This window comes from Ascidiella aspersa, chromosome 8 (assembly GCF_963924565.1).
Source record: "Ascidiella aspersa chromosome 8, kaAscAspe10.2, whole genome shotgun sequence".
Classification (NCBI taxonomy): domain Eukaryota; kingdom Metazoa; phylum Chordata; class Ascidiacea; order Phlebobranchia; family Ascidiidae; genus Ascidiella; species Ascidiella aspersa.
Genome location: NC_139454.1, coordinates 7,766,504 through 7,994,589, shown reverse-complemented (window position 1 = coordinate 7,994,589; position 228,086 = coordinate 7,766,504). Strand labels below are relative to the sequence as shown.

Genomic DNA, 228,086 nt, shown 5'->3' with positions numbered 1-228,086 from the left:
GTTTTTAAAACCTAAACAATGTACTCGACTAGCATGAGATATTATTACAAAGGGTGTTGATGCAGGATTCTTAAAAATTTGCTATAAGGACAACGCATAACATATATCTCATATCACAATTTCTTCAAAAATTATTAAATTTTGGGAAGACACAAGGGATTTTGAAAAGTTAAAATAGCTAGTTTTAATTTAAAGGCTAGTAGTTTAATCTCAATGAGGATACCATGGAATATAAATTTACTTTTGCTAAGTTAATGTATAAAATAACACCTTTTTATGAAGTGATTTTACAGAACTTTTTGTACATTTTTACCTATTTAAACGACCCTTTCTAACAATACCCTCTAACAGGTTTTGAAAACCTTTGGCCAAAAATAAGTATTCTTAAAAAGGTATTATACCACAAATTGACACCGTAGAGTAACAATGTTAATACACTTCATCATCTCAATGTTTAATTGCACTTCAGTAAAATGTCCTGTCTTCTGGCGCCAAACAATAAATAGACAGAAGTTCACAATCGTAGAAAAGCAAAATGTTTGGATGATCAACACAAGTGCTCTTTACTAGGACTGCGGTCCGGTAGCAATGGAAAATATTGCATTAAGAATAAAGAATACACCGCCGATGATTGTAACTGAAAAGCAAAGCAAAACTTAACTTACTCGCAAAGCGTAACATTTTATCGACACCAAATTCTAATGCTACATAATATGCAAGTTATGCACTGATAAGTAGGTGGTATTTGTTTACCTGTTCTGACAGAAATCTTTTGTGCAATCATTCTTCCACCAACTACGGCGAGACCAGTGCACAATGCATGACCGATAACGGCTCCCAAAAATACTCCGAGAGCATTCTAGAAAACATTATACAGACTTAAAGAAAACCTACCTGAAAGAATAGATTTGTTACTTTCTGAACATGTGAATCATTTAGGAACGTCCTGAAACTATTTGGAACATGGTTATATACTGCTATGTAGACCTTCTTAAATAGTACTGACAACCTCATACCATATATATTTATAACAATATACTCTTGTGTTTAGAAGATCTATCATTGAAATTATTTGGCCTAATCAAGATTGTGGTGCCATAAAGATCAAGCTAGAACATTGGTTCTCAAAGTTTTTTTTCGTATTCCTCCCTTAAAGACTCAAACAATGTTGATTCCTCCCAAAAAAATCCTTTATCTCAGAGATTACAAAGGTAGGGTATAATCAAAAAACAATAAAAAAAGCAAAAAACAATTTTACCGAACGAAATATACATAATGTATTTACAAAGCGCCATTTATTGTTAATATAAATCATGAGCTTCATGTTTAAAAAAATGTTCAAAAAAATATATACTGGACCTGGGCAACCCTATGTTTCACCCTTTCTTTACTTTACTTTTACGTATTACAATCATGCTAAAAAAAACAGAGGATAAAACAGACACCTGCTGGTGCTAATGAACTTTACTTACTGTGACGAAACAATAGATATTGTAAACCAACCAGACTCTCTTATGACGTAGTTTAGCACAGTTAAAGCAGCATAATGTCTGCCCATATATATAAGCTACTTTTGGTCTTATAGTAAGTAACGTTCCCGTTTAAACTTTTTGCAGTTACTTATAGGTGTGTTAATTATCAAAATAATAAAAGTGAGCACTTTTTATCCACTTTTCCTCCCCAATTCCTCCCTAGAACAAATTTCCTCCCCAAAATTTAAAATGCCCCCCAAAGTTAGCCAAGTGGCTCCCTTTGAGAACCACTGAGCTAGAATAAAAATGCGGTGAGGTTGCATGACCTAAGCCATACTTGATACATATTGAGCTATGCAAGATAATTGGGAGCTGGTTGAAAAATAACTTTGCATCATTGCCTGCTTTCGCCAAAATACAACTCATGTAAGGGGGTTGTCAGCCTGGATCAAGAATATGAGGCTTGGGAGTACGAGTACATAGTATATATACTGTATACTGTAAAACGGTCCTTTCATATACTAACCATTATAAAAGATAATGTGATCTACCTCAGATATGGATCTAAGTTTACACCAGTGTGGTAATGACTTGGCTTAATTGCACTCACTGTTTTTTATGACCTAAATTGGACTTAAGTCATTGTTTTAAAAGGCCATAGTTAAAATTAAGTGTTTTCTTTATCTTTAGCGTTGCATGTTAAACAATTTGCTTGTTTTTGTTATTTATTTTAGTTGAGAATTGAGATATTACTCTTGATTTTTTATGTCAAAACCTTGACTCGGAGTTGACTTGCTCTAATAATGACTTGACTTGTTATCTTTTGCTTTTATTTATTTTTTTGCACTGGTTTACACCTATTGAACTTTTAAACTCGTAAATATAAACAGATAGGCAGAAGGCAAATAATAGAAAGTAACATACTGGTTTTGTTTAGTATATAAAATTGGTCAACTGTATTGTTGCAGTTAGCTATTTGTCTATTTACATTATAAAATAGACATAACATTTTAATAGTTCTTGCTATGGTTGGTGCGGCAACTGGTCATTTCTATGTTTTGCTGACCACAAATTTTAAGCAGATTGCATTTTTCAATCAAAAACATTGTTGTCAACAATTTAGCATTGCATACCTCGCTTGCAGCCAACACTATGGTTGTAATTTGCGACCGGTCGCCCCATTCGGCAAGGAAGGTTAAGGTAAACGATTGTACCAAGATTGGTGAAATAAACCCCAACAGCTTGCGGACACGACCACCGCGGATAATTCCGGTTTCTATGTCTTGGGTGACCTCGGCACTTCTTTCCATCTTAAATTAAAAATATGGTTAAAATGTCTAAAATCATATTGGTTTGATTTATAAGTTAAAAACTAACAAAGGTGTTTTACTTTTTGTCTGACAGGCTGGAAGACTGCCATCTATTTTTTTATGTCACTACAGTACATAAAATATCTTTATTAATTTATGTTGCAAAATAAATATATTTAGAACATTTATTCCACATAACTAATATTATATTAACTATAATTTTTAGTAGCATAATTAAAGGTTTAATAAAAAAAATGGATTAAATAGCACACTAAAGAACAAATACAAATATATATTTTTTAAGTCATTAATTGACTAATGTGCAATTTATTTTATCTTAAACTAAGTGACTTTTTGACTCTTGTGAAACATTTGGTTCATAAAAGAGAGAAGATTTTTTTTTTTTAATATTTTGTGATAATATTTAGTTATCTAACGCCTGACCTACAACGAGCAATGCAAGAATTGAATAAAGATGACTGATTTTCAAATTTGAACTAAGTTTTTACTTCTTCATCTTTTTTCTTTAACTCAGCTTGCACTTCTTCAATTTCTTCTTGCGATCCTTGGGGATCCATCGAGATTCCTTCGTGCAACATTTTGGCCCCAAACCCGATAAAAAGGATCACCGATCCGTAAAAAGTGAGCCAGTATGGAATGACAGTGGTGGCGTATCCAAGGACAACTGCATTTATAAAAAAAAAGCTTTAATAAATAAATATAGAATTTATTTTAAAATCGGTGAGTATTGTATATTTTTATCAATACATAGTTTAAAACTTTTCAACTAATAAATATACAATTCAAATTATTCTTACACATAAAACATACAAAAAATGTTCAAATACAAATTTAACCAGTGTTACAAATCAATTTAGCTGGACATTTCTTCACACAGCTTACTAAATCTTTTTGAATTGTGTACCATTAGTTTATTGTGTTTAAAACAAACATACACAAACACAGATAATACATACAAACAATATATATAAATATTTTTAACTTACCAGAGAGAAAAGTCATTAGGCCAAGGGCCCCAATGGCTCCAGCAAAAACAGTGGACCTTGGATGTTTCATCGCAAAAATGGCAGCAATAAAAAAGGTTTTGTCCCCAATCTCAGAGACAATGATAACAACAATTGCTTTCACAAAGGCATGCATCAACCGGACATCTACAACTTTCGGTGCAACTGTAAAAAATATAGCGCCAAACAGTTAGCGTGGTGGACAAAAATCGAATTCTTTTGTAAAAACTAGATGGCATAAATAGGCAATTTAACCAGTTATATATATACTTAAAATCAACCCAAAAAACAAAGTGAGAGTTAGGTCTTCTGTTACAAATTAATATTGGTAAAAATAAAAGTTTTCTTGAAAGTCATGAGGATGTAATATCAGGTAATCTAAATGTAATAGATTTTATTCCGTAAGTAAGCTGGACTGCAAACCTAAAATAAAAACACTGCACTATTCGCTTATATTAAGAAAACATTTCCATTTGGTAAATGAAAAAAAAACTTAATGTTTAACTTACTTGGAACCTTTTTTACATCTTTCTCAAGATTTGATTCCAAACTTTCAGCTGGTTGCTGCTGTTCACCATCTTCAACATTTAAAATTTGTCGCATTGAAGACTGATCCTTAAACAACAGTAATTAAAAGTAACATGCATAAATTATTTACAATGACAATTGTGTATGTTTAAATAAAGAAAATGGCTATTTGCCTGGGTTTCTTGGTATACATTACTGTCAATTCATGAATATTAAATATAGATTTAGACTACTTTTGTGGTAAAAAGTCTTTTCCCATAAATCAATGTGCTGGAAATATATTTTTAGTGTTTGTGTCATATATCTCTTTTATATTTGAAACAACCAACAGACTTAAATACATAAAATTCTTACCTCAATTTTCAGAGCACTTGTCAAAGGAAACGAAAAACAATGAATTACCAAAAGTGCAAAGAATAGTGGAATTGCACATTTCTGCCGATGGCGTAATGAAAATAATTTTTTCATTATGGTTGTGAAAAGGTGGATCAATTGCGAAACCACCAAGTTGACACTGAACTTGCGGCTTGCAAGTTAAAAGAATCGAGGTGCTGAAGCTTGTGTTTTACATTAGCAATTAGAAGGTTATAACTACATACAACGATTTTCTGAAATCATGTAACATGCATATTGTTTATTGTGAAGAATCTAGATACAATTGTTTTTTTGTGGGGGCTGGTCATGAATCTTAGCACCTTTTATGTACAGTAAAAAAAAGATGTTGTCAAACTTTAAATTGCCTGGGAGAAATAAATATGGGATAATGAATCTAATGATAATATTACTTGACCCACCCTACCCAAAAGTTAAACCACACCGTAAACCAACCAATTTGTGTTTAACAAATAGTTGTGTGGTAGGATTTTAGACGAGTGTCATTTTTTGAATTACCATTTACTAAGAAACAATTTAGCAAAAAAATGACCAGTAGCCGTACAGTATAGGTTAGTGTTCCTCTCCGGGAATGTTTCGACTGGAAATTCCCGGGATTTCCCGCTAATTAACAATTCCGAATGCCGAAAATTTTTTTTATGATCTCAGGTAATTGGCAACAAAGCAATACATAAAAAAAACTAGTCGTTTTTGACTGATATAAAGAAAAAAATATTAACAAACCTAATAAAGTCGTTGCCTGAGTATCCTTATTTGCGCTTACTAGCGGAAAAAAACTTCATTAAATTCATTCTACCAGTAAGAATGAGCTTTTTTATAAATAAAATCAAATAAGAAAAAAAAACTCAAATAATCCCGATTCCCGGGAGTGAAAAAATCCGGAAAAAAGAGGAACCCTAGTATAGGTTCTAATACCTTCTGTTAAATATCAATAAATTGCCTAACCTGAAACAAACGTGTTTATTTCACCTTGTCAAGATTATCTAATTGAATTTGTTAATTCACAGTGATTAGAAATACTAAAGCGTTTATGTTTACACAAGCCAAGTAACGTGAATCATTGCCATACGACAGCAGCTTCTGAAACAATACACAGCGACCGTAGTGTAGTTCACTAATTTGTAGAACGTAACGTAATTTACGTCACGCCGCTGTAAACACAGGTAACGGAAAAATACCGACAGTACAGAAAACCTCACAGTGCGACAAAAAGTTTTTGAAACTAAGTATAATTTTTAGACTAAGCTACTGCGATAAATTGAAGCTTTATGTTCCTTAGCCTACGAGCTTTAATGAAGAAGAAATCTCTTTCGTCTGTTAAATGTCGAATTTGATATTGTATTTCCATTGAAGCGTGACTAGTTTTATCACCTTCTGAACTGCTTTAATTTACTGATTTTTGTCGCTTAAAACAGCTGATGCAAAATCTCATAGTGGAACGTCACTGTATTTGAATACTCGAGTGTCAAAGAGCTTAACGGAAGCAATTGTTGACAGTTTTACTTCTAGTATGCGTCCCCCAAAAACAATTGTTTGACTGTAAGAAAAAACAATGGGCGCTGCTCTAGAATCCTAACACTTTTTTACAGTTACGAAACAGTTGTCAAAACTGAAATTGCAACCAATAAATGAATTTAATATTAATTAATACTTGACCTACCTGAACCCAAACGCAAACCCGTACCCTATAACAAATAAAGTTATCAATATTAACCCCCGGGCAAAAACGTGGTAGTTCTGTTCTACTTTTACGTTTTAAACAAAGTTAAATAATGAATCCAAATATTTTTAACTGATTGGCTTGTAGTACTAACTATAAGTTGTTCGTTTTTTCTGCTTAACCCTAATAAATGTAAATAAAAACTGAGTTTATTCCAATTTAATAATATATATTTTTTTGGAATACTACATTAAGTACCTTTCTACCCTTAGTGTAATGATAGAAAATCATGTTGTGTTCCATTTATTTTTAGTTTTATCATTATATTAATTCTGATAGTGATTAACTAACTATTCAGGTTATAATTCAAAATAAATTCTTACATATCTGTTTTTCCAGGTGGTATAGATTTATAGAATTATATGGTGCCTATTTGACTCTTGGTGATTATTAATTGCATCAAAACCACATGCTTTAAATCCATATTTCTAACTCATCATTTTTTTTCGCACACCCGTGTACCATAAATATTTGAGCACCTGATGGGTAATACCAGAAAGGAAACCTACTTGTCCAAACAGTATCTTGCTCAGGTACCTTTGAAAGATTTCTGTTGGGCAGAAGATGTTGAAGAAAAGCAACATGAAAATTCACAATCGTGTCTCAGAAACTCTACTTGTAAAGTTCATTACAATATGGAGCACACAGAATGGTCAGAACAGTGTCAACAGTTACTTTTAAATGCAACGGTTTATCATCATGTTGCTGAATGCTTTCCGCCAAGTATACCTTACAAACGCTATTTTATAAAGTTTATACTAAATAAAGTTGAACGACTAGGTCAAACCGCATGTGAAGGTTTATGTGAAACCTATGTGGAGTCATTGTCACAAAGTGACGAATCGCTATTGTATAAAAGTTATCATCTGTCAGATAGTTTGGGCTATGTTACACTCCACGAAAGCAGAAAGTTAATATCAGAAGGAACTACTGGACTAGTTTCATGGACAGGTGGAATATTGCTAACGGAGTGGTGCCTTCAACACAAAGAACTATTCAAAGACTCGACTGTTTTGGAACTTGGCAGTGGTTGTGGATTTTGCGGAATTTCCTTGATCAAATCCGTTGCTCTGAAATCTTACATATTTAGTGATGCCCATCACTCTGTTTTGGCATTGCTTAAAACTAACGTTCATCTTAATAAGCTTAATAATACAGAGATGGTTAAAGTAATCGATCTACCATGGGGCGATTTAAAGGCTTGTAAGGACCTTTGTCCGGACATTGTTCTAGCAGCGGACGTTGTTTTTGATCCCTCCCTTCTGCCAGATCTTGCTTTAACATTGCAATTTTTTCTCAGCAAAGCAGGCTGTGAGGCATACATTGCTTCCACCGAACGCAACGCTGAGACATATCAAACTTTTCTTTGCGAGTTGGATTCGCTGGGTATTGTTTACAGCGAGATTTCAACTGACCACGTTCCCCAGTTGTTTTATTACAATCGCGCTGTTCCTGTTCGCTTACTAAAACTAACTGCACCAATTTCACGCTGATACGCAACAAGCAATACATTTATTTCAAATGAACATTGTAATTTTTTTTCTAGTTATTGTTATTTACAATATAATGCTCTGTTTTCAGAAGTTGAAAGTCTTAAACGAGAGAGCCAAGTGTTCGCTTTGGCACATTTTAGCAGAGGACGGACACTTTAACGCAGTGCTTCTTAAAGTTTTTTAGTTTTGTATCTCGTCTATATATAACAGCACAAAATGACTTAGATTGTTTCGATTTTTGTTAAGATCAGCTCAAGCTAAGTTTTACCGTTGCAAATCTACAATTTCTCGGGTTCAGAAATATAAAGCAACAAAAGCACAAAACAAAGAATTTTTAATTAAATATCACTGAGACAACTTGAAAATAGTGAAGTTTGTTTTCGGTCGCGCGAAGCGCGAAAAAGATTTAATTGGTTAAATTGGCGCTAAACTGTAAAATCAGGAGGCTTTTTCAAAACATTTGGTCCCCCTCTTGCTAGCCTGTTATCCAATTATATAAAATAATGATAAAAAATAGTTCAAACGGGGGATGACTTTTATCGTTTATCTATAAGTTAGAAAAAATTATAATTAAATAGGGCCGTTATACCTTCGATGATATGAAAACAAGCAATGGCACTCAAAAAGACTTTGTTCTCAACAAAGTAAACAAAATTAGATTTAACAGATGATTCGCAAACTTTTCTTGGCAGTTTTAATGTTAAAGTTGGCAAAAACAGAGTTTGTACAGCGCTGTAGGAGTTGTGTACAACCAAAACGAAAACGATACCATTAGAATCATAGAAAAAAATAAAATATTAACTTAAAGCTCGCCTTCCCCCCTACGAATTGCTTGGAGCCCCCCTATAAACCCTTTTTAAACCAACAATTCAGCATGTTCCTGGCTACAGTATTTTTTTCGAAATAAATACAACGTCTCGCCTAAAAGTCTTGTTAAAAGTATAAGCAACTAACTCGAAATGCGAAAAAAGTGAGTCTATGACACCTAATTACATTTATTACATTATGTTTGTGTCATTTTGCGGTAAATAACAATTTTTTATGTATGTGTTTTTACCTTTTTTGTAGCTTCGTTTGCAAAATTATAGGCCCTTCCCTGGTAATTAGCCTTAGGCCTAGAGTACCCTTAATCCGACCCTGCCTCTACCCACAGGTTCGGGCGCTATTTTGGCCATTTAGGCCTTCTTCAGATAAATTTAGGCCTTATTCCGATGATTTTAGGCCTATATTCCGATGAATTTAGGACTAATTTTGATAACTTTAGGCCTTATTACGACGAATTTAGGCCTAATTTCGACCGATTTAGGTCTTATTCAGACGATTTTGATCTTATGCTATAATAGATATTACTGCGTATTTGGCTGATTATGTCGTTGGTCTTAACTATGATTTTATAGTTTTTTCTGCTTTAGGTATTGTTGCTTTTTAGGTCTGATTGTGTGTTTCCCTTGTAATGTTGCCAGAGTCCGTTTGATGAATGGCATATATAGCAATGTGCGAATACATTTTAGGCGCACATATTTTAAAACACCAGGTCTCGAAAACTAAACGCGTTTGTAGCAAAAAATCAACTGGTTTATTTTGCCGTGATCTCTTTGAATGAGACTCGATTTAGTTGTACATCAGCGCACAAAAAAACATTGATTTTCAAAGTTACTGATCACGTTAAACCTGAAAAATTACAGGTCTTCCTTACATAAAAAACTGAAATCCTTCCCTATACCTGTTTATATCAGTTACCATGGCATTCAACAGATGAAATGTGCCAGCAGCCCTAAATTTACTACTATATTGATTTCACCATCAGTACTGTATATCGAACCGGCGCGAAGAGCATTTGCACCAAATAGCCTTGGGTAGCATTAGTTTTCAGTTATTGTTGCATTGACTATTCACTAGAAAGAATGGTTAAAAGCACTAAAATTACAACAAGCATTGTAAAATGAGTTAACTATGTTTTTTACATTCCGGCACTCGTGATACAGAAAAATATTTTCTAGCAATCGCGGACTTGGTCGTAACCACCAGAACTCCATCTTAAACCTTTTATAAAATAAAGTAAAAATACAACAACGACGAGTCTTTAAGCAGCTGTGCAGTTTATTTACAAGGCAGGGTGAGGCACTACACCGCGAAGTGTCGCAACGAAAGAAATGGCAGCTTATGTACACACCCACACAACACTGTACAAGTGTACAATAGACGAAAGTCCCATCGTCATACGTCGGCTTGTGAACTTGGGAAAACGGGAATCCACGGGCAGGAAAGAAATGTTTCAAGGTTGGTTAGAGGTGGAAGGGGAATTGGCACCTTTTCCGCGTTGCCGCGCTGTTCCTAGATGATGAAATATAAACATCAACTAACGATAGAAGCGAACTTTAGTAAGTTTTCGGCCTCTTTGCTAATAGTTATAATTAACGCGTGTTGTGAAATAAATTGCTCACTTTTCATGTTTTAAATCCTTAAAATATCGACAAAAAATAAGTGATATAATGAAGCTCAAAAAAAACATTCGGGTTTCAAAAATCGGCTGCAGAACATAAAAGCATATCAAAAGAATAAAGTTTACAATGAAGAATTTTTAAAAGACATATTAATTAATAATTACTGTTACATTCGCTGGTCTTATAAATCGCTTAAAAAAGTTTACAAAAACGCTAACAATTTATTTCAAAAAATAAACCTTAAAAAAAATTGAAGAAATGCTGTCTCGTATGGCAAAAAGCTTCAGTTCAAATGTGATGTCAAACAAAACAAAAAAGTAATACATACATCACTGTTTGTCAGTTTTAAACCGACCAAAACCAGAAGCGCTGTGCCCGAGCTACATATACTTAATTTTTGACTTACCGAGTCCCCTGATACGTAGTCTGCCTCTTCCCCTGCCCCTTCGCCTCGCAGTTGGAATGTTGGTTCTTTGCAGCACTTCGACGCTTGACACGTGCGATTCAGCCCTGCGCAAGTGAACGTAATATGATTATAGGAAGTTGAAACAGGTATGCAGGGTTGCCACCACATATTTTTGTGAAATAAATTTATCAACATTTCTAAATATTTTTAGAGAAATTTTAGCAAGTTGGATAGCTAGACGTGTTTTGAATTTATTTTAGAACACAAAACAGTATAAATACAACACAATGACAAATAGCTTAAAAGCTTGTTTTACAACTTCATTTTCTAAACACATAACTAAGCTGGACATCAAATAAATTCATAGCCTGTCCACAGACTTGAGAAAAACGTGCAAATCAATTAAAAAGAACTTAAAGACATTGCGGCCCTGACAAAAAAGTATAAATGCCTATTTAATGACAAATAGTTAAAAAACATGTTTTACTGCATCACTTTCTAAATACATAACTTATAATGCTTTACAAAAACCGAGGTTTTCCATAGACTGTTTTTTAAATGGTCATCAAATAGAAGACAATCACCATACATTTAAAAATGCAAAGACTTTGAGGCAACCCTGTGAGCAGGACACTTTAATTAGGCGCGACGCATTTTGGGGACTTTTTTCGGGCATATTTACGTACAGTTCATTGTAAAATTTGTTGTTGTACAATCTTTGTCAAGTGTAACACAGTCAGTATAGCTGATTTCGTTTTAAAAAAAATGGCAAACGAAAAATTGATATTCAAAAATTCAGAAACATTTTAAATTGTAGCAAACTGAAGGCGTAAGACAGGGTCTCTAGGACGGTATGAGAAAAGCAGAAATTAATAACGGCAATGTCGCACTTGGTATAACTGCAATACCTTGTTGCGAAAACAAGCGCATGATATCGTTTTAAACATCGGGGATTATTTCATCGCTCGTAATAATCCAAGGCCAGAAAAATATACAATTAAATATGACGGGTAAAGGGGTCATTTCAGTTTTCCGACTACAATTTTAAATAAAAAGAAGAATTTTGGGAAAGAAGAATTGCATATAACACACAAGAGTCGAGTACTTACTCAGCATCGTCAGGATCTTCGTCGGGGTCATCCCCTTGAACGTTACTGCTGCTCACCGCCGCATTCTGTGACCAAATAAACAACAGGCCGTTAAAAAGTAAGCAGTTGTTGTTAATGCACTTTTGCGCACACTAAATTTTAGGCCCAATAACAGGCTAACGCAGCAGTGATCGGAATCATCCTGCACTGCGCCATTTACTAATCGTATGGCGAACCCAAAATGACCTTAACTTTAAAAGTGAAGTCAATCTTTATTCGGGTTATATCGGCGCTTTTCCACTCCTGGGATGGAAGGCACCTGTGCGAATGAAAAAAATTGAGAGGATGACGAACGTCGTCCGGATGAATGTGCGGGTAAAAATGGTGCATAAATGGTCCCCAAGCCACCAAATTGATTTTGGTGGCGCTTCAATAATAGTACGAGAATCAGACTACAGGAAAAGATTATTTTTGGAATCGTGAAATGTTCATAAGAAGGGTAACACCATGAACGTCAAAACTGACGTGATGCTTTCTGCATGCTACAAGCACCTACTAAAGGCCTAGAGGCAGTCGCTAATTATTTTCTTATCGTTTTGTTGCTCGCGTTTATTTCTGTTTTTTTTTCCTTTTTTTGCTTTCCATTTATTGTACGAGCGTTCAGTGTCCATCACCCTGACGAAGGCGGCTCGTATAGGTTGCCGAAACGTTGGTGAACAATTACAATTACCAGAGGAGCTGTTTTTTGATTTATATAAAAATGTTGCATGTTATTATTTTTCATTGTGTGTTATACGGTGATCAAATAAACTGGTCCTCCCTCTTATGCGTTCAGCTACAGTAATATACCCTCTCAGTGGTTTATTGCAGCATAAGCTATCTGTTTTATATCGTTAAGACTGGCGGTTTTAATACAAAAATCTTTTTATTGTTATTTCACAAATAGCGAAAACTAAAGGTTGCGAACTTAGTGTCCTTGTTTTGGTGCGGATGGAAATTTTACGAAAAAAAAGGGCGGACGTTTCCGTTAAAGGTTGAAAAGTACTGGACTATATTGTTTGACAAATTGTACCCTACATATCGAGATATCCAATAATATCGGTTTGTCGGGCCCGATACACAATTTCAAGCTTATGGTAACGTAACTCGTCTGATACTAAAAGCAAAAACGATATTCGCGACAACATTTCAAGTTATAAAGAAACAGGGGTGACAAAATGCCGCTATGCAAAAACAAATATTTAGAACAGTGGTCGGCAAACTGTGGGCCGCGGCACAAATGTGGGCGGCAAAGCCTTTTTTATTTCGCGAGTTACTTTTTTATAGTTTAGTGTTATAATGTAGTTGTTGGCCGCGCAAAAGCCGTATAATCATTTGCACTTAGTGTGATATAGATTTTTTAAATTGGTCAGCTTGGAAAGGCTCACGTGTCAAATGTGGTCCTGAGAGCCTGTCAAATATATTTTTTGCCAACTTTAACTGTATGTAATTGAAAAATGTTTAGCGCTTTGCACGTAAATTCGTCGTTTTATACCATGTTTTACGTTATGACATAGCAGTGTTTCGGGCATTGAAGCGCCGTGTAATATTTCACCTTAAAATCAAATATCCTGAACCCGCCACGGTTTGCGTAGTGGTTTTACGTAGTGGGCCTTCAATAGCTCTGAAAAAAGTATTTAGGCCGCAAAAAAAAAATTGCCGACCACTGACTTAGAAAATGGGTAAACGCCACGCCACAAAAAAACGCTTCCCCGTATAGCGGCACTCACCCCGGAGGCAGTGTGCAGTTCAGAAGTGTCGATCTGCGCCAAAGTGGAAGTTGTGGAGAAGACGGTCGAAGAGGATGGGGTCGGGGTGACCGGAACACTGCGGGAATTGTCGTCTCCTGCGCCCGCCAAATCGACGAACGTGTTGTCGACTGCGTCCATCAGACCTGCCAGGGAGCAAAGTTAGGGGATTTTGTCTGCTAAACGTAGACAACTTAATGATAAATCTAAAAATATCAAAGCCATAATATTCGATAACATCGACATTTCGCAATTTACAGACATTTCAGCAATAACTCATGCCATCATCAGTGTAAAAATCAAGTCACTTTTTATTGTTGACAATTCTGGTTTTCTTATTTAATGAATTATTTAATAAATTATTTCTAATCTAATTTGTAAATTGCTTGTGTGCTCTAATTCTAGTTCTAATCTAATTCAACAAAAGATACAAACCAAACATCTGAACGTCCCTTTTTGTTTGGATTACTCTTATTTGTACCTAAAGGCGTATGTTTGTTTTTCGACTCGCTACTCTCTGAGTCTGCATAGCTCAGTTTTGGTAGAGCGACGGTCCCGTTTAACCGGAGGTCGTGAGTTCGAACCTCACTGCAGGCTAGTTGTTTTTCTAGCATGCCCTGCTTGCATCATAGATCAACAGATTCAGTGAGTCTGCAATGGCTTTCGGTGTACTTGTACCTAAAGGTTGTTAAACTGCTCATGACGTAATTTGTGATAGATTTTTATACCACAGTCTGGAAACTTTTCTATGATATATTTCGGTGCCATTTGTGCCACCACGGTTGAAATTAATCTTACATTAACATTTGTTACCACAATGGTCGAAAACGCAAATTTTGTCCAATAAAATAATAAAAAAAACTTTTGGAGAATTGTTCCCAAGTTAGGCGCAGCTCTCCAGGAAGGAAATTCTCACTATACTGAATGTGTCATTATCGCCTGATTCACTAGCGATTTCACAAACCTTATATATATAATATATAAATGTATAAAGCTGACAAGGACAGTCACTCTAAGGGAGTTTCGCAATATTATGTAATTGTGACGTAAGGGCATGAAGCTTTTAAGGACACAAAAATAAAGTTAACTTACCTCCAGGGACGGCGGCCAGGTTCTGTCCAGGGGGTAGCTCGAAGCGGAAGTGGTTACCCGGGGGTACTCGGGGTGAGCTCACGATCTGGTAGGTCTCGTCGGGGCGGTTGGGGGGCAATGTGGGGGTGCAGGGGACGATGCTGTCGCCGTCGGTAGACTGAGCACAAAAATGGGGGAAATTGAGACAGTTTGTGAATTTGTGTGAATAGCTCGTGTGCAATAATTATAACTACATCTAATTTTTTTTTTTTTTTTTTTTTTTTTTGACGATATTACCGTAAATCCTGTATTTTACAGAAGTAAATTCTACAGGTAGCTTGCTAATCTTGTATTTTCTTGAATCTCCGCCATTCGTATTATTATGAACACGCATAGAATTAATTGTAATTGAATAAATGTAACCCGTGTTTGAATTTTAGTTCAATTTCTATATATTTCACGAAATCGATAGTTCTAATTCTAATCTGTCATGATTAAAACTGTAATGCTCTAATTTTAATTCCAATATAATTTAGAAAAGGTGAAACAAATTTAGTTGAACAACATTGGTGCAGATATTGATAGATTTAACAAAAATGTGGTACGGCAAAGCCGTACCACGTTTCAAATCAAACAACTATGCTTATTTGCCTATTATAATGACGTAACTTTTTATCGGTTATCATACGGCCGTAGTTTTGGCCCAAAATATCGGGTATCGGGAACGTAATAGAAATCGGACATCCCTAATATTAATATGTTTGTAGCGACACTACACCGACCCGGATTATCGAAGCATTTTGTTTGCCTTTTTCCTATTTTTCTCGTGCCTTTTTATCGCCGGTTCTAGTGTGTTGCTTTTCTATTCGGCGCAACTGGAATAAACACTTGCCATCGCCTTATGTTAATTATTTCAGAGAAATCAGACCTATGCTTCCGTGCTGAACATTCTGAAAAACAGCAATCATTTTTCAGAGCTTAAAATAAACTCTGCGCAAAGTCTAGAGTCTAGAGTCTAGATAACAACAACAACGTGCGACCAACGATCAATCGATCTTACCGAGGGGACCAGCAGGCCAGGGGTAAGAGGTGGACCCGGGGCCGGGCGACTGGGGGCACGCGATCGTAGCCCGGGGTCGGACGGGGTCAGGCTGAGGAAGGGCAGCTGGGGCGCAGGGGTCCGACTCTGCATCATGGCCATGCCCCTGGGGGCGGAGCTGCTTGGGGCTGAAGAGTCGACTTCGCTCTCTTCTGTAAGTTTAAAAGAAAAAAGATTGATAAAAAATAAGGATTATAAATCAAAGTCTAGTGCAGAACTTAAAGACTCTTTTAGTTTTAGTGGGATTTTTATTAAGGCTCTCTCTGCAAAATGGTAAGAATTCTGGGGTTTTTCTCGCACTGCAAACTTTTTATGAAGACTGGGACTTTCCTCAATAAGGTAAGAACATTAAAACACCTGGGATTTAGTTAAAAAGCATTAAACATCACAATTAATCAACTTCTCGGTTCACCCGTATAAGCCTAAATAGAAAGATAAACCCCAACCGTTTTCTTCCTCCATTTCTTCTTCTTCTTCTTCCTCCCCTTCAACTTCCTCCTCTCCATCGTCTTCCACCTCATCTTCATCTTCCTCATCCACCTCAACGTCCTCCTGGTCCGGCTGCGAGAATTGATGAAAAAGTAAATAAAGAAGTAAAAAAGTAAAAAGTGAAAAAACGAAAAAAAATTAAGAAAAATATAAGTGATAAAAAAATAAAAAAAGTAAAAAGTAAAAAAAATAAAAAAGTACGAAAAATGAAAAAAAAGTAAAAAAAAAACAAAAAAGTAAAAACATCATATCTCTACTCACGAAATCCACGTCGTCGTCGTCGCTAGACAACACAATGACGTCATTTTGCTCCTCCATCATGATCGAGGAAGAGGAGGTGGGCATCTTCTCTTCGGATCGACAGGAGGAGGAGCTCTCGGCCGGAACAAAGGAGAGGCCCTCGGCCGAGTTGAATCCGCTGTCGGGCCTCGCAGCTTCTTGATCGGCAACTTGTGAAGCTGAAGAGCATAAAGTTTTATGTTTGTATAAATCGGAATCAGTTAAAAAAGAAAGAAAAAAGTTGGACTAGGGCCGAGAAAATTAACTTAAGTTCGATTTTTTAAGTTCGGAAAAAACAAAGTCGAGAACCGACTTCCGAACAACTGGTTTTAATTGTATAGTCAGTTTGCACGGTTTTACACCTCTAACTATAAATAAGAACAAAACCGAATACCTTGAGCTTGTTGCGTCGTTTCCGGTTGATTGCTGACGCGTGACGAGTCATCCGTGTCGGCCTGCTGCGATTGGTCGGGTTGTCTCGCTCCACTAGACACGCTCTGCTAAACGCATCGCGCAAAATGTTCAAACGCTGTGTTTATTTGGGTTAAGCTAAGTTGTTCGGATTTATATATCTTTAAAGTTAGATTTAATAACACTTACGTGCCACCGAATAATAAACTTCCCTGCCGACTTGCAAATTACAATCTGGGCCAAAAAATTACAATTTCCTCTCGCTTGCGCTAACTTTAGAGTCGTTTGGGATTTCTCTTTTTGTTTATCGACTTGGAGATAAACCTAAAGTCTTTTGATATTCACTAAACTAAATAAACACTTTTCAACCAATATTCTTATCTTATCAATAAAAAACTTGAAGATTTTTCATAGATCAATGTTGTTTAAATTTAACTGGCGACTGCCATTTTCTTCACTGAAATATTGTAGGAACCAATCAATTTAAAAACAAGAAAAGTTGAAAAAAAAAACTACGACACAATAATTGATTAGCCAAACATTCAAATGAGCACTCTAACTATACTTACTAAACAGGCTAGGAAATAATTTGCTATTGTTAAGGCTAATCCACCTAAAGCCTTTTTTTTATTTTCTTTATTTTGACAATGTTCTCCAGGTTACAATTTAACAGACAATGACAACAAAAGATGTCGGGCAGTCCAGTTTTAAAGCTTCCCAGCGGATTCCCAGGGTCCTAAGACCCACTGTAACAGCTGTACAGAAAAATAGCTTACCAAGTGATCGTTTTTTGACCTGGCTTTCTTCCGGCGGTAACCTGCTCCGACACTATCCGTCCTTCTGTCAGCACATGAGAAGCTGGCTGCGTATCTGAGTCTGGCTACTCGTACGAATGGGTGAAACTTCACTTGCCTGCAACTCGACTGTACTCGCGTCCATTCGGGCGACTGGCAAAATTAGTAATATTCGTAAGTTTTTTTTTCGCAAACGTTGAAGAAATGTTGAACCACATTCAGAGGTGAGTAATATAATGCTTGGAAAATAAACTTTGTAAATAAAGATTTACTCAACTTAAAAAGGGGGTTTGAAATTTTTAAACGTATTACTTAACCTCAAACCTGGATGCTTTGTTGCTGGGTAATTTATAACTAACACGTATTTCTACAACCTTCGAGCTGTATGTTTCGGTTCCCTGCCCCCAAAAAACTACATATCTATATATATTTTAAACTATTTTTTTAGTAAAAATTATCTACTTGCAACTGCTAATTAACTTTGCTGTAAAACTAAATAGTTCCCTAAAATATCGATCACTTTCCGATGGCATTTGGCAGGAGCTTGTTCAGCTTGAACACTAACTGACATTTCGACGGGAATAAAAAGTTACAAGAGAAAATAAATTAGCTGGCTAGGATTGTGAAGCTCTGTTCGTTTTCTTATAATTTAATCTGCAACAGAAGGGAACATTAACCTGGATAGATTAGAAAACTTTTCTCGGTACATAATTCATTTTTTGACTGTCCTTATATAGCACATGGCAATATAACTGAACCTGAGTGCCGACTTGACGACGCGTGCTTATATATTTACTGATAACATATTAAAGCTTCTTTAATAAACTAAGATAAGCAATAATTTGTGCGGTTCGGCTGCTAATACTGAAAACCATTGGATGCCGTCTGGTACACAAATTTAGGAATTATAGTTGAAGTTTTATTTTTTATTAAAATCCTTTTACTATGCATCACCAAAGTAGTGGGTGAGTAATTACAGGATTAGGTCTTATTCTGACGATTTTAGATAGTAGATATTACTGCGCATCTTGGCTTTATTATGGCGTTGGTTTTAATACTATTTAATACTATAGTGTTATACAATATTTTGCTTCAGATATTGTTCCTTTGCGGGTCTTATTGTGTGTTCCCCAACACCCATTAATCGACGGAGTATCTGAACAAACCTCGCAGTCCCAATACACACACAAGATATACAAACTTAAGGGCGGTCAAACCGCAACTACCATCGCTACTTATACGGGAAGTTACCTCGGAAACGATGGACATAGTATCGGCGTCTGACGGTGGAACAGAGGCCGATGCAGCGATGCTCTCGCTCGACTGGTCGGGACTCTTGCGTTGTCTCTTTGGTTGAGGCGCCACTGTGGCCTGCTTGAAGAAGTATACGACACATTTCAAACCAAATGAAAAATCTATATACATTGTGTATATTCTGTGATCAAGCCCTTCTGAAGTCGTACTGACCAACTATAACACACACATACATCGGATGCCTTCGAAAAGGCTTAACTAAATCAGTTGTTCTAATCAGGATTATAGTACAAGCAAAACAAAAGACTAGAAATACCACTAGCCGGCGGTGAGGTTCGAACTCACTACCTCGACCATACAGGGACCGTCGCTCTACCTACAGTGCTACACAGGCTCAGGTGGAACTGGTCGCACCTCAACCTGCTGCATAGTTATGGTACACACAACCTGATTGGAAAGGGATTTGCGGCCGTCGGACAGTCTTCGGCAATTCAAGCTTTAAATATATATATTTTAGGTTCGTGCTCAAACAATTGGCATTTTTTAATTCTAAAGCATGTTTAGACAGTATTTTTTTTAGAGATTTTGCAACACGATATTTAGATGAGCTATTTTAGTAAAAGCGATAACAAGTGAATAAAATGATGAAATAAACTGTTATTTCGCACTGATTAAAATATGACCATGAACGAGCTTCAGTTTCAGTAAAATCAATTGCCCTTGTGTCAAACGCAGTGCAAGCTACAGACCGTGTTTTTGGCTGGTACTCATAACATTAGTGTTTTGAATCGAGAGAGAGTTCATCTGAATCCAGTTGTAACACAGTCCGCTTGAAGCGTAAAATTTTTAACACATGTTCTAACACAGACGCTTCAAAGCCCCGAATTATTCTAATACGGGCGCTACAATCGTTAAAAACAAATCGAATCGGGTGTCAAACCTGTGTTTCTCGGCTGGTGCTCGCCGCCACCGCCACGCTCCGGAACGAATTCTCCTCCGTCTGTTCGTGGGCACGCTTCTGCGCTCCGAGGAAGATCCTGGGAGCAACGGAGGCGCTCGCTCCTGCTCCGGAGCTGCTGGATGCCCCGGAGGAGATTCCTCCTGTGCTGCTGGACGCTCCTGCTGATGTAGATGAGGAGTAACGAACCGCGCTGGAGGAGGACGCCTCCACTTGCTCCGTGCTTGCGGAGGACACGGATGTTGCGGAAGACGAAGGGTGCCCTCTGGCGGCCGACAACTGCGGAAGAGTTAAAAGTTATAGACCAGTGGTTCTTAACCGGGGTGCCATTTCAATGCCCAAGGGCACCGAGAGATATTTGGGAATCTTTAAGAATCTGATTTTTGCTTAACTCTTACAACTTTTTGTGTAAAAGTAGAGTGGAATAAATTCATTTATAACGTCTTATGTTGTGTAGAGTCGATGTGTGTTGTTCCAGTTCTGTTAATTGTGGCATTCTAGTGATAAGGAAAAATCTTTCAGGGGTGCCGCAAGCCATAAAAGGTTGAGAACCACTGCTATAGCCTTTTGGAATGTTACACGTAAATACGATATTAAACTTATTGTAGTAACTGTCTTTACGAGAAAAAAGACTATAGTTTTTGTTTAAAGAATAAAGCTGAGATTTAGCATAACATTTTTGGTTTTTAATTATAGATGTTCGGCAAGAGAAACAGCAGTGGCCCGTATATATATATATATATATATATGGCCCTGCGGAACATTAACCGAGGAAGAGTCTGTCCAACCGACATATTGCAGCTTATACAGATGTTAGTAAACAAAGGTTTTTATCAGTTGCTTTCAGTGGCTGCTTCACGTATCATGCTTTATTTTTTTTTGTTCTTTTTTACTTTATTTGTTGGCGTTAAATGCAGCTTGTCTTTGTGTATGTTCGCCTTGGATGGATTTTATTTATTTATTTTACAATTTAAAATTTTAATATTATTTGCGAATTATTTGTACAGATAAAGTAACGATGCCATTCATTTATATTGCGAAATGCATATTTATATTAAAAGTTTTAGACCTTGCTGACTGATTGTTGTTCGAAGTCGTGCGTTCAAGCTATTATAAATTTTTAGAACTTTTATTGTCGGCATTATGTGTTGAAGGGAAAGATTCTGTTGTGGAAACACAAAAGAAATGCAAGGAAGCTAAATGGTTAAGTGTTATAGTGTTATACCTAACGTTTTTGTTTAATTATACTTGTCTTCGAAATCAATTGAATTTGCCAGAATTGCAAGGAAGCTAAATGGGACAGTGTTTACGTTTTGTTTAATTATACTTGTTTTCGAAATCAATGAACTTTGCAATAATTTTATGGGTGCGCAAGAAAAAAGGAACCACCAAGTTAGATCAAACTTTTTTAATCCAAAAAACACAAAAACACAAACCTCCTCCTGCACAGTCTGGTCGTCCGATGACGACACAATCGCCTGGTCGTTCTCGGTGCCATCGGCACTGGGGGGTGACGAGGTTCCGCGGGCGCCGGTCTCAGGGGTCTGGGAGGGCGCCGGCGCCGAGGGGGCCTGGGTCGGCTGGGTTCCGGAGCTGACCACCTGCTGTTGGGGGCGCGCGGGGCTGATGGGGTGAACGAAGGCGGTGGGGCTCGATAGTGACGACACAGAGGAAATGGACGCGGCCACTGCGGGGGTGACTTGAGAAATAAATTAAAAAAAGGTGAAGGAAATGAGTTTTGGGATTAATCGCACGAATAACTGGCGATGTGGTTGTAGTAGAGATCAAACGATGTTACTTTTTGATGGATAACGATATCCGATGTTTTTAACCGACACTAGATAACCGATTTTTTACGCTTTTGTCAACCGATATAGCTGATACCGATTTGTTATGTTTTCTTAACCGATAACATACCGACAGTAATTTTAACAAGGCTTTACAATTAAATAAAATTAAAAAAAAAACACAACCTTACCAGCAATAGGTGTCGACGATGATCCGACTTGGGCTACACTAGAAGGTCCTAAAAACACACAAACAAAACAAATATAAAGACGTAATTTCAGCGACCAAAGGTAAACTATCAAAACGCACCTGGCCTCTCGGTGTCCGGGGCGTCCTGCTGGGGCTCGGGGATTACCCTCGCTGTCCTGGTTACCCGCATCGGGGTGACTTGGTTGACCCGGGTGCTCGACGTGGGGCGCACGTTGGCGGTTCTGCGGGGTTCTGGGGCCGGGGTGGCGGCGGCGCGTCCTTCCAGTACCTGACGCTGTAGATCCTCGACCTGAAGCCATTTATATTATGTTAAAATTAAAAAAAAAAACTTGAAGTGAGCGCACGAAGCTATCTCTCAAAACGCTAACCGCCTTTTAAACTGTGGATTATCCTTTCTTACACTGCGTCCCTTTGTTTGTATGTTCCCGGTATTCTTTTGTACAAGGGTTTTATGCATGCCTGACTATCATATGGACAGTTTACTCTATCTGGCGCGGCAAATCCTCAACCCGAAGCGATTTTTCTCCTGTTAAAATCGACGAAAATACTCTAAGCGAGCGCACGATGATACTTTAAGGCGAGGCGCCCTTTTTATCTGCATCTTTTTTCCTTTATCATAATGCGTATCTTTTAAAAATGGCTTGACCTTATAATATATGATAGCAACTTAGACTTATAACAATTGCGTCCCACCTTTTATAAGTGATGCTTTAATTACTTCTCAGTCATTTTAACTGAAGATGATACCAGCTCGTACCGAAACGACTTAATAATCAAGATGATGTCGATCCACTCGACCTTTTTGGCTTTGCAATTTATTATCAAGCTATATTACAGATTCGTTCATAGTTTACCCAAATGCTAGCATTAATATCCAAAAAATGATTTTACCTCGCATTGAATATTGTTTTACTTGCTGTTTTATTTTTTTTTATTTTTTTTTCTATTATTTTGCCGTCCATTTTATTCCCACCTCATGGTGCGTTTTTATCTGTGTTATCAGTTGTTACGTCATTTTACGGGCTGCATCGTCATTAAGTGGCAGCAGATGTTACTTGCCTAGAACCGTTGGTTTGAGTTTTTATTAGCGCACATCTCGAGTTATATTGTGTTATGTTTTAGATACCGACAAGCTTTTAGCAGCGAAATATATTTATCATATACGGTAACATACAAACAGAGTGATTTACGGTTTACTAAGTTCTGTACTTGTAAGCCATCAGAAACCAAAATAATGTAAAACGACATAAAGTAGATTCAAGTAATTGTTGTAAACCTGTCCCTACTTCTAACTTATCGTTTTACAATCTACCTTTTAAGCAAAGTGGTAGAGGAATTTCCAACTCATACCAAGGATACAAATTGACATTACCTTTGCCTGGAGTTCGGCGCGCCCTTCTGTTTCAGTCTTGAGCTCTTCTTGCAAACGATCTCTGTCACGGTGGCTGTCCTGTAATCAAAGCACAACAACGGCTTAGTTTAATGTATAAAGAGTTGGCTTTTAGCGACCGAGCGGTCCCTGATGGAATGATGGTACTGGAATGCATGAGGGGTTGGCAAACTTTTAGGTTCGCGAGTCGCATTTTAAATCCAGTGGTTAATAAGGAGGTGCGTAGCGTGGAATAACGTGTGTATATTGTTCCAGTTGGGATTGCAACAACTAATTTTATAAATATGATCACAAATAATGGATAATATGGAGTTTTAATGAACTGTGCCATTTAAAAGCATTGTCACAGCCAAACATTGTTCTAGTTTGAGTATTTTACGCAGTACACTGCAATGTTACACCACGGTGGGTATAGACAAGGTTAAAACTTCAAACGTTTTTTCAAATTAATGAAACAAAAAAATCCTGCTTCTTGCGAACTGCAGTCTTTCCATCTTCGGCATATTGGCTTTAGATAATCGGCTCATTAAAGTAAAAGCCAATAAAAAATTTACAATATTTTCAGTGTTTAGTTTGTTGAAGTGCGTCGGGGTCACCAATCGCACAAAGTTCTGTGCAATATATTGTGCAAGCGTAAATTGCTAGAGGCAGCTAAAACCCAGGTCATTTTAACTAATCGAAGGTTTCAAATATATGAAACGTCTTACTGAATATACTGTTGTTGTCAGGTAATGTATCAATAGCAAAATTATAATTGCATTGCCCTGATGAATGTTTTTATATAGTTTATCGAAACGTCGGCATATCTGATAACAAAAATTACAGGAAGAACAATTTAATTTAACATTTGAAACGTTATACCCGATCCACTTACCTGACAATCTCTCCGTAGCTTTTCGATTTGCGACTTTGCGAGATTCAGCAAGTTGGTGAAGCGATTCTCTTTCGTCGTCATTTCTTCCAAGCGTTTCTGCACGTGGTCAAAAAAACGTTTAGCGCTGAAATTTAACACCGTGGTACTACCTTTAAGGCAAACTATCGCCGTTTAAGCAAGGCATTGGTCGAAAAAAGCCAGCCTGTCATGGGAATTGAATTCACGACCTCGACCTTCCGTGCCAATACAGTATCAAACAAGCGTCGTTTTTTACATTTTAACTAAATTTTGGCTTTTTTATACATGTTTGTTTTTCGGAAACCGAGGATGGCATTTTTTTATACGGCAAAATATATATATCTCTGTAAAATTAAGGAAAATATTTTACGCTTTAATAGCTGTTTTTACTAAACAGCCTAAACTTCAACTGCTTCGAAAACAAGAAATTTGTCTTCGGGAGTTTCCTTCCAAACAAAAGTGTTTCAGAAGTTAAAAAAATGGATTTGAACTTCTTTTACGAACCTTAGCATCTTCTGAGGTCTTGACCTGTTCTTCTACCTGAGTTCGCAGAGCAATACATTCTCCCATTACCTCAGAACTAGAACTTTCGGTATCCAACAACTAAAAAAACACAACAGCATAAATGACTTTTTGGAAGATAATGACTGTAGGAGACAGGTTGTAGCTAAAACTTAGACGTACAGTGAATATCAAAGCCTATTAAAAAGCAGGCAGTATTTAGTAAACATTTGGAATACAGTTTGAGATAATGCATGGAGGTTGTTGTTAAATAATAAATTCAATACAAAAGTAGGTGGCGCTTGTTGATATTTTAAAAAACTTCTTATTCTTTTTCAAAATTTGTGATCGAAACGCAAAAAGTTCACAAAATGCTATCTATTCAGTATTGCCCAAGTTATTATTCGTTCTACATAACTGATTTTAGTTCAAGCCCCACCAGAACTATGACATGACAAAAGAAAATATATTTTCAGGAACTACATTTTTTTCACAGATTACATCACAAAGTCGCGTCATAACATATGACGGCACAAAAGTACATCTCAACGAGATGTCATAAAGAATTACCCTTAAAAGCATCACACATTTCGCTCATTTTGTTAAAGTTTAATGTTGAGGATGTGGTACTACAAAATCAAAAGCAACACATGACCTTTTGGAGGGTGCAATAAAACGCACTAGGTTATAAAGCCGTAGACCTACTCAAAATACAATTGTGATTCGCGCAGACCGCAAACATCACACTTTTTCTACCCATAGTTAAAATTGACAGAAAGCATCTGCTCTATGTTTTTCAGTTCTGGCTCTACCCCTCTTAAAAATAATATTTTCTCGCTTTTTTCAATTACCGTTTTTCCCGCGCGTTTTCTTTTTTCCAATTACATTTTCTCTCGTGCGTTCCCTTTCTTTCCACATATTTACCTTTTTCTCGAGCGCTTGCTTCTCTTCCTTAAGAGACTTGTTCGCCTCGTTGGCTTGGCTCAGTTCGGCTTGAAGCCGAGCCTTCTCTTCCATTGCCTTGGAGCAGTTCTCCTGAGCCTCTTTGAGAGCATCGGATGATCCCTGATCTTCCGCCTTCTTCTCTCCTCCCGTCTGATCCGAACTCTTGGCGGCGGCTGCCGCTGCATCACCGGCGTTCTTTTCCTGGGTCTCCTTTTCCTAACGAGTACAGGGCGATTATATTTTGGCTTGTCAAAAAGAGTAAAAACTTCGTCAAAATATACACGTAACTTGTCAAAATTATTTCAAGTAAAAATCGCCTTTTTTTGACATTTTAATAGTTTGTCTTTTTAATATTTTGAAAAAAACAACTAAGCGTTTTCAAGAGTTTTGCATAAACCCAAAATAAAACAGATTTGTTTTCCTAAGTACGAGTTCAACTCGGGCAAAAGGTCAAAATTTACCAGTTTGGTCAAACTTGTCAAAATTATTTTAAGTAAAAATCGTCTAATTTTTCTTTGGCATTTTTATAGTTTGTTTGTCTTTTTGAGATTTCAAACAAATAAACTAAGCGTTTTCAAAAGCATTGCATAAAAAAGAAAAACCAACTAATTTGTGTTTCATCGATCATCAGTAAAACATTAAAAACAAATGAATGACGACGCCAAACACTAATACAGTACTTCATACAAAATTCGTTGTTTAAATAAGTGTATTCCTAATTGGTCAAAGTTTGTCAGAATTTTAATTTTATAGGTAAAATTCCTCTTTTTAGAACAAATAAAAACTTAGCATTTTGAAAGGGAAGGTTGGTTGTTAAACGACGGGAACCCCCTGCGGAATATAAACAACGGTAAGTTAATTTTCACCAACCTTCTGTTGCTTCGCGACTAGTTCTTCGTACAAGGCCTTGTAACGTCTTCCAACCCTGCGAAGCTGCAAAGGGACATTGTAAAGTTATAAAAGTGGTTGTCAAACTGTTTTAAAGGTGAAACATTCATAAAATTAAAAAATATTTGATAAACACTTCCAACAAAATAATATCACAATTTGACAATATCATCAGTTTTATAATTGATAGTGGAATACTTCCCACAAAACACTGATTTTTTAAATACTATACATTGAGCTTGTCCCGAATTGTAAATTTAGAAACGTTTCAAGGCACATTAACAATCTCTTTAGGTCAGTTCCCAACAAGGGGGCGCGTCAACCTGGGGTGCCATTACTAATGCCGATGAGATTTGGCAATGTTTAATACATCTAATTTTAGCTCTTTTGTTGTGCCACTTGATACAACCCTTTGTATTAAAGCAGTGCCGTACAATAAATTAAATAATATTTTCCTATTTGTAGAGTTGATTTATGTTGTTCCAGTTCCGTGCTTAGTTAAAAAATTACTATGTATACGTGTATCGCCAAAGCGCATCATGGCCAAAATCGCCAAAGGGCATCATGGCCATCATGGCCATCATGGCCAATTGAACAATATTCTGATTCGACAACATAAGCGCACCTTGATGTCAGTTTGCTTGTGTTTTTCGATCTCGGCGTTGAGTTGTTAAAAAATTACTATGTATACGTGTATCGCCAAAGCGCATCATGGCCATCATGGCCTATTGAACAATATTCTGATTCGACAACATAAGCGCACCTTGATGTCAGTTTGCTTGTGTTTTTCGATCTCGGCGTTGAGTTTGGTCGTCTCGTCGTTTTTGATCGACGCCGATTGTTCCAGACTGGCCACGTTGTTGGTTAGGGACTGCACCCGGCTTTCCAGGGCGCGTACCTGGCCTTTAAGGGTCGACGCCTCCGACCTGAGGACATACAGAGGAAATGTTACTAAAAACATCATAAACCAGGGGTTCTTAAACTGGGGTCAATGGACCCCTTGGTGGTGGTCCGTGTACCAGTTTTATGGGGTCCACGAACGTCCAATTGAAATATTAGTGTAAATTCAAGGAGTAATTAAATTATCGAAGAAAACAGTTTAATTAAAATCAAAACAGTTTTGCACTGAATGTATGAGGACTCATTGGACTCCATTTCACTTTCACATTTTTGGACAGAAATAAATCAGCAGATTTATGAAGTCTATGGTAAAAAGTGGTAAAAAAAGTTCAAGAACGCCTGCTATAAACCATTTCTTAGATGTAGAATGGATAATATCAAAGCCCTTATACACTGTACAATTTGGAGGTTGTAATAATCCACCTTGGGGTGCAAATTTGTAAAAAATAGTATCATGTGCAAAAAGGTGGAAATAAAATTCCTAATCGTGGAATTTTGCACCAACACCAATGGTATGATATTCATAGCGTGAAAATCTCCACCCTGTGACCCTGAAAGCGTGGTGAAAATCACCCATACGTTTCGAGTAATTCTTTATACAATTTCAACATAAATACAAAGTACACATTGTATATATGTATTATCGTCAGCCAAAACAACTAAAAAAGGGCTTGATCACAGAATATACATTGTGTACAACTAAGTATAAGTTTCAGCTGCAATTTCAACATGTTAAACATTTTTTAAGCTTTTCCAAATCTTCTTAAAATTGTCCCAGGGGGCATCCCAAGTTCAAGAATGTCTTCAGAATTTTAGTAACTTTAACCAGGCTTTTTTAAAGGTTGTCCTTGACTACTGCTCAAGACATTTTAAAGGAACCGCAACTACAGGGTTGCCAAACAATTTTATGAAAAGACGAAAGACATCTAAAGACGTTTTAAGACAAATTTGCAGGTGTTTAAATACCTAAAAATTACCGATTGACGTTTTTTTATTAACTTAATTTAAAAAAACAAATCAGTATGTCAAATCAGTAAATTAAAAATATTTTGTGTTATTGCGGCGCAATTTTCTTCTTTTGAAAACACGAGTGCATTAAAACATCAATTATTCCTTTACTTGAGTTCTGCGTTCTCTCTGTTGGCCGAGTCCATCTGCTTTGCCAGCGCAGCCTTCTCCTGCATGAGACGACGATATTCTTCGGGATCCTGACGACGGGGAGACTTGGTCATCTGCTGGACACGATCCTTCCACCGGTCAACCTCCTCCGAGAGGGACCTTTTCTCCGCCTATGTGGGGTCAAAAGGTCAAAGGTTGACGAACAGACTTGGACAAAATGCGGCTAATTCTAGTTTTAATCTAATCCGGAATTTACCAAAAAGACTACTTTGTCCAATGTTATTTTTGGTCTCTCAGTCGAAACAAAGAATTTGAATTAAAACTCTTTGAAAAAAAAATATTTAAATTAAATTGATTGTGAATTATTAAATGTAATTCTAGTTTACATATTGATTATGAAGAATTCGGAAATTCTATTTCTAATCTAGTTTGCGAAAACAAAAATGATGTAATTCAAATCCAATTTTAAAAAGCTAAAATAAATATAATTGTCCAAGTCTGGTCACGAGGTTAAGAGGTCCCAGTCAAGTCTTTTGCAAAAATAACAAGTCAAAACCCGTCTAAGTCATCAGTTGCCCAATTCAAGTCAATATTTAAGCAAGTTAACTTCAAGTCAAGTCATTGACATAAAAATAAAACCTTAAACTAAAACAAAAACGCTATATACATCATAAAAATTGTTTAACGTATAAAAATTGAGACAAATAACAAGGCCGCCTTTTCTTACACACTGGCACAAAAAGGCCTTTTTTCAACCACTGGATATTTCTTGAATATAGCTCGCAAATATAGCGTCATGTTCAACATAAACAAAATATAGTGTAAAACAATGTTTTACCATTGGCGTTTTAAACACATAACTTTGGTTGCAATAACAATAATTCTATTTAAGAGAAATAAGACATTCTGAGAATTCTAAAGATCCAAAGACTGCATGGCAACACCGAAGTAAGTAAATAATCGCCTAAAATAGTCACGCTACCAAACGCACAAAACGAACCACCAAAAAAATCTAGAAACAAAATGAGCAACGCAAAGTCGCACAGCCAGCAAAAACCTACCTGCAGTCCGACGCACTGCGCCGACATCTCTCTGTGTTTTGCCTGCATGGGCGCAACGTCTTCTTGTAGCTTGGTAAGGCGAGCCACGGTTGCCTTCGCCTCGGCCGAGATTCGATCCCTTTCCTCTCGGATCGCTTGCACCTCTTTCTTCACCGAACGCAAGCTGTGCAGCTCACGCTCGAGACCTGCCATCTTGGAGAGTTTTTCGACTTGTTCCTGCAGATTAGAGGCGATATGACAAAACGCCAATGCTCAACTCGAGGGTAGTAACGATATGACAAAGCGACAATGCTGAAGTCTAGGGTAGAAGTAATATTGCGAGCGGCAATGCTGAAGTTTACTTTTTCAGAGGTGCAAAAATTTTGGAAAATGTCAATTTTTTGGTTCGCTGAGATTTTAGAAATAATTTCTTACACTTCACTGGTTGTTTAAAAAAAAAACATTAAAAACTGGAATCCAGGAGAAAAAAATTGGCGCTGGTCTAGAATCTAAAACAACGCAAATTATTTGGGTTAGGGTTAGCGTTGAGTTTGGGTATATCAATATGTCAAGGATTATTATTAAATAATAAATATACTAATGCTTAACCCACCCACATCCCAACCTACCCCAAATATTGTGCGTTGATTTGATAATTGTTTCGACGCTTTGGTAGAATTTCTACACCAGCGCAAAAAAATAAATAAGCTGCCGTAAACCTGAGCCGCATTTTACAGTTGTGGTTGGAATCGGTGGTTTAAAGTGACCACCTGCTTTTATAGTTTTGGTGGCAATTATATTTATTCCAACTAAAACCCCCAGATTATATTCCTTACAATTTCAGTAATATAAATGTGTTTAGAGCACGAAAAAAACCTTAACGATAGTTTTTTGCAACTCCTTAATGATAAGGGCCCGCAGTATTTATGTAATTAAAAAAATGACCCTGTCAATAACTCTGCTCTACCGATATTAAAAATGATATCCAAAATTTTAAAAGAATATTAAAATACTACATTGGCTCACTTATTTAGTCAAATTATACAATAAAAATCATGTATTAAAAAAAGAATAATGATATACTCATAAGGTACAGCTATTGCAGTAAAAAACATCTATAAGACAGGAAAAATCAGGACAAGTTTTGGTTGAGGCCGCTTTTGAAGTTATTTCAGTGTAAAAAGCATGTAGTTAGTAATATGGGAAAGCTGACGACAGAGAGTCGACCAACACACCGCAAAAATAGGTCGTTTAACGTTAAAATTATAAAAAACAATTTAGTAAACTTTTTATTTTGTTTAATTAACATCGAGTAACATCTGCGCGCTAAAAAAAGGCAACATGTAGGAATTAGGAACCTGTGTTTTGGCTTGTTCCTTGGTGAGAAGTTCCTGTGTGTCAGTGGCTTGCTTAGTAAGTTGCTGAAGCTTATGATTGACGCGGGCGCTTTCCGCCTGAACAAGCTGTGGAAAGAAGTAGTGGTTGATGAATACAGTCGCTACACATAAGGTCGGTCTGTCGGTAGTAGGTATGTTTGATATTATACGACCGGAACGATATCCGGTGTCAAGTGGTAATATTGGGACTAACCTAAAAAACTTTCGTATTGACCTTTTATGAGCGAGCCCTGGTTTGTGGAACACTTGTAAAAATGGTGCATTTACTTTCTCCTAGGATATTTTTTGGGACGCTGCACGGTTGCCACACAAATTTACAAAAAAAATTCGAAGACATCTTAATTATTGTAGGAGAATACTTTTTTCAAAGACGTGAATTTGGATTGCTGGACTTTTTTAATATAATTCGATAACATGCAGTCTGAATATCATGGCCAACAAAAGAAAGAAAGTTAAAAAAATGTATTTTAAACGTCACTTTTTCAACAAAAAACTTAAGCTGGATATAAAATAAATTGACTTTTCAATGCGTTAAAAGACATTATTTGCAACTTTTAAAAAAGCCCCAAAATTGGTAAATTAAATACGACTTCTTATTACACCGAGGGATCCAAGTTTTTTTTTGGAAAAGTTTGTTTAACTTGCGACGCACCAACCAACCAGAATTTCATTTATTTTTACCTAAATTTTCCGCAATAAGGTCATAATAATGCCCGTAAGCGTTTCATGACCGCGATTGAGTTTAGATACGAAACGAAATCATTGTGCGACGCCCTTGAAATTAAAACGACGCACAATTTGAGAATTGTGTCTCTGATTTAAACGTTATCCTGGGGCACAAGTACACCGAAAAGCAATCGCAGACTCGCCGAATCTGTTCATCAAAAATGCAGGCAAAGCAGGCTAGAAAAACAACTTGCACAGGCACAGAGAGGAGCAAGTCGAGAAGCAACCATAAAATGCAGGCAAAGCAGGCTAGAAAAACAACTAGCCTGCAGTGAGGTTCGAACCCACGACCTCCAGTCAAGCCGGGACCGTCGCTCTACCAACTGAGCTGCACAGGCACAGAGAGGAGCAAGTCGAGAAGCAACCATACGTCAACGCTGGCTACAATATGTCAGTACAAGCAACTTCATATTGAAGAGGATCCGCAGTACCGTATCAATCAATGAAAGACACACACACACATGTGTCATTGATCGACAGATTCGACTAGTCTGCGATGGCTTTTAGGTGAACTATATGATACGAAAGCCGTAATTGTTGGTCAAATAGCAGCTTCCGAGGGGCTAGATCACAGTTCGCTGGACGAAGCTGCGAAACACTGGACGAAGCTGCGAACTTGAAAACAAAACACAAATACAACGTAAATCTCGCAGAAACCTCGCATTTCGTGTCCGAGATCTCCTTCTCGCGTCGCAAAAACTTGATGACGTCAATAAGTTGCTCGGACGATTGTTCGCCGCCCGAAGCGCCGGTTGCCACGGCAACGGGGTCGCGGGAGCGGAAGAGCTTGAGTGGCGACAAGGAGGATGAAATGTCTCCTCCAGAAGATGAGGACTCCTTGCTCTTGAGCTCCACCAGTTGGGAACTTAGCTTTTCCACTTGGGAGTGGAGCAGCTCGTTCTGGCTCTCGATATCTGTAAAAAAGGATGATTCATAGAAAGAAATAAGACAAAGGCCTATATATCATAGTAAGACAAAGCCAATACAAAAGTATGCACATTTTGAACATTTCGAATAACTCTTTTTGAACTTTCAACACAGTGAAAGGCACTGATCATAAAGAGTTATTGGAAACGTTCAAAATGCTACCTACTTCTGTATGGGCTTTGATATCCTTATTACGTCTTACTACAATCTCCAACCATTATGCTCCAGGGTTAATTCACTTACTGCACTATAGAGATGTCACAACTTCTAACAAATTTGAATCAGTTTTTTTTCTAACACAAAAACTAGGAAATCACTGCACTTACACAAATACACAGTGTTCGATATAATCAATGTCATTAGTTTTCTATAAGGCTGTTATATGAAAAAAATAAGTTGACCACCCATTAAAAACTATCAGAGAAAAAAGAATATGAGAAATCGCAAAGTTGAAATAGATTTAATTATTCTCAACATATTTAAAAACCAACCTTTGATCCTCTGTTTATGAAGCTCGTTTTCGGCTTTCATCTTTTCCTCCAGCTCTATCCAGCTCGTCGTTTTGTCTCCTAACGACTCTTCTAGGGAGCGATTGGCGCTCTTCAGCTTTTCCAGCTCGTCGCCGTGACCCTTGGCGTGCTCCTGCGCGCGTGTGACGTAACAAAGGCGATTGTTGTTATTATTTAAAAGTAAACAAGCTTTACACGGTTTAAATCAGTTTGGTATTGGGCGGTATTTTATAATTACAGCTGGGATGTGCGATACTGGTAACTTGTTACGAAAACAATACATATTTTTTTGGCCAAAGCAGGACCGTCCAATACGAAAAAAAATAATGTCATTACTAAACTCAAAGCAAAAAAAATGAACATTATTACACTATAACAGTTTAATTTGTTTTTTGGCTTAGTTGGCTAAAGTTTGTTTTATTATTATGAAATTCAAAAGCTGTTAGTTGTTAACATTATTTTTTGGGGGGTAAATTTAACTCCATAAATTTAGGTAGAAAGTGTTGTATCGCCATCTATAGCTGAAAATCTAGAATATTATATTTTCGGATTGGCGCCGATTTCCCTAGTATCGGACGAGGATCCATAATACCACTAGGTTTTGGGTAATAGCTCGGATGCAATATTATTGCTCATCCCTGTTACAGTAATGATAAACAAAACGATTCCACATACTATGAAGTCGAATAAAAAACAGCGATAAAAACATAAACGGCAGCATTCCCGAAATGAGGAAGTTGTTTCTCTATGGTTAAACAAACCGATACCAGTAGGACAGCCTATTTCTGTATAACAATAACCACGTCATAATCGTTTCTGGTTTGAATTGATCATGCGACGTAAGGTTTTCTTTTTAACTCACGACTAAGATGCAAGATCACAATATTAACGACGCATTTGTTCGAAGTTTCAATCCCATGAACCAGTGTGATTTCGATTTCCTTTTTACGAACCTTGAGTTCCATGAGCTGCGAAACGGCGCTGGCGTGCAAAATCATCTCGCGTTGGTAGTTGTCGTTTGATTCCTCGGCACGGGCAAACTAAAAACAAAGCATTGCAACTCAACTCAACAATATGTAGCGCCATGTACATTTAGATAAAAGCTATAGGGCAGTGGTAACATGTATTGCGCTAAGCATTAGTGCTCTCGTTTATAGTTAATATATACTCACGACCATTAGTTGGCGGTTTTTAGTTGTACTTAAATTTCAACACATCGAAATAGGATATTAGTAAGGTAAAACACATCCTTGTTGTTACGTGTTTATCAACACGTTAAACACCCAAATTAATTAATTGTCATAAGCCAAATCTTAGAGTTCATTAAGGGATTTTACGATGTGATACTTGTACTGCATGAAACCCAACGCAACACACAAATCAAGAATTTTGATAGATGTAAATACGTTTGTAGCATCTTGTTTTGCTTTGCTTCTGGCCACAGAAGTTGTGCCAATAATGACGCTAAAAAGGTTACCAGCTCCTGCGAGCAAGGTTTTTTAACATTTTTTAGCAGGGACCCAAATACTAAGCGTAAGTGCAACAGCGAAGCTTTAGGCGACCCAATCTCTCCGTTTTTTTAATTTTAAATTCAATTTTGAGCCACGTCTTCGCATTGCTTTGGCAATTTTTGGAGAAATCTTACTGAGAACCAATCTCAATAAGCATACCATAAAAAATACTACAAGGGCGAACCAAAGATATCAAACAGCAAGCGTGTTGTGGGGCGCGACCCATAGGTTGGGAACACACAATAAGACCTTAAAAGCAACATTAGCAACATTACCTAAAGCAGAAAAAAAATAAAAAAAACATAGTATTAAGACCACGACATAATAAAGCCAAATACGCAGTAATTTCCAGTGAAGAGTAAGATCGAAATCGCCTGAATAAGACCTAAATTGTGGTTAGGCAAAGTGTTGTTTAGGCCTGATTCTGATTTAGATCTTATTCCGACGGTTTAAGGCAAAATATTGATAAGGCGTGTCGCGAATTTAAGAACGATTGTATGCCCAAGTACTTTTTTACTAAAGTCGAAAAGATTTAGAATTTTCTTCCGAATAACAAAATCTGTCTGAATCCGAATGAAAAAACAAACGATTCTGGTTGCACATCAATGATAAAGAATGTTTGGATGTTATAAGATAAATACATTTCGCATCTAAAAGCATCATCAGTATTATACATCCAAACAAACTGATTTTCGGTTTACTAAGTTCTGTACTTAGTTTATTCTTTAAGTCAGAAAGCATATGTTTTGATGGCAACGAAAGTGTTGCCGTGTTTAAAGAGTACAACATTGACCGCCATTACGCCACAAAACATACAGATACAAGCAGTACTTTATCCGGCCCGCCAAGTACTTTATTTCCTATATCTGTCCCGCCAAACGAAGAAGTTGCCCGCCCCTGGTTCAAGGACTTATTCCGATTTAGACGGTATTACGACTATTATGTATTAGTCCAAGTTTAATCTATTCCGAAAACTGTGTTTTATTCCGACGTTGATGTTGTTCTTATTTCTAGCTCATGGCTGGAGTCCCCATAGGTTATAAGCCACTAGTTTAAGAGGTTAATTACCTGGCGGGACAAATCGTCCCTCGCCACTTGCTCGTTCTTCACTGCTTCCTGGGCACGACGAAGGGCGCCCTCTAGTTCGCTCTGTACTGACGTCAGCTGCTTACGTAGGTCCATTGTTTGTCGTTCCACCTCGCCTTAAGTATAGACAGGTTCAGAAGTTTAAGAACGTGAATGAAAACCAATATAAAAGATAAATCACAATGAGATAAATAACTCTATAAAACCATTTTTGACATTTTTTCTCAACAAATGCCTGTTTACTACGGTTTACTCTACAGCTGCGCTGAGCTGAGCAAAGCGTAATTTGCATTTAATTTCTATTGTGGCGAGCGTTGCACGCTTTGCTAAACTCAAGCCCAGTGCAGATAGAAAAAAGTTACGCTTTTGAGCGATTTTTACGCTTTGATCGACTGCCATCGAAGCGTCAAAGTGATTTTGCCTTGTTAGTAGTACAAACGAAATTTCACGCCCAGCCCAGCTCAGCTGTAGTGTAAACGGGCCTTAACACCCAAATAAGACGATACCTTGTTTTATTGGAGAATTGTATGTGTGGTCTGACTAAGGCCACGCACTTCCCCATAAACATTCCACATCACAGATTACTGATTAGATCAGGGGTCGGTAACCTACGGCCAGCGGTGTAATTCATCCGGCCCGCCGCCTCTTTGACAAATTAGAGGCCATTTCACATACTTTTGTAACTACGTAAGTTCGACAAATTTTCGCGCTTCGAGCGAATGATTTTTATACGTCCGGTTTGTTTACGTTTTTATGCTGTCTTTTCAACCAAATCAGCGCTTGTTTATTGTTGCGCCGTGCAAGGCTACCAAGTGCGTCTCGGAAAAATTGAAAACGTATTTAAAAATATTGCACATCTATTTTTTAACATTTTTTTTATTTTTCATATTCGGCAATGTAATAGAAACTTTCAAGAAATTTAAAAGAAATACCGATATACCCCCCAAAAAAATCGCGCTCGCTTCGCTAGCCAAGAGCGTCCTGACTTATTCAGCTTAACCAGACGTAGATAGATTAACTTTATATGTTATCGCGTTTTCCTCAAAAGAGTCTTATTACACATTTCATTAATAGTATGGATTATGACGTGTGAACTCGAATTTTAAACCAAACAAACGCTTTGTTTGCGCTTGCGCTTTACTGCCTGTTTAAACGTAGTTAGATACGTCTGAATGTACAAAAACTAATCCGAGGCCCGCCTGATTCACAGCTGTTCAAACATTTTAATAACACAATTTTTAGTTAACATTTTGTGCGGCCCGCAGAGACCTTTCTGAGTTTGCTTTTGGCCCGCGACTAGAAAAAGGTTGCCGACCCCTGGATTAGAAAATCAAAGAACCTTTCTACATAACCAAAGCACCGTTTGCAACGTCCCTGCTTGTACGCACGACCTCATAGTGAAGGGGGGTCTACAGCAGTGCTTTTTAACCGGGTGTAATGTACACCCCAGGGACGGGCCCAGGGTGTACCACAATTGTTAAACGGTGAACTACATTGATGGGGTGTACTGTGCTGTACAAGATACCACATGACAATAAAGCATATGTTCAGGTATTATAATAGATTAACAGGTTTATTATACTAGACTGACTGGAGTGTACAACACATGGGACAATGTGTATTTAACCGTACGTAGCTTGTAAGATAATATATTCTACATGTGACATCATAAACAAATATTTCTCTTGACAATCGATTGTGGGGTACTAACTAGTTCTTCATTACGGTTAATAGTTCTTTTTAAAGTACAACAGTGTGTATGTTTTTACAAGTTCAGTGCATTGCGTGGACTGGGGTGTACAAGTTCTTCAATGAACGTAAGAGTGTGTAACTGTGCACTTTTCCAAAAAAGGTTGACAAGGACTGATTTATAGTACTATGTCAAATCAATAAAACACTCCTACACAACTGCGAGCGCTTTAGACATCGTACAAAGACAACGCCAAGCATCCTATAGAACAGCGGTTCCCAAACTTGGGTCCGCGGACCAATTGGGGTCCGTGCAGCTGTTTCAGAAGGTCCGCAATAAGAATTGAATTAGTCCTTCAGTTTTTCAACATTAGTCTTTAGCGAATGTTTTTAAACATTAGTATTAGTCTATGTTTTAAACATTGTCTTTCATCAATCTTAGTCTTTAGTTATGCTTTATTATTCGATTACAAAGCGTGTTTTATTGTCTCTGGTGACATCATAAAGCATCTATTATGCTGTATTATCTGCTATCCACAAATCGTTAGCATTAGTTAGAAAGTTGTGAGTTGTGACTGCACTAGTGTACTACAGGGGTCAACTGACCCTTGATTTTTTTAGGGGCGCGAAATATCAATATAACCGCAAAGGGTCCACCAGGCAATCTTTTTAGAAAAGTTTGGGAACCGCTGCTATAGAATATACCTGAAATACTTCGTAAGGGCGAGAACGCAGTTACACACACTTGTGTGGGAGTGTTTCAGCGACTGAACCAGGCCATTTATAAAAGCAGTCGAATTTACCGGTGACTTTGTACTTTTCGTTCTTGAGCGATTTGTTTTCCTCTTCGATCGCGACTATCCTCTGCTCCAGAAGAGTCTGCTCCTTGCTGCTGGCATCCAGACGGGATTGGAGGGACTCCATCAGTTCCTTGTTCGCTTGGTTAGACTGAAAGAAGAAAGAAGAGAAGATTGTGACGGGAAAATATATAGAAATGAAGGTGCAGTCTAAAAACACATATTTTAAAATACGCTAGTAAGACCTTATTCGCCTTACAAGGCTTTTTTTAGTTTTCACCGTCAAAATTCGTTTTACGTTACAGTTGTTAATTTACTAAATTAAACTTTCATGGTAGAACGTTGGATCGGTTCGTATAGCTGAAAGTCTATGCCAGTTGGTATCGACACCATATAGTATTTGACGAGCACCAAGAAAATTTCATAGCTTTTTTAGCTGCGTTTTTTTTACACCTGTTCGACTTATCAGCACGCATGGCATACCCCTTATATTCAATTGAAAAGACAAGTGAATTTTAGGTTAGAATCAACAATGAGGGTCTTTGTTGCAAACTAAGGATCTACTAATGCCAAAATACATTTTCGGCGCATGAGCGCATAAGTCCCGAGCTTTATCAAACAATATTGGCTTACATAAACAGCATGACAGTGGATAAACTGAAATTTGTTGCAATTATATGGCAACCAAAGTGACCCAAAAGGGCAAAAAAAAGTGTCGAAGCAAAACGCCTTGATGCCACGCCCCTCTATATTTAATGCCACACCCCTATCGCTCACCTGCTTTAGCGTTTCCTCAGCAGCACTGGAGACTTCCTTGTAGTGATCGACGTGGTTGCGCGCCCGATCCAGACGAGCCTCCAGACTCTTGATCTCTTCTGTCTTCTCACGGAGCTCCTGGCGCATCTGAACAGAGGAGGAAGAGTCCTCCGAGCTCGCTGATACCTGTTGTCATGGCAACAACGCGTTACCAAGGGCTTTCTATTAAAGATCGATTTATCGGATATTTTGCTTCTACCGATGTATCAGTATCGGTAAATTTTGGCCGATGTTTAGGCCGATATTTTAGCTCAAAAATATGACAGTTTTAAAAATTAAATAAATATCTTTTTTTTGGGGGGGTGGCTTTTGTGTTAAATTTTACAGATGGCGTGAAAAGTGTGACGCCATGAAACAAATACTCTGAGAATCTTGGATGTCGGGTTTCAGTACGGTCAAGGATATGGAGGTCGCGCGACAAAGTATCCGATTGTTTGGCTTAAATCGACATAGCGTCCAATTTAGCAAGATGTGATGCCTTTAGCACACAATCAAAAATCGCGAGCTATTGTCTTATTGCATTTATCAAGGTGATTTTGTCAATTTGTGAGGGTCGTTGACCCCATGTATCTGCACAGAAATCACGTAAAAATGCGTTTGGGTTAAGTTGCGCAACTTAGAGGGAACGCTGCATATTAACTTAAAAAACAATTTACCCCCTAAAACAGGACTCCCGAAAAGTAACGCGTTTAACAAAGAATTAACAAAAATGATTTACCCCAAATACAACAACCTACAAACCAGACATAGCCTACCATACTGAAGTTGCATAGCACGCCAAAATGGCTAAAATAACTTAAGTAACTCAGAAAGCTGTCTACAAATTACAAACAAAAAACAAAAAATAAATATTTTAAGTAATACCACAACAATCTTTTCCATCATATAACCCCACTACCAACAAAAGAAATTTCTGTCAAAAAAAAAACTCTTGACAAAAATTACACGACAATTTACCAGATTAACTGAAGATGATACAAGCTCGTATCAAAACGTCCTAATCAAGATGATGTCAATCTACTAAACCTTTTTAACTTCGCAACAATTTATTATCAAGCTACATTACAGATCCGAGCATAGTGTACCCAAATCAACATTGCTATAGTAAGTCCAATTTACCTCCGAAGCGTCGCCGCCGAGTCTGCCGAAGCGGTCCTCGACTGATGCGAGTTTCGCTTCTGTTTTCTTGAGTTCTGCTTGCAGCATATTGCACTGGCTCTTGGCTTCCAGCAAGTCGACTGTGAGCTTCTCGGATCGCGCCTTCTCCGCTTCGTGCATTTGCTGAACGGCGTACAACTGCTTCTCAACAGCCTTCGAGGAAAACGTTATAATTAATCGCGCAAATTACAACCGCTTTAAAAGCTGAGACAAAATGTGGCAAATGCTGATCTTTTAATGCGACGCCAAATATTATTTTTGTCGTTTTGGCAAATAAACAAAGACTGATTGACAAACAGCTGAAATAACAATCGCGCAGGTTAGAACAGTTTGGGTTGTGTCGTTTTTTCGATCTTGCTTTTAGACCGATAGGTTTTTGCAAAACACGACGGTCCGATTACATTTAGGATGTTTAGAGACGGAAGTCTGAAACATAATTGGTATTTAGAATTTAGCAAAATCAAGCAACAAAAGAAGTAACGTGTAATTCGCAATTTGGGTCAAATAAGGACAAGTATGAACCATATTGTTATGCTGTTCCAATCTATTCAAAAAACTTTTTTTTTTATTCAATGTACGTCGAAATAAAATCACCGTTTTTTTTTAAGTAAATAGAAAATAGTACAAATCAACCTCAATAGCGTTGTTTAAATGACGTTCTAATTATATTTGGAAAAGAGCAAATAAACGATAAACGCTAACCGAGTACCCGATGAGTAGTTACGTGACACTCGCATCTGGGCAGAATGGAGCATATTAAATCGCTGTCATTGCAGAACAAACAGCCAACGACAACTCACTTGCACGGCGTCCTGCTTGCCTTGCGCGATGTCGTGCGAGTTTTGTCGCAGCGAGGCGATTTCCTTGTCTTGTGCCTCGACTCGGCCGTGAAGTTGGGAGCGAACCTGAAAACACGAGTCAGAGGTTTTTAGGAAAATTATGATTTGAATATAACCAAAGCAGTTTTGTTATGTGAGAAAATATAGTTTTGAAAACAAAGACTGTTAGAGAATATTACGTCATCTTTAGAAGGTGTGCGTTATAAATGCCTTTTCTCTCAGTGTGTCGTTATCGTCAATATTAGTGTTTACTGTTTATAGGTTGACCAATTAGGGCCTTTCCGTATAAATAGTACTTGAACGGTTATCGTAAACTTGACAGTACAAAACAAAGAGCAGCGTTTTAAGGGAAGGAAATGGTCTACTACCAACGGTCGTTAAAAATTGCCGTTGTAGAAAATGGTTAGTTTACAATGCTTCAATTAAATAGGTGCGTTTTCCTAAAATTTCCTCACTGTGTGTGAGGATTCTGAACGTTTTGCGTCTTGCTGTAGCACTGCGGGGTCAAGTCATCACAGCTACTTAAATAGCACTATGCATGCAAATACTCCAGTTCTGCGTTGAACCGACCTCGAAAGCCTGCCGCTCCATACTCTGCTGAACTTTCTGCAGGTTTCCAAGAAGCATTCCCTGGTTGCGTTGCTCGCGCTGAAGCGACGCGTTTTCGGTGGTAAGACGATCCTCTGCTCTCTTGCTCAACGCAAGCTCACTCCGCAGCGCCTCCAGCCGGCCCTGCGTAAGACTTCTATGGGTGAGAATGTGCTCAAAGACGAAATGAAAACGGGGTCACGAGCACGAAAAGTTTGGGAAACACTAAAACCTGGGGTGGGCAAACTGCGGCTCCCCGGCATGTTTTTTGTGGCTCTTCTAGTCGAATCGTGAAATTCAAAAAAAAAATGTGAAGGCTACCAAGAATACCGTTTATGAACGTTTTTTTTTAATTATTTAGGCCAGCATTTCGTTTATGACGTAACACTAGACATCCGAAAGAGCTAGTTAACAGCAAGTCGTCAACGCAATTTCATTGCTAAGGTTTCAGAGATTAGCAAATCAAACAAAAGACTGATATTGTTAAATATTGTCGGTATTTTTGTTATTACCGTTATTAATATTATTGTGTTAATTATTACCCTTTCGCTATATTATAATTCTGTTAATATAACTCACATTATGTACCGTTTTTGTAATGAAACAGTTTTGAGGCCGTCTGGTACTTGTATTTTCTGCAAATGGCTCATCCATTGAGGACATTTACCCACCCCTGCACTATACTCTAGCACAGCGGTTCTCAACCAGTGGACCATGGCTCACTGGTGGGCAATGGAAAGTTTTTAGGTGGGCCACTGACCAATTTAAAAAAGCTAGATTTATTAAAGAATTTAGTTTCATTTGTGTCACTATACCTAACTTTACAGGAATACTGGCTTGGGGAGGAATTAAGAAGGAATGGAAATGAGCGTAAATTTATTGTTCAGAAGCAACCTCAGTAACGCACGGTTAAATAAATAATCTGTTTTGATATATGCTCCGCTATTTTTTGTTCTAAACCTTTTTTATAGTTTGTTATTTCATAAAAAAATATTGGGCAACAGAATTTTTGGGCAACGAAAATGGGCCACGAAAGAAAAAACGTTGAGAACCACTGCAAGATCTTATTGAAATATAAATCTATTGAAATATACATAAGTCTTGAAATATAAGTCTAATATAAGTCTATATAAGTCTATAAATATAAGTCTATTGCTAAGCAATCAATTTTTAAGAAAAAGGTATAGATAAAAATAAAACGTTTTTGCCCTTGGTATATTTAGACCTTATTTCATTTAACTTTTTTTTGAACGGAAACATAAGATTTATGAGGTCTATTAGTATTGTGATGTCGCTTTACGTCACCTCTAAATGTTCGAAGCATAAAAAATTAGGTGTCCGCGGTAAAAAAGTTTAAGAACCTGCAGTCTAGTCGAAGCTTTTTATCTTGGTTGATAGCCGTATTTGGCTTATTCAAAAACTGAAAACAAGTGACACTGTCGACAAATTGCATTTTTTGAGAAGCTTCCCAGTTACCTGTAGTTTGGCGTTCGACTCCTGCGCGGCACTCAGTTCGGCGTTCAGATTACTGACGTCATGCTCGTGACGTTGCGCGATGCTGTAGAGCTGCGTGTTGCGCGCTCGAAGTGCGTCAGACTCCTGGGTAAACAACAAAAGTTTATTTGAATTCCGACTCAAAAGCAGAAGTCTCGAACTTAAAACAGAAGTGCCAAGCGGGATGTCCAATTTATCTTGGCAGTAAATATAAATTGCTGTATCTACTGTGTGCTACAACATCAGTCAAATCGATTATATTAAAATGGAAAAATAAATTATGATCCATTTGTTTGAAAAATGCAACAACGTCAAAAAAGTGATCCTTCTGTTTTATACTGTAAAAAATACGCTTTAGACGCACTGTAGCTTGTTTTATTGCCTCCTTGCCCCCACAAAAAATCGACATTTTACCATGGATATCATTACCATTGTACCTTTTGAATGAGATAAATTCTGCTGATTTGACTATAGTAATTACCAGGGCTGGGGAGCCGGAGCCGGGGCTGGAGCCCGGAGCTAAGCATTTTCTCTGGAGCCAGTGCCGGAGCCGGAGCCATTGTTATTATTTTTGTGGAGCTGGAGCCGGAGCCGGAGCCATTTTTATTATTTTTGTGGAGCTGAAGCCGGAGCCGGAGCCATTGTTATTATTTTTGTGGAGCTGGAGCCATTTTTCAATTTGTGGTGCTAAAGCTAAGAAATTATATTTTGTTCCATCTCCAACGTTAGTTAGCCAAAATCAATTTTTAAAACTTGCCATTGAATAAGTGACTGGTGGCACCGGAGCTGGAGCCGGAGTCATTGGGTGTGTGTTTGATGGCTCCGGAGCTGGAGCCGGAGCCAAAGGATATGAGTTTTACTACTCCGGAGCCGGAGCCAAAGGATTAAGTTTTACGACTCCGGAGCTGGAGCCGGAGCCATTTAATAATTGCCTGATGGCTCCGGAGCTGGAGCCGGAGCTAATGCTGTTTTACGGTGGCTCCCCAGCCCTGGTAATTACGTCGTTTAGTATTATATCGGACCTCGATACTTATTGTTACAATATCGGATATCGGCTTTGGAATTACGAGACGCGATGACCGAACACCGCATCCAAGCACACTGAGGCACATTGAAGCATACTGAGGCACAATAAAGCACACTGAAGCACACGCACCTTCTTGGCGCTCTGTTCTCCCTGTTTGAGCATGTCGCAGCGTTCCTTGCTAAAGTCAAGTTGGGCGCTCAGCTTAGCGCAAGTGCTCCGCTGCCCGCTCAGCTCCGACTGAAGCTTGTCGATCTTGTCCTCGAAAACCCTGCAAGGAGTTTTTTTTTAGTTTTATTGTTTTTTTCTTACCATTTCGCCAGCTCCGTCAATTCAATTTTAGGACATTTTTTTTTTAAAGTGGCATTCGACATAGATGTCATTAGATATAATTGTAAAATTATGCGATCGAAAGATTATTTCTTTATCAGTCGGATATAAGGTAAAATAAACATTGATCAAAATATATCACTTCTGATGACTGTTGACTATACAAAGGCACTTTAATTAAAACCAAATATTAAATAAGCTCTAAAAATCTCCAATTAAACAAATTATTTTATCAGGTTTAGATTTAATTTGAAGATTTAACTGCTGTTGGATACAGCTGGCTAACTAAAATTTTATGTCTTTGGTAATGTCTGTAGAGCGCTGTAACCTTGTTAGTGCGAAAGTCACTTTTTTATTAATTTGCTAAATGCATTATAAAAATTTGAGAACACAAAAGTATATGGCACAAAAATGTGTGGATAATTTTAAAATGCTAGTTCAGGGATGTCCAACCTGCGGCCCGCCTAAAATTTACGTGCGGCCCACCACTTATTGTCACTTTCAGTAGCCTTTATTAAAAACATTGTTTCGACTATCATCAAAACGTTTATAACTTGCAGTATTTGATGTAGGCCCAATCTTATGTTTTATCTGAGACTATAATCGAGTCTAATGTCGCATCTCAACATCAATCGAACACTTTGTGCACCCATCATGGTTAAGCAAGATGTGTGTTTTTCGAAATGTGTGTTTTTCCGGACCGTTTTAAGGAAATATATAAGCCCAAACATGTAAAATCTCAAATTTTCGTGTTTCGCCATAACAAAAAAAATAAAGGTCGAGATTACTTGCATATTTGCGCATGAGTTCACTCTCGAAGAACGGGTGTTTATAAGTTAGGATGTTTTGTGACGTCACGATATAACGTAACATGACGTCACCCCTTTAATTTGAAAGGTTTGCCGCCCATCGAATTTTTTAAGGTGACAATGCGGCCCATCCTGCTAAAAGGTTGGACATCCCTGTGCTAGTTAGTCAACTGCAAGTAACTGTAAGTAACGGAGAAAACACATGTTATGGAATAAGTCGCAGAACGTTGAAAAATTCTACCTTTTTTCACACTTCGAACTGACTTTTTACCCCAATTTTTTTTTATCAGGGGCGGACTAAATGCATTAAGCGCTGTTTTTTAATTGGCATTTGTTACGCAAATTTTAATAAACTTTTATGGTTCAAATTTAGAGAAACAATGCGCAAAAAATCCAACGACATACCTTAGTCAAAATATTTTTAGATTTTCTTTTGACTAACACGCTCACCCCTGACAAAACCTCCAACGCAAAATAAAATCACCGACCTGTTGTTTTCCTTAACGTCGCTCTTGTACTCTTCGAACTCTTCTTGCAGCTGAACGAGCGCCTTCTTTGTTTGTTCGCCCGAGAAAAGCGTCGATGACGTCATCGGACTTTTCGACGTCGACCGCTCGAGGGCGCCAGACTTTTGGGGCGTGGCAGAGGCGGGGCCGGCAAGCGCCGATACTCCGCTAGTGTCGAATAAAGAGGCGTCGAGTGACGAAGGGTTGGCGAGAACACTGGGTGGTATGGCAGCCTGGGAAAGCAAAAAGCTGCGTGAATCCCCGCGTTAAGTAACTCTGTGCCTATTATACGTTGGTGAGATAACTGGATCCCTGTGAGACGTCTTATACTGAGTTTGAATAGGACCCGGCTATATTTTCTAGGGCAAGGTTTCTTAACCAGGGGTGCAAGAAATGTTCCAAGGGCCTGTGTGGGGATGCTGAATCAGACACAGAAATTTTATTACTGTAATCTATTTCTTTGATCAATTAAATGTAAAATCAACTCACATTTTGGTATTGTGTTATTGTGTTATGAATGACTTGTATAAAAATAAAATTATAATGTATGGTTTTGTTATTTAAGCATTTCTAGAAGGGAGTTGGTGATTTGAAAGGGGTGCAGCAAGGAGAAAGGTCAAGAAGCAGTGTCCTAAGGCAGTGGTTCCCAAACTGTTGGCCATGACCCAGTACTAGGCCACCAAGACATTTTCAATGGGCCACCCATTCTACTGTTTTGTTATACTGTAGCTATTATGCGTTGTACTTTTCTTAATTTTGTTGTATTTTTCTTTCTTTTTATTATAATAAAATATACAAAAAAATATAGCAAAATTTAAAGAAAAAGGGAACACTAAACACGGATCTGTTGATTATATTCAGTAGAAAGAGAGTGGCCCAAATAATAGATAAAAGATTCATTCTTTTATTAGCAAACGTTTCGGCAATTTATTTTGCCATCATCAGTGCAGTAAGTGAGACTAAGATAAAAACGAGTCACAATATATACGCTCGGACGTTTTAGAACGTTATATAAACAGAACTGCACTGATGATGGCAAAATAAATTGCCGAAACGTTTGCTAATAAAAGAATGAATCTTTTATCTATTATTTGGGCCACTCTCTTTCTACTGAAGATAAAGAAAAAAGAGTCTGTGCCTTTTCAAGGCGGCAAATGGCCGAAAGGCCATTAAACACATGATTATTTCAAAAAATCCAAAAAAAAAACGAAAAACATTGGCTACGGAAACTTACAACGCATAAGATCTCTAGTTAGCTTACGAGCTTAAAACCAGTGGACAGGGGCAATGGCAAATAAAATTCAAAACAAAGAATGTATTCTGAACGTACGCATTTTGAATTGCGCTGTTTATCCATATCGTCGCTGTAATGGTATCCGCAGAATTGAATATAACAATAGCCGCTTATTCGCAGTGCGTCATTCATTGTTTATTTGTTTAATACAACACTCACGACATAATTCCTTATAACGAAGCTTAGAACTATAACTAACGAGCCACATGTAAATAATTAAAGCCTCTTACTAAGATTCTTAGTTATTCTTACTGACGCTTAACTTTCGCATCTAAAGAATGCCCAGTTTCCGCTTCACACTATGAAAGCGACTCAGACGTTATACTGTCTTAAAGTTAGTCAAGGAATCACATTGCTTTCACTTGTATCACATAAATCAGGAGAAGCAAGGTTTTAAAAAACTATATTTTGTAGGTTTATGGATAAAGTTTTTTTACTAGCATAAACGTAACTAAATATGTTTAACTTAGCCGTACATGCTTTTGCTGCATTAAGTGCTTGAGGTGTGATGAACAGTGGTCAGTCATATACAACGAGATTTCAAAAAAAATATTTGGTAATGAAAAAAATAGTTTACATTTTAAATTATGTCGCTTTTACTGATACTTCAATCAAAAGAATCTTTTGTGCTGTGAAACAAACTAAATTTAGAAGAGATGAAATTTAAACAGGTGACGTTTTTTTCTACATTGCCATGTGTGTAGCGTATCTGGATGTTTATTTAGCAAGATGTTAAAAATCGCTTAAATTTAGTCCGAAAGCATTAAAACAGACAATAGGTAGGAGCCATTTTAAAGCACTGGTGAATCGGAACACTTCCTATAATTCTCCGATTTGATTGATTTTAACTGTTTTAACTTTATTATTTTAGAAAAAATCTACAGAAAGTCGCGTTCTTACCTGTAACATTTCCAACACAAAAACATCGGGTTAAGAAAAAACATGTCCGATGTATGTTTGCAAACGAATTTCAGTCTCGGAGTTCTGTACTTTTACAACACCATGCTAAACTGGTCTGCAGCGGACCAGCAATGCATTGATCAAAATAGAGGACGACTCGCCATTCTCGATAGCAAAGAGAAATATGAAAATGCGACAAACTCCGTTCCTAAAAGAACAGATTGGAAAGATTATTATTTCATGATTGGCTTGAAGTCGATCGACGGAAAGAAGTTTACTTGGGTGGACAACACAACCTTTGACCCAAATATTATTCCGAAAGGGAAATTGTCTAACAAGACATGGACAGGACAGCTTAAGTACGGAAGAATAGACAGGAATAAGTATATAACTTTTTCTACAAAAAAAACACAAAGATTTCTTTGTTTCAAACCTTACTCGAAAAAAGCAGAGACAAAAAAGTCGGATGCAATACCAGAATCGGGCAAATCGACGGGTTTCTCGACTGCGACAACAACAGCAGCAGTAACAACAACAATAACAAGAAAAACAAAGCAAGGCAAAACCGCAAGCAACGAAAGGCCAACTCGGCTATCTTCGACTACAACGAGTTCCACTACAAAAGCAAGTAGCGGCACTAGCATTTCAGTCATTGTGGGGCCGATAGCGGCCGTCTTAGCTCTACTACTGATCGCATTGCTCGTCTACATTATCTACAAAAGGAGAAAGGGCAAGTCGCGAAATACATCTCCTGCACAGCGCACTTTTCCGCCAAATGCCGATAACGAGTACGCGATGGTGGAAGGTAACGCACCGGGCAGCATACAAGTTTCAATGGGACCGACGGGCGACGCAGTATCACAGCCAAGCCAAGCGTACGCCACTGTTCGCTATCAAACAGTCGAAGTTCAAATCCAACCCGAAAGTTTACAGCAGCCGGGCGCTGAACTCTACGCCCAGGTTCATAAAAAATCGAACAGCGGTGCCGACGCATATAGCGTGGTAAACAAACCGAAGAGCACGACGGACGTCTATAGTGTAGTTAACAAGGCCAAAAACACGGCCGACGTCTATAGCGTTGTCCATAAGGCATCCAGTAGCAAAACGACAAACTAGGGATATTTCGTAACGCATTCCGGTAACTGTGTTCGTTTTTGGCTCAAAGTATTGCAACTATAAACCCGGATTAACCTGGTATCGTATTGGCGCTGAGGAAATTCAAATTTAAGTCGAATAGTAATACTACGACCCGATATTCTGAGACAAAAAAATAGGTTGCTGAGTTTCAAATTGTCACATAGATTGTTTGGCATGAACGGCGCAGGCTATTCGCGAAAGTCCAAAAAAGATCACCAAAACTGGCCTACGAAATATTTGCCTAGCTCTAAGTTTTTGGTTGAAGACTGGAGTATGCTTGTGCAAGCACGTCTTTATACTGACAACGGCACTGGGACTTAAACAGATCGTCAGTGTAAACTACAGCACTATTACTATTGAGTTTTTAAAAAATAGTTGATATGTAAATAATATGTGAAATTGTGATATGTGCCAACCCATCGGTAACGTCTGTGGCTGACTTTATTTGTGTGCGCAAACATCATTGTGCGAATTATAATCTAGTAAGATTTGTTTAGTAACGTTCATTAACAAATATCCGTAAGAGTTCCACACAATTTGTTCGTTGTTGTAACTTGTCGCGCATATCACAGAGTGTATGTGATTAAGTCGAGAAGATAAGTGTGTCTTGTGCAAAAGGCAACAACGAGGAAGTAGCCGCCGATTGGTTTCAGTTTAAGCATAGCGGCTTCCTGCATTTTCGATTTCTTTGTTTTTTTGTAACCAGTTGAAGTAAAACAATACGCGTCAAATCGAAACCGCAACGCGAATAACGTTACTACTGAACATGTACCGATATCACATTTTTGAACCGATACCGATAACCAGGTTTTTCTGTAAGGTTTCTCAACTGATTCGCGACACCTAAAACCGATTTTTTTTTATTCATTGGATACGGTAAACTTTAACCAACTGCACATATAATGTAATTTACGTTTAGGTTAACTATGTCTTTAATTTGCTAAACACAGAAAACCAAACAGTATGTAAAATCAGTCAGCTAAAAAAGCATAAGAAATTTGGGGCTACAAAATGTGTTTGTTTTTATGGAAACTCCATTTAATATTTTCATAGCATAATATCGGCAAAAATATCGTTCGAAAATGACCGATTCCGATATAACGTTAAGAGTGGAATATCGGCTGGTTAAAAAAAACGATATATCGGTCTATATCTAGATATTACGTCACCAAGCGAATTGAAGTGGGTATAAAACATGTTCTCTTGACTCCAGGAGTCCAGAAAGAACCGGTCAGATTCACATTTATGCAATTTGGTAAATTCAAGACTTCCAGTGTTCGAAATTGTATTTCCTTATGCTTTAATTTTGTGTTACTAAGGACAACTTGAGTAGATGCGCGAATGTATTTTTGTTGCGGAGGTATTCAAGCTACATTTCGTACTCTCTTGTAAATATTTCATGTTGCACAACGTCGAATTAAAATTAAAATTGGAATCTGAGATGTTTAACTGAAATCGTTATGAACATTAGCATATAAGCAGGGTTGCAAATGTGCTTATTTCTAAGAAACGTGCTTATTTTAGAGTTGTGTGCTTAGTTTGTCTTATTTTAGTTTCTAAAAGCGTTCTTTATCATTTTTTTTATTTATATTTACCAAGTTATTTAACCCAGATTATAACAGTAATGCATTAAATTACACAAAAACAATGGATTGTGATTGTTTATTCTAAATCTAAAAAGTACACTGTATAGCCTATACAAGAGTGGTAGGTTACTTTAGCAATCAAGTAAACTTTCGGCTTGACGTGAGGACTGGCTTTTTTGTGTTAGTACAGACAAAATGCTAAATCAGCCCAGAGGCTATGGAAAACACAATGTTACTACAAAAAAAAATTGCTAGATGCATTACAGTAAATCATTGAATGAATAATTTTTTTACAAGCCAAACTCCGTCAAGTGAACCAAACAAACTTAACTACTAGGCAGGGTCAGAATTAAACGTTTCATGCTGCCATGCACCACGGTTTAAAAGGTGTATAACTGGTGCGCTCTGACGCGAAAAAATTAAAGGTGGTTAACTTGCCGATTGCAACCTAATAAACGCACTTTTTTGCGCTTCGCGCGATTAAGCTACGTTTTGCGGATACAAAAATAGCTGTTTTTCAAGTTTTTATTTTATTTTAAAACGTTATTTCTGAAACCTTGAATTTCACCCCCGGAGTCTTGGATCTGTCCCTGATCTTTAGTAGCGTGCCTATTTTTTGGAGTAGCGCGCTTATTTTTTGGTCTGAGCAGATTGTAACCGTGCATATAAGGAACATTCACATACAAAGTGTACCACATGTATAAGTCGACGCCGTATAATGTCTATCGCACCGCTCGAGGGCGCCAGACTTTTGGGGCGTGGCAGAGGCGGGGCCGGCAAGCGCCGATACGCCGCTAGTGTCGAATAAAGAGGCGTCGAGTGACGAAGGGTTGGCGAGAACACTGGGTGGTATGGCAGCCTGGGAAAGCAAAAAGCTGCGTGAATCCCCGCGTTAAGTAACTCTGTGCCTATTATACGTTGGTGAGATAACTGGATCCCTGTGGGACGTCTTATACTGAGTTTGAATAGGACCCGGCTATATTTTCTAGGGCAAGGTTTCTTAACCAGGGGTGCAAGAAATGTTCCAAGGGCCTGTGTGGGGATGCTGAATCAGACACAGAAATTTTATTACTGTAATCTATTTCTTTGATCAATTAAATGTAAAATCAACTCACATTTTGGTATTGTGTTATTGTGTTATGAATGACTTGTATAAAAATAAAATTATAATGTATGGTTTTGTTATTTAAGCATTTCTAGAAGGGAGTTGGTGATTTGAAAGGGGTGCACCAAGGAGAAAGGTCAAGAAGCAGTGTCCTAAGGCAGTGGTTCCCAAACTGTTGGCCATGACCCAGTACTAGGCCACCAAGACATTTTCAATGGGCCACCCATTCTACTGTTTTGTTATACTGTAGCTATTATGCGTTGTACTTTTCTTAATTTTGTTGTATTTTTCTTTCTTTTTATTATAATAAAATATACAAAAAAATATAGCAAAATTTAAAGAAAAAGGGAACACTAAACACGGATCTGTTGATTATCTTCAGTAGAAAGAGAGTGGCCCAAATAATAGATAAAAGATTCATTCTTTTATTAGCAAACGTTTCGGCAATTTATTTTGCCATCATCAGTGCAGTAAGTGAGACTAAGATAAAAACGAGTCACAATATATACGCTCGGACGTTTTAGAACGTTATATAAACAGAACTGCACTGATGATGGCAAAAGAAATTGCCGAAACGTTTGCTAATAAAAGAATGAATCTTTTATCTATTATTTGGGCCACTCTCTTTCTACTGAAGATAAAGAAAAAATAGTCTGTGCCTTTTCAAGGCGGCAAATGGCCGAAAGGCCATTAAACACATGATTATTTCAAAAAATCCAAAAAAAAAACGGAAAACATTGGCTACGGGAACTTACAACGCATAAGATCTCTAGTTAGCTTACGAGCTTAAAACCAGTGGACAGGGGCAATGGCAAATAAAATTCAAAACAAAAAATGCATTCTGAAGTTACGCATTTTGAATTGCGCTGTTTATCCATATCGTCGCTGTAATGGTATCCGCAGAATTAAACATAACAATAGCCGCTTATTCGCAGTGCGTCATTCATTGTTTATTTGTTTAATACAACACTCACGACATAATTCCTTATAACGAAGCTTAGAACTATAACTAACGAGCCACATGTAAATAATTAAAGCCTCTTACTAAGATTCTTAGTTATTCTTGCTGACGCTTAACTTTCGCATCTAAAGAATGCCCAGTTTACGCTTCACACTATGAAAGCGACTCAGGCGTTATACTGTCTTAAAGTTAGTCAAGGAATCACATTGCTTTCACTTGTATCACATAAATCAGGAGAAGCAAGGTTTTAAAAAACTATATTTTGTAGGTTTATGGATAAAGGTTTTTTACTTGAAGGTTTTTTACTAGCATAAACGCAACCAACTATATTAACTTAACCGTACATGCTTTTGCTGCATTAAGTGCTTGAGGTGTGATGAGCAGTGGTCAGTCATATACAACGAGATTTCAAAAAATATATTTGGTCACGAAAAAAAAATAGTTTACATTTTAAATTGTGTCGCTTTTACTGATACTTAAAATCAAAAGAATCTTTTGTGCTGTGAAACAAACTAAATTTAGAAGAGCTGAAATTTAAACAGGTGACGTTTTTTTCTAACTTGCCATGTGTGTAGCGTATCTGGATGTTTATTTTTCTCGTGACAGCATTACGCAGTAAGCAAGACGTTAAAAATCGCGTAAATTTAGATACAGGCAACACTAGTAAATTGCCGAAAGCATTAAAACAGACAATAGGTAGGAGCCATTTTAAAGCACTGGTGAATCGGAACACTTCCTATAATTCTCCGATTTGATTGATTTTAACTGTTTTAACTTTATTATTTTAGAAAAAATCTACAGAAAGTCGCGTTCTTACCTGTAACATTTCCAACACAAAAACATCGGGTTAAGAAAAAACATGACCGATGTATGTTTGCAAACGAATTCCAGTCTCGGAGTTCTGTACTTTTACAATACCGAGCTAAACGGGTCTGCAGCGGACCAGCAATGCATTGATCAAAATAGAGGACGACTCGTCATTCTCGATAGCAAAGAGAAATATAAACAGGCGACAAACTCCGTTCCTAATAGAACAGTTTGCCCAGATTATTATTTCATGATTGGCTTGAAGTCGATCGACGGAAAGGAGTTTACTTGGGTGGACAACACAACCTTTAACGCAAGCATTATTCCGAATGGGAGCTTTGTTAACTATACCAAGACAGGAAAGCTTAACTACGGAAAAATAGACAGCAATAAGTTTATAACAATTTCTGAAAAAAACAAACAAAGCTTTCTTTGTTTCAAACCTTACTCGAAAAAAGCAGAGACAAAAAAGTCGGATGCAATACCAGAATCGGGCAAATCGACGGGTTTCTCGACTGCGACAACAACAGCAGCAGTAACAACAACAATAACAAGAAAAACTTAGCAAGGCAAAACCGCAAGCAACGAAAGGCCAACTCGGCTATCTTCGACTACAACGAGCTCCACTACAAAAGCAAGTAGCGGTCCTAGCATTTCAGTCATTGTGGGACCGATAGCGACCGTCTTAGCTCTACTACTGATCGCATTGCTCGTCTACATTATCTACAAAAGGAGAAAGGGCAAGTCGCGAAATACATCTCCTGCCCAGCGCATTTTTCCGCCAAATGCCGATAACGAGTACGCGATGGTGGAAGGTAACGCACCAGGCAGCATACAAGTTTCAATGGGACCGACGGGCGACGCAGTATCACAGCCAAGCCAAGCGTACGCCAACGTTCGCTATCAGACAGTCGAAGTTCAAATCCAACCCGAAAGTTTACAGCAGCCGGGCGCTGAACTCTACGCCCAGGTTCATAAAAAATCGAACAGCGGTGCCGACGCATATAGCGTGGTAAACAAACCGAAGAGCACGACGGACGTCTATAGTGTAGTTAACAAGGCCAAAAACACGGCCGACGTCTATAGCGTTGTCCATAAGGCATCCAGTAGCAAAACGACAAACTAGGGATATTTCGTACCGCATTCCGGTAACTGTGTTCGTTTTTGGCTCAAAGTATTGCAACTATAAACCAGGATTACCCTGGTATCGTATTGGCGCTGAGGAAATTCAAATTTAAGTCGAATAGTAATACTACGACCCGATATTCTGAGACAAAAAAATAGGTTGCTGAGTTTCAAATTGTCACATAGATTGTTTGGCATGAACGGCGCAGGCTATTCGCGAAAGTCCAAAAAAGATCACCAAAACTGGCCTACGAAATATTTGCCTAGCTCTAAGTTTTTGGTTGAAGACTGGAGTATGCTTGTGCAAGCACGTCTTTATACTGACAACGGCACTGGGACTTAAACAGATCGTCAGTGTAAACTACAGCACTATTACTATTGAGTTTTTAAAAAATAGTTGATATGTAAATAATATGTGAAATTGTGATATGTGCCAACCCATCGGTAACGTCTGTGGCTGACTTTATTTGTGTGCGCAAACATCATTGTGCGAATTATAATCTAGTAAGATTTGTTTAGTAACGTTCATTAACAAATATCCGTAAGAGTTCCACACAATTTGTTCGTTGTTGTAACTTGTCGCGCATATCACAGAGTGTATGTGATTAAGTCGAGAAGATAAGTGTGTCTTGTGCAAAAGGCAACAACGAGGAAGTAGCCGCCGATTGGTTTCAGTTTAAGCATAGCGGCTTCCTGCATTTTCGATTTCTTTGTTTTTTTGTAACCAGTTGTGAAGTAAAACAATACGCGTCAAATCGACACCTCAACGCGAATAACGTTACTACTGAACATGTACCGATATCACATTTTTGAACCGATACCGATAACCAGGTTTTTCTGTAAGGTTTCTCAACTGATTCGCGACACCTAAAACCGATTTTTTTTTATTCATTGGATACGGTAAACTTTAACCAACTGTACATATAATGTAATTTACGTTTAGGTTAACTATGTCTTTAATTTGCTAAACACAGAAAACCAAACAGTATGTAAAATCAGTCAGCTAAAAAAGCATAAGAAATTTGGGGCTACAAAATGTGTTTGTTTTTATGGAAACTCCATTTAATATTTTCATAGCATAATATCGGCAAAAATATCGTTCGAAAATGACCGATTCCGATATAACGTTAAGAGTGGAATATCGGCTGGTTAAAAAAACGATATATCGGTCTATATCTAGATATTACGTCACCAAGCGAATTGAAGTGGGTATAAAACATGTTCTCTTGACTCCAGGAGTCCAGAAAGAACCGGTCAGATTCACATTTATGCAATTTGGTAAATTCAAGACTTCCAGTGTTCGAAATTGTATTTCCTTATTCTTTAATTTTGTGTTACTAAGGACAACTTGAGTAGATGCGCGAATGTATTTTTGTTGCGGAGGTATTCAAGCTACATTTCGTACTCTCTTGTAAATATTTCATGTTGCACAACGTCGAATTAAAATTAAAATTGGATTCTGAGATGTTTAACTGAAATCGTTATGAACATTAGCATATAAGCAGGGTTGCAAATGTGCTTATTTCTAAGAAACGTGCTTATTTTAGAGTTGTGTGCTTAGTTTGTCTTATTTTAGTTAGTAAAAGCGTTCTTTATCAATTTTTTATTTATATTTACCAAGTTATTTAACCCAGATTATAACAGTAATGCATTAAATTACACAAAAACAATGGATTGTGATTGTTTATTCTAAATCTAAAAAGTACACTGTATAGCCTATACAAGAGTGGTAGGTTACTTTAGCAATCAAGTAAACTTTCGGCTTGACGTGAGGACTGGCTTTTTTGTGTTAGTACAGACAAAATGCTAAATCAGCCCAGAGGCTATGGAAAACACAATGTTACTACAAAAAAAATTGCTAGATGCATTACAGGAAATCATTAAATGAATAATTTTTTTACAAGCCAAACTCCGCCAAGTGAACCAAACAAACTTAACTACTAGGCAGGGTCAGAATTAGGCGTTTCATGCTGCCATGCACCACGGTTTAAAAGGTGTATAACTGGTGCGCTCTGACGCGAAAAAATTGACAAAGCTTGCATTAAATAAAGGTGGTTAACTTGCCGATTGCAACCTAATAAACGCACTTTTTTGCGCTTCGCGCGATTAAGCTACGTTTTGCGGATACAAAAATAGCTGTTTTTCAAGTTTTTATTTTATTTTAAAACGTTATTTCTGAAACCTTGAATTTCACCCCCGGAGTCTTGGATCTGTCCCTGATCTTTAGTAGCGTGCCTATTTTTTGGAGTAGCGTGCTTTTTTTTTGGTCTGAGCAGATTGTAACCGTGCATATAAGGAATGTTCACATACAAAGTGTACCACATGTATAAGTCGACGCCGTATAATGTCTATCGCACCACAGAAAAAATGTTCGTTAACTTAATCCGTGATTGTACGCCAATCATTCACTTAAAAACTTAGTAGTTAAAATATTTTGAACGACTCATATAACACACTTTTTTTTAACTTTAATGCAATATTAGTCGAAATAAAAAAATAGGTCACTCTATAACCTTTGCTTTGCACTTGAAATAAAATCTGTAAGTTTCTTGGGCCCTGCAACCCTTTTATAAATCTATTGGGACTCCGTTAGTCCTTGTTTGTGGGAATCACTGCCTTAGTGTAGACTATAAAGCAGGAACTGGCTGTAGTGTGCCCCCTGGGGGTACATGAATTAGTTTCTTGGGGTTCACGAATACCTAATAAAAAATCTTTAAGCATACTTTAAAAGCTGAAATGAGTTTTTCAAAAGAGATTATTTGAAAAAACGCTTTTGGTGCTTGAATTGGACTAGAGCACATTTGCGCACAGGGTTCACCGAAAACAACAGATTTTCAATGTCTACCAGTTTAATGACGTCATCCCTTGATCTACGCGAATTAAAAAAATTAAAAAAAAAAAATATTTTTACAAAAAAAATTTACACAAAAAATAAAAAAAATTTTTTTTTGATTCTCGTAAGAATTTTTTTAAGAACCCCTGCTTTAAAGCAATCCTACCTGAGGATTAGCGGCCAGCAGCACTCTGTACATGTCTCTTTGCCGTACGATGGCCTCCACCATTGTTCCCTGGCGGGATCGGTCTTCTCGGAGTTGCTCCAGCTGCGCGTTTGCCTCCTCCAGATCCCTACGGAGCTCCGAGGTTTTCCGGTCCGCGTCGCTGCTCTCAGCCGCTTCCTGCTCGTCGCTCAGCTTCCGGATGACCTTGAGGAGAAACGAAGCGGAAGAGCCGTTAAAATCGTTGAAAACTTTTCAAAACCAAATTTATAGGTTTTTCAAAGAAATGAATCAGGGTTGGGGAACCTGCGACCTGCTTACCTACTTAATGCGGCCGCGTCAGCATTTGTTAAAGTTAAGCTATAAAACATAGCACCAAAAACAAAAATGTAAAATGTTTATGTACAAATAATGCTTCTAAATATTACAACAGTTAAACTATACAACATAGCATCCAAAAAAAAAGAGTTAAAATGCTTATGTACTTATATTTCCTTGAAATGACTTCAACATTATTAGTGACTCATATTCAAAAATATTTCTCATTCAACTTTATGACGTTAAATTTTAATAAAAATTGCAGCATATTCAAACGCTTGCTATATTCGTGACGTAACAGCCCATTGGCTGCCTCCCATTGGTGTGTAGTTTAAATTATTTGAGGTGTTTGTTTAAATGTGTAGCTTTTAACTTGCTGAACAAATCCCCGAGAAAAACGAGGTAGAGGAGCCGCATACATCATTCAAAAACTTTTTAAAACAAAATTTATAGGTTTTCGAAGAAATAAAATTGGACCACTCGTCGTATTTCGATTAAAATTCGAAAAAAAAACAGTATAAATTATTCCTTGGCCAGCACAGGATTTTTGAGTACCGACATTTTTAGTTACCTCTTTTTTAGTTTTGTTATACAAATGTTTTTGATATATTTACCTTCTAAGATAGAAATCATAGGGTTGGATGGCAAACCATGGTATTACGATCCGGTCTGATGCCAATGACGTCATTACTATGCTCACACAAGCACCAAAACTACTATTTTTGATTAATTTTCCTTTCAAAATAAACAGTCGTTGGGTTGAGTCACAAATCAATATCCCTACTTGGCGTCAGGTTTTGCTTCCGATCCGACATTATCGGGCATTTCTAGGGTTGACAAGAAAAATACCACACTCACACACAATACAAAAACGCTACACACACACAAGAAAACAATGCAACACACACACACAAGACAAAAACGCTACACACACACAAGAAAACAATGCAACACACACACACAAGACAAAATACCATACACACACACACAAGACAAAAACGCTACACACACACAAGAAAACAATGCAACACACACACACACACACAAGACAAAATACCACACTCACACACACAAGACAAAAACGCTACACACACACATAAGACAAAATACCATACACACAAAAAAGACAAAAATACCACACACACAAACAAGACAAAAATATCACACAACCACAAGACAAAAATAACACACAGACACACAAAAAAAACAAAAATAACACACACACACACACAAAAAAAAATAACACACACACACATACAGACAAAACAAAAATGCCACACATACACACACAAGAAGAAACTTAACTCACGGCTAGAAGCTTCTGGTTCTGCTCCTGCAGTTCGCCGATATCTTTGAACGTAACCAGGGTGCGTGTGATCAGCTCCGACGAGCTGCTGACGTCATTGCACGAGCCGTCGTCATTGACAACCAGCAGCGATCGGTCGGCGCGGCTGCGTTGCCCGGGCGACGACATTTGCACCTGACGACCGCGAAGCTCTTCGACTTCTTTCAAGAGGAAACGGATCTGAGGAGAGAATTCATATTTGAAAAAATATAAAAATATTCCTTTGGAACACAATATACAGGTTTTTAGTAATTTCAGTAAAAATATCAACACTTGATTTTCACACTAATGATGGTATTCGTTATTGCTGAAACGTGTGTAAATTGCGAAATGTCGATTTTATCGAATATTATGGATTTGATATTTTTACTGATATGACATTCCTGTCCTGGAAGATTCTGGGAAAAATAAAATATGCACACCACACATATGTGTCATTTGTCAACAACAGAAATCTGGCACAGTTGCTGAAGGTCAACAAATGTAATCTAGCACTTCTGCTTTTTGTCGTCAAGACCAGGGCTGTGGAGTCGGTTAAAAATCACCCAAATCCGACTGCGGCCAATAAAATAATCCCGAGTCCGACTCCCGAATCCAGAGTCCGATTCCGGCTAAATGGGTGATTTCGTCGAGTCTCGAGTCCGACTCAGATTCTCCAACGTGTATTCCGCCAATTTACGTAACTAAATACGGTGAATATTCAGCAATCCACTCATAGGGGTGTCATATAATTCATTCACCCACAAAATAAGTTTGGAAAATAACCATGATGTGCTATTCCACCTTTTATTATTAACAGTTGGCTTGCAAAGCTAAAAAGGTCGAGTAGCTAAACACCATCTTGATTAAGACGTTTCGATACGAGCTTGTATCATCTTCAGTTGAGAAGCAAGACGATACAAGTTCGTATCGTCTTAATCAAGATGATGTCGATTTACTCGACCTTTTTGGCTTTGCATTTCATTGTCAAGCTACATTACAGATCCGTGCACACTGCACAGTGTACCAAAAAAATAAAAATAAAAATTCGCAAAGTGCGAAAAAATCTACCTGTTTTGATAGATCGTTCGCCTCCTTTCGGCATCGCGCGTTTTCGCGTTCCAGATGTGCACTGTGGCGTGACGCGTCATCGGCTTCCTGACGTAACTGCTGGAAGTTGAGAGCCGCCTCGTCGGTCTGTGACGTCAGCTGGTTGATGGTGACCAGCGCTCGCTCGTAATCCTCGCGCTGGCGCTTAAGGATCGGAGCTTTGGCGTTCAGTTCCTGGGCGTAAAAGTTGCATAGTCAGCGGAAACAGTTTGCTATAGACATCCGATCCGTCAGAAATTAGTGAGGTCTAAGCAAAACGGTCTACGACAATTAGGGCATTCAAAGGATTAAAAAGCCCGACTTTTAGACTTTGAGGTCTTGGACAATGCACTAATTTGACCAAACAAATGTGCATAATGAATACACTTTGGCATTTTGTCCGATTTGATTCGGGGTTATGATTCGGGTTAGCGTTTGGGTTAGGGTAGGTCAAGTGTTATTAATTCTATCTTACACTCTTTGTGATCTTTTGTGAATTTTCAGCGAATATTTTCAATTTATCTGCGCCGGGAGTTTACCTAAAGGTCCGAATTAGTGTATTTCCACAACCTCAAGGTCTAAAAGTCAGGCTTTCTGCCCTTGGATGTCCTAATTTTCGTAGACCTTTTGCTTAGAAATGCACTAATCTCTAATGGACCGAGTGCTATAGATCAGGTGTAGTTTGATTGCGATCGATTGAAATATTTTTTTTAAATCTTTCGATCGACTGGTTCAGTAGAAAAGTCACAAGAACACTTATAAGACATTTTAAGCGTTAATTGCACTCCAACCCAGCGATGTAGGTTGATTTGTTACGTCAAAGAACGCTTTATTACGTTATAGGCTTGTCCAGACAACAATTGTTCATTTTAATGTTCTAATGACGTAGCACATATTCGACGCGATCGACCTGGTAAAAAGGTAGCGATCGACGTGTAGGCTACCCCTGTTATATAAGACCAATGGGCCTGAACTACTGCTGACTTGTTGGGGTATTCAGGGCCTACTTCTACTTGGCCAATGGTAAGAACCCAGCCACGACCTTTACCTTGTTTCTTTCCTTTTTCTTGGTTGAATCCACCATTTGTGCTACTAAAATACTTTAGCGTGATGCGACCGCGTATTCCAGCTTAAAGCGTGATTAGTGATTATTAAACTGATTTTAACCCGGTTTTGACGGTGTGTCTGTTTTTAAAACGTTGGGTTTAAAACGTTTATTAACTAAATAAGGAAAATAAAATAGCATAAAGTGAAAAAAACGACGACGGTATTTTTGTGTTGACGATTTCAATTTTCTTTTTTTTACACTACTGGCTATTTTCGAGTTTTTGCAAACAAAGTTGCAACTTTTACTATTTGATATTTGCTTTTAAAATTAAAAACAAACAATTCAAGCGTATAGCCTACTTGCTGAAATAAAATAAATCATAGTTTCCCGCATGATCAATTAAAACCGTAAGTAAGTAACAGGCCGTAAGGTTTTAAATTTTTTTTACTACTTTCACTGAGTAGAAATAACCCGTGTATTATCGGTTTTAGTAAAAACTGTTTCCAGTAGCTTTCGGTAGTACGCAATATGGTGAACAACAACAGAAAAGTAAAAATAATATATAAAGGAGATAGCCTTTTCTGTTACCTCTAAGATGGAATCCATGGCCTCATTTAATCGCTTGTTTTCTTCTTTTGCCACAATCAGTTCGTCGCTTTGCTCGACGTATTTTGAGTAAATCTTTGGAAATTTAAAATCGAATCATTCACTAGTAAACTATTAACATTTAAATAAAAAATAGAAAGTAATATGAGAATAAGGCTTCATATTATAAATGAAAATGTTTTTTTTCCTTTTTTCAATTTTAAATAATGTCGTTAATTTTAATCACATACCCCACGAATGTAACTAACGACAGTACGACATTTGGCGTTTTAGAAAACTAAATGGTCGATAGTTAATGCAATTAATAATCAAATATCAAACTTAACAGCATAATCTAACAAAACAGATGTTTATATACCACAAACACGGTGCTTTGCAAAAGAAAGTCAGTATTTAAAAAAGAAACATAATAAAAATTTGACCGATTTTGTTAAGCCTAAGGTCAAGAGATCAATAAACAGCATCTATTTGGTTTACCTGAGTAAGAGTCATGCCAGACTTGATGAATCGGCTTGTCATGGCGGCAGTTGGACAGAGTTCTGATAATTCTTCGTCGCTTAATTCGCGCTTTCTGTGAACCGTGATCAGGTCGTTGGCATTTTCAAGCTCTTTTTTCAACCTAAAAAGTATATTTAATCAAAAAATGAAAATTGACAAGTTGGTAAGCTAAAAGTTTTTAGTGTTTTTGTGATTAGTGGCGCATCCCTTTAAACCAGCGTTTCTTAATCAGGTGAATGGTTCACCCCAGGGTTAATGAAGGTTTCGCAGGGGTTAACCAACCAAAAGGGGTGAACCGTCAGAAATGGATGATTGCTTGCGAGCAGGGTGGATATTCTGTGTTTTTTTTTGTGCTTTTGTAGCTTTATATCTCTGGACTCGAGAAATTGTAGATTTGCAATGGAAAAACTTAGCTTGAGTTGATCCTAACAAAAATTGAAACAGCCCAAGTCATTTTGTTCTGTTATATATAGACAACATAGTTTTATCGTAATATGAGACCAGCGTGAAAGAAATCTGGAGAGAGATGCTAGGGGGTGAACGAAACTAAAAAAGTGACGAAGCACTGCTTTAAACCAGCTGATCTTAAACTGGGGCCGTAATGTGATTTTAAGAGGTCGTATAATTTATTTAAAATGCTGTCAGAAAATTGAAACATACAGTCTTATTTGTAGATGTATACTGATTAATCTATCTGAGCAATGTTGTTCCCGCCTTTATATTTTCATTGTCATCGGCAAATAATTATCTTTGATTAACTCACAAGCAACCGAGAATGTTATTATTTACAAACAATACTTATTGTAATTTTGAGTAGGCATTCACGGTATATCACAATGTATAGCATCAAAAAGTTTGGTCCCTTGTTATATTTGTAAACATTGAACTAAAATCAAAGGCAGAGTATTTACTTATCAATAACATCTCTTTGACAATGTGAATGATACGAGCACAAAACATCATTTTTTTTTATAATATAATTTTACAAAAAATGCCGCCACCTCTCTGTTTCAACAGTCTTTTCCATCAACTTGTTCTGAGATTCGTGAAGCTGAGCTTGAAGTTCTTCAGTCTCTGCACATAAATTTGTGAATCGATGTATAAAAGTCAGCTAACATGATAAAATTGTTGGTAAACACAAACAGTATAAAGTATAGGGGAGACCTGTGTTGGCAATCAACAACATTTTTACTTTAGATAACTTGTTTTTTTCAAGTTACCTACAGGTAATATTAGGAAATCTAATTCTATTGAAAAAAAATTGTGAGTTTATTAAACACAAGATACCCTTTTTGTGGAATTTAAAGCCATACATCGACAAAAGTCTTAAAATGCAATTTTAAGTTTATGCCAACCTGAGCGACAAACTATTTGATTTAACTTTTATGGGCTAAGAACTAAGACATTAGTCGTAATGATAAAAATAAAAAGTCAAAAAATATACATTTTTCACTTTGTTTCGAAAAAGATTTAGATATGAAGAAAGTTTCTTACTGTTTGCACTTGATTTGACCAAGGTCTGGAGTTCCTCGACGGCCGATATAAGTTCACTGGCCTTCTTGTCGGCGTCCTCGGACGACGCTTTGTAAAGCTGCGCAAGGCGAACTTGCGACTGAAGCTCGTTTCGGTGCATTTCTTCCATCGAGTGAAAGTCCTCTGTAGTCTGATAAAAAAGAGAGAAAGCAAAATCACAATTAGAAGAAAAACTGCACTGAAAAACGAGCAATTACCTGGATTATTAACATAGCTTATTTTAGTTACATCGAGTTTGGTTAAATAGTCAGGAATCTTACGGAATCGGGAGACCGACATTTTGACCAAAGTTCAAAATATGTAATTATTTTACACTGCCAAGACAATAAGGATTGCCAAATATAAGTTTTTGTGGACATATTACATTTTACAGCAAACTCTCAAGATGTATTGCAAGGTTTTTGTATAAACATTTTTCAACAGATAATGAAAAAAGGTCGAGTAGATTGACATCATCTTGATCAAGACGTTTCGATACGAGCTTGTATTATTCTCAGTTAAAGGTCTTAATCAAGATGATGTCGATCTACTCAACCTTTTTGTCTTTTTCTTGTTATGTGTTCATACAAAAACCTTGCAATATACAACTTTAGGCAATTTCATTGTAAAAAATCAATTTGCAATCTAGGATTGAAAGTTTAACGAATCTCTGTCACAAAACATATGCACAACACTACAAAACCTTTGTATTTTTCTCATGAAGGTCTTTCAGTTTTTCCTGCAAGTCAAGTTGGTCCTTTTTGAGATCATCTGTTGTGTTCTTTAAGGTCTTGACCTCATTACAAGATAATCCCAACTGGCTTCGAAGAGAAATTATCTCATTTTCCTAAAAAAGTGTTTTTTGTTCATTGTTAAGACCCAACATACATTTTACTCTTTCTATAAATAACAGATAATAAGTTATTTGTGTACCTACATGGCAGTGATCTATAAAAATTTCTAGCATTTTTAAACATTTTTCAAATAAAAAAATCCTATTTCAAAATTTAGGATTACAAACAGACAAAACTGTTTTACCAATAGTATAATATTACAAAATTTGTACATTGAAAGCTGCACACACATATATATCAAACTAATATAATTTAGTCCAGTGGTTCTGAAATGCTGTAAGAGGGCAACAGAGCATAAAAGTTTGCGAACCACTGATCTAGCCCCTCTGAAGTCGTTTTTATCAACGTCCAACAATAACAGATTACAAATCATAGTACACCAAACGCCAGGCTAGAAATACAAATAGCATGTTGTGGGGTATAAATTTACGACCTCCAGCCATACCTGGACCATCACTCTAAGTAGGATGTTGCCTTGATAGTTTTAAACAAATAGCATCTTATTGTATGTATTTTCAACCTTTTCTTTCCGATATAAAAGTAGTTGGTTGTTTTTTTGGTTGAGCTCTTCAGTCAGCGAAGCATTTTGCTGCGTCAGCATGTCTTTTTCATGCTCAAGACGTTTAGTTTGGTAATGTGTGGTGACTTCAGAACTGCTGATCTCATCCAATTTGAGCTGTAATATTTTTTTTATAGTTATAATAAATAAACAGCAGCGCTTTATTACTGTCATTAAGTCAGTGTAAAATACCAAAATTAAACTTGCAAATACCAAAATTAAACGTAACTTTATTTATTACACTTGTTTGGTGCATATATATAATATATAATATGTAGTATAATACACTAAACATAAATGGTAACGTAAGGACAAAGCAATTCCATGTAAATAGTTTGTTTTTTATTGTAAATTAAAAAACAAACAAACCTGCAATTCATTTTTTCCTGTTAGGGCTTCACTAAGCCGATCTGATACAGTTTTCCATTCATCTGCCAAAGAAGATAAAACTTGTTGTGCGAAGATAATAATTACAAAATATGTTGAAGGATAACATTTTAATGGGGCTGTACATTGCTGGTTAAAACTTTCTCTTGATTTTTTAGAAACTAAAAAAAAAATTAATTTTAAATGCCTTACCATTCAGCTGTGAAATTTCTAGGTCCCGCTTTTCAATGATGTGCTGAAAATTGAGTTTCTCGCCAGACCAAGTTTCTTTTATACGTCGCAGCCCAATGTTTTCTTGTTGTAACTCGTGAAATGAAGTTTCCATGGTGCTGATCTTCAGCTTACTTTCCTTCAGTTCATTTTCTTCATGCAACAATATCAATTACAATACTATATCCAGTGTGTGTCGTTTCTAATGCTCCATGGTGCCGAGTGGGTAATAGGGATTACAGGATTTGTGAATCTCATTTTTGTTGTATTGGTAAGAGTCCTAATAATTCTGTGTGTCTTATTAGAGTGCATTAAATCAAACTATACTCTGTAGATTTAATTGGTGGTGCTTCAATTTCATTTATGGTGACATTTTGACATTACAGTAGTAAACCAGTTACGCAACTTCTAGTAAGGATAATTTTGACTTTTGTGATTAAATCAATGCCTTGATATGCATAAAAGATGGTATTTAACTGGATAACTAAGTAGGTAAATCAACACATAATCAATAATGGATGTGTACAAACCAAAACTAGGCAGGCAAATAGCTGATAGACAGTAGGCACTCCATGGGACTATTTAGCTGTCTAACAAAGTATTTAAATTAGAAATGAAAGTAAATCGTGGTAATAATGAAAAACTCAGGAAATTAAATTCAATACTACCTTTACCCGAACCCAAACACTAATCAATGTATAACTACAAATAATTAATAGATCCTTGCATTTTGCAATATGTCGTGTTTAATAGTGTGGGTTATGATACCCCCCAAGAGAAATATTTACCCAATTCTGTACACTTTTCTGATACTTTTCCATGCAGAAGAGATTCAGTATCAAGACGACTTGCATTTTCGATCAGTTTTTTGTCCAATTCATAGCACTTTTGTTCTATAATTCAAAAGATTAGGGTTACACACAAATTATATGTTCAAGGAGTTTGGTCATTGCACTTTTTGAGGTAAGGGAATGTTTTAGTTTCAAGCTAAAATTGCCAAGAAGTTTGATGTTTTTAGTGTAATAGGGTAAAATAAACCTAAGCTGATTAAAATCTTGTTTTTGATATCATCTTTTTTATGATGCTATACCTTATCCAGTTTTGGAAAGTAAGGCCTGCCATGTCACGCAATTTATGTAAAATCAACGTAGAATGCAGCCAGCCATGAAAAATTCCCTCAAACGTGCAAAACTTATGTCGCGCTAACGGTTTTCAGTATAGTACTCCATTTTTAGCTGTGCAAATTTCACAAAAATAGCATTATTACATCCACGCAAATTTCGGCGAAGATGTAATTACAGCCAATTTTAAGCTGCAAAATCCAAAAAAAAAAAAAAGTTTCCAATCTGGTAATGCAAAAAAAAGTTTCCAATCTGGTACCTTACCAATGAATAATTTATGTTTTTACTGTGTTATTTAAAAGCATGTGTGTGCAACTTACTGAAACCAAGTGCACTTACAATAAACGTTATAAAAACTGGTTTAAATAGAGATTAAAAAGTTATCATTAAACATTTTCAGGTTAACATATATTCAAACACTTATAATAGAACTGAACCTCACTGGTTGAAACAGGGCATTTGTTCATCAAATCAAATGATGAGGGTTCGGACCCCTTCCCTTTTCGTAAGTGACATTATCGTTCTTTCAAGCATGATGTCACGACTTGTATTTTAAGAGTGAAGTTATGCCATGTTCGAATTTTTATGAAAAAATGAGTATTTATCAAATAACAGTGCTTTATAACTTTTTAGATATTTCATAGAGATGCTTGCTTTTTAATATGCCATGAAACTATTTAATAGGTATTCTCTACATCTATTGACCCACATTTTTATATTTAACGCACCTTATATTGTATCTGAACCAGTTTTGTAATAACAATGGTCGAACAAGAGCTGAACCGAAACTTAAAAATTGTGCAGTAGTTGATGCCGCGAAACAAAAAAACGTACATTACGTAGTTCCGTCGTCTAGTGGGCTGTTTAATTTGGTTGTGTTCGAGTCCACGATCAAACAATGACTTTTCACTTACCATAATCGGCTTTTATCTTCTCAATTTCCCCCTGCAAGCCTTCGGTAGCACTCTTCTTACTAGAAGCGAAGCCCTCAAGTTTTTGCCGTGAGGAAACAACGAGGTGGTTTAGCTCTTCTTCCGAAAGAATTTCGGCGAGAAGAGACGTCGCCATTTTTTCAATCTCCTCTTACAATTGCGACAATAAAAGCAGAGAACTGCGATACAAATACAATTTGCATGCACTTCAAAAAGAGTTAGCGCCACCTGAATCGGAATATTTTCAACGCCATTTTTAATCAATCCAAAGGAATGTAAATGCAAATACAGTACTAAGCATGTTTATATCGATAAATATTTAGGTACAATGAAAATTTCTTCTTGTTTTGAGATTTTAGATGAATTTAATTAAATTTGTACTATTTATAAGAAATTCATTATAAACATTAACTTTTGAATAGATATAAAATGGAGTTTATAAAGCAAAATAATAGAATGCTAAAATAATTTTAATGCTATAATTTTTTTTTTCGTCGCAAGATTTTTACATGGCATTTCGATTTAGATCAGTGCTTCCCAACCAGTCGGTTGCGACTTATTGGTGGGTCGCGAAGGCATTTCAGGTGGGGCGCAAAGCATTTCTAAATATTACAGTTTTCTGAAAGATCGAGGAATTAATTCTGGGAGTCGAACCGGAACCGAACTGGAACTTTATGAACCGGTTTTGGGTCAATTTTTTTGAACCATAACCGAACCTGAACCGTGTTTCGAACGATTATAAGGAGCCGAACCGGAACTGAACCGAATGATTTGAAAGAACATGAACCTTAACCGAAACCGAACCTGTTAATAAAAACGGTTCGCTCCAGCATGACGTCACAACTTGTATTTTAAAGACTCAAGGTATGCCGTGTTTAAAATTTTATGAATTGCTTCGAACCGAAACCGGAACTGAACCGGATTCTGAAAAAAATCCTTGAACCTGAACCGAACCTGAACCGGAAAATTCAAACGGTTCGACTCCCTGGAAATTATGGCACTACCATTACGGTAGGCTACGTAACGTTTATGCAACAATATCACAAGTAGGCTATACGTAATAACTAGATGTGTTTTCTGTGTCGTATCAACTATTTCAGTACGTACGCCACAAGTAAAGGTGCAGGTTTTGTGTAACGTTACTTTTGGTCATACTTCATTGTGGGGCGCACAATAAACCTTGCATTTAAAGTGGGTCGCGAAATAAAAAAAGTTGAGAAGCACTTATTTAGATGATAAAGTGTCTAAGGTAAGTATGATGAACGAATGTAGCGATAAGAAGTAATGACAAATCGTTTAATATACCATAGTACTTGACTTTCGGCCTTTTTTATTGTTGTTCCGTGTAGGCTACTATCCAGCATGAGTCATTTTAATCTTTTAAAGAATTTTACAGAAATAAAAAGTAACTTTTATCGCTAACTATCCATTTGGTTGCAGGTCAATAAACTCAAAAGCTATTTAGGACACCTTATACATCGTTTTGCGTTATTAACTTAATGTAAATGTTCGGTTATTGTTCACGAAAAGGCACTTCCTTCCAGAAAACTAGAAGATTCTAAAGAAATTTACCAACATATGGCGTAGCGACAGCCACCAAGGCACTTTGATAACCCTATTTATTATTAGAAGCGGGTCATACTTTGTCGCCGTATCCACACAAGCGCAAAGCTTTTGTCGCTCGTTTTATATGATTACCCTCGAGGCGATTTCATTTGAACGATGGGCATCGTGCTAAATCATAAACGTTACTTAAACACGCTCGTTAGTAGTGTTTTTTTTTTACCAAGTTAGCATTTTTTGCAGAGAGTTCGTACCGTTTAAATCACTGAGGGTATTAAAATAAAAAACATATTTCACTCGTGACTATGGAGATAATAAAAAAATTAGGAAAGTTGCAATACGTGATGTCAGGTGGTATGTGCTACTTTTCCGTTACTTAGGCGTTATCGATTAAAAAGGGATTCTTCTGATAAATATATATTCAGCGCCGACGTTTCGATTACCTACACAGGTAATCTCCTTCATGGCAATAAACTTGTAACTTTACAGAAGGGTAGGCCAATAAATATATAGTGATTCAAAATACAAAAAAAAGACAAAAACAAGGTGGCAAAACGAGGCGAAAAAAAGAAAGGCGTTGTCGTCGCCTATTCGATATCAAATAATACCGACATTTCAATCTTTGTTTGCAATCTAACGCAGCGATTTCGAACTAAAAGGAAGATTCTTTAAAAAATAAGGCTAGCAACAGAATTTCCAAGCCCTTTAGCAAATTGTTGCTAGAAAACATCGAAAAACAGTTTTTGAAAGAGCCTAATAACTTTAATAAGTCCATTTGACAACTTCTGGCATGGAACATCCACCCGATCCGTCAGAAATCAGTGCAGTTCTAAGCAAAAAGGTCTACGACAATCAGTGCATTCAAAGGATCAAAAAGTCCGACTTTTAGACTTTGAGGTCTTGGACAATGCACTAATTTGCATTAACAAATGTGCATAAGAAGATTAAGTTTAACAATACTTGACCCAACCAAACCCAAACGCTAACCAGCGCCCTAACCCAAACAATGTGCGATAATTTAATAATTATAACGCTTCAGGCCCCAATACCTCAATTCGTGACGTAATAATCTTAAATACAATGGACGAGAAACCATCCGAGTTTGGGCTTTTTCCCCCAGCATTTAAAGAATTATTAAAATAACGCACATTATTTGGGTTAGGATTCGGGTTAGCGTTAGGGTTTAGGTAGGTCAAGTGTTATTAATCCTATCTCATACTTTTTGTTATCTTTTCTGAACTTTTAATGAATATTTTTAATTTATCTACGCCGGGAGTTTACCTAAAGGTCCAAATCAGTGCATTGCCAGGACCTCAAGGTCTAAAAGTCTAGACTTTTCTGCCATTGGATGCCCTGATTGTCGTAGACCTTTTTGCTTAGAAATGCACTGATTTCTAACGGATCGGGTGGAATATCGGTATCGGTTTAAAATACCAACTGGAGGCAATTGCACGTTCTCACGTGACTCGTTCCAGCGTGACAGCAATGATTAAGTATCATGTGTTTGGTGTATTTGTCTAACGACAGGGTTGGTATATTTGTCTAACACTCGGTGGCAGCACTGAGACAGAAGTGAGTTCGCATTTATTGTAACCAAAGAGACTTCTCTTTAATTGTAACCAATGATACTATAATATAGCATATAGTATCATTGTTCTAACTAAAGTACCGGTACTTGAAATTATTTCCTCTATTGTGCTTCCAGGAATTGCGGAAATTATACAGCGGTTAGATGTGCGACATCCCAGTGATTTTCAGCCTGTATTGTTGCACGAAACCTGTAACAGTCTTGCAATAACTTAAGTGTGCACTTTGGTAAAGGTTTTTAAATTACCTGGCTTGAGTGAACTTAGTCTTTTGAGCAAATAACGGCGCTGGTCTAGAATCCTACCACAGTTATAAAATCAACGCACAAAATTTGAGTTAGGGTGCGGATTAGCGTTTGGATGTGGGTGGGTCAAGTATTATTATATTCTTTATTTAATAATAATACTTGACCCACCTTAACCCAAACGCTAACCCGCACCCTAACCCAAGTAATGTTTCATTGTGGTAGGATTCTAGACCAGCGCCCAAATAACTTGGCTTGAGTTAGGTTTTTTTGACAAATGACTTGAGTTAAAATAAATTGTTTTCATAAAAAAGCAACTATTTATAAAATTGGTTGTTTTTTATCTTAATTTTTGCACATAAAACAATTTACTTTCCATAATGCCTTGATATTATTTTTTGCTTTCAATAATTTTACCAGTTTTAATAGTTTAGCATTTTTGTGAGACTTAATTAATTCATTTATAAATGACTTGACGTGAATTGACTTGCTCAATTACTTCTCTAATTTTATGACTTTATTATCATTTGGGAATGGGATAGGCAGTTCATGTTAAACCGTTTGTCTTTTGCACAACTCATTCAGCTATTATATTTTTTATAGATATTTTCCTTGGTTTGTCTGTTAGCGTTGTACAATGGGAAGTTACGGAGGCCATGTTTTGCCTGGATCTTTCTTTTTAATATTTGGCATTTATTATGCTTTTAAATATGCCAAAGTCTACTTGAGGTATGTCATAGTAGCAACTCAATGTTTTAAAATGTATTATCCTAGTTTGAAAGCATTATTAGAAAAACATGACCTGTTGATTTGGAGAAACAGTTTTAGATTATTTAAAAGTTTAAGCTAACAATGATAACTTGTTACCATATATAATTACATAGTTAACTAAATTTTTTAAATTTAATTATGCAAAGCCATTATATTTAAATAAAGTTTTTAATCCAAACTAATAATGTCTTTCTTGGCATAACTATAGTATTCTGCTTCATCAAATATAGTTAGTTAGATATTTTTTTATACCCTTTGTGGTTCTTTTTGGATCTTATATCAATCAAATTGCATATGTGTATTTTGTTTAACATTTAAATAAGAACTGGATTTGGAAAGTTATAGTTGGTTCACTTGTTTTTTTCTATGTTGAAAATGTGTAGTTCTCGTCAAAACTCAAGTGCGGGTGGCCTGTTCTACTGCTGTCGCAACCGAATACCATGTTCAGGAATTGTGATTGAAGGAGTTGTAAAAATTGTCATGGTGTCCATAGGTAATAGCTTGTTCTTGTACTTTATATTTATTTATGCGATCCAGGTTTTTTTTATTAAGACAAAACCAAAGTGAAGTCTAAAGTATACGGGTCTTTTCTACACAAACTCTAATAATGTCTGTCACAGATTTCTTTATACAACCTGTGAAAATATATTTGTGTATTACCTGACCCAGCGGTTCCCAAACTTTTATAAAAAATTTGCCTGGCGCACCCTTTGCAATTATTTTGATATTTCGCAGCCCTATGGAAATTCAAGGGTCAGTTGACCCATGTTTCTTGTAGTACACTAGTGCAGTCACGAATCTTTCTAATGTAACTTTCTAACTAATGCGAATGATTTGCTGATAGCAGGTAGTTCAGCCTAATAGATGCTTTATGCTGTCATAAGAGACATCTTCAACAAACATGCTATATTATCGAATAATAAAGCATAACTAAAGACTAAAAATGTTTTTTACATAGTCTAATTCTAATGTTTGAAAACATTCGTAATGACAAATGTTGAAAAAAATTAAAGACTAACTCTCCTTGCGGACCCTCTGAAACTGCTGTATGGACCCCAGTTGGTCCGCGGACCCCAATTTGGGAACTGCTGACCTGACCAAAGCAGACTTGAACAACTAGATAATTTGAGTTCTCATCTAATTCGGATTTTAGAAAAAATGCTAATTGTCCAGATGACATTTTTAGATACTCAGTAAAAAACACTTTGGCCGGAAATAACATGTAAATGATTTTTACAGCCTGAGTAGCATAGTCTACTTGCTAAAACGTAAATAATTTAGCTCAGGAATATTGGCCATTTACATTCTTATGACAATAAATCTGATTTAAACCGAATTGATTGAATAGCTTGTATTTATCTAATTCAAATTTCAGTTTATGTTTTAGTTTCTCAGTAATTCTAATTTCAATCTATTTAAAAAAAAAACGTTCTCATTTTAGTTTTAATCCAATTTTAAAAAGCAAAAATCAACCAATTTGTCCAAATCTGGAAAGCTAAAAAAATTGTACTGAACAATTTATTACATGGATTTAAGATATTAATATTTACATTGTGTTTTTTTTAATTTGGAAAATTGAACTAATGTGTTATCTATTCTGTTATCGGTGAGAGCATTTTTCAATCCTGCATGTCAACAGGTATGCTGGTGGAGTTGTTTTACCCAGGAGCTCCTATGGGTCACCTCCATTCCCCAGAAGGCAGCTTCACGCACCCCATGAATTGGCAGCACACCACCATGTACTTTTTCTTTGGTTTATCTGGTCTTTGCGACATTATCTCCTTCACAGCGAAACATGTGATACCTCCAGGTTAGTCGCCTAACAATTAAAAGTGGTAGTAGAAAATATGTACACTGTTTCAGACATTTGTAAAAATCTAAATTATTTCTCTAAAATAAATGGAAACTTTTTCTTATGTTTGTTTCAAATATAATATACCCTGGATAATTTTAAGTAGGGCTGGGGTCTGGGGATCCAGAGCTGTAGCCACTAACTCTGACGCAAAGCTTTTTTCCTGGAGCCCGAGCCATATTATTGTGTTTGTGAAGCTGGTACCAATTTTTAAGTTTGAGAGCTGCTCTAGCACAAAAGAGTTTGATTTGGTCAAATGAAAACTACTTTAACAGTTTAGTGTGGCAAATGTAGCTTAACTTTGTCGGTGTTGAAGCAACTTTTCAATAATTACCACTAAGTAGCTGCAGCCAAGGCACTGGTTAAATGTTCAATGGCGCTCTTGCCAGAGTCAATGCTGTTTTACTGTGGCTCCCCAGCCCTGATTTAAAAAAAATATTTTACTTTGTCGAGTAAAGATTAAACTGATGTCGTTCATTAGACAATAAACATTGTGGTGACCGCTTTGCATTAGGTCTTGACCGCCTTGGTGGTGCCCTCGCCTTGTTTGTTGAAGGCTACCTGTTTTTCTTTCATCTCCACGGAAGATCGCACATCGACACAAGAGTGCACATCCTACTTGTAAGCAGTTGATAGTTTGTGTTCAGATTAACAAAATAACTACAGATCAACGGATATAACTTTTTTTGACCAATACCGATACCCCACTTTTTTACGTTTTGTTAACCAATTCCCGTTACCAATACTGTTTTTTTTTTATTCACCTGGGAAATGTTCAAAACTTAATAACTGAAAATAAAATTCAAATAACGTTTTAGTTTATATACCCTTATTAATTATTTATTAAATTTGGCGTGATGCTAAATCAAAAATAAAAAAAAATAGGTCAAAAAAAACAAAACAAATATCGGCTGATATTATCGATAAATCGATATATCGGTCTATCTCTAAAAATAACTTCAAATTGAAGTCCTGAAATATAGCTGGCCTTTTTACTTTAAAGCTTTCTGTTTAAAGGTGTTAACCGTGTGGCCAAGTGCGCTTGTGACTTTAATGGAATGTTTTCTAATCAACAAACGCAATGCCCTGCACATACTTGAGATGATTCACTCCACACTTCTTATTGCACAAGGAACGTGGTTTTGGCAGGTATTTGCTTGAAAAATTCAAAATTTTTTAATTTTTTTCATGTTAATTTCCATGATATAAACTTGAGCATATTATTAAAGTTCAACAAAACGATGTATGGAAATCAAATATTTATTTTTAAGATTACGAATGAAAGTAATTGCTTTCTTTTTTCAAAGCGTGTATGTATATTAACTTTGTTTTTATAGTTCTTCAACATAAAAAAAAATGTTTTCGATCTTTTCTGTTTTTTGAATTAATCTGCACCCAAAGAGGCAGTTTGTTTGTAAAAGTTGGACAAATGAAAAAAAATTGCTTTCTATTCGGAAAGCCCAAAAGAAGCAGTTGCCGGTGCTGGTAGTACAGCTGTGACTATACCTATTTACCTCAAAAACAGGTGGCATACATCCTCTACCCACCAGGTGGCACTCCATGGGATCCTTGTATGGTTGAAGATGAGGCTCACGAGAACACATCGATGCATACCCAGCACAAACGCGACATGGACATGGGATCCAGTGATTCTAGCGGTATGGTGTAGGATAGAAATGTAGAATATTTCAGGATCAGATTGAGTAGCTTATACCAAGTGATGGTATTGATACTATTGTAACATTTATGTCGATGCAATACTCACCTGTTAGCGATATATTTTTTTGTACCTTAAAAGCCAACTGCTTTAAAAAGTAACAAGGTAACAAGCAAAGGGACTAAGACACCCTTAAACGGGTGCAAGCATTTAACTTGCTTAACATTTCCTTTCCAGGTTTCCTAAATTTGTCCGTTTGTTTGTACTTCATTACTTCATTTGGTACCGTGGTCCTTCGGGGAAAATTACGTCATAAATTGATGCCACAATCAAATAAACTTCAGAAATATGCTGATGATAGTAAAATGGAGTCTAAATACATTCAGTGCTAAAACGTTTTATTTTTAATTAAACTATTTTCTTTGAAAAACTAATTACGTTTTTAATATTTACCAATATATCAATTTGGCCTTCATGGACCCCCTACAATTAGTTCATGAAACCCCAAGGAGTCAATGGATCCCAGTTTAAGAACCCCTGCCATAAAGGGAGGAAAAGAGCAATTCAAACATAACAATAAACAAAAGTAGATCGTCGTTTGACTTGTTTGGGTCGCCAACTGCAGTACAGCCGTTTGACCTGATTTATCAAGTGACAGCCCGAGTGTGATATTAGGCCGTTTTGCCATACAGCCACATAATATATGTTTTCTTGCTTATATCATTTGATAGACACTCCAAACCAGGTGTTGTAAAATTAGTCAGTTCTATTTAGTGGATTTCACATTATCTTTATGCTGTACATGTACACAAATATTGGCTCCTGCCATCGTACTTGGTTTGTTGTCCAGCAAAGCGGAACTGATAACGCTGCTATATTGGTTTTCAGATTGCAATGAAAGAGGCGAGTTGAACCTGATGTTCATTACACTCTTCTGGTCCTGGCATATCGGCGCCTGCTTCTCATTTGTCGGCTTTATTTACTTCTTGGTCTACAAGTAAGTAGAGCTCAACTTTGTGTCGAAACAACTTACTGTGTGATAAATATTGCAAAGCCAAAATTGCAAAGTCAAGAAGTTCGTGTATACTGGCACTATCTTAAATAAGACGTTTCAAAACGAACTTGTATCATTAGTTAATGTAAATGATATCGATTTACTCGACCTTTTTGGCTTCGTAATTTATTATCAGGCTACGTTACAGATCCATGCATAGTGTACCCCCAACTTTGTACGACATTGAACTATTTTTAGCCTGGTTCTGGGAGTTTAACTGCTGTAAATGGTCATGTCCAAAATTACAAACATGGACACATTTTAAGACGAATTATAATTATACCGTTTGTTGGTTGCTGGCAGGGCGATAATTAGTTCGCGTGTGTCGGATTATAAATGAGGGGTTACAACAGAAATTGAGGCCTTTTTAGAATTATTTCCACACATCTCTCCGCAAAACAAAATTGAAGATTACGACCGTACCGCTTTTCTTGTTGATAAAACAAAACCGGAGCATGATAAACTGATTTGGATAAAAACAATGGAATGTTAATGACTATCTTATAAAATACTATTTAACCCACTCAATAAGGTCAAAGCAAGTGAAAGTCGAAAAAAGCTTGTCATCTGGCGACAAAACTCTTTAAACGTAAAATAAATTATTAATAATGCACGACTAGTTAGGACCAGCGGCGTTTTGCCTTTCTCTCAAGAATTATTGCAGGATATAGAGTCCATCCCGCGGCCTCATTTTTGCTTCTCACACACAAATGCTCAATTTAACCATTATGTCATAATTATGTTGTTATTTCTTACGGGCCAGTAGCATTTCTGACTTTTTTGTTCACACCATAAGGAATAAGAATCGTTGGTCATATTGCCACTAATTTCAATCTATCCCCATTTGATCCCTCACGTGTCTTTGTAAGGAAACGAGTTATGCTTTGCTATTATGCAAAAGCTGATACAGCCGTGTAAAATGTAAAAAGTGCAATGATAATTGTCTTTCTTTTTTGTTTTGATAACATCCTTTGCGGTTTTGAGCGGCCTTAGAAGCCATACCTATACGATGCCTTGGTAATAGCTTCTGTGCTGCTCATAAATTATTGCACAGTTTTAACTCATTGGCGCTCAATATGTTTCTCGTAAAATCAACGTGACCAGCGTCAACACCAGCTGTATATGCCCAGCTAAAGTTTGCATATTATACATAATACATAGTTAGTTGGGTAGATTTGGCCCCCGGTTGAAAACGGTTGCACGTCCCTCTTGTAAAAAACCTTCCACTTTTAGGTTCCTTAAAAAGAGCGGTCGTCTCGACCCATCTTTCGACAAAGGCTACGCTCAAATGAACGGCAAAGTTAATTCTAGCACTCCCCTAAGCAGCGGTCTGCTTTCTAACGGCGAAGACGAAGACGAATTATAAGATAACCCAAATTATGACTTGGCAGAATCTGAAGTGTACATATTTTGATGCGAGAACTTTGTTTTTTGTGTGTGCTTGCAAGAGTGCATGTGTTGGCGTTGCAATGTTATGTCTTGTAGCAAGCTCTTATCATATAACGTTTTCGGTGAACCCAATTTTTTGCTAATCTAATATACCTCTTTGCTGTAAATATATCTATTCCGAATTGAACTATTTTTGCTACAACTTATGTCACGCTTTGGTTCGTCGATGACTTCGCTGTAATCATTTGTTTTGAAATGACGGCTCCAACCAAAGTTGCCCGATAAGACCTGATGTGCTTGTAATTAACAAAATACCGAAAAGCAGTTATGTATGCTCTTTGTTACAAGACATTTTCGTGATTATTTTGTGCCATCCGCCGTCCAACTAATGCAAGATAGAATCTCCGTTGTAAAACATTTGTTCAGTGGATATGTACCGTTATCATTTATGTTTAGATATATATAGTTTTCGTAATCTATACAATAATTTGCAGATTTTCTTTCAATTAGAAGCACTAGAGTTTTACATGTATGTTATCATGTATGTTTAAATATATATAGTTTACGTAACACATTAAATACCTCTTGGAAGCAAACATTTCAATTTTGTACGGATATTTTGAACTGATTTTCGAATCATTTTTTAATGTGATTTTCATTCAATCAGAAGCATTAGAGTTGTACTTTCGCACTTCGATTTCGTGTGATGCTCATAACGGTTTGTGGCTGTGCCATTGTGACAATCGTCAATGTGTGGAAATCAAGTTTCATTTGTTCTTTCGTATTTGTTTCCGACATTTGTCTTTGGCAAAACTGAACGCAACCAATGTAAAATATAAACGTACATATATAAGTTTGTTTAACGAAATGAATAAAGATATATTCGAAACGTTTAAAATCATACCTACTTTTATATGGTCTTTGATTTTCTTACTATGTATGTTTTTTTCATTTCGCATTGCACTAACTCGTCCTTTAATTTGCGTGGGTATATCTTGTAATTGTGTGCTCTATAGTGACATTAGCTTCGTTTGTGATAAAATATATAATTACTTTCTCGACATTTATGTAAACCTTCGAAATGAAAAAATGCATTATGTGTTAGCAGTCAATTTTATCTATAGGTTTCTTCAGCCATGATTTGTGATACCACCTTAACGTTTAAACCCTGTTTGACCATAAAATGACGCCATTTATTGTCATATGGGAATGTCGCATTTTTGGGTGGGTAAAGTTTAGAATATGCAATATCGTACATAACAAAACAGTATAATGCTGATTTTTGTATTAAATCCCACGTTTAAAATGTGCCATTAACAATAGTATAGTGAGCGTTGAAGGAAGTTCAAACTTTAAATAGCAATATATAGTGAGCGTTGAAGGAAGTTCAAACTTTAAATAGCCAGTGGATGTTTCCTTCCTGATTGTTAACTCAAACAGGTTTGAAAGGCCGTCGGTTTAAAAACGATTTCCCGTTTTAACAGAAAAACGGGGCCAGGACGAGCTTGTATTTTTCTATACCTACAGTACAAGTGTAAGGCAAAAATCATCAATGCAGTGGTTCTTAAACTTGGCACGACCCCCTTTTACATTTATAACAAACTCGCGTCCCATCTTGTTTCAAACCATAAAACATAATGCAGAACAGCAATTTATTTCCAGTCAAGTTGCACTAATGTGAAGGCTGTAACCGTTTTTTGGATACCAAATGTTTAATTCCAGTATTAGTAGCAGGGAAATATTACTTCGCCATAATGTTTAGTCAATAATCATAAAGAGTTTGTCAATTTCTCGCGCCTCCCTTGTGAACCTCACACGCCCCCACCTCCCAAGGTGGGCGCGCCCCAGTTTAACAACCACTGCATTAGTGAAAATATTTTTAAACATAAAGGTAAACTAGCATATAATGTCTCCATTTTATTTTACCGATAGTCCAATACGTTCACACAAATGACTGTTCAAATTATATGCTACATCTGACCTGCGAAAAATACGACCCGAGGGCCAGATCTTACCCCGGGCTTATTTTTCTTAAAATGCAAGCCTGGGTGACTTACATGTTTGATTGAAACAAATATATACACTCTTTCCAGGGACAGATCTATGACTCTTCCAAACTCTATTTTAGGCTAGTTTGAAGGCTAAAAGATAAATTTTTGCGTTTTGCGGACATCTCTTTTGTCATTCTGGCGAATTCCACATGTTTTTGAGCGTCTTTACAGACAAAATATGCCCGCTGCACTTTGGCACTCTTTTTAGACCAAAATTCGTCAAACTTAGTCTAATATTTGTAAATGTCTTTTTGCGCTTCGATCGAAAGTAGTTTATCTTAAACTGAAATATACCGATTAATATTTTGTCAACCGTCATGTTTGCGTCTTTGCAGTATGTCCATTGTATATCGCAAGAAACACATAGGCAACTTAAATCCTTAAAAAGACATAGTAAGTTTTTTCTGTTTAAAATTTTCACGCATTTTAACCTTGAGCTGTTGGGTTGATGCCCCCAAATCAAGGAATGCACATATATTTTATCTGTGCTGAATGCGTCACGCCCCCCTCTAAATCAAAACTAAAGGTTGCATTTTAAACAAAATAGCGGCGATTTTTGTTGCTTCACGCGATGCCTTTTCGCCTTTTCTTCAAATCGATTTCAGTTGCTTATTTGCGCACAACTCCAACCTTACACCAGGTCTTTAGCTTACTTATTTTTATAGCGGCATATTATGACGTCATCTTGTGTGTATTTGGGGTTCTATTTTTGACCTTTATGGCCCCGCCACGTCATTTTGTGTTTGTCGTGCGGCCCGCGGTAAAAAATAACTTCCCACCCCTGTGCTACAACAATACCTTAAAGACGTTTTGTAATTTAACCCAGTGGCACTATTGTTGCTTATTTAGAACTTTGCACAAATGTGAACTGCATTGGGGTTCGGACGTACCACTGCTTGCTGCAAGATGTTGGTATGTGCAACTTTTTAAACGGCTATAGTGTCAGGAGTTATATGCAGTTTTTATGATACCTTTGTGTTATCTCGACTACAAACTTCACTCGTGGCGCCAGAACGTAGTTTCATACCGAACAATGAGTCACAACTATAGTTACACGCTTTATTACTCAAAGTATTAATTATGTTGTACAGACAAACATTAGCCAATATTGCTAATTGTAGGCATTACAACCAAAGTCAAAATCCTACATCAGTTCTACTAGTAAATAGACGTCGGTGTGCTGGGCGGTAGGCTTAATTTTCTTTGATTAAGTGAGATTCCTCGAAACTGGCCGCCAACGGAGCCCAGAAAAGCACACACCGATTAAGTTACAAGGATCCCTGTTTAGCAATAGGTAAGTACGCCTTCTGGCAACCCAAACAATAGTCTATTGAATTTATAATGCCAGGAAATGTTGCAAAACATTGAGTAATATGAGCCATCAAAGGTCTTCGTCTGAAGTCGGTTTGACATAAAAAACGCGAATCTTTAATACGACGAATCCAAGCGTTCTAATTTGATATTAATTCGATGTTTTTGTAAGTCCGGTAACAATTCTTTCAGTACTATTTTTAACCAACGTATTATATTTAGTTAAGAAAAACACGCGTTGAATCGCACTTATGTCTAAAATTCCTGCCAAAATTTAGTATTAGTACTAACACTTCGCGGCTATCGACTCCAATCCGATATTATGGGACACCCGTTCCAAAAACCACGACTGAAATCAACATATTGTTGCTGTCAGGCATGGTATCAATTGTTAGATTGTTCTTCCGGCAAACATTTTGACCATTTGCCGGAAGAACAATTTTACAGGACTGAAATCTCTATATTAGTTCGTTATCGTAATGAAAGCAATAAAAATCATCTTCGAACTTATACTTCTCTTCAAAACCTAACATGAAGCTCGGGAAGGTAAAGGGGGCGGTATAGGACACTTACCTACGCGCACAACGGTTTTTATTGCCGGCGAAATAAGGAAAAACGCGCAAAAACACGAACGAAGTGCAAAAAGAACAAACCACGTTGACGATGCGGCCCCTGGTTGTTTATAGGGCCGTTTATTCGGAGAAAAGTGTATAGGAGATATGCGAGCTCACAGCGGTAAGAGGTTATAGAACAGCAGTAACGCCGCTTATTCGGCATAGGACGGTAAGAATACACGGCGGCACGTGTTAGGTAGATAAAGTAAATATTCGGCATCGTTATAGAAAAGTACTTCTCTCGTAAAGAAAGAGTTTAAAAATTACGAAGTGACCTGAAATTTGAGGATTCGCGACAACTTTTGCTTTTTCTGTAATATTGTTTGCTCTTACACTTTGCAACGTTATCAAATTGCTTGAAATCGACAACAATTAATCGTTACCGACCACTGATTGCCATACGACCCATTACTAATGTTGTTGTTTTACCTAAAATCACTAATTTGAAACTAAACAGTTCGGGGATGATGCTCGGCCAATCGCGATCCGCCACGTGGCGTACCGTGGTTGGACGTCGCGTTAAACAAAAGCCTCTTCAGCCAAGAGAGACACAAAGAGAGAAAGGCTCTCTCGTCGCAATATTGCACACATGCACAGTGCGACGCGTCACAAGAAATAAAGAGAAGAGGGACTATTGCAACACCAAGGGAAAAAAAGAGGACGACTCTTTTCAAGAAAACGAATTGGGGGATTCCACCGGCTAACACGCAGTTTTAGCACTTTAATTTTTATTTTGGCGAGTTGCTTACCTAAAGAGTTATTTTGAAATTGAATTCTGAAAAATTAGAGTTGGAATGCAAGAATAACACCTCCAGTTTCCACGTGGCCTTTTTGGTTTATATCAAGACAAAATTCGGATTGCAAAATTGAGATTACATATTCGAACATATTTAACTCAGAGGCGCCAGAATTAAAAGGAAGTGAATCAGTTGACCATTAATGTATAATGTGGCCCCGCTGCAATGTTGGCTGATATTAAGCGCTAGCGTTACGGCGGTAGCAGTATAAAACAAACAGTATTTGGTTTGCAGATGAATAACTACTGCAACTGGAAAAAACGACAAGACTAAACGTGCAAAAATGAAATATTAATAAGGGCCACATTTCTTTTAAATGGCGATTAACTGCATTCGGGAGACACTTTGTTTAGCTGGTAAAAATACAAAAAGTTTTACGCTAAAATAACGCTAAATATTAACTGTGCATTGTTATTACTTGAGGATGGGTTTAAAGGGGCTAGAAATGAACAAATTACGGTGGTATTTTGGAATGGTGAAAACAAGCTATTAGTGTTTTGGTAAACTTAAGTTGAATCACTGTTTGAAGAATCTTATGGTGTTATTTCGTAAAGATTTCGAAGCGCCTTGAAATCAATGTTGTGGTGGAAACGGCCATTTTTTTGGTAAATCTTTGGCGCTTTTACACGTTTACTGGCTTTGTGTTTAACATATATCAGCAGCTACATTATCGAACTGGTGTCATAGAAAAAACCCGAGACAAAAACACAAGTTCGCGCGCTTAATAGTTTGGTCACGAGACATGCACTGCTTCGAAAGAACACCAACTGCTGTTTCACTTGCAATTTGGGCCGGCCGGAATCTCGCAGAATACAGTAGAAAATGGCACCTAACGTACTAGAAAAGCGCGAATTGGTAATACTACAGTACAAAGAGGCCAGTTTCAAAAAAATTCTCGGCTAATTCGGGAAACGCGCAAACGACTTTCAAAATGCAGAGGCTCACAGGCGAAAAGAGCCACGTTCCTTTATCTATAGGGCAATCGACGTTGCGTTGATTTACTTATATGTACGGTGATGTTTTCAGACACAAATATTCGGAATAGCTTTTTTCGACGGTATCTCTTGAAAACCGGGTTCTATCGACACAGGTCTAAAAAGGATAATAAGGTTTATCGACTGCGAACGAAAACAGAAAATGTGAGGGGAATGGAAATAAATCGGAAGTCAAACACTTCGCCAGGCTCTATACTGCCGCTCAGCGTTCACGATTTACTATATTAGAACGATAACAAAGTAGAGTACGGCCATTTTTTCCAGAAAAGCGCCATAATTGCTTCTGAAGCGACACAGTTCGCCTGGAATGAAAACCTTTCGAATCCTTTCCTTTGGGCCACACCCGCGAAACGCCCCTCAAAAGTCGACGGCGGCGCTCTTTCCTGTTCGTTACGTCATCGACATGGAGGCCTCGCGTTCCAGTGACGTCATAGAGCCGACGCCGGTCCCGGCGGCCAGTGACGTGGCGTCGATGAGGGAAGTGGTGGGAAAGAGCCGGTACCAGCCGATCGAGTTCACCGAAAGGTCAAGGTTGTCCAGTCGGACCTGGACCACGCCCATGAAGGTCTTGTGGTCCATGCGCCCGTAGTCGCCCCACACGATCACCTAGAGGGGAAATAAAGTCAAAATTTTTAAGCCGATACTTAAGCGCTTTGTATAATAGCGCTTTCTAATCGGTGGATCGTAAATTACTTATCATTTTCATCTACTACAAGAATTTTGGATACTTTGCAAATGAAAGTGTCAACCTGTGCAACCCAACAATACAATTTTTAAGTTGTGATAGGTAATAATTACATTACATTGAATCAACAGTTAAAACTAGCGTTAACTGTGCATAAAAAAACAAAACAAAAAAACATCATGCCTCCTTTTTTACTGATCTATTTGAAATTTGTGCAACTAGAAGGTTATAACCGGCTTCGCTTTGCCTTATTTTATACGTTCAACTTCTGATATCTATTCGTTTATATTCATTTTATCATAAGTTGAGTTAAACCTGCCATTAGCAATGGGAGGCTATGATAAAAAGACTTTTATTTTTCTTGTCTTCTTAAGCTCACAGTGAAATCTCTCGTGTAAATTAGACAACATACTTAAAATTACCAAGCAAGTGTAACACAAATATTAATCAATTATATTCGGTATTCAGACTTTATAAAAAAAAGTGTCTTAATCTGCTGTGCTACAATAAAAGTGAGAGTAAAAGAAGACAACATCACAGCAAAAAGTAGAAACACCCACCTGAACTGTGTTGCCGTATTGGCTGGGGTCAAAGGTGAGTGTTTGGTGGAAACTGGGGTCAAGGGTTCGTCGCGCCAGCTTGGTCTTTTTCTTGGTGACGCACTGCGGTCCGAACATCAGGTAAACCTTGACGTAGGGCGCTGCGAAACATTTCAACTCGTTAAGTAAAGAAAACGTCAAAATTTAAAATGCAAAACAAACTTATGAGGTAGAGTAGGGAAGGCCGATGATATCGGCAGTGTTGCAATGACTTCAGTCAATGCCTTGCCTTAAGTGCACTTAAATCACTGTTGACTTGACTTGACTTAAGTCTTTTTGGCCAAATGACTTTACTTGATTTTAAGTTGACTTGCATTTAAGTTACTGTGTCAAACAAATTTGCTTTAAATGAAGTGTTTTTATAAAACGTTTTTTCGATAAAAACGAAAAACTGGGTTATTCATCTAAATTTTTGCACGTAAAACAACTAATTTTTTTATTAGTTTAACGTTTTATTTTTATGTCAATGACTTGACTTGAAGTTGACTTGCTCGAATACTGTCTTGACTTGGGCAATTGATGACTTTGACTGGGACTTGAATTGTTATTTTTTGCAAAAGACTCGACTTGAACCAAAGTTACTTTTCAAATGATTTGACTGGAACTAAGCCATTTCAAAATGACTTGTTTGTAACACTGGATATCGGATTGGAGCCGATATCCATACAACTCGTCCGATACTCAAGTAGAGACTTTGCCGATCCCATGCCATAATTATTTTAGCATTTCATCCATGGTTTACTAACTTAGAATTCTGAAATATATTTTCTTTCAAAAAGCATCTTAACAGTAATTAGGTTTCATTACGTTTTTACGTTTCATTTTTTTGCCAGTTTTGTTTTATTGACGTGGTAAAATGAGCGGAATAAAATACCAAGTATCGAAAATCCCAGCGTCATTCGTCTTGACAGAGACGACTGGCTTATGGCGTCAAAACGCCACTACAGAAAAACAATTACCAGAAGAGCTGCTGTATTAGGTTGGGCTAGGCCGGATAGCAAAATGTCCTTTGTTGTATGGCAACTATTTATAATTGTTTGCCTTCGATTTGTCAACGACTTCCGCCAAAGAGTACATTAACCCCAATGCTCGGGTTCAGTGGCCTCAGCCAACGAGTTAATAAGGCAACACCCACACAGTTTATAGAACATACGCGACGATTCTGTAAGCCTAATACCATAAGGCGGGCCAAATGACCCCGACAATTGCTTATATTTTAATCACAGTGAGCAATCCTTTATATATCGTTTATATGGCTTATAAAAGCGGGCGATATGACGTGTGACACATTAAAGCAATTTTATAATTGATAAGGTAGAGGTTTCCTCTCACCAGGCAGCAGCTTCGCGCTGGACTTTGGGACGAGGTTCCTTGCTCTTATCACTTGAACCTCCAACTGACCTCGCTCGTAAAATCCAAGCTGCAAAACCGACGAGATATTAGGCAAAACCAACATGACAAGTTCGAAGTGATCAGAAAGTATAAGTAACAAATTTTGAACGTAATTGTTTGTTCATTGTCAACATTATTTAAAAACTTTCAAAATATGTCACTTATACTTCTGTATGGGCTTTAATGTTTATTTTACGTCTAATTACAATTTGCAGTCATGATGCTCCCCCGAAAAAAATATTCTGTAAATCTTTATTGCAGTATTTAAAAATAATATTTGAATATTATCAAAAGTTTTTATTGCAAAGACAGGGATAGAAAAATACCCAAGGTTTTTTTACCCTTATTTAATATTCCCGGGGTTTCAATCCCTAAATATCAAAATAAACAATTAAAAAGTCCAACGCCAAATCAAAGTTTTAAAACAGCTACTGTTTTTCGAATTAACTTTGTATACCTTATTAAAATGTTCAAACTTAAAAGGTACTGATTTGAATGACAGATATGTTTTTCTGATAAAGAAGACCAAATTTTCAGAAAAGCAAAACAAAGATATACACTAATTGTTCGGGAAAAGTACGACAACGTAAATGGTTAGACAACCATTTTATAGGATGTTTTATTTTGAATTGTTTCAAACCAGCAAATGTACCGTTAGCACTATTTGTTTTTCAAAAACTAAAAAAAAATTGAAGAAATCAAAAACATAAGACAGGGTAAAATCCAGCAATATCAAGCGGACTCGGTTATCACTTAAGTACCTCAAGGTCTCCTAACGAGCTTGCGGCCAGGGTTTGTCGGCCGACCACCTGTCCGGGTCCTAGGCCTCCGACGAAATCCTGCAGCGTCTTGTCAACCAAGCTGTAACAAAAGATCGGTCGTTAATTGCCTGCTGTCCTTAACAGTTTGGGATCGACCGTAGGGGCTGAAACCTATTCTCAAGGGTCGCAAAATTATCTAATAAGGCCAAGGTTAACTGTGAGGAATAAAGATCACGGCTTGATAATAAATTTTGTCGAACTTGATGATTATTATCAAACAAGGAAAACGTTAAAAGTAATTAATTGATGAAATAATAATAATATTATTACTATTTTTGTTAATTTTGGGATCTAAGCCTGCTCCAACATTGCTAGTTGTTGATCTCTTCTCCATATCGTAAGATTCAAGCAAAACCACAAAGGTTGTAAAAGAGATCCAAAAACAACTTTATTCAACAAAAGCAGAATACTATAGTTACGCAAAAAGCATCGTCAGTTCTGCTAATATATTTTATTTATATATAATTTTGGTGTTTCGTTGTGTTTGTAGTATATTAGCAGAACTGACGATGCTTTTTGCGTAACTATAGTATTCTGCTTTTGTTGAATAAAGTTGTTTTTGGATCTCTTTTACAACCTTTGTGGTTTTGCTTAAATCTTAAAAGTAATTACATATAGAGAGCTTTTGTAAAATTGGGTGATCAGGTGGCACTATCTAAAGACAAATTGTATTGAATTCTTGACAAGCTTTTGCACAACCGTGCTTCAGCATTTTAAAGTAGAAATGAAAATCTTTTGTATTGAATTATATCTTCTCGACAAATCAAGAATTTCATTTAAACTTTGACGTGATGAAGCACGGTTGTGCAAAAGCTTGTCGAGAATTTAAAATTATTTTTCATTAGAGTGCCATCTGATTACCCTATTTAGAATTAGAGCAATGCTACGGCCATTTACAAAGTTGATAAAATTGGTTTCATTTTATGGCCCACGAGCTGATAGTCAGCTTTGCTTCAATCTAGCAGTATCACTTCAATTTTTGTTATTGTAATTAACAAAAAAACTTCGTAAATGATCCTTTGTGATTTCATAACTACCGAAGCAAAGGTGTACATTTCATAAATTTAGTATATATGCCATAGGCCAGCGGTTCTTAACCTGGTGATCTTTTGAAGCAAGATAACGTACTGTTTAAATAAATGTGTCGAGCACGAGCAATTTGTTGTGTGGCCAATGCGAAAAGCCTCCTGAATTTACAGGTTAGCGCCAATTCAACCAATTCAACTAAAAAAATTTTCGCGCTCTGCGCGACCAACAGCACGCTTTACTATTTTCAAATTGTCTGCTGTGATTGTGATTGTGAATTACATAACAACTTGTTGTGGCAGTCGAAATTTTGGCTAACTGTGCCCATGTGAAAGATTCTATTACAAACAATTAGGGAGTGACTTGGCTTTCAGAATCAACGGAGAATTCACAATAACTTGTGGATTTGAAAGCATAACACTATTATTATTGATTATGTGGGAACATGTTATAAAGTATGTCAGTTTATACCCAAAAATAGTAACGGTTTTCAATATTTAACTTGTCATTGTTTTTTTATCATTTGTACAAATGCACGTTAAATTTTTTCTATTTATCATTATCCTAAAATAATTTTTGAACAGTAAATGTTTTAGATCTACCCCTTTTTACTAGCAAAGCATATTTTATTTACACTGATGATTTTCTTTAAAACGAAGATAAAAAATTAAATTTTCCTGCATTGCATCTTTCTGACAAGGCCAATATGCCAGAAAATATATAGCTGCCAGTGAGTTGTGATATTTAATTGAAAATTCCGAATTGCTTTTTGAAGGGGTGCGAAAGGCATTGGAAAATTACCAAAGGAGGTGCGGCTGAAAAAAGGTTAAAAACCACTACCATAGGCTATGTATAATTTGCCAGCCTAAGAATCGCTATTTAAAAACCTTGGCCCGCAAGATAGAAAAAAATGTTTTGGGCCCGCGATGAAAAGAAGTTGGACCACGCTGCAGTACACTATTCTGGCGTAACTGTAAAGAATAAGTTTCAAAAAAGCACTACAGACAAAAACTCTTTTTCACGGAAATGTTTGCCAAACAATAGCATTGGCACGTTTAATTATTTACACCACCAGCGCGACTTGTTTCTATACAATATACAAACGCGAACGCGAAAGTGTCTTGAATTGAAAAAGCTTAGTTCGAAGAGACCTAAATTAATTTCCAAAAATCGTACATTTGAAAACCCAAAAAAATACGGTTTTGCATAAACTACACGACACGGTAAAAGTCTAATTGTTTTCACTTTACTACTAAAAGCCTGTACGCAAACCAAACAATTGTTGTCTGGGCATTAATTAAGATCGGTACAAAAAAAACTATTAAATTTGGTTTTAAAGGCGAATTATGGACAGAAATTACACACCAATCTGTCATAATGGGCATTGTTCGATTTAAACAATCTAAAATATTAAACACCAATATTACCGAATAAAGAAAAAAAAACGTTCAGCGGGATTGAAAACCATGGCTGAAAAGCAAATAATTATTTTTTTTATTTAAACCGGCCAATACTGTCTAGTTTTGTACGAGTGGCGATGTTGCCACTTGACATGCAGTACTCCGATCCGAAATTATCATACATCCCTATTCGGCATAGCGTCGCTAAAAATAACGCTTAGTAACTGACAAATGCAAAACTTACGACGATCCTTCGGAGACGAGGCTCGGAAGTGATCCGGACGCCGAATCTTTGCTGCCCTCTCGCGACAGTTGTGGGTGGATCCCGACTTCGGAACTTCGAGTTGACCTTTGACCTTCAGCTGGATAATAAACGCGAATCGTAAGTCAAGGTGAGACAAGCCCTCAAGACGTTATGTTAACTCTATTCTTTTCCCTATAAAGTAGCACAATGTTTATTTTCGTGTTGCTCTGAGTAGGTTAAAAAATAATATAGAAATATCGATCAATATTTTTCTATTTTAACTTTTTTTTTAAAAGGATCAGAAAACTCGAAAATAGAATTATCGAATAACAAATTCACCATTTTAAGATTTCAATAATATCTATTGAACGAAAGTTAAAAAAACGAAACTAAAGGTAAATCAAAAAACTTAGAACAACTATATTAACAAACCCAACACTTAAGGATTCAAAAAAAATATTTACTAAACAAAAAGTAATTAAAAAAAAAACAGACAAACTTAGAACAACTAGATTACCAAATTAAAAAAAAAAAAATCAAATCAAAAAAATAGAACAACTAGATTAACAAAGTCAACACTTTTAAAAACTTTTTAACTCAAGTTAACTAAAAAAATCAAAAAACTAGAACAACTAGATTTACACTTCAGGAAACAAACTTAGGACAACTAAATTAACATAAATTATTTTTGCCTCACCGATCTGTGTAGTACTCTGGCTGCGTCCCTTGAATCCAACGATGCTGGTGATCTTAGATCCGATCACGTTGCTCTTTCTTCCAGCACCTCCTGCTCCCATTTGCTGCTGGGAGATCCTCCCGCTCCGCTGACGAGGAGTGGATCTTCCCGACAGGGAGCTATTCTTACTCCGGCTGTTGGACTGCGCAGGAGGAAAGATGGCGGATTACTGTCAGCTATATTTATCGCCTTTCACTCGCGCTCGTGCTTCTACTTCGTGCATTCTAATTGTTTTTTATTCATACTTTGACCTGATGAAGCACGGTTGTGCAGAAACTTGTGTTTATATAGTATAACCTGATTTTGCCCTACTGTCCACTATAGGGATGTCTGGTAATATCGACCGATGTCAAGTGATAGCATCGGCCAGTGTTGTAAACAATTTATTTTTTAGAATAACTTAAGTCAAAGTCAAGTCATAACTAGAGCAAGTCAATTCCTTTCATTCAAAATTAAGTTTGAGGTTTTTTAGCACAACACCAAACTTCAGCCTAACACCTTGAACATCATCAACATTGCACTTCGCAATATAATTAATTTTTGCTTGTTAGACTAAAGAAATGACGTCATTTGGCATCGGATCGGAGCGCAATCGTTTTTGCCGAAAGTATCAGATAGCATAATGAAATATCGAATATCGGACATTTACACCTGTCTACTTCAGTGATTGTTATTCTGGTTAAGCCTAAAATTGCAATTTAACCTGTTTAGGTGTGGGAGTAATTTTAATAAAAATTAAAAAAACTGTCTTCCACAGTTGTACTAAATTAATCCTAAATATAAATTTGACGTTTTTTGGAAAGGGGATTTTCAATAGTACTTTAAGATGAAATGTTTAACCGCTTAATACAAAAAATTATTCAATACACGAATGCACGTTGTTTTATTATTATTGTGTTGTTCTCAACGTTTTAATAGGAAATTAAAATGTATTCTGTATTTTAAGAGTGAGGATACAAAAAGTTATAAAAACACCTATTCTATCTATAAGATTCTATAGTATATATATGTTGCCTTTTTTCTCACTAATTTTGTTTTACTGCCGACCAAATACATTCGCCCTATATAGGCTTAACATCAGTCGTCCAAGTCGGAGCTCGACAAAACTTATTGGAGACGAAATGCGAACTGAAGTTCTCGATCAAACCGAGACCGTCGCTGCTTTACCAAATGGGAAGGCTCAGTGATAAAGATATGTCGAAATCCAACCGTAGATGCATAACTGGTGTCTTTGAATCACAATTTAAAATTTCAAAACAATTCCATATCTGTCTTAATGACGATAAATAAACAACAGTTCATCTTAATTTATTGTTTGCTTTTTCGTTGTCAGTGCCCTCGTTAGGTAGCATAATATTTGATTTTTGGTCTAATGTGACCAAATATTTAATTTTTGTATTTTTTCCTTTTTCTTCTTTTTGTGTTTTTTTACACGCTGTCACACGAAATAAACATGGTGTTCGGATAGACAAGCTTTTCGTACCTCAGTCCACAGGTCCATTCATTTATTTGTGTTTTTCCGAACAACTTACCTCACTGCTCGACTTGTGCAGGTTCGAACCGAGACTCGCGCTCTTCGACATGACGTCATCGTTTTTGTTCTGACGCTTGCGGCTCTCCACTTCGCTGTAGCGAAAACAAGGGCGAGGTAAGCAATGGGTGCAGATAATATTAAATCGTAAAAACGAACAGCGTTATTAGGTTAAACAGAACGGGGTTTTGCCCGGTGAACTTCTGAGCACTGATACACCGTAAAACTTCAAATATATCTTTAAAATTTGCCAGAATTACATATTGTTTACATCTGGTTAGAAAACTCTTTCATGTTTCGACAAAACACAGTCCCTAACCCAAGCAGCATCTATAGTAACTACCAGAATACTGGCCCGCACCAGAAACCAGCCTTGCATATGTTTCGGTATGTTTATATATGTGAAGTAAATTAATGGGTTTACAAGGATCTAAACTCGAACAACTCGCTGTGTTGTGAAAATAACTTAAAAGCAAAACAGTATAATTGTCAAGCTCAACACATTAACAAAAAGTTTAAAAAATTATTACCAGACTTTCAATACATAACTTACACACAAAATCGACTGAAATTGAAAATAAAAGGGCGTATCCTTATGGAATCCAAAACCATTGGCAGAAGGTTTCTGCTTGTCGATCACTTTTCGGCTGACGCGTGTATTAACAATAAAACTCAAGTTTAAAAACGCGAGTAAAACCAGGATCAGACATTTTTAAAGGAATATATGTTTCGCCTATACTGGCATCGTCAGTTCCTATAGGTAAACTAAAATACATATACATAAGTAAAAATGAAATTACAAAAAAGTCAAAAACATATGAAAGAAAAACCTAGGATTTTTCAAAGACATTTAACACGCAAATCAATTCAAAGAGATTTGAAGATTCAAAGACTCTATGGCCACCCTGCAAGTGCATATAATTATTCAGTGGTAGGTTGTACTGTGTAATCGGCTTACCTGGCGTCCACGCTCTCTGTACGTTTCTTAATCCCGCTTGAAATTCTTCGCTCATCCACCGATATGGTTGACTGCGCATCGCTGCTGACGTGACGCGACTGAGACGTTAAAAAAGAAAAATGTTGTAAGAATACTTTTTCTTGAAAAAAAATTGCGGTTAAAGACTCTGTTTAGTCATTTATTGGGGAAGTAAACAAATTGGCAAAAAAACCTAATTAATGCTAGACTTTTGTTAAGATGAAAACGCTAACAGCTTTAGTAAATTTAAGGTTCAATATTAAAAGGACTTTTCTATTTCGTTTCATCCTACATTGAAAAAAGATAAAATTAGATAAATAAATCAACTTTTAACAAAAGTCGGCATTATAAGCGTCACTTGTAAGTACAATAATCTAAAATCAGAAACCAATTTTGCTATAAATACGGGTAAATATTAAGAAAGCACAACTAATAGTAAACATCGGTGCAAACTTAGAAATATATTTGTAAATTAAAAAAAATATATATTTCTTAGCACGAACTACATCACCAAAAAAAAGTTAAATTGAATGTTTAGGAAAAATGATGTCAACATTTTGGTTTTACAATTTTTCAGCCCAAAATGACTATGAAAAAAATAACAAAAATTTTTACTAGAAAAAAAAATACTATTAATAAAGATACAAAAAGTTTACTATGAAAAAATATCTAGATAAAAAAAAATTGCTTTAAAAAATATAAAAAAAATTTCAAAAAAAATACTATACAAAATATAAAGAAAATTTACCTTAAAACAATAACAAAACCTTTAAACTAACAATCCAACTTTAAAAGTACATAAAAACTGCATTCATTCTCACGTTGGAAAGTTGTCGGGAGGAGAAGTCCTCTCCGGCCTGGATCGAGTCTTTGGAGCAGGAGGACTGGGAAAAGTGCTCCGAGGAGCGGCTCCGGTCCTTGTTACCCTTGGCGACGGGTCCGGAGGATGTTGGGGTTGCTTCGCGACGGGAAGAGCGGATCGTAGAAGAAGAACGGGACCTGATCTCTGTGTTTGGAAGAGGAGGGATTTAAGGAGGTTGAACGGCAACGAGTCCAACAAGAGTTCTCGAGACTCGGTACGAGTATTGTATATTTTTACGACTCGGGCGAGTTTGTTATTTTTAGAGCAAAATAACACCAAAAACATTAAACTTGCTGTTGGACAAAAAAAAATTAAAAACCTTTCGCGTTAAAGATGCATTTTTCCAATGTTCAAGAAACAAGTGTAAAGTTTCTAATAAACTGTTTCAAGCAAACTTCCGACTTGGCAACACGTAGGAATTCATATTGGAGATAAACCTCACGAGTAAGAAGAATGTAAAAAAAATTTGCCCATAAAAATCTCCACAAAGAGCATAACAGAGCTCGCACTGACGAAAAGGCTCACAAATGCAAAGTTTGTGGTGGAAAGTGTTTTGCTAATGAATAATTTTTCAAATTAAAATCATATTTCAGTCAGGATATTTTGGCCATACGATACCAAATGACGTCCTAAATATGGCCAGGCCATCAACATTAACTACATAACCACGTGCAAAGGAAATGTAGGTTCACAATTAGTCTTAAGGTATTGGGAAAGCCTAGTATCTCGATTGTTAATTTTAACTCCACATTTTATCAGGAAAACAATGTGTTGGATTACAAGAAATGGCTGAAAAACAAACAAACCAGTTTTGTGTTTTATCGGCGACTATACAAGCCTATAGCATCGGACTAATACCGATACTATAGCAGTACACTGGGCATCAGCCACGATACGATATTAATTATCGGACGGACAGGATGATGACGTCACCTGGAACCGAAGAGCTGGACACGGTTCTGGTTTCCTGAGGTAGAAATCGTTCGTCACGCATCTCTTCACCCATCTGGGTCCTCGCTTTGGGGGTGGGGGCGACAAACGAAGATGTGGATGAGCTGGGTGACGGGGGCTGGCGCGGGAAGGGGGAATCCCGAGCGGGGGCGGGGTTGGACGCGGTCGACAACTTGCCGTCGTACCGGTCGTGGCTGAAAGAACGCATTAGGGGGTTGAGCGTCGTTTTTTTAGTTTTTGTGCAAATTTTGGCTGGAATATTTTATACGGCTCAACAAAACATGAAGTATAATAAGGCACGTATTTTTTTAAAAGGAGCGAAATAAAAGGCGCGTTTTTATTTAAATTTATCATTTTGCTTTGAATTTTAATAACGCTGTTTTTTACAAATTAAAATAAAAAAAAATAATTTTTAACAAATATCAACAGGCGCGAAGAAAGTAATGCGAGTTTGCTACAAACATGGCAAAAAGAACAAAAATTCAGGAGTTTTTAATACAATTTAAATCATAGTTAACAATGCAAAGAAAAAACTGAATAGTCTTTAAGTGGATTGTGTAAATATTGTGTAATAATTGACGAAAAAAATTCAAATAAAAAATGCTGAAAATTTTTTTTACACATTTTTTTTTTTAACGAAAAACAATTAAGAGCGCATCTTTAAACCTAACAAAAATCATAGCAAAAAGCGAAAACCGTTATCTTTTGTTTAGACCAGAATTCTCACCTGTATTCCACAACCTCGCTGGCCGTCCGCCGGTGGTGGCGCCCCTGAGCAGATCGCGGCTGCTCCGAGACCACGTAGCTATGGCGACCGGACGCCGGCACGCCGTAGCCGTAATGCGAAATGGAGTGCTGCAAGCGAACGGGTAAGCCCCTCCCTGGAAGGGTCATTGACCCCGAATGTGGGTGCTTGTTACAGCGATAGGGGGCCTGGTTCATCCCCTCTCCCATGGGCATGAGGTGGAACCAGTGGGGCAGGTCGTCGAATCGCGCCAGGCCAAGGTCGATCAACACCTGGGCGGAAAACCAACGCGCGGTGGGGTTAGAGAGCGGTATTTTTAGGCTTGGTTGGGGAGCGGCGGCTTACAGTCTTAAAAGTTATCATAAATGTGCAACGAAATGTTACACAGCGACTCTTCCGTTATGAGCGCGTTGTTTGCGTGTATTTTCTGTTTACCGAGGTGTACTTAACAAATATCAATCACACCTACAGGGAAAAATAGCTAGTTCCAGTTCTAAAAAGCGAAAACATATTATAAACATATATATCGCCACTTTATTTTTTTTAACGTTCATTCCGACCCCAGGATTTTCAATACAACTGTATAATCGTGGGTTGTTGCACGAAAATTAGTAATAAAAATTAATAAGGGTAGGCTAATGAAATGTGTGTTGCAGTTATACACACCTTATGCAACAATTTATTATTTGACACTGTGGACATATGTATTAATTTTTACGGGTGGGCATGCGGTTTTTGTAGGATCTATTCCGTAAATCACCATTCTATGGCAAACTGATCGTGTAAAATATAAAGATATCACCTTCGCCCTTACACCTAAATGACGACAATGGCTTCAAAATTCAAATGAGAGCAAATAATCTTTAGACTTTCTAGTCTTGTTTTCTCTATTAAATGACTAGAAATTATTACTGAATGACTTTGACCGAGACTGGAAAGTCTAAAGAACCACCATTCTATATACCATATGACTAAAAAGCACACACGGTTTACCTCGCCCAAAAAGTGATTATTGCTCTCCACCGATCTGTCCAGATCCCATATGGTCAGCTCGAGGGCCATTGACCCCAAATCGCCTCTTCTGATTGGTCCGTAGACGAACGACTGGTTCCAGGTTGGGGAGAGCGTCTTCTTGGCGGTCTTCGTTCGTCGCTTGGAAGAATCGCTTCGATCTAAGGAGTGAATGATTAAAAATCGCGCAAAGAAGTTCCCAGTTTCACACAAGACTAAAGACTTTTCAAAGAAAGTTTACAGGTTTTTAAGACATAAAATGAAGAGGCAAATAGTGTTTTGAATCTAATTAGAAAACGAAACTATAAATGACGCAATAACTTATTTTATTGTGCGCAAAATTCAACAGGCGTTACACATTTTTGCCTAACCTGACGGCGGTATGACCAAATTATAGACAAAGACGTTCAAAAAACTCATGAAAAGTAAATTAATCAAGTCGAATGGACGACGGAGTACAATTTTAACAACTAAATCGCTGGCTTTAAAAGAACCACTGTGGAACGGCATTACACATTTTTCAGGGTGAAAAAATAGAGTAATATTTGGGACTCGTTCAATTCCAACTCGGTAACACGTAAAAACCAGCGGCGTGCGCTTGGCATTTAGCGGGCGAGCCAGACACTTGGAAACCGCCGAAACGCCGATAAAGAGCCGCAGCCGAACGAGCGGCTTATTGTGTTTTTGTGGGTGGGGGGGAGGTGGGGACCGAAACGAGAAACAAAAGGCCGGAAAGTTGACTGTGTTTACGTTCGTTGTGGGATCAAAAAGGGCCCGGTGCGGCCGCGCGCCGGATCCGTCCGGCATCTGGCGAATATGAATAATAGATGCGCGTGCTTTTTTCGCCGCGACCGCACCCGGCTTTTTCGCCCTTGTTGCTTTCCGTCGTGACGTCACGCGCGACGTCACCGTCTCAAAAACGAACGACTTCGGTTTTCGATCCAGGCTATAAATACGTGTCGACTGCATGGTACGTGAGGGTGGGGGATGCAGTGGTTTACAATGCGCTTTCGACGAAACTAGGACTCCCTGTGGATGCCTTACCTAATTAGGTAGAATCCTGATTTTTTTTCTTTTTTGGGGGCGGCATAACTTGAATCTAAAATATCTATAAATTTATTACGACTTATCTGCTACTTATTACCGACTCACCACCACAAACAAAAGTTAAAATGTTTGCCTTCTGCCTTGCACAGTTTTAACCCGGGCCATACCTATATGGCGGCACCTGCACCCTATAGTGGCGACAGGTTGTCAGAGGACTGGGCTCAGACCACTGCTGATTCAATCAGACATTCCCGTCCATCTTTTTGGTCCATAGAAAGAACCCAGGCACAACCCTTACCTACTCGTTTTACTTTTTAAGTGCACCTTTGTTGGATAAAAAAAATATAAAAAAAACTCGTGATTGCCTTTTGTGCATTAGAGTGCCAAAATAACTCTACAAATCAGCCGCTATAAGTAAAGGTCAAATATCAGTAAATTCAAAAATAAAACCGAATCCCTTGCTTTAAATATAAACAAATACGGTTTTTAATGTGCGAAAACGTACCACGAAAATTCACTCAAACTGAAATCACACATAAATCTTTAAATTGTCGAGGCACGTTCCGCTTTCACTGGGCGAAAATTTACGACAAATTCGCGCAAAGCTAAATAAAACAAAAAACCTTCGAGTCGTCCAAATGGACTGTTTATTTGTGCAAAACTGTGCTAGAGGAAACATATTTTTCAGAAATATGTGCGGAAAAGCGTTTTTCGCACATTTTGCGCTTTGTCATGTTCAAATTGGAAAGTACGTTTGTCTATTTTACAATAGTTCGGTTAACTGTGTTGGATTTCAGCAATTGTGAATATGGACCACAACGTTTGATCGGTTAGAACCGTTAAGACTAATAATTACGATTCAATAAACCTTGAGAGTATAATGGCTGAAGGTTGTAGTAAGATGTAATAAGAATATCAACCCCTATACAGAAGTAGGTATCACTTGAACGTTTCGAATAACTCTTTATGTTGAAAATGAATAAAGTTATTTGAAACGTTCAAAATGATTCTTCTTCTGCACGGGCTTTGATATTCTAATAAACCTTCACTTTGACCAAAACAACATATGACTGAGATGCAAATTTCTTTACCTGGAAGCAGATACATCTTGATGTAGGGGTTCCGAGTTAGCCCGCCGGGTCTGGAGGGGATTTCCCGGGCCTGTAGGGTTGTGACGTAAAGCTGTTGGGTCGCTTCGTCGTACCAAAGACGAACCTGACAAGAAGCGGTTTACCACTGGTGAAAGTGCACTTGACTGGATGTTTGCATATGTGCGTGTTTGCCAGTGTTGAAAGTATTTGCTCATATGTACGTGTGCGAGAGTGCGCGCGTGCGCGCGTGCGCGCGTTAATTCTTAGTATGTAATAAAAAATATAATATTAATAATTTTTTTAAGGAAAAAAGTTTAATTAAAAAAAACAACACTTTGACGTCTTTCCTTTTATTGTATTTTGACTCAATTTAGTTTCATATTATTTGGACCTAAAATTAAGTATTTTTGTTTTATGATTTTAATTTATGACGTCATATTTAAAAAAATCTTGCCGACTCTCGACCACGAGAACCAAAAACTGTTTTAGGCTTCCGCGAAAAAAGTTTAAAAACCTCTGTATTAGACCGTATTTATATATGTATGGCGTTTGTATTTCTTTGTACGTACTTGACTTTATTTGCACCTGAATGGGTGTTTGTCCGTGTGTGTGTTTGCGAGCGTTGACCGCATTTGTGCATGTGCACGAGTATGCGAGCGTGTGTGTGTGTGTGAGCGTGTAGCTGACTGTATTTGTACATGATGTAAGTGCACCTTTGTTTGCGGTACTTGAATTTAATTGTATTCGAATGAATGCGCGTTTGCGTATTCTTAAATATATACGCGTATGTGTTTGTGTTCGTCTAAGAATCAAGTTAGAATAAACGAGGATGTTTCCAGAGATTAACTAAATTAATGTTTTTAATACAGAGGTTTCAAACGGTTTTTAATGTAATTTGTAAACCGCTCTGGGTCGTAATTCAAATACCAACTGTTGCATGTGATAAAGTATCATTTCGGAATGCATGACGTAGACCCAGGCTTGAGTTTCCCTAACTAGGGGTCGCGCAACGAGTTGAAAGATACATTTTACACAAACTGAAGTGTTTATTTATTATTATTATGCTTGTACCTGGCTTTAAAAACAAAAACTAACATAACACTCAAACTGAGTTACACATTACTGCAACAAATGCGTTTAGAATAAGACAGTGAAGACTGTCCCATTTAATATTTTACCTAAAGGATTGCGACAATATTTGAATAAATTAAAGGAAAAACTAACAAAACACCCCAACTGAGTTATACATGACTGTAACAAAATGTGTTTAGAAGAAATAAGAGCGAAGACTGTTCCCTTTACTAGTTTACCCAAAGGATTGCATATGAAAAAAAGTATGATTAAATTAAAGTGTCGCAGAATGAAATAGTCGAAAAAGAAGCAGATAAGACAAAATTTGAGCTGCCATCCTGTGCACCACAACATTGGACCGGTATTCAAAAAAGTGACAAAAAAAACTTTATTAAAAAAAGTGACAAAAAAACTTTTTTTAATAAAAACGAAATCGATTTGCCGTTAGACGTGAAGGGAGCGACGAAGGTGTAGTACTTTCACCAAGGAGGTCGAACTTTTCGTCGGCAGATCGTTAAAGTTCACTTTTCCGCCGCAATCTCATATTTCAATCAGGCGACCGGCGCTTTTATGGCGAGGCGTTAAAAGCGAGTCATTAATATTTCAAAAAAGAGGAATCAGGTGGCACTGTTGTATAACGACAAATTGTATTGAATTTTAGACAAGATTTCGCACAACTGACAGAAAATGAAGTTAGAGCTCAGCACAGTTTAATTAAAAAAAGGAAAACTGACTTTTTTTGAACAAATACCGATAATAATCGATGGTTGAAAAAAAAAGAAAAACATTTTTGTTTAGTCCTTGACCTAATGAAGCACCATTGTGCGAAAATTTGTCGAGAATGTAATAAAATTTGCCTTTATACAATGCCACTTTAGAATTAGGCAAATACGCCCAAATACAAAGATCAACATTTCAAGCACCCACCTGCAGTTTTCCGGGGAGTGCGGACGCGGGCGAGTTACCGCCGGGTACGACTCGCCGCTCCGTACTCGCACCAGTGTTGCGAGTAGCGTGAAGCGAGTTCGGCCCGTTGCTGGCCGAGTAGGACAGCTGGTGTTGTTGCTGCTGCTGTTGGGCGGCGTACTCGATGTCTTCCCGCTTTTGCGAGTCGAACGAGCTGCTACTCGACTCGGTGACCTGCTGCTGACCCTGGCGAGTCTCGGGTATTCGCGGAACGTCCTTGATGGGTCGCGAAACGGTGAGTTCGACCTGGGTAGCGCAAAAGGAACGTTTAGGGGCGATTAGCACGCGAAATTGCGTTTTTAATGTGTTTTTTTTTGTTTCGAGTAAATTGCTAAATGGTGACCTAACACCTAAGTAGCGTAAATGCGAAGTTAGGGGCGAGTAGCACGCGAAAGTGAGTTTTTAATGTTTTTTTTTGTTTCGAGTAAATTTCTAAATGGTGACCTAACACCTAAGTAGCGTAAATGCGAAGTTAGGGGCGAGTAGCACGCGAAAGTGAGTTTTTAATGTTTTTTTTTGTTTCGAGTAAATTTCTAAATGGTGACCTAACACCTAAGTAGCGTAAATGCGAAGTTAGGGGCGAGTAGCACGCGAAAGTGAGTTTTTAATGTTTTTTTTTTGTTTCGAGTAAATTTCTAAATGGTGACCTAACACCTAAGTAGCGTAAATGCGAAGTTAGGGGCGAGTAGCACGCGAAAGTGAGTTTTTAATGTTTTTTTTTGTTTCGAGTAAATTGCTAAATGGTGACCTAACACCTAAGTAGCGTAAATGCGAAGTTAGGGGCGAGTAGCACGCGAAAGTGAGTTTTTAATGTTTTTTTTTTGTTTCGAGTAAATTGCTAAATGGTGACCTAACACCTAAGTAGCGTAAATGCGAAGTTAGGGGCGAGTAGCACGCGAAAGTGAGTTTTTAATGTTTTTTTTTTGTTTCGAGTAAATTGCTAAATGGTGACCTAACACCTAAGTAGCGTAAATGCGAAGTTAGGGGCGAGTAGCACGCGAAAGTGAGTTTTTAATGTTTTTTTTTGTTTCGAGTAAATTGCTAAATGGTGACCTAACACCTAAGTAGCGTAAATGCGAAGTTAGGGGCGAGTAGCACGCGAAAGTGAGTTTTTAATGTTTTTTTTTTGTTTCGAGTAAATTGCTAAATGGTGACCTAACACCTAAGTAGCGTAAATGCGAAGTTAGGGGCGAGTAGCACGCGAAAGTGAGTTGTTGGTGGTAATTTGGTATTCGCTTTCGGGTAAATTTAGAAAAGGTGATGGAAAATTGACTTTTCGGCCAATTTTTGATTTTGGGCAATTTACGATCTTAACTAAATTTTTTTTTTTAATTCTTGGTTTTGTTTTAACTTTCGGCCGGCAAATTGGGAGATCAATCGCGCAGTCAATAGAAGTAAGAAGCAAAAAAAACGAGTAGGTAAGTATATATATATATGTTTAGGTTTCAGGCAATATTTTTTCCGGTCTGTTTTTGTAGGTTAATTAAGTTGATTGCGACAACAGAAGGTGAAAATAACCCGTGGATTTAACGAAAGAAAAACTTGAATTTAACTTTCCCAAATTTTGACATAAACACCAAAACTGACCGAAAATAGCTAAGGGGTTAAACTTGAGATAAAACACTTAAAAAAATGCATCTAAAACAGCATCAATGGAAAAAGTAAAAAAACAGCCCCAAAAATGAAATAATCGCTTAGAAGTGATTCAAACGAGCGTTTTTGCCTGCACTACGTCTTGAAAACAAATGATGAATATTATAGGTTTCTACAATTTGATAATTTGATTGCGACATGAAAAATATTAGGTTTACGTCAATTTAATTTTTTTTTTCGTTACCAAAACCAAAACTGACAGAAAAAGGACAAGGGGTGAAATTTGGGATAAAAAAACTTAAAAAGTGGATTTAAGACAGCATCAATGAAAAAAAAAAAAAACGACCCCTAAAAATGAAAAAAACAAGAATTAGCGCAAATGAGCGTTTTAGCCTGCACTACCGTCTTGAAAGCAAATGATGAAGCGCGGCCGGGCCAAGCCAAGCGTTGTTATTAGTCGACATAGCGGCGCTAAAATGAATCAATAGCGCGAATGTGAATGCGCGGCAGAAAATCGATCGCGGGCCCGCAGACAGCAATGACGGACGGAGTACGTGCACAAGAAAAGCCCGGGTCTCAGTCTATCGAGATAACTAAATGTTATTTCGCTGTTGTAGCTCGATCATATTTTCAGGCTCGTTCGCGAAGGTTCATTCGTGTTAACAGCGGCTATCAGATGCCATCAACGTAGAGAGTGGAATGTATTGGAAGAACGGGTAGTTTTGAAGTCGTGACCGTGCCGTAGGTGATTGAAAATACACGAGATTGCGCAAATTGCTAAAAATTCGTCATATTAGGACAGTTTTAAAATCTGTATTTTTTCGGGGGAAAGTTTCGACTTTACGTTAAGTAGATTTTGTACACAACGAAAAATCATCACAATCCAATGGATTGGAATCTTGACGAGCTGGCTAAAGGTCTTTTTTCGCTGCATTATGCGCTATCGATTATGTCCGTTGATTCTTTTTTGCGTAATAAAAGATTTAAACTGAGTTTATTAAGAATACCGACAAGAGTTTATTAGACCCCACATTTACTCCGAAAACTTAGTAATATTGTTTGGCATTTTCTATTATTTTAAATTAATAAGATTTGTTAGTTACTAAATATTCTTTATATTGCGTTAACCTTATAATTGGTGAAATTTCTTAAGTTATTAAAAAAACATTTTGCGCAAATCACTAAAATTCGTCTGATCACTTAACAGTCCATTATACTCAGCTAGTTACTACGATTTATCTAAATACATATACCACGAAACAAGGTATTATATTCTGTTAATCATCAAAAAATTATTTAAATATGAAAATCAATACCAAACTCAACTTATCCGACTCCTCAATTTTTTAACACAGAAAACAAATCATTTTCCGATAAAAAATCATTCATTTAAAAAAAAAAATTAGCCAAATTTTTTTTTTCAATATTCCAAAGAACCAATAAAGAAGCAAAAACCCACCAGTTTGTTGTCCTTTGACTCGAGAACAGCGTCGCACACGTCGTCGAAGTCGGCATCCTGCAGACAGTGGCGGTTCCACATTATGACCTCGTCCCCTGGCTTGAGGTGTCCAACCACATCGGCCAGGCTACCCCGCTTCACCTTGGTTATGAAGGCGCCGAGTCGACCTGACTCGGTCATTTTTCCGCCCACCACCTGGAAGGGTAGGAAGGCGAGTAGTAAGTGACGAGTCGAAATAATTGGGTGGTGAGCATTATGGAGATACTTCACTCTTATAGCGATATAGCGATTTTGTGACGGTATTGTTTTGTCGATATTTTGCTAAAAAAATATTTTCACTGTGTCCTTAAAAGTATCTTTTTTGAACGGCAAATTGAATGCGTAAAATATGAAGCTATCTTCTCGCCCTTACATGTAAATGTCGACACTGCCTTCAAACATAAAGCAAATATTCTTTAGACTTTCCTGTTTTGGTCAAAGTCAGTCATTAATAAGTTCTAGTCATTAAAAAGAGAAACATATTTCGCCAAAAAATAAAGCATCACCAGTCTCTTACTTAAGTTTGTCATTGACTTTTATTTTCATGGCTGACCGATTTAACATATAGTGTTTGGTTAACGGTGTTCAGCAACATGTAACTTTGGGACACAAAAAATGAAATAGGTAGATAAACTTTATGTTATTATAGCTATAGGTTACGTCAATTAAAGGGTTTACTGCACTTTAGGCTTTAAAAAATGTATTTGTATCGAAACGACACCGGCAAATCTTTATTTGTTTTACGCCAATTTATGGATTTTTGGCAAACAAGTAGGTTGACAAAAGTGGATTTTAAAGTTTAGTTGTTATAAGAGTTTATGTCGACACTGCCTTCAAACATAAAGCAAATATTCTTTAGACTTTCCTGTTTTGGTCAAAGTTAGTCATTAAAAAGAGAAACATATTTCGCCAAAAAATAAAGCATCACCAGTCTCTTACTTAAGTTTGTCATTGACTTTTATTTTCATGGCTGACAGATTTAACATATAGTGTTTGGTTAACGGTGTTCAGCAACATGTAACTTTGGGACACAAAAAATGAAATAGGTAGATAAACTTTATGTTATTATAGCTATAGGTTACGTCAATTAAAGGGTTTACAGGCTTTAAAAAATGTATTTGTATCGAAACGACACCGGCAAATCTTTATTTGTTTTACGCCGATTTATGGATTTTTGGCAAATAAGTAGGTTGACTAAAGTAGATTTTAAAGTTTAGTTGTTATAAGTGTTTATTTTTTTTTTTTTGAGTCAACTCGTTGAAGATTAACTTTGTTTTAGAACTATAGGTCATATTATGTTATGCAACTCGTTTAATGTTAGTGGTTGTCTGACGAGAGTTACCCGTAACAACTCGTTTAAATGGTGTCTGGATGTAGTGATTGATAGAGTCGGGTGACGAATTGAACCATTGCGACGTAAGCCTATCTTTCAATCGCATTAGGTAGAGTTCTTAAACTGGAGTCTTGTGACTCCTTTGAGGTACGTGGTGAATTTTAAGGGGACGAGAGCCTAAACGAATCCATAATAAGTAGTTTAAAATGGAATAAATTATTTTTCAAGAGATAATAGCACTGCGATGTAAAGTACTCAAGCTCAAACACATCACCGTAAGAGCATATGTCGTGGCCATAACACAGAGCAGTAGATTTGCTGTATTGGGAAAGCCCTATATAGTACGGCTAAAAGCCGACTACTAATTAAATTCTGACATTTTCGAGATCGTAAACAAACTTCGCCTTAAAATGAATACACACTCGAGGTTCGAAGAATGATAAACTATTACTTCTTTTAAGCCAAACGTTTTATACCAAGTGCAGACGTGTCAAGACTTTGACATTAAAAAAAACATTTAACACACTTTTGAAATTAGATGAAACATTATCTATCTAGTTTAGTGTTTCTCAAAGATTGTTATCTTGCGACAAGGTAAAACCACAAAACTATATTAGAAGCATACTTTCTACAAAACAACAACGTCAAAACTTGAAAACCTTTCCTAATACATGACAAGGCAATTCAAATTGGATAATTTGCAAATCACATGTTTGATTGTGTTTTGTAATTCAATTACGTTGTTTTCAAAATTAACAAAAAATTACGGGGCACACCCGAGAATCTATAAATGGACAATGGGGTGTCGCTAGAAATCACTGATTTAGATACTCGTTTAAACATAAAAAAACATTATTTTCTAAGCTTCCTGACAAGCTTTTCTAAGTCCAAAGTCAAGTCATTTGTAAAAGAGCTTAGGTCCAAGTCAATTCCTTGTCATAAAAAATTAACGTTAAACTATTAAAATTGGTAAATCCATCTCATTATGAGCATTAACTTAACTAAGAATTGCCAAAAACGCAACATAGAGCAAGTAAATAGTTTTAGGATAAATAAACTAATTTCGTAAAACAAAATGCTTAATCAAAACACTTCATTTCAACCCAAGTTATTTGGTAAAAAGACTTGAATCAAGTCAAGTCATTTAAAAACAGTTACGTAACTGCGCATGTCCAGTCGTTTAACTTAGGTCATTAGAACACTGGTAATTTAAACTTGCGGTCAATCGACACAGTGACACACACATGCACAACAAACACCCTGCTTATTCTTTAAATTATAATCAAAGAATCGCGAACCTTTTATAAAAGCACCTATCCCGACATAATCTATCGGCGCTCTTGAATGGACTTAACGCCAAAAACACGACGCACAAATGTTTGGCAAACACAAAACAAAGTCACGCCCTCGCCAAAGGGTGGACAGCGTGCGTGTCTTAATGGCGGGCAGGGAACTTTTATATACTACTACAGCCACAGCGACCTAATCCAAATGCCGCTGCGGTAATTAAACAAACTGTATAGCGTCACTGACACTCCAAACTTTTCGGATCGAATGTGGGCAAGTTTTTTTTAGTTCTTACATCTTTATCTGCGTAAATGTTTCTTTAGAATGGTAGGAATCGTGTTAAAGATTTCATACGCAACCGTTTCCCAGTTTTAGGGGTCACAAGGGTGTTAAAATCAACACTAAATGTTATATTTATTTCAACTTCACATGTTTAGACTTTTCGTAATGGAAAGTGAACACTGAAGCGAAACACAATTTTTATGTCAAAACCGGCACTAACTAGGCAAGGTTTTCGACTCAAAAGTATGCGATTTTTTAGTTTTTTGAAGTTTATTCATCTCTATCTGTGTAAATGTTTCTTCAGAATTGTAGAAATCCTGCTGTTAAAGATTTCGTACTAACGTACGTACCAACAATAAACCAATCAAGGTGAAACCAGAGCTTTACCAGTTTTAGGGTCACGAGGAGGTCAGATTTTACACAAATTATTTCAATTTATTTCAATTGCACTTTTTCTGACTTTTCGTAATCGAAGTAAACACTAATGCGAAACAAACTTTTTACCTGAACGTGCATCTTAAGTCGACGGGCCTGATAATATGCAGTGCTAAGCATCTTAAAACAAATGCAATCCTTTTTTTAAGGTTTGTCACATATTTTATGAAATAAAATCTAAACATTCCGACTTTCAAGACGTTGCAAAGATAAGATAAACGTGTCAAAGAACGAAAATTGGATCACTCAACGTATTTTGAATATAACTTGAAAAAAATACCTACCTATTAGAGTTCCATGGTCAACATAATAACAAAGTGTTTAATTTTTTTGTTTCACCACGGATGAAACATAACTTAAGCTGCACACAAAATAAATTCAGAAATATTTGTAAAGCGTTTTTTCAAGGACCTTAAAATTAAAAAAAAACATAGGGTTTTCAAAATCTATTCAACGTGCAAATCAATTCGAAGACATTTAAAGATCAAGATTTTGCGACAACCCTGTTTTTTTGGCGATTGCCGAAACACCTGTCGTACGTTACGAAAACCGACATTCTTATCAAAGCAAAAATATTAAAAAAATGACAGAAAAAACAACACACCTACACACACACACGGCTTACCTTCAGGCCAAGAATGGCGTGTTTCGGCTGTGATCCGGTGGCCGGGTTGGAGGTCTGCTGCTTGTGGTCACTCGATATTTCCTTGTTAAGGATCATGTGACCTATCAGGAACCGGCCGTCCGCCGATGGTTGCCACGACACCGGTTGCTAGGGGCGACACGGAAAGGTTACACAACTAATTCTTTTTTTTTTGGTGAAAAAAAAAAGTTCTATTGTCAAGGATCACGATAATTAGCGGCACCGCAAGGGGATTACAATATAAATTATAAAGGTAAATTCAGTTTACTGCCGTTTAAAATTTGTTTTTTACAGTTTGAATAATTTAAATTTAAATTATATTTTAAATAACCAAAGAAACGGGGTAAAGCACATATAACCTAAACAATATTTGCAATTAAAACAAGGCAATTAGTGCTTAGTGAGAAATCAAGCATGCTGCACAACAACAAAACAAACAAACTAACAAAACGAGCAAAAAATCAAGCGGTTAAAGCAGTGGTTCTCAACCTTTTCTGGTCGCGTGCAACTTATTATTATATTTTCACAGTGACTGTGTCCCACTTAGTTTTAAAGAAAACGTTTTGATCAAAAACGGTAAAGCAAAATTACCTGTACTTATTAGGGTGAAAAATCGAATTAAACAAACCTCGGCTCAAGCGCCAGATTTTAGATTATTTTTCGATTTAATGTCTCAAAGTGGAATGAAGCTTACAGCAGCTGTAAAAAATATTACACTTGCGGCAATTTTCATAAATTTTGTGTTAGACCTTTGAGCTGTTTGCTGTGTACTACATAAAAAAAATAAATACTAGTCATCAGGGTTCTAAAGACTTAAGTCGATGATGATTTGACTTAATTGCACTTAAGTTACTGTTTTCAATGACTTGAATTAAGTCTAAATACCTTGAGTTGGAATTAAGTCATTGAGTCCCGTGACTTAGTCTTAGGCTGAATAAAAGTGTTTCCGTTTAACATTATATTGCTTTAAAAAAATGAGCTATTGAACTCAATTTTTGCACGAAAAACGACTTGGGACTTGTACTTGTAATTGTTTGGAAAGACTTGACTTGGACTAAGTTATTTCACAAAAGACTTGGCTGGGACTTCAGTGATTTCAAATGCAACTTAAAACTGCTAGTCACTAGCGGTACATGTACGTAAGGTTGAGAACCACTGGGCTAGAGTCTAGCACACCTGTTGGCCCGACCCTGTCTCGTCACTGGGCAGAGTTTGAACGCTTGACCCGGTATCGACCCCCGAATCGTGCGGGGGCAAATCGAGGGGAGGATTTTTTGCCCCAGCCGGGGCCGATCCCCTCCTGGCGGCGTGGTAGCGCTGGTTCACAGAGTGGGTGAACTGGACCCTCTTACCACGCCGGTGCTGCTTTTTCGCGCTGAGCACGATACCCAGGTCGCTGTCACTGGATGTGGGTTGCCGGGGTCGGGGTTGGGGCAGGGGAAAATCCCCGTGCCAGGGCGAGGCCAGGAGCATAAGATTGTGCGTCGGGGGGTTTCCCGGCGCTTGCGGACCTGCGACAGTGATCGGTGATTTGCATGCGACATGCGGGTGACGCTTGACATTTAAACATGCAGGTTGCGATTAGTGTTCAATGATGACGCAGCTGTGACGTAAGCGTGACGAAACGATGTGAAATTATTCAACATCGTTCGGATTCCTTTTTTTTTTAATTTGGTCCAAATTAGCCTATTTGTTACTTTAGTGTAAAATAATATTCTGCTTGGTCTTTCCATTTCTAGAAAGGCGGATTGCGGCTTTTCTAAAAATCAACGTTGTGTGCGTAAAAATACAAAAAGCCTTGCAGTTTGATTGGATTCAATTAATAGTGTGTACACGATGGTGATTGCTGAATTACACAGGACAGAAACAACGACACAAAACGTACTCGCAAAACAACGTTTAGTTACTAACATCAAACAGCGCACCGGCGCGTTACTGTGCTTCACAGTGTCAGGACGCATGCAAACGACTAGACGCAAAAGTGCGCACGTTGCTTTCAGCATGCTGTGTATACCTTTTCGGTGCTAGGGAAGGTATAGGCCGAGTGGTAACCGCTCTCGGTGCTTTTCATTAATGCTGATTGCCCTGTTAAAAATCGATTGCGGTTTGAGTTGGGCGGATGACAAGCCTTTCTCTTTGAATTGTTAGATTAGACACAGACATCAGAGAGAGTTAGGCGGGTTAAGGTTGTCTACAATTGGTTGCCGGCCAATAAGGAAGGCAAAACGTTATTCCAGATAAATCAAAAAAATAGATTTTCAGCACGATGCTGGCGTTAAAAAATTATATGCTGTCTGACGAGTTCTATTTCAGTGTTTCTCAAACCTTTACGCGGCGACCATTATACTAACCGAATTTATAACGAATTTATTTCGCGACCCAATTCTCTGTAACGGATTTTTTATAAGCCTAAAGTATACAAAACACAAATGAGACAACAACATTATAAAGTCAAATTTGATTTATTTGAGACATGTCTTTTGAGTTTCTTTCTGCGATTTTTAGAGAAGTCTTGCTCAAAAAAATTATTTAATATAACAATGTGAACTAAGGAAATCGACGACCCAACCAAATTAAACGACGACACGTGAGTTAAAACTGTCCATTGAACACACGTTAAGGATTTTAGCGTATATTCTAACATAAAAAAACCTTGCTTATTCCCAAAGTATGCCAACAGGCGAAGACGCTTTATGGGTATTTTGTGTTTTGTAATGCTGCATAGAAACCGAATTCTGTCGTTCAACAAAGCATACACAGTTCTTTCCGTTACGTTTGACCATTTACGTTCATTTACTATAGCGGAAAACTCCGGCCACCTTAAAAATTCCCGGCGCGCAAAAAAAGTCTTAACATATGAGGGAAGGGTGGTTTTGAAGACACCATTATCATGACACTTTGTGTTCGCCGGGGAAATACAGTTTTGGCGTGGACCAAATTTTCGCCCTGCTTACAAAAGTCCGAACAATTGCTACGTCACACACTTCAAATTAGTTTAAACTCAAGTTAGATGCAGAATTGGGGATTTATATTCAATAAAACCTCCCCTGGCGCGCTCTAAATATTTACCTCGACTTGCCAAACCACATGCGATCGCTTCGGGAATTCTCTGAGCGAAGTACGTTAAACCCATCCAAGTGCCAAAATATTTACGCGCGTAGCGCCAAGCAAGTAAACATCGAAAGAACGCGGAGCTGGAGAAGCCACAACCAAAGCGTGCGAGCCTCAAACGGCAGCCGCCGGCGACGGACCTCGGCGGGTTGGTTTCACGTGTTGGCTCTTATCCCGGGACAGACATTACCAGCCGGCTGCTATTTCGGTCCAGGTGTGGCATTCGGTGCTTCGCCGGCACGAGTTTACGTGTTAAGTCTACACACAGTCTAGACCTGGTGCGGTGGCGGCGTTTCGTTCGCTTTGAACGACTGTGTTTTCCATATGGAGGCAAATAGGTATTTACCGCTGTAAGTAGCCAAATCCGTCAGGAATTTAAAAAAGTTACTCAGTATGATCAAAATTCGCCCCAAAGCGGACCGCGCCACGAGTTTTAGGGCGTGGGAAGGGCTAATTTGATTTTACGCAAAAAGGTACACCTATATAATTGCAGTTTTTACATTTTAAATACCGAAATCTAAAATCAAAGCGGGAACGTGATACTGAACTAAAGCGTAAAGTGCGTAATTAAACGAGTGAAGATGTAAAAAAGGGTGACGTTTTTTTAAACAAGGGGCGCGCTTTCGTTTACCCTAGATAGCTTAAAATAGTACCAGAAACCCACAACAAAAAGCTCGCGACCCTTTTTGGTCCGTATAAACTTTTTCTACGAGTCAGCCAATGTTATCTTCTACTTGACATTTTTTATTCCGACACCTATACCAGATATTTTCATCAAAAGCTTGGATCCGATCCGATACCTGATGACGTCATTACCATACTCAAACAGGCATAATAGACAAAATGCAATGTTAAGCGTAGGTTTTCCAGATTATAACGCAAACTGTGCTTAAGGGTTTAGAAGTTGAGTTACGTAAAAGTGCTAACCTACTATTTTTTGATGAATTTGCGTTACAAGGCAAGAATTTCTGCATTGGATCGCAAATCATCACTGAAATTCCGATATTAAATTGATATCGGATCGGCACCGATACCACTCTAGTATCGGACGCATACCGATACTAACACTTGACATCGGGTACGATTCTATATTATCGGAAATCCCTAGTTATAAGTCTTGTAATTTTTCAGCTTTTTTACGTCAGGCCACTTTCTGAATCGGCAAGGCGTATAGACGTAAAAATTCGTGCGCGACTCAAATCGGTGACGAAATCTTCGCCCGGACGCCCCGTCGTTTAATCAATCGAGCAATATCGCGCCGCGAGCCAAATTGCCACTGCGCGGGTTCCCTTTGAAAGCATTGGGATACAAGCCGCTTCTAATGAGCGTCGCGGCACGGCGGGAAATCGGGCCTGAGTGGCCGGCAAAGGCAATCGAAGACAAGCTTAGCGACGGCTTAAGTGCAAATGGCAGGCTTTCAAGTAATTAAGCGCAACGCGAAACGGAATTCAATTAGAATAATTGACGCGCTTGCATCGTCATTTCTATTACGTTGCAGTCCGGCCTGATTGCATTCTACTGCCTTTCCGCCAGAGATCTTTGGCGTTGTGTGCTTTCCCAAAATCGCGCCAGTGACGTCATTTGGCGTGGAATACAGGACTAGTGAATTTACCACGACAAATTGTCGTTTTTGGCTTAGATTTTAAACGAAACAAACTTCGGCGTAAATCTTTGGCGGCCGCAAGTCACGAAATGCAGTCAGGCTGCCCGCGGAGTCGTTGCTTGCAAACGCGTGAGAAAAATAAAACAAACGAATCAAACGAATAAGAGGCGAGCGTCTGATCGCATGCCGATCAGAAATCGCAAATAAAAACAATTCAACACAAAAACCTCGCTCTTTTCGCAAATAAAAGTCAAATCTCGTCTGGCATAAAACTCATCGGAAAACAAACGAAAAAATCGCACGAACATCCACATAAAAGCTATCTTACCTCCCCTGATGCTGTCTCCACTGTACAAGTTGCCTTCGTGATCGTCGCAGCTCGAATAATCGGGAGTCGATTGCAGTTCTTCGTCGGTGCTGCTCAACGAAGGCTTTCTCCTGGGGTGCTTGCCTGCAAAGCGCGCAAACTTATCTGATTAGGAAGCTTCCCTTTTTGCTTTGCTTTTGCTTTGATCCCTTTTGCCCGAGCCGGAGCTCAACGGGGTCGTTTCTAACGCAATTAGGTGGCGTTTTTGCGCGCACCAAAGGGTGGACGCCGGGCACTGGCGCAAGTCATCTTCTTGTACAAAGACCCGAGACAATTCGATTTGCAATCTTTCGTGTCCTTCGAGGGCCACTTTAAATTTAAAACTTTTTCACCCTGCCTACCTTAACCGTAGCTCACATCGCCGCGAGGGGCTTGGGGGAGATTATGGAGCTTTTAGAAACGGCCCGTCGTGGTATGGTTTGGGTGTTCATAAGTGAACATTCAAGTAGGAAGGGTATCTCGAGTCACGTAAGGAAATAACATACTTCACACCAAGTAAAACTATTTAAATTTGACAACTAAACAAGCTGATTTTTGGTCCCAAGTTTATTTATTTCGAGCAAGCGTAACTGACCTTCTATTATCGCATATTTGGTGAAATTAATGCGGAAAAATATACCAAACCTGGCGACAAATAAAAATAATAACATATATAATAGTTAATTGTAAAAATGTTCTTTCGGCAACAGTAAATAAAATTTTGCCAGAAGATCAATTTTACAATTGATATGTAATACATGACGACAAACTTATAAATCACCGTAATTTAGCCACCAAGAAACAGAAAAATAGCCACAAACTAGAAAAGCGGCTATTCAAAAGCTAACCAAACGCTCTAAAACAAAAACGTCTAAAACCTGGTTATACAGTATTTTTTTACTTAACACAAAAAACAAACTTTCCAATATCCCGAGAAAAAAACAAAAGTCTTCCTACCTGTTCGATTCCTGTGCTTGTTGTAGGCCTTCCTCAGCGTCGAAACTTGCAGCGCCTCGTTTTCCGAGTGATAGCTCGTGTTGCGTTTCCGCTGAAAGTTGCCGGCCGGCCCCCGATCCGGGTAAGCCCCGCGGGGCCGTCCCGTCGATGACGTCATCATCGTCTCGTTAGAGTGGAGGTTGTCGACGGAGCCGCCGATGCGAGGTCTGCGGCGAGCAAACAGGAGAAAGTGCGTATAAAAACCTTGTCGAAATGTGCGTCTTTGACTTTTTAACTGTGAACTGACCATTCCAGGGGTTCTTAAACTTAAAAAAAAGTGTAACGCGGACCCCTAAATTTTTTTTTGCTTCGCGTGGACCAATGTGGGCAAGAAATTTTCAAAAATTGACGTCACAATCAAATAGACTTCAGAAATATGCTGATGATTCAGTAAAATTGAATCTAAATATATTCAGTGCTTAAACTTTTTTATTTTTAATTCAACACTTTTCTTTGAAAAATGAATTAGCCTACTTCTTAAATATACACCAAAATTTCAAAGTCCTTTGCCAATTTTTGTTTTTTCCTTCGGCCGCAAACGACTGACAACGAAAAATAAAATATCCATGTTTCTATTTTTACCGAACCGAAGTGAAAAGCCTTGTCAGCATAGGCGCCGAACGTGGGTGTGCAGAGCGTTTTTCTCTGGGTTTCTATTAGAGCGTCAAAGCGCCCTGGATGCCGACCAAGTTATTAAAAAGTGCAAAATAATTTGTAGCACAGTCTTAATTAACCAAAAGTGTTTAGGAAATACCATACAGACACGATGTAATAGAATCCTCAAACTATGTTTTTATATGTTTTATGCAATATTTTTTAAAAAAATTATGGTTACGTTTAGCCCAAAAGTGCGAAAATAAGGTTTTAAAAGGCAAAATGGTTATACCTTTTTAATACCTAGCGGTACGCACTGACCCATACATCGCCTTTTTTTCTGCTGTTTTTTATTTCATTTTTTTCTTTGTATTTATGTTTTATCGCTTTTGTCTTCACTTAGATTTTTACACTGATGATGGCACGAGGTTTTGCTGAAACGTCTGTAAACTGCGAAATGTCAATTTTATCGAATATAATGACTTTAATTTTTTTATCAAAATGGTTAGCTCGGTGATAACAGGCAAAAGCTGATCTCTTATTTCTTATTTAACTATTAATCAGTTTTGCACTTTCTAGAAAATAACGCCCAGGAATTTTGACAGTTACATGCTTGTCAGGCTTCCTTGGTGATTTTTCTCACCTGTGATTGACGTGGTAATGGCGGCCGTGCGCGTTGACGACCACGTGACCACCAACGCCGCTTGCCGGTTCCCGTCTGCCTCGAGACGAAGCTGAAGGGCCGCCGTTGTGGTTGTACCCGTGCGATAATGGCTGCTGTTGTCGAGGCGAGTGCGATCCGCTGACACCATTGTTAGTATGGTTGCGATAATGATGCGCAAACTCGTCTTCCATCTATAAAGAAGTAAGTTTTGTTTGTTGCGCATAAGGATGAGCAGAAATATACAAACTGGCGAAGGCAAGAAAAACTATATCCCATGCCGGCACAGGGGCCTAAAACGACCACGTAACGTAATAAGGTTTTCAATTTTCACCAATTCGGATTTGCGCTTCTTAGCGTTTGCTCTTATAAAGCACGTGCTGGAACGTTCCTGCTGTATATACAGGTAACGGCACTACCATTGTTTCTCGGCTTATTAAGTAGGTCCCAGCTAGGCCCAAAGCGTGATTTTGAATCTCACCTCGTTATTTTTTTTTCTGAATAGCCTCTCTTACACATGAGAATCTTTACACTAGTTATGTTAAGACACACTATGAAACAACAAAAAGTGTTTAATGCTAAACTATATCGGAGTGTTTTTTTCTATTACAAAAGCGCTTCTTACAAAATTCCTCCCTGGCGTAAAACAACAATCTTTTCACACTAAATTCATTTCCGAAATCTTAAAAAGTAAAAGTAATAATCATATTATTTACAAAAACATTAATAAAGTGCACTTAAGTCAACTTTTTCTACTCAAATCATTAAAACACAGCTCCCTGCCGTAAACAACAATATTTTTGTACTACAACCACCCACACAGCAATGTTGTAAATAAAAACTCAAAAAATAAAAGTAAAAATTGATATTATTTAGAAAGCAGTGACTATGTGCACTTGGGTCAAGTTATTTTTTTACTTAAGTCATTTAAAACACTGCTCCCTACAGTAAAACAACAATCTTTTTGAACTACAACCACCCGTACAGCAATGTTGTAAATAAAATCTCAAAAAATAAAAGTAAAAATTCATATTGTTTAGAAAGCAGTGACTATGTGCACTTAGGTCAAGTTTTTTTTTACTTAAGTCATTTAAAACACTGCTCCCTACAGTAAAACAACAATCTTTTTGAACTACAACCACCTGTACAACAATGATGTAAAAAAAATCCAAGTAATAGTTCATAGCAATAACTAAGTACCATAGATTTACGGATATGGTTAAACCCGCAACTCACCATCTGATCGGAGTCGATGCTGTCGAAGGATTCTCTTCTCTGCTCTATTCTCCTCCTGCTCCCTCCCACCTCCGTGTGCCTCCTCATCTGAAGAGCGATCGAAGAGGATTGGGAAGACTGGAGGTCAGAGCTGCTCGCCGAAGCTGGGGGTGGAGAAAAGGAGAGTCAAAATTTTGTCAAAATGATTTCAAGTCAAAATCAATTAAAAATACACATAAATTGTTTACAAAATTAAAAAAAAACTATGGTCAGCTTTTTGAAATTGTCGTTCAGGTAAATCTTATCAAAAAAAATAGTTTTGAGTTACATTTGACGACATTTTAACCGTATTATATCTTCATTAGAGCAATTGACTATAGTTTGTCGCATGAGGTTGAACTCAAACTTCGTTTTTGCAGTATATAACTGTTTATCTCTGATTGGAACAAATGCATTGAACAGTATGCTGTTATTTTTCTTGTGCTATATTTTTTCTTTTGCTTGTGAACTGCGATTATCCCATTTCCTTCTCGATAACTGGGTCTTCTATTTTCACGTTTGTAATTTAACAAATAACCAACGTCCTATTTTTCTTCGGCCTTTTAATAGTTATCTGTCTTTTTAAAATAACAAAATATCAACTAAGCATTATCATGAGTTTTAAGTAAACCCGTAAAAACAACTCATTTTTGTTGGACAGCAGTAGTCAGTAAAACAATACGTGTGGTTGTCGACGCAAAGGCACTAATGCAGTTCTTCAAACAATATATTGTTTAAATTAATGTATTTCTAATCGTTTAAAAATTTAGGTCACAAAATAATCGCCCTGAGAATTAGTAAATAATGAACGATTAAATCCGTGTTTCTAACTTCTGGGTCGCCACCTAAAGTTAGGTCGGTTGAGTCACCTCCGACAATGCTTTTCGTTAGTTCTGAGAGGAGATAAATACGAAAACATGGCTCATTTTCGTTAAAATTCAACCTATTAGCCTTTGAAACCCTTGTTCTATTTACGCTTAGTATAGTTGGTTCGCCGCGAAAAAACGTTGAGAAACACTGTATTAAACCCTAAGTCCCTAACCTGATTAAAAAACTAGACCAGACGATTATGTAAAGCAATGATCTCATTTTTTTCTAGCTGGCCAGTTTTACTGATAAATATTGCAGGTTTAAACCCAAAAACCTTGCGGAAGGACCGGTTCAAACAGTTATAATTCCGATGTTAACGGTTTCGGGTTTACGAACGTTAAACACTATTATCTTATTGATGATTGACTAGATAATGTACCTCGGTGGTGGTGCTTCACGTATTTCTTGTTCGAGCGTCGACCCGGCGAAGCGGCGCGATCTAGAACGAAAAAAATTGACAATTCCCGTTTGGAATTTTATAAAACGTTGGCGGCGACAAATCGGGAAAAGGTGAGCCGCCAAAACCGCGAATTGCGTCAAAAAGCCGAAAAAGGCGTCACGTTTCTCCGTGAAGAGACAAAAACGTCAAAAGACAGAAACGGCGTGAAACCGCAACGACGTAAGGGGGAAGTCAAACATCGAAAAACGCCGCCCTTATAAATAACGATCGAGGGCGAAGCTGTGTGGCGCGATGCAATGACAACACGCCTATAGTTACGTGGTAAACACAGCCGTTCCTGCATTTCCCTAGCACCAAAAACTTGAAATGTTTGATAGTTTGTATTTTGTTAGGATATTGATACGTAAAATTCGATTGTTTGCATTTTATTGGGATACTTGTACCAACAATTTTAGGCATTCCTTAACAACTATGGATGTTACCACTATGTAAGGATTCCTTAATTGCAACAACTGTGAATGTCGGATACTAAGTATCCTTTGTTGTGATACTGATACCTAAAATTTAAGTGCCCTATCCTATTACATTCCGATACTTGAAATTTGGGGCGCAAAAACTAGGATTGTTTGTTTCCATTTACTTTATCCATATAGAAATACCTCAAATTTTTTGATACTTTGTAACTTATTCCTATACTACAAAAAGAGAATGGCCAAGCGATTCTATACTATAATTACAACACTACAAAGACAAAGCAACTAAAATAGTAAAACTTGGAAATAGGTGCCATTTTTGCCTTAAGGCTAATAAACAATTAACTTTTCCCAGGCAGGCCACTTTTCCAAAAAGGAAAATTACAATTAACTTCTTACGCATATCGGCTCTAACCCAATAAAATTGGACATTCCGAAAGCCTATCAATGACCAAAAAAAATGATTTAATAATCAACATCCAACGAAAAAGTTACTACGCAAGATTAATGAGTTGACATACTAGAACTAGGGCGAACTGAAACGTCATTTCGGTGAATTCTAAGCATTATAATCCTAATTCATCGAATTAGCAAATACTAGTAACTTATTATAAAGGTCGTCCTAGAATACATTAAGTATGACAACTGAGGCATCACTGGTAACACGACTAATTTTGATGTTCATACTACTATTTCTTTTACTGTTTTCTAGCTCAGAGGAGAATAGATCCGAACCGTTGCTGAAAAAAAAGGAAATTGTAAAATGTAATAGTTGCAAAAATACTCATGGACATGGAGATGATGTCATACATTTTCCGGCCTTTTCAATGTTAGTCATTGTGTGCGTAAATATCAGCACAGCCAACAATTTGGGGGGGAGGGGGGGGGGAGCGTGGGTTAGTGGATAAAAGTTAAAAAAAAAAACTCACTTAGATTTATACGAGGACATTTTTTACTACATTTTAACCAGATAAACTGCTACTTTTTTAAGGTGATAGGCAACGCCGCCTTATAGTTTCACTGGACATATTTTGACTTAAAAAAACACTTCTACAAACAGTATAATAGCATGTGACTTGCGAATTGGCCTCGGCACAGACAACGATTTTTAGAGGGAGGGGGATAAAAGCTAAAAAAACTCACTTAGATTTACAAGAGGGCACTTTTTACTATATTTTAACCAGACAAACCGCTACATTTTGAAGGTGATAGGCAAAGTCGCCTTACAGTTTCACATGACAAATTTTGACTTGAAAAAAAAAACACTGAACTGCGAATAGTGTTATAGCATGTGATTTCTTACGTTGAATCACCGCTATACAGGTATTCGTTTTAAAAATTGCTTCGACTCACAACGAACTGTGTTTAGAACACGTTACAAGTAAGTTGGAAGTTTAACATTTTAGTTCAAAGATCATTGTACGTGTTCATATGGTAAAGACCGACCAAGAAGGGAAATTTGCGTTTATGGCCAATCTCTCGTGACTGCCCAGTGCCCATTGAAGCGGAATTTAATCAATACTTGCAAAGCGGCGGGCAGTGCTCGTTTGTACGAATGCAACTGTGAATAAACACAACATGTATATTGGACACGTTTACATAAATGTAGCCTCAAAAAGACACCATAACAATGTAACAAGGATTATTGCTTTTATTAATATTTGTTTATGTATATAAATAACACATATTTATATATATTTATTTGTTTTAATTGGGATTTCCTGTTTTTTATCTATTTTTTAAAAAGAAATCGATTTTTTTCATGACGTCATACCCGGCTTTGACAGGGCGCTATACGCAGGACGCTACCATAAAACTTTATTTCGTATTTGATTTGGAAATAAAAAAACAGGACAAACGTAGGATGTAACGAAATGCGCGTTCTACATCAGGGCGAGTAACGCTTGACTAAACCGTGAGCATATTTCGATATTTGTCGGACGTTTTCGTCGCATCTCCAATACGCTCGCAACAAAATCGATACCGAGCTATTGGAAATGTCTGTAAATAATTGAGAAGGTCAGCTGTTTGGTCTCCATTCTTCGTCGCTTTTCACCATTTAAACCTCGGCTTTTCGCTGACTTTTGAAACATCGGAGAAACGCTTTTTACGCAGGTCAACTTTAAAACGAAAACGCAGCGCTATAATCGAACCGTTGAAATTACTTTAAACCAGCGGTTCTTAACCAGGAGTACGTGTAAGTACCCCTTGGTGGTACGAAGCACCAAAGCAGAGGGTACGACATGCAGTATAAAATTATGCGCTCTTTGGGCATATTTGTAAGTTACGAAAAGCAATAACATAAAAGCCATTAGTAAATTCAACTATCGTTTGTGTGTTGTAAATATTTTTGAACTTACAAGACTGCATTTAATGCATGCATTCAACACGAAAGTTATAAATGAATTGAGTTAAATTCCTATCATTGCAATTTTATTTACTTCCATCGGCCATTGTTTTGGTACGAGACAATTTCATGAAAGCCTAAAGGGTACGAGCGATAAAAAGGTTAAGAAACACTGCTTTAGACGGTAAGCAAATAAAGCAAGAGTAAAATATTAGGCCGGGTTCTTAACGTGTTGCTTGGCTGAAACTTAACTTGAAGATTAAACAGGGTTAACATCGTGTGGCCTCACAATAACACAAGAAAAAACGGCCGTCAAGAATTTTACTTCCAATTGTTGTCTTTGTGGATGGCGCTTTTGTCATTCCACGACCTAGGTCGTCCGGAGAAAGTTTTGACAGCTGACATCTTGCCGGGGGCACGAGTGCTGCAAACTATTTCATTTTTTTGTAGTCATTTTGTTGGTCATAAGCTCTCCGCTTGCTTTTAAGAGTTATTTTATATTGTAATGTACCTCACTTTACATCAGAGGCTCTTAAACGGAGGTCTATGAAACCCTTGGAGCTCGTGGGCTAGTTTTAGGGGGTCCATGACAACATTAATGAAATAATTTGAAACATGAAATGAATAAAGAAAATAGTTCAATTAAAAAAAAGCTTCGGTGCAGTTTTCTTAAATGTACTTGACTCCATTTCAGTTTCAGCATTGTTGGGCTGAAAACAGTTAGTTTTCTTAGGTTAACTTGTTGTATGACGTCATCGCTAAAAATGGCATACCGACCCTAGTCCACGCAAACTGAAAAAATATTTTTAGGTGGTCTGCGTTAAAAGTTTGGGCATTGGTTTTCATGCAAGGTCTGCAAGTGTGCAAAGTTAATGTTTTGAGAAACGCACTATTAGGTTCGTCGTGCAACTGTATTGTATAAAACAGTGTTTCTTAACCTTTTATACTTGGGGGCGCACCTAGAGACGTATAAAAACGTGGAGGCGCACCTTACGAGCGAAGCGAACGCGAAGTTTTTGAGGTTTACCGATATTTCTCTTGAATTGCCTGCATTTTTTTATTATACGGGTTTTATAGTTGCATATCTTTAAAGGGACTTCCAGCCTTTGAGACTAAAAACGTTATTTTGTCCATTAAAGTCTTATTCCGATTAATTTACTTATTTCGACATGTTTTTTACTATTGCTCGCGGCGCACCTAGCAGCCTTCCATGGCGCACCGGTTGAGAAACGCTGGTATAAACGATAACTTGTGATTTTGAAAAAAACTTGAAAAAAAAAACATTAAAAAAATTTTTTAAAAACAACATTAAAAAAATGTCCGATTTAAACGCAAGAAAACGCAAAACCAAAACTCGCGCCAGACTTTCCCACACTGCTATATTGTACGAAACATGACGTGTGATTTTTAGACCTGATTCTGACCATTTAGGACTTATCCGATTTAGACGTTAAAACGACTTTTAGGTATTCGGTATGTTAGTCCTATTTTATTCCGAACTGTGTTTCATTGATTTTTTATTCCGAACTGTGTTTCATTGATATCTAAAGTGGCGCCTGACGCGTATATTGACGATAAAACTCAAAGCTTAAAACCCTAGAAAAACCAGGATCAGACATTTCCTTTGAAAAATATCTGATCCTGGTTTTACTCGGGAGTTTTTTAAACTTTGAGTTTATTGTGTTTCATTGATGTTGCTCTCATCTCGGTCTTATGGCTGGAGTAAACTCAAAACCAAAAAAAACGCGCCAGACTTACCCACAGTACTGTATTGTACAAAACATGAAGTGTGATTTTTAGGCCTGATTCTGACCATTTAGGACTTATTTTGACGGACTTAGGACTTATTCCTATTTAGGCGTTACAACGACTACAAGGTATTCGGTATTAGTCCTAGTTTAGTCGTATTACGAACTGCATATTATTGACGTTGTTCCTATTTCGGTCTTATGGTTGGGGTAAACGCAAAACCCCCCAAAAAAACGCGCCAGACTTACCCATACTGCTGGGCAGGGTGGCGCTCTTGGGGTGAGCCAAAGACCTCGGGTCGGTGGTCTGCTGCTGTTGCCTTGACGACGAGGAGGCCAGGGTCTCTTGGGAGCTGGTCGAGTAGCGGGGGTGCTGGTGGTGCCGGGGGGCGTCCAGGCCCGGCGCCATGGCCGGTTCCACGGACGTGTGACGCGAGGGGCGCGGGCTCTTGGAGCGATCGGCACCCCTGGAAGTTGCACATAAAAGTTTGTTTGCTATTTTTTTCGGAGAATTAGAAAACTCAGGATGGCTGATATTACACGGTTGTATGTATTTTTCTGTTAACTTTTAAGACATAAGGAAAATTTTATGAGTTATACTTGTTTTACTAAAAACACTAAACAGTCTAAATGCCATCTGATTCGAAAGCAACCTTTTAGCTAAGATCAGAATGGAAGGCAATGCGAAAAGCTTTACAGCACAATGCACAACAACATGTGTCGTCACATTGTAAGGGATTGATATAGGTGTTCAAATTGAGCTGGTGGAGTTGAAAAAACAAAGAATGAGCAACTTGTGAAATTCGAAAAAAGGACAAATCTGCTTGACTTAAGGAAATCGGCGCTTTTATCTCCAAATTTACGATAATTGGCTGAAAAACACTGTCGTTGTATTATTGAGGAATGCTGTGTGTCTTTGTTTTAAAGCAACATTTTTTAAAACGTTAGGTATCGCATCGACACCAATACCGATACCACTAAAGTATCGGACGAGTAGCGATACTACCACCTGGCATCAGGTATCGGCTCCGATCTCATTTTATCTAACATCTTTACAAGTGCCCAGAACAATAAATACTGGTAATGCGGCCGCCAATAGCTCAACGGTTGTGCACCCCTGGCCAATGGTATTCGATTAAATCACGTGTGTACGAATTGTAATTCCTGAAAACAATTAAATACGTTCGTTTATGTCAGAAGTGACCTGATAACCGATACAAGATTGCAGTATCGGAACTCGTCCGATACTCGGGTGGTATCAGTGGCAATTCGCTATCAAATTTATACGACTATTAAGGTGTAGTTTGTTGCACTATAAGCAGCGTTTTCTACCTGGCTAAGTTTTGGCGTAACTTAAAAATATCAGTAATAGGGGTCAGTAAATTTTCATATCCAAAGTAGATTAACCCGCTTTTTTAGTTTGAACTTCTTATTCACTTGGCTCTAGTGTAGACATTTTGGTATTTAATTAAAGTGATCTCGAATATTTTGTCCAAAATGTTAGACGTCAGACTGAAAAATTACCGTGGACTGTAATCAGTTTAACTCTTTTTAACCAGTTTTAAAAAGTGTAATTCCCATCCCACGACCATATACGTTATTAAGGTCGAAAACTGATCAGCAATACAGGACCTCTTAAGGTAGAACATTATCCAAGTTTTATCAAAAATAGGCAGGTATTGGTTGCGGTGCAGAAATTCGCTCAAACATCAAAGAGAAAAATTAATTTTGAACAAATCTAGGCGTGTATTGGCTGTTTATGGCGTGTGATTACCTTACGATTATGACGCTTTTTTTCTCAAATGGAGACACTTTTTTAATTACGTTGTGGCTTAAAAAATCTGTAATAAAATATGAGCAAAAAAACCTAACTACAACAGTGCGATCGTCAAACGTTGTACTAGTCCACGAAAAAGTTAATAAAATCGACCAGATTACTTGCCTGCTGCTGGCCGGACTACGGCTAGCCCTTGGCGATCGCGGCCTCTGGCCAAAATCGGCAACGGACAGCGACGCTTCGGACGAAAAAGACGGCGAGACAGGCACCTTGCCTTGCTGCTGCTGCTGTTGGGACTTGGGAGCTTGTAAAGCAGCGGACGAACTGCTTTCAGGTAAGGAGCTTACTGGATTAATCCTCTCCTCAACCGCAAGGCCCGGTCGAGAACGGGAAGAACTAGGGGTTCGACTCCGCTCTCTTTCGCCGTTGTACACTTCACCGTGCTGTTGGTGTATTTGGAGGCTGGAGCGACAGTCGCTGCGACTTTCGCTTTGCTGCTGTTTGCTGGTCGGAGTAGCGGACGAGTCGCGGTCGGCGAGTTTTGCGAGTTTGCGGGTCACCAACTCGTGACTCGTCCGGTCGTAGACGGTGCGTCGCGGGTCGCGGGGACTGGTGGAACCCGGCGTCGTAATGGCCTGGTTTTGGGGCGACCGGGCCGCGGCCGGGGGTGGGTACAAGGCACTGTTGCTGTGGCTGAGACGAGGAGAATCAGTCCGGCTGCAAAGGTTGGTGGAAAAGGAGTTGCTTGCTGATATGAAGCAAAGTTAGGGAGCATAATTGATTTGAGGTTAAAGTAAGACGTAATAAGAATATCAAAGCCCATACAGAAGTGGGTGGCATTTTTAACGTTTTGAATAACTCTTTTATTGAAAGCGTTCAAAATGATATCTTCTTCTGTATGGGTTTTGATATTCTTATTAAGCAAAGTTATAATTTGCGCTTTTTGGTATAATTGGCATTTAAGCGGTCGAAAAAGCAAACTCGCGTGCACATAAAGACAAGCAAATTACCAGACATTCTGGTAGATAGAAAAAGACCACCAAGACAAACGATGTCGTAGTCAGGTATTGACTAAATAAAACAGACCAGATGGATAGAAATAGTAAGAATCACTAAGGCCAAAAAGAAAGACGGGCGAACTGACATCACAACACACATAGCTGAGAAGCACGATAAAAGGGCACTTGAGCTTTCTAGACCTGGAAATATCGGACGTTCCCAGAGCCAAAAACACGAAGGCATACAAAGTAAGGCATAGGACAGTGGTTCCCAACCGGGGTGCCATGTCTAATGCTCAAGGGTGGATCTGACTTTCGCTCTATTGGTAAGACCCTTGAAACAACTATTTGACTAGAATTAGAGTACTGTATTTCAAATGATGTTTTCCTACGTATATTCAGTTGATTGTAAACAATTGGGAACCACTGGTATAGAAAGCCGCAAGCAGCTGCCTTATTGGAAGCTTCCCAAATACGAACCTGTTGGAAGCCAAGCTCACTGCCGGCGTTTTCTCGTCAATCGGGCTTGTGATGGGCTGAGCGACGACGGCCTGTGATTGGCGGCAGAGCACTAGGTCCGAGTTGGTGCTCGACCTGCGGCGTCCGCGCGTAGCCTTCGATGTTTCGCTGCCGTCTGCGCTGCCAGTCGATGGTATGCGTGGTCGGTTGGCTTGGGGCGAGACAGGGTTGGCCGGATTCGGCTCCGTGCCTGTGCAGGGGTGATTTCGTGAGCAGATTGGACAAAACAATGGGTATTTGTTTTATTGCATTATTTTGATGAATTTGAGCAAAACTTCGAAGAGTTTGAGCGATATTTTCAAGAGTTTAAGCGAGTTTTGTTTGTGCGGTATTTCAAAGAATTTAAGAAAAATTTCTATATATTTATGTGAAATTTCGATGCACTTTAGCGATATACTGCTCGTTATCATTCTTATTTGATTTGTAAGTTAGTTGCGTGCTCTAAATTTAATTTAAATTCTCATTTTAGATTTTGGTAAATTGCTATTTTACCAAACGACGTTTTTCAGTTTCTTAGCTTTTAGCCGCAATAGTGTAAATTTTTAACTGAATTGAACTTGAATTAACCAGTTTAAATTGATACTTTTTTTAAATTTGTTGCGAATGACTTGGCATTACAAGCCTTTATAATTTAAAAAATATTATATTTCACGGAGCATAGGTAATTTCTGGGAAATCTTAAAATTAAAATGACAATCCACTTAATGTGTTTGTTTTTATAGGTGTAACTATAATTTGTCGATGGTGTTAATCTTTGCACAAAACTAGGGTTAATCTTCCACCAAATTGAAGTTTAATACAAAAACTAATAAAAGCTAAACAAACTCACAAAGCACAGCTAAAAATTTAAGGGCATTAATCCACTAACACACGGAAGCCTTTAGACTCCAGCGGCCGTATACCTGTTATCGCGCCAAAGCGGGGAATTTCGGGACTGTAGTCGGTCTTGGCAAGCTGCGGTTCGCTGTTGCCCTTTTTCAACTTGCCCTCGTGGGGGTTTCGCGACCCCTTGCTGCCCCTCCGGTGCGCCAGGAACGATCCCTTGCCGCGGTTCTCGATCTGAGCGAGACTGGCCGAGCCTGGCATCTTCTTGGCGGCGTACATCCGATTAAGCTCTGTGGGGGGAATTGTAAAGACGTGATGAGTCGACTTAAACTTAGAAGTAGTTCGGACAATAACTCGACTAGAATGCATTTTAAATCCGGAGTTGTTTGGACAAATCTCGACATCTTGTCTATAGATTTATTTGTTTAAATAAAACGACTCTATTAAAACTTGTCTCCAGGCGTTCTTTGGACAGATAAATTTACTCGAGTGCATATTGTTTAAGGGGGTTATTTTGAAATAATACCTAGACTCAAGTGTTGCACTAAATATGGGATATTGGAAATAACCTTGACCCACGCAAGATAAATGTCCACCTGATTTCCTGATTAGTAACAGCAGAATACTCTAACTAAGCTAGCATTGTAGACCAGACTCTTTTAAAAGATCTTAAAATATATCTATATATATGAGCTAGAGCGAAATACGTCAGTATATATATCTTTGATAGGGCCACTACCTGACCTGAATTGCTTGCATTGCTATATTAGTATGCTGTTAGACTCGAGTCTACTTTAAATCAGGAATTGTTTGAACAAATGATCTACTTAGACGACGACTCGCCGCAAGTTTAGTTCCACTCCAGAGTAACTTAGATAAAACATAACTTAAGGGCACTCCGACTGTCATTTCCATGGCTTGAATAGAGAGCACTTAAGTGGCTGTTTTTGTTTAGCTTGCTAACACCAATACGGAATAACTAGTTGTAACGCATTAAGAAGAAAATCCATCAAAAAAGTAACAAAACACAGACCACCTGATGGTTACTTTAACTTGAAAAACGGACTGGTCAAATAAATTCGTTATAGCTTTTTAAAGGGGGCCGCATATGGTTGCATTTAGACTTTTCACCAAGATATTATCGCATACCATTTTTTACGACATTAGGCTGCCCTTAAAACCCTGGCATTTTCGATGTTGTTACAATGTAAAGGAAATCGTGTAAGAAAACGAGTTTCGCAACCCGATTTTTGGATTGTATGCAAATGCGCCGCTACATAAATCGTTTATTTTTTTCAGTCCGTGTAGGCTTCAACTAGCGTTGGCAAATACTTGACACTTTATTCTGATACCGATATCCGATTTTTTGAACAAACAATATAACGATGCGGTCCAATACTGAATGACGTTATACTATGATCAAACAAGCAAAATAGAATAAATCTAAAAGTCTAAAGACATTTTTTCCGGTTTTTAAGCCAAAAATTGCCTGCAAGTTGAGTAACCTCCACATAGTACTACATTTCAATAAATTTAAATTTAAGCAGAAAACATTGCATTACAATTTATGGTTAAAATAACTATTCTAATATGGTATAGGATGGTCACCGATACCACCCTATTTATCGGATGAGTACCGATACTAGCACTTGGCAACAGGTATCGGCTCCGATCCGATATTATCGGACATCCCTAGCTCTCACCATGGGCCGGAATGTGTTCCAATCTTAGGGTTAGATCCGACTGTTGTTGGTTGCCGTTGTACCAAGCTCCGGTCTTAGTGATGATGTCTTGCTGCTTCCGACACAGGTTACAAACCCAAATTGCCTGAAACACCAGGTAAACGGTTGTGAAAAAATCGTCAGCGAAAATAAAAAAATATATATTTTTAAAAAATCGCCAGCGAAAAAGCCCTTTTGTCGCATTTCATTAAATTGCATGAAATGTATAAAATTGTCTAAAAAGATGTATATAGGTTGAAATGGGACTTTGAAGAAGCCTGTATTAAGAAAGTTTCAAAAACGTTCAAATTTATACCTACTAGTTACTGTATGGGCTTTTGATGTTTTTGTATTTTTGCAACAGTTTTGCATTAACTTTGTTGCGAGTGACTTGTGCATATAATCGTTCCCTAATGTAAACATGTTTCGTAATATAGCCCTTCAAGTGGCAACGTACATTTTCAACGTGCAAAACCAAATCAATTCGAGCGCAACCGTATACATTGAAACGTGACTGCGTCGAGATTTAGCCAGTGAACGTGACCCAATGTACAAATTTAATAAACACAGCGGCCGATTTCAAAGAACAGATTAATGGCTACGCACAAAGGGCCGTCGCAGTCGTAATAGAGAAACAGCCAATTACCAAATGAGTCCGCACAAATGTTAAAGGCTTGAGAAAACAGCAAATTCTTTTCGCAGTATGTGAAGCATCAACTCGAATAGCTGTCAACTGGCATGAAAAAATGGGATTTTTTTCAACAGCAAGGAGCCATAACCAATATCAACAAATCGGACTTCAGCCATAAGACCAAAATAAGAACAACATCAACGTCAGAATAAAACACAGTTCAAGAGAAGACCAAAATAGGACTAATACATAATAGTCGCAATACTGTCTAAATCGGAATAAGTCCTTAACCCGCCGGAATAAGACGTAAATTTTTCGCTTAATCATGTCGTTGATCTTAATACTATGTTTTTTATATATGTCTGCTTTAGGTAATTTGTTTGCTTTTTAGGTCTTATTGTATCCGACAAATCGTGTTTTTTTTAATAATGGAAACAGTCTGTGAAGAACAATGGAAACCCATATATTATTATACTATTCAATGTGCTCATAATGTTGGGTGAAAAAATAATATTTTTCTAAGCCTGTTTCAACCCTGATAGTTGTTGGACCCTTCATGTAATAAGACCCAAAAGAACCACAAAGGGTAAAATAGATCTAAAAATAGTTTATTAAAGGAATATGTATAATATGCTGTTTTTAACATGCAGTATTCTGTCTTTTAATAAAGTTGTTTTAGATCTTTTTGAACCTTTGTGGTTCTTTTGGATCGCTTAAAATGTGATTAAGGACCTGTCGCAAATGAAACGTGGACAAACTTTATTATGTATATTAAATAAAAACATAACGCTATGAAAAGCCCTATGCGAAACAAGAAAAATCAACCGATGTAAATCAAGAAAGAAATTAAACACTTACAGCGAACAAAAAATAAGACAAACCTATGCTAAACAGGAAAACTCCTAAAATAAGCCAACAAAGAGACCATAACCGATAGTTCGATATACAACAAGAACGTACAGCGCTACAAAGGATTGAAGACACAAACGATTTTTTAAGAGGCGGAATTGAAGCGACAATCAATGGAAAGCGCTACCGATAGAAAACGAGCGGGCAGACGGGACAACGAGCTCCGCATAAATGGCGATTACTTAATTATTTACAACGGTGCCACCCGCTCTGCTGCAACTAGGTTCGTCTTGACAGGGTCTCAGCCCAACAGCGGCCTGTTGGCGGCCGATTAAAATTCATTCGGGCTGCAATTTTAGTAATTGTAAGCTGATTCATCGCCGCGCCGCCCTTTACTTATTTATGACGGTCGATTTTGACGATTTTCGGTCAGTTGAAAAGCGTTTCCAACTATAAGTTGATATCAAACTGTGCACTTAGACTTTGACGGACCGGCGTAATTGATTGCCACTCCTTTAAATGACTTGATATAAAAAAATAAAAATTAGTTTAGGGCAGGCGCACAATGACGTCAGTAGTTACTAAAATGTCAATTAAAAAAAATAAAAAATTGTTCTGTTTTTCCTTTTAGAAAACACTAAAAAGGTCGAGTAATAATCGACATCACTTTGATTAAGACGTTTCGATACGAACTTGTATCATATCTTCAGTTAATGTATCGAAACGCCCTAATCACAATTTTTCTGTCAGTTGTAAAGCGTTTAAAACTATAAGTTGATATCAAACTGTGTCCAGACTTAGACGGACCGGCGTAATTGATTGCCACTCCTTTTAATGACTTGACCAAAAAAACGAAAAATCATTTTAAGGCAGGCGCATAACGAGGTCCGCAGTAGTTACTAAAATGTCAATTGAAAAAATAAAAATATATTTTGTTTTTTTTAGAAAAAGGAAAGAAAGAAGACATTTCAATATGCACTTGTATCATTATATTATTAGTTAACGTCACATACAAGTAAGCATTGAAACGCCTTTACCAAGGTGATTATCGATAAACTCGACCTTTTTTAACTTCGGCATTCATTATTAGCCTACGTTACAGATTCGTGCATAGTGTACCTAAAAAAAGGAAATTGCCAAACGGTAAAAAAAATTAAAAGTAAATTTACCTCTTGTTAGGACATAACTTAACCTTTAAAATCATAATACTAATAATAAATAATCAAAACCCAGCGATGCCCGGCAATGGCGTTGAAATATTTTTCATTTGATTAAGGAATTTGAAGCACTGGCGTATTACAGGGACGAGGAAAAATCATTTGCGAAAGCAACCAAGGTTATCGCTCTATATCAGCGCTTCCTAACCGGGGTACAGTTTCAAAGCGCCAAAAAGGGTGCGAAGAGATATTTCAAATCCCTTTTGTTTCAGTTTTCTCTCTATTGGTGAACTTTATAATACAATCTTTTATGTACGATTGAAGTGCAACCAATTCAGGATGTATTTCCAACTTTGGTCAGTTGATGTAAACGGTTTCAAGTTAGTTTATCGTGACAGCATGATTAACTGCTTGGCGAAAATGCTAGTAAGGTTGTCGCGACTATTTCAATTTAATGAATAAAGGGTGTCATAAGCCCTAAAAGTTTGAGAACCAATGCCCGTTAGAGAAGACCGCCCTAACGCGTTTTTACTGGCAAAGTTTGCGCACAAAAGCGAAAGTTGACGCACAAAAGCGACGCAAAACCGCTTTTCGCTATTGGCGTGAGAACAAAAGAGAAAAAGTCACGTAGGGTTGGCAAACAGCGACGTATAGGGGTGCGAGGTTGGTTCAGCTGCACAGTAAACCACATGAGACAAGTTCGAGCATTGTCGGACTGCGCGGCACCAAAGAATACAATACAATGGATTAAACTGTAATGAAAAAAAAAACGCGCATAGGAGTTTTAGTTAGTTAGAAGATTAACAGTATCCCCGAAACAGTACTATTTACCAACACAATCAATCGAACGTTCAGCGTACAATTTTTGTTAAGAATCCGACTCTTTTTAAGGAGCCTGTTGCACGTTAGAATGTGGAACTTACGCAAGGGAAAAAATAAAATCGATTAACAGCATCCCCGAATCTGTACTATTTGTACACCTAATCATTTGGACGGTTAAAAATCAACCAAGATTGTGGCGATGTGCTGCAATTTGGGTTAAGAATCCATTATTTTAGACTTGTGACGCGTTAAAATGTGGAACTTACGTAAGGAAAAAAATAGATGAATGACGTAGGACACAGCTGGTAATTTGTTGGTTTCGTAAAAATTAAACTCATCAAAATAAACTTCAAGAAAAAGGTAAAACGCCATAGTTGAAAACACCAACACCGAGAAGTGAATAAAAATAGATGGATTTGAAAAGCTATTTCTCCTATTTCATTTGGAGTCAGCGTTAGGGTGAGGGGGAAATTAAATTGGTACATAGAACGTCGGGGACGTCACGCTTGCCTATTCCACTACACGAACTGAACAAGTGATAATAATAATAGTCTACTGGACTACAATGCTAGGTTGTTCAACGGTAGGAAACAAAGGAAGTTCAGGTGGCTGTTTCACAAGAAGACAAGTCAGCCATTCTCAATTTGTTTTAGCTATTTATTTTTCTTGGATCGTCTATAACAGCGGTTCTCAACCAGTGGGCCATGGCTCACTGGTGGGCCACAAGAACATTTGAGGTGGGTCACAGACCAATTTAAAAAAGCTAAATATAGTTTCGTTTGTGTCGCTATATTTAATTTTACAGTAATTATGGCTTAGGGAGGAATCAAAAAGGAATGTAAATTTATTGTTTAGTCACGAGTATCTCACTAATGCACGGTTGAATAAATGTTTTGAAATATGTTCTGCTGTGTTTTGTTCTAAACCTATTTTACATTTTTTTCTTTCATAAAACAATTGGGCCACAGAATTTTTTTGCAACGTAAATGGGCCACGAAGGAAAAAAGGTTGAGAACCACTGGTCTATAACAATGCATTGCTGCAAGCAAAACATGACATGCAAAGCACAAGGTCTTAGGACCACACCCTTATCTCGTCCTTGCTTAATCTTGATGATATTAATCAATGCGGCTTTTGATGAGAAATTTAAAAGAGCAGATGAGAACTCGAAAGGATTTAGTAATATTATCAGCTAATCTTGTGAGCAACCAATCTGTCAGGATTGCTTTGGCAGCTAATGGGCAACCTATTAGGCACGCTGGCTGCAATAAGACAAAACATAAAACGGCGAGGCGCGTGCAAAGGCAGTTTTATGGCGCTGTTTTTTGGAGTGACAAATAAACTTCTTGCGGGACCGACAAGAATAAAATATAAACTTAGTAAAAAACTCCGATCTTTAACCAATCCTGTTGTTTCTTTACAACCGATTCTGATATTTGTTGAGCGCTTAAATTACTATCGATCAACAGGTGTATTCCAGAGGTGTAGTACGGTGTGTTTGACCTATACAACTATAATCCTGGGTGTTTTCAAAAAAAAAAAAAAAAAAAAAAAAACACTTCCGGAAATTTCTTTTGCGAATTTTCTCCATGTAAATCACGTATTCCAGGCAATGACTGAAAACAACAAGAACTTTGACTATTTTGTAAACAGGTCGAACCGGCCAAGGTTAAGAACTATAAATATAAATTATTTAAATATTATGCACACAAACATATAAAACTTGACCCTAAAGCCTTATAGCGACCAACAACGATAAGCACACTTTCCAATAGGTTAGCGGGTGCCTTCTTGCTCGCCTTTCAAAGCGAATTTCAGTGATTCAATTGTTTCAGCATTAAATCTACCTCACGAGTCAAAAATAGATTTCGCTAAAAATAATGAAGTGAATGTGATATTGATATCGAACGTTTTAAACGGTGCGCCTTAAAATCTGTCGATTACGAAGCCAGGATTTTTTTTAACACAACCCGCGCACAATATTCGGCGGGCTCCTTTTTTGCCAACGCGCCGTATTGTGACGTGGGTTTAAACCACGTTGGAGAATATAAAAATTCTAAGCCACATGTATTTTTAAAACAAAGTGCAATGAATGTACGTACGGCTATCACGCGACCCACAACTACACGATAAGACTAAACTATTCAAAAGTGACTCGCGGCCCACTAAAAATGGCTCTGCGGCCACAGTTTGCCGACCACAGATTAACAGTGTCCCTTAAATGTCAACAGGCTGTAAACACCATTCATCACCGCCACACGCACCCACTTAAACTCTATAGCTTCAACGCTGGCCATAAGACGCTCGGCCATTATCCGAAACAATCCGCGCCTTTTGACCCGCGGAGAAAATTGGCGAACGCATGCAGGCGTATTAGGCGAATTTAACGAGCACACGGCGAGTTATTACGCACGCAAGGTGAAAGCGTCCAAGCCGCGTAATCGCGTGGAAGGGCAATTTCTGAGCCTGAGAGAGACCACATCCAGCACGAAAATAGCGCGACGCTATTTCGAGATGGCCCGGTTTCGGTTCTCGGGCGTTCTTTTCTGCGATTTTTCGCGAGCCGAAATTGCGTTCGCGCACACCTGGGGTATTCGGAAGTTGGGGCTTCGTTGGATTTTGAAGGGCTTTTCGATTTGAAGCGTTAAGCCATTTGCGTCACAAGGCGAAAAGACACTTAAAAACTCGCAGGCATGAAAGGCAGAAATTCGTGCCTGATTAAATTACTTTAAACTGGAATAATTCTGAGATTGGGTCTAAAACTAGTTTGCTAGAAGGGGCAATGAATCGAATATGCATAAAGAAATCTATCGATTTAAGTAACATTGGATTACCTATAGTTCTTAAGCCTAGGAAAAATATCGCAATGTTCAAAAACGCCCAAATCGCCCTCCAATTTCTGTGCACGCAGAACGCCTTGCAGCTGTAGTACGATGACTAAATTAAACATGGGCGCTTAGTTAAAATAATGGCGCCCAAAACTTCAAAGCGCAACAGAACACGGGTCGCCAAAGCTTTGCTGCAATACTTTTTGGGTAGCCACCGAAAAAGGCTACGCAACACTGCTGTAGAACATGTACAAAAGAAAATGGCATGTACCAAAGACAATGGCAGACCACAACCTTGTTTTCAAAATTTCACAGAGCATCAAACATGTCACGCTATGCGGGAAGGGCGAAAACAGGCAAAGCGCCCTACAGCCCCCGTAGCTGTAGTAAGAGGTCAAAGTTGAGTTTCGGCTGCAACAACAATAGTAGATCGGACGTCAGGCAAGGACACGCGGGCGGGCCCTTCTCCCCTTGAGAACTATTCGTGGGGAAATCGTGGCTACAAACAAGTGGAGGCGTATTCGAGATCTTATCGAGAGACAGCTCTGACGTAATCGACCGCGGAATTCTGTGCGTCGCATTTGCGTCGTTTCTACAGCTCCAATATAGTGAGCTATGCGTAACGTACAAATTGTTCGCATTGTTTCGGCGTTGACTTTTAATAGCACAATGCTTGGAGATTGTAGTAAGACGTATTAGGAATTTTTAAGCCCATACAGAATTAGGTAGAATTTTGAACGTTTCGAATATCTCTTTATTCATTTTCAACATCTTAATTTTCAGTAACGATGTTGACAATGAATAAAGATATTCGAAACGTTCAAAATGCTACCTACCTCTGTACATACTTTTGATACTTCTTAAATCTTAGAACAAATCAGGCGTGTTGTTTCAAACTACAAAGATTACTTCACCGAAAATGGAGGGGTCTTTACATCTACTTAAAAGGTTTACTTAAGGCACTTTTAACAGAGAATGGCATAATTGCAAGAGCGAATTAAAGTACTTTTTAAAGTAACTTTTTGGCTTTCGACATACGCTTTTTCGCAAAAATATTTCCGGTATTTCACGTCTAGAATTAGGCACTTTGAAAGTCTCATGCTTGTCTTTTAATGCAAGTAAATCGCAAAAAAATGTAGTTGAGGGATGAACTTTCGCTTCGACTGTGGCCAATCCACAGGGTATGACGTCACTCTATCTCGAAAAAAACGTTACGTAAGTGATTAAGCGCTCGCCATTTCATGACATTTTCTGAATACTCTAAATATCCCAGGAAAATGTGGGTATAGAAAGAAGAGACGAAATTCGTGGTCGTGGCGGAATGTGATTGGACGAGCGTTAACGTGTTTTCACGCATAAAAACACCTTAGTGATGTCCGATAATATCGGATCGTAACCGACGCCCGATATAAAGTGACACGAATGGTATTCGTACGATACTTTAGTGTTATCGGTGCCGATCCGATACCAAACTAATTTGTGTATTACAGCCATGGTTTGTAATCCAAGACCTACTTTGCAAAGTAAAATTAGTTTTTTTTCTTCACTTGCGTCCCAGCACCTATTGATAGGAATTTTAATAAGCTTTATGTTCAAATTCAAAAGATCAACCGCATTTTCTCAGTAAGGGTCACTGCAAATAAAGCAACTGCGAATCCAATTCGACAAGAAGTTTACCAAGGTTTAATTCCACAGGCACAAGCGCCGAAGTACAAAAGAAAAAAAAAATCGATTAATCCCTGTCAAATACTGAAATGAACGACATTAACACATTTGCTCCAAATACCATTACTGTACAATCTATGGCGTCCAATAACAATATAAACCGATCCGCACACTCCTTGAGGTCAATTGTGAAGCATACTATTAAAGCAGTGGTTCTCAACCTTGTTTTGCTGCCAACTAGAGAAGTCCGATAGTATCGGATCGGAGCCGATACCCGAAGCCAGCTGGAAGTATCAGCACCCGGCCGATATTAAGGTATTATCAGCTCCGATCCGTTCCTAATTAATAAGTATTTTAGCCTGCTCTGCTTGCATCATTACTGTAAAAAAGTTCATACTGTAAAACGATAAGTTAGATCGCAACCAATAACTGAAACGTATCGGCACCAACATAATCCTAACACTTTTCACTGTCGTTGCGTATCGATGTTGATTTTATAACTTAGCAATAAAGGCATTTAACCATGTTTTGTGATTTCACGGATATTTTTGTTTTTGGAGCAAACTTCGGTTTAATGGCCTGGAAAGTGGACCAGCTCTGTGTGCAAATAACAGGTTAATGGGAAGCACAAAAAATGTAAGGATCTATGTGATAGGAATGCGGCAGTTAAAATATATAATTACTTGTCGGGACAGCTCTGTGTTGATAACCTAGTACGTCTGGATCAATGCACATTTCAAAGCAGCAATCGTTCGGTTTGTTTTGCTGCCAACTAGAGAAGTCCGATAGTATCGGATCGGAGCCGATACCCGAAGCCAGCTGGAAGTATCAGTGCCCGGCCGATATTAAGGCATCATCAGCTCCGATCCGTTCCTAATTAATAAGTATTTTCGCCTGCTCTGCTTGCATCATTGATCGACAGATTCGGTGAGTCTGCAATGGCTTTCAGTGTACTGATGATATGTAATCGTTGGTCAAAAATCAACTTGAGAAGGGCTAGATTTCAGTTGTTAGCATACATATGTGTGTACATATGTTTCATTGTATAAGTATTTTATCTATTATTTGAGATGTAACCCAGCAATTTTTATCTTGAAAGATAAATTTATTAAATATTTAGAAAAGAAAAGGTTTTTAAACCTTTTAGTGGTAAAGTCAGTTTTAATCCAACAACCTAAAAAATTACCTTTAATCGGTTTAATTTTATATTTTGTGTTGATTTGAGGATACCAATGACGTCATTGGTACCGGGTCGGATCGCGTCCCGTTTTTACAAGGTATCGGTTATCGGTAAAATGTCATATATCGGACATGACTACAATGCCAACCGTTGTATATATTTCTGTTCGCTCAATAAAAGAAATCATTTAATTAAAACTTTCTATGTAAATAGACCAAAGACAAAAACTCGCCTCGGACGCTAGTCACAGAATTCAGTGGTTGTCAACCTTTTTTCTTTCGTGTCCCATTTACGTTGCAAAAAAATTCTGTGGCCCAATAGAATTTTTATGAAAGAAAAAGCTTTAAAATAGGTTTACAACAAAACACAGCAGACCATATTTTAAAACAGATTATTCATTCAATCGTGCATTAGTGGGATACTTGCGGCTGAACAATAAAGTTACATTCCTTTTTAATACTCCCCAAGCCACTGGTTGAGAACCGCTGTTTTAGATTATTGTCTCAACGTGGATAGGAGAGAATATACGTTATACGCCAGTCGCAATCATTTTACACTTATATTGTATTTCCTAAACTCGGCATACGACGATAAGAGGTAAGTAAAAGATGCTTGCGCACTATCTTGAAACGCCTTTCGGTACGATTCGCAATACGGAAGGTGGGCCACATGTAGAGAACCACAGTCTTAACGGCTAGCGCAAATTTCGAATGGATCACCGGGGTTTTGGTATAGTGTTAGCGGAGATTACTCAGATGATGATTTTAAATATCGATCGCTTTTAAAACCGCTGTTGTGTTGCAAACGTTACATTTTCAAACGGCTCTCAGTTCCGTGGGTGCTTCTTATGCTATTTGATCAGGTACATCAGGGAAAATTAAAGGTATGGAACAGCACGTTCAGAACTTTTTATACTGCGCTCCCCCCATAATCATTTAACTTTTCGCTAAACTTTTAGATTGGAAAACATAACCTTTTATGTTGTTTACTTCTGCACGTACTTTGTGAAATGTGCAGCTCAGTTTCGTGATTAGTTTTGTATTAGCTTTAAACATTAAATATCGAAGTTTATATCGTGAACTTTCGACGAATGTAACATTTTGTGTGATATTCATGTAGGACAATCACGACCCCTAAAATACGTTGGGCGACTTCCAGTTTGAGCAGCCCTGATTAAGAAAACGTCATTCCCTTTTACCCTTTTACTTGCTATGTATTATTCTAATTCGGGCGCCCAATTTGCTTTGAACGGCCAATTTCGAGGTATTTGTATGCCAATATTAATATATATCGTTTACAGCTTTGAATACATCTTTGTAACAAAAACATTTTAATACTTGTCTGAGGTTGTAATGGCGACATTTTAAAGCAATATCAACCAAGACTAATCTCATAATGGTTGCTTTAGAATTAGGATACCGTAGTCACTAAGGTTAAACAGGTTTTGAACGGGACAGATGCTGCGATTGAGATTACTACGCTTTATTGAGGCAAGGTGGGCGTGTCAATCATCCGCATTGACTTTGCTTGTTTTTTTCAAGTAAGAAAACCTAAACATGTATCAGCAGCGAAGCAAAACGGTAAGACGCATATTCATCAGATGTTCAGATGTAACAACGTTATCGAGCCGATTTGAAACCGTCCGAATTTGAAATGGCAATCGATTATTTTAAAGCGGGCCGACCGGGCAGCGTAACTGCAATGCGCCTATAGATCAATAATAAGAATTTCTGCATGGGGGCACTCGGGGAAAGATGAGAAATCGACTGTGGTCACATCGTGAATTCAAATGATGGCCGTGTTTGCTGGACAGTTTACTGCGCCAATGCAAGACAGCAAATAAACGCTTCGAAGTCTCTATCGTAACGCTTGTTTTATTGCCCTCTCATGGAAGGCAACGTCGTAAACAACTTTACGTTGTTGGTAAACAAACTGCTTGGTTTCAAGTATAGGAAATATGCGATGCGTAAAAACATACCCTAGTGATATTAGACAGCTGAGGAACAAAAACTATGTGTAAAATTTGCGTGAAAACTTTCGCAAACAGGATTTTTGTCAAACGCCTTAGTTAACAGCTGCGAAAACAGAAACGTAACTTATAGCACGCATGTGTATATTTGTGGTCTTGACGTTCTAATGTTTTCCTTGTCAACGATAACGACAAATTCAATACCAGTCATAGTGTACATGATGTAGAACCAGTATTCGACATTAAATCGTTTTGTACGGAATTCTAAAAACCGAACGGTAGCTTCCCGAAAACGAGTAAAAATATGCGAATCCTAGGAAAAACTCAATTTTTCTTCAGCTTGTAAAAATATGAGAAACCTAAAGAAAACTCAATTTTCTTTGGCTCTTTAAAATATGAGAAGCCTATAGAAAACTCAATTTTTTATGGCTGGTAAAAAGCGGGATCTTTTAGCGGGGTGTGTCGTTTTATCGGTTCTTGGGCCCAGGTGTGTCGAACTACCGCCGACTGGTATAGAAGCAATTAATCGGCGGGCGCTTTTCGGGAGTCGATGCACTAAAAGCCAGAGAGGGCACTAGGTCGCCTAATGCATGCGAGTGGTCCCGGCCCGGCGCAGTCGCAAAGGGTGGCCTTGTCAGTCCCCGAGTTCTCGCAAACAGCAGCTGTGTAAACGACGGCGTGTCGCCACAGGAGCGAGCGGTCAAGTGCAAGCCCAGGGGGGCCGGAACCGTGTCGACGCACATTGAAATCGAACTATTCAAGCTTTTGGGGAATTGCTCGGCGTTAGGCCTTCTTTTACAATATTTGTGTCTTTTAATGGGCGATTTTTTGGGAAATTGCTTGATGTTGGGCCTTTCTTTTATAATATTTTTGTCTTTTGTGGGTGATTCACGGCGATGACCTGGTGTTTCATCGGCAGTGACGCATAGATACATTCACGAATTATTCGCCCGGTTATCTCCGGGAAGGTCATGCCGCTTGTTTTTTTAGCGCTGCGCATTTTCTGTTAACTACGCTTTCATATTCTTGAGAAGGTAACCTCGTTTTCCATGTCGGCTTCACAGCAGCAGGACGCGATGGTGCACAAAAACATAAATTGAGAGAATTCTAAAGCCTCTTCCAACTGAACGATCGATTTTTGCCTTTTGAAAAGAGCGCCGCCGCCGCGCATTACGGAATTAAAAGTTCCACGTTTTTCGACACCAATGAATGACGGCATTGCCACCCGGATCTTTTCACCGAAGATAAAGCAATTTCGGATTGTTTTAGTGTTTTTTTACCGTTTTAAGTTTACAAACGTTACAATGCCAATTTTATGTAAAATTTTGCTTTGTTTTACAAGTCTGAAATTATCTTGAAGGCTAAAGTCAGTCTACAAGTATTATAATACTGAAAAAACAAAAGCAATAGTTAATTGCAGAATAAAAGTTGGTGAATGTAAAAATAACTACGAACTGTGCAACTTCAAACAGATCTATTCACTTTTTTGGCGGCGAATAAATCATTCTACAGATATTTAAAATTCTGGCCTAATTCCTAATTGTTGTCAGGTCATCTGACAAAACTAAAAAGCAACCTGGTTTAGTCATAAATCATTCCTGACTCACATTGCAAAAAAGCAGTGGTGGTCAAGGCTCATCTAAAATAGATGGGCCCATATTTATGATGCAGGAGATAATAAATTAGATACAGTTGACAGTCACCAAATGAAAAGTAGCTTTTAAAACACAAATTACCAAAAAACAGGTCGTTAACTTTTCTCAATGCAGTTGAAAGTTGTTTACAATGTCAAAAAATGGGTTGTAGGACAATTCTTTTCAGACAAATGCCATATTTTGGGCATATTTAATAATGTGCCATAAGTAGGTAGCTTGTGTTCAAACAAAACTGTTTGTACTGCATGCGCAATAACAGATAAATTGAAAAAACACAGGCATTCAATGCTTGTGTGATGCAAGTAATATATAAAATTCCAATTCTTATGATTATACATATGAAATTGACCTACCATTCGTTCATTCTATTCCATGGTGTTGATTCAAAACAGGATTGCAAGGTAGAGTTGATATGAAAAAACAGACACCAATTTACTTATTTTTGAAATTCACATACATATACATACACATTTTACAAAAAATATATTTATAAAGTATTCTAAACTGGTAAAACATTGGGTTGCTTGACAAGACACTAATTTGTTATTTATCAGACGTACAAAAGCATTGGCAGTAGAGATCGGCCCATATCTCTTTTTTGGAATGATTACCATAACTGATTTTTATATACAAGTGAGAAACAGTACATCAAACTATATTATGCAAAAAATACATCAAAAATATTATGCAAATTGCATTCAGTTTATCTTTTGATTACATAACTCTTACTTTGTATATATTACCTTATGATACTCTACAACCAAACTGTTTTAGTCAGTCACCAAAATAAAAGCAAATTGCACATTCCGAATTTTAAAAATAAGGAAATTTGTTTGTATGTAAGGAAATACTATAGTTTCCTAGTAAAATATCGGTCCATGTAGGAGTTGAATACTGGTCGATAATATCGCGCATCTCTAATTAGCAGTCTTACTTGTGATACACATACAGGTATTTTACTCAGTACTGACCTTTGTAGATCGAAGCTTCACACGTCCACCGCAACGCGAGCAGAAACGCAGGGCACAATATGCACAGGTGTGACCACAGCCCTCTGCCATCTTTGTTTTATGACACATGGGACATACCTTGATAAAAGTATATATATTTGTTGATACATGGATTATAAGCTTTTTTGAGAGTGTTTTTATCAATAGAACAACTACCTGGGTTCTAAACAAAACTATGCACTTACTTTAAACACATTTTGTAAAACTGATTTCTAATTTTGTCAGTATTTATTTAACACTTTCGATTTAGCCAGTTAAAAATAATATACTTGTCTAAAATAAATAATTTTAGATTCAACAAGGAATGTTTTACATGCTAACACTTCAAGGAAATTAGGGGTTATTTTTACAAAGTAAAAGTGAAAAAAAAATTTACACTATTCGTAAAAATATTTGTTTTATTTCGTAATCAATTTTTAAATACCAGAAATATAAAGATGTTTTGTGAAAATATTTACAAGACATTTCCTTATGTTTTTTTTGTTGTTCATAGCCGTATTCTTGTAATTCTAAATTTGGAAATCCAGTGGCGCTATTAAATGACAAATGGTATTGTCATATGCAATAATCTTACCTGTCCGGAATCAGAAGTTGGTGATAATAATTTCTTGATAGGACTTTGCACAACATCCTGGGCAGGCTTTTTGACATGATCCTTGTAAGAATCAAACTGCTCCTGCAGATTTCTGTTCAAAACATTGAGCACAAAGTTCGATTCAGTTCATTCAGAAAAGATGGCTGATGGATTTATCTCTTAGTACAGTAACTAACTGCCTACAGCAGTGGTTCTCAACCAAGGTGCCGCAGCACCCTGGGGTGCCATTTCTAATGCTTAAGGGTGCAGAGATAAATTTGCAAATCTTGCAAAATCTGATTTTCCCTGAAACCTTTTTGTGTAAGATTAGAGTGGAATAAATCCAATTATAACGTTGTACATTGTGTAGAGTTGTGTGTTGTTTCAATTCCATTTATGGTTTGTTATTTCAGTCAATTACCTACGGAAAAATCTTGTAGGGGTTTTATATTTATTATTTCTGAGGGGTACCGCTAGTCATAAAAGACTGAGAAACACGGGTCTACAGCAATGGCTTTCAACCTGTGTTCCATGAAAGATTGGCAAAACACAGGAAATTGATAATTTGATAAACTTTATGTTGGCTGGTCCTTCTAGTGATGAAACCTAATTTGTTTGGTAAATTGTTTAGTGGTTGGACTGTATAACTGACAAGGTTGCTATATTTTGTGTGACAATCTTGAAGTTTATCTAAAAATTTAACTACACAATCCGTAATTTTTCTTTTTCAAACTTTGAGAGTCACTAGAAAATAAAAAAGGCGATTCGGGTGGGGTAAAACTAAACTCACTTAATCATGATTTTTTCCTTTTTTTCTTCATCTTGCTGACGCTTGATAACCGCTAGAATTTGCTCTTGTTCATCGGGAGTTAAATGACTCAGATCTGGAATTTCCATCGAGGCAATTGTTAATCCATTGGCGTTTTCAAAGTCCTATTGAAAGTGATTTTGAATTCCCGAGTAAAAATTAGCAGGAATTGATAAAAATGTCATGAGGAAACCTTGAACAGCAAGGCTCATGTACCTCAGGTTAAATCCACATCTTTATACTGCAAGCATTTTTTCCAATTAAATCCAGGTTTGACCAGTTTCTATCAGCTACAATAAGTGAGTGCAAGTGCCTTGTGAAATACAACAACAGATTTAAGACAGACATTAAAGTTTAGAAATCGAATAAACTGAATCTACTTTAAAGGGCTAAATTACTAAAATTTGTTGACCTAATCAGGATAGTAGTGCATTCTAAGAAACACAAGAAGATCTTGCCTGCAGTAAGGTTTCAAACTCACAGCCCTGACCATGCATGGACCTTTTGTCTACTAACTAGCTATGTAAGCAATGGGAACTGGCTGAGAAACGATCATAGCCCTTTCAGGAGTACATCTATTTAACTTCATTCAAGGGGTTTACCAGCCTATATTAGGCATTCTAATTTATTGGTACACATGGGTACTTCTTCAAAAGGGCCAAGAGACTATAATACCAATGTGTAAAATCCATGGATACTGGTGCTTTTCCATTATTTATATATGATTTGCATATAACATTATATGTTGTTTAATATGGTATATATTTTACAGATGGATAAAATATTTATCAACTAAAAAGTATAGCCTACAGCCAGCAAAGATTTTAAAGTGAAGCATAAGTGTAATTGAGGCAATTTCAAATAAGACCGACCATTAATAATTCATATCGATGGTCCATAAAAAAATGCAAAGCACAATGTCAGTTTATGTGTGGGTTGACAATACATTTGAGCAAGGTGCTTAGCAGAGTCTGTGCCATTAGCTGAGAACAACCTGCGTCTCTCCTTAAACTAAACATATGGAAATTGAATGAGTTGGGTGATTGGACACTAGATACCAATTTACTTAGAAAAAAAGCCCATTTACAATCCTTCCTTTCTCTAAAACTTCTGCTCATAAATTATTCAGATTGAAACATTGCAGGGTCTGGTGAGAATGGTAGGCCAGATGGTAAGATGTCTATTAACATAAAAACAATAACGTGCTTGGTCAAGCCTAAATGGCAACTGCTATAAAACACATTTGTTTCTCTCTTTCCCTTTTACCGGTCGTCATTCATCAAATGCTATCATATAATGGAGGAACAACAGCAGGTTATCCGACTCTACTTTAAACACTTAAGAATGTATGTGTGCTGATCATCACATTGGTTGACAGTTTGTTACTACACAAAAAGTATGGTACCTCTAAAAAACAGACTTCTTTTTGTCTTTTATTAATTAAAAAGTTAATTATATAAAAGTTGTAACTTGGCTTTATGTTATTTCTATTATTTGCCGAGTTCAATAAGCTTTTACAAAGAATACAAAGCTAAATTTAAGTACAAATAGAGGTCAACCGCTATACCACTTTTTTGAACCAATGCCAATAACTGATACGTTTTGTCTTTGTCAATTGTTTCCAATACGACACCTTTTTTACACCTTAGATACATTAATAAATATTCAGCTTATTAATTCTTTAAACACACAACTATATTTTCTTATCAACTTTGCCCATGATGCTCATCGCCATAAATTAAACTCCTGTTAAACTAGCCAGCCATTTAAATAAAAGCGAATAATATAATTGCAAGTTAAAAAAATAACAAATAAAATTAGTTTTAAGGATAAGCTATATAATATTTTAACAGTATAATATCAGCAAAAATATTAGGCTAATTTTTTTGCTACCGATAAATCAGTAGGAGTGAAACATCAGACAATATAAACAGTCAATTGATATATCATCTCTTATTATAAGATATTTTTCTAAGACTCGATTTAAACAACAATATAAAAAATTAGTTGACATGCATGAAAAACGTTTGCTAATAATGAATAAAAAGGCGATGACAAAAAGAGTAAAAATACACACTAAGTGTTTTAAAAGGTAGTTAAATTAATGAATAAGCATCAAGTTTAGGAATTGATTCATTATCTAATGTGGTGCCACAGATAGCCAAACATTTGCTAAGTGCATAAAGGGATAATGGGATCTTACAAAGGTGATTTTTTCTATCTACCTAACTGTGGTTCCTAACTTGTGGGTCACACAGACCTGTAAGAGTGTTAAAGCTTTTAAACTACAAAAACAAAATAATCAAAGGGATACAACTGATCTAGTTTAAAACTTTACATTCAAAGTAATGAACAGATACCAATCGGTACCACTGTAACTATAGTGATCACTGTTAGCTGTGCACGTCACCAAGGAAAGTACGGCAAATACACCAGCGAGTTTTTTTATTGTTTTTTTAAGACCAAGCCTGCACCTAAAATTTTCACATATATTATACTAGCGGGTGAACTTTTGAGTTTTGGTGTACCAGGTCACACCAAGTTTTTTAGCTCTTAAAAGATCTGTCAAACATTTAAGCCAGTGTGCATTCTGTGGCAGGTTCGCAAAAGAGATTTTCTTGGCAGCAAATTGTGTGCACAACTAAATTTTAAGATTCTGAACCCCTGGTGTGTAAATAACCTTGATTGCTGCCCACCTGAGCTTTACCTAAGCCATAAATCATGGAATGTAGTCATGTCTGTAGTATTAAACACAGTTCTTATTTATAAGTAAAATTGATATTAAGGTGTCTCTTTCCCACTGAAAATATATCACATTGAAAATTTTGGAAATTGCAGGGAGGATACGATTTTGCAGCTTATAAATATGCAACTGAAATAGCATTTTTACCAAAATTTGTTCAGCTGTAATACTGTTATTTCTAGTATTTTCGCGGCTGAACATAAAGTACTATAGCGAAAACCTTTAGCATGGCCAAGGTTTGCCGTTTAAGGGACTTTTCGCGGCTGACCGCATTGAACAGCCATTTTTCATGAAAGCTAAGCAGGTAATAAAAAAAAACCTTACTTTTCAATCAGGGAAATATATACTTTACATAATAAGCGCCCCTTTTGCAAACATCTAAGTGTCTTACTATATAAATACTGAAGGTATACAATATCGTGTACAACAAAAAGCATTTTTACTTGTAAACAACTCAATGTTCAAATATTTCTTTAATTTAGACTATTTACAATTAAATAAAACACAATCAATTGCTTTTATTTATTACAACCTTCAAAAATGGGTCTCGCATATTAAGCATTGCGATTTTTGCACAGAAATCACCATTTCACACTAATAAACATTTGGAAGGAAAAGCATTACACCGTTTTGTCAAGCTTGTAGTTTTGCGATTAGCAAGGCTGACTTATTAGTTCAAAGCTAGTACAAGATACGACAAATATACAGTTTATATAATATGCTCAACACAGGTGGACAACTGTTGTCTGCTAAAAAGTCTTGCAACTGAAATTGGTTTCACAAGCAGAGTATACGTTTTCGAACACTGGAGCTAACATAACAGTGCAACCTGCGCGCACATACATCCGGACAAAGACGTTTTTCAGCAGTTCTGTTGACTTTAGAAACTTGAATGAGCCTAAACTCAACCTTACAACGAACACTCCACAGTCCACATCCATTGTACTATAAGCCGCTGATAAGAAATTTCCTAAAATCGATAAGAGAAAACCATTTCAGTGCAAAATTTACTCCAAGGCGCTTCTAACGGACGTCCACATATTAGAGAAGATTAAAGAAAAACGCTATGCTGAATGTAAATCTGTGGAACACAAGCATATTTTGCTACTCAACCTCCAATGTATTTTTCTGTGTCCGTTTAACAGACGAAAATTTAAAGTCCTTTTAAAATTTAAACTCTTATAAAATGATTAAACCAATACCTATAAGCCTTGATTAAACAAGGATCAATTACTGAAACAGAAACGTGAATATAGGCTAGGACAGTGGTCGGCAAACTGTTGGCCGCAGAGCCATTTTTAGTGGGCCGCGAGTTACTTTCGAATAGCTTAATGCTATCATATAGTTGTTGGCCGTGTGATAGCCGAAAGCCTACATTCGATCTACTTTTAAAAGTTGGAGTGGCATAGAATTTTAAATTGGCTCAGCTTGGAAAGGCCCACGTGCCAAATATGGTCCTGAAAGCCTGTCGAGCTATATTTTTTGCCAAATTTAACTTTATGTAAACGAAATATTTTTCGCGCTTCGCGCGTATATTCTTTGTTTTATCGCACGCCAGTGTTTTGGACATCAAGGCGCACCGTCTAATATTTCTCCTTAAAATCAAATCTCCTGAATCCGCCAGTGTTTTCGTAGTGGTTTTACGTAGTGGGCCTCAATAGCTCTGAAAAGAGTACTTTGGGTAGCGACAAAAAAGTTTGCCGACCACTGGGCTGGGACCTCGATTCAACGTGTAAATAGGACTTTCGACTCAGTCTTTTGGACAGAATGACTTGACTAGCACTAAACAATTTACTTGCAAATATATTGCTTTTTTGTTATTTTTCAACGTTGTGTTTTTTTATCAATTGAGCTTGACTTAAAGATGACTTGCTCTCACAATGACCTTACTGGGACTTGTTTTTTCTTTATTTTTTGAATTATGTTTTTTAAATGATTTGACTAGGAATTAAAAAATGTGGAATTTTCAAAAACTTTCTTACAACAGTGTTTATTATAACATATTGCATCTTAAAGCATCGGTGACAAATTACTTAAAACTCAAAAACACTTATTAGATGCGGTACGGAATTTTTAAACTGTAAGATACCCAAACGCTTTGGGTATCGTTGTGGGAATAAATACAAATGGGGCAATCGGTTAAGTGCCAAAATGAGAATTAACTCTCATATTTAAAAGTAAAACAGTTGGATAAATTAGATATAAATCATGAAAACATTTAGAAATGGGAAGTTTTTTTAAGTGCCAAAAATACACAACGCTAGTCATCAGAAGGCTTTCTGTTTCACATCTGGTCCGTGATTCTTCGTGAGCGTGACTGAGACGAACTTGCACATGACCGTGAAAGCGACTGGAAGAAGAAAAGCGGCGAAGTAGGTTTGCATGTACATGTTGGCTATCATCCGATAGTCCATCATGCTAAATGATACCGCGCTGCATCCAGTAACAAGCTCTTTGACAAACAGCCAATACACCCTGAAAAAAAAAATTATGCACGATTGTGATCGGTATAACTTTGGTTTTATGAAGTGCAACCGTTCCTATGGCAATTTGGCAAAATTGAGGACAACTTTCAGTTTTTTTAAGTTTATTAGAAAAGCTAAGTAAAATATAAGCCTACGAAGTGGAATTTTCCGTAGCAGGTGATTTTAGAACACCGTAAGCTATGGGAGACTAACCGAATCTGCCGACCAATGATGCAAGCAATGCAGGCTAGAAAAACAACTAGCCTACAGTGAGGTTCGAACTCACGACTTCCGTTCATACCGGGACCGTCCCTCTACCAACATAGCTAAACAGGCCCAGATAAGAGCGAGTCGAGAACCAACCATACGCCAATGCTTGCCACTTTCTGTTAGTTCAAGTAACTTCATATTCTAGTTATTTTAATTTATTATTTACCTACTTACGCCAAAAATATTTTCTTTCTCCAAAACCCTTTGATGTGTTGGCGCTCGAAACGCATGCAATAATCGTCCATGTATATGAAGAAGGAAAATATGCCTATTACTATGAAGTGCGCGAAGTTCGGCCCGTGCCACAAGTAATTCACCAAAAATACTGGCGTGGTCCTGGAAAAGTAAAATCGATTAGAACAGCCGAGGTTTTTTTAACAGAAACTAAACGCGACAAATTGGAAGTTTCGGCGCGTTAGTTAAAGTTTAGTCCGAAACTAAAACGAAGTGATTAAAGTTATGTTTGAACTTAAAGTTTTCGATAAACCTACGAACGAAAATGTAAAGTCAAACTTAATATGATTTGCACCCTCGACTGATTTAGTGTTATGTCGTAACGTTGCAGTGGTTCTGTGTTTCCTATATTTGCGCCTATTTTGTTCAATTTTAATTAGTATAAAACGTTTGGTCGAAGCTAGGGTATAGGGTTGCCATACGTCAGGATTTTCCCTAAAATTTTGGGGAAGTTAGTGTTTAAATCTGCGTCAGGGAGAAATGACAAAATCTATACTTATATAATCGAGATTTAATCGTACTGTGTAAATTATATTGCCAATACATTCACATTATCAAAATCAGTATTTGATTATAACAAAATTTGTTTAAATTTTCGCACTGTTCAATAAATAGCTCAAATATTTACAGAGAGCAACTCGCGAGTGCAATACTGTTCATTGGTACGTCACTTCTTTTAAGGTCCCTGATCTGTAGTTGGCCAATGCAGCCGCGGTAAATTTGTCAGGGATTTCGCGTTTTAAAATATAGCACACCTAATAGGGGCGTCATATTAGACCTAGAATTACAGATTTGGAAATTGCATTATTGGAGATATCTCACGAAAGAAACAATCTCGCGCACAATTGAAACTTTAGCCAAAGTAAAGATGGCGCAAAGGAACAAATTTTTTTCGAATCACCAGCAGTTTCGCCGCTTTACCTCATCAATTTTGATTTGCTTTTTCGCAGTAAGTCGCTGCGATAGACGAACTGCACCAACCACCATTGTATGCTGCGGTTCCAGTGCGCCAACGAACATCCCATAGAGGAACCAAAAATGACCACTGGCAAATCGTTATTCCGGATAGTTTCAAAGTCGAACTCTTGCTCGACAGGTAAACTTTTATTCCTGCAAATCCAACATAAACGTTGATTTAAACCAAATGTGTTAAGCACACGCGTGCGACCCGTCAGAATATTTTGTGCGAGCGGGACGCACTTCAAGTTTTTAAATAACGAATAACATTTATTTTTAGAGCCGTGTTTCAATATTGTTAGGCAAATAACAAATCTTTAGCGACATTTTACATGTAATTTATCCTAACTTTCTGAAGCTGGATAGGCCCGGTATATAAACGGCCCACTGAACATCACTATAAGCGTAGCTATAATGTAGATTGTTAAGCCATAAAGCAGAGACCGGGAACCTATAGCTCTTTTCAGGATGCCATATCTTTTGATAATCTAATCTTGCTCGCAAATAAATCTAAGCAATTATTATTTTTTTTTATCATGGCTTGAATTTTTTGAAACTCCGCGCGGCCATGACCCCCTTTTAAACTGTGTTTTTTTTAAACAAGGATAACAACAAAACTTTCCGCGTTTCGCGCGAATCCTGTTTGTCTTTTCGTGGCTGTTAGCCGATTTAATGAAATCGTTTTGCATATAAAAGGTCCTGTTTGTACCACGAAGCTCCGTATTCATAGTTTTGCAAACTTATAGGCACAGTATTTTTTGCGCTTGTACTCTAGGGCAGGGGTCGGCAACCTTTTTCTAGTCGCGGGCCTAAACCAAACTCAAAAAGGTATCTGCGGGCCGCACAAAAATGAACTAAGATTTGTGTTATTAAAATATTAGAACAACTGTGAATCAGGCGGGTTTCGAATTTTTGCACGTGAAGACGTGTTTAATTAAATTTAAGAAGGCAGTAAAGTGTTGGCGCAAAGGGCGAAAAAAAAGCGTTTGTTTGGTCTAAAATTCGAGTCCACACGTCGTCATCCATACTACCAATGAAAATAAAAGTATATTTGACTCATTTAGCCTAAGACCTATAGCTGACTTAGTTAAGGTTTGTCGAAATTGTAATTAGGTATGACATTTAATCACAACTTAGTGTTATAACATTACCCGTTGCAGGGGCGGATCTAGGATGTTTATTGAGGGGAGAAATACATTTTTAAAGATGACGTCAAAATTACATAATTTTTTGCATAATAAAACATAACAAACCTGGCGTACGAGGTCGAACTTATGCGCAATACGCAACTGAAATGTTATAACAAATAAAATGTTTATATTTAAGTATAGGCTAGTCAAATAGGCAAAACATGTAGTTTTAGGGAGGGCTATGACCTCTGTCCCATTAAACCACCTCCTATGTCGGTAGCCTAAGTGTGTGAACACTTGCTTAACGACGTTCTATCGCAGTGTGAAATGTGAATGTCATAAATACAGAAATGTAATTGATTAAAAACTAAAATAAGTTAATTACAAAAGGATTTTTGAACAAGCAGACCAAAAGTATTGCCGCCTGTCCTTATGTGGGACTTACCTAGACTGTGCCGCCAAGTTTGGACCTTGGCCGACCTTAGACTGACACTCGCTCGGGTACATTCCTAAACCCACCAAAATCATGGATATCTCAGCAACGTACCATACAACAAAGTACTTCAACCGGAAAGCTATGCCCAAAGGATACACGTGCAGAAATCTACAAGTAGATTGAGGAACGTAAATGAGTTTACTTTAAAAATGTATTATCTTAAATTGTTTTGTACAATCCCCATAATTTACCAAATTCAAACAAATAATATTTTGTGTACATGCTATGGCAGTGGTTCACATCCTTTTTGAGCTTAAGACACTCTACTAGGCCTATAACATCACGTATAGTTCGAGCCAAATAGGTTAATATGCCTTTAGCTAAATTTTTTTATAATGTTACAACAAACCGAATCGACGAACACACACCAACTGTGAAACGTAGAAAAGAACATTTTTAATTTCTTGCATTTTAATCGTACACCAAAATTTGTGTCAAAAATCGGAATCTAACGAATTTGAATTATCACTTGGCACCCTTGGGCGTTAGAAAAGGCAATATTCACAAGGCATAAGGCATTAACGTCAATATTGATAGTAACTTAAAACAAACCACTCTTTGCTATACAGTAGTTAAAAATAGACAATCCCAGTAAATGTACCATATTTAATGCCGGTTAATCGACGAACAAAATTACTGCAATTTCCACTACGTAGCCTACACCAACTCCAAAATGCAGAGAAATCTTTCTTACCTGATATAAAATGGAAACATTTCATTGCGTACAGACTCACCAATAGTGGCCAGAATGAATTTAATGGTTGGAAGCGTGTAGATAGACGATCAAAATTAGGTATAGCAACATTTGTTAACCAAAACCGCCTGGTATTGGTTTTATGTTTGATTTTGATGCACTTTCACATACCTTCATTGAAGCCAAAAACAATAGAGCATCAGCAATGCTTATTTCGCTGTAACGAAGTCCAAAATAAGCTGAGGCATTGAAGAACATTTGGAACGTTAGTGCAAACATGAACATCACACGCGGACTTTTCGTCCTATATAAAGAAAACAATAACAACATCCTAAATCAAGGGTTCCAAACCGGGGTGGCGTGGCAAAAATTGATAAGCCTCTTATAACTTTTGTGTACGATTAGGGTACAAAATATCAAATTATGTTTTCCTACATTGTGTAGACTTGATGCGTGTTCTTCCAGTTCTGTTTATTGCGCAAGTATAGTAAATTATTTAATGAAACTTCTCGTAGGGTCTATTTATTATCGCCATCTATTTATTATCTCTGAGAAGTGCCGCTACCCATAAAATTACGATTTGTAAAAAGCTAGGATACATTAGAATTTTTAGATTGAAAGTTTTGTATTGAAAGTGTAACACGTCTCCAACTTCACTCTCAAACTTTTACCAAATTAAACGAACCGCTTGATGTTCTTAAGGTTACCTAATAATAACATTATGTTTGAATGTAATTTTGTGACGTCTTCCAAGAAGAACTTTCCATGCCCCTGGCCCTCCCCGAAACAAATACCTTACCAGACTCGTCCATTTTTGTGACTTAACTATACTCTTTACGTTTTTAATCACACGGCTTTATTTAACGAAATTGAACGCAATGGGCATATTAAACACAAAAAAACGTAAATCGAAAAAAACAAAAACTGGTGGACACCATGCAGACACAACCATCACAATGAATGCAATTTATAGTGTTGAAACAAAGAATTTTTGTGTTCGTTCGTGGGATAAATTTAAATAAAACTTCATAAAATAAATAATTTTGGAGCAAAAATGTAGCCACAGTTCTTGGGAAATGTGTATAATTTACGCATATTCGCTCGTGTTACTTAGTCTCAGCACTATTGTATATATATATATATATTATTAAAATTATATCGGGGGCCATAACGTCAAAAACAATTAGGTAAAATGACTAGCAGTTTAAAAAATAACTTACAGCAGAAATTGACTTTTAATGATAGCGCATCCACAGACCAATAGAACTACGAAGTAGATTGAATCTATGCCGCAAACCAAGACGATCGTGATAACACCGGTGGCCGAGAGCACCAAGTTCAAGTTCCGTTTGATTTCAAAGAACCGGCACACAACGCCGACAAGCAGGACGCAAGCAAGGTTGACGACATGGAGATCTTCCTTCAGCATCTTTGCACTTAGCCGGTTACGAAACTTCTGCTATTTTTAAACAAAACAAAAAGGAAAACTGGACGGCGTTTTTTGGTGATGTTTTATTTATATGATAAATATACTTAGCTGCACAACTAAGTTTACCGACAGCTGCAATTACTCTATCTTGCTTTTCAGAGCTCGTTATCTGCATATTGCCGCTGAACCCAACTACGTAGTTCTAATATTAGCGAACTTATTTAAAAATGTAAATGCAGAATTATTTCCAACACCAAAGCAATCATAAAACAGCGCTGCTTGTCGCTAAACCTTTGTAGTCTGTACTACTTTAGCAATTATTCTCTGACCTGATAAAGCACGATTGTGCGAAAGTTTTTCTGCAGTGCCATTTGTTTTCAGTTTTTGAATAAGAGAAGTACGACAATCAACCAATTATGACGTTTTAAAAACACCTTGTTAGTTGAGCGGGTGTTTTGCTAATTCTAGTTATTACTAAACAATTTTCGTTATTTGGTTGCAAGCTTAATCACAAATACCTCTGTAACAGAGAAAAGTATGCTCTGTTGGTGATATGGCTATATTTTACTGTTGGTAGCAAATTACGGCTTTTTTCTCTATTGTCGATAATTTCCGTTTCCTTGTGAAACTGGATACAATTACTACGTCATGTGAAGCGGTATTCTGTCACCTTTCGCGAAAACATCATTGCAAGACGCGATAGAAAGAGCTATTGTGGCGACAGGAAACATCTTTATAAATTTCAAACGTAGCTTCTATTACAGTGTGTTTGTGTTTGATGTTGAAGAAAGGCATCACACCATTTTCCACACCAGTCCGCAGCAGAATAAAGAAGACAAAGACAAACGAGATCGACTAAATAAAATTAGAAAGTAAATAAAGTTTTCTTTATATTTGGGGGCCTCGCCTAACTCGGATTTATCCATTTACTACATTTACTACAATAGCTCTGTATTCGAAAGTTAAATTTTTGAAATTAGTTATGTTATCAATTTAGGAATAAATTCAATTGTTTTCTAAAGACATTATTTCCTTTGGCGACACTTTTTGTAAGCTAGTAGTATATTAGACATGTTTTTCGTCAGTTGTTTAACTATTTGCCCTATGTTTATCTGTCATATTTCTCAATTAACGATATTTCACTTCAAACTGCGTTTAAACAATATTTATACTAGCCAAAATTAGTTTTGCAAGATAACGGAAAAAGTTTAGCGATTTAAAGATGCACGGTTAGTGGATGAAAATTTTAAACAATACGCAATAAGAGGCCTTGTGAAAAAGCAATAGTTTTTGATGTATGATGACAAGCGAGAATAGTTTAGAATAAAACAATATATATATATCCTAGGTTTGTTTCTGCAAAACCTAGTTTTTTTTACTAAATCCAAGTTTTAGTATAAATTTTAACTGGCAAGCCTGTTTAACAGTGTTGTTTTGTACTGTAGCTTATAGTCACTAGTGACTAGGCTATGGCGGTGTTTATCGAAGAGAGAAACTGCAAAGTTTTTATCAGCCACAAGAAGAAGGCGTACTTAATATAATACAACATGAATGTGGTGTGAAAGAGTTATGGGATCACTACAACTTGACTTAAATGCACTTGAGCATCTGTTCTGGACTGACTTGACTTGTTTTTTTAGCCTTTTGTGTAAAATATGATGACTTGACTTGAGAGTACCTTAACTTGGACTAAAGTTACACGCAAAATTCGAAATTAGGTGGTTTATTTTAGTATGTTTTGGGATAATACATGGGGTTATTACTCAACTTTTACACGTAAAACAGTTTGGTTGCAATATTTTTTTTGGTCGATTAGGGACTTTATTGTGCAATACTTAGACATGGACTTACTTTACGTAAGAAAAAAACTTGGACTAGGATTTGTCTTGTTATTCGTTCAAAATGACTCAACCCAGGCTTAGGTTATTTTGCAAATGAAATGACTCTTACTTAAGAAAATTCAAAATTAGTTTTTGAACAGTAGTTGTTAACACTATAGTGGCAAACTTAAACTACAACATTTCACGGTTGAGAAACCATGCGCCGAATTCTTGCTTTTACCTTTAGTATAATTAAAGCGTTTTAGCCAGTGTTGTAAACAAGTCATTTTGAAATGACTTAATTCTTTTGCAACATATAACAAGTTAAGTCAAAGTAATTGGTTGCCCAAGTCATTATGAGAGCATGCCAACTTTAAGTAATGTAATTGACATAAAACTAAAATTAAAACTGGTAAACTAAACGTTAAACAAATAAAATTGGTATTATGAACAACAATTCAATTAAAAATTAACACAAACACAATATATAGCATTCGAAATGTTTAACTTGCAACGCTAGAGATGAATTTGATAAATAAAAGAAAAACATTTAATGTAATCCCAATATATTTGACAAAATGACTTAAGTTCAAGTCAAGTCATTTGTCCAAAATACTTAAGTCAAGTCATTTCATTTCTGTCAAAAGACTTGAGTCAAGTCAAGAGTTAAATACACTTAAAAAAGCCCGTTTATATGCACCTTTCGCGGGCAGATTAGATTAAGTTTCAATCCGGATTGAAAAGTAATCCGTTCCAGCGTCGTAATTACATGGCGCGAAATTCAAGCCGGCTTGAGTGTACAAACTGCACTGATATGCATTATTACGTAATATTCCAGTAAACCTCTGACGCACAACCGATTTTTCGGCTTAGGCTACTCCTTGCGGTAGCAATCTATTGCTGCTTGTTCGTTTTTATAAACCTAAAATTGAAAAGAAACAAGAATTACTTGAGTTTGGTTTGCCGATGGAGTTTGGTTTGCCGAAGTATGTTTTTGACTGTATAGTGCTTCAGTTTACCTGGCACACAGAATATAAGTGCAGGAAAGTTAAGCTTATGTGTGCTGGTCAACGCTATATACAAGGCAGAGTGAACAAAAGAAGGTGATGAGATGTACCAAACATGACTAATGAAAACTGTATTTGGCGCTGGCCTAAAATCCTACCACAGCGTTGTGATAATTATTAAAGCAATGTACAATATTTGGATGAGGGTGGGCCAAGTATTACTATTTAAACCTACCCAAACCCGCATCCTAACCCAAATAATGTTCGACTTTTTGTATTCTAGACCAGCCCCTCCGTCACAAATTAGTATCTAATGAGTGTATGTTATATTCTTTCCTTATGCGCTAAACTTGTTGTTTTGTTTACGACTAGCCGTTCGTGTTACGTCATAATGCCCCAAAAGTGGCGTGATGTTTACTGCGTTAAAGCAGGTTATTCTACATTAAACGATTTCGGCGGTCCGCGAAACGAACAGATTAAGCGGCGAACGGACTGAAAACCACTCCTTTTGACCGATTAAGAAACGAGAGAACTTAATTCATTCCAGCACCAAAACAAGAGAGAATGAATTAACGAAACAGATTGGAATCCGGCTTAAACGTGCATATAAACGGGCTTAATGACTTGAGTCATTACAACACTGATTTTAGCTTTGTGAATTGACCCGCAAAACAATACGTGGTTTGTTAACTGGGGCCACAACGTTTAGGCAGCAACGAAGCACGACGAGTATGAATGTTTCAGAAACTTACTTACAGCTGTGATTAAGCTATTTAAGGAATTGGTGTGTGGATGTCTTAAAGTTAATCGAAAAGTAAAAGATATGAATCATAAAAACATTTGGAAATGGGAAGTTTTTTTAACTGCCAAAAATACATAACGCTAGTCATCAGAAGGCTTTCTGTTTCACGTCTGGTCCGTGATTCTTCGTGAGCGTGATCGAGACGAACTTGCACATGACCGTGAAAGCGACTGGAAAAAGAAAAGCGGCGAAGTAGGTTTGCATGTACATGTTGGCTATCATCTGATAGTCCATCATGCTAAATGATACCGCGCTGCATCCAATAACAAGCTCTTTGACAAACAGCCAATACACCCTAAAAAAAAAATTATGCACGATTGTGATCGGTATAACTTTGGTTTTATGAAGTGCAACCGTTCCTATGGCAATTTGGCAAAATTGAGGACAACTTTCAGTTTTTTTAAGTTTATTAGAAAAGCTAAGTAAAATATAAGCCTACGAAGTGGAATTTTCCGTAGCAGGTGATTTTAGTACACCGTAAGCTATGGGAGACTAACCGAATCTGCCGACCAATGATGCAAGCAATGCAGGCTAGAAAAACAACTAGCCTACAGTGAGGTTCGAACTCACGACTTCCGTTCATACCGGGACCGTCCCTCTACCAACATAGCTAAACAGGCCCAGAGAAGAGCGAGTCGAGAACCAACCGTACGCCAATGCTTGCCACTTTCTGTTAGTTCAAGTAACTTCATATTCTAGTTATTTTAATTTATTATTTACCTACTTACGCCAAAAATATTTTCTTTCTCCAAAACCCTTTGATGTGTTGGCGCTCGAAACGCATGCAATAATCGTCCATGTATATGAAGAAGGAAAATATGCCTATTACTATGAAGTGCGCGAAGTTCGGCCCGTGCCACAAGTAATTCACCAAAAATACTGGCGTGGTCCTGGAAAGTAAAATCGATTAGAACAGCCGAGGTTTTTTTAACAGAAACTAAACGCGACAAATTGGAAGTTTCGGCGCGTTAGTTAAAGTTTAGTCCGGAACTAAAACGAAGTGATTAAAGTTATGATTAAACTTAAAAAAATTAGGCCGTGTAGCGTTTTCGATAAACCTGCGAACGAAAATGCAAAGTCAAACTTAATATGATTTACACCCTCGACTGATTTAGTGTTATGTCTTAACGTTGCAGTGGTTCTGTGTTTCCTATATTTGCGCCTATTTTGTCCAATTTTAATTAGTACAAAACGTTTGGTCGAAGCTAGGGTAGGGTTGCCATACGTCAGGGTTTTCCCTAAAATTTTGGGGAATTTAGTGTTTAAATCTGCGTCAGGGAGAAATGACAAAATCTACTTATATAACCGAGATTTAATCGTACTGTGTAAATTATATTGCCAATACATTCACATTATCGAAATCAATATTTGATTATAACTAAATTTGTTTAAATTTTTGCACTGTTCAATAAATTGCACAAATATTTACAGAGGGCAACTCGCGAGTGCAATACTGTTCATTGTTAAGTCACTTTTTTTTAAGGTCCCTGATCTGCAGTTGGCCAATGCAGCCGCGGTAAATTTGTCAGGGATTTCGCGTTTTAAAATATAGCACACCTAATAGGGGCGTCATATTAAACCTAGAATTACAGATTTGGAAATTGCATTATTGGAGATATCTCACGAAAGAAACAATCTCGCGCACAACTGAAACCTTAGCTAAAGTAAAGATAGCGCAAAGGAACATTTTTTTTCGAATCACCAGCAGTTTCGCCGCTTTACCTCATCAATTTTGATTTGCTTTTTCGCAGTAAGTCGCTGCGATAGACGAACTGCACCAACCACCATTGTATGCTGCGGTTCCAGTGCGCCAACGAATATCCCATAGAGGAACCAAAAATGACCACTGGCAAATCGTTATTCCGGATAGTTTCAAAGTCGAACTCTTGCTCGACAGGTAAAGTTTTATTCCTGCAAATCCAACATAAACGTTGATTAAAACCAAATGTATCAAGCACACGCGTGCGACCCGTCAGACTATTTTGTGCGAGCTGGACACACTTCAAGTTTTTAAATAACGAATAACATTTATTTTTAGAGCCGTGTTTCAATATTGTTAGGCAAATAGCAAATCTTTAGCGAAATTTTACATGTAATTTATCCTAACTTTCTGAAGCTGGATAGGCCCGGTATATAAACGGCCAACTGAACATCACTATAAGCGTAGCTATAATGTAGATTGTTAAGCCATAAAGCAGAGACCGGGAACCTATGGCTCTTTTCAGGATGCCATATCTTTTGATAATGTAATCTTGCTCGCAAATAAATCTAAGCAATTATTATTTTTTTTATCATGGCTTGAATTTTTTGAAACTCCGCGCGGCCATGACCCCTTTTAAACTGTGCTTTTTTTAAACAAGGATAATAACAAAACTTTCCGCGTTTCGCGCGAATCCTGTTTGTCTTTTCGTGGCTGTTAGCCGATTTAATGAAATCGTTTTGCATATAAAAGGTCCTGTTTGTACCACGAAGCTCCGTATTCATAGTTTTGCAAACTTATAGGCAAAGTATTTTTTGCGCTTGTACTCTAGGGCAGTGGTCGGCAACCTTTTTCTAGTCGCGGGCCTAAACCAAACTCAAAAAGGTATCTGCGGGCCGCACAAAAAATGAACTAAGATTTGTGTTATTAAAATATTAGAACAACTGTGAATCAGGCGGGTTTCGAATTTTTGCACGTGAAGACGTGTTTAATTAAATTTAAGAAGGCAGTAAAGTGTTGGCGCAAAGGGCGAAAAAAAAGCGTTTGTTTGATCTAAAATTCGAGTCCACACAGTCGTCATCCATACTACCAATGAAAATAAAAGTATATTTGACTCATTTAGCCTAAGACCTAGCTGACTTCGTAAAGGTTTGTCGAAATTGTAATATAGGTATGACATTTAATCACAACTTAGTGTTATAACATTACCCGTTGCAGGGGCGGATCTAGGATGTTTATTGAGGGGAGAAATACATTTTTAAAGATGACGTCAAAATTACATAATTTTTTGCGTAATAAAACATAACAAACCTGGCGTACGAGGTCGAACTTATGCGCAATACGCAACTGAATGTTATAACAAATAAAATATTTATATTTAAGTATAGGCTAGTCAAATAGGCAAAACATGTAGTTTTAGGGAGGGCTATGACCTCTGTCCCATTAAACCACCTCCTATGTCGGTGAGCCTAAGTGTGTGAACACTTGCTTAACGACGTTCTATCGCAGTGTGAAATGTGAATGTCATAAATACAGAAATGTAATTGATTAAAAACTAAAATAAGTTAATTACAAAAGGATTTTTGAACAAGCAGACCAAAAGTATTGCCGCCTGTCCTTATGTGGGACTTACCTAGACTGTGCCGCCAAGTTTGGACCTTGGCCGACCTTAGACTGACACTCGCTCGGGTACATTCCTAAACCCACCAAAATCATGGATATCTCAGCAACGTACCATACAACAAAGTACTTCAACCGGAAAGCTATGCCCAAAGGATACACGTGCAGAAATCTGCAAGTAAATTGAGGAACGTAAATGAGTTTACTTTAAAAATGTATTATCTTAAATTGTTTTGTACAATCCCCATAATTTACCAAATTCAAACAAATAATATTTTGTGTACATGCTATGGCAGTGGTTCACATCCTTTTTGAGCTTAAGACACTCTACTAGGCCTATAACATCACGTATAGTTCGAGCCAAATAGGTTAATATGCCTTTAGCTTAATTTTTTTATAATGTTACAACAAACCGAATCGACGAACACACACCAACTGTGAAACGAAGAAAAGAACATTTTTAATTTCTTGCATTTTAATCGTACACCAAAATTTGTGTCAAAAATCGGAATCTAACGAATTTGAATTATCACTTGGCACCCTTGGGCGTTAGAAAAGGCAATATTCACAAGGCATAAGGCATTAACGTCAATATTGATAGTAACTTAAAACAAACCACTCTTTGCTATACAGTAGTTAAAAATAGACAATCCCAGTAAATGTACCATATTTAATGCCGGTTAATCGACGAACAAAATTACTGCAATTTCCACTACGTAGCCTACACCAACTCCAAAATGCAGAGAAATCTTTCTTACCTGATATAAAATGGATTCGAATTGTACCCATAGGTTGCATAGTAGTTTAAGTCGAACAAACCTATTATAACAACGTAAACCACAAAGATTCCGCCAGTTTGTAGTATGTACCGGCCAAGGGCATGCTTGACAGATCTATATGGAGTTCGTAGCATATCATCGTAGGTTCGAAACTTAAAAAGTGGACCTGAAAAGACGGAAAACAATCTATTAATGTTGTAGTTTTACAACGATACTTCATTCAACATACCAGGATATTAGGAAGCCAAAAGTGTGAACAAATAATACAATACATTTTTAGGCCTATATTATAAAATGCAGAAAAAAACATCGAAATACGCCTACATGCAGCAAAGTGTAAAAGGGCGTGTCAGATAAATATGGCAGATAATAACAAGTAAGACATTTTTAGAAAGGTTTAAAAACTGGAAAAACAAACCTGTGAACAGGCCCAATATGCAAGTCATATAGCAACATATCTCCACAACGGTCGGCTCCTTGTCCAGTGTAAGTACTCCAAAATGATGTTTCTCGGGAAACCTTTTCACGCCTGCGCAAGTTCTCATGTCGCAGATTTCGTAAGACACGATGACGATCTAATTAATACGTGATGTTACGCGAATAGCATGCGGTTATGGATCAAGGGCTGCGGTCCACTTTTAAGTCGCCAAAGTTTAACTGAAAATGCATAACGGACTTTCATCAACATTTCATTGCGTACAGACTCACCAATAGTGGCCAGAATGAATTTAATGGTTGGAAGCGTGTAGATAGACGATCAAAATTAGGTATAGCAACATTTGTTAACCAAAACCGCCTGGTATTGGTTTTATGTTTGATTTTGATGCACTTTCACATACCTTCATTGAAGCCAAAAACAATAGAGCATCAGCAATGCTTATTTCGCTGTAACGAAGTCCAAAATAAGCTGAGGCATTGAAGAACGTTTGGAACGTTAGTGCAAACATGAACATCACACGCGGACTTTTCGTCCTATATAAAGAAAACAATAACAACATCTTAAATCAAGGGTTCCAAACCGGGGTGGCGTGGCAAAAATTGATAAGCCTCTTATAACTTTTGTGTACGATTAGGGGACAAAATATCAAATTATGTTTTCCTACATTGTGTAGACTTGATGCGTGTTCTTCCAGTTCTGTTTATTGCGCAAGTATAGTAAATTATTTAATGAAACTTCTCGTAGGGTCTATTTATTATCGCCATCTATTTATTATCTCTGAGAAGTGCCGCTACCCATAAAATTACGATTTGTAAAAAGCTAGGATACATTAGAATTTTTAGATTGAAAGTTTTGTATTGAAAGTGTAACACGTCTCCAACTTCACTCTCAAACTTTTACCAAATTAAACGAACCGCTTGATGTTCTTAAGGTTACCTAATAATAACATTATGTTTGAATGTAATTTTGTGACGTCTTCCAAGAAGAACTTTCCATGCCCCTGGCCCGCCCCGAAACAAATACCTTACCAGACTCGTCCATTTTTGTGACTTAACTATACTCTTTACGTTTTTAATCACACGGCTTTATTTAACGAAATTAAACGCAATGGGCATATTAAACACAAAAAAACTTAAATCGAAAAAAAACAAAAACTGGTGGACACCATGCAGACACAACCATCACAATGAATGCAATTTATAGTGTTGAAACAAAGAATTTTTGTGTTCGTTCGTGGGCTAAATTTAAATAAAACTTCATAAAATAAATAATTTTGGAGCAAATATGTAGCCACAGTTCTTGGGAAATGTGTATAATTTACGCATATTCGCTCGTGTTACGTAGTCTCAGCACTATTATATATATATATATATATATATTATTAAAATTATATCGGGGGCCATAACGTCAAAAACAATTAGGTAAAATGACTAGCAGTTTAAAAAATAACTTACAGCAGAAATTGACTTTTAATGATGGCGCATCCACAGACCAAGAGAACTACGAAGTAGATTGAATCCATGCCGCAAACCAAGACGATCGTGATAACACCGGTGGCCGAAAGCACCAAGTTCAAGTTCCGTTTGATTTCAAAGAACCGGCACACAAAGCCGACAAGCAGGACGCAAGCAAGGTTGACGACATGGAGATCTTCCTTCAGCATCTTTGCATTTAACCGGTTACGAAACTTCTGCTATTTTTAAACAAAACAAAAAGGAAAACTGGACGGCGTTTTTTGGTGATGTTTTATTTATATGATAAATATACTTAGCTGCACAACTAAGTTTACCGACAGCTGCAATTACTCTATCTTGCTTTTCAGAGCTCGTTATCTGCATATTGCCGCTGAACCCAACTACGTAGTTCTAATATTAGCGAACTTATTAAAAAATGTAAATGCAGAATTATTTCCAACACCAAAGCAATCATAAAACAGCGCTGCTTGTCGCTAAACCTTTGTAGTCTGTACTACTTTAGCAATTATTCTCTGACCTGATAAAGCACGATTGTGCGAAAGTTTTTCTACAGTGCCATTTGTTTTCAGTTTTTGAATAAGAGAAGTACGGCAATCAACCAATTATGACGTTTTAAAAACACCTTGTTAGTTGAGCGGGTGTTTTGCTAATTCTAGTTATTACTAAACAATTTTCGTTATTTGGTTGCAAGCTTAATCACAAATACCTCTGTAACAGAGAAAAGTATGCTCTGTTGGTGATATGGCTACATTTTACTGTTGGTAGCAAATTACGGCTTTTTTCTCTATTGTCGATAATTTCCGTTTCCTTGTGAAACTGGATACAATTACTACGTCATGTGAAGCGGTATTCTGTCACCTTTCGCGAAAACATCATTGCAAGACGCGATTGAAAGAGCGATTGTGGCGACAGGAAACATCATTATAAATTTTAAACGTAGCTTCTATTACAGTGTGTTTGTGTTTAATGTTGAAGAAAGGGAGTGGTCCTTACCAGCAACAGCATCTGCACAAAATACATCAAAGATTTTTTAAAGTTGCTTTCTAACTTTTGCCTAAAATATTAAACCCAATAGGCCCAGAGCATAATTCACTATTGTCATTTTCCCTATCGATTTAAACTTGGAACTTTTTATTTAATTTGAAGGCGCACTATATCATTTATCGAAAAAAAAAATAAATGAAACAAACAAATAAATTTGTTGGGTCTAACTAATGATTGCCGAAGTGCCAACAAAAGCATCTATAATAACTTTATGTAGCAGGTAAATTCTCTTTGTTTCTTTAAGCTAATAGCACTGTGATATATTTAATTGACGACGACGTGTCTCTATAGTCTCATTCTACAATGTCTCCCTTAATTCAAGCACAGGTTTGGGTGAGTACTGGGTTAAAAAAATAAATTGTTCCAATGGAAAACTAAAAAACACAATAAAACACCTGCTCCCCCCGCCATGAAACCATTTTCCACACCAGTCCGCAGCAGAATAAAGAAGACAAAGACAAGCGAGACCCACTAAATAAAATTAGAAAGTAAATAAAGTTTTCTTTATATTTGGGGGCCTCGCCTAACTCGGATTTATCTATTTACTACAGTTGATGCACCGAATGTTTAAGACACGCAGGCTAATTAATAGACGCTTCAATTTTTTGACAACAGTGATTCAATGAGTTAACAACTTTAGCTTTACTAAAAAGTAAAAAAAAACTTTTACTGCGAAAAAATTTTCAATAAAATAAAGCTGCTCTGAGAGTTGACATATATAATAATGGTATTGCAAAATAGGCTAACTGCATGCTCAAATAATTTACCTAATTTGTTCTTGGAATCCTTTTAAAACAACTTTTATTATTCAACCAAATATTCTTAGTAATATTACTGGCTGAAATTTACAAACGAAATAATAGAACTAATGGTGACAATGTAGAGTTTACTTACCAGTAAAACCACGATTTTGTTGAGAGAAAGGTAGAACATAAGACAGCGGGCTTGAAATAATCTGAACTTTGAGCTATAGGTTACGATGGTAATTGCAATCACGATTTCTCGTTGAACTGTAGCAGTTGTCTGCACGCTTGAAAATATCATTCAGTCGTTTGTTGCAACAATCAAACATGTTTCCCTGACGATCTTTGGAAACTTTTTTGGCTTGTGTGTTTAACAGCAGGGATGCCAGTGCTACGTTTTTCACCTAGATTTAGTTTTTTTGGAGGTCATCTAGATTTCTAGTTTTTTTTTTCTTTGAAATAAACCAGATGTTTTGCAATAGCTATTTATCTAGAATATTAAACAATAAATACCGCTTTAAAGAACATGAATGACAGCATTTTAAATATCTTTTCAAGTTAAAATTGTATTTCCGGTAGTAAAAAGCTTGTACTAAACCTTATAGCTCTGTATTCGACAGTTAAATTTTTTAAATTAGTTATGTTGTTAATTTGGGAATAAATTCAATTATTTTCTAAAGACATTTATTTCCTTTGGCGACACTTTTTGCCAGCTAGTAGTATATTAGACATGTTTTTCGTCAGTTGTTTAACTATTTTTCCTATGTTTATCTGTCATAGTTTTTAATTAAAGATACTCACTTACTATTTCTTACTAGCCAAAATGAGTTTTGCAAGACAACGGAAAACGTTTAGCGATTTAAAGGTTCTAGGCTAGTGGATGAAAGTTATATTTAAACAATGGGCAAGAATAAGAGGCCCTGTACTTAAAGTAGTTATGTGAGGTTTACGAAGTTAATTAATGTATATATAAAGGAAGTGATGCCAAATAAATGGTGCAAGTACTTCATAGTTTACATTAGGAAGATGAAAAGCGAGAAATAATTTAAAATAAAACAACAAGCATGTATTCTAGGTTTTTTTCTGCAAAGGTCTATGTTTTTTATTTATAGTCTAGTTTTATCATAAACTTTCGCTGGCAACCCTGTTTAAGAGCAAGTAAAGGACTTTTGAACTCATTGCACGGTTAGCTTATTAGTTTATTCCATCACAGAAGGTCGCATACTAAAGGGGAGGCGAGAAGACCAGGCACAAGAAAAAGGCGTACTTAATATAGCCTAATACAACATGAATGTGGTTTTGAAGAGCTACAGGATAACTACAACTTGACTTAAATGCACTTGAGCATCTGTTTTGAGATGACATCGCTTGGCTTTAGACTTTTGTGTAAAATATGATGGCTTGACTTTAACTTAACTTCGACTAATTTTATAGGCAAGATACGAAATTAGGTGATTTACTTTAATATGTTTTGGGATAATATATGGGGTTATTATTCAACTTTTACGCGTAGTAGTTTGGTTGCTATATTTTTTTGTTCGTGTATCACGGGGTTGGCCTGACTTGCTATGGCAAAGAATTGAACTTAGACGTGGACTTAATTTATGTAAGAAAAAACTTAGATTTGTCTTGTTATTCGTTCAAAATGCCAATTAAATTTGGCAAACTCATCCGATTATGAACATCAATTCAATTAAAAACTAACACAAACGCAATATATAGTAATCAAATTATTTAACTTGTGAGGCATGCGTGTTTAATTGCAAGTCTCATTGAACTAATTTGCCTCGGCAATCAACCTCGCTATTGCTTCAATAAGTATTGCTGTTGTCTGATTACAAATCCACAAAGTTTGTGTTGGCTGGTGTTGAGCTGGCCAGCCAGAAGCCGGCAAGCAACACAACCACTCACTGTATTGGCTAGACAAGACTGGATTGGTTCAACAGCAGAACAACTTGTAAATTGATCCTGATTACTGGACATTTTATTTTTGTAAGCAATCCTTTTTATACACAAAACTTAGAAGAGAAATTTTCTGTGCGAGAAAAAGATTATGACGCAGCAATGACACGGCAATTGTTACATTATCTAATAGTAATTTCGTCACACGGGTGTTGGCTTATCGCCTTTCTCTCTCAACTTATCTCCTACAAGGAAGTTAGAATCTGTCCATATTAGTACACGAAAAGCGGCTTCTAACTGTAAACACAATTTCAATCATTGTTTTGAGATGCGGCTAATGTGCCAATTCTCAAAGCGGCGATTTTTAAGGTCACACATTTTAGTACAATATAAGGAAGGATATGCGTCACGATATAACATTTATCATGTGTGAAACAGCCGAATGCTTTGTTCTCAGAATGACAGCGAGGGTTTGGTAAAAGGCGTAAAAAAAAATGACAAATCATAAAATATTTGATAAATATACAACAGGATGTTTTTGGTAAGGATGCGTTATGACAATTTTGATAATTAGACAAGAAATAATAAAGGGGCGCATGTTTTTGTTATTCGTTAATTACTTAAAACGATTAATTAAACATCTAAAAATGGCCACTGCCACCACACTTGCAACATAGAGATAAATTTTAATAAAAAACATTTAATGTAGGCTAATCCCAAAATATTTGACAAAAAAATGTCAATTCATTTGAAAACAATGACTTAAATACACTCAAAACAATGACTTGAGTCATTACAAGTTTGTTGACTGGGGCCACAACGTTTAGGCAGCAACGGAGCATGGCGAGAACAAACTGTGCAATGTGTATTCAAGGATTTGGTGTGCGGATGTCTTAAAGTTGACGGAAAAATAAATGCTAGTCACTTTACAATTACAGGATTTGTGCAAAATTGTATTGTGATACAAGTTAATGTTCCTGAAATGTCGACGACACAATTAAACGAGAATCGCGAAAGCCATGGAGAAGTTATAACAACAGCAACGATAGAAGACGACAGAAAACCTACGAAGATCAAAAAAAGTAAATAAATTCTGTTATTTAAACCTCACCTCAGATGTATGAACATCAACGCTTGATTCGAAAATAAAATCGTGCGGCTAAAGATAATAGCCAGTTTCTTTAAACATTATGAAAAATTATAATTTTCTACTTTTTGCAGGTTCTCCATGGCGCCAAGACGTTATGGCGTGGATGGCTTCGCTTTTTTTCGTGATTTTGCTTCTGATTGGTATTTGGGGCTGGGGTAAGTATAGCCGCTATGTGTGTATGTGTATGATTGTGTGTATGTTGTATTTACAAATAAACTATGGTTGTTTGAACTCCTATAACAAAAAGCCTCATTGTTGAAAAAATAATTTAAAGGTTAAACTGACGCAGCGTTTTCAAAAACCCGACACTTCAATATGCAAGTTTTACCCAAATTTGAAAGTCAAAAGTGTGCAGCTTAGTTTAACCATTGTTTTTTAAAAAATGGCGGAAACTCATAATGTTCAATTTGCCAATGATTTCATCAAACAACTTAATTCGAAGGGGTGTCTTCGGACTGGTACGCCCCCTCGGGCTACTATCATGATGACGTCAATAGCAGCAAATCACGATTTCTTCCCGAGCCGAAATTCTGCAACGAGACTTCAGAACCAGGTAACTGTTTATTTCGCTAGCTTCGTGAACAATTTTTCTATTCTAGTCTTTCACCCACCCTTTTCAAATGAACTTGTGCGTTTGTTGTAAATATGATAACCCTTTATTCGTGTTTATAAACAGGATATATCTCCTCGCCCTTACGTGGCATTCCTGCATTTGTTCATTGCACCATGCGGCCGTATGGCTCGAATAACTGAGAGAAACAAACGTGTTTTAATTTGAAGGTTTCAACGTAATCGAAATACAGTAAACGACATACCGTACTGGTGCGGGGTAAATGGTAGGCTATTTCCTTTAAATTCAAGTAAGTGTATTTGATGTTGTTGTTGTTTATGTATATGAATAAACACATGCCACATGTACTAAAACGCACTCTTTGTTGGTTATAAATACCAAGCATAGTTTTTCAACTGTAAGTCGACAAAAGCTGTTGCTTTACTTGAATGTGATAATGCGACAAGTGTTGTAAACAAGTCACATTGAAGTCCAAGACAAGTCATGTCAAAAATAACTCCAGTCCAAGTAAAGTCTTTTCCTACAAATAACAAGTCAAATCCCAGTCAAGTCATTACGAGATCAAGTCAATTTGACAAAAAAACATTAAAGCGTTTTAAAAAATAAAATTTGTAACTCGTTAAAAATTTTGCCTGGCAGACCCTTGGCAATTATTTTAATATTTTGCGGCCCTATAAAAATTCAAGGGTCAGTTTACCCATGATTCTTTTAGTACACTTTCTAACGTAACAACTTTCTAATGAATGCGAACGATTCGCTAATAGCAGGTGGTAGTACAGCATAAGCCATAATAGATGCTTTATGATGCCACAAGAGACATCAACAAACACGCTATATTATCGAATAATAAAGCATAAATAAAGACTAAAAATGAAGCCAGATAAAGTTTCCCTAAAGCTCAAAGTTAAAAACTTACGGACCCCAGTTGGTCCGCGAACCCCAGTTTGGGGACCGCTGGTCTATACTTACAAATATGTCCGACCCTCGTTTTTTTGAATGACTTATATAAGTGTTTTATTGCGCGGGACAGTACATAGAATTGGAAAATTATTCTTGAAAGGAAAACACATTTTGGCAAGCCAAATTACGCGCGCATACCTCAACACAATTACGTTCGAAACGAGTCTATGCATAGAGCGCGCGAGATCGGGCATAGTTTATACACACAAAAAATACAAGGAAGAGTTTATCACTTCGAAAAAATACAGGATGGCATTCAAAAGTTAAAAAACGATCGTTAAAAATACATTGGTGAATCGAAATCGCCTCCTCGCGCGCGTTGGTTTCTAATACGGGAAGTAGAACAGTCCTTCGGATTATAATCGAATACGAAAAAGCTGGTAAAAAGAAGTCACTTGGAATTACACAATACAGATTACGCACACATCGTTTACTTCAATACATGAACAAGGAAAACACGATTTCTAGCACGAACCATTTGATTTTCTAGCACGAACGATTAGATGACGCGTTTGCACTTCATAGTTTACAAAACTTTGAACAGCACTGAAAAAGCAAACGGCTCAGCGCGAATATCGACCAAGTTCAAACGGAAACTTCGACATACTTTAGGCTTTACGAAGATTAGCACCGAAATGAAATCTAGTTCGTGGTCATTTACTCAGCAGTGCTTTGCGCAAAAATACGCGACAGATATGGCCGATAAACAAATTAGACATCACAGGAATAGGAAGTACATGACACTAGCCGAAACGAACATTTGGGTTTTTTCAGTCGCTAGGTACATCAAAGGATATGGCTTTTTCGTTATGTTAGATAATGAAAGTTAAATTCAGAAAAAAATAGTTGTCAAAATTGGGTTAGGTTAATTTGAAACAACAGACAGGAATCGGCTAATTACGAAATAATTTATTTTTTATTTCCACTAAGAATCATTTCAAACAGATGTAAAGTTAGGCGAAGTATTCGGTTTGTTCTAACGAATAAAAGTGATTCAGTTTGGCTAGCGATTAAGCCCAACAACGAAATTTTCCTATTTGCGATCTGTAGGTTAACTTCCGCAAAACTCCAAAACAATAGACGAGCAGAAAATGCGAGACATAAAACTTTCTTTAGTAACAGGGTCCCCGGTTATCTGTATTGCCGAGTGCAATTTAATAAATAGCAAGAGCCGAACATATATGGTGTTTGGGTTGGTTTTAGAGACTGCTTTGCGAAAATACAACACTCATACATGTTTTATTTGTGCCTAATCATTTGTCGGCAAGCAATTTAGGGCCTAAAAACACAATTGGAGACAGCCTTATTGTCAAAAAAGCAACAAATTGTTCTTTTATCTTAAGTTTGGTCGAAAAAGTAATCTTAAGTCGAGAAATAGTATTAAAATGAAATAACCAGTTCGGCATAAAACGTGAGAAATAATACTTGAACATGGTATCGGGTATCAACCATGATTCGATATTAACATACATTCCAAATACACGCGTAGTTTGCAAAAACAATGCCGTGGAACAGCGTTACATAAAATCTGGATTGCTGGCTAAAGTGCATTTTTTTAGACAAAATAAAACGTGAATCGTTTGGTCGACAGCGTGTGAAATGAAAGTATGACCAAGTGCATTCTGTTGCAGCCAAGTAGGCTGCAAAGACTATGACGTAGTAAAAAGGCGTGACGCAGTGTATGACGTAAGTGCGCCAAAAGGGATGAATGAGATTTGAAGTAAGGACAAAAACGTTGGAAGTAGTGTTTAAACTGAAAGTCAGGCAATTGTCCAAAAATGTGAAAAATAATTCCACTTAGAGCACTTAAAATATTGAGAATCTGCAGTTTTTAAAAAAGCATGAAAAGTATTAAAACTAAACCTAAATAACTTAAAAACATTTCTCAAATTGCAAACCAAGCCTTTAAAATTAATTCCTTAAAGGGGGCGTTTTATTGGCAGTTTGACTGCTTTGACTTTTTGAAAAAATAAAAAAGGAAAAGTGCTGAAAACAATGGCGCTTATGTCATACTTCAAAATTGAAGTGCACTATTAAGATACAAAACAACGCATTTGGATGCGCAGTACGCGTGACATTTTTATTTGGGAGTATGCCATTTACATTTTAGGACTAATTTTGTTTTGTCTAAACGTAAAAGTGTTTAATAAAATACAAATATCCCATGAATTCGGCGGAATTCGACGGCTGATGTAAATAAATGCACCAGTGAATCAAAAACGAGAAACTTCTAAAACGGAGGCGACTTTCATCAAAGCCATTCCATTGTTTTGTTAAAAAAAAAATAAATCGCTGTTGAACTCAAAAAGGCTGAAATGCAACTTTCACAGCTATACAGCCGAAGCCGTTTCGGCCGAAACCCGCAATCTCTCGTTTACCCATACAGAAAAGCAGGGAAAACCGGGCCGCATTTGGTCGCTAACAGCACCAAGGGACTGCAGCGTGGTCGTCAGGTCCAGAGATCGGTTGGCGCCATCGCTTCCTTGGTCAGGGTTTCCGGAGTCAGGTTCTCATCGATTAGGAAAAGCAAAGGAAGGAGCACCAGGAACCCGCGGACCTGGTTCGGGGATACAAAAAAACTTTTTTTTATTTTCTGTCCATCCATGCTTTTCATCGTCAAATATTTTGCCGCCTTATTTCAAAAAACCAAAATAATTTTCCAACATTATACAAAGTTCATTTTTTTTTGGAATGAAATGTGATCCTGCTTTTAAAGACCATAAACAACCACTACACATAATCATGTTTAAACTTTTCAATGCTGAAATAAATTTGGTTTAACTTATAACAGATTACGGGAAAGAGCTTTTCCTAAGCCACCCGGAGTATTAAAATAAGTATGCCGCAGTCGTTGGCCAGTACTACTTCGCCAGGACTAATTTTGTCACTGGGTACGGCCTAACTGGCCAAGTTAGTTTATTGTTGATATTTTTAGTCCAATGATTAAGGCTTTAAACAACTCATTGACTGATTATTATAGTCTGCAAAAGTAACAAAAAATGTAATCTAAAAAATGGCGTGTCCCAAAAGAAGAGAAAGTCCCAGAAAAATTATTTTAATTTTAGATTTACATATTTTATTGAGAATGGTCTTTAAGTTCCTCAGTGTGTCTCGTGCGTGGAAACATTTTTAAACAGTACCATGAAACCGGCTCCTTTAAAATGGCACCTAGCAAATTCTCATCCAATTATGATGAGCAAAAACTGGCGTTTTTTAGTCAAAACTGTCCAGTCTGAAATGAAAAAAAATAGACCAAACTGGAATGTTTTGACAACAACCCGTCGCATTAATAATACCTGATGTAATTTGTTAATTTCCTTTTTCTAATAGATGAGAACTATTTTATATAATGGGGGGTAAATCTGACATTTATCGTTGTTAAAGGGGTAAAACATACAAAAAAGGTTAAGAACCCCTGATATAGACGGAAAAGGCGGAAGTGTGAGGGGTTTGCAAACGTTTGTTTTTACTTTTGACGCAACAGAAAACGACTGTGTATCATGTTTTGTGATTAAATAGCTCAACCAGTTTTTTATCGGGTTTGTTTTGCTCATTCGGCTGGGAGTAAGGATGTCCGATGATATCGAAGTGGTAGTATCGGCACATGTCCGATACTAGGGTAATATCGGTGCCGATTTCATACTATGGGTTTCGGGCATGATTTGCGATCCAACACAGGAATTTCTATCCCAAAAAAATAAATTTATTAAAAAAACTTTTTAAATAACAACGAGAGGCAACTTAAACCTCTTAACGTTGAGGCAAATGTTGCCCTAAAATCCTGGAAATCCCCCCCCCCCTACCCATTTGCTATCGGTCGGATGTCGATACTTTTCGTCCAAAATATCGGGTATCGAAACCAAATGTTCAATATCGGACATCGCTTGTTAGTAGTATGTGTACGAGGACTTCAGTTCAAACCTTACCATAGAATTTTTTGGCTACACTATGCACGGATCTGTAATGTAGCCTGATAATAAATTGCAAAGCCGAAAGGTCGAGTAGATCGACAGCATCTTGGTAAAGACGTTTAGATACGTAATTAAGGTGATGTCGATCTATACTCAACCTATTTGGCTTTGCAGTTCATTCTATAGGCCACTATTACCTTGGTGAGTTCTTTTCGCGCCGATTCGACGTTCGTGTCGCAAAGTGGGTTTTTGTGGAAAGTTGCCGAGTCGGAAAGTTTGCGGACAAAGTCCGATGGAAGACAGCGAAAGACCTGGAAGCATAAAATAGCATATTTTTCTTCTTTTTTTCGTACTCAAATAACGGTTTGCAACAACACAGCAATGTCGTGTACAAACCTACTTTGCAAACAAAGTTTAGTTTCGAAAAAATCGCATTTGCAAAAATCGATAAAACAATACAAAAAAAAAACAGGACAAACAACACAAACCCAAATTATACGAAACGACTATTGCCGCCTTTTCAATACTTGGCCAAGTGGAAAAACAATAATAACACTGGTCAACACAATTTTACTTGCACAGGGTTTCCAACTGATTCTAGTGTACTTTTCGCCAATGATTTCAATTCTGTCATTAGTGTTTTTCTATCACATCAAGTTTTAAAGTTATGTGATTTAAACTATTTTTGCGACTTAATGTGATAGAGATAATCTGACAACAGAATTAGAATCAGCTCGCCAAACTTAACTAAAAACACTTCTCAAATTTTATGCAATAAAGAAAAAATATTTTGTTGTTGACCAGTGTATTAACGCACAGAGTAGGCATTTCCGAAAAAGTCGCCCACCCTTTCGTAGACAAACTTATTTAAAAACACTTAAAAAAGTTTACACAATAAGGAAAAAAATATTTTTTGTTGACCAGTGTATTAAAATGCACAAAATAGGCATCTCCGAAAAAAGTCGCGCACCTTTTCGTAGACGGTCGTATTAACCGCGGCCGTTTTCGTCCAAATGTCCTTGAAGAACTGGTCGGACACAACGTCAGCCACCGAGAGGGCAGCGGGGTCAAGAAGCGGGTCAAAGGTCGCGCTTGTTCCGTCATAATCGTCGGGCAGAAGACCGAGGTGCTCGCAGAAGACTCGGCGGCGGAGGGAAGCTGCGTAAAGTCCCGCCTCAAAAGGCCTGGATGAAGAAAAAGGCATTAGTTTTAAAAAGGCAGTTTATGGACACAGTGAGTTAGGTTAAAGCCGAGTCTTCAGCAAAATATAGGTTAAGTTATTACTAGAGCAAGTCCATTCCAAGTTCTCAGGTCAATGACCTGACTTGAGTCATTACAACACTATGAAACGTAAATAAAGCAAAATAATAAAAAAGTCAATTCCAAGTTCAACTTCAAGTCATTGATATGGCAATACAACGTTAAACTTTGAAAATTAAACTCGTTCGTGTATGAGCAATATCTGAACAAAAAAATATAAATAATAACGCAAATGCAACATATATAGCAGGCAAATCGTTTACATTGAGATAGATAACCATTTTTATCTTGAGATAAAAAAAAATGAGATAAATAACCCAATTTTATTAATAAAATGTCATGAAAACTAAAGTTCAAGCCAAGTTATTTATCCTAAAGACTCGATTTAGCCAAAAGACTTAAACCAGGGGTGGGCAACGTTCGGCCCTTTTCCTTTTTTTGTGCGGCCCTTTACCTTCTTCCAGCTATTTTTCCCTAAAAAAGGCTGTGAGTGTACACTATGTTGGGACTTTTGGTCTTTCAGGTTCTGTTTGAAGTGCGATGTAACCCATAGGCTACACCGCTACACTAAAGCAGTTGAACTCGAATGGGAAGCACTATTACAAAACAATCTTGATTCATAAAGTTTTACTTTGTTTTTTTTTGTCAATGTGTATCAGACTTTTGCCACGCATATTGACTGAGATATTATGTTTAACAGGTGGTTTTGAATTCAGGCTGTTAATTAAATTGTACTGAGCCGATCCGCACGAGAAAGGCGTCATGGAATTGTAGAAAAAGTTATTTCCGAATCCAAAAGTAGACACCGAAAAAACTGCCGTAGTTGCAGCCTAGTTGCTCATTAGTTTTTCTTAGTTGTGTTAAAAAGGATGCCCACCCCTGACTTAAATCAAGTCCAGTCGTTTGAAAACGTTGCCTTAAGGGCACTTACGTGAAGTCATTAGGTTAAGTCATTACAAGGCGGTCGAAATATAAACAAAGCGAAATAAACAAACATCTGTCAAGTCATAAAATAATGTAAAAAAAACCTTTAAAAGGTTTTGGATGATTTCTATCAATTATGCTCCAAAAATGCATTCAAAAGAGTCTATAGTTGAAAAAAGTTGCCTATAAATTTCGAAGTTCGATAACAGGAAGCTTTTCGAAAGGGAGATAGGAAATAACTGATTTTGAGTAACCGAGTAAATTGTAAATACTAATCTGTAATTGGAAATACTAACATGAGTAAAAATGGAAGAACTCTATGGACCGCTTTCAAGTAAAAAAGTACATTTTTTCAATCCATTTTACGCGTTGTTTACAAATGCAAATCACTTAGAAAGACAAAACAAAAAATAGCAAAATCACGCAAACAAACGCAAAACCAACAAAAATAATTGCGCACAAAAAATAATATAACATGGGTAACTGAACGAGAAACTTACTGTCCATCCATGACCGTGTCGACGAACTGGGTGTCTTCGACCAACAGCGCCACCTCGCTGTCTCGTGTCCCTGACATGCTGCGGTCGTTTACGTTCGCCGAACCTGAGGGATATTAACGACAACTAAGGGTAAATCGAATGGAATAGGCCGGGCAAAAACGCGAAAAATATCGCCTTTCAAATAATAGGTCCAATGTCAAGTCCCACTGCCAGCAATTGCAATTTAGAACTTTATGTTTAAATGGGTAAACTCGCTTGCAAGCGAAACTGTCAAAAGTACAAAAATGAAATAAATTGAGGCAATTGTCCATATAACTTGAAAATTTAATTTGGGAACAACAATTGAGGGTAAATCGAACGAGAACGTCTTGAAACGGACCCCGTGCGTAAAATAACGTGTTATGTATTTTGAAAAATGACTTTGAAGCCAAAGAAGTCGTTGTTAAAAAAATTCCAAGTTATGGGCAGCTCAACTTGATGACCGTAAATGTCCTTTCGCCGTCCTTGCGTTATTCTTTGTGCTGTTTTTTTCAATGTTTGCAAAGAAGCACAAAATAAATTGAATCTTGGATCTTAAAGTACAAAGTCGCCCAGTGCCAGTAATGGCCAATTAAAAAGTTGAGCGTTTAAATTGGTTTAACGCGCCTGATGGCAAACAGTACTTTGAACAGCATATAAAACAAACACACAAAACACCGAAAAAATGATTTCAATTAAAAAAGTATTGCAAATAACGCGATTAAGGGTAAATAGAAGAAGAAAAACCGGGCATAAACGCGAAAAAAGTATTGCCTTTAAAATAAATACAGTAGGTCCAAAGTCAAGTCCCAAACAACTTGAATTAAATTATGTTAAGTTATCAAAAGAAATGATTAAATCAATTCAAAAAACACAAATAGAATTTTTTCGAAAATTTAAACAAAATTTAGATAAAACTTAAAAAACTACAAGATAATGATTTCACTTGACCGAAATCCATTTTATCCCAAATAACAAAAGATATTATTACTGTAGTTCGTAGTTCAAGCTGGTTTCAAATCTACTGAACAATCCTTTATATCTTAATTCGTCAGAATTAGTCCTAATTTATGCCAATTTCACCCGAATGCATAATTTATTGCTTTATGCATAATTTACCGCGAGTCGGCGGGATTTGACTTCAGAAAAACAACACACGAATCGCGAGTTAAAAACCGAATGGGGAAAACACAAGGGCTGAAATTTCGAAAACAAAGTTTATTAGAGATAGACCGACAACACTTTTTTGTTTTTGATTTTTTATAAACCTGACATATGGTAATAATTTAAATTTAACGGAAAAGTATACTGCAAAAAAACATTCAGTTATCTCTTATTTTTTATTTCTTATTGAATCATACAACCCTTATTTTGAATATTAAATTTGCATTACGCTAAACACCGTTAACCAAACTCGCTGTTGTATTGACAAGCACTGAAAATGAAAGCAAAGGATACATTTGCAAGTTTAAAAAGTAGGAAACTTGTTTGTTTTTATTGAAAACTATATGATATTTTCACTGTAATATATCGGCAAAAATATTGGTCTAAACTTACTAAAACCGATATATCGGTAGGAGCGGCACATCGGCCGATATTATCGGTCTATTCTAGTTTAATGCTTAACAAACAAAAATTTCAATAAAAAAGAAAGGAAAAAACCAACCGATAATGACAAGGCGGTCGTCGACAATGAGCATCTTGCTGTGCACGTAAATCATCTCAGTGATAGGCTTCTTGTTGAGCTCTGAGTGGGTGCGAAGTCCGCAGAAAGACACGTACCTCCAAGCGTTACCGGGACCGACTGCAATAAAGCGTAAAGCAGGGTTATTTATTTATATATATATATATAGCTTAATAATAAATTTCAAAGCCAAAAAGGTCGAGTAGATCGACAGCATCTTGATTAAGACGTTTCGATACGAACTTGTATCATCTTCAGTTAGTGACTGAAAAGCAAATCAAAGCTTCACTTATAAAAGGCAGGACGCAATTGTTACATTAACTGAAGATGATACAAGTTCGTATCAAAACGTCTTAATCAAGATGCTGTCAATCTACTCGACCTTTTGGCTTTGAAATTTATTATCCAGCTACATTACAGATCCGTGCATAGTGTACCAAGTATACATATATATAAAACCTTACAAAGAGTTTTAAAGATTTAAAATTTTCAAAGAAAGTCCTTTTCAAAGAATTAGTAGGTTTTTAACGACCCAAAACTTAAATCGATATTACTCGAATATAATTCGTAAACAAAACAGTATACACGCCACGATGACCACAATTAAAAAATTTAACGAATCTTTCAAAAACACATAACTTAGGTTGGGACATAAAGTAAATTTGAAAGCTATTCGAAATTTTTTTTTTGAAAAACGAGAAAGTCTAAAATACAGGTTTAAATATTTCCTACTATGCGTGATGTTTTTTCAGCTTCGACGGTATTGGTATTGCTTAACCGTTAATGATAATTTAGTTCCTGAATTAGCGGCGAACCATATGCGGGCAATACCTGATGACCGTACATTGCAGGCGTACATGAATAAAACATTTAAAAAATTTAGACGACATTGTGCAAACTGCGCTAAATAGATTCTATGAAAAAAATCAACAGTTTATTTCACGGGCGGCCGAACCGCGGCCCTTGCATAATTTAAACGTCTCATCTTCACATAAACTTGTTGTTTTGATAAGCCGTGAACCGTGGCAAGTTTGAAAAAATATTTCCTCATCTGTGAAATGTATGGCTGTTAATAATTTAGGAGCAAGAAATGTGGATTTTGGTCTCCACCAGGTCGGCCTAACCTATACTTTATACTTTCATACAGGAGTTAAAAATTAGGTTATAAATGCTGTTCGCTAATGCAAGGCAGTCGGCTCCTGTCTTAATCATTTCACGTTATCCAATCTACGAATCATCGCTGGTAGATAAACGGTCCACATATTGTCAAAGTCATCATTTGGTGTCCTAACGCAGGTTTATGTTTGTTAACCTTGATACCGAGCATTTAGATTTAGAGCCTGTAGTTCAGAGCCTTCTTAGGCATATACTTTAGTAGGTCTTCTCTGAGGCATCCGGTATAAGGCGATAGAAAATAAAACCCACGCGCTTTGATTTTTATAAAACTGTATAAATTTAGAGCATATTGCAACAACAAAGATATTTGTACCACCACAATGTACTTACTTTCTTGATTAAGGTCCTCCATAAGACTTCCCTTTCCCCTGTTAATGCTCTTGTACTGCCAGTGTAGCACGGTGCGGATGGCCTGACTTTTCCCACTCACGCTGTACAGAGAAACCAAATAAATATAAATCAGGTGTAAAAAATAAAGGTCTTCCTTCGATTAACTTTACTAATACCGAGTCCGTGAAGATGTTTCATGGGGTCCGCACAACATATTGTTTAACATAAATTGTTATTTAAAAAATGATTTTAGCCGGAAGTTCGTTGAGTTTTAATTATGACGAATCTTGTTATGCAGAAAAATGTGCAGAAAATAGGCCGAATGAAAACCGCTGGAGCAACTATTGAACCGTGTTGGAGTAACTATTGAACCGTGAATTATATTTATTTCAAATCAATAAGGTCCTTCTATATTTTAAAGATGTTAGACAGAATACCTTAATTTGAAAATTGATGAAGAACCGAATTTAAGGAACCAAAAGGGGTCCGCCAGGAAAAAAGTTTCAAACCAATGTTTGGTTTAGTTTTTTTCAAACAAACCGACAAAAAACCGACATTTTTTTGAGCTTTAGCAAACACAATACATAAGCAAAACTTGGGCTTTAATTTTTTATGTAAACGTCCTTTGGAAATTTCGACGCTAAGCATTTGAGCTTTTTATTACTCTTTCAAAAAGTACTAGTTGTTTCTACAAATTCATCGTTCGGAAGAAAGGGCGAATCTTTGTGACATCTACGAAATATCAGTGATGTGCATTTTGAGTGAAATTAAACTCTTACAAGCAATCTTAAGTCCGCAAAGTTTAGTGCGAAAGGCGCCATATTGTATTTTACCTAAAATGGATTCACTTTTCATTGGAATTAAGGAACCGAAAACGCCAGTATGGGCGAAATATATATTCAAAATGTCTGATCTTGGTTTAACTAGGGTTTTTTAAACTTTGAGTCTTATTGTTTAGCTAAAAGGGGTTTTATTGTTTAGCTAAAAGGGGTTTTATTGTTTAGCTAAAAGTGGTCTTATTCTTTAGCTAAAAGGGGTTTTATTGTTTAGCTAAAAGGGGTTTTATTGTCTAGCTAAAAGGAGATATGCCCCAATTTTTGTTGTTAGTTGGATGTCCGCCATCGGTAAATTCGGACCTGTCTGGGTGAGTTGATAACTACTGGTAAAATCGAACGATCATCGATTTCTTTAATAAATGCTGTCACATAAGGACGAGAAAATGTCGCTGGCCATATGGTTCCACTGTGAATACCGTTGGTCGCCAGATGTTACATTACGAACAGGCCGCCAACTTTTATATTCGCAGTTTGCACGCATTTTACCTGACAGTCCCTGTTGCTTGTATCAAAAACGGCGGAACCCATCCATTTTTAAAACAGGGAATTTTGATTTAAAGCTAGAAATAATTACTCCTAACATTAAACCAGTACTCGTTCAAAGCACTTGACTGCAAGTGTGCGTATATGAGCTTCGAAGCATAATGGTTGTCGGTTGTAGTTAGACGAAATGGAAAAATCAAAGCTCCAAACAGAACTAGGTAGCATTTTTGAAGTTTCTAATATATTTTTATTCACTTTCAAGATTTTCTTAAAGATCAGCATGTTAAAAATAAACAAAAAAATATTTTAAACTTTTAAGTTTTGTATTCTTATTACGTCATTCGTCATATATCTTTAAATTTTCATTAAAAAACTAAAACGCAACGAAAAGAATGTGTTTAGATAGGACCCTCTGCAACAATCTCACGGACCCAAGTAACAGAACCACTGCTCTATACATCTTGGATCGTCTCAAATAATATGGGAAAACTAAAAATATGGGAAACCCCCCTGACCCACCTGATGTCCCCCTCGAAACCGGGAACTAGGGGCATGACGACGTACACCCGGAAGCGTTTTTTGTTTCGGTGTGCTCGCACAATGCGTTGGAAGAGCGCCTCGCAGATGGAGTTTCGCACCTGGCTGTTGCTCCGGCACGTGATGAAGAACTGGTTCTATGACGTAACAGACGCCGGTTGTTTCGCGTCACAAACGAATGAAGTTTGAATGTCAACAGCATTCGGCTAAATGCTGGACGGTAGCTCCGGATGCATTTTGAGTATAGCCACTTTGCTAGGCTTAACAGCTAACAGCTTTTTAAGGTCACTATTTCGTTTTTAACTCTACTTAAAATCTGGGTAAAAAATTGAAAAAAACGACACACTATCATTATTTAAATTAAAACAAAACTAAACAGGTCAAGCACAAAAAATATCTCGCTCAACTCAAGTGACAGATATATTAACATCAATGCTAGGCAGTTGGGTATGTTTTAAAAAGCCTATAACAATAAAGTAGCCTAATCTACTATTTTCTATGAATTTCGATTTCAAGGTAGAAACGTAGCCTTGGATGGCGAACGTTGTCTTAAAAGAGAAAATAATTTAGTGTCGATGAAATACAACCCTATAGAGTCGGACGAGTACCAATGTTATCCTTACAAATCGTGTATCGGCTCCGATCCGATTATCAGACATCCGAACAAAAGATGTATTTCTTTGACATAAGACAAACACAATGCTACCAACTTTTTTTATATTCTCTAAAAAAGAAACTACTATAATACCTTCGCGTTAAACAACCTAATGTAGCGTAAGTTCTTACAGTACCTCTGTATTAGATCGGCACCAATACCAACGTATCGGCCATGACTTTGTAAAACATTCCTAAATGGGTTTAACAATAGCCTAATTATGTGTACTTTAAAACTCGTCATACATTTAAAATAATGCGTCGTACCTCGATGTAGATAAAGTGCTCAGCCTTCTCTATGGCGTACAGGTAGGCGTTCTGAATGGAGCGATCTGGCTCGCTCAGTCCAGCAGACCAGCTGCAGGAGGAACGGAGGACCTACGGACACAGCAAAATGAACAGATTAGAAATCACCAAGGACTAAAAGCCAGCGTAATGTGGACTTTAAGTAATGCCGGTTATGTCAAATTTCAATTTATATGCCGAAAAAAATTTTTTCTCATGTTTGGGGTCTTTGTGGTTTGGCCAGTTTACTATGAGATATTTGGGTATGTCTGGTCGTTGGCGCTTTTTGCAGATATATGTCTGTTTTACTGACTTTTAAACAGATGAGAAGACCCCGGGTTAAACGTCAACGTATTACTAACTTAGACTAGTTCAATTTCAAGCGTTTTCGTTATGTTTTAGGTTTTTTGTGTTTTTTTATCGGTTTACCAGGATACATTCGGGTATGTCCGGTCGATGGTACTTTTCTCAGATGTATACCATTTTTATGGATAAAATGTGTTTAATTTTGATATTAGTGGCAAGTTCAGGTATATTATTTAACGCAAGATGATTTTCGGCTTAACATAAATATGGGCGAGTTATTTTTTTTAATTTATGTTTAGAATCTTGTAGTGTTTTGCTAATGTTTTGCGGTGTTTTCTTAATTTTCGCCCAGTTTTTCAAGTTATGTTTCAAAACGTGGATTTTGACCATATATTTTTTCGGAAACAGGCTAATAATTTTTTTTCAGGCAATAATGTTGAGAGAGCGCTGTTTTTTCGACTGGCCCCTCTGATCCTATAAGATGGATTTTCCCGCTCTGGCTTTGCTTAAGAAAAAACCCGTAATTGCTCGCCTGATTTCGGTTAAGTCACTAAAGTACATGTTATATGGTTATAATTCTCACTTATTCATAGGGTATAAAGCATACCTGTACGTCGGCCTTGACGGCCCCAGGCGTGATGTGCCCGGGAGGAATTTCGAACGAGTCCTCGCTGTAGGTCTTTGGAAGTAGGAAGGGAACGTTTTCGCCCTTTTTCTTCTTTTGAATCTGAGGCAAGGATCGTTTATATTACTCTACTTGCTAAGGGTAATTAGGGCTTTATCGAAAATGCGACACAACCCTTCTTTGGAATTGTTTACAACGATAGTTTGTTTTTATTGAGGGACACTTAAATATTAAAATTATTTCGTTCGACAACACAGCAACCAGTAATGAAAACCGCTTTTTCCCAGCTAGAGCAGTGCTTTTTAACTGGATGTATTGTACACCCCAGGGTGTATCAAAATGCTTAAAGGATATACCACATAGGTGGGGCGTACAAGATACCGCATTATAATAAGTCTATGATCAGGTATCATAATAAATAAACAGGTTTATTACCAGACTAACTGGACTGTATAACATATGGTACATTAATTTAAGCGTGTGTAGCTTGTAAGATACTATATTCTATTTATGACAATATAACCAAATATTTCTCTTGCATTGCGTGGACTGGAGTGTACGAGTTCTTCTGTAAACGTAAAAGTGTGTCCTGTTCCATAAAAGGTTGACAAGCACTGTGCTAGATCATGTTGTTGATAACTTTTCTGTTAAAACGGGGAAAAACCAAAATACGATCGGTATCACCCAGCATTTTGTTCGACACGCAATATGCAGCCGGACAAACGACGCCAATAAGTTCTATTTTCCTGGGGATATCACCTTGGTGAAGTTCCATCGCTGGATGAAGTGCCTCGCTGCGTCACGGGCCGACTTGCCGTAAGTGACGCAAGCGATGTCGTGCCAGGGCATCCGGGGCGTCGTGCGTCGGTCAAGGACGTCTGAAGGTCAAACAACGTGTCGAGGGTTAAATTTTACGTTAAAAAAGTTTGAAGTATGAAAAGAAAAGCGAACTTGGAGTGGCCGTAATCTCTCATCGCTTTTTAGTGAGGTATTAAAAAACAAGTATTATAAACATCTGATCTAAAGGCAATACACTTGGGTCAATGTGTTCAACAATTTGTCTTGTTTGTTGGGGGCAAAACGCATTGGCCAGGACCTGCTTTATTCAGGCAAATGATTTGTCAAGATTTTTGGTTAATTTTTTTCACCAGGTGTACCACTTAGTGTGGATGGAAACAGAAAGAATGTACTAATTTTGAGTGAGCTATATGAGTGTAGTAATTTTGAGTATACGATTGTATTAATTTTGAATACACAGAACGGTTGCTCTGCTCGAGGTACAGTTTGAGAACCAATATACACAGCACAGTTAATAGAACTAACTGTTTTTGCAACAGGCAATCATAGGTTGAACGTCCGATGTTGAGATTGTATCGCCACAACTCAATCGCTCAGTTACATTCGGAATCATATTCTTTAACTTTCGCGGTACTTTTTTTTGTGCGTTTTGACAGACACGAAGCGTTGTGAGTATTGTTGAGGTGGTCATGGAAGACCACTATGACGCAAGAATGGAAACAATGAAGGGTTTCGAATCGGAAAAGACAGGTTTTGCATTCATTAAAAACAATACTCAACGAAGCGTCAACCGTGAGCCATTCTTTATGGTTTGTGAAGCGAAACTAAGTTTAACTGCGAGCAAAAATACTAATACACGGTTGTTCTGCAAGTTTTTGAATATTGTTTCGCAAAAACGTGCTCGAAATGTAGTGAGTTTCAGAGCTTCATATTTGAGATGTACGATCTATGATACTATGCGTTAAGGCCATTCGCGCATCTCTTATATTATTGTGAACATCTGAACATGTCAAGCCTTGTTGCAGGTCGCGTACTCTAGCTAAATACAGGCCAGAAAAGCATACGCAAGTTAAATCAAAAATAACTTTAGAACCCTTTCATCGGCTTCTTTTTCGCCTATAGTTACTGTATTGGACATTAAAATCAAGTAAAGGGAAAAGCCAAACAGCCTATTCGTATATAAACAACAAACATGCCAAACGGTTGTTTATCAACAGCGCTAAAGAAACACGTTAACAACAATGAAACTTGTCCTTCGTTTTTAAAACAGTAATTAACTCTAAATAATTGGAGCATAATGGTTGGAGATTGTGGTAAGACGTAATAAGAATATCAAAGCCCATACATAACTCTTTATTCATTTTTAAGATATTGAACATCAAAATGATACCTACTTCTGTATGGGCTTTAATATTCTTATTACGTCTTAACTTTCAAACAGTGGTTTTACCTTCGTATGGGTCGTCGAGATTCGTGAGGTCTTTCGCGATGAAGTTGTTGTAGTCCTTGCCAATCCACAAACGGGACTTCCCCGCCTTCTCCACCTGGGTGACCATCTGCTTATAAGCCTGCAGGTAATGGGCCCCACGTCCGGCAGGGGCTTTCCCTTTAAAGAAAATGGGTGAAATGTTTGAAAGAGGGTGCTTGAATATAGTGTTTTCTAGGGGAGCGTAATTACGAAATGTAGAAAAAGTAAAAAAAAATATTTTAGGGTTAACATCGCCTGGAATATTGCATCTATTTATCTTGGAAGGAACACTTTCCACAAACAAAACGTTATGTTTACGGCGTTTGCCAAAAGTCTATACAGTACACTTCAAGCAGGTGTATCGCCTTGGCGTAAAACTATAGATAAATCCTACGCGACAACGCAATATTTTCTTCATGCTGTACTTCTTCCCTTTAATCATCTCGTTAAATTGAGCGTGCTATAATTGTTTTGTTGCGAATAATAATACCCTTTGTTTCTTCAATCATTTTTTGTGTTTTTATTGCATTAAACAGTCTATAACAGTGGTTCTCAAACTGGGGTCCGCGGTCCTTTTGGGGTGCGCGAGACAATTTTCTGGGACCGCGAAGCACCTAACAAAAAATCAACACGGCGCTCCTAGTTGAAGAAATTACTTCACCAAACCAAATTGATTATTATTAATTGTTGATTCACGTTATGGTTACGCAAGTTGAATTGTCCATTTTGACGTCATAGTGTTGCGTTGCGCTGGGAATGTGGACTGTACGGTCCTGGGTTTAAAACTGTTCGTGATTGCTTCACTCAAATAAAGGGATTCGTTAAACTGGTTAGAGCAGCGGTTCCCAAACTGGGGTCCGCGGACCAAATAGGGTCCGTACAGCAGTTTCAGAGGGTCCGCAAGGAGAAATAGTCTTTCAACTTTTTAAACATTTGTCTATGTTTTAAACATTATCTGTCATCTTTATTGTCTTTAGTTTTGCTTTATTATTCGATCATAGCGTGTTTTATGATGTCTATTGTAACATCATAGAGCATCTATTATGCTGTACTACCTGCAATCAGCGAATCGTTCGCATTAGTTAGAACAGGCTGGTCCAAACCCAGCTGCAATCCAAATTGATCTGATTAATTAAACCTTTTTGCACGAAATGATAACGTTTTGTAATTTAGCGATTGGGAAGTATGCAACATCTCTTTTACGTGAACATTCTACGCTTATAAAATGCAGTCTTCTAATTAAAATTTTTGTCAAATACGCAAATTTTTCGCGCTTCGCGCACACCAGTTTTCCCAGTCTCCTAACATTCCATTTTATTTGCGCACAAGTTGGACGACAGAAGCAAGTTTCTGGAGCGTATCTGTCTTTCGATGCTACTTTGTGACGTTAAACATTTCATGGCTCGACCAAACGAAAAACGTTGATCCGCTCCTGGTACGAAATATCAAAATAATTGCAACGGGTCCGCCAGGCAAAATTTTTAGAAAAGTTTGGGAACCGCTGGGTTAGAGGTTAACATAGCCGAGCTGATAGCAAAGAAGCAAGTGCACCCGTCCCATTGATACCATTAAAAACCACGTGTTATTTTGTGTTTATTTTTAAGGGACCGTGAGCAATTAAAAAAATTACTGGGGGACCGTTGCGTAATTTTTTAAAAAAAATTTGAGAACCACTGGCCTATAATGTTTTAAAGGGTGACTGACATGGTTAGGTCTTCCGTCACCCTATACCGGTGTTTCTTAACTTATGGGCCGCCACCCAAAATTTGGTCGCCGTTTAATTCGTTTGGGTCGCCTACCGCAGTAGTTTATATGGTTAGATATATTAAGACCGGCCCTTATTTAAATTTCAGTTGATATGATCGGGTTGCTGAAGATTCGCCGTTACACTCACGCTTTGTAAGGTTGAGAAGCACCATCCTAAACGATAATTACTTATGAAAAGTACTGCAACGTGCAAATACACATCCATTTATTTATCTTATAGCTACGATACTGCGATTTGGCCTCGGGGGTCTTTTTTTATAATTTTAGGTTGGAACACCAACATTGCGAAAACTCTATCGCAGGGGTTCTTAAACTTTTTTTACCGCGACCCCTAAAATGTTTTTTCGGCCTCGCGTGGATCACAATATATATTTTTTTTTAAATGACGTCATGAATCTACGTCACAATAGAAATAGACTTCATAAGTCTGCTGATTTCGGTCTAATGCATTCAATGCAATACCGTTTTATTTTTAATTAAACTGTTGCGTTTGATAAATTGATTACTTCTTAAATATACACTAATATTTCAATTAGGCCTTCATGGACCCCCTAAAACTAGGTGACGGACCCCTAAGGGGTCCACGAACCCCAGTTTAAGAACCCCTGCTCTATCGGGATGAAAAAGGTCGATGGCAAGAAACAGTCATTTTTTATCTTGTGCACCTATAGTGTTAACAAAGTATAAGAATCGAGTACATAGACGCAATTTCCTGTTGACTGCAAGGGTTGTCTAGCAGTTTTAACTTACCGTTTCCTTCTGTTTCATGTTTCTCCTTTCTGTGAGGCGAGGGGCTCCTCCTACCGCCACCTAACGGAAATAAATTTAAAGCTAGTTTAAATTTAAAAAAATATATTTGGATTTTTCGTAAAACGCGAACAGAAATTTGTGTCGCGTATTTTTTAAGATTTTTAACTGAGTATTTTTTTTATTATCATGAAACAATGCGCAAAAATTCTATTTTGTCTTAGACTTGTTAAATAACGTTAATATTAATTCGGTCAGGTGTCATTATAGAAATAAATCAATATATAAAAAAAAAATATGCCCTTTAATTGCAATAAAAAACGGCAATTTAAATTTTGTCGGTAGTATCTTCTTTGCAATGCTCGACTAGATTTTCTGCCTCTGTTATAGCCTACAGTTCTTTTAAAATGCAACAGCAATTCTTATAAGAAAAACTAACTACACCTCACTACTGCGGTAGAGTAAAGCATGCAAGAGTATTTTAGATAAAAGTTGAAATTCACTTAACAACATGCAATTGAAAACGATGGGATGGATTGGACAGTGCCAAGTATTAGGAGTCAATCATTTATTTCGTAATAATCTTCCAATTGAGAAAAAAGTTAACTATTTATATTTCGTCTTTTTAGAAGGCAAATGAGAAATGAAATGATACTAACAATTTACATTCGCCTTTAAACGAAGGCAATGATTTACTAAACTTTGCGGTTTTGGCATTATCGCACAATATTAGTATATTTCAGCTCATTTCATAACGACAACAATTATAAAAATGCCAAAATATAAAAATGTGGTGTAAACGGACGTAAAATTTTGATAAAATTAATCCACGAATTTTACAAAGCCGACTATAGTTTTTGTATTAATTTTTTAACGATTCATGCGCATTTTTATACGATTCTGACTTGAAATAATTTTGACAAATTTTGACCCAACGTGTAAATTTTGACAAAATTTTGACTTTTTTTGACAAGACAAAAAATAATCTCCCTACTGATGACTTATTTAGTCACAGGTGTTTTCCGAACCCATCCCAACAACAACAATAATCAGGCAATCCACAAAACGATCTGCAAACGCTACGACATCCGTGCAAACTGCCTACTTGGCGACGTGGCGTGCGCTGATTGGCCAGACATGAGCGGCGTGCTCTCGTCGATTGGCTGAAATCCTGAAATTAGGGCAAGGCAAAAAACGGTGATGGAATTAAATGTCATGCAAACCGATTGACTGAGGGCGAAGGCTCGCAATGCAAACGAGCAAAACACGGCCTGTAGCATTTTTTAGGCATGCAAAGAAAAATGCACACTATTGAGACAGGGAATTCAAATAAATGCAGAACCAGCGCAGCGAAAAGGATCCCTAAAAATGTTTAAAGTGCTGAGAAGTAAAATGAAAAGAGACACTCTGGAGATACGGAATTAAAATAAATTCAAAACCAGCGCAGCAAAAGGGCTCTCTAAAAATATTTTTGAAAGGCTGAGAAATTACATCTAAAAAAGGGGCGAGACAGGTAGGAAAACATAAGTTTAGCCACACAACATTTAAAAAAATATATGTTACAGTGCGTTTTATAGTTAGGTTTCTTTAAAAAGCATCCAATAACGAAAATTCGGCTTTGTGTTATTACAACCTGTTCTTTTGTTAAACAGTTTTGTCTTGAAAACATTAACAGAACAACACATGCCGACTTTTTTCGTGCAGTTTACGAGAAGTACTAGAAAAGAGTGGAAAAATGAACTACACAATCATACACTTATAAATTGCCTTTCAACCGGCAATCTCAAACAGACGCAAAAAAATATATCTAATGTTAATCTGTAACGACGGTTTTACATATAGTTTGATCGAACACATGCCAAGGCTCTACACATGCCTCGCACAATGATAAATGTAAACTAGAGATGATTTGAGTGCGACTACGCAAACATGGTGCGTGTTTTCTTTTACCTGGAACATGTAGGAGACTGGCCGCTTCTAAGCAGTCTATAGCAGAGACACGAAAAATGATTAAGTGGAAACTGTGCAGCAGGTTGTGTATTTAGGATTTAGCACTTAATTCACACCGAAAAGCAACTATACTTGTATTTTGCGTAATGCCCATAGCCATTTGTACCTCGCAAAGTTTAATCTTCCTATATTAATTTAAACTTTTCTTTTAATTATGAAATTAAGTCAAGTTGGGGTTGTTAAGTTGCAATGTATCTCAGTTTTTACTCCATATCATCAATAGGGCTAATGCACACCCGTATTTAATTAGAACCATAGTAGTAGGGATTTTACTGGTTTAAGAAGAAAGTTTAGGCCTTTGGAAAAATAGAAAACGGTTGAAAAAAAAAAACGGTTTATACTGACCAAAGTTTTATACACTGATTGAAGCATAAACCAAATCATTCGCCAATTTAACGCGTCTATAGCATATTCTCTACTTGATAAATGTGATAATAAAATTGTCGACGCAAAACAAAACTATACGTTATAGTAAAGCCAATTTCCCTATCAAGGCGCAAACTGTTTATGGTGGCTCGAACTCCATCTCATAAAAGCCAACAAGTAGCAAAGCCACACGATGCCAGTAGTAAGAGCTAAAATTATTTTGCGGCCAAAATAAAACAACTTAAGATTTCATTGCAGAAATGAAACCGGAAGAATATCATATGTTGCAACATCGAAAACGGAATTTTCGTTAGCTTTAACGAATTAGGAAAAAGCAGTGCAAATTTTTGTATGTTAGCAGAACGACAAGGTTTTATTGGGCAAGAAATCGAAATTAGAAATAAGCAATTAAAATAGCTGAACGAAGGAAAGCCGAAAGTGTGTCATACTTGACGATTGGATGGCGGATTAGTAGGGACAAGAAAATAGACTTGCATAGACAACCACGTCTTTGATTACTTGCAGAATTCTTTCAAAACCAAATCAGACTACTCACTACGCTGCCGTGTCGAGTATTGGGAAGAAGTACAACAAGAGTTAGCAATAATTTTTTTAAGCGGCGATCAGTCCCACGTATAGAAATGTCCAATAATATGGTATAGGAACTGGTACCCAATGCCAAGTGGTGGTCTATCAGTACTTGTCCGATATTAAGATGTTATAAGTAATTAATTAAAGCAGTTAGTCACGGTTTGCGATCTAACTGAACGTTTCCCTTTTTTGTATTTATTCAGAAAATATGATTTTAACAAAAAGGTAACAAGCGCCGAAGCTAGCTTTAGTTTGACAACCCAGAAAAACATTGCTGCAAATTTTTGCGAAATCCTATCGGCGGTATTTTCGTCCAAAATATCGGGAATCGAAATATTCTAAAACCTAAAAAGTATCGGACAACTCTGGCCCAACCCCAAGTATACTCGACAGTGCGCACGTTTGACGCGGTCGAGTACATAGGCGGAGTCCGATACTTGATATTTTAATTCGATAGCCGATATTTTGAACAGAAAGCATCGCGATCCGATCCGTTACCAAATGACGTCATTATTATGCCCCCAAAAGCAAAAAAGATAAAATTAAATCACTTAAATATCATGGTTAATACGTCAAAATTTTCTTTAGTGTTGTTAGATTAGTTACAACTTAGTTCAAGTTGTTAACCTAAACATATTTGATAAATTTGTGCTTCAAGATAAAAATTGCTGTTTGGATCGCAAATTCAGGCTGATATTCCTATGTTAATAGTTTGGTATCGGATCGGCACCGATACCACCACAGTATCGGACGAGTACTGATTCTACCACTTCGCATCGGGTATCGGCTCCGATCCGATATTATCGGACATCCCTAGTAAGCGGCAGCTACGAGTATTTCAGTACGAAGGAGAGTTCCCGACCCTTACGAGTCAGCCAGAGCTGCGGAGTCGGACTCGAGAAAAATTAAGAGTTCCCGGGTTCGGTGTGCACACTGAACATGCGCAATGTTAAATTCGAGACCGATAAGACAGCAAAATGTAAATTGAAAAGGTGGAATAGCATAAATTATGGTGGAATATTTTATAACCCCATGAATCGGGACTCGACTTTATTTTTTCGGCCGGAGTCTGACCCTGATTGTTTTCAACCGACCACGCAGCCCTGCTGTAAGCGGCAGCTACGAGTTTTTGCATTCGTTATAATATTGCCCGCGGGGAAATAAGGACCTCACCTCCGCCGAGAGTGGAAATGGCAAGGGTGTCTTCTTCCTTCTTCTGAGACTTCTTATCGTCGTCGCCCGTATCCGACCTACGACGCTCCTGGAAAGCGATTGTTTAGAAATAATCATTGTTTTATTAATTTTTAACTCCTGATCTCTAAGAATTTATTTTTTAATTTAAATTTAAAAAAAATGGAACAGAAATACTAAATAGGATTAACTTGTTAGCACTTTGCATTCCCCCAAACACTCCCTCCAAGTGGCTTACATCAGGCCAACCAATACTATTCAATACCTGGGTTCAGTGTTTTTTTTAAGGTGACCGAAACGTTCCCCCAAATTTCTCCAGCGGTTTCCCAAATTTTGGACTTGCAACTTTTTGGTATTTAAATGAACACTTGCGGTCTCTTAAAACTACTTAGCGGTCACCCAAACCAAACCTTAAAAAAACCTGCCTGGGTTACACCTTTCATAGATTCTTATGTTTCCATATGCGAGTACTGCAAACAGGATAGGAATTCAATTTTGCTAATGTCTATAGTTCCTTAGTTGGGACCGACATATTGTTTTAAATAAAGTTTAAGACCTAAAGTCACGTAAGTAGGCGCTTCCAATTCAACGTTACACTTCTTTTCGGAAACAAAATACGTTAACATGTTAGAAAACGTTATAAAAATCTTTACGCAATATTTCGGTTAACATTATTCAGTGTATTTTCTTTTTTATAAATTGGCCGTTTTTGTACTTTAATTAATATGTAAACATGCCTTACTTAGTCATAAACTTACGCATTTTATGCACTGTTTAGCATTCCTATATATCTTTCTATGCAATGAACTATGCTTCATTTATTAATTAACATGTCAACAAGTGATTTGATGTAATAACTTACTTAATTTATCATAAATTGGTTCCCATGACCATTGTGTCAATTGAACTTTTTTTGTTATAGTTTGGTAAACATGTTGACATTTTAACGTACCATTAACGCCGTAAAACTACTTTGCTTTTATGTATTCAATTAATCCATTTGCAGAACAAAGCTAGTTAAGTATAAAGCCTATACAGGGAAAAGCACAAGTCGTTTTGAGTTACCCTTATTCGATGACGTATGCTGAGCAACTTCCGTAGTCGATTTCCCTCTTTCGGTCCTAGGATAAAAAACAAGTTACAACACAAGGTTCAGCTCAGGCTAAATGTATTGAGCGCAGTGCATTTCATTGTGTATGCAATCAACGGGTCTGGGTCAAATCCACTGATCAGAATGTTGTATTTGCGCTGGTGAACGGTGCTTAATGTTTGCACCAGTTGTATTGTATTCAATTTAAATTAATCATAAACCAAGATTCCTAAGCTACAGCATACGGATTAAAATAATATTGATTTTAGCCAGCATTAGGCTTCGTGTTATTCAGGGAAGCATACATGAATCTAACAATATTTTTAATAGGTGTTTACCTGTTGAATTCGATTCTTTCTTGTTCTCTTTAACCGGTTCTCGAGGCGACTTTGAAACAAAAACATTCGAAAATTTAAAAAGAAAACATTGACCAAACAAAAAGGCTAAAAGTTTAGTTACTATTTGCTTTTTACACTTTAATCTTTTTGTAATCCACTTAGAAAACCTTATATGAAAATGTCTGAACTTGCGGCAGAGTGAATAAAGGCATGTAACATTTCGCAATTGAAAGATTTTGCTAAAGACTGTGATTGAAAACAAACATCAACGCCCTGATAACAATTGTAAATACCCTGAAAAAAATGTAAAAACGATAAATAATAATGTGAAAAACAAGAAATTAATAACTGGCATTTTTAGGCACATAAAAGCTATTGGAGATACCTAATGAAAATTTTCATCAAGAGCTAACAAAATAAAAAAAATAAAACCAAATGTAAATAAAACTACAACATAAAAAAATGAAAATAATTTAAATAAAACTACAACATAAAAAAATGAAAATAATGTAATAATAACAAAAAACCCGCTGTACCTCGGAAACGTGTTCGACGACTCCCATAGTCATAGCTCCTAACATCCCAAGCGCCATTGCGGTGGAGGATTGCTCCATTTTGGCAGCGTTGCGTGATTGGGACGTTGTATTGCCGCTACCGTCCGTTTCAACCTCCGATTCCTGCACACGTTTTATCACTTTGTGAGTCGTTGAAGTTAAATCGCAAGAGCTGACGGACTAAGGCGTACTGTTGTAAACATGGCATTTTGAAAGGACCTAAGTCCCAGTCAAGTCATATGTAAAATAACTTAGTTCATGGCAAGTATTTTTTTAATAAATAACAAGTCCCAGTCAAAGTCATAATTAGAGCAAGTTAATTCCAAGTCAAGTCCTTGCCATAAATATTACACGTTTAACTAATAATTGGCAAATTTGCCGGATTTTATGAGCAATATCCCAGATAAAAAATACCCAAAGCGCAATACAAGTTGCTTGCAAAAATTAGGATAACTATCCAAATTTTGTAAAAAAAAAGTTAAATGAAAACACTCTATTTCAAGTTAAGCCATTTGTCCACAAGACTTAAGTCAAGTTAAGTCACTTTAAAACAGTGAATTAAGTGTACTTAAGTCAAGTCAAGTCATTTACTTAAGTCATTACCAACACTGCCAAGGCGGTCCTATACTATAAATATTGTTAGTATAATAGCAGCGATATAACCCCAATTACTTTCTAACGGTAAAGCGCAATTCAGAAAGGCCTGGTAAAATCAAATCAGAATGGCCAACTTAAAATAGCTAATTGTTTTATGCTTATCGGCTACGGCCTGAAGTTTTCTCCCAAACCGCTTCGTCCCTTTGCCGAACACAGCGGACAAAACATGGCGGCCGATTTCGGGCGGTGCGACAACCAACCTCGGCGCCATCTTGGAACATGAGTGCGGTGACGTCAGTTAGGCGATGCACGTGATCGTCCCAGCGCCCGTAGCAGAGGTCGATTCCCCCCACAAAGGCGGTGGATTGGTCGATTACGACTATCTTCTCGTGATGAGCCCATAACAGCGTCTCGCCTGCAAACGAATTTTTTTTATATGTATATTTATTTGAAAAAGGAACTGACGATGCCAGTGTACAACAACAAGCTAACAACGAAGATTGGGCCAAAAAGGTATATTTGTGGGGCACATGCCGGTAAACTGAACTTGTAAATTTGCGAAAGGTGAATGCAGCATATTCAGCATTCCGACTCGATGCTGTCAATTTAGCGGGGAATTTGCGGCATTTTGAAAACCCCGTGAAATCTGAAGAAACTTCGCCAACTGCCGATTCCCAACCTCATTCCGAACTCGAAATTACGCTCACAGGGAAATGTGTTATCTTAAACATCGCATTTATACTGAGTCAATCAGATATCAAAACGCATTTTGAGTTGCAGCGAACGATAAAAGCTGAACTAACGTTCCACGACTGACATTCATGAAAAAGTTTAGTTAAAGAAAAACAAAAATTGTATTATTGTGTTCGATTTATACGTTCAGAGCAAAATTAAAATTGTGCTAACGTAGAAACCATTTCATTTTGCTTCAAAATTGTTGCGTAAAGCTCTGTTTTACCATTTCGTATATGCAATGTCTTACAATTCACTGAACTGGCATTTTTTATGAACAATGTTGTTTTAGTGGACATTTTTAGTGGATATTTGATTCCTTTGTCGTCGCTTCACTACTGTTTAAACGTTAATCAAAGTCAACTGATACTAAATACTTTTCCATATTTATAAAAGCTAGAAAAAGCCTAACAAACAAGATTTTCGTGAAAAAGATTTTCAACAAAATGTGCCTAATGCTAGGCAATATATTAAGCGCATTATTCACACAACGATTGAATAACCGCTCGTAGCGAATGGAACGGAAACAGCAAAATTAGCTGAAAGAGCAGCGTGAAGAAAAAAACGTTCTAAATCATATGATTAAGTCGACGGCGACATCTATCACGAATAAACAACGCACGCCCAGTTACTGCCGTAATGCGTGTCCATAAATAGTTAGTTACGGTATGGATACAAAACATACTAGAAGCCCTATAGGTTTTCTTGTTAAGCAAAGCAAAATTTAGTCGGATTTCCGAATGACGCATGTTATCGCATTTTTTAGGCATTAAGTCGGTGTTTCTTCACCTTTTTAGCGCTCGTACCCTTAGAGCTTTCACGGAATTTTCACCCTGTCTCAAATGGTCGACGGAAGTAAATAAAATTGTCATAATAGGAATTAAACTCGGTGTATTTATAACTTACGTGTTGAATGCATGCATTAAATACAGTCTTGTAAGTTCAACAATATTTACAACACACAAACAATCGGTCAATTTACCAATGGCTTTTTTGTTGTTGCTTTTGTAAATTACGCATTCTTCAAATAGGCCTAAATAGTACAAACTTTAAAATTGCATGTCGTAACCCCTACTTTGGTGATTCGTACCACCAAGGGGTACTGAACCCCTGGTTAAGAACCCCTGCATAAATTAAATGAGACAATAACCACAGATGCCAAAACTCGTCTATAACCGCCCGAGTTCTATCGATTCCATGTTGAAACCCCCCGGAACACATTTTCTTCGGTCGAATTATAAATTGTCGATCAATTGTGGATTCACGTTCATCAATAATGCAAAATAAAGAGGCATTGTATCACGGCTTGACAAACACGATATGCAAGGCGGCGGCGCGACCGATATCACCCCAGTTCTAGGTATCTTTTATTTTTGTCGTGCCTAAATTGCGTCCCAATTTGCATTTCAGTTTTGTCATTTTATAAGTTAACAACCAAACGTTTTGTCACTCTTCAATTTAAAAGTTGATCTCAATTAGTCATTAACGCTTAAAGGGAGTCCAGGGAAATCGAAGAAATGCCTATTGGAAATGCTGCGCAAGGTCTCTAGAGAAACATTGCGATATTCATTATTCATGCAAATGGCAGTGGTAATAAATATGCCGGGAAGACGTAATTCACGAGAGACTGAACGCGCAATAAGTGGCACGTTCGAAAAGATTGAATTTCGCCGCTAATGCTTAAAGTGAAAGCTGAAGTTTGGGACCTAATCCTTTTTTTTTACTTACGCTTATCCACTTTTGAAAAATAGGTTACATGTTACTGGTTCGTCTGGAAGCAATTTGCCGCTTGTATATTTTTAACTTGTTTTCAAATTTTTTTGTGTTAGTCTAAAAAAGTCTTAAATTTTCACATGCCTATGATTTTTGCGCGTCAACTAATATATATATATATACAAATATTGAAAAGCACTGGTCGTAAACGTATAAAATTAAAAACAGTCCTCAGACAGACATACCTACATGTTTTGACCTAATATAGATCTCCTAAGGACCTAGAATAATCAGGTTTACAAAATATATAAAAAATTCAAAATATAAAAATCAAAACCGACTGGTGCCTGAGCGTTTCAAGAAACAGTGCACACAACGACACGCAGTTGGTTTACATATTTCGTGCTTTGACCAGTTACATATTACGTGCTTTGATCGCAACGCCGAAAACAAGCAAAATAGCTGGGCCGGGTATTTGCGAATGGGCGCGTATATTGGTAAACTGTCGCTTCTCGGGGGGCCTTGTGGTTTAAAAATGGAATTCGTTGAAAACATTACGCGAAAAGGAGATGCTGAAAATCGGTCTAACAAATGAGACAAGGAGTTTGAAAATCGCAAAATCGCGAGTATACACTTGTCAAAAATTGAGAAAATTAATAAAAATACACCTGTTTGCTATAGAAGTGTTTTCCTAATAAGGTGACCACAAAAGAACATCTTCCCAAGCTAATGCACAGGAATCAAATACACTAAATGCGACGGCTTTTTTTAACTATAGAAAGTGGCTAGTTGACCGAAACGCCCTTGTACGCTTGCACTACTATGTACAACAGGTGGATATTTATTGATTTGGGTTAGCGTTGGGGTTGGGGTTAGTGTTTGGTAGGTGGAAATATTAAATTTAATTCCCTGGTTTGCGTAATTTCAATTTCGGAAATCAATTTAAATTACTTTGTTAGCCGGGTAAATAGTCTCAGGATTTTCTTATAGGCTATTTGACCGGATAGCTTTTTTACTCTTGCACCCATCAGTAATTAACTGATTATATGTCGATTTGAACTACTTTGGTGTCCGGGTGAATAGCCTCTTCCAAAACTATCAGCCAACGGTTTTTGGGAGAGGGGAAAAGCTTGGCACAGTGGGATACTGTTTGCTCGCCACATATGTTGTCGTGTAGCGCAGTTTGTTTGCTGGCTGTCGCTGATTGGTTTGCTTTGCACACACGAGAGACTGGAGGTTAAACAACCAAAAAGCGGCCAAATATCGGGGCAGATGCTGGCGGGTATACAGAAACGACAATTAGCGCAAAAGCTAGGCAAAGGGACTTTTACAACTGGTCGCCTTGGCGCGACTTTATTTACTACACATGGCGTACTGGCATACACAAGTTGTTTCTCAACCTTTTTTCGCGGAGACCCGATCTTAAGCGTAAGATAACAATGGCGACCGAATCCTCTTGACTGAACTTTTTGCGAGCTTGTAGTGAACAAAACTCAAATACGATAATATACTTAGCATTAATAAATTCAAATGATATCAGCCATGACGTCGTTTTCATTCCACAATTTTCTCAAATCTTGCTGAAAACCAATCTCCATTAATCTAAGCATATAAAACTACTGCATTTGAAGTTTTTGTGAGCTTCAAGAAAACAAAACTCAAATACGACAATAACGTTAATAAATTCGAATTCAATTGATGGTTATTATCCCTTAATTTTCCAAATTTTGGACAAATCTTGCTAAGAACCAATCTTAATAAATCTAACCACATAAAACAACTACATTCGGCGACGAAACCAAATCGAACGATGACCCGATTTGGGCCGCGACCCATGGGTGTAGTAACACTGGCGTAGACCATTTTTTTCGCATTTTTGGTCGGTTTCAATGATTTAAATAAATGACAATTTTTTGCTCGTTCGGATGGACTGCAATGACGCCAGAGAAACACGTGTTCACCAAAAAGACCAAAAAAATGTTGCAGGGCTGTTACAACACGCAAAGTGTACCCTTAATAAGGAGAAACAGATGGTAATCGATCCGGGTGTAGTAATTTTAAATAAAAAGAAGCGCTGACTGACAAAACACATAAATTAATTTCAAATCTTTCGCGGAAAAGGGTCTGACACGGGCCTATTGGTTTACTGTACTGCTAATAACAATGCCAAAAATTACAATAAAAATACAACATAACACCTACTAGAGAAGTGATTAGCCCAGGTATTTTTACCTTGAATGGTGTGACATTTTGTTTTGGTGGCAATATGTTCAAATTGGTAATTCCGTGACATAAATGTATACTTCAAATCACATTGAATCAACTGAAGTTTTGAATATAAGGAATCTCCCACAGACAATAAAATGTTAAAGATAAATTCGCGGTTTTGCAACACTAGATATTTAGACAGTTTGTTAAAATTTTTTTTAAAATTTAAGATAATTTTTTTAATTAAACATAACTATATATTTCGCCGTTTAAAATCGGACGTCATCAGTTTTTGTACCAAAAATAATAATGTGGTGAATAGCCCAAAAACAATTTTCAAAATAATCAAATTCAAAAACATAGATAAAAAACAAATGAATACATAAAAACTATAAACTCAATACATTAAATCAATAGGTAAGTGTGTATGGAAAGGGTATCATGTGGCACTATAGAAGTGCATAAAAACAGTCTTTATATAGTTCCACCTGATTACCCTATATTAGAATTACAATCACGGCCATTTACAAAGATATATATAGAAAGAAACCTCAAAAAAGGAGTCAACAAATTGGCGACCGTTATAGTGCTAACCTGCCGATAGGTCTGGGTGCCGCATGACCTTGATATTTCTCGGGTTCAGTTCCTGCAGTGTTCGCTTGCTGTAGGCGCTGTCAAGTCCAACGGCTACCTCGACTTCCTTGTAGAGTTGCACGTAGATCTTCACGCCCTCGTCCTGCTCAAACACGGATCGGGGTTAAAGGCGGAATCGCGCGGAAACGCTGAAGTGCGGACACTTTTTTAAGGGACTTTGATTGCGCGTAAGTAACGCATATAGCGAAACTGCAGAATAACTAACGGGAGAGTCATGGCTCTTTTTGAAGAGTAGACTCGTATTAATCACCCTATTGATCACGTTGTGCACGCTTGATTTCAAAGGTAATTTTGACGGAATATGAATATTCAAAATCGCGCTAAAAGATGATGGGGACATTTTTTAGGGGACGTTGATTGTACGCGAGAGACGCATTTAGTGAAGTTCTTGGTTGGTTTGAAGCAGACTTAAACAACTGGATAATTCTAGTTTTCTAATTCAAAGAATTACTACAAAATGCGGTTGATATGAATTCTAAACAAGTTTTAAATGGCTTGTGTGCTCTAATTACAATTATAATCTAATACGGGTTTAACAAAAATGCTTATTTGTCTCACGGCACCTTCACAATTTTATTTAACACTCTTTAGTCGGAGTGAATTGTAGATGAATTTTACAATCTTTTAAGTATAGGTTATACTAAAAAGTACAAATATCAGCACAGGAATATTTGCCATTTGTATATTTTTAAAAATTAATTGAGATTTAAACAAATCTGATTGTGAGTCAATTCAATGCAAGTTTAAATGATAAATTATTTCTCGGTTTTCAAGATATCAGTAATTCTAATTCTTATTCTTATCTAATTTGGAAAAAAAACTAAAATAAATCGAGTTGTCCAAATCTGGTTCGAAGTGGCAGTTTTATTCACCCTTCCTAAATACTAATCAGGTTGACCTTAAACGCCATGCTGTCAGTACGAACAAAAATATCCTACGAGTCAAATTAAAAAAAAAAGTTAATTCGCGAATATAGGAATAGTCACATTTGACATAGAAGCGGGTCGCCGTATTTTCTGCTCAACGTATCGGGTATCGGTATTGGAATAAAATAGCACGTCAAGTCGAATAGAGCTTCTCCAGTAACAACCAAACCTTAAATAAGACCAATGTGTGGTTTCGCTAGTCTTTTGTTGTTGTTTTTTTTGTGGTCAATTTATAGGTCTATTCGAACCTACAGGTTTGTTAAACCTGCTCAAACTGGATGGCGCAATATTCTCAGAATAACAAGTTAACATGTTTATAATCTTAACAGGTTTATAGTTACAGCGAATCTCGGTCGCCTTTATGGAAAGATGGCCAAAGTAAAACCATTCACCAGGACGATTTTTCGGTTTGGAACTAGGAATAATTGCACGACGGGTGCGCTTTGAGCAAACGTATAGTAATGGGCAACAATCTTGCTGGATAGCTCATTCGGTAATGCAACCTTCGTTGCAAATCACTGGCGAGAGTTTAACTCAGACTCAAGAACTGTTATGCATTATTTTTACATTGTTCCACCACGAATAACACATTTTATGTTTCTGTATATTAAAGTGAATCTTTGTTGATGTATTTTGTCTTATTTTAAATCTGGAAAATCAGGCGGCACTTGAGGCAGATTGCATTGTAATCTTGACAAGCTTTCGCACAACTGCGCTTCCTAAGTTGGAATAAAAGCAATTAAAATATATAAAGTGCAGGCAAACTATGACATGTCGTTTTGTACATTGTTCTGCTCCAAGGTTAGCAGTTACCTAATGTAGCGGCCATAACACGCTGTCTGTCAGTTTATTCGAAAAAAGCTGTGTGTGTGTCCAACCACTAACAAGAATTTCAACAGCCAAATTGTGTTTTATGTGGTTGACGGCCGACACTTCCTGTATCTTTGTTTGCCGCTAAAATTCGACGAAAGCCAGCCACAGTCGAGGTTTAATGGTGACGAGCAAAAGCTTTCCGCGCAGCTGACAACCCCAAGGCGACAGAAGGCTTAACACTGTACAGACCAAGATGAATAGAATTCTAAAGCCGGTAAAAACGCTCTAAAGTCAATCTTGATTTTCATTTCCAACCAAAACGGCTTCTAACATTGTTTCTCAACTTTTTTTCTAGGTAAATACTAAACGTAACAGTAGCAGCGAAGCGTTGGCGACCCTATTCTATTCACCAAACTATTTATAATGCCCAAAACACAACACAAATAGTATAAATAAATTCGTATTCGATTAATATGAGCCATGTTTTTGTATTTCCCCACAGTCTTTCAAAATTTTGAAGAAATTTTGCTCTTAACCGATCTCAATAAACTTAACCTGTATAGTAAACCATTTTAAACGGCGACCCAATTTTGACCCATGGGTTAAGAAACACTGACTTATTAAAACAAAAAGCCATTGTGTTTTAATGCATAACGCATCGACCATTGGAAGAATACCTTTTATTCTTTGATGGTTTTCCTTGCACAACTAAAATATTGATACGTGAGTGTGTGTGTACAAAAGTGAACCCAAACCTTCCCGCGGCGAACATTGTCTTGCTTGCACGGGCGTAATTCACAGATCGTCTGATTTATGTTCGTCCCCTTAATATTTCTGGTTTCTTTACAAAAGGGCTTCGTGGAAAAGTCCCTTTTAGCAAACGACCAATTGTGTTGAAACGATCTTTTAACAGGCGTGGAGCTATTTCGACCAGGCCAGCAAATTGCAATTAGAATTTCAAAACAGCCTAAATCACAGATTATTTATCGACCAGCGTTTGCACTCAAGGGGATAGTAATACATATTCGAATTAGAGTTTGCTCTACATATTAAAAGAGATTACTTCGCTTATTGACTAAGATTTGAGTAGATATTAAAAGAGATTACGTAGATTCTAAAGGAAATTAAATTGGATATTGTACAAGACTCGAGTGGATATTAAAAGGCGGACAGACGTTTTTTAAAACAACAAGGTTCGCTGAGTAGCATTAAAAGTATAGCTACATACGATCGGCTAAATGACAACTCAAAGTGGATTTGGCAAAAAGTATGTGGTATTTTTGAAATAATTCTCTATTTTCTCTTGCACAGTATACATAGCCACTTTTAGTTGGGGGTAGACCGGCGTTTCACTAGCGAAAAGCTAGGATATAACCATTGCAGACATGGTTTGCGTTTTCTCTGTGGGGAGTTGGTTGGAAACTATTGTAAAAATATATACATACATTTTCAAAAAATATATTTGACCTAACCCTATATCCCGAATTCTAACTCACCCATTACCCAACCCTAACCCCACACAAGGGCAAACTAGGGCTACGAGGTCGGTTAAAATAACCCGAGCCCGACTCCGGCCCAAAAAATAAACCAGAGTAGCCTGATGTGCTATTTCGTCGTCTACAACCTGTATTTTACACATTTACGTAAATAAAGAGTGGATATACCACTCATAAGGGTGTCATGCAATATTCCATCAACCCACGATACACGGGTGTAAAATATTATATCATATACCATTACACCTTTACAATTTACAGTTTGAGCCCTTATCAGTTTTTAAATTTGGTACTGCGCATGCGCACATCGAACTCAGGGCTGATGGAGTGTGTCTTAGTTACATTCGAGTCCGAAGTCCGACTCCAGTAAAACCAATCGACTCCGTTGAGTCTTGAGTCCGAACAGCAAGGTGCTATAAAAGCGGTGCCAATACGGAGTGAAAACTAGGCAGAGTTCAAAACAGGCGCATGCAAGAAAGTTTGCAACACGAAAACGTTTATTGGTCCCACACCCCTTCCTGCGGTTTTACATATTATTTAGGCCATTTAAATATTATTAAAACAAATAACTGAGGTTTGGCACAACATTGGCCGCCACGGGAGACAAACCCAATGTGACGAAAAGACACCAAAAAAATAGCCAAAAAGGTAACTGGGACAAGGTTGAAAACAGTTTTCATGCTAACATTTTTCTTGCCCTCGGTTCACCAAAGTTTGTATCCGTTTCCGTAATAAGCGACAAGACATGGGAAGCGCGGTCACAATTGACAAGCGCGCAAGTTCCTGTGCGTGGGCTTATGTGCGTGCGATGCATAAGGCTCTAACAGCTGTGTAAAACGGGTGGTTAGGCCGCCGGGGTAGGGCTTTATCTTCGAAACACGCAGCACTTCGTATGTAAAATAGACCCGGAATATGTAAAAGCGCTTTTCGTTCAGGTTAGCGGTTTAAGGAATCTTCTCGCAGGGTTGTTATTATACGATAACTATCTTTTCGCGTTTTTGTTAATATCGGGTCACCATAGAACAAGTGTGGCATGCATGTTTTTTAAAAATTAGTTCAGATTTATAAACTTTAATGGAATAAAATGAATATAAAATGAATAGCATAGACATAGGTAGCAATTAGTGTACGCTTCGGATATTTTTGAATAAAATAATTATTTAAAACGTTCACAACATGTTATAATTGTTATATACTCCTATTGCCTTTGCTATTCTTTTGACGTCCAACAACAACCTACAGTCATTATATTGCACAATTGTCATATGATTTTTGGACAAGCAAGTGTAAAATTCAAATTCAATATCATTAAGTGTTCCAATTATGCCCAAGTTACCGACACTTTCGACCTCTAACAGGAAAGTAGCCTCATTTAAATCACGAGGATATCGAGTGTACGTAACTTGATTTTTTAGCTTTGTTGAAATAAGTGATGGCAAAGCAAACAATTTAAAAAAAGGGTTAAAGGGTATTCCAGGCTTAACCGCACACAAAAAAGGCATTACTAGCTTCGGGCCAAAACAAAGGCTTTACTAGCTTCGGGGCATAATGGTTGGAGGTTGTAGTAAGACGTAGTAAGAATATATCAAAGCCCGTACAAAAGTATAGCTATCATTTTGAACGTCAGATGTTATAAATGAATAAAGAGATATTATCTGAAACGTTCAAAATACTATACTTTTTTAGTATTGGCTTAAAAATCCCTACAACGCATAACAAGCTGATTTCACACGAACATCAGCACTGCTTTGCTGCAAGTTACAAGTCACGTTTCATCGTGACATGGACACACAATGAAAGTAGGGTTAAACCATCTCATTTTTATGACACAGAAAACTTCAACGACAGAAAACAACCATGTATGGTAGTGGTTTAAACCGTTTTCGGCTTGCGGCAAACAAGAAAATAGAAAAAAATATTCGCGGCAAATTCTTCGTACAAAACAGTAATATCAGTAGCTGACAATGGCCCTATATCATCATAATTTCAGTTTTTTAATAAACAGCTGTTTTCGGTTGTTAACGTGTTTGTGGTGTACTTGAATCATCTGTTCGTATGTTCAAAGTACAGAAATTAATTAAATTTTCATGTCATGACACTAACTAAAGTAGATACAATTTCGAAATCGAACAGTTCCGTGCATAGTGTGCCTAATTAAATGTTATTTGGTAAGCTTCCCGACAGAGTTACCCGCTTCTACAGACTTATTTAGTTGAATAATTAACTGTAAATTTACGCACCGCTTTGCGTTGCAGCAGCTTGTCAAGACGCCAGTGATCGCCTTCTGTGATTGGTCGCTTTAAATAGATCTCGGGCGAAAGCCACCAATCAGTGATGAACACCTCTTCCCGTGCCCTTTCAATGGCGTCGGCGACGGCGGCCATGTAAGTCCGACCGTCTATGAACCTGAGAAAAATAGGGAATATTAATTACACCCTTTATTAATTATTTAGTATTTCGGGGATGTTTTCTCTCGTAGCCTATTTGCAAATTCCAGTTTTTATCATTAGCCTTAGCCTAATTAAAGTTATAAACCTCCTCTTGTTGTTTTGTTTAAATTCAATGACATTGGCATCTTGCATTGTTAAAATAAAAGCAAAGGCAAATAAAAACCCATTTTCGACTGAATATAACCCCAAATATATTTTCATATTTCGCACGTCCATTTTGGTCTCGGTATGACCGGAGGTCGTGAGTTCGAACCTTACAGCAGGCTAGCTGATTTTCTAGCCTAGCCTGGACTGCTTGCATCATTGACATCATTGATCGACATATTCATGGAGGCTGCTATGGCTTTCGGTGTACTAATGATACGTAAGCCGTAATCGTTGGTCAAAAAGCAGCAGAAGGTCTAGATCACAGTTGTAACACGTATATGTGTGTATCTTTCATTGAACACATTTTAGTACTTTTATTTCTGTCATGGGGTTCGACATTTGTGCTAATTTCGTACCCTGAGTTTTGCTGTTGCGTTCCGGAGTATACTGCCCTTATTTCGCTAGCGTCCCAAAGGCGCAGTAGTTATTGGTTTACGAAGGAATGGTGATTGCATTCTGCGCCCTATACACAACCGTGCCTTTTTCGTTTCTGTGTACAAATTTAGTTCAACTACCATGGGTAATGAACCTTTCAAAAAGAAAATTCCGATACAGTTTTATTGGTGCTTCTAAACGTGTAGGAAGAGCCCATTTAACACTCACTTTGTGTGTTTTTTCACTGCAGCACCTTACCTTAATTGCCTGCAATTTTTTACCACAACCTAACCAAGTATCCCCAAAATTTACACAACCCCTACACAAAAGCACACCTTCACCCCAATTTACCAATTTGCTGCGTAACAAAGGAAAACACGCGTCGAAAGCTATAGTGCAACAAGTGACCAAGTGAAGGACCCACCAGTGAGCGTAGGAGTCTTTTCGTTGCGGGGCAAAACACCCGAGCCGTATCTCCTCGTCAGCTAGTCCGTCCGCTCTGGTATCCTTGCACTTGAGTATGGAATGCTTCCACTCGAGAGCCTGTCGGTCGGTCCAACAGTCCACCCTCAAGCTGCGAAAAAGGCAGAATAACGCGTTTTTTTTTCGGGGTCTTTTCAAGTCGAAAGTTGCACAGGGTCGCCACACATTTTTTGAAATAAATGTAAGTTTTTATAATATGTAAATCCTGCCAAAGACAATCACGGACTTTAAAGATTCAAATAATTTTCAAAACTAAGGTTGTGCGTCGCACAGAGTGCCACCTGATTTACTGATTTGGAATTAGACAGAGTTATAGGTCTTTATAATAATTCTTAGAAAATTTAGGGGTCTTTATAATATGTAAATCATGTCAACGACAATCAAAGACTTTTAAAGACTCAAAGAATTTGTGGAAAAGTATAAGAAAAAGTCGAAAGATTGTGCGTCGCACAGAGTGCCACCTGATTTCCTCGTTTAAAATTAGACAGAGTTAGAGTTCTTTAAAATGATTTTTAAAATTATAGGTCTTTAAAATATGAAAATTATGTCAAAGACAATAAAGGCCCTTCAAAAATTCAAGGACTTTGTGGCGATTTTGTTACTCTGTTCATGACTCGAAACCAGGTTTCTTAAGACCACGACAAATTATCGGAGTTTGACTTACAACTTTCTATAGATTCATATAACACGAGAAATTTATGCCAACGTATATAGCCAGTTTGACCGTTTGTCCTACATGCAACAATCCAAAAACGGTTTGAACGCCGGGAACGCCGGGAACGCCGGGAACGCCGGGAACGCCGGGAACGCCAGGTGTGTATTTTATAAAACACACATTTTACAGAAACGGCTTTAAAGATTTTTTTTTACTTTTTTACCATCAAAGCTAAACCCTTTACCTTCAACGAAAGGCTTTCATAACATCGAACAAATACAAATATGAATTCTAGGCGTAAAATAGAACAATTTAATACACATGGGTACACTACGCACGGATCTGTAATGTAGCTTAATTATGAATTGCAAAGCCAAACAGGCCGAGTGGATCGACATCGTATTGATTAGGACGTTTTAATACGAACTTGTGTCAAATTCAGTTAATGTGACTGAGAAGTCATTTAAGTATCACTTTAAGAGTGCAAAGCAATTGTTATCAGTCCAAGTTTCCACTATTGAGCACCTTAAGTTAAGGTGTTGAACGATTGTCAACGTTCAATTCGTGGCTGCCGTTTAATACACATGTTTTAGAAAATAAAAAAACAAAGTCCTATGATAAGAGCGACAAAAGTCTTCCTGAAAAACAAAAGCAAGGCGATCTTACCTCCTGGACGCGTTGCTGAGGATCATTTGTCTGGAGGGAGCCTGGTGGCTGATGGAGAAGTTGCCGTCAAAGAGGAGGACCCCCTTGATGTTCTCCTGGTTCGGATCCATGTAGGCGATGAAGGTGTCCTTTACAACGAACCATCTGGAAGAGCAAGTTGAAAAGCTTTTTTCGAGGTAAAAATTAAGGCCGAATGCGAGCGAGTGGAGTAGAAGTCGTTTGGGCGGCGGATCATTGATTCTTAGGACCGGGTTCGAATCCCGACAGAGACAAGGTGCGGCGCGTGTGTTTAGAGCAGCGTAAAAGCGTGGTTTATCAGCGTTCTACAAAAAGAACGAGTTGCAAGGCTTTAAAACGAAATGAAACAAAAATCCGGTTTGTGATTGGGACACCCGAGATACCGACATGGTTTTGACGAAATCTTGTAAACGGCGACGTAAATTTTGGCGTAGGTCGTTTTTTCTCTAAGGAGAAAAATACTTTTTAATACACATGCTTTTCAATATAGAAATTCGCGTAGCGTTCGCATTTCAGGTGCAAGTTTTAAATGGTTGCACTTTATATCCGCGGGTCAAACAAACTAAATCAAAAACCTTGTAAATTTTGAATTAGGAATTGGCCATATGCGAACACAAGAACAAAACTACCAGTGAAATAAATGACAAATAACCACTTCAAAAACTATAACACTGCAATTTAAAAAATATAGCGTTTATTTGTTTAACTTGCAATGTACGTAAACCAGTCAGTTAAGGCAACGTTAAATTAAAGGCGTTAAAGGTTCGGTTTAGGCAATCAAACAGTTTAAAGGCGTAAAAAGTAGCTGCCATTGCTGCAGAGGTAACGCCAGGGTGCACACTTAAAACACTGAAATAAGAGACGCGAATAAAATTGGCCGGGGGCTAAACTCCGTTGGCGTTGTTTTGGTAGGACCGAAATGCGACTGACAACTGAAAACTTTGCGCAAACATCGAAACTGGCCAACTACAGCAGGAAAATAGACTTGTTATTTAATTTCAGTCAAATTTTTAAAAGGGAATTCCTAATGACGCCTGCTTGGTCGCCTTTCGTCTATGGCAAACAAACGGCAAGAGATGGCGACACAATTTGATGTAGCTCGATAAAAACGGCCATTGTTTTAAAAATAAAGTTTAAAACGACGTTTCGTCAGCTGGTATTAAGTGAGCACGCCAGAATAATTTAAAAAAATTGAAAAATATTATATAACTATGCGGAGAAAGTCGTTTTTAGACCTTTTTTACACCAGAAAAACGATTTTTGTAAATCAATATTCCACCTGTTGGAGACACAATACCATTTTTACCACAAAATACGCCAATGTTAAAACGACGTGTCGGTAGATGGTATTAAGTGTACATTTCAAAATAATTTAAAAAAAATCGGAAAACGTTTTCCAACTTGGCTAGTTAAAAGCGGCCATGCGAAGAAAGTCCTTTTTACCCCAGAAAAACGATTTTCGTAAATCAATATTGCGCCTGTTGGAGACAAAACTCTATTTTTACCAAAAACGCCAATGTTTTTAAAACGTGAAAACTAACAATCAATGCGATACAAGGACGAATTTGTTTTTAACAAATATTGTTGTTTTTAACGCGAGACAAACGATAATGGCCCAAACGTGACTAAAGAAATTAGCAGACTTTGAAGCGTGCTCGTAATTACAACGCTCTTTGACCATCAGCGCGTAAAGTCATGCGTAAAGCAACCGCAAGGGTTTAAAACAGCCGAGTAGGCTTATCGCGTTGCTTCTTCCCGCTGATAATGACGTAAGCTCGGGCGCGGTCGGAATGTTGGTCTAGGGGTCGTTGATATTTGCGCGGACGTGCGGACTCGCTAACAGTGTACATGTGCTGGAGTGTTCGCCAAATAAAACAAGCACCGGGCAACGCGAAGTCGTTCTTTCTATACCCGCTTGTCGGACCATGTAATGGAGTATAGGCCTTTGCTGAAGCATGTAATAAGGCTACATCGTCAATAAATTTCGTCAACCATAAAGCAGGGGTTCTTTAACTTTTTTATCTGCCTACCCCCTTTCGATGTTATGTCACTTAGCAACAATGAATTAAGAAAGAAAAACTTTTAATTAAAAACAAACACACTGGCGCCGTTTCCTTGAATGTATTTAGACTCCATTTCAGATTCACATTCGGCCGAAAATAATAGGTTTCATAAATCTTTTAGTTTTATGACGTCGACAATAACGACCCTTACAAACTTCTAAGTTCGTGTGATTCTGCATTCAAGTCAAGCTTACAATGTCTTCCGTATATTGGATAAACTTTGAAAGTGGACAAGCTTATCAAAAGAGGACAGGGTTTTTAAAATGTCGGTCCTTCAATTTTTTTAAACTTCCTCTCACAATATTGCCTACACCTGCGACTATACGGCAGAGAATTAGCAGTTGGTACTTCAATGAACTAGCTCCGATCCCTGAACATTTTGTTTTTAATACTTTGAGAATACTTTGAAAAAGTATCCAAATAAAAATAAAAAAAAATGCGCGTGTGGAAATAATATTTTTTGCTCGCGTTAGTATGTGAGAACCGGTGTATATCTGTTAAACATGCCAACACACATCAAATGGTTACCTTTTGCTCCATGTTGCAAAGAGCTCGCAGGAGTTGCAGCATCCAGCGCACAACGACATGTTGATCTTATGACCTCCCGATCTCTTTTTCAACAGACCTTCCCTGAAAAATAATGGAAATCCTGAGGCGCACTTTCGACGTATTTCCAAGAAGTATCTCTTTGCGACTCCTTAGCAAGTCCAGGATAGTTGTTTTTTCGTTCACTACATCATTTACAACTTTTATTTTACAATTTTTTCGGTTTTATCTGGACTGAATAGTATTCTGTTTTTGTTTTTTTCTTTTTGTATTTGTAATTTATAATGTAAACCACTGTATGTTTATTTGTCTTTGCAGTGTTTAGCAAAACCGATAATAACGGTTTTGACGTAAGTGCAGTAGTCTGTGTTTTTTTTAATAAAGTTGTGTTAGAACATTTTTAAACTCTGTGGTTCTTTTTGGATATTTTCTAACAGTGCTGTATCAAAACTGTGGAATCGCTTACAAGGCACTAAATGTATGTTTGTCTATTTTTTGTGAAGTTAATCTTTTCCGACAAACCAGAAGGAAAAACAAGAAGTATATCTGTGTCAAATTGAAAATATGACATTTTTAGGCTTTAGTGATGCCAAACTATGTGGCCAATCTATGTGGCGTTGGCGTTAATTATTTTTATGCGGCCACCCAGTCTAGACGAGATAGGAAAAATAACACAAACAAACGGTTAATAGGGAAGTTGGACTTGTTTGTGGCCGTGTACTTACATAGTGTGATGTGGGTTAAAAAAAGGTAAACAGGGTTTGAGAATGCTTTCAACCTTGATCGAAATCGCTTCCAAAACAGAGTGAGTCATAATAATTAAAAAACAGGTTGAGAAAAAATTCTTTAAAACTGTCTGTGAAAAATGCTTTACAACGCATATGGACAACAAGCAAACAAACATCTCCTTTAGCTGGCCTTAAATTCGATAAATATCAAATATTGACGGAATAGTGTCTCGTATGCAGTCAACAAACTAATATACATAAAAAGTTAATAAGGCAAAGCATATGTATCGAGTACTTACACGGCCTGAATGTCGGTGGAATGAACGGCCAAAACAACTATGGTCAGAGTCATCTCCTTTTACCGAAGGGTTTTGCCACTCAACATTTTTGTCAACACTTGAGACATTTTCAGTTTCGATTAGGCAAAACCCACATACCGCTGTTTTTTTCAAAACTATAGCAAGAATGAATTAACGCAAGCTTTCTGCGATAGTCAAAATAATAAAATTCGGCATAAAATTAAATTGCGTCAAAAAAGTTATTTTGTATTCTAACTGATGCAGTGATATGCACTACTTCCACCTAGGAATTTACGATAATCTAGATTTCATACCGATATTGATGCACGATATTCTGGACAAAAAGTATCGCTATCCGATCTGATAACAAATAACGCCAGTACAATGCTAAAACGAGCAAAATAGATAAAATTCAAAAGCTGGTCATGTTTATTGGGTATTACGCCAAACTTTGCTCCCGCGTTAAGAAGTTTGATTACTTCCAGGGTAATTTAGTGATTAATTTACATTTCAGGGTAGGAACGCTTCGTCTGATTGCAAATCATGCTTGAAATTATTATATTATATAGGTATCGGATCGTCCACCCTAGTATCGGACGGGTACCGATACTGCAACTTTGTATCGATGGTGGATCAAATATTAACCTCACATCATTGACTAATCGTACGGGATCGTTGTAGCTAACAAAAACAACAAACTGGAAATAACGCGAATTTCGAAGCAAAAACCTAACTCTTATACTTTCACCTTGGTAAATTTTACCATTTCCACGATACATCGACTTAGTGTACTGTATTTGGGTAAAAAAAGCCTGAAAACATAATGTATTTAAAAGTTTCGTCAAACCCTTGGCATTTCCTGAGGAGCATATAACATCGTTTATTTGACTGAAGATACTTTATACTTCTATTCTCAAAGTCACAGTTAAAAGTACTGTCGACCAATAGCAACGTCCTATTTGTATCTACGGCGAACGTATTGATGCTATAGTTCCGATTGTTGAAATATAATACCTTAGTTCACGAAAAGAGGGCCCTGTAAGTCTTGCTTGTTTATGTTTAAATAACTCCTGAAGCACCACATGGGAATATAATTAACTGGACTGTACAGTGTACAACTCTCAAATTTTAACTCAGCCAGCGAACCCTATCATTTGACTTGCCCTTAACATGTTATAAACTGACGACGGCATGATCAATTACAATACACAGAGACACACATCATGCAAAGTCTTCAATCTTACAGCGGTTTAACTGTACATTGGGAGTTAATTGCAAAATTGCATTGTATCGTACCAATGCATTTCAATGCGAATGCCGATTGATCATTATGCAAATTGGGCTACGCGACGCATTGTTTTACCAGACTAAGCTGCTTCTTCAATGTGAAATCACGGCAATGACATTTGCGGTTGTAGGCCGAATTCGCTAAAACCGTAAAAACGCATTTTTTTGCGCTGACACTGATGAGCAAAGCGCCGCAGTACTAACTGAAACTACTCAAAAACTGCCTCGTGCTCAATGAAAGATACACACATACATCTGTTCAACAACTCTGATCTAGCCCTTATGAAGCTGCGTTTTGACCAACGATTACTGTTTACGTGTCATAGTACACCGACTGTCATTGCAGAAATGTAGCAAAGCATTGGCGAAATAGTTTCTTGATTCGCTCCTGTCTGAGCCTGAGTAGCTTAGTTGGTAGAGAGACGGTCCCGGCGTGACAGGAGGACGAGAGTTAGAACTTCAATGCAGGCTGATCGTTTTTCTATCCTGCCTTGCTTGCATTATTATTCGACAGATTCGGCGAATCTGCTTTCGGTGTACAACTGGCACTATCTTTGAACGCGCGTGACAACACAATCAAAAACGCCTTTGGTCAAAGCGCGCAACATTCATGAACAACATGTGGAAGTATCAGGAACAACAGCTGCGGATGGGACATTTCGATAGCAGTACGTCGCGCGCAAATTGCACCTCACGATGTAGTTGTAGGACGAACTGGTTATACAATGCTACGCATGTGGAGTAGATTTGTTTGATCATTTCGGATGGAAGCGAAACCCGATGGCAAGTCTTAGCACTGGAGTTGTATAGGTTATGAGCCGCTACTAAATAAATGCGTGCATTACGGCCATATTTTGCAAGCAGACAGGCAAATTTTTTGGTTTGTTGGAACATAGCATTGGCATTGTTTGAAAGCTATTTGTGGTACCGGTTCGGATCGCGCAAATATCGAGATCAGTATCGGAGTAAAAAGCCCAGTATTGGACGTCCCTAACGTGTTATTTTCGAATTAGGAGCTGACCACCTAGTGGGCTACATCAGTGCCGATAAAACCTAGAACGTTGGACAAAATCTGTTTGAATCGATCGCCGAACAATCGCAGTTAATTAACCGCTTTTAAACCACTAATATTTAAAACATAAAAATATTACTTAAACTATACAATGCTAGGCGGGCCACAGATAGGCCAACCCTGGCCAGGACATTTTAGACTGTTTTGCACCCTTAACTGAGAGGAAAGCGTTTAAAAATTGTGTCCAACATTAGTTAAGTCTGCAATCGCGCAATTAGACAAAGGGCTAATATAGAGAACAAGACAGGTTTTCTTAACATGGCTTGTTTCTTGTTACACTTAGGTAATGCAAAAACGACTTCAAATCGTGCAGTAAACAATGCACCGGCTGATTTTAAAGTGTCCAAACGGACTGCCCTGCTATAAAGCTTTTCGTTCTGGCTCATACTTGAGCGCTGACTTGGCAATTTCTCCCTTGCCCCAGATTACATTCGAGATAAACTAGCAGAGCTTTGCGAATCGTTTCAGCCAGCAATTAGTCATGAACAAATCGGAATATTGGCGCAATGGCAGGGGAAGTTACGTCGTCACAATCAGTGACGAATTGACATCGAGCAAAAACGAAAACAAACCCAAGACCTAGACGATGTTAACGACTCTTGCATGTTATGCCGCAGATGGTTCGTATCGTTTAGTACATATTAAACGCCACGATTAAAGTTGGAAGTTAGGTAGTTGCGCGTCAAACTCGGTCAGATTTTCTTCACTTTTTTGGGTAAAGTAGAGTCTGGTGCCACGCGATTACAATGTGCGACATTTACCCAATACCAACTGAATCGGAGGTTCAGTTACTAAATTGGTGGTTCCTCACACTTTGGCAAATAGAAAAGTCCTTTGAAGGACCGGCAATCAGAATTTTAAAGGCCTGATTCTCTACACGCTATAGGGCTAGTCAGTTAGAAAAGACACTTCCTAATAAGCATAGTATTAAAAGGGTTGTTTAGCAGTCTGGAAGATACTTTAGACATGATTGGTATAAAATTCGGACATTTTAGGCTAAAGTTATGTATATGTTAGCTATTGTAAGCTTTGTTGGTAAAACATTGCTTTAATACCTCGTGTATTGTCTCCACACCAATATTTGGGCCTAAAGTGAGACGATAGGTCAGGTGATCAAAATAGTTTAACGGTAATTTGCTAAGATTAAACCATGATGCTCAACATTAATGTTAAAAACGTTGCTTTGGACGGCAACACAAGATTGAAACTTTCGACACAAAATGGTATTTGTTTTGCAAAAATACCATCCACTCTAAACTGGTATTGTGCATCAAATCTGATAATTATCGGGTATCCCTCACTGGATTTAAAAGCGTCCTGCAGCAACAACTAAACCAAACACACCGACAATATTCGACGCGACTCCATAAAACGAAAATGCCTAATTAAAAAATGATACACGGATAGAACAATATAAGGTTTCGGTTGATTAAATACAAGAAGGGTGCAGCGAAAGCTTCGGGCAGCTTATAACAAAGGGAGGAGGAGGCGCGCAAACAGCGAGTGTTTACCCGGGCTTTGGTAGGCGAGAATTTCGGTCACAAAAAAGTCTGATATTAGAAGTTGGAAGAAAAATTTCATTTTTTTTTTAAAGATTTTTTTCATTTTGGTAAGAATTAGATTTCGATTGAAGAACTTGTTTTATAAAAAAAAAGTTTTATAGAAACGTTTGACAGTTGGCAGCACTTTATTAAGCTAGCATATTGGCGATGGCAAGTTTAAATCCTTGGTGTATTACTCAGCATTTACCATATAATTTGAAAACGACGAAAATCTGAGTTCGAAATGTATGAGAACAATCTCGTGCTGCCATTGTAAATAGCACAAAGTAATCGCGCTTACTCCTGAAGATTGAAAAGCTTTTATTGTATGAAACAAGCAACTCTTATTTCTTCTACAAACACCTTCCTAACGACAACACATGCGCATGCAGATTAACCGATATCTTTGACCGCATGTGTGAAGCAAGTATTCTTACATCTGCGACCACGTTGTTAACTCTTGTACACCAAAACGCCTTCGCAGACTTGCCAAATCTGTCCATTAATGATGCAAGCAGGGCAGGCTAAAAAAAAACAACTAGCCTGCAGCGAGGTTCGAACCCACGTACTCTGGTCATACCGGGATCGTCGCTCTACCAACTGAGCTACGCAGGATCCGGTGTACTAAGCCACGTTAGCCGTTATCGTTGGTCCATATACCAAAGTCGATTTCATGGCTCAGTTGGTTTAATTATTATTTGTTTCTTTTTAAAGTAATGCCTTCAAGCTGTGGTTAACTTAAAACCATCCTCTTTTACTTACTGATATTATAAGTTGCCGGTTGCAGTAATCGTTGGTCAGGACTACTTTTGCAGGGCACAGTAAATACCCATGTGGAATTTATTACTCAGTTGGTTTAATTATTATGTTTCTCTTTCCAAGACTACCAACCAGTAATGGCCTTCTGTAAATGTAGTGTTACAAGCAAAACCAGGCTAAAAAAACAACTAGCCTGCAGTGAGGTTCGAACTCAAGACCTCCGGTCAAGCCGGGACCGTCTCTCTATCAACTGAGCAACACAGGCTCAGAGAGGACCGAGTCGAGAAACAAACTGTGATCTAGAGATCGACCGATATCCATTTTTTGGACCGGTATCGATACCCGATTTTTTACAATTTTTCAACCGATACCGATTTTTTTATATACCTGGGAAATGTTCAAAACTTGAATAAATTGAAAATGAAATCCTAATAATGTTTTAGTTTATATACCTTTACTAATTATTAAACTATTATTTTGGATATTAACTTGGCGTGATGCTAAAATCAAAATGTTTTTCACAAAAAATTTACAAGTTGTTTGTTGTACAGGACAAATTATATCATATTTTTGTACTAAAACATCGGCAAAAGTATCGGCCCACATTTACCGATACCGATATATCGGTAGAAGCCAAATATCGGCCGATATTATCGGTAAACCGATATATCGGTCTATCTCTACTGTTAACTATACGTTTGACTTACTTTCCTTTGATTCCAAGGTCTTGGATGAACGAAAGTCGACTCACTTCAAGGAATTTTTTCTGCCAATGTACATTTCAAATAGATTAGTTCAGCTGGGGTATTAAGGTCTTTACAATGTATTTATTGCATTTTGAAAATTATACTTATAATATGACTATGTTGAAAATGAATAAAGAGTTATTCGAAACGTTCAAAATGATACCGACTTCTGTATGGTTTTGATTTGTTACGTCTTACTTCAACCTCCAACCGTTGTGCTCCAAAAATATTTATAACAAAATCACAAAAAAATCATTTTATGCTAAAAAGAGTTAACAAATCACTAATGGAAAGCCACTTTTGTCTTTTTTATCTAGGTAATAATTTTTTCGGATAAAATTATATTTTAGTTATCTAACGTTAGGGTAAGTTATGAGCAAAAATTGTTAACGATACTTAAAGTTTTACGTACTAAAAAAGCAGAATCGAAAATATACTAAATATTCGCATATCTCAGAAAATATGGAAGTGCTAGGCAAACAAAAGGCTGGAACATGCTTACAGTGGCACTGTGGTTTTTGTAGAGTCTGCTTTCCAGCATGGCGTTTAGGTAGAGATTGAGTTGGTCCTGAAACAGAAAACTAAGAATATAAATTACGTAGGGATGTCAGAATAAAAATGACACACAATCAAATCGTACTCAAAACATTTTATTTTTTCTCGCGTTTAGCATGCAATTAAGACATAGCAAATAAAACAGTACCAACTTTTTAAGTTCAGTAGGTCCTAAAATGCTAACGGTGGCTAAAGTTCATATTAAACAAACCAAAATAAACGATTGTCTGAAATCAAAAACTTACGAAATACCGTATTTAACATCTGGGAGAGCAATAATTAGTTGAAATGCGTTAAATATTCAAGGTTTCTCAAAAAATCTGGCACTGCATAATATAAAGGGGCATTTTATCTCATTTAGTTGCGCTCAAGTGGCAAATTGGGTCAACGTTTTGATCAACGCGACAACGATTAATGGTGCTTTAATGCACTTTTATTAGCACCGCAACGCGTTAAGCTCCTTTGAAAGGGGAACGCACAAACTAATCAATAAAATCGAGGACGCTCTTTCGCGATGCGCTCGAACAAGTAGACTTTTAATCGAAAATAATCAAGAAATTACGTGCCGAAAATAATCTAAAAAGTACGTGTCTGCACTGAAGCGGTGTTAACATGTATCCTGATATCTTCACAGGATAATAATTGAATAAGCGCGTTTAAATCAAATATCGCTGCAATCGTGATTAATTTGCCAGACGGGGATAGGTCAGGGATGGACAAACTTTACGCTTGAGAACCTGTTTGTTTACAAAGCTGTTTTCCTGTTGACTTCACAACAGGATTCCGTCCAGTATTATTGGTAAGCGCAATTAGATTTGTTTGCTTGGCATTTTGTCAGAGTTTTGCAACTTGACAAGGCTACCCTCTACGACTATACGGAAAAATGGGGTAGATTTAATGTCTTAATTTTGTCTAAAACTTTAGTAAATCTTAAGCCGGATTTGGTCTTCGGGCCTCTTGGAATAGGCAAATATTAATTTAGTAGATCGCAGCTGGAATGGGTATCACTATTCATATATTTGTATTAGTCCGTTTGAAGCAGTGGGTGGCCGTTTTAAATAGGCAATAACAAACTCGGCAAAACGGCGGATTCTAACGCGTGCAATATACGCATCTTTCAGGCATGAACATTCAACGCTGGCAGTAATCTTTGCCAATGAAGACTTCATACAAAGCTGTGCGCATACTTTGAAACGGAGAAATAACATTGTACAGGGGACGGGGTCTGGCTTTAGACACAGCGCAGCGCCACTGGTAAATATTTGCGTTTTGGTGGGAACGCCTCTCAATGTACAGTCGGTGTATCTTCAGACTGTTGACAAAGTATTCGTGTACGTGGGCTAAAACATAAACCAGCACGCACACAATATTACTCAAGAGGAATATATATAATCTAACAAAAGTGGCCAAGTGCTAGAATTTTCTAAGAACTATAGGGTTCATAGAGGTTCTAATGTTTATCAAAAATTTCAAGTAAAATATGGAAACAACTAGCAATATGGAAGACTGTGGAGGCGTTATATTTTGGCAGATTATTTTAATGCCAAACCCACTCGATTAAGAAAAGAGGAAAGGGCAATATCCTGGGAAATCTAAATAGGTAAAATAACTCATAACAAAATGCGAATAGGCTAACAACCAACAAAAATAACGCTAACAGAAACAGTGCATCAGTTAACGTTTATGACATAGCTAAACGTATCAAAAGCTAAAACAAGATACAAACATACCTATATAAAGCAGTTACTGTTTAGTTAAAAATGACATGGACAGAGAATGTTATTTTGGGTATACAACAATCATACTTGCAATAATAAAGCAGAAGGTATATACTAAGATTTTTGAATTGTAGAGTCTTCCTTCTATGGCTAAGTAAAGCGTGTGGGTTAAAACACCACTTGTGATCTTTGGATGGCAATATTAGCAATTTATTGGACCCTGATGCACAAAAAGAATTCACAGAGTACAGTTTTACTTCACTTGTAAACCCAACCGTAAACTCACTTTTCGTTTTTCCTGTGCTTCGTTGGATACCCAAAGCTCTGGTCGCTTCGGAAATTTTGGAATTTTCGATTCGCTTTTTGGCATTCCGTGAGTTGTTTTTCTTCTTTCGCGGTGCCTTGATTGGAAAATTAGAAATCGATTTTAAGAAAACTGTATTTAAAAATTGACTACAGAAAGCAAGACTTTTGAATATTAATATAACTATTAAAAGCAAATAAAGTAATTAGTTTAGAGGTAACACTTTTTAACCAAATAAAGATAAGTATAAAAGACCTCCGGGATGGCAAAGGAAGTTTCATTGAAGCTCTGTATCCCCAAAGTTTCTCATGCAGATCGGAGAAGTGGTTAAAGCGACGATAAATTATCCAAGAAAACTGACCATGGGTGACCTCAATGGTGTAGCTGTGATAAAGTAAACGGCAAACTTTAAGCAAATGTTTTTGTAAAGGAACAATTAAAATATACACATTTTTTTTAATTTTTAAAGGAATATAGAAACGCTTGGCCATCTAATGTTAACAAAGAATTTTTAAACATGAAAAATAGTCCTTGCAAGGAAAGGAAATACTTATGCGTACAGATTAGGATACAAGACACTTCTGTAGGAGGTATCACGTTTGACGTCAACAACCTTTACCACCACTGGTGTCTTGGCGAGATAAGAAGAACCCAGTCCAACTATCATTCTGCTTGGACTTCCATAAATGGACATGTAGGGAATTCGCGGCTTATACCCTGCAAAGAAAAAAATCCATACATATTTGCATTTGTGGAAAATTTTGGAAAAGCAATCTATTTTGGGCATATTTATTTCTCCTATCCAACTGCAACAGTAAAATAGCACTAGTACTGATTTAAGATACATGTTATAAAATAGACATTACTATTCTTAAAATTTGTGTATAGAGTTATGTACTAATCACAAAAATAAATAGATAAAAAAGTTATCATTTAAAACATCACAATAGCAAAAACATGCACATACATCCTTGCAATGCCAACTGATGTTACAGTGGGTTGATCTTAGACACATAATTACCATATAAGTGTGTAAGTGGTGTGTTTATGCATATAACATGTGTTTACTATTACAGGAGTTAGCCAAAGTAGGGAGACAGGTCTTAAGTCACCAGTGACAAGTTATTGCTATACTGAAGTGAGCTTGATTGAATAAAACAAACAAATACCAGCAGGATAAAATGTGGTGTTGTCCACCTCTTCAATACTCGGCGATGGCAATGGCAATAAATCATACTGGTCGCCACCTTCAGAAAAAACAGTTGCCATCCGAACAAGTTTGCCTTTAGGCTGGTCTTCGACAGGCAGCTGTAAGAACATACATAATTTTTTTGTAAAACAAAAACAAAATTCTATTTATTAACTGAACTTTAATATTCACAAAAACAAAACAAGTAGCACATTTCACTTAAAAAGAGCTTTAGTCATAGGTTTAGAACAGTTCAAACATTAGACTATTTAATTTGCTATAAAGATAACATAATTTTTTAGCACTGAATAGTTAAAATTGGGCTTAAACGTGTACTACGCATTTATCAGTAAGACAAACTTTACCTGGCCAGGTGATTCAACAACATCTCCGTCAAAAACTTCTCCATTGTCAGCATTGGACATCTTAAAACTTAATTCAAACTTTTACACCCAGCAAGTGGTTTTAAAAAATGACCATATACTCTTAGTAGTTTTAAATTAACATATTCATTATATATCAAGCTCTACTCTAGATAAGGATGTAAGAAATAAAACACTCTATAAACGTTGGCTTATTGCCATGTACAAAGCACCCTTGGCTTGAGACCATTACAATGTGCTGACTGTGCCTTTTCCAAAGTTTGCCCTTCTGCGGAGATTTGCTATAACAGTGTGTGGAGTTTCCGATAACTGCCTACTGGCGCAGCAGCAGCATGTATCCAGCGAAATGTAAACAAGTAAAACACGCCGCGAAAGTTCCCGACTTCGACACTGCGGGTTAAAGGCAATACAGTTCACTCTATTGGGCCGCTGATGCATTGCTTTTACTTCCTGTAAAGCGGTTACGTTCCCTTATAAAACCCTCGTTAATAGGCCGCAAAGGGCTTGGTGCGGTTTTTTGCAAACAACCCTTGACTGAACCTCCTTCTGGGTTGCTGTTATAATATGCTGGGGCGGCGTGTAAAACTGAGCTACAGCATTTTAAACCGATAATAATTAATAAGCGGCTTAAAGCGCTAGTAACGTTAAGTTCAAATCAGTTAACCCACTTTGATGCTGACTCGACCAATCTGATATTTAAAGGTCTCCTTGCTTTCTTTTGGCAGCCATAACCATTACAAGCTTTAGAAACTAAAAAATCCACTTTCATTTCAGTCGGGAAAGCCCAAACTCAACATTACAGCGGAATAGAATGTGAATTGTGAACGTCGTAGTCTGGGCCTGCTCGTCTACGAATGTAAACATTGCACGAGCGCCACCTAACGTTAAATAATATTTGTATTATAACCACATGCTGCGTTACAGAGTTAATTACTGTATGTTACGAACACGAAGCTCTAAAACTTGTATTATATATTTGTGATTAGATTTCTCCTAATAAGTCTAATGTCAAACAGTTAGACATTCTCGTATAAAAGGGGGAGGTTCAAATTTCTAATTCTTTTTGGTTTTACACCTGTGGTAACTTGGCCCAAATGGGGTGTGACTTGTAATGGCCAAGGAAATTATTTTCATTTTTTAAATGATATACTTTTGTCTATTGGTAACCTTCTTGAAACAATTGCTTGTGGTAGCGCAGCGCTAACAAAGCAAGAAATAGAGAAATAAGATTCTTCTTCCTATTTGATAACGCAGTAGGCTACACCACGTGCAGTGTTTAATGACCTAAAGTCAATGACTTTACTTAAATGGTAGCATACTTTTTAACTGTTTTCAAATAAGAGGACAAATGACTTAACTTGAACTTAAGTCATTTACGCAAATTACTTGATCTAAGTTTAAGCTACCGTAGGCCTATTAAGTTCAATATCTATCATTAAAATTGTTTTATTTACGTCATTCATAAAATGTATAAGTTTGCTCATTCAATTTGCTATCAATGTTTGTTAAGCGAAATATTGCTCAGAATGTAGCCCAAGGGCTCCCAACCTGTGGTACGCGTACCACTAGTGGCTTGAGTTCCACTTTTATTAGGTCGCGTGTCACATTTGGCACGCGTGCTTCATGTGGGACAGCCCTGTCTTACACTCTTACAGTGTGAAAATCATGCTTGATAATAATAAGCAACAAGAAGTGCGTTTTAGTAAATGCGTCATGTGTTTATTTATATACAAACAACAACAACATGAACTAGCCTACTATTCAATTTTAGTTCTCCACGATAAATGTTTAAGCTTACTTGAATTTAAAGAAAATAGCCTACTGTTTATTCTCAAACCAGTGCGGAATATAATTTACTGTATTTCGATTATGTTGGAACCTTTAAATTAAAACACGATCTAGCTGACTACAAAGAGCAGGCAGCTAACTTAACTTCTTGAACTTTAGACAGCATCACTTTAACCAGATGTAAGGTATATTCAAAATTAAATCTCAAAACATCCGATAACGTTGCAGGGATTCAAACCGCTATTACAAAGCCGAATGAAGTAGAATGGCTTCAGGAAACGCCGATACCGCTCTCTTGGGTATTGGTCACACGTTAGTGGACACCGGTCACGTGCATTATGACGTTTAGGGGGCAGTGGGGTAATGCTTATTAAGGCTTCAGTAAAGTTATTTCATTTTGCCAAAAATACTTATAACAAGTGTTATTTATAAAGCTGACGTAAGGCACCTAAGCAAAGTCATTACAACACACACAAAAACCTTACAGAAAGTAGAATTATGCCTAACTTTATTGATCGGACTCTGGACATATTCGACCTTTTCTCTGTCATTTTTGCAGCGCAGCATAATTCATTTGCCTTATTGACAGAAAAAAGCGCTGCTGGAAAACGAAGTAGGTACACATAGCTAGCTGAAAGCTGCGGCATATTTAAACTTCGCCTAAAGCTAACTTTTAAGTCAACTGCTCTGTTTATTGCGCTAAAAAAGGCTAAAAGTCAGAACTTACTTTTAAAGTTTTGTTAACCTTTTCAAGCTTCGAGATGAAAGTTATATATGCTGGTTTTAGCAAAACAGGAACAAAATCTATGGCAGCAGCCTTGAGAGAGCTGGGCTACATTGTTTACGATTTTATGGAGCAATACGAATTTCATGCAAATGAATGGAACAAAATTTTCAAAAATGGAGGCAGCACTGAAGACTTTCGTCGCATGTTCGAAAATGTGGATGCCGTGACAGATTTGCCAGCCGGATTTTATTGGGACGAAATCCACAAAGCTTTTCCCGATGCGAAGGTATGCAAGACCATAATTAGCCTATACAAACTTTTATTTTACTGCAATATTGCAACAGGTTGTCAGTAAAAGCAACTGAAAAATTTGTTCGCATTAAGTTTGGTATGACCGGTCACATGAAAAGGTTTTTTTGGGGAAAGTTTAGGTTTTAAAATCGCATGTCCTTTCTTGCGAATTGGTTATTTTAAACAAGATCACTTGCTGCTTTGTGCATGTTTCACGTAAAAAACAAGACTTACTGATTTTTATGTTGTCTTTTTCCATCTATATGTAAATTACAGCTATGTTAGACTCAAATTGCTATGACCAATATGCTGACATTAGCATAACCTAATGTTTTTAGATTGTATTTTCGATGAGAGAAAATGAAGATGAATGGTATAAAAGCATAAGAAAACAATACGACATGTTTGACAAATGGTACTTTCGTCTCGTTGGTTTATTTTCGCCAACCAACTACAAGATGAAAAATTTTGGAGATAACTTGTGTAAGTTATTGCTTTACGAATCACACAACTTTGTTAGAATAAATAAACTGTTGGATTATACCGATATTATCTTCGGAATTACCGTTCATTTTTTTTAAGTTAAAAACAGTAACACTATCTTAAGAAGACAAGTTCGAATGCAATTTATACCTAAACTTAGAACACACAAAGCAAACACATAAGTAACAAGCTATTAATACCCATTAAATGTTGAAAATTTTACCTTTCCTGTTAAATTTTTCTGTTTGTTCATTTCTTATAAAGCAACTATTCCAATTTACGCACAAACACTAAGAAATTCATCTTTAAACTTTAGGGCATAATGGTTGGAGATTGTAGCAAGACATAGTAAGACTATTTAATAAAGATATATTCGAAACGTTCAATGTGATACCTACTTCTGTATAGGCTTTGACATCCTGAGTGCACCCAAACCTTATTAACACCAAGAACCTTTTCGGTAACTTTTTCATTTTTCGTTGAAAATGAATAAAGATCTATTCGAAACGTTCAAAATGATACCTACTGTACTTCTGTATGGGCTTTGATATTCTTATTAAGTCTTACTACAACCTCAAACCATTATGCTCCAAACCTTTCAAACTGATCTGGTGTTTATTGGCGTTTTCAATGTATAATTTTTTTGCCTTTCACGTATAGTATGCGCAATTTTCGGAGTGAAACACCAAGGAAACCTTTTCAGAATGAAACGAGTTACGGAGATGCACATGAGAATGGCATACAGAAGACATAACGCAAATGTGCTGCAGGTATATCAAGAATAATATTGTTTCATGTACATACACGATCGTTTGTAAAGCACAAGCTGAACTTTTTATGTTTACGCTAATAAGCCTGAAACAAATTGTCGACGTCATTTTCAAGAACTGTAGAATAAATTCAAACCGGATCAGCTTAAAGAGAAAGAAATGGGTAGGCCTATGCCTATATCAATCAGTGATTCTTAAACTGTTTACAAAGTTCTCAAGAGAAATTTTAAGCTTGCCGTATAACTTCTTCGTAGTTTTAAAGCAAAAAAAAAAAAAAACTTTGAAAGCACACTATCTATTCAAGAGCTAGTAATCCATTAATTTTGCTTGTCAATGAATTTACCATTGCTTGGGTCAAAGCATTCACTTAAATTGCTTGTCTATTTCTAAAAAAAATGGTAATTTGCAGAGAGTGTGCCTCGGAAAGTTTTTTAAATTTTTTCTTTGCCGCAAGCTAAACGGTTTAAGAACCACTGATATAAACTTTGTGTAACGACTTTTCAATAAATGGCAAACTGCATGAAGTTTTTGAGTTAGGCCCAAGCTTTAAGGAAAATTATTTTTTCCTAGTTTGAAATATGGTATGGTAGAAATTTTAACAAATTTTTATTTTTAAATTTGTTTTTAAATTTTAATTTAAACTTTTTTTTGTACCACTTAACAGGTACAAACCCCGCCAAAATATTTAGGGACAAGTGTGTGTGGACCTTATACCTTAGGTAAAATAAAAAACAATATTAAAGATCGTTGCTTCAACCTGAAATGATAAATGGAAATTTGCAGAACGCGCCAAAGGACAAGTTGCTCATCTATTCGCCAAAGGAGGGCTGGGGAAGCTTGTGCAAATTTCTCGGAAAGAAAACCCCGGACACACCATTTCCGCACAAGAATAAAGGGGGTAAATTCGCCAAGGAGATATACGAATCCCACCCGGTTTTCCTTCGCATTAAACGCGAATCCTTGGTCTCAGTTGGCATTCTTAGCGCCCTGATGCTGTACAGTGGCTACAAACTTGCATCTGGATCCAATCCCGGTTCTTTTGCGAGGAAATGTTCGGTGTCTTTCTTGTCTCGTCTGTTGGAAATATTAAAAACGTAAGCGACGGTCTATCGCTATTCAGAGAAACACTACCAAATTTACGTTTTATCATGATAAGCAACACTATTTTAAATGCGCTTAGTGCTTCGACATAAAACTGTAGGCCTAATCTTTAAAAAATTAAGTTGAGACATCCAATGTTAATAAAAGTGTTAAGACAAATTGGTTTTGTTGACCAATTTATTTTATTTTCCAATATATATCTTTTTTGTACTTGCATCTTTCTAACTAAGTTATGAACTGAAATTACCGCTGAGTTAAGCCATATTTTAACAGTATGCGCCGGTAGATGTTATGTGTCAATAAAATCGTTTACATTAAACGTGAAATTTGTTATTCTTTAGTTTATTTAGTGGCACTGAACAGTCCAGTTAACGTCAGGTATAGAAAAGCAGTAGTTACAGCGCTTTTTTTGCACATAGTTTCCAGAATTACCAGAATAGCACTTTTTGATTATGCCTGGCTAGCAACACTTTATGTAGAGTTTCTAACTGTAAGATGTTGGATTAAATGTCAATTGCCTGCACTGATTTGAACACTACACAACAACAAACAGTTGACAGGTTCGTTAAAGTTGTACTTAAATACAGAAAAGTGTTTGCAGAGCCACTGTAGGCTAAATTACATCGCATAATCAAATACACCAGCCGAACGTAAAGTAGGGCAACCTATAGATTTTACCAGCAGTGATGGTTTAGTTGTGTCGCAGATTACTATAATTAGTTAAAATGAAAGTGATATTTGCCGTTTTTTCGAAAGCTGGTATCTAGTTTGTAGCAACAGATTTAAGGCAGCTTGGTTTTCCCGAACAGTACGCATTTTAGGGTAAAGAATCGATGGACATTTTTAAAAACGGAGCCAACACCGAAGAATTTCGGCGAATGTTCGAGAATGTCGACGCCGTGGCAGATATGCCTGTCTGCTATTTTTGGGATCCAATTCAAGGCCTTTCGCAATGCAAATTATAAATAACGATGCATTTTTGGTAATCAACAAACAAACAAAAAAAGACAGAGCTGTCTTCGTTTTTTTTTACGTTCAGCACTACCATCGTGTTGCAGTATTTTTTTAACGTTTTATGCGGTTTTGCAGAACTATAATGGTTTGAAATATTATCCTTATTTTAAACTTTTTGCTTGCCATAATGTTTGCAAAACT

At 37.2% G+C, this 228,086-nt stretch overlaps 8 protein-coding genes and 1 non-coding gene across 10 annotated transcripts; 4 read left to right on the top strand and 5 right to left on the bottom strand.

The window, feature by feature from the left end:
* Positions 1–230: 230 nt before the first annotated feature.
* Positions 231–5,796, bottom strand: LOC146135629 (putative divalent cation/proton antiporter TMEM165). 2 transcript variants are annotated; one of them, XM_083396386.1, is made up of 7 exons: positions 4,690–5,796; positions 4,317–4,422; positions 3,790–3,972; positions 3,292–3,467; positions 2,606–2,782; positions 754–859; positions 231–637 (listed from the first exon to the last, which is right to left on the bottom strand). In XM_083396386.1, the coding sequence occupies exons 1-7, from the start codon at positions 4,801–4,803 to the stop codon at positions 567–569; spliced, it is 933 nt and encodes a 310-aa protein (XP_083252512.1). In that variant the 5' UTR covers positions 4,804–5,796; the 3' UTR covers positions 231–566. The 2 variants fall into 2 exon arrangements, with proteins under 2 accessions (XP_083252512.1, XP_083252513.1); XM_083396387.1 differs by having other exon boundaries at positions 4,317–4,416.
* Positions 5,797–6,793: 997 nt separating this feature from the next.
* LOC146135628 (protein-lysine N-methyltransferase EEF2KMT-like) lies at positions 6,794–7,941 on the top strand. Its single transcript, XM_083396094.1, has one exon. It carries the CDS (start codon positions 6,931–6,933, stop codon positions 7,939–7,941), a length of 1,011 nt encoding a protein of 336 aa, XP_083252220.1. The 5' UTR covers positions 6,794–6,930.
* Positions 7,942–10,216: 2,275 nt separating this feature from the next.
* Positions 10,217–68,405, bottom strand: LOC146135626 (nucleoprotein TPR-like). Its single transcript, XM_083396093.1, has 49 exons — positions 68,252–68,405; positions 67,005–67,109; positions 66,199–66,369; positions 65,989–66,050; positions 65,581–65,736; positions 64,910–65,053; positions 64,189–64,357; positions 63,696–63,768; positions 62,674–62,815; positions 62,179–62,271; positions 60,525–60,737; positions 59,439–59,654; positions 57,815–58,018; positions 45,883–46,133; positions 44,388–44,526; positions 43,214–43,336; positions 41,720–41,881; positions 41,111–41,215; positions 40,272–40,463; positions 39,114–39,278; positions 38,343–38,487; positions 35,833–35,966; positions 34,207–34,293; positions 33,236–33,386; positions 32,475–32,731; positions 31,053–31,157; positions 29,716–29,931; positions 28,655–28,824; positions 27,399–27,561; positions 26,618–26,680; positions 25,727–25,948; positions 24,806–24,904; positions 24,284–24,379; positions 23,392–23,469; positions 22,119–22,308; positions 22,000–22,047; positions 21,458–21,708; positions 20,207–20,300; positions 20,004–20,161; positions 19,061–19,180; positions 16,999–17,104; positions 16,587–16,783; positions 16,283–16,397; positions 15,798–15,988; positions 14,759–14,915; positions 13,649–13,812; positions 11,901–11,965; positions 10,792–10,895; positions 10,217–10,275 (listed from the first exon to the last, which is right to left on the bottom strand). Exons 1-49 carry the CDS (start codon positions 68,403–68,405, stop codon positions 10,217–10,219), a joined length of 7,044 nt encoding a protein of 2,347 aa, XP_083252219.1.
* Trnat-cgu (transfer RNA threonine (anticodon CGU)) lies at positions 14,188–14,263 on the top strand. The gene has a single exon. It is a non-coding gene; the product is annotated as a tRNA-Thr (tRNA).
* A 3,846-nt stretch (positions 68,406–72,251) lies between the features above and the next one.
* On the top strand, positions 72,252–79,440 carry LOC146135625 (transmembrane protein 45B-like). The gene is made up of 8 exons (XM_083395494.1): positions 72,252–72,392; positions 72,818–72,927; positions 74,074–74,244; positions 74,801–74,907; positions 75,304–75,435; positions 75,812–75,944; positions 76,832–76,940; positions 78,231–79,440. The coding sequence occupies exons 1-8, from the start codon at positions 72,301–72,303 to the stop codon at positions 78,361–78,363; spliced, it is 987 nt and encodes a 328-aa protein (XP_083251620.1). The 5' UTR covers positions 72,252–72,300; the 3' UTR covers positions 78,364–79,440.
* Positions 79,441–82,350: 2,910 nt separating this feature from the next.
* Positions 82,351–143,942, bottom strand: LOC146135624 (regulating synaptic membrane exocytosis protein 2-like). The gene is made up of 31 exons (XM_083396092.1): positions 143,753–143,942; positions 142,963–143,074; positions 142,350–142,466; positions 141,732–141,743; positions 128,605–128,728; positions 126,979–127,191; positions 126,038–126,266; positions 124,725–125,276; positions 123,032–123,249; positions 118,194–118,253; positions 116,927–117,069; positions 115,673–115,884; positions 114,397–114,602; positions 113,422–113,544; positions 110,394–110,464; positions 108,362–108,508; positions 104,361–104,555; positions 101,270–101,554; positions 99,272–99,395; positions 97,116–97,294; positions 96,105–96,394; positions 95,360–95,571; positions 94,386–94,570; positions 93,547–93,644; positions 92,590–92,683; positions 91,019–91,199; positions 90,322–90,439; positions 87,592–87,691; positions 86,771–86,858; positions 85,400–85,539; positions 82,351–84,760 (listed from the first exon to the last, which is right to left on the bottom strand). The coding sequence occupies exons 1-31, from the start codon at positions 143,857–143,859 to the stop codon at positions 84,545–84,547; spliced, it is 5,151 nt and encodes a 1,716-aa protein (XP_083252218.1). The 5' UTR covers positions 143,860–143,942; the 3' UTR covers positions 82,351–84,544.
* A 13,962-nt stretch (positions 143,943–157,904) lies between these two features.
* LOC146135623 (membrane-bound acylglycerophosphatidylinositol O-acyltransferase MBOAT7-like) lies at positions 157,905–164,017 on the bottom strand. Its single transcript, XM_083396091.1, has 7 exons — positions 163,809–164,017; positions 162,755–162,887; positions 162,334–162,490; positions 162,006–162,081; positions 161,150–161,308; positions 159,540–159,728; positions 157,905–158,112 (listed from the first exon to the last, which is right to left on the bottom strand). The coding sequence occupies exons 1-7, from the start codon at positions 164,015–164,017 to the stop codon at positions 157,905–157,907; spliced, it is 1,131 nt and encodes a 376-aa protein (XP_083252217.1).
* Positions 164,018–171,322: 7,305 nt separating this feature from the next.
* On the bottom strand, positions 171,323–221,952 carry LOC146135622 (phospholipase D1-like). The gene is made up of 29 exons (XM_083395901.1): positions 221,754–221,952; positions 221,369–221,507; positions 220,760–220,916; positions 220,455–220,583; positions 220,182–220,296; positions 218,125–218,190; positions 217,584–217,642; positions 211,173–211,274; positions 208,564–208,707; positions 207,184–207,333; positions 206,028–206,193; positions 200,493–200,634; positions 195,506–195,660; positions 194,631–194,771; positions 194,095–194,143; positions 193,732–193,787; positions 192,649–192,736; positions 188,512–188,571; positions 185,977–186,132; positions 184,488–184,606; positions 183,711–183,830; positions 182,780–182,890; positions 181,841–181,995; positions 180,003–180,103; positions 178,479–178,616; positions 176,795–176,897; positions 175,081–175,294; positions 174,308–174,421; positions 171,323–172,756 (listed from the first exon to the last, which is right to left on the bottom strand). The coding sequence occupies exons 1-29, from the start codon at positions 221,811–221,813 to the stop codon at positions 172,649–172,651; spliced, it is 3,417 nt and encodes a 1,138-aa protein (XP_083252027.1). The 5' UTR covers positions 221,814–221,952; the 3' UTR covers positions 171,323–172,648.
* Positions 221,953–224,320: 2,368 nt separating this feature from the next.
* Positions 224,321–226,928, top strand: LOC146135621 (uncharacterized). The gene is made up of 4 exons (XM_083396090.1): positions 224,321–224,572; positions 224,916–225,060; positions 225,721–225,830; positions 226,614–226,928. Exons 1-4 carry the CDS (start codon positions 224,321–224,323, stop codon positions 226,926–226,928), a joined length of 822 nt encoding a protein of 273 aa, XP_083252216.1.
* Positions 226,929–228,086: the final 1,158 nt, after the last annotated feature.

Coding starts and splice junctions, on each gene's coding strand:
- LOC146135624 (XM_083396092.1), bottom strand. CDS start 143,859: ATGGAAATTCCAGATCTGAGTCATTTAACTCCCGATGAACAAGAGCAA. Junction 118,254..123,031: donor CACCCTGCCCAGCAGTATGG/GTAAGTCTGGCG, acceptor TTTTCGTTCTAG/ATCGCGCCGCTTCGCCGGGT. Junction 110,465..113,421: donor TGGAGACAGCATCAGGGGAG/GTAAGATAGCTT, acceptor GATTTTTAACAG/GGCAATCAGCATTAATGAAA.
- LOC146135621 (XM_083396090.1), top strand. CDS start 224,321: ATGAAAGTTATATATGCTGGTTTTAGCAAAACAGGAACAAAATCTATG. Junction 224,573..224,915: donor AAGCTTTTCCCGATGCGAAG/GTATGCAAGACC, acceptor TAATGTTTTTAG/ATTGTATTTTCGATGAGAGA. Junction 225,831..226,613: donor ATAACGCAAATGTGCTGCAG/GTATATCAAGAA, acceptor GGAAATTTGCAG/AACGCGCCAAAGGACAAGTT.
- LOC146135622 (XM_083395901.1), bottom strand. CDS start 221,813: ATGTCCAATGCTGACAATGGAGAAGTTTTTGACGGAGATGTTGTTGAA. Junction 221,508..221,753: donor TTGTTGAATCACCTGGCCAG/GTAAAGTTTGTC, acceptor ATGTTCTTACAG/CTGCCTGTCGAAGACCAGCC. Junction 184,607..185,976: donor TCTCGACGACCCATACGAAG/GTAAAACCACTG, acceptor TTTGACCTTCAG/ACGTCCTTGACCGACGCACG.
- LOC146135629 (XM_083396386.1), bottom strand. CDS start 4,803: ATGAAAAAATTATTTTCATTACGCCATCGGCAGAAATGTGCAATTCCA. Junction 3,468..3,789: donor CCTAATGACTTTTCTCTCTG/GTAAGTTAAAAA, acceptor TTATAAATGCAG/TTGTCCTTGGATACGCCACC. Junction 2,783..3,291: donor TAAAGAAAAAAGATGAAGAA/GTAAAAACTTAG, acceptor TTTTAATTTAAG/ATGGAAAGAAGTGCCGAGGT.
- LOC146135626 (XM_083396093.1), bottom strand. CDS start 68,405: ATGGCGACGTCTCTTCTCGCCGAAATTCTTTCGGAAGAAGAGCTAAAC. Junction 58,019..59,438: donor AGAACCAGAAGCTTCTAGCC/GTGAGTTAAGTT, acceptor TTTCTCCTCAAG/GTCATCCGGAAGCTGAGCGA. Junction 43,337..44,387: donor GAGAACAGAGCGCCAAGAAG/GTGCGTGTGCTT, acceptor TTGTTTACCCAG/GAGTCTGACGCACTTCGAGC.
- LOC146135628 (XM_083396094.1), top strand. CDS start 6,931: ATGGGTAATACCAGAAAGGAAACCTACTTGTCCAAACAGTATCTTGCT.
- LOC146135623 (XM_083396091.1), bottom strand. CDS start 164,017: ATGCTGAAGGAAGATCTCCATGTCGTCAACCTTGCTTGCGTCCTGCTT. Junction 162,491..162,754: donor TGTTTTTGGCTTCAATGAAG/GTATGTGAAAGT, acceptor CGTATTAATTAG/ATCGTCATCGTGTCTTACGA. Junction 162,082..162,333: donor CATATTGGGCCTGTTCACAG/GTTTGTTTTTCC, acceptor CCGTCTTTTCAG/GTCCACTTTTTAAGTTTCGA.
- LOC146135625 (XM_083395494.1), top strand. CDS start 72,301: ATGGGAAGTTACGGAGGCCATGTTTTGCCTGGATCTTTCTTTTTAATA. Junction 74,908..75,303: donor CAAGAGTGCACATCCTACTT/GTAAGCAGTTGA, acceptor TTCTGTTTAAAG/GTGTTAACCGTGTGGCCAAG. Junction 76,941..78,230: donor ATTTACTTCTTGGTCTACAA/GTAAGTAGAGCT, acceptor TTCCACTTTTAG/GTTCCTTAAAAAGAGCGGTC.